The 272,828-nt window shown below is 42.3% G+C and overlaps 1 protein-coding gene across 1 annotated transcript; it reads left to right on the plus strand.

Moving 5' to 3' along the window:
• The first annotated feature begins 5,205 nt into the window (after positions 1–5,205).
• On the plus strand, positions 5,206–115,576 carry FOXO3 (forkhead box O3). Its single transcript, XM_090279734.1, has 3 exons — positions 5,206–6,145; positions 96,966–98,401; positions 111,355–115,576. Exons 1-2 carry the CDS (start codon positions 5,528–5,530, stop codon positions 98,364–98,366), a joined length of 2,019 nt encoding a protein of 672 aa, XP_090135860.1. The 5' UTR covers positions 5,206–5,527; the 3' UTR covers positions 98,367–98,401; positions 111,355–115,576.
• Positions 115,577–272,828: the final 157,252 nt, after the last annotated feature.

Here is a 272,828-nt window from a genome sequence, read left to right on the forward strand (position 1 = left end):
CCTTCCCCACAAGGCTCTGCCAGGGTATGCCATGCCCGAAGGAGGGAAAGAGGAAGAGAAAAGACAAGAGACCAGACACTCTTGGAGACGATGATGATGAAACCTACCTGGAATGCTCTGAAAGGCAAGCCAAAGCTCAAGCTCTTTTGGTATGATGTTCAATAAATATGTTTTTCATGAAAAGAGTTTGCTGAGAAGTGGGGAGTCGGAGGAAAGGACTAATAAGGCTTTCAGACAAAGAAAGGGGAGCAGTTATAAACGTGAATATTAGGGATCCTCCTTTTTTTCCAGCTGAGTCACATACAGGCTGGGGCAAAAGTAAGCTTACAGTTGCGTGTACACAAAACACAGAATTTACTCTTGCATTATTTATTAAATTTAATTATTGTATTATTTTCCATGCAAACAACTGTAAACCTACTTTTGCCCCACCCTGTATTTGGAGGCTTATACTGTATTTACATTTCCTGTCTTCATTGTTGAGAAGCCAACCTAAGAGAGAAATGAGCACTTTGCTGTCAGGCAGCATGCTCAGTCCCTAGTATTTGGGCTCTGGGATCAGAGGGAGTATGCAGCTGACTTAGATGCAGGGAGGAATGGGCACCAATACAAATGTGGAGTGGTGGCCCCCTCAGAGGCAGAGCCCTGTCATCAACCACTAATCCCTTCAGAATTAGATGTTTGAAAAGGTGAATCTACTCAGCTTGTTCAGGTAAGACATTAAAAAATTTGTGTTCCTCCTGTGACTGAATTTACAAAATGGAGTGGATAATTGCAACCTTAAATTGTAGAAATAAACAGGGTATAAAAAGAAGAGTAGAAAGTTTTGACCAAAAATTCTACCTCAAAGGTCAGGATGGCATTGCTTCTTGATAAACAACCTTAACTTACTCAGCTTTCCTATCCTAAAATGGTGACAGGTGGGGAAGACAGTGTGGGGAAGAAATGGAAAAGGACCAGGGAGACTTTTAAGATGAAAACAATTTTAGGATAAAAGAGAACAATCATTGAGATTCAACCTCTGAGTTTTCAAAGGTTTGCCATAGGGACAAATTGCAAGGGTAAATTGTTTGGGTAAGATGCACATTTACCAAGCTGAACATATATAGCCACTGTCATTTGAAACTCAGTTCATTTGAAACTTACCCAATAATATATGTATGATCTCTTTATTAGTCTTGTACTATTTTTAAATTGAAATACTTAACTTTTTAATACTGTATGTCTTATTCCCCCAACTAAGACTGTAAGCTCTTTGAGAGAAATGGCTGTATCATGCCCCCACACCCATTCCTTACCAAGAGGGTCACGATGAACTCAGTTAACTACCAAACTTTAAATCTTCCATATTTTGGAATGCCCTTGAGATGTGCATTCTGAGAATGGACACAGCATGATTTTCGTGAAAAGTCAATGACCAAGAACTCAGCCAGTGCAAACACATTCTTTCTATGTCTTCAATTTAATGACAAAAGATTGCTTAGATTTAGAGAAGAAAGAGTGGCTTTCTATTAGTGTGTTAAAACATTAAAAAAAATCAACTGAGAGTTCTTTGGATTTTTAGGCAGCACCAGGGTGCAAAGCCCAGGTCCCTCAAAGCTGTACACCAGACTCCAGGTAATACACTCTAGCTCCCCCCCCTCCCCCATGGACACTTGAAGTTGACAGTTTGGTACGTCATCATCCGCAACACCAGACTATAAACCAAATGCAACCCCAGGGCTTCTCAGCGGGGCAGGCCCACAATGAGAGGAAAGGCGCCTCAAGCAGGAGCAACCCCAGGAAGCAGTCAGAGGCCCCTTCTAAAGACAACCTGAAATAGCAGAAGCGCTTTTGTATGTGGGCAGAACTGTAAGCCCAAGGGCAGCCACATATGGACTGGGGCACAGGGAGGTGGGCCACAAACCACGCAGGGTAATGAGTCCACCTCGCGGCCAGGGTATTGTGTGCTAATGACAATGTGAACGTGTGAAATCTGCTCTAGAACCGGTGGCCGCACAGCCTCCAGGTCAAACAGAAGAAGATGGCTTTGTTCCCGTAATGTGAACGAGGGGCCTGAGCCCGGCTTAAAGACGACAGTGTTACGCGGCAGGAACAGTAAAGTACGTTGAGGCTGCAGCAGAACGCAAAACTTACTCTCAGGCTTCCGAGCCCGAGCCACCGACTGTGCTGGGAGCCCGCAGTGTGGACAGCTTCCATGGCCCGAGAGCTGCACCCCGGGAAGCCGCAGAGCTGACCTGGCCGTGTCACCTAGGCACAACCGGCCGACCCAAGCTCCCGCCACTCCTCTGCGCAGCCAGCACTACCTTCCTTTTAAAAAATAACACCCACGTGCGCTGGTAAACAAGCTCGCGTGGTTGGCGGTGCCGCGCGCGCCACGGGCGAGCCTCCGCTGCGCGCGCGCCCGCCAGCCTCTAGCACGTGTCAGACGGCTCCACCCCGCGCCGCTCCGGCGCTGCTCAGGCCCCTCCCTGTCGGCCGGCTGCGTACCGCCCCCGAGGCCCCCCCCCCCAAGTGCTGCTGCTCCGGGGCCCTAGCGCCACCCTCTACTGCCAGGCGCACCCCGCGGAGTGCTCTCCAACTTTCCTCCCCCGACGACCCCTCATTGCGATGGGACCCATCACCCCATGCCTGCTTTTTCCTACCCCTCACCATCCCAGTTCTCTCAGGTCCCCTTCCTATTAACTTTCCCTCCCTTAGCGCGCGAAGGATTGGCTTATGGTTTCTCTCTTCCTCCCTCCCGCTTCTCCTTAGAATTTTACTCGATTGTTTATTTGCTGGGGGGTGGGGGACGGAGAGGGGCGTCTGGGACCTGGAGACTTGTGGCCGCGGCCAGTCAGCGCACGGTGTGGCTTGACGAATGAGCGGCGCAGCGAATAGCTTCGAGCTATAGAGCTCCCGGGTCACGCGCGTGCGGATACAATGACATCATCTGTTTGTACGCGTCGAACTAGCTTGGTGCAGGGGCGGGGCCCTGCGTCATTGAGTGACGGGCTCCGCGTAAAGCCCGGAGCCCGGAGTTGGCCGAGTGGGCGGACTTCTGCGTGTGCTTGGTTGGACTTTTTTTGTGTATCAGGGTGGTGCGGGACCCGCTGTAGACTCTAAGATATCTCCAGTGACCTGGAAAGGTTTAGTGAGGGGGGGGGGCCGGGGGTAGGGAAGAGATTTTTATAAACCAAAGTGGATAAAAGGTTTTGGTGTGCGTGTAGCACGCAGCCCATTCTTAGTGCATAGATGAATGATTCGGACATTGATGACTGGATAAAGACTTGTAAAGATGACTTTTAAAAAAGTAAAAGATGCACAATTACACGATTGCAGTCATTTATACATTAGAATAAAATTTCCCATTCACAGTTGTTCAAAATCTGCTCTGCGTTTAGGAGTGGGGGAATAATTTGCTTTTTCTGCTAGTTACACTTTTCCCCTCGTTTGCCATGAAATCACTTAAATTGAAACATTATTGCTGTCGAACGTCCTGAGGAAGAGACTCTGCAAACCTCTTGGTGCCTGATCAAATCTGAGGGCATCAGCTTATCGAAGTCCTGAAGGCACCAACATCTTTGCTTGTCAGTATTTCCACGCAGTGGTAACCCTTGCCATCTGTGGTCAGCATCTTATCTCGGGTGTTACCTGGTGTCCGGTTCTAAACGGGAACCGGACACCAGGGCAGGCCCAGAGCCTAGCGTACAGACGCGCTTGCCGGGGACCCCGGGTGCTAGGCGCCGGGCCCCGAGTCCAGGAGACCACTCAGACGAGCTCGTGGAGCGTTTGGGGCTCTGCGCTCCCTTCTTCCTCTTCTCCAGGGCCAGCGCCGCGCTTTGTTGTGTTTGAGACTCTGGGGAGCGAGGAGAGGCCAGGCGGGGACGGCTGCGGGAGCCCGCTGACTCCGGCCCGCGGCGCGCGCCGACACCCACGCCCGCAGCCCCGCGGAGCCGAGCCGCGCAGGCGCGCACGCGAGCGCACAGACTCACACTCACATTTACGCGGACACCAGCACACCCGGCCCGCGGCCCAGCCCTCCCCCTGGGCGGGGACCCGCCAGCCCGCCCGCCGTCAGCTTAGGTTGAGGCACCCTGCGAGTGTCTATAACTTTGTGCTGCTGCCGCGGCCGCCCTGCTCGTGGAAGGGAGGAGGAGGAATGTGGAAGGCGGCGGTGCGCAGGCTGACAGGCGGTTCTTCAGGCGGGCTACGGCGGCGGCCGGAGCGCCTCTCCTTCGCCAAGGTTGCGCGCCCCCTCTTCGCCTTGTCCCGGGCCCGCGCGGGATTGTGCGTCCTCCCACCTCGTCCCTGAAGGGAAGGAACCGAGGTAGGCGCCGGAGCTGTGCAGCGGGGAGGCCACCTTCCCGGTGACTCCGGATCTGCTTCCGAGCTGGGCCAGGCGCTTCCCTTTTCCCCTCCCCGTGACTCGGTGTGCGCGCCCCTCTTCTTTCCCGCTAGTGTTTTTAAAGGACTTGAGTGAAGGGGGGAAAACTGTCAAGATGGCAGCAGCCGGAGCAAGGAGGTGATGAGCGTGCAGGTCCGGGTTTTCTGGCGGCCCGGGATACTTGGCGCTTCCCGACCTGTTGGAAGATTTATGTTCTGACTTGCCCCCTCCCCTCGTCCTTTACCGGGAAAGGGGTGGAGGGCATAACGTCCGTGAGAAAATAAACCACACAAAACCCCAAAGTAGCCGTTTCTGCTGGGCTCGACCCTTTGCGAACACTCTCTGAGCTGCTTGTCCCTTTCCCTTATTTCTTTTTCCTGGAAGTGACAAGGGCCCGACTGCGCTCGGACTCCTGTTCGCCCTGATAGCTCGCGGGCCAGGAGGGGAGAAGGGAGCTGCCCACGCCGTCCCTGGGCTCGGGTCCCTCCGCTAGGAGGGGAGATGACAGTGGGCCGTGGAGGCGGCAGGGACGGGGAAGGGGAGAGCAGCCGAAGACGCCACAGACTTTCACGGTGGCGCCGCGAGGACTTGAAGGGGCCCGAGCGAAACATAAACAAACGCACGCCCGCCAGAGCTTGGGCTCTGACCACGGCTAGGCTGCGCCAGCTCCTGCCGCTGCCTGCTTTAAAGGCGCTGGCCGCGCCCCTCCCCCGCCTTCGTCCCTCCCCATTCGTCCCCGCCCAGCCACCTAGCCCAGGAGAGACCTGCGGATCTGGCGGCGGCGGCGGGGGGAGGGGGCTGCCCCGTGGGAGCCCGTGGATTCGCCCGCGTCTCCCCAGCGGCCTGGCCAGGGGGCGGTGTCTGCTGCGCCAGGTTCGCGGGACGCACGTCTCCAGGTCTGCCTGCTCCTGGGAGGCGGGCGCTGCGCGGTGGGGAAGCGGCGGCGGTGGCGGGTGAGGACTCGCAGAGGACTGAGCTCCAGCTCGGGATAACCAATTCCCCTTTTCCTCTCGTGCTTCCCCAGGCGGCGGCCGCAGAGGCGGCTGTAGCGGCGGCGGCGTCCGGGAGCTCTAGCCTTCGCGGCGTACCCGTCCCTCCCCGTGCACCCCGCCCAGGCAGAGAAGGGAGCGCGAGAGCCCGAGCCGCGGGCGGGCGGCGAAGATGGCAGAGGCGCCGGCCTCCCCGGCCCCGCTCTCTCCGCTGGAAGTGGAGCTGGATCCGGAGTTCGAGCCTCAGAGCCGGCCACGCTCCTGTACGTGGCCCCTGCAGAGGCCGGAGCTCCAGGGAAGCCCGGCCAAACCCTCGGGGGAGGCGGCTGCTGACTCCATGATCCCCGAGGAGGAGGACGATGAAGACGATGAGGACGGCGGCGGTAGGGCCGGCTCGGCCATGGCGATCGGCGGCGGTGGGAGCAGCACGCTGGGCGCCGGGATGCTCCTCGAGGACTCGGCCCGGCTGCTGGCTTCTGGAGGGCAGGACCCCGGGGCCGGGCCAGCCCCCGCGCCGGGTGCGCTGAGCGGGGGAACGCAGACGCAACTGCAGCTTCAGCAGCCACTGCCACCGCCACAGCCAGGGGCGGCTGGGGGCTCCGGGCAGCCGAGGAAATGCTCATCGCGACGCAACGCCTGGGGGAACCTGTCCTACGCAGACCTGATCACTCGAGCCATCGAGAGTTCCCCCGACAAACGGCTCACTCTGTCCCAGATCTACGAGTGGATGGTGCGCTGCGTGCCCTACTTCAAGGATAAGGGCGACAGCAACAGCTCTGCGGGCTGGAAGGTGCGTACCCACCTCCGGGGGGCAAGGGGACCCGCCGGGCCTCCTGCGCAGTGTGAGACGCGCCTTCGATTCGTCGGAGCGCGCCTGCGGGCGCCGACGAGAGGGGTTGGCAGAGAGCTTTTGCTGTTAGGGTTTGGGGTGTGTGTGTGACCCCTGAAGAGAGTTACCTGGCACCTGGGGACGGCTGCGAAGAGGTGAAGGGGGTGGGGGGCTCCTTGGGAAGTTTCGGGCGCGGCCAGGTTCGCAGAGGGGACTAGGGACTGCGGGGGGCAGGGGGGGGGCGACGGGGGAGGAATGAACTGAGACCCGAGTGCATTTGCTGGATTCCAGGGACGTCGCTGAGCGGTAGGTCTGAGGCTAACTTTGGAGTAGAATTCACCTTAGTGGCAGCGTGGCGAGGGCTCTGTGGGTGGAGTGAGGGGACGTGGGATTGTGTTTGGGTCTCGGTGCAGGGAGCAGGAGTTGGCTTTGTGTTTTCCAGGAGCATGATGTGTTGTCACTAGCTGGATGAGACCCTTGAGTCTAACTTTCGAGTTTGTGGGTGTAAACTCTCACAGGCATAAAGATATTGGAAAAAGGAGTGGTTGCAAACCTTTTCTTGGCTGTCTCTATTGACACCATTATTTCTCAGAGATATTTCTTAAGTAAATCTGCTTGCGGTATCCTCTGAGATGTTCTCGGACCTGGAACGCGCCAGCTCTGCCACCTCTACGCGGCCTGGCCGCACCTGCTGCTCCGACTGAGGCCTGGACTAAGGCGTTGTTTGAGGTGGGATGCAGATGTGGAGAACTGGAGGCGTTTGGGAGGGAGTTTGGGGGGCTGGGCTTGGCTAGGCTGGGCTGTAATGGTTTCTATCAATAAGTGAACCTGAAGAGAGGCTTTCTACTGTTCCTTTTCAGCCTCTTGGGGGCACTGGACACGTGGTAGGGAGAAAGGTGTGGAAAGGCCTATGATGTAATGACTTCCTGCAGTTGGGCATCCAAAGAGATTAGCTCTTGTGCCCCTGCTGATACCCAGCTGCTTTGCTCCTCCTGGCCCCTTCCCCCAACATATGAATGTGTCGGTACCAGGCAAAAAAGAGCCCTGCGCAGTTGGAGATACAAATTGCTTATTCGTTGCTTCTATTTGCAATTAGCCTTTTTTTTTTTTTTTTTAGTTAAGGAGGTAGTTGCTTCCTCCTTCAATCTCTTCCTTTATTGTTTTTGGGGAGCCCTGTATCTTCCTGGGTTCCAGTAGGTGTATAAAATAAGAAAAGTTTTGCTTTAGTGGAGAACTGAAGCACTGGAGAGGAGACTGTATGAAAAGCTAAAGAATTCAGTGTATTGACTTAATTTGTTTAAAAATAAAACTCTTGCAAAGTGCCTTAAAAAAATTTATGGGCAGAATTGGAGAGACCGTGTTTAGATTTCAACCTTGGTTAGATTAGACAAACTTTAAAAGCAAGATGTGTGCTTTGCTAGTATTCCACAAATCTGTTTCATTTCCTTTAACAACTGCAGGCATTATGAATGTTACATTTGATTTAACTTTATTCTTTGCAAAGAAATGACAGTTGTGTGATATGAGGATTCTTTACAGAAAGGCTGAGTTCTGTTTCAAAGCAGTGATAAAGTGATACCTTCTAAAACTGAGTTTCCAATGGATAGCAAGAGTTAATCTCAGTGTACAGTGTCAGAAAGGGGTGAGTTTACAGGATCTAAGAAGATAGATTTGGAGGTTTAGAATATTTTTCAAATTTCTCACACTTGAAATTTAGTCCTGCATGTTTTGAATTTGGTGCACAGACCCTGTCAAATGAAAGTTAGCAACTTTGAACTTAGTTGAAAAAGTTAATGTAGGAAGGGCTTTCATCTTTTCTATGATATTTAAGATTACAAAAGTAATTTAATTTCTACAAATAACATTTCTTGCTGTTGTGCTTATAGTCAAAGTAATACTAGTTTAATAGCATTTGATTTTTTAAAGATTTGTGTGAGAAAGTGATATTATCCAAAGTAACCATGAATTGAGACTGGGCTAATTCTCTTTTCATGTAACTTGCAGGATTTGCAATAGAGATTTTGGGCCTAGTCATAAACTTTGTGGTTTTATATTCTACACACTTTTTGGTCTCAGTTTCTTTTTTCCTTCTCTGCTGTCTTATTTTTCTTTAACCAAAATTTTATGAAATATTGTACATTGAAACTCAAGCCTTCATAGATTTACAGGGCACCCATTTAGTGATTTTTACTGTGAATTTTTACACCAATTCCACTTCTGAGTATTATGTGACAACTAATTCTTGAAGACTATAGGCGTATAATTTAAAGAGTTTTCGTAAGGTGACCTTTCTCAAAAGATGCAGCCATGCAAGAACTTCCAAACCTTTGATGATGGAGAAGGCCCTTTGAAACTGGGGCTGGTTTCATATTCTGATTATGACTAATAACCAACCCTTTTTGTGCTTGTGGTTTAGTGGAGGCAGAAGAAGAGGAAAAGGGAGAGGGGTCAGGAGCTAACTGTGACCCATGGTCGTGTGTCCAGGTTTCAGGAGTTGATTCCTATTATGATTAGTCATTTTGGAAGCATGCATGTGCATTTAAACCACATTGCTTTCATTCTGAGTTATGCATTTGGGCATTTAACCTCTGAAAATTTTCTAGAATTCAGGTTTATGTCTCTTAGTCATCTGTGCACGTAGGCACAGAATGCAGGTCTAGACCTTACTTTTGTGGCTTTTTGGACCATTGCATTATGAAAGCCTATAACCAGAATTATTATCCTAAGATCATAGAATCAAACAATTAGAAAAGAGGCCTTGGAGATTAGAATCGAGACCAGTGTTGAAAGCCCTGGTTGCATGTTAGAACCACCTGGGAACCTTTAAAAAATACCAATACCCAGAGAATCTGATTTAATTGTGCTGATCTGTGGATTAGTGTTTGTTGTTTGGGGAGAGAGAGAGCTTTTTAGTTTCTTAGGTGATGCTAGTGTACAGCCAGGATGAGATTTGCTGATAGATCACACCCCTTATTTTATATAGGTGAAGACTCTGATTCTTCACGTTAATGACTTTTCTAAGATCACACAGCTAGTAATTAGTAGCTGCAGTTCTAGAGGTCTTTGTTCCCAATCACACCGTTTTCGTCTTTAAACTGATTTTTTTAAAAAGGTTATTTACTAAGTAATGAGTAGCCTTAACATAAGTAGCAGTTGCTTTCCTGAAAAACATGTTTGCCTCTCAATCTAAAAACATCTTGGTTATTATTTCAGCATCAGAAAGATAGATGAATATTGATGGAGGCCGAGTGAGTGTATCACGTTTGTATGTATAGCTGTCCATTGCCTATCAATATGTGTATTTGGGAACTATGGTGATAAAGGTGGCGGAAAAAGTTAGCATTTTAACAAAAAGAGGAAGTTCCTGGTTAACTTAGGTTTGTCAGATGCATACTGTACCGGGGAGAAAGGTGATGGCTATCTTACAGGTTCCCTTACCTTAGGCACTAAAGTAGAAATGAATAATCAGATGTGGTTAGGAGGGGAAAAGGTTACATTTCCTTCAATTCACATTAAGCTTACTTGCACTGTACCCATAATTAAATTGGTGAGTTTTCTTAGTTCCTCTTATCTTGGGCATACCTGTAGGACTCCAGAGTTTACAGTAAGGCCTTTTTATCGCTTATTTTTCTGCACACACTCATACACCTGCATTTCCCATGGGTCAGGGCACAGAGACATTAAGCACTCATGAGTTTCTGTGGTGGTTCCCACAATTTCACAAATGTAGGATACTCTATGATGACTTCTGCTGCTGCTACAGAGGGTAATTCTTCAAGAGACCAAGTCTTCCTTCATATGAGAACATGGACTCCTAGAGCATCTCCCCAAGAGGAGGGCTGACCTGCCAGGTAAAGAGGTTGTTTATGTGCCCACTGTTGTAGTTTTTTAGATGAATGCATTCCATTTCCTTTTCAACATACTATATTAAAATGTTATTTTAACTGCAACTTTTGCATTAAAAAAAATACATATATTTAAAATTTCAAAATGACAAAGTCATAATAATTCCATATTGGCTCATAATTTTGACGTCAGTCACCTTTGGAGTAACTCACCAAAGGACCAGTTATGGTCGTGTGTGAGGAATCTGTCTTCTGCTTGGCCCATGTTGCCAAAATGCTATTTTGTAATTTCCTTTGGCAGTACTGTCGTTGTCAGTGATTCTCAGCTAACATACTTCCTCTTCCTACAGCAGCGGTACACTAGGGGGACTGTTTTTCCTCTTTTCAAAGCTGTGTCATCGACCTATGAAGTGAAGAAATTGGCCCTTTTAGACTTTTGATCTTTGAGCCCCATGTAGCAGAGACTCTTTCTTTAATAAAGAAGCTTCGTGTTTGTTTTGATATGTTTCTCTCCTTCTTAGCAAATGAAATGAAACTATGCAGACTTATTTTTAGGAGATTTTAGGAGAATTCTATTTTAAGAGAATGACACCATACAAGAACATCTTGTAGTTAAACTTCTTAATACTCTACTTGTGATTCTTTCTTAAAATCTGCAAGATATTTTTATTTGGGAAATTAATGAAGAGGCCTTGTCTCACTAAAAGATCATTTACTTGTTCTGGAAAAGTGTAGCAGACTTTACCCAAAGATCTTGGTTTAAAAATGCAAAGATAAGACTGTTCAGGCCCCTGCCTTCTGTCGAGATATCCCACTTACCCATTGCTGATGCATCAGATTCCAGATTCCTGGGGTGGGAGAGAGTATGGAATTTATTTTGTTTTCATACCCACTCCATTTTGCCTGTAAGGAGCAGACTGGATCCTATTTTTAACTTCTTGTTTTTCTCCTCACCTTTTCTTGTTTCACAAATTGAGGGGTCCTAAAGATCCACTTTGGCTTTTTGCTGCTTTAAGAAGGAACTTGGGATGACATACATTCAGATAGGTATCAGTGGACATTACAGCTGGGGTCCAGTAAGTGAGTAAAAAACTGGAAAGAGAAAACCCTTTTTACCCATTTGCAATCACATGCCATTTCATTCATTCAACAAATATTTATGAAAGGCATACTATGTGCAGGGCATTCTGCTGGCGCCAGGGATCTCTAGTAGTAGCACAAGACAAATAAGGTTCCAGTTCACAGGAGTTCACATTCTATTGGGGGAAGACAGAAAATAAACATGCAAATCTGTGCTCTGTGAACTTGTCATTATTGTCCATCCTCTTTGCCTTTTTTCGCATGTGTACTTCTGCTTTCCCTAGTGTTTCAGCTCCGCAAATGGCAAAGTTGGTGTTGAGCTCTGGCTTGGAGCTGGTCTTTAATTCTCTGCAGATTATTTTCAGCTTGCTTTGGAGCTGTAAGGCCATTGTAACATGGTTGCTGTAGTTTGGGCCTGTTGGGGAGAAGCTGGGGCTTTCCCCTGGAAACCCAGGGCCCTGGACTGATCTGGGACCCCCAGTTCAGTTTCATGGGGCCTGGTTTAGGACTAGCTTCCTCTGGAGTGGATGTGGAGCCTTGGTACAGACGAGTCATCTGCATTACTTCTTGCCCCAAATTCAGAACTAAAGGAGGCCTTAGAGATCATCTAACTGCTTTATTTTATGGGTGAGGAAACAGAGCAAAGTGTGTCCTCGTAAGCCCAGAGCACCACTCTCCTGTAATGTCTGCTGCTAACCATTGTGGTTTCACAGCTGTTGGTGTCAGTGCCTTCGTTTCTGCAAACTATTACTTCATTTTCCCTCCTCGGCTCCCCTCCCCCTCATCTAGACTGGCTCACTCAGAGGAGCTGTGTTTCTCTTTTTGCATTCCCCATCAGCACCTCAGGCACCTTGGTGAAAAAGCCTACTCCTATCCACGCCCCCCTCCCCAGCCCATCCCTGACTCCTGTCTGTTTCTTTTGTCATTGTCCTTTGGCTCCTGTGTATTCCCGAGTGCAGTATAAGAGCCCTGAGAGCGTGAAATGTGTCTACCAAACAAGTGTTTCTGATCCTTGGAGCTGCTTTTGGATCACCATGTCCTCAACCCACAAGGGTAGCCTTGTTCTGGGACCCCATACTGAAAGGGAATGATGTGATTCTTGATTCTCTTCGATTTCCTAGTTAGGACTTGGCCCTTCTTCCCATTTCTACTACAGTTTCTCCTAGGCTCTCTCTCCATTGCCCTTGTTGAATTTCTTCTTCTTGGCCTAGTTTGGGAAGTTGGTGGTGTGGCTTCCTTGTGGAGTATGGGCTTTGAGATTTATAGTAAGGCCGTGTGGTCTGGGTGACAGCTTTGTCCTACAACAGTCAGTCTTCTAGGAAAGAGAAGAGTGGAGGGTCCTCAGCGGAAGGATGGTGTTAAAAAGAATCCTCTCTTTCCTGTTCTTGTCAAGGCTTGAGGAGATGGAGCCCCATCAGGTCCATTATTATTGATAGTGGTAGTAAGGCTAATCCAGAATCTCTCTAGAATCCCCTCAGCTCCTGGTTAACATCCATCACCACACAGTTATAGATTTGTGTGTGTGTGATGAGAACTTTCAAGATTTACTCTCATAGCAACTTTCAAAATATGTAAATACAGTATTACTATTATAGTCACCATGCTGTACATGATATCCCCATGACTTGTTTATGTTGTAACTGGAATTTTGTATCTTTTGAAAATAGCTGCCATTTAAAAGTTGCTGCTATGTGCCATGTTCTTTACATACATTACCACTAATCCTCATGTTGATCCTTTGGAATACTGTCTTGAATACTTATCTGCCAAGTGTGGCTGATTAAGGGTAACTGGCACCTCTCTGCGTTGGTGGGGAAGTGGACTTGGACCCATGGTTTAGGCTCTTTCCCTTATTTTTGCATGAACTAATGACTTAAAAATTGAGTCAGTGCTGGGCTTTTAGTGGGGGAGCAAAAGGAGTGGCTTTAGAATTCTTTTAGAAACCTGTTGGTTTGGGGATTCATTTCTGTCTGGTCACTGACTTGTGTGACCATGGTTTCCTATGGGTCAAAGACAAAGGGTACTACTTAGAAATAATAGACTGATGCATCTGTGTAGAAATCCTTTGGGTTAGACTATTTTCTCTGAGAAATTCTGCCTTGGGAGGACAGGGTATCTCTGCTTCTATAATCTTCAGGTGTGTAAATGAATGAAGATACCACCACCAAGAAAAATGGATTCCAAGAGAATAAAAATTTACAAGAAGTTCCTGGCAGAAGTTTGGCTGCCAGATCTGATCTCATAATTAAAGGTATTAAAAATATTTTGTGAGGTGGTTGATTCTTTGCAAGGCAGTTACTAGGATTTGAAGGCAGGCTGCCAAGACAGAATCAGAAAATGTTGCATAATGTAAGTTGCTGGCCAGGCCAAAGTGTTTATTTCTATTGAAGAGCTTACTGCTTTTGTCTTCAAGGTAAAAATGTATATGAGTGGGACCTAAAACGATGGTTTAAATTGGCCACGGGAACGCAGAACCCATGTGCCCTAAGATAAAATGTGGCTAACAGAATATTAATCATGTATGTGATGGAAAAAATTTCAGAACTCTCAGTTTCATAGTAAAGATAGGTGAGTAGTGTCTGGATTGTGTCCAGAAGATAGACTGAAACCCTGCGATAAATGTGCAGCAGGCAGAACGTTCTGCCTGATAACTGAGTACAGCCTTGGTGTGGGGGAGGTGCTGCAGCTAGAAGCATTGCAACAGAAGGCGGCCAGGCCACGGTGGACTCTTAAAGGTACAAATCTGGGTGTAAACCTGAAGTTTAAGGACGGCATAAAATTATATCTGGTGTAACTTGTGAGATGTCTTCTTGAAAATTGGTAGTACATTAGAAAGATCAAGTGGATAGTTAAGTCATTAACTCACATAATTCAAGTCTCAACAGATTTTTTTCCTAAATTGTCCTAATAATTGATTTTAAAAATGATATTTCTTTCATCATAAATTATCTAGTTAACTGCCTTGGTTTCATATTTCATATTAAGTTCAGCCGAGTTATGTTTAAAGCCTCTTGCTCACCTTCCTCTCCTTTATCTCTTTTTTTTTTCATTTTTATTTTACTTAACATTTTTTTAAAAACTCACTATAATACTCTAATGGTTTTATAAAGTACAGTGCTTTCTCTAGATCTTTCCATTAGAACTTTTCATGTTGGTAAATTCCTAAAAAAAATTTACCTAGTTTAAAACTCAGTATCGCTGTAGCTCTTCCAGAGTTTTTACCTTACGCGGGAGCCATCATGGGGCTTCCTACCAGCATTCCTTTCCTAACGAAGGACTTGTTAATCTAACCTGTAACTTAGTCTGTATTGGGTACCTCCCTGATCCCCAACCCCACCTCCAGTTGGTAGAATGAAAAGGGGTGTGTAGTTTCATTAACAGGTTAATTTGCCATGTATGAATGTACCTAGCATTCAGATAAATAATGGCCTGGGAAGTCTGAGCCCAAGCATTCTTCTGAAAATCTTTAAAAGAATAAAGCTCGGTTAGATTAGCTGTGTCGCTTGTGTAACCCTGAAAAGCCTGGAATGGGCTATGAAAATGTTGTAAACCTGATTATTTTAAAGTTACCTTTGCACTGATACCAGTGTGAGTGTGCTTGCTTTGGTACACGCGGGCTCCTAAGCTCCTCATAGATAACTTCCTAGGTGAGCTCGTATACTTTTCTTGAAATTAGTGGCCTAGATCAGGCCTTCTATCTCCAACCCTGTCCAATAAAGATAAGTTTACAGCCTTCTGTTTGAATAGATGCCTGTCCTCTGCTGAACTGAATGATCTAAATCAGTCCTATTTAGTGTCCTCCCTTGCCATAAAGACCCTTATTTCAGGCTGAAAGTCTAGGTCATTTGGGCCATACTTTAGGCTTCACCACTTTCTCCATTCATGTCAGTTGCTAAGGTGAAATTTGGCATTTGGCCATAGGCATCATTTAGTCTTACAAAGTCAGGGAATGCTTTGAGTCAGTTTGTGGGCAGTTATCCTGAATAAGTGAAGTACCATGTGTTAAATTAGGAAAGCTAACTTGTGTTCATGAAAACTACTGTCTTCTAAACCAAATTTAAAGTAATTACTTGACAAATGATGTTTTAATAAAAAATTATCATTTTTATAAAACATTCTCATTTTTATAAAAAATTCTCATTTTTAAGATGCAGATTTATCCACAGTTTAATTTTCTCATTAAATAAAAACTTTGAATTGATGAATTATTTTTAACTATTAATGAAGTGGAAATACTTCTGGATTTTTCTCCTGGGCTTCCTGTGTTTACCTTGTTGATGTGAGCAGAGATAATTTCACCTGATGTCTGTGTTACCTGCCCTGAGATTCCCTATCTGTTTTGTGTTCTTCATTCTGACATAAACAGGATCATAAAGCTTTCAAACATTTTTCCCAGCTTGTTACTTCATGCATCTGTGCTACTGAAGGAGAAGAAAATAACACTATCTTGATTTTATCATCTGCATCACATGATCTTACAACTTTGAAAACTCATTTGTCAGTGTGGTTACTGGGAGGATAGTTTCAATTACCAAGTGCTTTGAGAATTACTCCTTTACTCTTCCCTCTTGCCTCCCCTTTAAAGAAAAAAACATTTAATTTTGCTAAGGGATAAATTTTGTTTTTTCTGATACATGATTTCAAAGTTGAACCTTTAAATTTGTTTGTGAGAAGTTACAGCTGTTTGCCTCAGGTTCCTAGTTATTAACTCTTCTGGAAAAAAAAAAAAGAAGTACATCTTGTTCAAAGGATTTCCTGATAGGTCTTTGGTCTGTTTCCAGGCCTGTGGCAAATGAGGGCACTTCCTTGATCACCTAGCCATTTCTGATGTTTGAACCCAAGACAACTGATGTTCGATTGATCCTTAAACTGATCTCAGACTCTTTTAAGAGTTTTAGTTTCACTTGTCCTAGTCATTCTCAGCTGCTTTCCATTCTTTTGTCTTGCCTTTTATGTTTCCTAGACATTAAGTAAAGGAGGCGTCTTCTCTTTCCCATCCACGTATTATCTCTCGGTGACTTTTCTCCTACGTCGGTGGTTTTCAAAGTCACTGCATTTGAGAAATACCCAGGGAGCTTTAAAAAAACACACTTGTCTGGGTCCCATGCTAGATCAATTAGGGCAAAGTCTCTAGGTATGGGGTCTGGACATCAGTATTTTTAAAGTTCCCATGTGATTACAGTGTACAGTTAGGGTTGAGAACCATTGTCTTAAAAAAATGAGAGATTTTGGCTGTGGAAGTTATCCATTATTTTTATATTAACTTTTAGATCTATTTCCACTCTCTCCTCCATGGGAAGATTACAAGATGGAGTTTGCTCCCTAGAAGCTCCATATAAAAAGAAGCACAGTCAATTTGGGTTCTAAAAGAGTCCCCGGTTAGGGCACATAGAAGAATCAACCAATGAATGCATAAATAAGTAGAACAACAAATCTATGTTTCTCTCTTTCTCTCTCTCCCTTTTGCTCTCTCCACTCCCCCCCCCCGTCTCCCTCTCTCCCCGTCTCCCTCCTCCTCTCCTTCCCCCTCTCTAAAATCAATCAATCAATAAAATAAATAAATAAAGAAAGAAAGAACAGTTGGCTTGTAGGACAAGGGCATCATTACTTAACAAACTGTATTTATCTAGGATCTCCTCCTGTACTTCCTTTCTTATAAATGAATGTGGTTTTTTTTTTTAAGTTTCCAACTCCCACTTGTTTTTCTAGTCTCCACTGGACCCCAGTTAACTTATTTTGAAGTTTTTAGGAATTTGACAGAAGAGATGGTGATATTTCAAGTCATTGCATAAGACTTGAAGACTGAGACACATAAAATTAGTATCCCTTCTTTGTGCAATCTACTCTGACATACTAGAAGGTTCTACTGTAGTTTGTTGCGTTAAGCTAATGGTTCTCTAAGTGTGGTCTCCAGATCAGCAATATCAGCACCACCTAGGAACATCTAAGGATCTGTTGGAAATGCAGATTCTTGGGCCCACTCTAGACATACTGAATCAGAAGCTCTGGACCCAGCAATCTGTGCTGTTACAAGGCCTCCAGGTAATTCTACTGCAAGTTGAAGTTTGAGAACCACTGCTTTCAGTCATTTGCTAATTCTGGAATTCCTCTGGTGACAGCCTGGGAGTCAAAAACAAAAATTCTCATGCCATCTTGGCTGCAAAATCCTGACTAGGAGTGGGCAAAGATGAACAGCTGCATTGTGGGGGTAGCTGCTGAAATGTAACAGAGACCTAGCCCCTTGAGTATTCTAGACTTGTTGCTCTGTAGCTTTCTGTGCAGGGCAAGGGCATCGGCCTCCATGCTGGGTAATGAAGAACCTGCTCAGGCGCACAGAGGAAGCCAAGTATTTGTCCTAATGCATATATTGTGTTCAAAGGATTTGTGTTTAGCTTGGCTTCTTTTTGTTTTCTCATCATTTCCCCTGGTTTGTTTTGGTCTTTGGGAAATGTTCCTCGTTTTCAGACCAGCATCAGACAGGGGAGTAGTCGCACTGACTCATCCACAGACGGACATGGGACATGTGAGAGAAAGATAAGATTAAAATGTGCTGGGTGTAATCGGTGTGAGAGGGTGAGTGAAGTGAAGGGGAAAGTGATGCAGCTCTCGCCATGCGGTCAGAGGCGAGGCCGTGGTGAGGACTTGCATCCATCTTGGCTCAGACTCCTAAAAAGGCACATGGCCTCTCCCACCACAAGGTGAAGCCAGGTAAAGATCAAAACAAGTGATTGCTGCTCATCAGTATCATTGGATTCTGTAGTCCATTAAGCAGGGCCTCATGATCAGCCGTATGAAACATAGCTGATGGCTTTAGGAATATAAATAGTGTAAAGAACAGTGGGTTGGCCAGGACTTGGAAGTTCATTTCAGGACCTCTTAGCAGCTGCTTCAGAATGTTGCCTGAGATTCATAAATACTCTTATATTTGACACATTAAAAAACAAACAAAAAGACAGGATTGGCTTGGATTACAAATTCTTCTGCTGTTAGTAGCATATCTTTTCCTACATGATGTCCTGTCTGAGGTGACATGGTCTGGTGCTGTGCTTCAGGGAGGTTTCTCTGTGGGAAGGGGAAGGGCAGGCAAGTCTCTCTGCTCAGATTCACTGAGATTCTTGAGAAGAATCAAGAAGGCACGTCCAGGTCTTGAGACATGAGAAGGTTATCGCAGTGGTGGGACACGCTGCATTGAGAGATTTATGTCTGGGCCCAGGGTTTGGAGGTGAGTCCTGAGTCTTGTGCCATTAACAGTGTAAACAGCATTCAAAATCAGACACCAGATAGTACTAGGGACTCTTAAGAGCAGAAGTCAGTCAGATGCAGCCAGGGGTGTGGGGGCGGGGCTGGAACGGACTCGAAGTGCTTAGAACGATAGGGCACTCCCATGGCTGCCACTTCTAATAGGTGAAACGTGTAAACACATGTCAGTTCACTTCCTTTTTGGTTTTCCAAAAGGATGGACCACTGCTTGCATATTTGGGGGACACAGAGAGGAGGGTATCTTGGACAAACCTGGAATCTAGGATGCATTTTCACAGGAGTAAAGTACTTTAAGGAACGATCAGGCTCATAAGAAAAAGCCTGCCTGGCAGCAGTTCAGAAGGCTTGGCTTCCAGCCCAAGGATCAGAGGGATCCGAGTCCTTAGCTCCTGTGGCCCAGATCTGAAGGTGGTAATAAGGGACAGCTATCTATTCAACCTTCTTTGAAGATTGCCTCTAGGAGGCTGCAGAGGAGGGGTTTGGTTTTGAGACTTCTGCATAAGGCTGAATTGGGGAGAGTTGTATTTGAAGTTGGAAAGCTTTTATCCCCTCCCCACCAAAAGGGCAAAGGCCATCGTATCTTCAGTCTGCATTGGTACAAATGGGTGTGATGTGTGTAGTCACAGCCTGAGGTTTACCCATTATTTTCATGGCCATAACTAAAAACTGCGGTTAATTGAATATTTATTACGTGTCAGATACTGCTGAGAGCTTTTATGGCTATTAGCTCTTCCTCTTTACAGATGAGTAAACTGAGGTACAGGGTGGCTGAGTGACTGGGCCAAGGCTGTGCAGGTGGTAAGTGATAGAGGTGGGCTGTCTGCATCGGTATGTCTCTACTTTGACAAAATATAAACTCTAAAATTACTAACTTATTCAGGCTCTAGGGATTTTGATTTTGTGATACTGCCTGAGACCTCACTGGACTGTTCCTATCACATCTCTCATTTGGGTTTAAAAGAAGAGAAAGAAGGAGAGTTTGCATGATTTTCTGTTAAAATTAAGACAGATGTGTTCTACCTGGCTTGTCACTCTTTCAAAACCCATAAAGAACATACTTGAGCGTTAGGTTGCAGATAAGCATTCGCATTGAACACAAAAGGCTTTTAAGACCTGCACTCCAGTGAAGTGTAATTATTCTTAAGGACAGCACTCTCCAAACTGCCTGTTTCCCCAGGCTCAAAGCAGATGCATGTTCCAAGGAAGGTGAGCCGGGTTGGATTTTGCAGATTCAGAAATGAGTTGCAGAGATGGTCTCACTCTGAATTGCATCTAAGCTTCCCTGTGGTCATTTCCCTGTGGAAGTGGAAGCGGCCTAATTGTATCCCACCTTTGGGTGAACAGCCACGTCGTGCTTGACTTGGTTTCAGAAGCTAATGGGTCATTTAGGTCTAGCATTCCTTCTTTTCTTTGGATCTGCTTTACACTTGAGGCTGTGTGCAATGGTTTAAGAAGGTGAACCGCCATGAACAGGTGTTGAATGATGGGAGCATCAGGAGAAGGAGGCCAGGTTGCGGAGGATGTGGATGATTACTTGGTTGGCAAAGAGGGATCTTGGAGTGTTGGGTGATGGCCCAGTAAAAATACTGTGGCAGAAGATGGAGGGCTGTAGTTGTGTGATTGTGATGAGTATCAGGGGCAATGGCTGGGCTTAGGATGGTTACACCATTATGTAATTTCTTCACAGAGCATTATCGAACAACATATACAGACTCTCAATTAAATGGTATCATCCATGAGCACATTTTATAGTTAAAATGCAAATGGTTTGCTTTCAGTCTCAGTCCGGTTGTGGAACTGTTGACACACTTTGGGTAGGAAAGTGAACCATAACAGTTCTTATTCTGGAAGGGAAAAGCAAAAGCAGAGTTTTTTTGTGATTCTGGAATAGTAAAAATATAACAATGCTTTGTGTTTTGATAGTGTCTTCCAAGGAGTTTAGAATTATGAATAATTTCTTTGTCAAAATGGGAGAGGCATTCTGTCTGTAAACTAAATCTCCCAAAGCCCCCTGTGTTTGAAGGGCAAAGGAATAAGAAAGAAATAGGAAACTGTATGTTTCATCTTTTCTTCGCTATCACCCTTTTATGAAAAATGATCTGCAGCTTGCTGCCAGGACTTTGTTAAAAGAGCTTGGTTATCTGGTATTTCTCATCTGCATGAAAAATAAAAAGTGTCTCTATTTTTCCTAAGATTAATGATAAAGATAAAGCTTTCTCAATACTTTAGAATATAGGCTGTGCACTCTCCAAGAAAAAGCCCTAAAAACAACTGAGGCTATTTTTGGAATGTTGCATAGAGTTTTAACTGTCATGTAGGAACAAAGTATTTTCCTTGCCTTCTTAACCCCCACAGAGAAAAAGGGGAGAAATCAACCATCTTGCTTTGTTGGTTTGGAATAGGCCATTTATTTACTAGCTACTTAAGTAAGTACCTACCAGTTGCTTTTTTAGATTAAGTATTGGGATCATCCTGAACATCTTGTTTTCCAGTTGTGGGAAGCAGGCCCAGCAGGCTTGTGACTTGTCTTAGAACTCGTGGTGAGTGGAAGTGAAGGTGAAGCATGTGCAAAGAAGTCCAAGATTCCCAGCCCCGTGTTCTAGTGGGAGACAGTTTTCATCCGAGAAGTCACGTGGAAATTTTTGTATCCAGTTGTAAGAACTCAGAAACATCTCTTCTCAGTTATAGACAAATAATATTTTTAAAAGAGGTTAGACTTTTTTAAATGAAAATTTTGTATTTTGCATATAAACAGATGTCTTCAAAGAGCTAGAAGCAAATAAGTGAGCTGTTTGTAAGGTAATTCATTTAGCCTATATAACTTAATCCCTGTCACTTGGGTTTTTGTCATGTAGATGATAAGTAACTCCTAGAAGATGTTAAAGGGTGGGCTTACTTTTATTTTATTTTTTTAAGGAGATAAATTTCAGGGCAGGTTTGGGGTATTTTGTGTTCTCTTGCTCCCTGTATCTAAAGATAGGAAAGCCAAGTCTGACCCAGAAAAAAATAGTGCAGTAGGTCAATCTCCCCCTGAATCTGTTATTAAGTACCTGTACTAGGTGTAACTGGGCCCACATCTGCCACACCAGTACTCCAGACTCTTAATACCTAGACCACCCTTCTCAGCAGCCCCACTTTGTGTACCTGACGTTATCTGTCCGTCTAACCTGGACCCTGTTTCCCGAGGGATTTTTCTAGGGGAACGACTAATCTGAGAAGCAAATTAGTGCTAAATTAATGATGAAACCTCTGAGTTCTGGAACTGAATGTCTTGGATGGCATCTGATTTAACCCATTATTTTCTGGACGAGGAAATTAAGGGTGAGAGATGCAAAGGAGCGTACCTGAAAGTACACAGTGAGGCCACTCTTAGTTATGAACTGGCTTGGTGGCCATGACAGACACCAGCAGTGGAGGAAGATCAGCTCTACTGTCTTGAAGATGTACGAACATACACACGCTTGTCTGGACACGTGCCTCACTTCAGAAACCACTAGATTATTTTCCAGGGAGGAACAAGGCTTTTTATTTGATGGTGGCCAGTGTGGAGACATTCTTTGGAAATACACCTATGGGAGACATCCTCAGGCTGCCAAAATGCTGCCTTATAAAATCTTCAGACCTGGAAGAACATTACATGGTGGCAAGAGTATCAGGCTCCATCACTATACCCGAAGTGTCCGGGCCTGAGTTTTCTGAGTAGTTGTAACTTTGAGGGTTGTGGCTTTAGGAAAGACTTACATACTGCATGTAGTGTTTCCAAGAATTAGTTACTTTGTGCCAGAGGAGCGGGCACAATTAGCTGAATCAGTGGCATTATTTGGCAGCAATTTGCTGCAAGGGAAATTCACAGTTCTATCAGTCTTAATGCTGGGCAGTCCATACATTAAGTATTGTTTGGTAGACTCGGATCTCTTTTATTGGGAATTAAATCCCCAAAGCAGCTTTCTGTAACTAGTAAAGTCTGATTGATAATGCTAAGTTCTTTTGTAGGCATTGGAGGAGTGTGGTAATCTTTGGAACAAGCAATTTCTTTGGCTTTGGCATTGAGAGCAAAAGTGCCACTTCTGGTCACTTTTAGCTGGAGATTTCAGGTTTGTAAAATGAGATTTCTAATGCTGTTGTGAATTAATCTATATGTGCTTTGAAGGTGAACTAAAAGTACAACAAATTTTCTGAATAAAACTACTGTGAACAAAGTTTTCTTAGTCACACAAATGGCTGGAAGTTCTGGCCCCTCAGCAGCAGGTCGATGGCAGTGGTGCATGCTTCTATAGCCTGGACCAGGGTCCAGGCCTTACCCTAGGACTCAACGTGATATGGTCATCTGGGGACAGGGCATGGGAATGTGCTGTCTGGGCCACAGCCATGATCATTTATTCATCTGTTTCATTTACCCTGTGCGGTGATGCTTGGAAGACCAAGATCAATGTAGAAGTGGGCATTGCCTTTGGTGAGTTTACAGTGTAGCAAAGGATAGGGATGTGCACACAGAAAGTTGCAGCATTTCTTGGGAGGGCCCACAAACTACCTTGCCTGTGAAGAAAGGAAGACTTGATGAGCTGCACATCCTGGAATCTTTTTCTACCCATTCTTCATCATTTTCACCTTTGATAGGAAATTTCTGAGAGTATAGTATGTTATTGGAGTTAATTTTCTGTTGTTGATGAAAGTATTACAGTAATCAAAGAATTCCTTGTAGAAGTTTTGCAACCCTCAAGGAAACATAATAAAAGACAGAACCCCACTTGATAGATTGCAGCGTGCAGAGAGGAGGGAGTTGTCCTTACTTTTGCTTTGGCTTTGTTATTTGTTTGTGTAACTGAAAGAATACTGAGTCTGCTTTTTGTAAAGGAGATAACTTGGCTCATCCCTAACTTGCAGAGTGTTGGGTGAATTAATGAGTGGAAGGCACGTTATACTATGTGGCACTTATATAGCCTTTGATGATTTCACATAGAATCCTGCCATCTGGAAACTTGCGTTTACTAGAATGCAGAGCCAATTTTGTATGATACTGAGTCCAATGTGTATTTAATGTGGTTTAGACTTTCATTTGGCTAAAACCTAGGAGGTTGCAGACTAATAGAATAATAAAAATAATAGCTTTTCCTAAGGTCCCTTGAATAGCCTCAGAAGCACACTAATGAGAGGTAAAAGGGAGGAATCTCATTTCATTTCATAGTGATGAAATTCAAACATGGTAGCTTGCACAGAGTCATAGAGCTGTCCTTTTTGAAATGAGAAGTTGAATTCACAGTCTATGGCTTTGGCTCTAGCTTTGCCATGTACGGAAGGAAGAACTTTTACTCTATCCATCTAGGTTCTTTTGGCTACCTAATAATTAAATCTACATGAGACAGATTAATAAGAGAAAATAACCAAATTGAATTACAAACGTATGTTCTGGAACTCCACATACAAGAGAGAGTCTGAGGCCCCATGTACATAAAAGGTTCAGAGACAGGAAGTTAAAATGAGGTGTACATGGCATTCTGACCTCTAAGGGATAAGGTAAGGCACCTGGGCTTCAGAGGGGAGAGAGGGAAGTCGTTTGCAGGACAATGAGAGGAACAGATGTTCAGTAACTAGAAGTTTGCCCTACTCTGTGGGCAGGTCATAAAAGCTTATCTCTGATGATAACTCCCATTTTGGGCAAGGCCCCCAATTTAGGTTCTTGTAGGTAGTTAAGGGAGGGGCAGAAGTTTCTGTGAGCCACAGGGTCTCCATTGCCTTCAGTTTAAAATAATCCACATGCCAAAGTATCACACCTTGGGAAAACCTGTTCTGAACCTGTCAGCCACCAAGCATTGCTATCTCCAAGGTCTTTGAGTCATAAAGAATCTTTGCCATCTTATTTTCCCAGCTCCTGGGAGCAGAAGTTTCCCACCTAGCGTTTAAATTCTGCTGGAGGTGCCTAAATCTATGCCATATAGGTCACAAAGCTGGTCAGGGCTCACAGGCACTTTGACTTGGGGACCAGCTCCTGACTTGAGCTGGGAGTGCAGTGGACAGTGCATCCATGGCTCCTTCAGGCTCCAGAAGGGCCCTCTGCAGTTCCCCAACACTTCAACAGTGAGGCTGGGCTTTTCTTCCCAAGACAGCTGAAAGCCTCTGCAACATGTGCCCCATACTTTTCTCCAGTTTAGAGATGCCTTTTACCTCCATTAGTGCTGCTAAGGTTATTCAGGGCACCTTTGGGAAAGCTATCGTTATTATTATTCTTTTAGTCTGTAGATTTCTAGGTTTTAGCCAACTGAAAATCTAAACCACTTTAAATATATGTTGGACTCATTATCATCCAAAATTGGCTTCCAGAGTGATGGGCCACGCTTCCCAGGGCATCTGTGCCCTTCATTCTGGCTCTGCCCTTATGCATTTTTTAAAGGCACGTGGGAGAGCTGTGTGGGCCTAAGTTCTGCTTCCACCTCATTCCCATTCTGCATCTTCTGAAGCCTCCTTGTTATATTACTACTTCTAAAAACCAACACAGATCTGCCATTCTTGGATATAAGCCTATGAGAAAGCAACCACCTTGGCCTAAAATGTAAATTTCAAATTTATGTTTGTGCTCCTGTTCTACCACAGTGACAGCTTACGAAAATGTGTGCTGTATAAAAAGATGAAGCCTAAGGGTAAGGACAATATAGTACTTGACAGGTGCTAGAGTTAGGCCACACATTTGACTCTTGAGTTTCATAGCAGCTGAAGCAAAAAGGGACCTAAGATCAGCTTCCATGTGTGTAATTGCCTTTAAATAAAAACAGATCACTTTCACAGTAGAAGCTTGGCTTTTTCTGTTACCTAGAAACTTTTGCTCTTAGGATGTCATAAAGAGGACACTGATCTAATAGATGACATTCTCATATTTGAAATTTGGTTGTCTAAGGTTGTGAGCCAGTCCCTGTGTTTGAGCATTATTTTCTCCATGATATATGTATTTTTGTCTATCTGTCTAGCCTTATACATCCTTTTCTGACATGCTAGGAGTTTGGTTGGGTGTGTGTGGCTCCAGATTTATGCAGTGACCGGGACTTATAGATGAAGCGATTGGATTAGGTTCTTGGGGAATGTTCTTGGAGAGCAGTCCATGGGAGAAATCTGACAAGGGGGTGGGAGTGGGGGGCCAAGGAATGAGACGAGGTGGACCAAAGGCAAAAGTCTTGGTGTAAGGAACTGTCTATACCAAGAAGTAGCAGGAACTCTGCAAAAGGGACTGGGGTTGAGGGGAATGCCCTGGGGTTGGTGTGTGTGGTTCCGGTGCTCAGCACAGGTGCATTGGTGTGGTCTAGCCTCCAGCAGGACTCGGGTTGTGAGACTAACCTGGTTCTCAGGAAGGTAGACTCAGGGAAGGGGGGAGTAGGGAGCCAAGAAGGAAATTGGAATAACATTTTTTGAGTGCTGTCCTCACAATAAACCTGAAGGTAAGGGTTATTCCTTTTTAATTGCTGAAGAAACTGAGGCTCAAACCTGCGTTTGGCCCCTGATTGGTTCCCAGGAGGTGTTTGGCGCATCCAGTGGACCAATGCTCACCCAGCTTCTGAGAGGCGGAGTGAAGACAGACCCAGTCTGCCTACTCCTCTCTCAGAGGTCTCTGTCACTCAGGGCTGCAATAAGCCTCCAGGAGGCAGGTCAGGGATCCTGGACAGAATTGGTTCCCAAACTGCTCAAAGGAGTTAAGGTGGTTTCATTGAAGGGCATTAGATGTGGGATTGATGGGAGTCAGATGTCCGGCAGCACTGGGAGGTTTGTGTGCCCATCTGTGGTACATATATTTGCCACTTCATACAATTATGTATATATGTGTGTGTGTGCACACACAGATTCCACACTTTGCCTTTAAAGTAGAGGCTTGGCTCAATACTGTCCTTTTTTCTCCCCTCCATCTTAGGCCCCTCGGTGTTCAGCAAACAGACCAGGCATTGTTTAAAGTACAATGTACTCTCCTGCTTTTGCATTGTCATCAGAAAGCCTTGATGAAATGTTTAATTTCTCTCGGAGGTTATCTGTACTTCGTCCACTTGCCTGATGGGTACATTTAGTTCTGGAATCTGGAACTTTCCTTTTGGCCACTTTTATTGCATAAAGTAAGTCATTGCACAAAACATTTTTGAAGAAAACTTAAGGATTCCCTGCATTTGAGATGACTCAGTGTTTTCAAACTCGTAACATTAACTGGGGCACACAGTGGAGAAGGGTTCCTTCCCCCCTCTCCCCTCCCACCTCCTCCAGCCACTTTTGCTGCCCTTCCTAGTACTCCCTGTCTGCAGTAAGGCAAAAGGGACCTGTCTCCTAAGGGTGAGGTTCCATCTGAAAATGAAGATAACTCTTTAAGTTCTTGTGACAGTCTGTTAACCATTTGTATTGGTTGTGACTGCATTTAAAAATGTATTTTTATTTCACCATGGCTGGGTGGTGCAGTTGCTTGGAGCATCATCCCATGAACCAAAGGTTGCAGGTTCGATCCCTGCTCAGGTCACATATCTAGGTTGCTGATTGCATCCCTTTGGGGCACATACAGGAGGCAACTGATTGATGCTTCTCTCTCACATTGATATCTCTCTCTCCTCTCTCTCTCTCTCTCTCTCTCTCTCTCTCTCTCTCTCTCTCAAACCACTAAACACATATCCTTGGGTGAGGATTAAAAAAGAAAAAGAATGTGTTGTGTTTCATCATTTTTAAGTTGATAAATTCAACAAAGGTGGAAATAATAGGTGGTGTTTTTTGAGTAAATTACGTTTGACATATATTCTTGAATATATTTTTAATATTTAGTTCCTGTTTTCCTTTGCACTTGGGCTTATTCATTTCTGCCAGTGGGCTGATTCTTTTGCATGGATCATCGACTGGATATAACGTTTCTTAAGCTGAACTAGATGGAAATGTATGATTTACAAAAAGATATAATCTGAGGTTGTTATGCAATTAAATTTCTTCCATTAATGAACTGTTACATTTTTAAAAATAAGACTTCAGAAATTCAGTTACAATCAGCTTTGCAGGAATGCACTTGAGATACCAAATGAGATATGTGTGCATAGACCCAAACTACGCCTCCTCCCTCCCTCCCTCTGGTCAGCACTGCTTCTACTTTCTGCCTCCCGGTCTCCTCCTTCCTCCCCCCAAAAGGCAGAGGCTAAGAAGAAGAAGCTTAGACTATCAAGGCACATGGGGAGTGTCTTTGCGGTGAGTCAAGATACAGTGTCCTGCTGACTGGGAAACAGTAGCAAGCTGGAGAAATAGAAATACAGCCTGACTTGGGCCTTGCCCTCTCATTCAGAGCCTTAGCAGGGTACTTTCAGGATGCTTTCTGCTCTGCTGGGGTTATTTTTTGCAACTAGGCAAACAAAACAAAATAAAAACACATAGTTTGTTGTGGTGTGACTGGAAAATGGACACGTTTGAAGGAATACTTAACAATTTTTTATGCAAAGTCGTGATAATATCTCAGTTCCTTAACATTTGTTAAGTAAACACAGTGTTGTCGGTTCTGCAGTAGAACGTTTGAAAATGGACATTCCTGAGGATATTTCCTAAGACAAAATAGCCAGACCTGTATTTGGTCAGGAGGGGCTGGAGTAGTTTGATCCAAATGTGTTTTGAGGAGAAAAACGGCCGGTATCCTAGTGCCTGCGTACTGTTCTACACGTAGCTGTTTTCTACGTTCCAGCTCTACTGAACTTCAGAAAATTATTGTTTTTGAAAATAAAAAGAAAATCTAAGTGGTAGAGAGAAACATAGGCTGTATTTAAAATGGCCTGTGTAATTTTTCCTGGTCATATGTAGCCCACGTTTTGGAGCTCCCATGTCAGGGGCGCCCCCTGACTGAGTCGGGAGTCTGAACCCAGCCACACAGACGCATGCACAGCCTGGATCCTTGTTTACTTCCTCTCCCAGTTTTGGGGACATTCAGTACTATGGACGGTGTGCCTGCAGAAGCTCTCCTGCCAGCGTCCACTCTCTCAGCCCTGCCGTTCCTGGCTGTCATGGAAAGCCCTTCATCCGCGAGGCAGGCTGCTGTTCTTCGAGTGCAGGCGTTATTCCGCAGCCTCGCACCTATTCGCACATTACAGTGCAGCCCTGCAGGCCCACTGCCTGCATTCTAGCCCAGCGGTGCAACCTCTGCTTTAGTTTCAGAGCAGGAGGAGGAGTCAGGGAGGGGGGCGTGGATCTTGCTGGAGCACCGTGATGGCTGGCTGTACAGCTCCCGATCTGGTGGTGACTAATATTTGGGAAAGTGATGCTTTCTTTAGGTGCTTATGGGAAATTTAAGGGGTCTTGGATCACACAGTGTTGCCTAATGTGGATTCTCAAGGAGGCCTTCTAATTCTAAGTGTATCAAAAAACTGGTTTGTACTGAATGTTAGCCAAGCTTAAATGATCCTTTGCAAGTTCATGAATAATCAGAACAAAAGCATGTTGCCCAGGCTGAAACTTGCAGAAAAATTAAGTGGTATTTTTTTTTTTCCCCAAGGAAACTTTTTACCCTCTAGATATTTATTCTTAATCAATGGATATCATGTTCTATACAGTAAGTCATAATAAAAAACCCTTTCAACATTAGTATTCAGACAGAAACAGGCACATAGATGTATAAAGTTTAATGTGAAGATTGCAATTCATTAACAGGATTTAATTTAAATCCTTTTTTTAAAAAGGTTAATAGTCAAATTAGAGGAAAAGAAAGAGGTAATGGATAGACAAAACAAAAGCACTTATTTAAAGACTCTAATGGGCAAGAATTATGAATGGAGAATTGAGACTGATGTTTCTATCAGAATTTTGGATGCCATGCTCACAAATTATTATGGTTCTAAAACATATGCATCTTTTCTCAATTTAGTCTTGGATTCATTGCTCTTTTATGAGACTCATGTTACAGCTTTCAGACTGGAGGGAACATTAGAGCTCATTCTAGGTCAGCCACCTCATTCGATAGAAGAAACCGAGGCCCAGAACTTGGTGATGGGCTCCCAGTGGTCAGGAAATAGTCTTCTCACTCCAGGCCCTTTCCTTTAGAACAGTGGTTCTCAACCTTCTTAATGCCGTGACCCTTTAATACAGTTTCTCATGCTGTGTTGACCCCCAACCATAAAATTATTTTCGTTGCTACTTCATAACTACCGTTATAAATCGTAATGTAAATATCTGATACGCAGGATGTATTTTCATTGTTACAAATTGAACATAATTAAAGAATAGTGATTAATCACAAAAACAATATGTAATTATATATGTGTTTTCCGATGGTCTTAGGCGACCCCTGTGAAGGGGTCGTTCAACCCGCAAAGGGGTCACGACCCACAGGTTGAGAACCGCTGCTTTAGAAGATGTTGCTGCCTGCCTCTGTGACCGTTACCCAGACTTGCTTGGAGCATGGGTCGGACAGTATGGGCTGAGGGTACCGAGTTTTCTTTTTGCTGCTTCTGGGGTGTGAGTTTCTCATTTCACAACCCAGGTGTAGCTGGACTCACTGGGAGATCTTTCATAATGGATGTTCCATTTACATTCAGAATAGACTGTTGCAGAGAGGCAACCATGCTCAGGCCGAGTACCACAGGAGGGGTGTTCTGTTAGAACAGTGTTTCTCAAATTGTATTCCTTGGAAACATTAGCAGGCTTTATGATTTGGGCAGTTAGCTTAAACAAAATTTGAATGGTATATGTATTTTCTTTTCTAAACAGGACTTCTCTAGTCAGCCCCACCTCAGGGGCAGTCCCGTCACCTCCTTCTGGTTATAGCAGTCAACATGAAGTCCAAAATTCTGACTAACGAGGCAAAAGCAGAAGGAACAGAACCGTATCAAACTGTAGCCCTGAAGTTCACTTTTCGGTCAGGCATTCAGGAAGCAGCACATGAAAATTTGCTTGGATACAGTTTCCTCATAGTTCTTCAGCAGCTTGAAATAACATCTTGAGCTGGCAGTAAACAAAAATCTCAGGTTATCATTTTTCTTTCCGTCTGATTGAACAAGTTTTATTGTATAGGGAGGTGAAACAAAATAAAACTGTGTTCCTGATGCCAAAGGTTTTGGGATCTTCTCTTTATACAATCACTTATAGGTTCCAGTTACCTTGAAAGAAAGATACAATAGTATTCTTAAAAAGTTTATTGTACATGTTTTAAAGTGGACCATTGCCACCTTTTTATTTTAAAAAAATTTGGAAAATGGTACAGTATACAATTGATAAAAAGGGAATACTACTCAGCGGTAAAGAGGAACAAAACACTAATATAAAAAAGGGTGAATCTCAAAGTTATGCAGAAGAAGAGTATATACTATTTGATTCCATTCGTATGAAGTTCTAGAAAAGGCAAAACCAACTCATGATTGCAAGGGACTGTGGAGGGAAGAGGAGGCTGACTGCAAAAAGGGCATACGGGAACTTTCTGGGAACATGAAGCCATTCTGTATCTTAATTGTGGTGATGACACTGGTATAAACGTGTCAAAAATTCATCCAATTATATGCTTGAAATGGGTGCAGTTTTTTTGGTATATAAATTATACCTCAAAAAAAGTTGATTTAAAAGGAAAAGAAAGTTTAGAAGAGGCTGTTGCTGGAATTTCTTTGTATAACTCAAAGAACAAATAGTACAATGATCAGTTTTTAAGCACTGTAAGCTAGGCCCTTTGCTTTCACATTTCTTGGGAAGTTATTCTTGTATTCATGATTACTTACAATTATCCAGCTCTTCTGCCTTCCTCCTCGTTTCCTGATTTGAGCAAATAGAAATTCTTTGCAGTCAGGAATTTAGAGTCCTTGTTAGAAAGAGTTTTGAATTCACTTGAAATTATTTTTCAAGTAAGAGGTTCGGTAAGCATTGATGGTTTTGTGGAATAGAAGCCTGAGTGTACGTGTGGGGGGAGCGGGTGAATGTTTCTCATAAAATTGTGTGGTGGTTCCTCACACCTATGTAAGCTTCTGTGTGAATACTAAAAGAGAGTGCTATGAACTTTGCTTCTGGCATCTGTCTGCCACAGCTGGTGCCTCGAGTTGCACATTTGTTGTGGTTACAAAGTCTTCGAAAAGCCATTTGTTGAGAGGGTACTGAGAATGATCCCTGCCTGTAGTAATTCTTTTCTTTTTTTCCATTTTTTAAAATTGTTGTCCCGTTACAGTTGTCCCATTTTCCCCCTATGCCCTTAGAAATTCAGTGGGTAAGGGGAGGAGTAGGACTCTAGTGTTTTCATTGCTCTCCAATCTCAATACCATTAGAAATCAGAGAGGGCATTTCACTAGTGTGTCCACAGAGAAATGGATGCATGCTTAGAAATGTATGATTTAGTGGGTAATTTGAACATCTAGGTATTGGGAATGTTGTTGGGTGTTTGTTTTTAAAGTTCAAGTCCTCCATGTCCACGAGGTCTGTCCGGAAAAAATCCAGCCATTGTTAATAGAACGAGAATGTTTTACATGACATCGATATAACCTGGCAGCCAAGAAGAGTGGACTGCAATGTGCATGCATGAACAGTGACAACGTCATTGTACTAGTGAGTGGGGGCAGTAGATGCACATGGGTGAGCATGTGTACTGTGTGGTAGTCACATTCAAAATGACTGAGCAAGTAGAGCAACAAATCTGCATCATATTTTGCGTTAAGCTTGGACATTCCTCTGCAGGGATGACACAGAAGGCTTTTGGGGACGATGCAGTGAGTGCAGCGCAAATAAAAATGTGGCACAAAATGCTTCAAAGATGGTCAAGAATCTTTTGAGAGTGATCCCACTGCCTGGAAGGCCTGCAACAAGCGGAATACCTGAGAACGCTGAGCGTGTATGGGCTGCAGTCAACAGAGATTGGTGACTGACAGTGTGAGAATTAGAAGCTGATCTGGGGATTCCAAAACTTACTGGCTTTTCCCAAAACTAAAATCACCTTTGAAAGGGAAGAGATTTCAGATCATCGATGAGATTCGGGAAAAGACAACAGGGCGGCTGGTTTTGCAGACTGTTCTGAACAATGGAAGAGACACTGGGAGAACTGTGTGAGGTCCCAAGGTGCCTACTTTGAAGGGGACTGAGGTGTCATTGTCCTGTGTACAATGTTTCTTGTATCTTCATCAATAAATGTGTCTTTTTCATAGCACATGGCTGGATACTTTCTGGACAGACCTCATAGTCAAAGTTGTCCTCTAAGAAAAAACTAGCTTGTTCTTAATGGATCCTGTTAGCTGGCTTTGGTACAAGTGTGTTTTCTTAGGATTACATACTATAATAATAAGATGTTCTTTTAATTCCTGGTTTATCAAAAGATGTTGATTGTGAAATAGGATGGGTAGATATTTTAGATATTACTGTTTTTAAATAGAAGAGCTTGAAAGAGTGAGGAAAGGTTGTGTCTGAGAGTTAACTGTGCTTAAGGCGAGCTAGAATTGAGAGGAAGGGCAGGGAAAAGTAAATACTTTTTTTCTTTGCCATGTATTTCTTTGGGACATTTGTTTGGTTTTGTGTTGTATGTATTTTGTTAACTGATTTCTTTAACAGCCACTAAAGCAAAAAGAAAAGAGATAGCACAAAGTTGTATGCTGATATTCCTCCTTCTCTTGCTTTTCCCTTCCCAAAAAGTTGTTGGCAGATAAATTGGAAGTGAGGGGTAAAAGGGCAGCTTGAGACTTTTAGATTGATTTAAGCTACACGTTTATAAAAAGATGAAAACAGGTGAGGTTTGTGAAACTTCAGAGAAGAAAAAAGGGGGATTCCTGTTCTCCTTCCCCTCCTTAGGAGAGCCGTAGAGTATCAAAAGCTTGCTTTATGTTCCTAAGGTTTAGAAGCCAAATAAATAAACAAAGCTGTCAAGTTACTGGGGTTTTGGTTTCTTGTTAATAGACTAAAGGTATGAAACAGTCTCATGGACCGCAGCAGCACCATCCAAGTTCTACCAGGGTTTCTGGTAGGTAAGAGGCATTCCTCACTTTCTTTCCTCCTTCCCCACCTCAGCCACTCTGGCCTCCCTCTAACATTCCCTTCTTTGGGCTTGGGCCATGGTGTTTTTTCATTACTGCTTTCTAAACTCTTAAGAATATAGATGGCCAGTCCAGGCTTTGCTTCCCCGGTGATGGCTCCGGTCTTTCGTTCCCCCTTGAGCCCTTAGAGACTCTGGGTCTGGTGTGTTGCAGTGACCTTGTCAGGTTAGGTCAGGACAGATGGGCCTCATCCCCAAACCTGGCTTTGTTGAATCTGGCAGAGCTCCAGCAATTTGCAAACTGAGACCTGCCGGCCCCTATGCTGTGAGATAAGAATGGTCTCCACCTGACCAGCCTTGTGTGTATATGGGGCAGGGTGGGCAGGTAGAGGGGGGGTCTCTTTTCCTTCATGTGTTTATAGAAACCATTTCAGAACATGTGTAACAGTGGTCTGTACATGTCAGGAAAAATGTGATTTTGGTGATGTTCATGATCCAAGGTATTTTCATGCTGTTTTCCTAAACAACACTAGTAAGAACTAAGAGTTCACTTTATCCTCTTGGCATTTTAATGTTATACTCAAGGAGAGATTTTTGAGAGATTTTTTTTTTTTAAGAGGTGTGACTTCTACCCTTCCTACTCTTACCTCCCCAAGCAGCTAAGTTATGCAAACTCTTGTCAAGCCAAGAGTTGTTGAGGCCAAAGTGTTCAGCTTATTTTTATTGCATTTGTGAGAGGTGTGAGCATATAGTATTTTTAAGGTAATGATGAGGAATGCAAATTGAGTTTTCAAGAATACTGGAACTATTTCTGACGAAGGAAGTAGAGTGAAAATACATTTCATTATCAATGTTACTTCTCTAATTCTTAAGCTGAATTTAATGATACAGAAAAACTTTGGTGCTTATTATATTCATTTTCCAAGCATGGTCATTGTTTTGTATGAAATACAATGTAAATTTTTGTTTAAAAAAAAGAAAAGAAAAAACAAAAGCCCCCTCACCATTGTGGCTCAGTTGGTTGGAGTGTTGTCCTGTAACTGAAAGGCTACAGGTTCAATTCCCAGTCAGGGCTCATACCTAGATTGCGGGCTCAATCCCTGGTCCAGTGCGTACGGGAGGCACCTGATTTATGTTTCTCTCTCATATCGATGTTTCTCTCTCTCCCCCTTCTCTCTAAAAGCAATGAAAGAATGTTCTCAGGTAAGGTTTGAAAAAAAAAAAACCACAAAAGCTGTTGGATACTGGAGCCCTTTCTGTAGTTTCTGTAACTTTCATTATTTGATCTCTGTTAGAAGTATGTCTTTCTGAAAAGAAAATTAGTTTGTTAAAATCCCAAAGATTGGTTATTTACTCTAGAAGAGAAAGGAGTAATGAAAGAAATTTTATAGAACCTGCTTTCTGACATCTCCCATTTCTAAGACATCAGGATAAATCCTGCTTTTCTGTTTATAGTAATTACTGTCTAAAGGAGCTTCTGGGTACACATGAAACCATAGTGGCCTCTGTAAGACCACATTTTATGAAGGGTCTACTGGTGTTAACATGCCACCCTGTCATTTCATCTTGTTAGTGATGACCTTCATAGTTCTGGGAATCGATTTTGCAGTAATGGGCCAAAAATAGGATATTCCAACATTCCAGTGAAATAAGTATCTTAATGGCGGCAGCCCTCTTCCCTATCATTCTGCCTGACTCTGCACTTGGCCCTGCAGTTGTATCTTCAGTTGTCCTAAAGCGGAAGCACTAGAATGTGGGTGATGTCGTTGGACTATGTTAAGAGACTTATATCTCACAGGTGGTAAATTCTTGGCTAGATGAGAAAGAGCCAGACCTGAGAGTGTCCAGTTAGACGTTAAAAACAGTTGCCCCCTAGAGGTGTACTCTTTCAGCTTCTCTGTTGCTTTTAAATCCAGAAGCCCACCAGGCTGGGACTGGGTGATAGGCTTGGGCACAGAAGATTGCTTGTGATTCTGAATGTGGAAGGCATTTTTCTTTTCAGCAGTGAGGATGCTCATTTAAGAGAAATTGCATTCTTATTAAATGATATGATTGTGCTGTTTTTAATTGGATCAGGGCATCTTTATGCTGCCTTGTGGTATTTATATCCATACTGGGTAATGACTATGTGAAATTAGGGATTCTGTGGGCTAAATTTCAGCTTGCAGTTCAGGGCAAAGGGGTACTATGATTCCATTGTTCATTGTTATCAGTCTCCTGAGCTCAGCATTCTCTAAGTTAGATATCCCATGTTTTAATTTGTTTCAAGGATTTTTTTTTAAACACAATTATTCTGCAATTTTAATAGGCTTTGGTGGCTCATATGATAGACCTGAGTCCTGCGCAGCGTGCACAATAGCCAGAGAGCTATTTCAGGAACAAACCTCATGTTTCCTCTAATTTTTAATAAGCACTTAGATCTGTCTGACTCTTGAGATGCATCACGGAGTCCATCACATGCCACCTATTACAGTACTAAAGAGGTACTAAAATTAGAATTCATGCTTTGCTTTTTTAAAATTAGTGTTTCTTCTTCCTTTGCTGCAACTTATAGTCATCCATGCTTGTTAAATAACCTCCTTTAAATGCATAAATTCTAGGCTAGAATTTGAGAACCTTCCAATTAAAGGAAGAAAGAAAGAACATAATAAAAAATATAAACATAATTCCCCTCATGGAGTTTTGAGGTTCCCAGTTATTTGGTGTGGCATATGTTTTCCTTGAAGGATTGGTTCCTATGAAATTCATAATATGTACTATTGTAGGTTTTCTTTGCTTTAATTTTTACCTTCTTGATCCTCCCTTCTGTGTTCCCTATCTTAGCAGGGGGCAGGGGGCGGGGGTTTGCTTCTCTTAGTCTGAACAAGCCTTTTCCCTGGAATTGTGTTTTTCAGTAGTTTCTTCATCTTCTCTTGAGTCACCTCAGCCTCAGAGGAGGAATGGATTGGCTGACTTTTGCTGACTTGTTGCTACCCAGCTCTGCTGTTACGAACATGTGTAGGGTGTGGATGACAGGGGATTACCAAGCAGTTGCTGAGTGATAAATTGAACTGAGGCAACCACAAGCAGGATGCGAAAAAGAGAGCCATTGGGACACACTGCCCCATTGCTCTGAACCAGTTGTCTTTGAGGGCATGCTGGGAAACGGAAAATCTAGAGCTCTCTCTTTAACAAATTTGTTAAGTACAACATGAGTCAGAAGCATAATTCCAAAGGTTTAGGGCTGTCCAGATTTGGTGAGGATGAGAGGGGGGAAGGAGTGTTATACATTGTAAGGTGATTGACTTACTGGAAATTCACCACCATGGAAACAGGAATTTAGGGAAAGAATTCTAAATGCGTTCTGGGAAGGCTCCCACTCGTGGAATTAAGTTTGGCAGACAAATGGCTTTCAAGAATGCAACCAGATTTATATAGAAAGATGCTGACGGTTGATGGTCTCTCTTCTTGTTACTGAGACCAGTGATGGTTGGAGACTTCTGACCTAGGGTAGGGGCCACCACCACATGACCCTCCATCTCCTTCACTCTTGGCTTCTTATAATGGCCAGGAAGGAATTTCTCTTTCTTGTCTGTGCATGTTCTTTCTCTCTACCCTTTCTTTTTATTTATTTATTATTTTTTAAGTATATTTTGTTGATTATGCTATTACAGTTGTCCCAATTTTTTTTACTTTGCTTCCCTCCACCCAGTACCCCTTGCCTCCAGCAATCCTAGCCCCCCCCTTAGTTCATGTCCATGAGTCATACATATAAGTTCTTTGGCTTCACCCTTTCCTAAACTATTCTTAACTTCCTCCTGTCTTATTTTGTACCAACGAATTATGCTTCTTAGTCCCTGCACCATTTCCCCATTTCTTCGAACCCTTCCCCCTCCCAGCTGATAATCCTCCAAATGATCCCCATACCTATGATTTTGTTCCTAGTCTCGTTTGCTTAGTTTGTTTGTTTTAGATTCAATTGTTGATAGTTGTGAGTTTGTTGTCATTTTAATGTTCCTAGTTTTGACCTTCTTTTTCTTAAATAAATCCCTTTAACATTTTATATAATAATTACTTTGTGATGATGAACTCCTTTAGCTTTAACTTGTCTGAGAAGAACTTCATCTGCCCTTCCATTCTAAATGATAGCTTTGCTGGATAGAGTAATCTTGGTTGTAGGTCCTTGCTTTTCATCACTTTGACTACTTCTTGCCAGTCTCTTCTAGCCTGCAAAGTTTCTTTTGAGAAATAAGCTGATAGTCTTATAGGAACTCCTTTGTAGGTAACTCATATTTTCTCTTGCTGCTTTTAAGATTCTCACTTTATCTTTCACCTTTGGCATTTTAATTAAGATGTGTTTTGGTGTGGTCCTCCTTGGGTCTAGCCTGTTTGGGACTCTGTGCTTCCTGGACTTGTATGTCTATTTCCTTTACCAAATTAGGGAAGTTTTCCTTCATTATTTTTTTCACAGAAGTTATCAGTTTCTTGCTCTTTCTCTTCTCCTTCTGGCACCTGTATGATTCGGATGTTGGCATGTTTAAAGTCGTCCCAGAAGTTCCTAAGCCTCTTCTCGTTTTTTTCAATTCTTGTTTCTTTATTCTGTACTGGTTGACTGTTTATTTTTTCTTTATGTTCCAAATCATTGACTTGAACTCCAGTTTCCTTCCCTTCACCTTTGGTTTTGTGTGGATTTTCCTTCATTTCACTTAGCATAGCCTTCTTCTTTCCTTCTGTGTTTGCTGTACTTAAGCATACCTGTCAAGCCTGTGAGCATCCTTATCACCAGTGTTTTGAACTCTATGTCTGTTAGGTTGGCTATCTCCTCATGGCTTAGTTCTCCCACTGGAACCTTGATCTGTCCCCTCTTTTTGTCCATACTTCTCTGTCTCCTCATCTTGACAGGCTCCTGTGTTTTCCTCTGTGTCTTAGGTAGAGCTTTCGCACTTGTTACATTGTAAGGGGCAGAGCCCTAGGTATTTGTCAGTACCAGCTGACCGATTTCACTATGTTGTGGCACTTTGTGTGTGGGGGGGACCAGAGAGAGAACAATGCTGCTTGCTCAGCACTAGCCCCCTTTCCAGGCACTTCTCCCACTTCTGTATGGGACTGGCACTTCTCTAACTGTTGCCCTGCCTGTGGTTCCCAGAGTGGATGGGTCTATGGATGGTCTAGGACCATGGAGGCCCTCTAAACAAGCAGACTCTGCTGAGAGACTGGCAGTTTCTTCCTCTACCCCAACCCCTACTGGTTTGCATAGTCAGAAGCAATGAGGCTTTATTTTCCTAGGCACTGGAACCGTGATCTGTGGGGTCTGGTCAGGAGCTGGGAACACTCCCCAGGAGTTCCTCCTGACTTTTTTAAATGTGTGACTGCACTTTCCACCTGCCTGCCGCTGCCGCCGCCGCTGCTGCCACCACACTGCTTCCTCTCTGCCCTGGCTTCTCCCCTCCTGCTTGTCTGGATGAATATTTCTTCTTATATCTTTGTTTGTTGGACTTCCATGCAGCTTGATTTTCTGGAACTTCTGGTTGTCTCTAGTTTTGAGGTAGTTGTATTCCTTCTTAGTTGTGGAGGGAGACTCAGCGTGTCTATGTAGGTCTCCATCTTGGCTGGAAGTCTTTCCCCTTTCCTTTTAGATGTAATTAGTAAAAAGATTACCAACAGTCATTATATAAGAAACAAGACGTAAACTGAGTTCTTAGAAAATGGTATGTAATCTGTTTACTTATTCCTAGACCAGAAAAACTGCAAATGCAAGTTATTTTTTATTACCTGCTCTCTACCTTCCCTGTTATTATTCCAGTTAATAAGTAAATGACCCTTTTGAATGGAAACAGGTTCAGGAATGTTCTTTAAAGACATAACCTCTTTTAATGGGTGTTTTCTTTTAAGACAGGGCAATTTTATATAAAAGAGAAAGATACAATTCTGCTAGGTACTAACTTTGTTGCTTATTCTAGGACCAAAGTATATATTAATTTCTGTACACCTGTATGCTCTCAGCTATACCTAGAATAGGTGCATGTGTGTGTGTACATATCACAAATATCATTTGTGAATTTATGTTTTGAATATATTATTATTATTTTTTGAATGGTGTTCAGTATTTGATTTAGAAGACTTTATAAATAGTTCAAGATTATAGGCTGTTCCTAACGCTCTGCATTATGACCTTGCACACAATATGTATGTATCTTGCCCTGAAACGCAATGGGAATGTTGTATTTCTACAAAGACACTGCAGTCTTTTCCTTGATAATCAACCACAGAAAGCTTCAATGTGCCGGTTTTTTGACTGCAGTGAAGTGGATTTCATTTTCTAAAATTCTTCTCCCAACCTCCTTTAAAAAACAACTTAGCCATGGCCAAGGTAGCGTTGTCCCCATTTGTCAAGGTTGCAGGTTTAATCCTTGGTCAGGGCACATATAAGAAACAATGAATGCATAAATAAGTGGAACAACAAATCAATGTCTGTCTGTCTGTCTCTTTTCTCTTCCCCCACCTCTCCTTCTCTCCTCTCTCCCTTCTCCCCTCTCCCTTTCCATCTTCATCTCCAGCCCTTCCTCTCTCTCTCTAAGGTTAATTTAAAAACAAAACAAAACTCAGTCCATTAAAATCTGACTTACAATCTTAGAAATGCTTTAAAGTAAGTATCTGAAAAGCAAGCCCATTCCACATCCATCATATGCAGTTGTTTCTGTTAAGGGCTCTCCTATTCCTTCATAGAAATTCCAGTCTCTTCTTTCTGTCCCATTTGAGCTTGACCATGAACAGGGATTGTCCCAACTCAAGTTTATTTTCAAAATGTAGCCACATTTCAGCAAGAAAGCATTGGATGGCTGTTTTTTATTTCCCTTAAAGACCCTCTGAATCTGTATCAGCCCCCTGAGCAAGATTGAGTTACTGCCCAGCACCACTTGCCCCTAGGTTGACTGTCTTTCAAGACTTGAGGGTTAAGCCATTTCCTCCCTTCCTTCCTCCCTCCTCCCTTCCATGGTAGTTTATTTTTTATTGAGATATAATTGACATACAACATTGTATTGGTTTTAGGTGTACAACATACTGATTTGATATATGTATATGTATATTACACAGTGATTACAGTAAGTTTAGTTAACATCCATCACCACAAATAGTTAAGTTTAAAAAAAAAATTCACTATAAAAGATGACTGACCGAACCTAGTTGTGTTACTTGGTAGGACAACTGAATGTAAATTGCTGTTCCACAGATATACGTCTTTAAAAGTTTATTTCCTTTTATTATTAAACTATATGTGTTCATTGAAGAAAATCTGAAAACTACAGATTGCAAAAATGAAGAAAATAAAAATCACCTGTAATTCTTTAGTTTATTGTTAACATTTCACTGTGCTTACTTCCTGGTTGTTTCTTTCACTGGAGTTAAGTATTATTCCTATGACGGCGTTAGGAATAACTCTGTATTATTCCTAAACCTCGTTTTCCCTGTAAGCCTCAAGGACTTTGTGATCCTATGTTTTATCTACTTTTCATGAAGGGGGAGGGATTATGGGTACTTTTCCAAGTCGTGAAATAACTGATAATGACTTAAAAAAATAAACATCTTATTTTGAAGTAATTGTTGATTCACATGCAGTTGTATAAACTAATATAGAGAGGTCCCATGTACCATTACCCAGTTTCCCCCAGTGATAACATCTTGCAAAGCTATAGTGTGTACAACCAAGATTCTTACATTGATAGTCAAGATACAGAACATTACCAACACCACAAGGATTTCTTTTGTTGCCTTTTTATAGTCATACCTACTTTCTTTCCCCCATCTGTACCTTGAACCCTGCCAATCACTAATCTGCTCCCCTGTTTTATAATTTATTCATTGCATGAATATTAAATAAGCGGAATCATACAGTTTGTGATCTCTTTGGATTGGCATTTTTCTTTCAACCTAATTCCCTGGAGGTTTATTCAAGTTGTTACCCATATTAATAGTGTGTTCCTATTGATTGCTGAATAGTATTCCATTATGGATACATCATACTTTATCCACTTATCAGTTAATGGATATTGGGTTGTTTCTACTTTTTGGCTATTTTGGATAAAATTGCTATGAACTTTTGTGTGAACATAAGCTTCATTTCTCTGGGATAAATGACCAGTATTAGCACTTGAATGATGGCTAATATTTTATTGTATAATATTGTTTTATTGTGTGAAATAAATATGTCATTTATTTAGCTTGTTATTTCTAGCTGGATTGTTATACCCCCCATAGTCCCCCGCCCCAGTTTTTCTGCAGTTATAAATATCACTAATGAGAATCTTATAGGTGTTAATGTACATCTTTTATTTCTAGAGGTGAAATTGATGCCTCAGAGTATGCAAAACTTTAAAGCTTTGCTTTTTCCCATAGTATCTCTCTTTTCTTTCAGAAAAACCTTTAAACTTCTGCCAGCAATGCATGAAAGTGTTCATTTCTCATACCCTTGCCAACCCAGAGCATCATTACTTTAGGAAATCTTTGTGCATTTCTGACATACCCTTGTTAGCGGCATGCACTTAAGCCTGACTGTTTTCTAGTCTCACTTCACCATCGGAAATCTTTCAGAATAACAGAGATACTACCACAATCTTGTTTAGGCATGAAGTTTGGGACTCTACTGAGGTGGTTTTGTAGAGCCTCAGAGGATTTGGTATAAGATGGATACAAAGAATTGTAAGAAATCACTCTGAGTCTTCCTGATTTTGTGTATTGTCTCCTATTGTACCTTATCCAGAAGAAGTAGGCAAGGGTGGGCTGTCACAAATGAAAGCCTTAAGAAAGAAAAACAAGCCTTCGAGAGGTGAATCACTTTATATAAAAGCTGATTAATATAAACAGTATAGATGAGAGTGGGCATGTGTGTGTAATGCAGTATACTAGTCCATTTGAGAGATGAGAGTTAAGTATGGCCTTTTAATGGAACTATGGAGAGTAGGCAGAGTTGGGTAAGATGCTTTTTCCCCTCTTCCTTACAGTAAAGTGTTTCAGTGTTTCTCTGTGTGACTAGGCAGTGATTTTGAAGCAATAAGATAGGGTTTAAAATATTTATATATAGTCATACTTCAGTACTCGTTGACTTCAGAACTTGTCAAACCCTGCACTCATCGCTGCGTGTACTCAGGGCCTCTCTCCTACGGTGAAATAGATAGAGGTCGACATGTCAGCGTCATGGTAGCTTGCAAACAGTGTGGTACTTGTTGGTTTCGACAGGTGTCACAAGTTCTGAAATGAATTCACCGTAAGTACCGAGGTACCAAAACTTGGAAAATGTATTTATTTGTGTTTTCTGAAATAAACAAAATCTTTGGTAGAATTCTACTTTTTTGGTAGAATATGGCAAACACATTCGTCCAGATGTAAGACATTTTCTCCCTTTTTGTGTTTTAAGATTTGTAGTTGTTTTCTCCTATACCTGTGCTATGATATTTAAGATGAATCAGGCTGATGGAAGTAAAAATTATTTTACTCTTAGAATGCCAGATTACTCTTAGGGAAGGCTGGGTGATTTCGGAAGAGATTGTGTGCACTAACTTGTTTGGCACTAGTTAGTGCCATCTGACAAAGAAAGACATCCCTGGAGAATGTTTGACTGTGAAATTGACTAGGAATGGTGACTTCAGCTACTCTGAAAGAATATGGTGTTGAGGATTGTGACATGCAAGCAGCATTGACTAAACCAGTGATGTTTGATTCTAGTCTGAGTAGTTTTAGGAGACAAGTCAACATCATGCAAAATTAGCTTATTGAGGGGGTCAGAAGGTACTAGAGGATATAAGAATTTATATTTTCAACCAACAAGATTTGTTGCATAGATATTTCAGGAAATATTTGCTCATGAAAATCTAGAAGTATGGTGGATATGATAAGTAATAAAGAGGAACTAAAAGAAAACAGTATATTTCCTGGTAAAATTAAATGAGGTGAAAATAAAAAATATTTCCTTTGACCTTTTTAGTGGCAGGTTAGGTTTTTGTGGATTATTATACCTTTGTATGACTCTGGAAGAACTTCCCAACACATTTTGTGTTTTTGGATTTGGGCCTTTGCCTGAAGTGAGTGAATAGTCCTATTCTAAAACTGTATTGAAGAGTAGAGGCTTCATATGATTTATTACTAAATAATATTATGTTCAACATTGACCTGTTTGTGAACAAGAAATATTCAGTTCACATTCATTGTTCATTATTGTGTTCAAACAATAAATTATTGTTACAGTTTAGGGTCTCTGCTAGAATTCAGCCTCCCCAGAAAAATAGTCAGCCTGGTTGTTTCAGGTCCCCTTAAGTTTCTGAGGGTTGATTTTTGTGGTTGCTTTTTTATTTGTTTGGTTTGGACCCTTATTTAGTATCTGGAGATTTATCCTAGCTCTGGTTCATCCATATGGAGATGCCCTCATGTGCCACATCTGAATGTCATGAGTGGGTGGTGAATTTGAGACTTCTCCCATTGTGTTGTGACGTGGCTCACCTATGGATTTATAATGTCCCAATGAGAAGAAAGAAAAGGGTATTTAAAGCCAAATGCTTCTGTTCTGCAGATTTTTTTCATACTGTGCCACAGGACATGGCCTCTTGGCTTTATAATTTTTATTTTTTAGTTTAGAATGCCACGTAGGTCAAAATGAACTTTTTAATTAAGGTAAGTGAAGTTCATAGTCACACTCTTTCATTATGGGGATCCTTTTTGTTTAACTACTGCTAATTTTTTGAGTACACACGGTGTATCAGACAGTGTGCTAGGTCCTTTATATATAATACTTCTCATTTCTCAGAAGGGGAAAAAGACTTGTATCAATTAAAAACTTACCCAAATTAGTACTTGTAGTAAATAAAAGGGTGGGATTTCAGATCAAATTATCTTAATTTCATAAATGGTTCAGGGATGATTAGAATCACCCTAGAAAGAGATTTGTTTATTTTAGTACAAAGAATATTGGGATGTTTCCTGCCAGGACAGGTGAAGGGGGTGAGCATGGAAATGTAGCATGAGAGTGAGGTAGGACAGCAAATTAGAAGAAAGTTAGGCTGAAGGGAAAAGTCACAGATGCAAATATTTTGTAAAATGTCATACTTTCACATCACTCTAAAGACCAGAAAAAAAGCTTCATCTTGTAATATGCGTATGTGATACTTGATAATTAATTACTTTGCAAATTATTATTGGTGAAGCGTTTTGGATATATTAATGTAAGGATTACAAGTAAAAGACAGTTTGTGCGACAAAGCAACTTTGGTCTGAAGTAGGACAATTATAAATTTAAAAGAGGTAGGGCCACGTCAGTAAACAACTCACTCCATTTGATAGGAGGCTGTTCAGAGAACCTCTTCTTTGGTTATCAACAATGTTCATCTCAGTTAATGACTAATTGCTGCTCTAACCCTCATCTGAAGATGAGGAATTCTTTTTGAAACTAATTCCACAGTACATCACCCCTTTTGTTCACCACAGACTGTACCCTGGCTCCTCTACCCAAGGGCAGTTCATTGGCACGTCTGTCTGGTAGGGTGGTGTTTTCTGCATAGTAATCAGGCCTCTCAATTGTGGCGTTCTTCCCTCTCACCCTGAACTCTTTGGGTTCTTGATACACAGTAGCAATGCCACCGGTAGCACAAAAATCAGAAAGAGAAAAGGAAAAGAAGTCTTCTCAAATTGGATGCATCTGTACAGTTCTGCCACTCTGTGATTAAGGAAACCCCATTAACAACTTTCTTCTTCCCAGGAAGCAGCTTTGTGAACAGGCAAGTTCAGAAAGCCAGAGAGTCAACAATCTTTTCCTCAGGCTTTTACCAAGGGCTTAGTGATCAGTCTGCGTGTTTTGAATGGTTAAAATGTGTATTTTGATCACCTTTAGCACATGCTGGTTCTACAGCTGTTTTAAGAGCTGGCTATTTGGCCACTGTTGTGTGTGATTACCCTTTGCTGCCTGCTGTGTCATGAGGAGTAGGGGCAGCGTCCCTTAAGATAGCTCAGCAGGAGTGCATTGAAGAAGGCAATGCTAGTTCAACCAGCAAGTGCCCATGTTCGTTTTTTGTTTTATTTTTAAAAAACAAATGAACCCCTGGGAATAGTAGAATATTTAAGAGCAAGGTGTTATCATTGGTTCTCAGACTCACAGAATTTAGAACTGGGCTTCTTAATTATTAACTTCAGTGTTTTGTCTTTCACACTCTAAGGGGCATACATAAGAGATGAAGGATTTTATCACTAATTGAAATCATTGGTTGGCCAAAAGGTCTGCATGGTTTTTTCCATAAAATGAAAGTCATATTTTTCATTTTCACCAATAACTTAATTGATTTGGGTATTTTGAGTATGTCGGCTGTCTCCCTTATGGTATAACATTGATATTCTCAATTAATGTCTCAATTTGATCACTATCAACTTCAACTGGTCTACACAACCATGGAGCAGTCCAGCAAGAAATCTAGCACAAAGCTTCGCAAACCACTTTTGACACATTCAGTCACAGCATCTCCTCTTTATACTGCACAAATATTTTTTTTGGTTTCAGTTGTGTTTTTACTTTTCTTAAAATAAAAAAATGCTGAAAATTTGCTTATTTTCTTCCATCTTCAATATTAAAATGGCTACATAAAACTTTACTAATTTTGATAAGTTCTTTCTAAATGCACACTTTTATGACAGCTGTCACAATACAGTCTAACAAAATTATTTCAAATGAAGTTAAAGACAACTAAGTGCTATTAGAGCCATCTTAAGGGGGAAACTGAACGAACTTTTTGGTCAACCCACTACTATAGAACAATAATAATTTCTACACTCTCTTCTTCAGAAACTTGCTTCACTAATATTGTGTTCTCTAGTTCTGGTAAGGTTACATGTTTGAAAATGGGATTATAGAAAATGCATTTGTTTCTAATTCTGTTTGTCTTGCTCTGTTCAGATGCTCAGGCAATTGTGGATGAATTCTCTGCAGTCTCCAAGGCCCAAAGGATGTGCCCATATTCTTATTTTTCTGCCATCCTGACACATAGTCAGATATAAGCATTCTTTTGGGACTCACAGATTAAATTCTTTGGATGCCTTACCTCAAATGCTAAAAGGAAGAAATTTTGTCCATTCGCTCAATAAATGTTTAGTGATGCCTACTACATGCCAGGCACAGAAGTACGTATTCTTTAATAATGGATTATCCTAGAAGAATGGATCTTGGTCATTACCATTTCCTCAGTTTAGCACAGCAGCATTTTAAGAGTTGATGGCAGGTCTGCCCTTCAGTCCTGTCCTATTTGCTGCCATTTCCCGAGGACCTTAGGATCATAGAATGTCATAGTCGAAAGATATGTAGAAGTTCTAGTCCAGTTCCTTCATTTTATCCATCAAGAATAATGTTAAACTTCGTTGTCATACCCCCAGTAGTCCTCAAGATCACTTGAAGTTTCTCTATTTAAATCTTAAGTGTCTGTTCTATACTCAGAATCATCCCTAAAATGCTTGAGTTGAATGAAATCTCTAGTTCAGTCCCTTGGAAAACTGATACGTGGGTAAATTAACACTCCTACTTAAAGATGACCAAGAATTGGCTATCAGACCTATTTTCTGGCATTACAAGTAATATACCAAAGAGGCTTATTCTAACTGGGAATTTTCTTTCTTCCCCCAGAGGGAAATGGAACATGCACTAGATTGGAGAAAATCTAAACTAAGTATAAGGATTCTCAAAGAACTTTTCAGAACTTGTTGGGTAAAAAAGGAAAACCCAAAATCCAACCCTTTTCTGATGCTATTGCAGTTTCTCTATCAAAAACAAAAATCCAGAAACAGAAACACCATGACAGAAATCAGGAAACCAAATGTCCTACCTGCTAGTCAACTCTTGGGTTCTTAACAGAGTGTACCATTTAGGATCCCTTTTAGCTGTCTTCAGTTTTATATTTTCAGAGAGGAAAAAAAAAATGAAAAGCTTAATTTTTCATTTTTCTTTACATCTACCCTCCCAGGGCCAGAAAACTGGCCCTAAATTCCTTAGGCGGATTTGTTTAAACTTCAAGATAGCTGCTTAAGCAGTTCAAGCTCTACATTGTAGAGCATGATTTCTTTTGTTTACACTGAGGTAGCTGCAAAGGTTTGTCAGGTAGACCTCAAGATTTTGCCTTAATCCAAATGGACAGTTACCCGAGGACACGATGCAGAAGAGGTTATTGGAGGTTAGTTCTTAAATGTCTTTAAGATCAGCCTACTGTAGTTCATATTCGGTAAAGCAGTGGTTTGTAACTGGTAAGCTGAGTAAGTGGATTATCTCTAAGCCTTACTATTTTTAGCCTTTCTCCCCAAATGAATGGTGAATCATCACTTCACTTCCAAAAGGTTTTGTTTCAGTGAGTGCTTAGGGACAAGACCAGTCCCAGGAGTTGCTCCTAGAAGGCTGTGGGTAGGAATGGTTGTGTTGACTGAGGATAATGTCCAACATTCATGGAGAGGCACCAGGGTATTAGCTGCCCAGGTTCTAGTCCAGGTTTAGCTACTTAATACCTGCATGTCTTTGGGCAAAGTTGTAAAGCTCTGGGTCTTGATCAGTTTAGTTTTAAAATTAGCCAAAATCTTGTCTGTCCTGTCTAGGTCTTTCAGTGTGGTGGTGAAAATACAGTATTGAGACTGAGTATTGTTAAGAAGGGAGGTACAAGGCTATGTACCAGGTAGCCAAGTGAATTTGTTTCTTATAGATCTCTTTCTCATACACTATGGATCATCTTTAGGGCTAAGTATTTTGTGTTTCTGGGTCAGCCACATGGGCCAACAAAGTGGCCTCTTAAGTTGGAAGGCAGTTGTGTTCTCACCTGTCTCTTCATGCCACACTCCTTTAGTCTAGGTGCGCCTCAGTGCAAATTCTTCGATTGTAGCGTAGGGCTTGTTGAGCATGCTGGTAGCTTGCCTAGTGAACTTAACTGTTGGCCACAGGGCTGCTTGTTGCCTAGGCTAGAGTCCTTTTTTTAAACCCAGGAGATGTGCATGCTGAGCTAGAAAACACACATATCCATATACTTTTGAAAAGGAAAACAATTGGGAAACCTATTATAACTCCTCTATGTGAGTGCCTCGCAACTTTGGTCATATGCGCACGAGCTATTACTTAGCTGCATTGAGAGACTTTCTGCTCTTTGATGTGTTTTGTTTTTATCTGTACATAGGCTTTATAATTATTATTTTAGATTATTACTTTAATAGGGCAAGTATTGGATGGATTTATAATTTAATTATTAACCTGTTGGAGAGCTCTTTTTTTAAAGTGTGATATTCTTTAATGTTATAGTTAGTGATTTTATAATTTTAAAAGGACTGAATCTAAGAGTCGCAGGCATTGCTTAGGTTCTCTAACTGTGGACTCCTGGCCAGGACCTCATAATCAATTAGCTATAGGGAAACTTGCCCCACAAGAAGGACAATAGAATTGAGCAGAGGATTCAGTGCTCTTAAGTCTGTACAAATGAGAGTCATGAGACTGGACCTCTCAGCCTAATAAGCTGAGCCTCTGAGCCAAAGAGGACAAAAGAATAGAGAAAGTATTGGGGTGTGTGAGAGTGTGTGTTTTTTGATTTTTGAGGGAGAGAGAGAACATATTCCTATTTTGTGATCTTTACAAATAGATATAAGTGATAGGGGTAGGGGTTGAACAGAATCTGAAGCATATAAATGCAGTTTAAACAATTCAAAGAATCTCCACATTTTTCTTACACTTTTCTTACACTTTTGTTCCTTTCCCCCACACCCCCACTCCCGCCCCTGCCCCTTCCACTACCACCATCAACTTGTAACCCAAAGAATGAGAATATGAAGACTGTTTTCCTACAATCCTGATGTTTGAAGCATTTGGATAATTTTACAGTGAAATATTTAAAATTTTCTCTCTTTGAAAAACAGAACTATGGTGATTCTTTTTTGAAATTCACCTGTGGAAAAATTTCATCAAATTTATTGAGTTGTATACATAATTTGAATGCAATAAAACTTGACCAATTTAAGTGGAAAATTTAATTTTTGATAAATGTGTACAATTGTGTGATACCACAATTATGATAAAAAATCACTTCAAACATTTTCATCACTATAAAAAGTCTCCTAGTGTCCCCTTTCCAGTCTCTTCCTTCTACTCCTGCCCCTTCCCCGCAACTTCTGAGCTGTTTTTTGCCTTTTCTAGAATTTTATATAAGCAGTCATACTGTGTGTATAGCCTTTTGAGTTAGCTCCTTTCACTTAGCATAGTGCATTTGAAATTCATCTGTGTCTTTTATCATTGGGTCATTCATTTCAATTGCTAAGAAGTATTTCATTGTATGAATGTTTCATTATATACATATAGCACAATATTTTATCCACTGATGGACATTTGTATTTTTCCCATTTTTTTACTATTGTGAATAAAGCTGCTATGAATATTCATGTTGAAGTCTTTTAGGGATATATTTTTGTATTTCTTTGGTGTAAATATCTAGGAGCAGGATTGCTGGGTCATATGTACAGTGTTGCTAACTTTAGAAGAAATTGCCAAACCACCAGCTGCAAAATCAGCAATATATGAGAGTTCTAGTTGTTCCCCTCCATCCTCTCCAACATGTGTAATTGTCATTCATTTTACTTTTACCTATTATAGCCTGTACTGAGTGTGTAATGGTAGATATTTCATACTTTTAATTTGCATTTGCATAATACTGTTAAGCATTTATTCATGTGCATATTTGTCATTTATGTATCTTCTTTGGTAAATGTTTGTAGAAATCTTTTGCCTTTTTTAAAAAATAGGAATATTTGTGTTTATATTATTCAGTTGTAATAGTTCCTTATGTAATCTGAATACAAATCTTTCAGAAATAAATTTTGCAGTTTTTTTTTTTCCTGTCTGTGGATTGCTTGTTCACTTTCTTAGTGTCTTCTCAAGAGCAAGTTTTAAGTTTTGGTCAAATCCAGTTTCTCCTTTTTCTGTTCTAAGAAGTTTTTGTCTAATCCAAGGTCAAAATGATTTTTTTCCCCTTTGTTTTCTCCAACAAGCTGCATAGTTTAGCTCTTAATTTTAAGTCTCTGACCCATTTGGAGTTAATTTTAGTATATTATTCATTTATTCATTGAATCATCTTGATATCTTAACATATTTCTGGACTCTATTTAACTGCATATATTTCTTATAACAATACCATACTGTATTATTACTGTAGCTCTATAGTTAAGTTTTAAAATCAGATATTATCAGTCTTCCCAACTTAGTTCTTTTTCAAAATGGTTTTTCTAGGTCCAGTCTTCTTCATTTCTTTCAGCAAGGTTTCATATGTTTCAGAGTACAGGTTTTGCACATCTTCTGTAGGATTTATACCTAAGTATTTCATATTTGATGCTGTTGTAAGTCGTATTTTTAGAATTACAGTTTCCAATTTTTTATTTCTAGTATATAGAAATACATTTGGTTTTTGTATATTGACCTTAGCTTTTGCAGTTTTGCTAAACTCAGCTATTAGTTCTAATACTTTTTTTGGTAGATTTCTTGGAATTTTCTACTTCGACAATCATGTTTGTGAATAAAGAAAGCTTTATATCTTCCTTTCATATTATATGTGATATGTATGATATGAATGGATGTGTGTATCTTTATGTTTTTTCTTGCCTTATTTCACTGACCAGGACCTTTAATAAACCATTGAATAGAAGTGGGGAGAGCAAGATTCTTTCCCTGTTCCTAATCTTAAGGGAACATATTTAATTTTTCACTGTTAAGTATGATGTTAATGTAAGTTTTATATGTATCCTTTACAGGTTGAGGAAGTTTCTTTAATTCCTTTATTGAGTGGTCTTATTTTTCTTTTTTGAAATCATGAATGGGTATTGAATTTTATCGGATGCTTTTTTTCACATTTATTGAGATGATTGTGTGGATTTTTTTCTAGTCTTTTAATATGATGAAATTCATTGATTGATTTTGAATGTTAAAGCACCCCTGCATTCCTGGGGTAAATCCCACATAGTCATACAAGGGTAATTTTTTTGTGTGTTGCTAGATTCAAGTTGCTGAAAACGTATTCAGGATTTTTGTGTTTTATCTTCATGAGGAATATTGATCCTGTATGTTTCCTTTAATATCTTTATCTGGTTTCGGTATCAGGGTAATCGTGGTATTATGAAATGAAGTGGAAATTGTTCTCTCTTCTGCTTTCTGGTAGAATTCAATAGTGAATCTTTTGGAACCTGGAGTGTGTTTGTGTGTATATGTGTGGTTTTTAACTACTAAGTCACGAGATTTATTAGATATAATGCAGTTATTGGCTTTTGTAATTTTTTTGTAGTGGGTTTTGATGTTTGTATCTTTCAAGAAATTTGTCCATTTCATCTAAGTTGCCAAACTTATGAGCATAAAGGTGCTTACAATATTCCTTTATTTTTTTAAATATGTATATAATCTGTAGTAATTGTTTTCATTCCTTATGTTGATAATTTGTTTTCTTTCTCTTTTTGTTATTAGTTTGCCTAGAGCCTTACGATAGTATTGGTCTTTCCAAAGAATCAACATTTGGTGGCATTGACCTTTCTCTATTGCTTTTATGTTTTTAGTTCCCTTAAATTCTGTTTATTATTTCTTTCCTTCTGCTTGGTCTGGGTTTAATTTGCTCTTTTTCTGGTAACTTAAGATGAAAGCTTAGATCATTTATTGGAGACCTTTCTTCTTTCCTAATATAAACATTTAATGCTATAAATTTCCTGTTAACAACTGCTTTAGCTACATCCACCAATGTTTGTTTTCACATTCAGTTAAAAATACTTTCTGGTTTACTTTGTGACTTCTTTTTTGACGTGTAGTTTATATAGAAGTGAATTTTTTAATTTCCAATTATATGGAGGTTTTTTCAGATAACCTTTTTATTATTGTTTTCTAATTTAATCCATACTTTGTATGATTTCAGTCCTTTTAAATTTACTGAAACTTGTTTTATGGCCTAGAATATAATATGGTCTGTGTTGGTGAATGTTTTGAATGTTTTACATGTACTTGAAAATAATGTGTATTTGTTCTTTTGAGTACTGTGTTATATAAATGCCAGTTAGATCAAGCTGATCACCTCTTGTGTTCTGTCAGGTACTGTGGAACAAATTTTGAACTATCCAGTTGTAATTGTGGATCTGCCTACTTCTCTTTTCAGTTCTGTATGTTTTTGTTTCATGTGTTTTGAAATTCTGTTATTGGCAGATAAACATTTAAGATTGTTATATCCTCTTGATTCATTGATTCCTTTGTTATTATGCAATATCCTTCTTCAGCCTGCCAATATTCTTTGTTAAAGTCTATGTTAATAAAGCTGGTATGAATATGGTGACTTCAGCTTTCTTTTGATTAGTATTTGAATGGTATATCTTTTCCTCTGCTTATACTTTTAACCTGTATCTTTATAAGCCTGTCAGTGTCTATGTGCATGTAGACAGCAGTAGTTAGATTTTGGTTTTTGTTGCTCGATTCAGTTTGACAATCTCTGCCTTTAATTTGGAGGTTTTTATGAAAAGACTATTTCATATAATATAATTATAATTTGTTTAGGTTTAATTTTACCATCTTGTTATTAGTTTTCTGTTTGTCCTATCCGTTCTGTGTCCTTACCCCTTTTTTCTGTTTTCTTTTAAGTTGTCATTGTCAATTAAATGAATCCCTGTTATTTTCCATTCCTGGCTTACTAGCTACATCTATTGGTTATTTCATAATGGTTGCTCTATGGTTATACATATTTAATTGTTTGTAGCCAATCTTCAAATAATAGACCACTTACATAGAGTGTAAGATCCTTGAAAAAATATGCTGCCATTTCTTTCTATTCTCAGTCCTGTTTTACCTCTACATATGGTATAAACCCCACAATGAACTATTGTTATTTCACTTTAAATATTCATTATATTTTTAAAAGATTAAAAATGAAAAAAAAACAAACAACCTTTCTATTTATCTATATATGGACATTTCCAGCTCTTCATTTCTTTGTTCAAAATAAAATATCCATCTAGTATCATTCTCTTCGTGCTCAATGAACTTTCTTTTAACATTTCTTCCATTGTAGCTCTGCTGGTAGTAAATTCTCTTAGCTTTTGTTTGTCTATAAAGACTCTATTTTAGCTTCATTTTGAAAGACATTCTTAGTGAGTATAGAATATAGGATGATATCTTTTCCCCTTCCTTTATTTAAGGCTATTTATCTATTGTCTTTTGTCCTGCATAGTCTCTGAAAAGCAGTTTGTTCTTGTTTTCTCTTTATTCCTTTTAACTAATGTCTTTTTTAATCTAATTTCAATTTTTTTCTTATCACTTGTTTTGATGCGTTGTTCCTTTGTGTTGTTTTAAAAAATATTTAATCTATTTAGGGTTTGTTAAATTTTCTTGAATCTGTAGGATTGTTGTTTCAATCAAAATTTTGAAAAACTTAGCCATGATTTTTCAATTACTTTTCCTGTGCTCTCCCTCCCTTCTCTTTTTGACCCAAAATTATACATCAGACAACTTAATTTCCTCCACAGGTCACTATTAATCTCTTAATTTGTTTTTTAGTCTTTTTCTCTCTCTCTGCTTCATTCTGCGTGGTTCCTATTATTGCGTCTCAAAGTTGACTGATCTTCTGCAGTGTCTAATCTGCTGTTAATCCCATCTGATGCATTTTTTATTTCAGATATAGTATTCCCCTACATACACACTGGAAGTGCCACTGGATTTCTTTGTTTTGTATCTATCATTTCTCTGCTTCCTTTTGCTCTACCTTCTTACTACATGGAAAATATTTATAATAAATTTTTAAGATCTTTATTGAGATATAATTCACATTGGTATATAATTTACCCATTTAAAGGCTATAAATCAGTGGTTTTTAGTACATCTGGAGAATTGGTGCAACTATCACTACAATATAATTTTAGAACATTTTAATCACCCCACAAACTTTGTACCCATTAGCAGTCGCTCCCCATTCTGTCTCACTGATCTCTAGCCCAGGCAACCACTAATCTTTCTGTCTCTATGGATTTGGCAATTTAGGATACTTCATATAAATGAAATCATATAATATGTCGTCTTTTGTGACTTTTGTTTATTTAGCATAATGTTTCCAAGGTTCATCCATTGTTGTGGCACGTATCAGTATTTCATTCCTTTTTTATTGCTGAATAATATTCCATTACATGGATATACCATATTTTAATCATTCATCAGTTGGATCGCTTCTACTTTTTGGCTTTTATGAATACAACTGGTATGGGCATTTGTGTTTGGTGTAGACATATATTTTCATTTCTCTTGGGTATTCCACCTATATATCACAGACATAGTATCTTTACTTTCTAATGTAGGTCCCTGAATAATGTCACTTTGTTAGAATGTTGATACGTCATAGGAACTTAACTCTTGTTTATATCAATTAGCCTGTGGTAAAATTGGTTTTATTATATGTCATTTTGCTTAAAGTCTCAGAACCTGTTGATGACATTAAGTGAAGACTTACTCTACCTAGGAGTAATTACTGGGTCATATTGTAACTGTATTAACTATTTGAGGAACTTCCAAACTATTTTCCAAAGAGGCTACATCAGTATAATAATTTGTTTAATGTCCTTGTGCTAATCGTTTGTCATTCCTGGGTCTGTATCTATTGATTGATTTTTCTCCTGGTTATGGGTCATAATTTGTTCTTACTTTGCATGCCTGGTAATTTTTGCTTGGATGCCAGACATACCTTCTTGGGTGCCGGATTTTGTCGTAGTCCTTTAGATAGTGCTGGACTTCGTTCTGGCGTGCAATTAAGGTACTGGGAATGAGTTGCATCATTTTGAAGTTAGCTTTCAGTCCTTGTTAGAGTGGGTCCAGAGCAGCCATTAGTCTAGAGATAACTTAGCTTTAATACTAAGATGATATTTTTCTGAGGATTTTATCTGATGCCATGTGTATTATGAATTAGTTCCACTTCTGATGGTGGAAACAGGGACTGTTTCTAGCCCTGTGTGAACTCTGGAAATTCTTAGACAAACTGCTTTCTGGTCTCTCCCTGACTTTAGGTAGTCTCCTCTCGCAAGATCAGAACTCAGCTCCTCCTCTCAGGTATGCTGCCCTGCCAATACTAGCTGCCTTGGCCTCCCTGAATACTGATCTCCACCTCTTCGATGCAGTATGACTGCCATGCTCTGAGCTCCCCCTTCTCTGTGCTGTGGGATGGAAACTGCCTCCTGGCAATAAAGTTCAGGGAATTACAGGGCTTGCCTCATTTGTTTTACTCTTCTCAGGAATTAAGTTTTATGCTGCCTATTATCCAATGTCTGAAAAACAGTTGTTTTATATATATTTTGTACAGTTTTCAAGTTGTTACTCCATTAGAGCTGGAATCCACGATAAATGTGATGTCAGTGCCAAAATCTCCTACTATGTTAACTGTTTAAAGCAGAGCCTGTCATAAGGAGGGGAAAAAATCAGCTTGTGTAACCGTGGGGCCAAGGCAGAAACCATTCGGCCTAAAAGCACAGATGTGGTCTCTTCACTTACTGATACTAACCTGGGGCATTTATGATTTGAAAGAGACACCTGAATTTTCAATATGTTAGTCACTGTTTGAATAATTGCTCCTTTTAGTCATCCACATAATATTTATTAAATACCCGCTGAGTACTCGGTGCTCTGCTAGGCATTACTTCTCTGCATTCCTACTGCTCAACAGCTGAAGTATGCCAAACAAATGAAATAAAAATAATTTTTCTGTTCTGGTTACCAATTGGATTCTTGGATTTAACTCCTAAGCTTTGTCATTCAGAAACTGGAAGTGGAATATAGGATATTCTCAGCTGCAAAGTTGATCTCATTTTCTTGCTGGCTATCTGTTTATTTGTGTCCAAGAATAACACAAATTTCATAGCCACATCTGTATTGTTTAATTACTTAAAATAATGAATGGGCTGAACTATGCTTGTCCCACTTTTGAAACAATTCTTCCTATAGGCTGTTGCAGTAGGAAGCTAATACCTCTGATTAAGAATAAAGACCAGACCTAATAAGCATATGTTGTATTGCTGTATCTGAAGTCATGAGGGTGTGATTAATGGTCCTTAAGAGTTTTAATTTGGCGTGCCTTACTTCTAAATCTCACTTAAGCTTGGTTGCAAAGCCTGACAAATGAGTCTCTCGTACATGCCAAGCTAAGACATGTCACCACCTTCTTGGGGCCTCATTTTCTAAACCTACCTGGGTTCCTTTTAAGTTAAATTACAGGAGCAAGTTTGCTAGGAGAGTCATAGAGAATTTCCATAGATCATTCTTAGAGCAGAATAAATAATGTCCCTTGCCTGAGAGTATGGTTCATTTCCTAAACTAATTCTAACAGTGTTCTCTGTAAGATTTTTACATTAAGTAAATCCTTTCATTATATTTTTGGTGTCAGAAAATCAGACCATGTTTGTATTCAGGAGCCCAGAAATACACAACATCATTGACTGATTCCTATTTTAGAGGTCTTACATACTTTCATGCTGCCTTTTGATTTTGTGTGTGTAAGAAGCATTTTTCCTTAACACATTTAGCAGTACATAATTTTTTGTCTGTCCTTTTCCTCAAATAGGGGGGGAGATACTTTTTTTTAAAGGGAAATAGGTGGTGGTAAGTGGTCTCAGTTTATCCCATGTGGGATATAGATATTTCCCCTAAAAACTAAAGTTACTTGCTCTTTGCAGACAGGCCACACTGTATTTCTTCCATAGTACTCTATGGATGGAAGGGACTGTGTGAATTTGGAGACATGATGCTTTTCTGGTGGAGCTGGGATCATTTGAATTAAGAAGTCAGGATGAAAGCACGGAGTTGTAATTTTTTTGGAAAGAACTAATAATTTGTTTATAGTGAGAATTTTCTTTTATTTTTCAATAGCAGTTTTTGTAGGCAGCTTCTCACTGAAGATTTCAAATTGTAGTCTTTGATCTGAGGTGGGAGTAGGGAATGCAAAATTAATATAATTAATGTTTTACTTGATAAAAATTTTTGTATTTGATAGAGAGCCTGTCTGGTATCTTTCTTGCTTAGTGTTATATTACTAACACTGAGAAAGTGAATCTCTCTCTGCACCTATGACCACAATATTCAAAGTATAGGCACTTTTTAAATGTTTGAATGAAAGTCACAACTAAAAAATTTAAAAGTACATATTAAAATCATGTCTTATGTATACTCTTACTTCCAAAACGATTTTGAGGATAGCAGGTATTTCAGTTGTTCAAGTTGGATAATTTTGTTTAGATGGAGAATCTGTGTTCTTGTGAAATTGGAGTTTATGAAATAAGATCAGAAAAAATAGAATGTATAATTGGGAACATCCTGTACTGCTTAGTGAATCACCAAACCAGTGTAATCACCATTAGGCACTTTGGAAACCAGACTTGTATGTCCTTGCTCTGCCTGAAAAGCTAGGAGTTACCCATGAGGAACTGTAGTTCATCCAGACTGTAGTCAGGCATCAGGGGAACGCCTGGAGCCCCCTGCTCACATTGAGTGAGCTGCCTGTCTTGCTGGCTGACTGCTTGTGTGAGTTGCAAAGGCATCAGGTGCCATCCAGCCAAACCAGGGCTTGCTTTGGTCATTTTAAAGACCATGGCAGGAGTCATGTTCAAAATATAATTAACAAGGCAACATTGAGAAGAAAGAATTAAGTATAAGTGTGGTGCATGATGTACCTCAGCTATTGCAGCGAACAATCGTTGGGATAAATCTCTCACCATCTTGGCCAGTTTCTCTTTGGTACAAACCCACGTTGAAAGGAGTAGAGCATCATTAGAATAAAAACACCTGAAAAAGTGAAATCCAAACCTAGGCCCAAATTAGATGTTGACATCCTCCTGATTTTGTAATGTGTAAAAGCTTTTAAGTGTTCTTAAAACCTTGTGCAGGGGGATGTGCGTATGGACGTTTTTCTGGGAAGTGGGTGCATAGCATCAGTGGACTTGCAGGGGAGTCCACAGCTCCACGAGATGAGGAAGTGTCACTGACCCAGAGATATGGGTGTGGTAATAAAAAGCAAGCTAAAGTTTTAAACCCAATAGAAAGGGTGATACTTACCCTTGGAAGAAAAAGGAGTATTTATGGGCCTTCATTTACACCTGTCTGAAGCACCCCTCCCACTCCAACTTTGGATCCTTTAAAGGAAATATTTTGATTTCCCTTATGGACAGTAGTATTTCGAATAGTGGTTAGGTTGCTATTTTGCCTTGGAAATACTTTTTCTTCGCTTTTGCCAGCCTCGGTCTTCGGCTTTCTGCTGAGAATCCTAGTGGTCTCTCAAGTCCATGAACTCTGGCCCTTTCACCTCCTGCAGTGTTGTTTTTAGCACAGCATTGCACAGTGGTTATAAATGAGTTTGGAATTAAAGGAATCTATTTGAATCCAAACTCTGCCACTTATCAGCCGTATGACTTTGGGCAAGTCACCTAGTCTATCTGAACCTCAGTTTATTTTTCAGCTATAGAATGGGTATAGTACTACTCCTTATATTGCAGGGTTGTTAAAAGGATTAAAGAGGTAATAGCTATAAAGTGCTTTGCGTAGAGTTTGGCACATTATAAGCTTCCAGTAAGTCTTAGGTGTTGCAATTAGATGGTGAAGATGTTGATGAATGTGCAATTAATCTTTTCCCAACTTGATTGTCAGCAACTTGAGGGCAGGAATCATGTTGGGTTTTTGGTTTTTTTTTTTTTGTATATCATCCAGATCTCCTAGAATGATAGTTGTTGGTTGCTTTTTTCCATGTGGCTCCAAGTCCCTGTGAGGCCAACAGCATCACCCCACATTGTAGGGTGTGTCTCCCCTACTCCAGTTGTTCCATGTGGGCTCCAAGGTGCTTGTCGAGTGCTTCTAGAAATATACCTGAGGCAAAAGTGCTGGAATTTGGGGCTTCATTTCATTGGCCAGGTCCAGTTTGACCTTTCAGTCATGGATGTTTGTTGAGGTTCAGTCCTTCTAGAGTCTGTGGGTTCTTACAGAACTTGGATAATACAGACTTGAAATTGGGTTGTGTTCCCTCATAAATAGAGGGAAAGGCAGCTTCAAGTCCCGTGTTGTGAATGGTGGGTTAGCTATTTCTTCTAGTGTGTTTCCTGCTGGCAGCATTCTGCAGTCCCGCCCCCACTTCAGCCCTTGCCCCCAAGGTCAAGCCCTCTCCCGGTAATCATATCCTTGTTTGGCTGGACAATGCTCAGAGCAAAGATTAATTCACACCAAAGTCTTAGCAGCTTGCAGTTCTTTTCTGTCTTCTCCCTCTAAAAATATGGAAATTTACAGAGAATATGCAGAGGTGATATCTTAAGCCAGTGGTTCTCAACATGGATGGGGATGCGTGGGCATCATGACTGGAAGGCTGCTAGTGCAGTCTAGGGGGTAGAGGCCAGGGATGCTCCTAAGTGTATTATTCTGCACAGGACAGTCCCCACAGAGAATTATCGAAATCAAATGTCAATAGTGTCAAAGCTGATAAACTTTGCCTTAAGCCTGAGAGGGGTACAAGCCATTTTAGAAGTTGTGGAGGAGAAAATTAAAGACAAGAGATCCTTATCTCCCCTAAGTCTGGACACTTACGTGTAAGATGTGCCAGATGGAGTTCTCCTGAATTTGGCCTCAGGTCTCACGCAGTCGTGTTTATGTGATATTAGGGATGGTTGTGGTCCTAATGCCACTGAGAATTAGGTTGTCTGGAGAGTTGGGAAGAAAGAAGAGAGGCCTCTGAAACTTAGAGGAATGGTTAAGGCAGCTCCCCTTACTTTCCTCTTGGAGAGCAAGTGAGCCAGGGAGAGTAGGGGCTTTCTGTCTTGAGGTTTACTTTGTTACCAGAGAGTTCACTTGAATTAGCCAGGAGAAGGAAAATGGGTCTTGTCTAGATAATTTCCATTTGAGATCAAATCAGAGGACATAGCGTCTGCCCCATGGGTCATTATCGAGGATATGGTCCAGTTGAGATTTACCCCCCAACTCATTTTTTTGTTTGTTTCTTTGCTTTTTTGTCTTTCAGCAACTCTTTCCTTCCCCTTGAGGGGAAGCCTTTCTGCTCCTCTAGGGAAGGAGCCAATATGTGTGGCAGCAGTAGGCATTCTTACTGGGCTGCTCCGTTCCCGTGGCCATGATAATCTTACAAGTCCAGTTTCTGTGGAGCCTACATGGATCCATTTGCCATCTCACTTACTGAAGGGGTGGAGGCAGCACCAGCAGCAGACATAGATGACGTGACTCATTTTGCATGATGTCTGTGAGCTGGGCCTCCTGTGTGCTGTGTCCCCCATTCAAGCATTCTTTCAGAAACTTGCTTCTCTGGAGTTCTAGAATCATGCCTAAGAGGGCCTTGAAAAATAAAAAATTGGAAGTATTCCCCTTCCTTCCTGAGCCACAGTGGAGGCAGCAGGATGGTGGGCCACTTCCAGGGCAATGGGGAGGACCAAAAGGGAGGCCTGAGCCCTGGCAGGCGCTGGGTGCCTGCCTCTGCTCTGCAGCCCAGCTGCCTTCCTCATCTTGGACATGCCCGAGGACTGAAGTATGCATCAGAAACCTACCAGACTGCCGGGGCTTTCCAGCGTCTGGTTGGGGAGAAGTCTGTGGTGCGCCCAGGCTAGCCCTCCAGAAGGCTCCGGGCAGGCATCCTGAACCCTCAGTACCTCAGGCACCTTCTCTGATGAGCTTGTAAGATGCTTCCTTTCAGGATTTCTGGGTCATCGGTGAGCGTGGGTAGCAGTTGGAGGATGTTTTGTGGGCGAGTAGAAGATTCTGTGGCAGGTAGGTTTTTGTGAACCCACCTGCACATGTAAATCTTTCCTTAATGTCTCACGTCCTCAGTTTGGGTGGAGAAACTTGCCACCTCCAGGATCCTCCTTAGACACAGCTAAGGTTTGTTCGGGTTTGGGCCTGACAGACACTGGCTCAGCTCCTTTGTGGATCCCTGGGCCTGGACTTCAGGTGTGGAAAAGCTTGTTTTTGTCCTGAGCAGACCGTGGCAGATTTTGTTCCTGGGTATTTGCTCTTGTTGATGTCATTGTATGTGAAATCACATGGCCTCTCTCCAGAAAGGCAAAATAATATCTCCCTCACAAGCCACCCAACTTTGTGGAAATACAGTTGAAACAAATAAAGTTATGCTGGTTTGTGCTGTCTACTTCTTTTAGGCATAAATAATTTAAACTACTAAAATGAAGTAGGAAGGAAGGAAATTCCAGATTGGGCTGTGGATTCTTAAACTGGACTTAACAAGGAAAGTTTCTCTCCTTTCATGATGCTAACTGTTCTTAGTGTTTCCTTCTTTAAGAACTGTTGATACGAGTTTTCTTTCAGCCAAAAAAAGAGAGAACCACCTGCAAGGTGTGTTGTGTTAAATGGAGATAGAAGTAATGGGGAAATTTGTACTCCTCAGTGAAAACAGGTATAAGTAGGAATCATTGTGCCACCAAGATTTTGGCATCTGGGTTGTATACACACTGTGATAAAACATCATAAGATAGTGTGGGAGCAACAGGGACAAGGGAATTTTATTCTTTCCATGAACTTGTTTAATATTTTGGAAGTGTTTTGAGGGAGGAAGTCTTACATGTTTTGAGAGCAAGGTCCTGATCAGACTAGACCCTGGGTTTCCCAAGGACTTGTGTCTGAGCCAAAAGGTTAGAAGCCCATGGATGATGAAATTTAGGGTGTATCTCCTTCCTTATTCTGATGAGACATTTTTTAGGATAAACTAATAGTGGGGGAAAAAAAATCTTGGTTTGCTCTAGAAAGATACAGCTGTTTGGGCACAAATCCAAGGAGGCACAAGTGAGGGTTAGGTTTTATAATTATACTGAAGATTATCAAAGTTATCAGACCAGTAGGTTGCGTGCCTAATAATAGTGGCAAGAATAAAGCCATGGGTCCAGGATGAGTGCACTCTTTAGAAAAGAGTACTTGTAATTATAGGGCACATCTTGCATGCAGGTTTGGAAATAAGAATTTAAATTGCCACTTTGCCACTTCATTTTTGAAGCAAATAATCAAAATGTAAAAAGTTAGAAGTTAGTATGCGTTTGGCAAAACTTGGGATGCATTTTCTATTTCTTAAAATAAACTTTCTGTACATAAAAATGGGGTCAAAGAGATTGCAAATGCATCCTAAACTAGGTGAAAACGGGTGTGCTGGTGTTTTCCATGTATATGATTATTTTTGTAGTTACTTGACATTTTTAAAGACTTGGTAAAAAGTTTATTCACTGAACACATGCCATATGCATAGAATTAAACATTTCATCTATTTGCTATAGTTTAAGTAGGACTGTTGATAAAACTACGTATCATGAGCTAGCATGTACTTGCAGTAATGTCTTTCTTACTAATTGTTGCATAGTTTCCTGGTAAAACTTCAGTTTTTAACATTTCCATGCTTTTTGGTGAGTTTGCTCAATTGTTTGATCTTAAAATAATGATTGAAGTAATGATTTTGTTAGGTTATCAGATGAGTGGTCTCCCCTTCAGTATAGTCCGAACAATTAATGTCATCCTCTAGGTTTATTGATGTGAAGATCCTAGGTTGCTCATGGGGCCGCAGTTAAAGGTGCATTCATGTGGCCAGTACGAGAAATTTGTCTTCATTGCATTAAGTATTTGAACTAACCAGCAAATTTTGAGTTCTAAAAGATATGACGGTCTGTGATGTATATATATATAATGGTGAGAAGCTATATTTCTCTAAAACTAAAGAAATCTTCCTCTGGGAAGAATTTTGAGCTCTACTGCCTGTGTCAGGGTCCTCTGGCAAGACCTTCACTCCTCTGGGACTCAACTTTGGTATAATGAAAGATTGATACAACTTGGGGGCAGAAGGTTGGGACCCACCCAGCTCCACCTTGGCACCTGCCAGCTGTGAAATCTTGGGTGAGCGAACAACACATTTACGTTATCTTGAAAATAGAATTAGTGTTACTATGTGCTGGGTTGCCTAAATGAGATTACAGGATGCTGAGGTGGTGGTGCCTCCCATTCCACAGGTGCTTAGTACCTTCAGGTTTCTTCCCCTGCCTCTTACCTCCTGGTGAGGGAGGCCAGAGTGAATTGACTTAGAATTGTGTCTAAATTCAGCTGGTGTGTTGCATAACCTTAGTTATCTGCTTTTCCTTTCTGTTCTTCCTAGGTAGACAGCTGGTTAGAAGGAGGTGGGACTGGGGGTGGGGAGAGGAAGCTGCTAGAAGTAGAGGAAGTAATTCTGAGTCTATGTAGTGTAAGAGCATACTTAAGTATGACCCTAGACATCCAAAAAATTTACACCCAGTACACTCATTTAAAATGGCAAACAGCTTAATGTTTTGGCATAAAAAGTAAGTATTAGTTACTTGAAGATTTCACTTAATGTGTAATCCCCTTATTTTCCTGTGGTACAAAATAGGTAAGGTGTATTGCCCCATGTGGCTCAGTTGGTTGGAGTGTCATCCCATAACCAAAAAGCTGCAGGTTCAATTCCCGTTCAGGGCATATAACGTGGATTTCAGGTTAGATCCCCTGTCCAGGCACATTTGGGAAGGATTCTGTCTCATATCAATGTTTCTCTCTCTTTCTTTCCCCTCTCTCTAAAAGCAATGAAAACATGTTCTCAAGTGAAAAAAAAAAAGATAGGTAAAGTGTATCAGTTGGTCTAGCTTTCTTTTCTGAGGTGTCAGAACTCATTGGCCGGGTACTGACGGCATCTTGTCTTCCTAGCAATTTTCTGGAATACCTGTCACTACGTTAAGGCACTCCTCATTATTTTAATCTGTGTTCCTAGGTTACTTAATGACTTGAGCACATATATCAGAGATAAGCAGATAGGCAGGCCATTGATGTTTGGGATAAAGAACAACTGTATAGCTAGGGCAGGAAGGATAAAGTCAGTTAATAAATTATAGTGGTTCAGGGCTTTCTGCCTTCTCCGATTTTGTTGTTGTTCCTAGCAATCATTGATTTCATGGATTTATTTTTATTTTTTAAAGATTTTATTTATTTTTAGAGAAAGGGCAGGGGAGGGAGAAAGAGAGGGAGAGAAACGTCGATGTGAGAGAGAAACATTGACTGGCTGCCTCTCGTACACTCCCAAATGGGGGACAGAACTTGCACCCCAGGCATGAGCTCTGACAAGGAATCTAACGGTGACCTTTAGCTTTGCAGGACAACGCCCAGCCAACCGAGCCATACTGGTCGGGGCTGAAAATTTTTTTTTTTTAAACTTTCACCATTCCGCATGTTTCAGAGTGAATGTCCTGTGACGATAATCTTGTTTTCTTTAATCTGGAATTTTTTGTTCCTCAGCTGGAGATTCCTATATTTTGATTAGGATTTTAGGTGATTAAAAAAAAAAAATCTTTATACTCTTAACAACTCACTATTAACCAGATATATACTTAAATTGAGGGGTCTCTCCAAAGGTTTCACATGGGAGGTAGCATATGCACTGAGCCTTGAATAAGGACCAGAATTTCTTTAGGTGAAGAATGATGGATAAACTCAATGAGGACAAAGACTCTTTGCTTTTAGTTCAACCTGTGTTTTCAGCCCCTAACAGAAAGCCTGTTATGTGGTGGGTAGTTGTCAAAGGAATAAGTGACAGAGCTGTAGCAACCCCAGGTAAGGGTGGATAGGGGAACAGGTCTGCCAAAAAGTACACTGGAACCTGTGAGAGTCTTTGAATGTCAGACCAAAAGGTTTGTTCTTTATGCGGAAGGACAGGGGTGGTTGGTAGATGCCCCTTTGTATGCTGACATGCTGATTGATGGCGGCTTCTGAGGTCACTCCTGAGTCTAGCAAGATGAAGGGCTTTACGCTCTTGTGAACGTGGGGCAGGGGAATGGAGCAGGATGTGGCAGTCCAGTTGCTTTGAGTTGCTCTTTGGTGTACTGGAAATGGCGAGTAAAGGACTCTGGTCTTTATGTTAAACCATTTTCAGCATGTAGCAGTCTGCTCTGACATACTTCCAAGATGGACACACGCAGGCTGGTCGGGGGTCTTTGGGTGTTGCTGAGGTGGAAGAACCTGGAGTCTGTGTCACAGCAGTGGAGCTGTGAGGTGCTCCCAGCAGTCAGAGCCCTCGATGTGTTGCACCAGACTCAATTATTTACTGATGACTGCCTTAGCTGGTTCACAATACTGATTGCTGCGTGGGGTATGAAAACTGGTCCCTGTCTTCCTAGAGCTTGTAGTCTTGTTGGAAAAATAACAGCAATAAATAAATAAATAAAACAAAAACAAACGCCATGAGTATATTTGCAGGATAGCTCATGACTAAGAGCACAGATGTTGGAGCCAGAGTGCCTAGGCCTAAATTCTTCCTCTTATCAGCTGTGTGACCTGGGGCAGGTGGTTTAATGACAACCCCTCTGTTTGCTCACCTACCTTGTAGAGCTGCTGTGAGGGTTAGATGAGGCAATATATGCACATTTAAAGTGCTGAGACTGGAGTTTGGCACACAGTAAGTGTCATAATTACTTTGGAGGTAGAGTCCCTAAGCCTCAGTTTCCTCTTCATAATAAGACCTTCACAGGATTATGAAGGTTGAGTGACATGCCTGTAAAGCATCTGGCACAGAGCCTGGCAGAGACCGAGAGCTCAGGGTACAGTAACCATTATCATTCTTACAGTTTGATCCTTGCCCCTCAGTCTCAGTTTGATTGGCTCTCCTTCCACAGAGATATGGGAAGTTGTCATGTATTTTCGTTATCTATTTTTGCTTTCAGTTTCAGAATCTACTATTTAGTAGAAATTATGTGTCAGGCCCTGGCTGGGTAGCTCATTTGGTTAGAGCATTGCCCTGATAAACCAAGGTTGCAGGTTTGGCCCTTGGTCAGGGCACATACGAGAATCATAACAGAAGAGGAACAACGAATTGATGATTCTCTCTCCCCCTCTCTCTCCTTCTCTCCCCCTTTCTCCCCCTCTCTCCCTCTCTCTCCCTCTCTCTTTCTTCCTCTTCCTCCCACTCCCTCCCTCTCCTTCCCTCCTCTCTCTCTCTAAAATCAATTTTTAAAAATTCAAAATATGTGTTTATTATCTGGCCTGCTCCATGCCAAGAAAAATGTCAACATTACCGCCTATGTACTCTTCTCCCCTTCCCCAGAAGCCCTGTATGAGTTTGAAGTCTCTGGCTTGCATATTTAAGTATTCACAAGGATGATGCATCAGCTCAACAGGGGCTTTCTAACAGCTAATCCACAGTAACATGGGACTTTTGGGTTGTCCTTTTGAGAGCAATGTCACCCAGAAAGTTTGGAAAGGTGGGAAGGAAGAGTGGTGTTTCACCATGGAGTTGTGTTCCTTGGTGCATGATTCTCCAGGCTTGTTTGCTTCATCCAGGACATGAGTGGGGACAGGTAGGAGGAAGGAGGCTCCATCAGGTTCTAAGCAGGTTCCTTGGTGTTGAAAGAGCTTAAACCCACACCATCAGCCAGTTGTAATTAGGAGGAAGTAGAACATTACTGTGGGACAGGGTGGGGAGGACACCTCTCTCCTCCCCTACTAGGCACTGGCAGGCAAGGACAAGAGTGGGAGAAACTTTGAGTGGGTAAAAGGTTTTTACACAGTGAGTGCTGGTGGTCTTCTGATCTCTAGGGGCATTTGAACTTCTAGAGTTGGGATGCAGGCATGAAGGATCCTTTTTGCTTTAGGTTCTGTCATGGTTTAGAGTTTGGGCCTTAGGACAGACCTGGGTTTCAGTGGGAACTCCTTGTCTGCCAGCTGAGAACCTTGAGCAAGTGCCCCTATTTCTCATAGGTAAGATACCAATTGAGGATTACATCGAGGTTATGCATATGAGGTGCTTAGCATAGTTCATATTAAAAAGTAAATTAAAACTTATCTATCATTATTGATGGTGGTAATAGTAGTGATCACCAGCAATCAGGTGCTAAGGAGATAGAAGCAGCAGCAAGGGGCACTCTCAAGGGGCAGAGATCAAGTTGCCTTCTAGATTGAGAAGGACCCTCCCAGATAAGACGTTCTCCAGTTCAGTGCTGCAGGATCGGAAGGAAGGTTGAGGTAGGGGAGAAATGCCAGCAGAGAGAGGTTTCTGTTTAGAGAGTGGTTTTTATTTATTTCTCTCCTTACTGCCTTGTGCAGCATGTTGTACTTTGATGGCATTGTGAAGTCTAAAGATGATGATGTTATAAGCAAATATTCTACCTTTTCAGAGGGGATTAGGAGGAGATAAAAGCTTCAGTTCGGTAATATTTTTCCTTCGTGGTAAAACCTGCCTTTCAGCAGTATTATTCTGTAATCTTAACAAAGACCACTTTTTTTTTCCCTGACAAGAAACATTAAATAAGTGAGATATCTGCTCTTTATGTGCTTTACTCAGGCTTTTTTATGAATAAAGTAGCATTTGTCTTTAAGCACCTTTGATAGGAATTTAGATAATAAACCCATGAAAAGAGATCTTTTTGGCCTTGACCATGAACCCATGATAAAAGGATTAGAGACACAGACCAGGAGATTGATTTAGATACATCATATAAATTCTGCACTTTATGTCCTGAAATAGGAAAAGCCCACCTTAAGCTTTGGGGGCCTTCTTAACTACTTCTAAGTCATCTTTGAAGATGTTTGAAATTTTTTTAACATGAGCAACTTTTAAATATTATATTGATTTGCACTTTTTGTTGGCCCATTGTCAGAGAAGATTATTTCCTCTGGTTTGGTCATAGACAACAGGTGGCTTCTTGGAAACCTGTTTCTAGTTAATAGAGTGGAGAAGTGAGGGAAGGGGTAAGTGCAGAAATTCAGGTGAGGGGAGTCAGGAATACAATACAAAGAGTGAGAAAAGAATGAAGAGGAGGGGACAAGAGGGAAGAGCAGGGTGGAAGAAGGAAGAAAGAGGGCAGAATGGTGAAAACAGAGAACAAGGAACAACCCAGAGAGGACAAAGATAGTACTAGGTAGGGGTGGCCAGAGATGAGGCTGAGATAAAAGGGTAGAAACGGATGAATGGGGGGTCGGGGTCTGTATTTGATTTGAGGTATTCAGTGCCTGAGAGATGCCTCCTTTGTTGGGATGAGGCTTTCAAGGGAATTTGAACATTGGGGCCATCCAGAGTGACGTTTGGGACCAAGTTGAGCTGGGGAGCATTTGGGCATTTGTGTGTCTAATGGGATTGCTTAAACTTTTGTGCTTTGGAGTGGGGAGGGATCAGCAGAAGGCAGCTTTGCCTGTCTTTTAATGTTAATTTCTTGGGATCTTATGACTAAGTCCTATCTTTGGCTCACCTCATTCTACATTTCCACCTCCTTTTTCTAAGTTAGATCACTTCTCTATAACTTAACTCTGTGATTTGTTTCACTTTAAAAAAAAGAAGAAGAAAAAGCTCTATTAGATTTTCTCAAACTCTGCTATCCTTTCTTCCTTTTTTCTTCCCCCTCATCACCAATGATCATTGTCTTCCTTCTCAAGGAGCTGTTACAAAAAGGCTGTTTGTTAAGTAATTGATTAGAATGCATGAAATAATCATGAACTTTAGGATCCTTTATTCCTTTTATTGGATAAAGTTTTGTTGTTTTTTTTAAAGCATATATATAAGTGCCCAAGCCCATTTATTTTAGACAATAGTTTTTAAAAATATATTAAAGCATACTGCTTTCTTAAACTAAATCTGTAACTTAGTTTATCATCATAGACATCAATATTTTTTTGTCCTCCTCTGGTTTTGCAAAGACAGAAGACGGAGGTAGTTAGGACTGTGGATCTATTTACATTCATTCAAAGGTGTGCAGTGGTGGGCAAAAGTCGGTTTACTGTTGTTTGTAAGGAAATAATACAATAATAAATAAATAATACAAGAATAAACTGTTCTACGTACACACAACTGTACACCTATGTTTGCCAATCCCCATAGTATTGGCAAACCAACACCATCCCTACACTGTTGGAGTTCAGTCTGTAAATTCTGAATGGTGAGGCAGACTGTTAAGTATGGAAAATGTGTTTTACTTGTCATTCTGTCTCCAGGTAAATCAGGCATTACTCTCTTTTAGTGACCTGACCTATACATACATTTGGTCATTTACACTTTGGGTCCATAAACACTGAGTTCCTCAGGCCATCCACAGTTTTGGGTTTTATTTTCTTGGGAATGGGGTGGAGAAGGAAGAGGGTAAAAGAGGACACACATTGATTTACATGAAAACAGGATAGTGTGTTGGTCTAGGATTTTTATACTCTCTAAATGATTAAAAAACAGTTTTTCTTACAGAAGGCATTAAATAAGTGAGGAATCTACTTTTATGTGGTTTTCTTTTTAATTAATAAAATAGCACTTGTCTTCAAGCATCTTTAGATAAACGCTTGACAAGTATGATACTGTACGTACAGTAGAGTACTTGCTGACACACTGTTGCCCTGCCTGCGTTTTGTCCACTTTGCTCTTATCAGCATTTCTCTTTCAGAGTGGCTTCCAGGGGCCCAGGTACTTTCTAGTATAGAAAACAGGCCAGTGATCTGCTGCAGAAGCAGCGCCTAAGGGTGGACACTGCTTACAGAGTTACCATATATTACTGTTTATTTCTGTCGTTCCTGGTATAGGAAATGTGCCAGTGGGCTGCTAAAGAGACTGTGTCTAAGGATGGCTACTTCTTACATCATTGCTCTTTATTACTCATCTGACAGTATGTAAAAGTTTTGTCCTTATTAAAAAAAGTTTGGTTGAGGTAATCAGAAAAGAAAACTGATTTTGTTTGTTAAATAACACAGTTCTGAAGTGAACATGTCTCTTTATAGTTGTTTTCAGGAGCAGACCCTCCCTCAGGTACTGACTGCTGGGGTAATTCCCACCAGTTGTCAAAAGAGCAGACTTTTGCACCCCTGTATACTCCCATTTTCTCTTTTGTCTGAGGCTCTATGAACATTTTGCTAATCTGAACTACTTTACTGATAACTATGAGAACGTGGTCAGAGAGGGTTGAAAATATTTGCTTAGTTTACACATAAAATATTTTAAAATCACCGTTTTGAGCCCCTTAAAATTATGAAAAAAGGTAGTCAAAGGAATAAAGTGTATATTCAACAGTTATGAAGATTTTGCCTCAGTTACACAATCTATCCTTTTGTCTCTTTTTCTTGAGAATTTTAAAGTGACTCCTAGGCCTGTTACTCAAGGGTGCGCCTTGGGAAACTGTAGACGTGTTCTTACATAACCACTGTGTCAGTATGACAGCTGTGTTACCATAGTTCATTGGTATCATCTAATGCCCAGTTTATAGTAAAAAATTATCTTTTAATTGTGTAAAAAATGTGTTTTTGCTTAACAATTTTATTAGAATTGGTATCTGGACAAGGTCCATATGTAGATTTTGGACGTTATGTCTCTTTTAATCAAGAGCCGTCCCCAGATCCCCTCCCCCTTTCTTTTTTTCATGCTGTTGACTTGCAGAAACTGGGATTCGTTGTCTGCAGACAGTCCCACATTCTGGGTATATCTGTTTTCTTGTGGTGTCATTACCTTGTTCCTTTATCGCCTCAATTTCCCAAACTGGAAATTAGCTCTAGAGGCCTGATCAGACTTAGGTTCAGCCTCAAGGAAAGAAAGCCTCCGTAATTCAATGAAATAAGATTTTCTTTAGTGAGCACTGAGTTTGGTGTAGACACAGCGCTAGGCACTCCTAAATTTCTTTTGGCTGCCGACTGTTGACCAGTAGCAGAGGATGTGATGTATAGCCAGGGACCAGGAGGTCAAGAGTCAGCCAGTTTGTGAATACCTGGCATTAAGAGAGATTGCCTAGGAAAGCCTTTGAAATTTTAGCACTCCAAAACAGTTAACAGAAATGTAATGCTTTCTCCTATGCAAAAGGAGCTATGCTTTTCCTCAACCAGTTATGTTTCGTGTAATTCTTTCTTGAGTAGCTTTTCTCTCTCCACTAGCCCACTGTGCAGTGTTATTCGAGGTACTGGGATGTTGCTTTAAATGCCTTTTATCGTGCCCCTAGGTCAGGAGAGGACCTGCAGACATTCCTATAACTTCCCATATCTAGTCAATGAGATGCACAAAAGGCAAGTGAAGTTCATGGTAAAAGAGAATGCTGGCACCGTGTTTGAACCGGTGATTCACCAGTGTCAGCTGGCTCTGTTCCTCCATCTCCTCCTGCCTGACCCATGTAAACTTAGGGCACGGAATCAGAGGACAGTGTCAAGAATTCCAACCTGAGTATTTCTTCTCCTTCTTTCCCTTCTTTTGGAGGCATGTTATGGAGAAGTCTACACTTTATCAAGAATAAAACAAACTTTGAAATTGTTCGTGTGGCCGCAATGAAACTTTTAAAAACATCCAAATATTACAGGTTTTTACGTGTAAATTTTATATTCCAATGAGAAAATAAAATTTCAGCTAGAAGATGTCCTCTCAGTTGAGGCTTCATAATTCAAGAACTTAAACAAAAGAGGAACTTTCTCTGTATATTAAAAAATAAAAGGCTCCCTAACGAGTATCTTGTTCACTGTTGTATTTCAACAGTGCTGGTTACTCTGCTCAATACTGATTGAATAAATAAAATGAGATGTTGGAGTAGTAGCGTTTACTCTCATTTAGAAATTGCAAGTAAACAATATAATCACAGCGAGAAATCCACCTTGGGTAAGGAACTTTGACTCAGGCTCTGGGGGATTGGGGTGGGGTGTGTGTGTTGGGGGGGTCAAATTGGGAAATAGAAGTGAAGGATTTATCTTATCTGCTAACTGATTTTTTTTTTAAAGGTTGTTTGTTTATGAAGAACATAGCATTTAAGATATACAGCCTAAAAAGCTGCTGAGTAAAATTCTGGATTTTGTTCTTAAAAGAAAAATGGCATTTCTTCCTTAAAAGCCAGTTTCTATTATAAATAGCCAAAAATTGTTATGGACCAAGTTTTGATGCATTTACTGCATGAAGGTCAAATACTTAGGTCATTACAATGCTTCCCCCCTTTGTGCATGCTATACAATGAGCTCTTTGATACTATGATGCCACATTCTCAAGATAAAAGACGGTCATGTGTTTGGGGGCATTAAGAGCACCATCTACCCTTTTCTGGTTCCCTGTTAGAAGTGTCTATTGAGGGTAAAGTTGAGAAGGGAAGCTGGACTAATGAATCACTTTTGTGTACCTTTGTACTATTTTTTACTTTTCTTACACAGAAGTCAATTTGATTGTGACCTCTTAAAAGGAGAAGTTGAATGTCATAGAGCTAAGAACCAACTTCCCAGAGCAGTCCACATACAGTCTTCAGTCTGGCTTGCTTACTCAGATTTTTATCACATAACTTGCTATAGTAGAGTTTTGATTGCCTCCAAACGTTCATCAAGTATATGGCTTTGTGTTCCCCTGGGAACTGGTCCTTTTGCTAAGGAAGGCAGGGTGGGTTGTTGCGTGTTGTATGTGAGTCATGAAACTAGTCCACCTGTGTTTAAAATGTGGCTCCACTTACTAGTTATTTGACACAGTTTCCTCATTTGTTAAATTTTTGCTAGTAGTGCAACCTGAGGCATGAGGAAAAAATGCCTGGCACAAAGAAAGCTCTTCGTAAACATTAGCAACTAGGGTTTTTGTGTATGTGTAAATTTATTTGGAGATGCAGTTCATGTACTGAAGGAAGGTGAGGATGGGTTGGTTTGTTTTTTCCTATGTGACAAGAGAATATTATGCTGAGCAGTTCAAGTATTCACAGATAAGATTGAGTTGGGGTTGAAGGTAGTGGGCAATGGAAAAGTTCAGGGATGACCTCTTTCCTGCCTCAAAGCCACTTGGAAAGGACAGTCTCATGCTTCAACTGTTGGGCCCCAACCAGTGCTGACATGTCTTTTTGCCCTGTTGGGTCCATTTGCTAATGATTTGAGCTATATTTCATTCCCAGGGTTGTTGAAGCCAGATCATGTATTTGCTTTTTTGCCATTCTGCCCTGGCTGCTTTTAATAAAGAGCCAGCTCCAGTAGAAACTAGACCTTTAAAAGTTTTGTATGTATGGAGTTTGTTTCATAGTGATTGGGGGGGGGGGCTGTAGGGAAATGAGTGGTAGGGGCTGGACATAATAATCTGTATATAGGTATACAGTATTCCCTCATGTATCACGGGTATTACGTTCTAGACCCAGCCCCCCCATGATAGGTGAAAATTCGCGAAGTAGGAACCTTACATTTATTTTAGCATTTATATATATTTTAAGGCTTTATAAACTCTTCCCACACACTTATCAACTGTTCCCAGTCCCTTATTAACCTTTCCCACTTCCTTATTAACCTTTTCCACACTTTTATAAACACTACTTATGTTCTTAAACATATACTACATTCATAAACCTACATAACTTTAACAACATATGTATACAGTACCACAAAATCCCGCAATATAGCAAAAAAATCCGTGATAAATAATTAAATATAATATTTTTTAAAATCTTGCAATACAGTGAGGCCGTGATAAGTGAACCGCGATATAGAGAGGGACTACTGTAATAAGATTGGTCATGAGGCTGGATGAGGAGTATATGGGGATTTATAATAACACTCAACTTCTGCATATGTTTGAAACTCCATAAGAAAGTTTATTTTTAATTTAGCAAAAAATGCACATTGCTTCACTATAGACAGTGTGGTGCCATTTATATGGTTTTAAAACATTCAAAGATTATTATATATTTATGTATATTTACTTATGTAATTAAAGTTTTATAGAAATAATAAATACTAACTTTAACATAGTGATTACCTATGAGGAGGATGGAAAAAACATGAAATAAACAGGATACACAGGGTATTTCACCTGTAACTTTATTTCTTTCAAAGAAAGTTATTTGAAGCAAATATGGCAAAATACTAAGATTTGCTAAAATCTAGCCGTGGGTACACAGGCATTTGTTATTTTGTGTATAATTTATTTTTGTCTGCTTAAAATATATCACAATGAAAGGAATAATAAAGTGCTGTGATTCTAGAGCAAGAAGTGTTTGTAGAGATGTCAGGAGCTACGCTGCAGGAGGTGAGAGAGGTGGCTTCCCTCTCTGTTCGAGACACATGTCCTGTCATTCACGTTGCGCCAAGGGTGACTAAATGACTGGCCACTCTTGCAGTTGCATAATGGGAGAGAAGCCCTTATGGGTCAGTAGAGAATGGAGGTAAGGAGGTCAGAATTAAAAGCAGTTAGCTGTGGCAGTGTTTTCTGGAACATGCTGACCTCTTGCCTCATCAGAAGGTTTGGACTAAGTCATGGGGGATGAGTTAGTTACAATGACTTGAGTGTTTAGAGACAACAAGAGAAAGAGAGCTTTTTAAAAAGTATAGCTTTTGTGTATAATTTAATAACTGGTTCCCTTGATAAAGACTTCTCAGAAAGAAAGGAAAGCTATTTCTACTACTGATTGGTTGTCGGTGTGGTAATCTTGTCAGCCTAGGAAGGCAAGCCCTTGGTTTGGGGAATGAGAAGACAGATTGTTCTGAGGCCTGGTTCATGGCCTACTTCCGAAATATGACTAGCTTCTCCTCCCTGCCTTCCCTACCTACTGCTTCTGGGGAGGAAGACTCAGAGATTGGAGTAATCCTGTCCCATTCTGTGTATGACATAATATATTTGTAGATATTGGGGGTAGTGAGCATGTGCAGTTGCAGTATGCCCATGTATAACATTAACTTGATCTCTCAGGGAATACAGACGTAAGATGTTCACTTTTTTGGTATTTTTATTCACTGAACCTTTCAACAGAAGACCACTATTTCTTATGCTCAAGAGAACTCATTTAACACAGGGAAAGGATAAGCCCAGTGTGCTTTACAGGTTAAATATTCTACTGATAGAGTAAACCCGTTGTTAAGCCCCCGTGGAGCTGGAGGAAGGGGCTACATGGGGCAGGAGACCAAAGCATGTCAGAGACCCTGGTTTTAGCACTTGTGTGCTCATATCCTAGAGTTTGAGGAAGGAGGAGCCTTCCAGCCCTTCAACAACATGCTTCCCAGGAAACAGCCTCCTCCTTTAAATAGGAATGGAGGTCTCAAGGGGGTGTTCTGAAGTCCGTGAGGATGAGGATTGGCGTGAACCCACCACTCAAAAGGGACCTCCCTTTGGTGCGTGCCAGGTGAGAGGCCATGGGAAGCAAAGACCACCCACACAGGCAGCCCCTGACCAGAGCACTGTTCTTGGGGAGGACTGACTGCAAGTTCTCTGGCAGAATTTGAGAGGTTACAGGACCCTGGGACATCCAGGCAGGCCCATTGAACTGCCATATTTAAATCGCAGCTGTTCTGAATGAGCAGCTCTGCGAATGGATGAGGATCTGACGTGCAGGAACGAAGTGGGAGGTTCCACTTCTTCAGCGTGAGGGCATTCTGGGTGCTGGGCACAGCTCTGCTGCACTGCCCTTGCCCTTTTAGTTTACACCTTTATGTCTTACTTTAGAAAAGTTTTCCCCAAAGCTGGCAAAAAAATAAAATAAAATAAATTGGGCTATTAAAAGAAGACATACAATAACTGAGAAGTTATTTTTCTGTCACCTATTTTTGTCTCTTCTAATTGTTTGGCTAGTTTAGCACCACTTGAAAGAAATTTTATATTTAAGTACGATGAGTTTTAGATGAGCAGGCTAATCAGTAGCTTCTTGAGGTGCTGCTGGGTGCAACAACACAGTACAGAACACTGGCTCAGAAAGCCAGAGACTGGCCTAGGCACAGGCTTGGGCCTCGGTCCTGCTTCACCTGTACCTTGTTACAGACGTAACAGTGTCAAAATCCAGCCCTTGGTTCTCCAGATTAGTGGAAGCTAAGATGGTCAACAACAGAAGTGTGTAATGAGCCTCTGAGTGTTTTCATGGATGTATAAAAGTAACATTAGATTGGTTAAGCCTGTATAGGGTTTACTATACATATTAGACTCCTGAAAAAAGTTCATTTTTCTAGAGTTGTAGTTCTCTAAAACCGTATTTTCACCAAGAATTTTCTTTTTTAAAAAGAGTTTATTTATTTTTAGAGAGAGGGTAAGGGAGAGGGAGAGAAACATCGATTGGTTGCCACTCTTATGCATCCCGGCTGGGGACTGATCCCACAACCCAGGCATGTGCCCTGATTGGGAATTGAACCAGCGACCTTTCACTTTATGGGATGGCACCCAATCAATTGAGCCACACAGGTTAGGGACCAAGAATTTCCTTAGCTTTTCTTTCCCATGAAATTTTCTCCTCACTTGGAAGTCAAAGTATCTCCTTTTCTGTCTCCTTTCAGTAGATTTTTGGTATCTGTACTAAAATTTTTTCCCCTCACTTAGGTTGAATGATTATAATGTCCAAGTTTTCTGACATATTTCTAAAGGTAGCCCTTTATCGGAAAGAATATCCTGAAATCTTCATGAATGTTAATAAAAATTTAGTTTGTTAAGCAAATATATCCCCAATGTCAAGTCTGTTAAACAGGACAGAAAGTTGTTTTCCGTTTTATAAAACAAATATCCTTAGAAGAAAAAAGATGAAAAGGAAATGTATCAAACTGTCAACAATGGTTGTTAGGGTAGTTGAAATGAGCAACTTGTTACCCTGTTTTCCACATTTCAGTAGTGTCATTATATGCATGCTTATATTTATCTCCCCCCACCCCCAACACACATCCATAGGGCATGTTAAGGTACATGGGACAGGTGTGGTGTGTGGCAGTCGTTTTCCCAGGTGGTCCTGAGAGACCTCAGAGATCCTCAGAGGGGCTGTAAGTCCTTGAGGGAAGGTTGGGGTTGTGGGAAATTTCATTTGGGAAAAGGATTGTACTGCTGAAGAGAAGATTTAAAAGCCACAGTGCCAGAGCCAGGACACCTGGTCACCAGCCCTGCTCAGCACTTAACCAGGAGTGTGTGACTTTGTGCAGGTCACGTCCGTTCTATCTGAGATGACGCATTAGGGCAAGGTGATGTCTGAGGACCCCTTACAGCTCTGATATTTTAGGATTCTCTTCAGGTGATGTCAAAAAGTAAGTAACTCAGGAATAGACGCTGCAATTCCCAGCCTGTCCTGCTGCCCCGACCTAGAGGACAGCAAATTTCTTTGTGACCTCCATGTTGTGGGGTTTGGGTTCTTTGCTGTCGGCTTGTAGTCTATCAGGAGTGTGTGGTTGGGATGAGGAGCAGCTGTAGCCAGCTCAGCGATATCTGTACATTGTTGCTTTTAGAGATGACTTTTGCTACTTTAGATTAAAGGTCCAGTTTCTTTAGAAAAAGTGGATGGTAATTTTCTCACCCTAAAATTATCCCACTCGACAGCAGGAAAAGGGCCAAAAAAGTGGCACCTTGTTCTGGCTAACAAGTCCAGGGTGTTCATTTCCATAATCCTTTCCCACCGCTGTGTCAGCTCTGTCTAGATGGCCTTGGACGGGAGAGAGGAGGCTGTGCTGACATCCAGGTCTGTAACAGGAGACCTTTTACGTTAATGGGCCAAAAGGAAAGGTAACCTCAGGATCTGTTCTTTCTCTCTGGAGACACCTGGAGCCCCGGCACCAGTTTGCACCTCTGACCTGCAGATAAAGTGTCCTCCTTCGGACCACGCCTGTCAGGGCAGCTGAGGTTCTGATCCCGCTTCCTTTCCCTTGCAGAGCTTAATCTCCTCACCCAGACCCCTCTGGAGAAGGAAAGGAGAACTCTTGCTACACTATTCAAGCATTAATTTTTTGACTTTTTCGAAAAATTTTCATCTCCAATTATATTAAGTATATATATGGTGGTGTAAATAAAAGCTCAGCTTGCTCGTCACAAGTGCATTGGATTAAAATAAGAGAAAGGCAGATAAGACCTTCGTATTTCTTGTTGTATACTGCTCTCAGAAAGCACTCCCTGGGACAGAAAACCCTGCTTAAATGTGGGTGTAGCGACCCCCGGTGACAGCATGTTTGGGCCTTCAGAAAGGAGCAAATGGAGCTGGACCTCCTTCAGGAATGTTTGAGTTTGCTCCCAGGTTGAGCTTAACACTCCCTGCCCACCACCCTACAATGCCCCCCGCCCCACGAACATACACAAATACAGTTACTGCAACTACTGTACCTTCTTTTTATATTTAATTTGAATGAATTAAGTATGGACTAATGCTCCCTGAAAAGTACATATCTATTTTGAGAGGACAGAACATGGATGATCAATACATTGTGGTCTCAGTCTGTAGCATAAATATTTATTGAACACCACACTACATGCACCAAACTGTGCCATTCACTCGGAGGTGCAGAACGAGAAGAAAACGTACTCCTTGGTCTCGGAGCTTAGTCTACTTGAAATGGCAACATCAAACAGAAACGCGTACAACTGCAAAGCACCCAGTGTAAGACAGATCTGTTTTTCAACACGGGGTACCCGTCTCTCAGTGCAGAGGTGCACAGCAGTGGTGGGGGTGGATCCAGTCTTTTTGCTGCAGGTAGTGAGTTTCAAGGTGGAATTTGAAAGAGGTAATGGCTGGAGGAGGAAGTGAAGGAGGAGGAGCAATGGTGCTCCCAGAGACTGCGAGGAAGAGGCAAGCAGATTGTTTTATTGGAGAAGAAAGGTAGGGATGATGTTGTGTGATAATGAGAAGGGCTGAGGCTTTGAAAACACATGTAAGTCTGCTGAAAACTTAGCTGCAGCACTGGAGGCATTAGGATAGTCTCAGGCAGGAGAATTTTTCAGGTGTCATAATTTGGGCAGCAATACATATAGGCTGAATTGAAATGGAGATTCCTTTCCTCCCCCATTCCCCAGTTGGCCATGCGTTAGGCCTCTGTGTTAGGTCACTGAATGTTTTACAAGCAGCATACTATATTTTTATGAACACTAGGCACATACTAAATAAATTCACAGAGATATGTTTCATCAGTAACAAAAATATCATCTTACATGTGGATGTAGTTCCATTTATCCTGATGTTTTAAAAAATTTTATTAATTTTCAATTGTGTGAACTTTTTAGTATCTATTATATAGTATATTATGGACATTTAATCAATTTGCTTTTTTAAATCCATCAGAATTTTATGTCTATAATTAGTAGATACGAAATTTGGGTTATTAATCATACAGTTCCTAATGCCTTCCGACTTCCTTTCTGTTCATTTGAATGATTTTACGTCTTCATGTTGGGTTTTTCTACAAAGTTAATGGACCCCATTTATTCATAAGTTTATTCAGCAGATATCTATTTGGCCCTACTATGTTGTTATTGATTAGAAACAAAAACTCAGTATTTTGGTGTGATAGAATTGCTTTAGCTAATTTTAGTTTCCTTATGATGCCTTTGAATTATTTAAACACATTTTGTCATTAGTAGCATCCTGCGTGGTTTGCTTAAACCCCTAAGCAAAAGGAAATTGGGTCTTGATGTAGGAAATTTATACCTAAGGACAAAATGTTAAACTAAAATCATTTTCCAAAAGAGCTATTAGTCCATAAAACATTTTTTGTGATTTGGAGGGATTTTTCCTCTTTAAAGTTTCCTTTAGTGGGGCTGTAGTTTAATGAAACGAGTGTCTTTGGTGTGCCCAGCCCTGTGCTAGGAGTTTCATGGAGACACCAAAAGAGCTGGCGGTCCTGGCGCAGTGGGCTCACCTTCTAGGAGGAGCTGGTGCCGCTGGGGTCATTTCAGAGCCAAGACTGTGTAGATATATTTATGAAGTGTCAGAAGTGGACTCCATACCATATCAACAAGGGGGTAAAAGGTGTTGAAAGGGACTGTTTAAATTCTGAAATAAACTCTTTATTTCACATAAGCTTAGAGGAGTAACTATGTAGTATTAATCAGTAAAATGTATATAAGATCAGTTACTAAGTAACCTCCTTTGCTCTGAATCAATTGCCCATTTTTTCTTCTTCTCCTGGGAATGGCCCTGTTTTCACTAATAGTCAGTGACTACAACCCAGCAAGTACATACCTAATTAGGAACATCCAGGGCTTTCCCCCAGCGTGTCCTTCTTAACTATTGATGGAATTGGGCAGCATAGTTAAAACAGTCACAATACTGCCCTGTTCACTAGGCCTTCATGGACAGAGTTTTTAATATCTAGCCGTCGGGCATGAAAAATTGAGACAGTTATATAGTATCTTAATACAATAAAGTTTTTATTCTTGTATAGCATTCATTTTTTTAGAATGTTGGAATAGCTTTATGACAGAGTTCTTTGTTTACTCATTTCCTGATTGTTGAAAATTCACTTTAGGGAAGGATAACTGTCCACAATTTGATTCAGTGGGAGTATAGAATAAAAAATAAAAAAAAAATCACCTCTTACTGGGTGCTATCCCACAGTGTCCAGATATGACACTATTGGTTTTCGTACTGGGTAGCATGTTTATTTTTTGGATTTGATGCTCTGGGCTTGAGTGGAGACTGGTATGCCATTATGTCTCTTTTACTTTCCACTCATTTCACATTGCTTCAAAGTTAGAAGAGCGTAAGTAAGCCTTTGTCCAAGTTATGACATTTTGGTGTTCTAGATATTTTTTATTCATTGGCTTCTGATATTATTTCTGATAGTTTTGTGAAAATTGTTGCTAAGCCGGTGGCTCAGGCATAATTCCCATGATTGGAAGAAATAGCTTCATATTATATTCTGTACATAAAATTAACTCCTAGAACAGACCATATATATCTTCAAGCCATCTTTCCCACAATTCATTTTATAACCCCCCAAAGTGCTTTCTTTTGAAATCCAAGTTGACACAAAACAAGAGTTAAAAGCCTCGATATAACAGTCTCTTCACAGATGTGCTTGCAAAGCTACTGAGCCCCTGTCCTTAGTGACCTCCACATCAGAACTCCTAAAACTCTGGGGCCAGGAGGATCACAGTGCACCCTGTGAGCCTGTAATAGTGACAGTGTCCAGCACACAGTCATTCATTGAAAAGCACTTGCAAAGTGCCCGATGACACAGACATCAAGGCAGATGGGAGACAGGTACAGAAAGGCCTTTCTTACTAGATGTTTCTATTTCATTATTTACTTGATGTGATTAGAAAACTTAATTAACCATTATTAATACTTGAAATTCTATAATCAGTAATTTTTTTTGTTACCAATCTCATAGATGCAAAAGTTGAGAGAGAGTGTCAGTAAGAATTATTCCTAAAAATAGAGTTGTGAGTCTATCGGTTAGGATTAGGTTAGGCTGCATATCACAGAAAGCCCAAAGTTATGAATTATTTTCATGTAAAAGAAGTCTGGGGCTAATATGGTCACTCTACAAAGTGATTGAGGATCAGTCTTCTCCTATATTCTGTTCCACCATAGCAGGTAGTGGGTTGGTTTGTTTGTTTAAAACAAATTTATTGTCTTACAGGTCTGGTGGCTAGAAGTCCAAAATTAAAAGGGTTGACAGGATTGTGCTCCCCTGAAGGGTCCGGAGGGGGGTCCGTCCTTGCCTTAGCAGGCGGTTTTTATCCTCATGGTCCATCTAGGTGTAGGCCAACAGGAGGAAGAAGAGCAGAACAAAGGGACTCTCATCTGCATCAGCTGCCTTTAAACAGTCTTCCTGAGAGTTCATGGCATTCTTTCACTTACATGTCCTTGGCCAGAGCTAAATCACATGGCCACCTCTAACTTCAAGGAAGACTGGGAAATTTAGTCTCTTTTTTTCTGGGTAGCCACGTGCCAAGCTAAAGGTCAACATTCTGTGAATAAGGAAGAAGAGGAGAATAGAGTAGACTACTCCACTAAGTCACAGGTTATATTCAGTTTAATATAAATAATGTTTTGTTTTTTTAATCCTCACCCAAGGATATGTTTAATGATTTTTTTAGAAAGTGAAGGAAAGAGAGAGAGAAACATTAGTGTGAGAGAAAAACATCAGTTGCCTCCCGTAGTGCCCCGATCAGGAATCAAACCCACAACCCAGGCATGTGCCCTGATCAGGAAACAAACCTACAGCCTTTTGGTATACTAGACCATGCCACCTGGCAAGGGCTGTTGTTATTATTTTTAAAGGTTTTCACCCACTTAATACTTTCTTCATTTAATCCAAATGTTTATTTTCCTGTAGTTACAGAAAAATTGTGATTCTTAATTAAAATAAATGTTCTCTTCTATATTTGAATTGTGTAGTCCACATGAAGCATGAGTATGGTTCCTAATAATATTCGCATTTTGACTTTTTAAGTGCTTTTGAAGTTTACGGGAGACAATTTAATTTATTTACAACTGATACTTTATTTACTATGATTTTTCAATGCTAAAGGTAGATTTCCTTGGAGATGGAGAACATGGGAAAAGCGGGTGTCTGTCTCTTTGTACTAGACTTCCTGGATTATATTACAGATGCTAACCTTCTTCAGCATGTTTTGATTCAGAGGAGAAAATAAAGGTGGGGGGTTCATTCATCCTTTCAAAAAAATGTATTGGGCATCTGCCTTGTGTCAGGCATCTTCACAGAAGAAGAGATGTGGTTGTGCTTTCTTGTGCTATTTAATGTTTCCCTGTTACTTCTTATACAAACTTATATGATTTCTCTATATTTGTATGTACTTTTTCCCACCAAGAAATATTTTAGTAATCATTACTAAACATAATACCACATAAAAGAGCTGTCAGGAAAGACAAAAAAGCCATAGGATGTTTTTAATGTCCAAGTAGTATCTAAATTTTAAACCTTTTTCTATTTTTAGACCTTGTATAGGTTTAGATAGACGAAGTAAAACCCATTTACTGTAGTAAGAATACCACACTGTAGCTTGGATTGGTGTTTTTTAAATGATGGCTTTCGCCAAGTTCTTTTGGCAGCTCCTCTAGACTGAAAGCACTGAAAATTGATTACTTGCAGATTATTGCTAACTGTTCCCTTTTTATGCAGCCTTTGCCACCCAGCCCAGGCTGGGGTCACTGTAAAATGCTAGTATCTGGAGTGCCTGCTGTCCAAGTGGATGAGTTGACTCTAATTTACTCCTGGATGTCTGCATTCTTTTCCACGTATGTCCACAAATAGCATCAGAGCAAATTAACGTAATTTCCTGATTGATGTGAAGAGAACCAGAGAAAGATTGCTATGTTTGGTAGCCAAAATACCACATAGTGTGAGCAGATTAAAACTGCTGGCCCATTTTATAGCACTCTAATTGATAATTATTTCTCAAAGAGCACATTATTTGGCCATGTGGCAACAATCCAGTATCATTCCAGAGGCCTTGGGCCTGTAGGTGCATGTGAGCACTATAGTAAATATACGCCTTTTTCTTGCCAAGAATGGAAGTAGGTTATCCAAGAGGAAAGGGGAGGGAAAAGAAAATACTGTATAAATGTGCACGTGCATGTATTTGTTCTTGGTTCCTGGGAACTGCCTAGTCCATCTTCATTTTTGCAGGTCTAGCACTGCTAAATACTGCCAGGGGAATGAAGATAATGTATGTGGGAGAGCTAAAATGGAGGGCATCTTGGCTTTTCACACAGGACAACAGCAAAGTCACAAAGTGCTGTCTTTATGACCTGTGGCAAGGGGAAAGACCTTGAAAGCATTTGCACCAGGGTTATTTAAGGCAGCCCAAATTAGCCAAATCAGGAGAACCAAGGAGAGAGCAAAGCCTTCTCTCAGGATGGCCCCGGGCTCCATAACAGAGATCTGAACCCTGGGCAAAGACTAACAAGGCCTGCCTGACGATGGGAAGGAGATGGGGGAGGGGAGGGGGGTGTACGTGGCATGCTTTTGTGTCTGGTAGGCGAGTTAGGGAAGAAGAGACAAACCTAAACCTGCGGCTCACTCAGCTCCGCTCTTCACAAGCAAACCACAGTGTTGAGCAACAGCTGAAAAAGATGGTGGTGACTGATGCAGATGAAACACTGCAAAGGGACTTATCAGCGAGCTCTTCCCACAACCCTGCCACCAGCACTTTTATTAATGGTTTGTTTTCTTAAAGCCTTATGGGACTTCAGCAGAGCCTGGTCAGAACGGAGCATGTGTCTCTGCCTCTCCTACATTTTCCTCCTTTCCCCTTATCTTGTGTTCCTTCTAATTTATATAGAGGTAGAGAAAAAAGTTAGCTAGGGATGTCTTGCCCAGTCTCACCTCTTGCAGTTAAGGGAAGTCCGGCAGCAGTAGAATGTCTGGAGCTGCAGGGTCTGAGATTTGAACTTTAGTAGCCACGACACTTTTGGGCCAAAGGCAAAGGAATTTATCATTCACGCATGTCACAGCAAGCAGCGCTAACAGCAGCATGTTATGCATTTGTTCTCTCCTTGTCCCCCAGTCCCACGGGAGACACAGTGATGGTTGATACCCAGGTCCCTCTCTGTGGAGGAGAGGAAGCCTGAGTTGAGGGGTCCTACTCTTTTGTAATGGGAAATGAGCATATCTACCCTTTGCTCTGGAGGGAAACACTATCTTTCAAGGCTGTTCACTATGCAGATGCAAACATCCTTGAAAAATAGTCCAGGACAGAGGTCCAGTAGTACTTTGCAAAACATGGGGAAACAACAGACCCTTGGAGAATTATCTCCCATCTTGGATTTGTTAACCTTATAGGAAGTTTGTGCGACTTCCTTTTCTAACCACAAATTAACATCAGAACTCAGCTGTCTTTTCTTATTTGGGAAGACGGCTGAGGTCAGGGCTGTTTGAAAGAACCTGATTAACTTATTTCTGGAAAAACAGCTAATACAGGGTAATATTGTTTCACATAATGTCTCAGAGAGTTGGAAGTGTGTTACTTGAAGATACCTTTGAACCTGAAAATGGCTCAGCAACATCTGTTTCTGTTTGTTCTTCCTCTTTGTCTTGATGTGAAGGTGTGATTTTAGTGGATCCCCTATGTACAATGATTTGTTCAGCCTTGTCATGCTGTGAGTGCTCACACACACACACACACACCCTATTTTAGCAAATGAATGACCTGACTAAGGGGAAAGAGTTGGAAATGTGGGCTCCAGAAGTTGAAGGAGAAAATCTAAGGGCTAAACCTGCCAAGTCAGACTTAACCAAGGGACAACGATAAAGCCAGGGGTCCTAAGTCCTCAGGAGCAGCCTTGGAATCACTGGCAGCTAGTGTGTGGGGACAGTTGAGTCCTGGAACACTGTGACACCTGCTGGTTGAGGAGTGGGCTCACCACTGCCCCTCCCCCCAACTCCACCATACTTTGATTTCTGTCTCCTAAAGCCTCCTGCAGCCATGAACAGGGTCTAAAACAACTGTCTCCTAAATTCCTTTATTCCTCAAAACACTCAGTTACAGGAATTTTTTGGTTCACTGCATATTCAGCTCCTATAGTCTCATATGTGATTATTCTTGCCCTTTGGATAAGAGATATAACACTACTGATACTAGTGCTTCCAGTCTCTAAGTGCCTTGAAGCTTACCTGGCAGTATACATAAAGTAGATTAGAGCCTAGTAGGTATTAGTAGTAAAATACTGCATTCCTGTCACATCTTTTAGAAAAACCAATTTATTCCATGCACAGTCAACTGCTTTCATTCATTATAGTTTGGGGAATAGTGCTAGTTTTAACTTGCACATTTGGGATCATCCACATTTTAAGTTGAAATGCACAGTATCTGAATGACTCAGTGAATATGCGTGTAAGTTTTTTGTTTGTTGGAGTTTTTTGTTTTTAGTAAAACAGTGTCTGGTTCTTTAGTCAGCAGAAATGTCCTCTCTGTTACTTATGTGGACTTTTGAGGTGTCTGCTTGCTCATCTTTGTGAGTAGTTGACACTCAGAGTATCCTGGAATAAATAGTTGGTTCACTTGGCGTTTAGCAACATCATTATGTTGGTCATCGGCTACTTTTGCATCCTGTGGTTTTAAACAAGAAGAAATCTTGCAAAACCAGTACAATGAAATACTGCTGCACATTTAGGTGAGGTTCCTGAGCAGGCTCCTGATTAGCTGAATTCCATGGGGGTCTGGAGTGGAATGAGGGTTTTGTAAGCCTGGGTCATTTTGCAGAATTGACTTAGGTATTTTTTATTCCCATAACGAAAAAATCCATCAGTTGTTTTGTTTTCAGTAGCCAACATGTGATACTCTGTTACGTGGCATTTATTTTCTTTGCTTCTTTCACCAGTAACACCTTGATTTTGATGACTTTTAGAATAATTAACACGGACACTTGGAAGATAGCCTGCTTCCAAATGCATACACACTTACCTGTTTTTGTAAATACTAGCCCAAACTTTTTCTTCCCTAGCTGAAAAAATGTGCCTCCAACCCTCCCAGCCTTTCCAGGGCGTGGGCCGTGTGTGACTGTGCCCACACATTGGCATATATAATAGAGCTACGAAAAAGAAATCGGTTGCTTTTGAAATAACAAAAGAGAACGATTTTTCTGAGCCATAACATCTGAAGAGCTGGAAACAGTTGTGTTTGTATGTGTGATGCTAAAGCCAGTGAATTTCATGTGAAGGAAGGGGGATTGCAAACTAAGAACAGAAAAAGCAGTTTTCCTGGATTTCAGATGTCAAGCTCTCAAGCTGTTTCACTCACCCACTCAGCACCTTCACGATCGTCCCTTTAATGGGTTGCATTGTCAGTGAGTTCTGTTTTTTGCATGTTTTGCAGCCAGAAGACAAATAAAAAAATAGCATGCAATTTTCTACCAGAGTTTTTGATTGAGGTTAAACAGAAGCATCCTGGTCATGCTGTCAGTTGGCAGGCAAAGGCATCATATTTTAAAATTTGCATAGTTTTAAAGCAAGCTCATCTTTTCTGGCTCAATAATAAACTAATTACATACATTAAATAGTATAGAGCGAACTCCCTGTTTCAGATTAAGCCTCATAATGGTAAGGTCCAGGCCAAAGCAGACATTTGCCTGATGTCTCTGGCTTGAGGACCCACAGCACTGCGCCAGCTGTTTGAGGGCCTGTTAGGTAGTACTGGCTGGACTCAGTCCTGGGTCAGTGCTGCCTGAGCACAGAAGACACCAGACATGCCTCTGATGAGGGCCTGGATACCTCACAGTTTGTGGCAGTAATCTTGTCTGATCTTTCTCTAAAAATGGTGATCCCAGGTTAAGTTAGGACGTACCAATAGTGTCCATTTTGGGGTGTATCTGAGGAAAAAAATATTATTTCTAAAACTGATCTGGTTCCAAAAAGGCTTACTTCATGGCTCGTCATTTTTCTACCTTTTCCCTCCCTTTCCTAATCCTTGGGACAATGTGCAGAAACTTATAGATGGGAACATTTAATTCAGTAACAGATTTTTATAGTCTTTATAGCTTCACGTTGCTTGGTCACCTGTTTGATGGTACATCTCTCCTCAGGCAGTTGGGTGACTTCAGAGGGAAATACAGTGCAGCGGTGACAGCTTTGCTTTAGGAGTTCACCTCTTGGCTTGATTTCTAGCACCGTCACCTACTAGACAAGTTACTTAACTTTTCTGCATCTTAGTTTCCTCCTGAAAGGCTTGTCATGAAAATAAAATGAGATTAGATATGTCAAGCCCAGAGCAGTGGCCCCGGTAGGCACCAAACACGTTAAGTTCCTTCTAGTTGCAGGTGAAACAGACTCTATTCTGTATTTCTCTGGTTCCCTGTGTGCTTGCTTGGAGAAAACTTAGAACTAAGATGTGTTATCTGTGGTTTTGAGTATGCCTCAGAGGGCTCTGGGCCAGCCTAACTACCAAGATGGGAAGGGAATCAGCTCCTTACCCTGGATGGATTCTTGACCACCCTGCCAAGTCCTTGCTTCCACCAGGCAGCCCACACACTGTCGTTTTGCCCTTCTCTCCCCTCTGTTATTATAGAGAAACTGAAGCTTACTTATTAGACCACATCGTCTTGTTTTTGGAAATTGGGTTGTATAGTTGAAGTTAATACCCCAGGATGAGACTTGTTAACTTCACAACAACCTAGATACTATTCTGCAGTTTACAATGGAAGCTTTCTTCCATCTTCACTCATGTGAGGATCGGCCACAGGCTCATGTTTTGTAACATTTCATTTAAAAGTATAATTCAGGTGCTGCCCCCTTCCCACTCATTCCTTGATTGTAACAAATACGTTTTGAGCACCTGCTATGTACCAGGCCCCATGCTAGGTGCTAAAGCTATAAGGAGATATGGTATCTGTTTTTAAAGAGTTTAATATGGGTTGGAAGAGACAGAAAGCAAGGCAGACTGAAAAGATGGATGGAGGTATGGAGGAACATATTATTCATCCTTCACGTCCCTGCACTTTATCCTTTCAGTTGATATGGTAATCTAGACATTGGTATTAATGTTTCTGGGTGGTACTACTGTAACACCTCAAGGTCAGGGGATCTGAGTTTGTCTCAGCTCATCAGCCACTTAGCTGATTGAATGCAGGTATGTATCCCTTTGGTCCTCAATCACTTTCACTGTAAAGGCTGCTTATTACTAGCTAGAATTCATAGCCCTTTCCCCCATTACATCTTACTGAATTTCCTACCCTGGTCACTTATATAATGTCATGAAAATGATTAAAAACTCTCTGGTGTAGTCCTGAATTCTGGAGGTTCATTTATAATGTACTTTTATTCTCTCCATTTCTACACATAATAAGTTTTCAAACTGGAAAAGCTTACAGATTTATTTTTAAAAACCTAAGTGAAAATTATCTTAATAATAAAACTATTTCTGCCCTGCTCTGTGTTGCTCTGCAGAATCAGTTTTAACAATGTTCTGTAAGTGCATAGCTTTTAGCCCTTTGGAACATCCACTTTGTATGGCTGTCCATCATGGCCCTCAGAGGGAATTTAAGTAGCATGTGTTTGCTGATCCCTTCTGGGACAGAGAAACAGACTGAATAAACTAAAGGAAGAAGCTTGGAGAAAGGTGGTGGGACAAATCCTGCAGCTTTAACCTGCTTTCTGGAGACTGTTTTGGTTGCGTGTTGTTAGCTGCTGCTTCCTCAGTCTGTGGGGAAAAGGATGTGGGGTTGGAAGTAGGAGGGTGTGGGGAAGGGGCGGGTGCTGCAGGGAGTGGGTGTGGGCAGAGGTTGCAAGGCTGCCAGGGTTCTCAGTGTGCCGGAAGTGCAGGTTTGGCTGTGGGGAATGGAATGTTCCCTCTTGCCCTCCAAGAGCAGAAACAGCTGTGGAAGCGCTTGAAAAGAAGATTGCTAAATGAAAAAAAAAATTAATACGAAAATAAACCCCATACTGGAAAACCCAACAAAACTGTCTGTAATAGAGTGGTAGCTCTTTAAGAGAACTTTCTTCCCATCTAGGATCTCTTTTTTTCAGTTGGGGGCAGGACAAATTGTCTGCTCAGCCTTTCCTCTCTTAAGAAAGCCTCATGTGTCTCGTTTTGTTTGGATAGAAAATGGGTTCATTATGCTGATCCCAAGATTGTTTTAGTCCTCCTAATGAGGGGCCAGAACCTGTCCCTTACTGCATGAAAACTTGAAACAAATATTAGTTTTCAAAGGAGATCTCTGTTAGTAGAGGATTATTGTCAGCAAATTTAGCGGAAATCTTGTTTGTAGCTGGAAATTTAATCCTTCAGCCAAGTTCCCGACAATATTTATTTTAGAACATCATCTTTTTTAAATAAGTTCCTTAATGGTTTAAACTTTTAGTATTTTAGGCAAGGATAAGACTGAGCCAGCCTGGAACTTGTCTTACACATCAGGGTTGATTGTGCAATCTTTTATGTGAGTGTTTATTTTAAGTGTTCTTCTCAGTCTGAAAGGCTTGTTTGGCTATTATAGCTGGTATTTCATATAGTTAGAAATAATAAATTTTCTGATTTCAAGTCTGTTTCATGCCCTCATAGTTTCTATACTTGCTTTTAAAGAACAAGTTAGCCAGCCCCAAAGTAGATAAAAATCTAGTGGTAAAAGCAAGCCAGGTCAGAGCTAGTGACCAATAAGGACTAGCCCTCATATTTGTCCCTCAGATGGTGCCGCTCCTTGGCCCTTTGCCGCGCCCACCCCCAGGGTCTTTGCACTGAGCAGAATGAGGCAGTGCTGTGCCCAGTAGAGTAATGAGAAACAGAGTGGTTGTTATTAATGTTCTTGAGGCTATCTGAATATGTACTTTGGTTCGCAGGGAAGTTCATGAAGTGTAATACTTTGCTGTATTCTTAACAATGGAAGCTAGTAAGTACCTCAGGATTGGGATATGGCTTTTTCAGTGGTTATTTTTACCCAGTCTTTTGGGTTTTGCATGAAGGACAGTCTATGAAAGGGATTATGTGAGATTGCATGCTAATTCAGGGAGGCCTTTGAAAATTACAAGGATCAGTGATTGTTCTAGCCCATCCCTTCTTTAGCCTACATCAGTCCTACTTTTGTGTATGTTGGGTGACCCTTCCCCCCACCCCCATGCGATCTCTTTTTTTGTTTTTGTTTTTTAAGAGAAAAGGGTACTGGGCCTCAGTGATCTGAAAAATTGCTCTAACTCTCCATTTTACTCTGCACATATAATCTATGACCCAGGTCTCATCCCTATCTTCTAAGTGGTGGAAGTTTGGACTTAAAGAGCATCAACTGTACTGTGTCACCAGACCTGGGAAAGACTAGGAATCATTAGACTGGAATCAGATTCTCAGTGGAAACGTGAGAGGGAAATTCCAGTGGTTCTCAGCTCTAATTGCACATTAGACTAAACTGAGGAGCTTTAAAAATGTACATCTGCCCAGGCCCTCCACACAACAATTGAATCAGAATCTCTAGGAGTGTGGGACAAAAGGGTTCAGCATCTCCCCCGTGATTTTCTTATGGGCAGCAGAGTTAAGAACTAATATTAAGAGAAGTCAGGGCCTCGCCTAGAGAACTGCCTTTGAAAGAACCTTTCATTATACACCAAAGCTTTCCAGACCCTCTCCTAAAGCTGTGTCATGGGGTTGCTTTCCTGTGGTACACTGCACCCCGAGGTTCCCGTGACTTGTGGTTACCGTTGGACTTTTCATGTGACCTTTATCTTCTGCAGTGCAGCAGATGCGTGTAGTTGAATATAGGCGTTCGGCAGTCTCTTTCTGAATTGTCAGTGCCCAAAGTCAAAGCACTGAGACCTACTTGAAATGACGGTCCTTTGTTAGAGGTGGGGGAGTACAGTATTTAAAGGCAGCCCTTTGCAGATTGTTCCCACTGAATTCCCTGGGAAGGACCAGGGAGGTGCCTGCAATCTGCCTGAGGGGAAGCAGTGGGGCTGGGTTGGGAGCGGACAACAGTAACTCTCTTTTGGCTGCTTTTGAAGGGGAGGGTAGGAGCAAGAGGCTGTCTTAAAAAAAAAAAAAAAGAAAGAAAGGCATGGGCCTTTAAGAGTTAAATTGCACAACTCCTTTTTTATTTTTAAAGTCAGTGGATTCCTTGTTGCTGTTGCTGAGAAAGATAAATTGATACCACATGTTGCCTCCAGACAAAACCCTCTCTGTGTTCCCGGGGAAGCACATGCAGCTGGTGTCTGGGTTAGTGGACAGTCTGCACAAGGTAAACATGGTTGGGAAGGGGTTGGAGCAGACCTAGGGTAGCAACAGTTAAGAAATTACCAGTTACTCCTGAGTGGCACAGCACCTCTGAAACACTTTTAAGAGTCAGAAATCTTTTCCTGGAAGGAACCACCCTCTCACCTTTTGGCTTAAAGTATATGATGCTCAGAAAACAGTAAGTGAACATTTGTGATGTCACTGCTTCTGTATGTAGGATCATACTGTTGAGAGCATTTTGTGCTTGGCACATGGATGAGTACTTTGCATGTGTAATTTCTTTTCTTCTTCCCAAAGACCCTAGAGTATAACAGAGAGGGTGTTTGTATCCCCATTTTATGAAAGGGCCAAGCAAAGTTAAGTCAATTGCCCAAGGTCACAAGACAAAGGCCAGGGCCTGGATTCTAACGAGGAGCTGGCTGAGATCAAAGCCTGTGATCTTTCTCCGAATCACACAGGCTGTGGCCTCCCTCCTGTCGTTGGCCACCTTCAACTACATGTGTGAATTACCCACTTGGTAAAGTACTGATGGAAACTTTTTCATTTCAGGCAACTTTTCTCCAATACCTAATCTAATCTGTATTGGGTCCGTGTGTCTTCACAACCAGTTGGCATATGTGTAGTGACCGTATGTGCTTGAGCATTAGCAATAAATGTATCATGCACTAGAAAACTGTCTTCAGGATAGCAAGAAAAGTAAATTCCAGATTCTGATGAGGACAGTTATCTGGATACTAATTTCTTCGAGGAGGCCATGCAAAGGGACCTCTAGGCTGTGGCCCACACCACCAGTCAGCACGACTGTGAAATGTGAGTCCCCTCATGCTGCTCCTCCCACACACCTACTGCACACATCTCCTTAAAGGATTGGGCCACTTAATTGCAGCTGCAATCACACATGACAGAGATTTGCCAGTTTTGTTACTAATTAACCACACCAAAACATTTCTGCACCAGTGCAAGGCTTTCTTCAGTTTAAGTTCTTTAGTAAATGATACGATTGACATAAAAATAAGATAAAGGGTATTGTTATCTCTCTCTTTTTTTCCTCTTTTTAAGCACTTTGTGATAGATTTGCTTTAAGGGTTCCCTACGTCTTTGAGTCCAAGTTGAAGAAAAACTGACATATGTGTCACTGATATTCAAGTTTCTTCCTAAAGATGTTTGCTTTCCTGTACTTCATCAGTATCTGGGGTTTTTAGTCGTGGATTTCAATACCCAGAACTGTTCACTGGTTTTGGGTTGGGGCTATTATAGCTTCTTTGCTTCTTTAGTAAGTAAATGTAAAGACAGAATAGCCTGAGCTCTGAAGAGTGGGAGCCCTTAGCCTTAAGGGGGAAAGCACATTGCTAGTACTTTGGCCAATTAGCATTGTCCTGCCTTACAAGGTATTTCAAAATGGCCATTTAGATGTGATTAGAAAAATCACTCTAGTCTTGTCAAAGCTTCCAACCCTCACACTAATTAAAATTTCAGAAATTTGGACTATTGGTACAGTATGTGAATTAGTGGAAAATCACAGAATATTTTTAATGGTAGTGTTGTAGTTTAAAATACACACAGTAAATTGGAAGCTAATTTACAGACCCTAATGGGGAGATCTTTAGAGAACTTAAACTACAAATTATCAGAGGATTTTACAGTTGGCTTGTCTACTTTTATACCCGTTTCTTCACTTTTGGGAACTTTTGCTGTCAGGGAAATTGGGAAAATATTGCAGTTCTGACATTTTATCTGTCATTTAATTATTTACTATTTTGTGCTTCACTAAAATTTAGGTAGAAAAGCTAATGATTTGAATCATGACCTGTGAAGAAAATCAGAATACATTTTTGGCATCTGACCTTGTCAGGGGGGTAAGAGGGGATTTGAACTAGAAATGGACAGAGGGACCACAGTTTTTGGCCTTTGTCAGTACCCCGCCTTGAGATTATGGATTTTGTAAGCAGAAGACTGGCCAGCCTGTTTGTGGACCGGGGGCTATGAGGATGGTGGTGGTGCAGTTTTTATTGTGCTGTCTTAGCAGTGTAACTGGAAAAACCTGTCTGAGTGTCGTGTAGGCAATATGCCTTAGGAGCTGTATCCTGCTACTAATAACTTCTAAAATGAAGAGTTGAGCAAAGATTGGACACTGAAGCTAATCACCCATTTAATAAGTTGGATTTTGTTTCAAAATCCAAGGATAGTTAACATTGGTTTGTATGGTAACTATTATCTTCTCCGTAGAATGAATATTGTGATGGCCAACTAGTCAAGAAGCAGAGACATGGGCTGTAGAGTAAGCCTCCATTTTCAGGTTGGCTCTTCTGAAAGACTTCCCTTTAAATTAAAAAAAAAAATTAGGGAAGACCTGCCAAATTATTACCTCTAACTACTTCATAAACAAAAGTACAATAATGAGATTGTGCCTTTGTATCCTTCCTTCTTAAACATTCCTTTCTTTAAATGTTAGCATAGATAGGTTAACTGATGACACCTGAATAATTTGGTGACAGACCTGTGAAAGGTTGTAGTAAAAGCATTGCATTGGAGTTGGGAAAACAGATTTCGGTTTGGGTTCTTAGAGACACTAGCTGTGTGACCTTGTGTATGTTATTTAATGTCTCTCAGCCTGAGCTTTCAAATCTGTGGTGAGGGCACTGATACCAACTTTGCAGGTTTATTGTGAAGATTCAAGACAATGAATCTAAAACCTATGACCCACTAGCAGTCCATGATCAGGCAGGCTCTCATGTCTTTGCCCTTGCGGTTCGGGGCTGGGCCCGACACCCTGTGGCTCTGGTTCTAGACGTGGCTCTTCCTGCCCCTTTACCAATGCCCTTACAGAAACTTGATTTCTGTTTCCAAATGTCAACCAACTGTAGCTTGTAATTTTATAAAATTACTCACATACATTGTTGGGGTTTAGAGTTGCAGTAATAGATGACCATTAGAAAACCCATGTAGGACATTTCGAGGTCTAGAGTGTTTTATTTTTCTCAGTTGACTTGAAATTGGTGAAACTGAAAATCCATTTTAAAGAAGATTGTTTCCCTAAATGCTTTTTAAAAGAGGGATAATTGGATATGTATGATTGGTCATTGTTGATTCTGGGTGTTGGTATGAACTCTTCAAAATCCTAGAGCAAAGGAGCCTGGCCAGCGTAGGAGTAATTAAGCCACTGTGCACATTAACCCCAAATAGCCTCAAGACCTTGTTTTTTTCACCAGGAAGCTTGAGTTTAAGTTTTTATTTAATATATCTATTCATCTGAGTACTCAATAGAACCACCTTGCACTTGCCTGTTTTTTAACCCTGCAGAATGAGTTTTAAGAGCATGCTTTGTATCTATTTTATTGAGAAAGTGTTTTCCTTTTTAAAGAAATGTAATTTCTGAACCATTAGTAGAGATGTCATTATTCTTTTAAAAACCTTAAGAGTAAAAGGGAAGCAGGATATATAGTCTCTTGGGCAAAGTTTGTCTCATCAGATACTTAGCATGTTTTCTTCTCTCAAATGTGTGCTTTTGGCCGTGGTAGAAATCCTGACTTATGACCCGTGGTTGCTAATGCTCATTGCCCAGCCTGAACTGTGGGCCTTCCTTGTGTGGGAATACACACATGGGAAACACTGTGCATATTCTGGGTTATGTATCATACTTATGGTAAATGCTGCTGACTTTGTGTTTTAAAAACATTTGGTAGAACATATGTATTTGTATCCTCTACATAAATACACTTGGTGATTGCCAATTTTTTTTAACAACTAGAGTAACATTTAAGATTGTTTATATTTAATATACAGCATCAACCAATATCTTTTGTCTTTAACTTGCAAATAGAAGCTCATCTGGCCTACAGGTGCTGTTTCAGATGTGGAGAATACCACCAACTCCTTTCTTTTACTGTCTCTGAGGCATTTTACAGATTAGAATGAGCCCACACCAGGCAGTGTCCACTGTGGACTCTGTACTTGATAGACCGAGGAAGAACACCCTGCCTTGGTAGCGTGACAGGCTCCTGAAGTGTATTGCCATATAATCATACTTACGTCACCCCTGTCAGGGAGGGATGGTTTGAATGCTATTATGGCTGTAATGAAGATGAAGAACTATAGTTGCTGCAGACAGAGTCAATGATTTGCTCAAGGTCACACAGTTGATCAGTGACAGAGATAAAACTAGATGTGGCTCATAACCTGTCAACTGGGCTTATCTACCAAGTCTGGAGAGTTCTTGCAAGATGGATGTAGTCCTTAGTGTTTGGGGATATTTTGCCCTATTTCTCTTTTTTAAAAAAATTAGTCTTTAAATTTAGAATACTTTTAAATTTATAGAAAAGTTGCCAGACTAGTATAGAGAATTCTCATATACCCAACATTATTTAAGCTATTGTTAATACATTGTATAAATTTGGTACATTTGTCACAACTAATGACCCAGTATCAATACATTATTATTAATTAAAGCCCATGCTTTATTCAGATTGTCTTTATTTGTACCTAATGCCCTTTTTCTGTCCCAGCATCCCACCTAGGACACCACATCATGTTTAGTCATCACACTTCCTTTGGTTCCTTATGGCTCTGGACAAGCATTTATTAAATGTCCCTTAATTGGGATGTGTCTGATGTTTTTCTCATGATTAGACTGGGGTGATGGGTTTTGGAAGGAGCACCACAGAGGAAGGTACATTTTCATCATGTTGTGTCAAGAGTAGTTGTTATCAACATGACATCCCTGTTGTTGTTGCCCTTGATCATCTGGCTGAAGTAACCTTTTCCAGGTTTCTCCACCATACCATAAAGTTACTCTTTTTCCTCCTTTCCATACTGTACTTTTTGGAAGGAAGTTACTATGCTCAGACCACATTACTTTGAGTGCGGAGTATCTTGCCCACTTTTGTCAACTCAACAAATCCTACTCTACATTTTTCTTCTTTAAGCCTGTCAGGTGTGAAATTGTGGCTGGAGGAGAGGGAGTCGTAGATAAAAATTCACACCAGTTCTGAGTTCATTAGATATGGTTAAGAAAATGTAGATGCTGCCTCTACACTGGTGGAGGAGGGGACTCTGAGCGAATAAAATAGCTCCCAGGTGATTAATTACCCTTAGAGAGCCAGAGTGGTTTGTTGCAAAGTACAGGGAGAGAGTAGTATGGTAATACATTATAAATATGAACTTAAGTATAGGAAATACAATTACAGAAAGGACACCAAATATACGAATTTGGGAAAAACTGTCAGTGAGCTTATACATTCCCAGCATCTCCTGGATATGAAACTGTCTTCCTCGTCCTAAATATGAAACTTGCCATTTACAGTGTCATTTAGTTCCAGGCCAAGCAGGGCCATGCAGGTGTTTAAAAATGAGTCTGATTAACTATTTCTTCTCGGTGCTCAGCTTTTGGACCATTCTGGCTCATGTTCACATTTTTCCTTCTCTCTCCACAGAACTCTATCCGGCACAACCTGTCTCTGCACAGCCGGTTCATGCGGGTCCAGAATGAGGGAACCGGCAAGAGCTCTTGGTGGATTATCAACCCTGACGGAGGGAAGAGCGGGAAGGCGCCCCGGCGGCGGGCCGTCTCCATGGACAACAGCAACAAGTACACCAAGAGTCGCAGCCGTGCAGCTAAGAAGAAAGCAGCCCTGCAGACAGCTCCTGAGTCAGCAGACGACAGTCCCTCCCAGCTCCCCAAGTGGCCTGGTAGCCCCACATCACGCAGCAGCGATGAGCTGGATGCATGGACGGACTTTCGCTCACGCACCAATTCCAATGCCAGCACAGTCAGTAGCCGCCTGTCACCCATCCTGGCAAGCACAGAGCTAGATGATGTCCAGGATGACGACGCGCCGCTCTCCCCCATGCTCTACAGCAGCTCAGCCAGCCTCTCACCCTCTGGAAGCAAGCCGTGCACCGTGGAGCTGCCCCGGCTGACTGACATGGCTGGCACCATGAATCTGAACGATGGGCTGGCTGACAACCTCATGGATGACCTGTTGGATAACATCACACTCCCGTCGTCTCAGCCATCCCCCACCGGAGGGCTCATGCAGCGGAGCTCTAGCTTCCCGTACACCGCCAAGGGCTCCGGCCTGGGCTCTCCCACCAGCTCCTTTAACAGCACCGTGTTTGGACCCTCGTCTCTGAATTCCCTGCGCCAGTCTCCCATGCAGACCATTCAAGAGAACAAGCCAGCTACCTTCTCTTCCATGTCACACTATTTTACCCAGACACTCCAGGACCTGCTCTCTTCAGACTCACTCAGCCACAGCGATGTCATGATGACCCAGTCAGACCCCTTGATGTCTCAGGCCAGCACAGCTGTGTCTGCCCAGAACGCCCGCCGGAACGTGATGCTTCGCAATGACCCAATGATGTCCTTTGCCGCCCAGCCTACCCAAGGGAGTTTGGTCAATCAGAACTTGCTCCACCACCAGCACCAAACCCAGGGCACTCTCAGTGGCAGCCGTGCCTTGTCGAGTTCTGTCAGCACCATGGGCTTGAGTGATTCCAGCAGCCTTGGGTCAGCCAAACACCAGCAGCAGTCTCCTGTCAGCCAGTCTATGCAAACCCTCTCGGACTCTCTCTCAGGCTCCTCCTTGTACTCGACTAGTGCAAACCTTTCCGTCATGGGCCATGAGAAGTTCCCCAGCGACTTGGACCTGGACATGTTCAATGGGAGCTTGGAATGTGACATGGACTCCATTATTCGTAGTGAACTCATGGATGCCGATGGGTTGGATTTTAACTTTGATTCCCTCATCTCCACACAGAACGTTGTTGGTTTGAATGTGGGGAGCTTCACTGGTGCTAAGCAGGCCTCATCTCAGAGCTGGGTGCCAGGCTGAAGGATCACTGAGGAAAGGGGAAGTGGGCAAAGCAGGTCAGTGCCCATGCCATGGCATAGTAATAACAAAGTGGGGAAGATTGGGGGAGGCTACCTTTTATTTAGTTTGAACTTTACTCCACATTGAGAAACTAGAACAACCGTGAAGCAGTGGTGCACGATAACATGAACAGGAACCAGTTCATCTCCAAGTTTTACCTGTAGAACACAGATGTCAGGTGCCCCTCCCCTGAATTTGCTGACAGCTCAGGAATTTTATTGCCAGTAAAAAGACACACACAACACACACTCACTCACACCCTCATAGATGTCATTCTTCTCTGTATCCAGTTGCCTTTGCCGACCTATGATATAGGTCCTCTTACTTGATGGATGGATGAGAATAGAAGGGAAGGAGAGGAAGGCAGGACCTTAGGTCACACAAAAGTCAAGGTTAAGTAGACCCAGCCAGAGGACTTGCTTTAGACTCTCAGGTCCAACCCTGCCACTGTCATCTTCGACGTTATAATTTCATCTTTCTTTCCATTAAAGTAATGATTTGCAAGTACTTCGAATTTAACTGTAGAATATGTATTCTGAATTCTTTCATACATGAGTATTTCCATCAGAAGCAAGACCTGTTAGATTCTTTACCATAGTACTAAGCATCTTTATTAGTTAGTGTTTAGCCTCTAAGCATCTATCTAAAAGAGCAAAAGAATTAAATTGAAAACAGAATCTTTTTTATGTAAGAGCACTTTCTCATATGCTTCTTGTTCCCTGATGTATAAATGACGTCAGGTTCTAAACAGAGTGGCATGGACTGTAAGTAGTGACAGAGACTTTTTAATTGTGGCATTTAATAGTGTTGGAATCAGAAAGATCACGCAACATGATGTGGTAAGAAAAATATTTGATTGGAATCAGAAGTTGAGTGTTCTGTCCCCTTCTTCTACTTCTTGCTGGTATTGAGAGTGTGTCACTTAGCCCCTGAGCCTCAATTTCCAGTTTTATAGAATGAGGCTAATAGTCCCTGTTACTTTACAGGGTTATTGCAAGAATTAAATGCACTGAAGTTTGTGAAAATGCTTTGTAAAACTGCAGTGGACTGAAATGTGTACAGTATAAATTAGGTAAACATACTAACTAACAGATGAGTAAGCAGGAAGCCCAGACAGGTTAAGTAGTTTGTCCAGGGTCACACAGCTGGACCCAGAATTCATACATCTTGAATGGCTTGAATCATAATAGTTCTGATTTTATCTAGATAGTAAGAAATGGGAAGTGCTTTGAACTGGAGCCAGAGTAGCAGATAATAGACAAGCTTGTCCTGAAACTCTCCTCCTCAAGAAGTAAGATAAACCCTGAGGTCTTCTACTAATAGGTTTGCACCCCCGGACCCTCCCATGATCGAGGGCTCTGCTCTGTGCTTCAGCTCCTTTTTTTTTAAATCTCAGAAAGCTTCTTACACCCTTCTTTAAATGGTGTAAGGGAAAAATGGGATTCAAAGCATAAAACCCTGAGCCTTGTTTAACCCTCTTGCCTGGTCAAGTAATTACAAGGCCTCCTACAGTGAGCTAACTCTAGCTCCTGAGTAGTTGTAGAAAGGGTAATGGCGAGTGTTGGGATGCTAGAGCGTCTCAGCTTTCCCAGCCATACACAGGCCCCTAATGGAACTCAGACATCTGTTTTCAGTCATTTAATAGCCGTTGAGATAGTAAAAAGACTGTAATGGAAGCTAAAGAGGATGACACACTTTCATGCCAGCCAGTTCAGATCATACCAGAACTTGGCTCTTAGAAGAATAACAGTTTGTCTTCCTTTAAGAAGAGGAATGCAATTGTGGCTTCAAAAGACAAAGTAACTTTTAATTTTGGTATAGTTGTAAGAAGGTCGACACTTTATAGTTCATTAAAAAGAGTAAGTTCAGAGGAAAATATACTATCAATTTTTCAGTGTAGGTTTTCCTTTGAGTTAAATAGCCAAATTCTTGTGCAGGTACAATTCTAAAAGATTGAATATAAATATTTTAAGGGAGATTTAAGAACATTAATGTATTATTATTTTGATAATAAAAAACTACTTTTGGGGCCACACATTTTATTATGTCCTAACGGAACTTGAGTGTCATTCAGTCACCTTTTTCTAAGAGCATTTTGGGGGAGGTAGCTCTGAGAAGATATTTCTTCACTTAAAAACGGAGTCATCAAATTTTCCATGTGACCAGGGCAAGAGAAGAAACATCATAAAGATGGGATGGGATGGGGCAGGGCAGGGGGTACTCTGACGAAGTCCAATTTCTGGATTCAGGATTTCCATTTTGCTTTGAAATGAATTGCTCCTCTTAACAGCCAGGAGCACGTGTGACCTAAGTATGTTCTTTACTTTTAAACTTGTGGCCATATCATTTTATTGAAGATTCTCTCCTAAATTCAGAAGACAGGCCTGAGGTCACAATGTCAGACCTCACTTCACCCAAATTAAGGCCCCGAGTGTCCCACGAGTTGTTCTGTAATGCCTTCTTTCAGAGGGACGTGGTGACGATATGGAAACGTAAGGATACAGTGGCAAACCATTGTGGAAACAGCAGGCTCCAGTATTGGAGGCCATTTAGAATTTATAGTTAGGCGACTGTCCAAAAGGAGCAAATCTTTGATTCTTGTTAGACTTATGTTTGAATGCTGTGAGTCTGTTATGTTTTTAAATGTTGATGTTGGGAAGCAGGAGTAATTTTAACCAAATACAAGCAATATAGGCCATTCATGTCACTATGTTTCTTGTGGTAGATATTTCTGTGTCGGGGCATAGAGTGATAGTAGATATGAATCTGTACATTGTCGTCGGCAGCCGTCCGTCTCGAGAGACGATGGTGTAGCTTCTTAAGAGTCTATCTGCACGCCGAGAATGGCTGTGCAGTCCAACTCGGGAGTGACACGGTATTCGAATTCTGTCTCCTCCCGTGTTGAATCGACATCTTGTGATGACGCTGGAGTGTCCTCTCCAGTGAAGCTGAAGCTACAGAGCCTGGGCAGGGTGATATGGAGGGTCTGCTGTTGCCCATGCAGCAGACCCCCCCTCTCTTCGCAGCTGAAGGGTCCAAGGGAAAGACGGAGTCAATACAGCTTGGCTTCAGGTGCGCCGCAGGAGTTGCCGGTGTTGACTACAACGTCGAACCGCCTTAGGGACTCCGGCTCCGGATTTTCTGTCGGGGTTTACTCCCTTAGCCTTTCCCCTGAAGAGGTATGCCGCAAGGCAGCGGAGGTTTTTTGGAGTCAGAGTTTTCCTTCTCTGATGTGCCCTGACTGGAAGATCGAACCAGCGACACTTAGCTCGCAGGCCGACGCTCAATCCACTGAGCCAAACCAGCCAGGGCATGAATCTGTACATACTGCATGGAGAACATGCTCTGTTTTTTGCACTGTCACTGTAGTCGAGTCTTTGGTTACAATATGCCAGCCTCAAGAATTCTGCATCTGCAGTGTTCTGTTCTTAAGCCCCAAGTCTAAAGTGTCATTCATGGAGAGAATGGCTGTCTGGATCTTTTTGTCAGTGGATCTTTTTGACAACAGTAAAGGAAAATTGAGACAGCTGTGAAAAGGGGTTTTCTCAGCAGAGGCTGGCACACGATCCTGGAAAGCAGGGACATCTAGCACTAAAGGCCGCTCTTTCGGGGCTTGTTAGTTTTTTAACGCACCTGTGGTCACCTCTGGTCAGCCTGCTAAGCATGGGGACAGAGCCTGCATGGCTCCCACGTTAAGCAGTTGCGTTTATAAGTTGTTTTCCGGAAAGTCTCCTTTGGCCAAGGAGCTTATTATGTGGAGCATCAATAAATGGGGTGAAATTCACCAGAATTACTACTGGAAATTCTTGTAAACTTCAAGCTCCCATTAAATGCTTCATTTTAGAGTGTTCACGATGCTCAATATTCACCATCTTATAAATAATGTTTCAGAGCAGAGCCCCAGGGACAGTGAGCTGAAGTGAGTGGCTGGCTCGTGTCCAGCTGTGATGAACCAGCTCTAGAAATCAAACGTAAGTTAAAGCAAGTGTCCTGAGGGCTTTTACAGAAACCAGCATCTGGATTTAGTCTGAACTCTGGCCTGTTAGTATGGAGCTCTGGAAGTACTAGGGCCTATGTTTTTATCCCCCAAAGACAGACCATGTGATAATGGAATAAGACGTTTGAAAGCAAATTTGTCCCAGAAAACCAAGTAAAGTTGCCACACACCCTTGTATCCTTTGCTTCAACCTTGCGTGTAGGGCAGTCTTTTCCTCTATGACAAGTGGTCACCACCACCCCTGCACCACCTTCCCTACCAGGCCATGCATTTCTTGAAGGGGGAGACCCCTATTTTTTAAAGATATTTTTAAAATTCTCACCCAACGACATTCTTTTCTTTCCTTTCACAGAGGAGGGGAGAGAGAGAGGGAGAAAAGCATTGATGTCAGAGAGAAACTGATTGGTTGCTTTCTCATACACCCCCTGACCAGGGATCAAACCTGCAACTTGTGTATGTGCCCTGACCAGGAATCAAACCCATGACCCTTTGGTTTGTGGGATGATGTTCCAACCAACTGAGGTACACTGGCCAGGGCAGGAATCCCTCTTTTATTTACCTTTATCCCCTGTGCCCAGTGCACTGCAGGTACTCAATAAGTGAGTTTTGTTTAATTGAATTCAGGCTTTTCTTGAGCACTTGTACCAATACAGGGCCTACCATTTTCCCAGGCAGCCCATCCAACAGAACCCACTCCATGACTGAGAAGAGCTTGATATAGGGCAAGGCCATACAAAACACTCACTAAGAATCAAGTGTAAAATGCAAAGAATCCATAGTTCTCAAGGGGGTTGTTGATCTTTTTCAGCAACACTCTAGAGCAAGATTTCTTTAGGGGCTTCCTTTGAACACTAGCCTTACTGTTTCTTGAAGAAAAAAGATTTGACTCGCAGTATCAGAGAAGCAGGACCAAGTGTGGAACTGAAACACCACACTCTGTGTGTTCTGTTGCATTTCTTTCTCATCCCATGAATAGATGTGCACCTTACTCTAGCTATTGTTTTTAATGACCTTTTTTTCCTGAAATCTATAAGGTTCATGTATTAAAGGATGAGAGTTACTTAGTTGTGAAGGTCTCACAGTAATTTCAGTGTCCCTGGAGAATAAAACTTTAATGGCCGGTCTTGGCTTGATTGAAGGCTTGCATCTCAGTATGTCCTCCCTTTGCCCCCACCCATACCCCTGCCACTTATCTCTTGTCTCTTTTCTCTCTTGTCTGTCTCTCTTGTGAAAGAAGTTTGGACCATAAGGGTTTTTTTGGTTTTTTTTTGTCTTTTTGTTTGTTTGTTTGTTTTTAAGTAGTCATGTTTGTCTGGAGTATTTGATTTGACTCCTTGGGGGAAATTGATAGCCAAGAAGAAAAGGCCAGGGATGCTAAGCTTGTAATCCACTGGACCTCCATTTGTATCCATGCCACTGTAATTACTTGGAATTTTCATTGATCAAATGATTAACCCAACATACCTATAAGTAATAAGAAAATACGTGGTGACTGATAGACCTGTTAGATGGTGTCCCACCTGAGTGCCTCCAGCCAGAGCACCCCCTGCCCAGCCCCAGTCAATTCAGGTTGCCCTGCTCTCTGGGATGGGGGACACCATGGTAAGGAGGTGAGGGTCACGCATGCCGCACAGATGCAATCTGCACTCCTGGCCAGACCACTGAAGTCAGATGGTCCTTTGTCTCTCTGTTGATCTTGATCCGTCCTTGAGTCGCTCTTTTCAGGTCCTTCTTGGTTTCCTTCCCTTGTTACACTGTTGTGGTTATTGCTTCTTGACCACCACCTGTGTCGCCTGCATGCCCTGGTCATACCTTATAGGTAGATGAGTAGAACTAAAATAGCTGATTTTGTCTTTTCAGTTTCAGAATCACTTTGGAGAAAATGAGATTGTCTTCAAAATTGTGTATCTAAAGCATGAAAAGAAGACTTTAGAGATCCTTCTTTTCCATATTTGGTTGTGGGAGGCTTAGATGAGTTGGTGCATTACATCTACACTTGCCCCAAGCTTCTAGGTTTCTAGGGCATCCCAGCCTGGAGGGGTGACTGCACGAATCTCAGTCACCCTCCACACCCTCCGCCAGTAAATGCAGTGGAAGGTCAGGGAGGATGGGGCCACAGCCAGCAAACGTAAACATTGTGATATTCAGGGGCTGGTTTATGGCTCTAAGCATCTCCTCTGGACTTGAGTTCTTATTTGTTTGTAAATGGGGGATCACTTGAGCAGTGATCCCAAAGGCGGTTTGACGTTGTAGTCAACACCGGCAACTCCTGCGGCGCACCTGAAGCCAAGCTGTATTGACTCCGTCTTTCCCTTGGATCCTTCAGCTGCGAAGAGAGGGGGGGTCTGCTGCATGGGCAACAGCAGACCCTCCATATCACCCTGCCCAGGCTCTGTAGCTTCAGCTTCACTGGAGAGGACACTCCAGCGTCATCGCAAGATGTCGATTCAACACGGGAGGAGACAGATACCATGTCACTCCCGAGTCGGACTGCACAGCCATTCTCGGCGGTGCAGATAGACTCTTAAGAAGCTACACCATCGTCTCTCGAGACGGACGGCTGCCGACGACTTGAGCAGCAACATCATTTTGAGAGTTAGAAAAGCAAGGCTCTTAATTTGGGAGCTGGTAATAAAAAATGTGTACAGAAAGGGTATAAAAAGGTAAATTCTTCATTAAATACTATTAATTTTTTAATTATTAATTTTTTCAAATTAAATTAGTTGAATGTTAAAATTGTGTCTTGTATTGATCCTTAGGAAGTTTCATGAGTTTTAGAAACCTGACTGGAACCACTGTCCCCCCAAAAGCATTAAAATTTTAGGACTTGTCCAACAAGCAGTAGGCTTCTGCCTGAATTCAAATAAAACCAAGTCATAGCAAATGTGAGTAGGTCTAAAATGCTTCTAGAAGCTATAGCACTGAGAGGGTGGTATTTGATTGGCAGAGGAGAAGGGAGGGCTATTCCAGAAGGATGGTTCATTCCTTTCTTCAGCCAACATTTATTGTACAGCTATTCTGTATTTCAGCATTGCAGGCTACTTAGAAATCAAGAAAATTTTGTTTCCCTGACTAGAATATATACTTCTTGAGGGTAAATACCGTGCCTCAAGACAGTGCTCTTAAAATAGTTGGTGCGTCATCACTGTTTGATATGATTTGAAGGTTTTGCTCTGTTTTTAAGGAATTCAGCATTTCAGGAGCTTAATGTCTATGAAAAAGTAACCATTCTGGGCACTATGTGATTAGGAGTCAGGTGAGTGGCCTAGGAGCTTAGAGAGGACGACCTAGGGAAGGTGGGGCTGGATGTATGGGTGTGACTCACATGGGTGGGGACAGCAAACCAGACACAGTGTGACTGCACCTGACCTGTGGACCTGTGGACAAGGACGGTCTGTTCCCAGAGCCTGGATGAGGACAGTAGAGCCTGACCACACAGTCCTCTGCCAGCTAAAGTTTGGGGATATTATAACAAACGTTAAATAAGCATCAGTCCAGAGAGGATCCAAATGCCCCTTAAAGGCATTTGCCTTTAAAATAATTCTTTCAAAGAATATAATAAGAAACTTTACATGCTAGTCTGTGTGGTTTGAAAATGTAAGAATCTTAAGAAAATATGAAATCTCTGCAACTTGGTTATTGACAGTAGATTAATACATATATTTCTTCCATGTCAAACACCATATTCGACTCTGGATACACAAAGAATAGTGGTTGATGTACCTCTGCTTCAACATAAAGTCAGGGCATTCTTAAGTTCAACTTATTTTAAGCAGCAGTAATATCTGCAGTTTAAGCAACAGAAAAGTCAGTGCCTCTGTGCAAGTCATGCCTGCTCTTTGTCCGCCATCTGTGACATGCTAGAGGTCACTTCTCCCTGGTGTTTCCCCTGTGCTTTGTCATCAGCAAAGCACCAACCTGGCTGGAAGGGCACTCCACGCGAGGTCTAGGTTTGGATGCGTCCTGGAGGTGAAGGCTCTATAGAGGCCTGTCACCAGCCTTCACAGACAAGCTTCACTTGCCACCTCAAAAAGCCCAGAAGTTACTGGGAGGTAGCAGAAAGTAGTTACCTACACAAAACAAGCTTTTCTTTTACACAAACTAAGCTTTTTTTTTTTTTTAATAATGCATATAGCCAAGTGTCTTTGGAGTATCTTCCTGAGAGTGACCTTTTGCCCCAAAAAGCTTATTTTAAGCTTCCCTGTAACATCCTCACCTTCTTCATAAGCACTTCCTTGCCCATCAGAAAGCAACAGAACCTATGGGCTGTGTTTTCTGGAAGGACAGTAGTAGGAACATTTGTGTTTTTATTCCCAGATTAAAGTTGATTGGAGTTGTTATGTTTTCCTTTCAGGGAGGCTCCTCAATTGAATACAAATTGGCTTCTAGCCTGGCCAAAACATCCGTACCTGTTCTGTTTCCCTCGCAAACTTTTTGCTGTCTAAAATGGCAAGTTGGCAGCGTTTGCCAAATTGTATTTTTCTAGAGCCGCCCCTCCCAGCATCTCTTCCCTGGCAGTCATGGAGGATGGGTCTGTGGCCAGCACCACAGGCAGATGCCGTGTTTTAATTGTCTGGGCTTTTAATGTCAGTGACTGCCAGGCTGGTTTTCATGCATTACCTAAATCCTCTCGATCACTATTCCAACCTGGAAGATACTGAAAAATTACTAAATTAAGCCGGTGTTGTATCCATGACCATGTTTTCTTGGGCTGCTTTTTCATGTTCAGCCAGTGAAGGTGACCCCCAAGGGAACTACTTCCATTCCAGAAACAGATGTGGCTACCCACCCGAGATCCCCCAGAATGCTGGTTTCCTGGGTGTGGGGGGGGGCACCAGCTACAAAAGCCTTGGTGGGTGCTGGCAGATAGCTGTGTGGCTCATGATGAATTGGGTGTCCCTTAGATCCTTCTGGGGCAAAGTTGAGATGGTGGCAGGCAGGCATAGCTTTGCTCTCTCCTCAGGGACAGAAACATTTATACTTTGAAACATTCCCCTCTTCTCTGAACTCTATGTGAGGCTTCCCTGTCAGATTGTGTGAGCGTCATCACTGCATTTCCTTTTCTTTCCATTTCCTTTTTCTTTGTCCATATTTAGTCCCCAGCCTGCCCCAGGGGTTGCAGGTCTGGCTTAAATTATCCTTACATTTGAAGAGTGAGGAAAGTGGCGTTTCACTTTGATTTTGTTTTTCTGGCAGACTTTCCTCCAGACATCTTTTCTTTCAGCTAGGAAAGCAGTGGATTACCTTCCTGGGTTTGTGGATGTGAGTTTCATCCTGCTGGCTCTTTTCCTTCCATTACATACTTGGTATTGGGGTCCTGTTCCTTTCTTCTTTGCCAAGAAGATAAAAACACTACTGAAAAATCCAAATCTGTCACCATGGAGTTTTGTTGTAGGAGGACAGCAGTAGGAACATTTATGTTTTTATTACCAGATTAAAGTTGATTGGGGTTGTTATGTTTTGTGTAGAGTTTTGTTTTGTTGTCCTTTTTTTTTTTTTTGGAGGCGTTGCCCTTTCTTAGAACATCATGTGATTTAGTGGTGCTAATTAGGCAGAAACTTGTCTTCCCTACAGATGCCAAGATTATAGAGGGACTTACTCTCACCAGAGACCAGATGACAGTCTCCATAGGTAATTTTAGAATGGGCCTTATCATTCGGTCTCCCCGTTTCATTTTCCTTGCATCAACGGTCTGATTTCAAACTCATTTATTGGGCAAGGAAGGGAAAGGAGGGAATCTTCTCCTTGTTAATGAAAGTCACTGATGGGATGGGACGTTTTCATATTTACTGTTAGTTGGCCTGTTGCCTAGTAACTGTAAAATGATAGCTGTAATTCCCTTCAGCTGTGTGCTTCCTTTTCCTTCCAAGTTTTGCTTAATCTGATGTGTGTTTAAATTTAGCAGGGCATCAGTATATACACATAAACCTCACAGTTAACTAAAACGTCTTACTTTGAACAATGTAGGAATGATGGGGGCTTCACTGAACTCTTTTGAGACTTGTACCCAACCTAAGTATCATTAAATTCCTAACTCAGTAGCTGGTCTCACTCCTAAATGTGCTCCTTCTGTTCTTTCAGTGCTTGATGGAGTCAGATAAACGTGCAAACACTGAGCCACCAAAGACTGGTTATAAATCTAAGGCAGATGAGGGGCTGCTTTCCTTCTTACTATTTTTAATCATAAGGGCTTCCTAATGAGTGATGATTTTGGTTTTCCTCTTGGAAGGATGATTGTATTTCTGTTCAGTATTTACCTGGTTCCTTTACGTTATTTTACAATCTGTTTGCCTTCCATCACAGAGGAAACAAGTCACCTTTCTGTACTGTGGAGGGGGAGTTTTCGTATAAACTGCTTGAGAGCTGCCTCTAGACCTCAGCCTGGGCTTCGGCGTCTCTGCTTAACCTCTAGGCACAGCAGGTGGGAGGCATGTCTGTGGGACTTGGGGGCAGTTCAGGTGCCCCAAGCCCATTCTACAGAAAGGGAAAGCGATGAGCAGTGCATCTCCTTTTTAACCATGACGCTTCCCAAGGATTCTGGGCCTTTGGTGAGAGAATGCTGTTTGGCCTGGGGATTCTTATTGGTTGTTCCTTTAGACTACTCCATGTGGGCCTCCTGTCCCCAGTCTCAGGACTAATGCCCTGCTCTGCCTAGAATGATGGCATATTGGGGGTTATAGTGCCCTCCGCCTCCTTCCTTCCTATGCTGAGCCAGCCCCAGCATCAGAGCAAGCCGTGTGCTTGGCCTGTGTGCTTGTGGAAGAATTGTGTCACCATCCTAGTTCCACGGCTGAATAATTAACACCAATGGGAACCGGGGACGGGGTCTGAATTAGGTAACATGTTATAGCTTCTCCCTTGGCACTCTCAGTAAGTCAGGATCGAGAGTTGGGGACCGAAGTCCCCGATGACGAATTGCATGGTGATGTTAGGTTGTGGTTTATTAAGTGTTATTGTGAAGGCAAAAACCAAATCCCCTTCTAAAGAACCCTATCTGCACCCCTCAGGGGTCCAAGGTAGAGATGCTGGGACGGCACAGGCCCCTAAAGGCTCTGTTCCTCACAGATACTGAGATCTGGTGTCTAGTTTAGCCTTTCTCCCTCTGAAATCAACAGGCCATTATTTTATAGACCAGGATAAATTGTCTCATACCCTTACAAAGCAAAGCAAAGCTCCAAGAAAGCCATCGGTCAGGGAAACTAAATACTGGGGACAGGGAAGAAGGAGCTTCTTTTCCTGCTTTTGCCTCTGCTGCCACTGAAACCACCTCAGTTCTCATATTTAGAGCTATAACCAGGGTAACTACGACCTTGGGTGTGCGTAACATTACAAATACTAAGCCCTGCTCTCTTTCTGAACATTGGTAGTGAAAGGTAAGATTGCCAACCAGCATGGTCACAGAAGAGATGAGGTCACAAGTATACTTGTGAAAATTTCCATGTGTGCCTCATGATGATATCTCCTCTGAAGAGGGAGAAGCAGATGTTCGTATGTGTGTGTGAGAGCTTATTGATGCATTTTTCATTACTTGTTCACCTTATCTGGTGAGCAGATCGTGAGTTCATGTTGCTTCACTACCACTTTTGTATCCATTTCTTGGCCTGGAGCCACTTTTTCCTACCATGACAGCAGCGTTGTCTCTGTAAACAAAAGGTCTTACGTCTTAAGACCCGTCGTGTCCATTCCTTTGGCTACATCTCTACAAGTATACAGTTGACCCTTGACCGATACGGGTTTAAACTTCACGGATCCAGTTATACATGGATTTTTTTCCCCACAAATATTTTGGTAAAATTTTTGGAGATATGCTACAATTTGAAAAAACTTGCAGGTAGCCTAGAAATATTAAAAAAATAAAAATTAAAAAGGGATGTCATGAATGCATAAAATACGTGTACATATTTCCTATTCCTTATGATTTTCTTAATACCATTTTTTTTAGCTGACTTTATTGTACAGATACAGCATATGATACATAAAACTTACAAGTTAGGTGTTAATCTACTATTTATGTCATTGACTTTTAGTAGGTAAGTTTTGGGGGAGTCAGAAGTCAAATGTGGATTTTCGACTGTGCCAGGGTTTGGCGCCCTCAATTTCACATTGTTCAGGGGTCAGCTGTACTTTTCCAGGCTCAGTGGTCACATGAAGTCTGATAAGACTTGTGTAAATCAGATGCTCTGAGAGAACCACTGAAGACTTACAGGCAAAATAATAATGTTGTTCATTGCTAAAGGGATATTTTATGAGAGGTGTTTTTTGCCATATGTGTGTGTTATGTAACTTTTTTTCCTCTGCAGATCTTTAATATAAAAAGCAAATTCCTAAGATAGCCCATCTAGAGATTACTTACTCCTTTTTTAGTGGGGGAAGTCAAGATGACGCCCAACCAGCGGTGTAACTTCTTAAGGCTTCGTGGGAAATGACCATTTTCTCTCCCTTGGGGTAGTAATGGAAGGGTGGTAAGCAAAGTCGATTAGTCCACGTAGCCAGTGGGAGAGAACCAGAAGGGCATAGCTGGTCTGTGTAGGGTGACCACCTTCACTGGCTTTAGCATAAAATCCCGTGTCCCAGGAAATCCCCAGTCCAGAAATCTAGAGCAACACCTCAACTGCAGTGTCCCTAACATGAAAGGACCCACTAAAATACCCCTAATTTTGTTCGTCATTTCTAATCTCCCAGTGTGAATGACCCCATTTCTTTTGAGCTTTTTCAACTTCAGAGCATTTTGTAATCAAGCAGAGAATCTGTAAGGTAAGTTGACTGCATGCTTCGTCCTTAGGCTTTGCAGCCTTTGAAGCTGGTGTAGCCAAAACAGCTTTACTGAGGGTGCCTTGGGCTAGGAGATGGGGTGAGGAGAGGGGAGGCTGATGAACTGTGAACCAGTAGGGGCCTGCCCACTCTTGCCATTTTGTTATCCTTAATCACCTCTGGTTTTCTTTTCTCCTGTAGACCCTCAAACTGACACAAGACCTACAGAGAAAACCCTTTGCCAAATCTGCTCTCAACAAGTGGACAGTGATACCGTTTACAGCTTAACACCTTTGTGAATCCCATGCCATTTTCCTAACCCAGCAGAGACTGTTAATGGCCCCTTACTGCAGGTGAAGCACCTCCCCTTGGAACAGAACTCTGTGTCTAAAGTATGCAAATCTTCCTTGTACGGGGTGATGCGCCACCTGCCAGCGAAGGACAGCACCCCACCAGCACCGTCTACCCTCGGTCAGAGCACACCGTGAGCCCGTTGGCAATTCTGTGGTGTTTCAATATCACGATGGTTTATGGGATGTTTTAAGTGTTGTTTTGTGTTTGTTTTTCTTTGACTTTTTGAGGTTTTCACTTGCATTAACTGGCGGTATTTTTCTGTTAAAATGTTAGCCATTCTTCCCCTGGCAAATTTTAAAACAGAAGGAAAATATACCAATTACCATTTTGGCTTTGGGCATCACAAGTGTTTGAGCCATGGAACTCCATAAACTAACAAATTACATAAACTAGAGGGGGATTTTCTTTCTTCTTTTGTTTGGTAGAAAACTATCCTTTTCTAAGAACTGAACAATGGCACAACTGTTTGCTATGCACAGCAGTCTAGGACTGAACCCTGCGCAGGAGAAATGAATGGAACCTGGCCACCAGCTCAGTGTGTTTCGGTTCTGTGTCAGGGTGGCTGGGGGGTGAGCCCCCAGCACCTCGTCTCCAGTTGCCAGATCAGTAGGGCGTGTGGTCTCCTTCCGGTATCCTCAGCTAAAGCAGTGAGCAGTGATGCTATGTTGGTTAGAAATTAGGATCTTTTCAAGAAAAAAATCAGCTCAGCTGTCCTCTAATTGCCAAATGCCACTAAAGGATTTAGTTTTAAGGCAAAAAGAAAAAAAAGTCCTGTTTTGCTTTGCAGAAGAAGTAAACTTGCAGGGGAGCATTAAGCCTACAGTGAGAAACGTGTGAGAAGTACAAACCCAAGTCAATGTGGAGGGAGTTCTAAGTTCACTGTTTTCCTAAATACACACCCTTGGTTCTTTCAGCCTTGCTGTGTATAACCTGACCTACTAGATATGTATGAGTGAGAGGCAGTAGCATACAAACTGATTTTTTTATATATATAATCTTAGATTGTAATTGTACCAGTGACACAATGGGAGTACAAGATAGGGCAGTTTTGGACCCCACCCCACCCCACTCTCCTGCTTCTATGGATTTCATTTTCTTTTGCTTTCAAGAAGTTACGGTGCTGTATAGGTGCTTTCTGTTTAACCTGGAACGTGTGATTTTACTACTTACCTTCTTTTGGTAGACAGAATAGTTGGGAACACCTTTGGTACATATGAAACTGGTGTGACGATGCTCTGATTAGCACAGCATATGCATACTTCTCCAAAGTGATATACGAAGACTCTTTTCTTTGCATAAGATGCATTAGGCGTAATAAATGTATAAATATATTTTATCATGTACAGTACAAAAATGGAACATTCTGCATGGACGTTAGGAATACAGGCTAGTATTTCAGCACAGACCTCCCTGCATGAGTTCTCGCTGACGCTTGCACTGTGCAGTGGGCAACTGACTCCCTTCCACCAACACAGACGTGCCGCCTGACCCCCTGCGCTCACCACTGGCCACCCAGGGTCCCCTGTGCACCTTGCTGTATAATTCCTCTGGGGGTACTATTGGTGGCGATAACAGCTCCTAGCATAATGAAAGTTCCATTTGGTATTGTCACACATCTCTCCTGCCTCGCTTGGGTTGTCAAGTTTGAGCGATGGCCCTGTTGATTTCACCCTGCCTTTTACTGAATCTGTAAATTGTTGTGCAGTTGTGGTTATAGTAGACCTGTAGTATCGCTTTTCTAAACTGCTACAAGTTTATCATTTTCATTTTAAAAGTATGTATAATTTTTAAAAATATGTATTCTATTCACGTGGTCTGCTTGTCAGTGAGACAGACTTTTGCTTACTATATTTCTTTGTATAATGCTAGCCACTTCCTTGATTCTTTGGTAGTCTGTCGTACACAAGAAATGTCCGGTGTCAGCGAGAGAGGGCTGTCGCTCTGGGCTTCTGAGCGACGTTGCCCTGCGTGGAGTTGTAGTTAGAGACGGTGGCAGCGACTTGGGGGGAAGGATGTTGGATACAAAGGAGAATCCAGAGACCTTCCCCCCGTGAGGGCCCTGGGAATTTCTCTCCTCAGCTCAAAGAAACAAACTAACAAAATAGCTTTTTGCCTTTGCAGTTTTATAGACGGTGGGAGCTACTTTGGGAGCAAGAAAGGCAACCCTCAGATGTTTTTCAACTTTAAATATTGCATTCCTTTCCGATATGTGACATCTCGTTTATTCCCCCCCCCCCCCATGTTAGTTAGGTTTCAGGGAGAATATTTTACAAAATGTTCTAGAATCAGATTATAATTTAATCTAAAAGAGCTGAGGGAGGGACAGAGGAGATAAGAGCAGGGCAGCCACAGAGCAGAACAGGAAAATGGAGGGGCAGGGGTGCTTTGCTTTTTTTTTTTAAATAACAGTATCTACATGTAGAGAGTTTTAGAGAGCTGAGCTGAGGTCAGGGTAAAGCCAGTTGCAAGCATCAGTCCTAGGAGAGGGTCCGAATGGAACAATTAGGCCTGTCCAGGATCACAGCAGCCCCACTGTCATCCCTGGCCATGCTCACTGGGCACCCATCCAGAGGCCAGGGTACCTTAGACCGGCCGGGTTCTAAAGTGGTCGGACTGGTCAGAGGTTCACTCACCCTGAGCCCTCTCTCTTGTGTTGAGACCTGCTTCCAGGATGGACCAGCTGTGGGCCACCCTGTGGAGTTCTGAGTGTCGTGGGTCCCTCACAGTAGGTTTTCTGATTGGAGCATCTCAGCAGAATGCCTCATAGCTCCTTGGGCCCCGCTGCTCTCATGTTTGCGTTCTGATGAGAACTCTCTGAGGCTACCCTTGGCCGCCAAGTAAGCTGCTCCAGGAAGGGAGCCTTCCGTTTTTTGATGGGAAGTTAGAAGATTGACTGATAATGAAAGCATGACATGCATTCTGCAGCTCTCTTGTTCTGGTCAGGACTCCAGAACCAGATGCCTTTTACCAAAGTTAGCCAAGAGCTTTATCCCAAGTTTTCGCTGTCCTGGTGTGGGCGCTGACCGCCAGGATCGGTGTACCCCAGTAACTGTGAATGAATCCGAGGTCAGTTTCCTTGAGCACATCCTCTGTAATATAATGAATGCTGAAACACATTTTTAAACACTTCAGAAGTTTCTTTCCTGTTAATGGGAATATTGTGCACACACATGTAGTACAAGGCAGATGTTTGGTGTGGAGTTTTGGCCTTTCATGTATGTCCCTTCCCCTCCCTAAGGACAGGACCTCTGGGCTCACTGCTCAGGACAGACATGCCCAGTCTCAGGGTGTCATTTCAGGTGGCTTCTGAACCTGTTAGAGATGGTAGGCACAGACTTCACTGCTACCTAATGAACCCCCCCACTTAAAGACTAAGGAGCATTTGACTCTCTGGACTGTCAAGAGAAAAGTAATCAAGCAGCCAAGTTCCGTTTGGAGCACTGAAGCCACAGGCTGGTGAGGGGAAATAAAAAAGTGACCCTTTCTCTGAATGCAGAAACAAGCCCCTGACAGCTCTGAACTCTGGTTTCCTTTTTCTGGCTGTATTTGGGGAACATTCTATGATCAGGCATAATTTTTTGTTTTGTTTTGTTTTGTTTTTAATTAACAAAAGCAGTTTGTTTGCTTTTTTCATGGAAATGCAATCACTGGCTAAGAGGTACGAAAAAGCCAGCCTCTCAAAGGGATTGGGGGAGGCGGGGCACTGGAGGGGAAAGTGAAGTCCTCGCAAAGTTGTTTCTGTCAAACAATATCTGAAAGCAGATGCCCAAGAAGTTAAAAAGAGTATATTATTTTTTATCTAAATCTTTCATGGGTAATATTTGATGCAGTTTGAGTGAATGAAGTACTTTCCTCTTGTCTAATTTTATTTGTATGTGCTTTCTTTGATGAGTGACTGATGACGAGGCCTCTGCCACACTTCAGAAGTATTTGTGTGGCTGCTGTTAAACATTATGTGGTCACTGTTTTCTCTAAAATTATCTCATTGCCTGGCAATCAGTCTTCTCGTATACTTGTCCTAGCACATTATTTATGTACATGGGAAATGTAAACAGGTGTGAAGGAGGACCAGAAAAACTAGTTCATATTTTAAAAATGTATTTTTAAATACATTTTTGGCCAAAAGCATTTTGGCTTCACACACTGGACTTTTTTTAAGAAAAGAAAAGTTGCATGAGTGGGGAAAAACTCTGTATACAGTATCTGTAAAACAGTCTTACCTGTTTCAACTTCTTGCTCATACCCCATACAGCTAGAATTAAATATGGTGCATGGCCATATTCAAACACCCAGGAGTCAAGCAGTCAATACTCTGGTTTGAAGCACCTCATCCTTCCTTTCAAAGCGGATACTATCATTGCGTTCTTACTGAGGATTTTGTCTAACCATATGTTGCCATGAATTAACTCTACCATCTTTCTTTTCAAGAATCAAAGCCAGTTTGATTTGGGAATCTTCCCCTTTCCAAACGAAATAGAGATGCAGTACTTACTTTCCTTGGTATTTGTAGATATTGCCTTGTGTATTCCATTTAAAACAGTAATCTAGTTTGTAAAAGAGATGGTGACGCATGTAAATAAAGCATCAATGACACTCTTTCTTACTCCAAGAAGTTTTTTGTTCTCCCTTCCCCTTTCTTGAACCCCAGAAATGAAATAGCCGAGTTTTTCTCAGGGTCTTCCTGTGGAAGGACTTCCAGGTTGGGAGAGGCACAAAGCTGAGAGACTCCATCATGAGATCGCCAAACTCAATGAAGCTAATACACTTTTTCTTTGGCCTGCTTTTGACATCCACCGACAACCAATTTAATAAAAGCAGACTTATGGCGTGGTTCACAGTGGCCAGTGACCACTGCTGGTGTGCACTAAGTCACATTGCTCTGGAGGAGCTTTTAAGTCAGGAGGCAGGTTTTAGATTCTCTGCCTTCAGAGTGTCAGAGGTTTTGAATTGTCAAAGTTTTGACCCGTCAAAGTTTTGACCCTAATGAGAGTCCTCATGGGAGTCCAGCCAGCAAATATCGATCATGGGCAATACCCTCCTGCCTATGGAAAGTCAAATACAATACTTTAGGCTTCTGGTGAGAACAACATAAATAGTTCCTCTGTGTGTGTGTAGAGGGCCTCTCAGTCAAGTTAGGGGGAACTCTACCCTATTATAAAACTATTCCCAGTAGCCTGGGTTGTGTTTTTTATTGTTTTTTATTTTAATCGACATGTTATAAAAATTATTCAGCTTTTAGAAACCTCCTAGGATTGAATTCAAAATTCCAAGCTACTTGCTGGACTCTTATTTCAGATCAAGTAGATAAAAAAGATGTAAAGTCTGTCATTTGGGATAACATGTACACTAACAGAGAGGCATGCCTTCATAAGGTGGTCCTTACCATTGTTTTAATTCCCTGTAAAGGTACAACCTCACCATCTTCTAATACTCAAGCCAACTGGAAGAACATATTTCATTTGAGATTGCCTCCCAATTTTGATTGTCTCCCTAAAGGTTAAGGATGGAAATTCAACATTAGCTATTACAAGATTCTCAGTAAAGAATGTTCCCAAACCAGGTAAAAGTTAAACTAGTGAAAGTTTTAATGATCAACAGTTACTAAGTTGACTCAGGTGTGTCATGGGACAGACCCTCTGTGATGGGCACCAAGAGAACTAGGACCTGAGCCCTGCCCTCCGTGAGTTTGTACTCTTAAATCCCTGCTTCTGCTTAAAAGGGAGAATTTGGGCTAAACCCTAAAATACTATAGGGATTTGATTTTGTAGATGTTCACTAAAGGAAGGCAAACCTTTAAGCCAGCAAATGTGACATATATCAGCCAAGTCACCCGCACCAAGCTGGAGTACAGCAGTGAAAGGTGGAGGAAGGTAGAATTCATAGCCACTGCCTGCCAGACACTCCACACCCCTCACCTACAACAGGGACAGGTAGGGAAATGGCTATGGGGGTAGTTGTGGGAGGAGGCCTGACCAGCGGGAATTGGAAGCGTGGAGGTGGAGAGGGGAGCATTCAGAAGGGGGCCCACCCACTCTAGCTCTGCTTTCATCTCCATGAAAGAGAAGCAACAGTGCTGGGCTCAGAGAACGAGGCACATGGAGCTGGAAGAAGGGTCCTACGCACTAGATTTTCCTCGTTTCGACGTTATGAGAAGACTGTTCATAGTATATAAGACCTGAAGAAATTAGGTGTGTGTTCTGCCTCATGCCTGTCCCAGAGTGATGGCTCAAAAAACCATTTGTTTTTGCCTTCTTCCTCTGGAGACTTGCTATGAACAGTACAGACATCACCATTCCCACTCAGGGAAGAAGAATCTCAGTGCCCTTCTTATATGGGCACAGGACCTCCTCTGAATCCTACCTTCATTCATCCCATCAGCACCTACTATGTGCTAGGCACTGTTTGTCCCAGGAAGATAGGCCAGGGGCTGGGCTGAAACACAGAGGCCTGCCAGCACAAGTTCTTGAGTGAGTGAGTCCCATCACTGCTGCCAAGGTTACGGTGGTGGAACAGAGGAATCAGAGCCCAGGTAGCCCAGAGGAGGTGAGCAGGGTTGGGCTTTCTAACTGAAGTGATGAATCTCAGGGATAGAAGCAGGAGGCAGGCAAGACTGGAACATACTCAGGAAACAATGAGCTTGTTTGGGCCTTAAGGAGCTCAAAGAAAACAGGTGAGAAGTCAGTCGAGAGAAATAAGCTGCCAGAAAATTCCAGACCAAGCTGCTTGGACTCTGCTCAGAGAAGCCAGCAGGGCAGAGACCTAAATGCAGTGGGCCTTGAGGAAGGACTCTGAGCACATTGTGAAGGCGGGTCCTAAGAGGGGAGGCTACTAAGGAAATAAGAACTCATGGTTATTCTAGAGCTATTTTTGCAACATATTATCCACAGAAAATGATGACATTTATATGGCACACAATATAAAAACAAAACAAGTCGCTCCGGGTCTCAAGCCCTACAGGCTGCCCCAAGAGCTGAGCAATCTATAACTCAGCACCTCTGTAAATTTCCAAGCAAGTTCAGAAGTCCCAATGTAGAAAAAAATAGCAAGGAACTTGGTAATGGTGAACTCTGGGGGACTGAAAAGAGACTAACTTTCAACTTCACCTGGTGTACTATTTTAATTTATCAAAGTGGGAGTCTGTTACTTTTATAAATGTAGTTTTGAAAAAGCCAAGGTGGAGGGGCTAGCTTAGACTCTGCCTTTGCTGAGACCGGAGGGAATAAGAAATAACATGAAGGAAGGGCATTGGGGAGCAAAAGTGGAGATTACGAGAGAACTCCACAAGGAACCTGACCAAAAAATCAGTATTGCAAAGCTGTGCCTCTGTAACTGTGGGTTTCCATGATTTTCTTCCCTTAACATTTTGAATACCATTTTCTTCCCTTAACATTTTGAATACCATTTTCTTCCCTTAACATTTTGAATACCATTTTGAATATTATGCATCTGTTACAGCAATAATTATGAAAACTTCATATGCATAGGAAATGCTCACATTGTTTACACTCTTAGACATCTAATTATTGCTCTTATAACCATATATGTTGATATAAGAATAAGAAGCAGAATAGAAATAGAACATCCTGTGTAAACTATGGCTGGAGAGAGGTCCTAAGAGGTAAAATGCAAAAATCGAAATATTGTGACCTGGACACTTTTGGCTTTAACACTAGATTCAGGACCTCAATGTTGCCACCATGAATAATCTATAACTGTCACTTAGTCATTCTCTCCACATTCAAGGTCAGAGAATACTGGAGCCACCTGTTGCCCAAGCCCCAGCTGGCAGGGGGCATCAGGAACCATGACCGATTCCATCAGGGGAGCAGGGGCTCTTCTTTCCACCAAGATGCACCCACTGGGTAACTTCCCTAAGTAGGAAGGGGGTCCTCATGTGGGACATGCCCACTGTAGTCTGGCAATTGGATTATGGAATTTTTTTCAGAAGTATCTTCATTTTGTTGCACTGTATTTTTAATTATTTTCAGAGGTAATGCCTTCACATGATTCAAAAGCCAGAAAGCATAGAGGTACACACCAGGGAATGTTTCCTTCCCATCCCTGTCGAGTTCTCTATCTAGTTCCTCCTACCACAAAGTCTCTTGTTTATCCTTCCAGAATGTCTCACCCATCGACAATCAATAAAAATACAGGTTCTAGTTTCCCCCATTTTATTAAACAGTACATTATACACCCTTTGGGCATCTTGCTTTGTTACTGACTTTTTCACGCATGGAGATTTTTTATGTTGCATGGCATTCCACTATACTAATGTATCCTAACTCATTTAACCAGTAGCCTCTACAGATGGACACTGGACACTGGACTGTTTCTAAACATCTGTTGTTCTCAACAACACTGCAGTGCATAACCTTACACATATATTACATACACATGCAAGAATCTGTAGGATTAGTGCCCAAATGTGGAATTGCTGGGTCAGGGGTATATATACAATTCCAATTTTGATAGAGATTGAACCAAATTGCCCTCCATTGTACCAACTCACAACACCAACAAAATATGAGGATCCCTGATTTCCCACAGGCTCATAATTTCAATGTTTTAAAAATGAAATTGCAAGTCTGTTTTTCCCTCTCTGAGCTCCTCTGTTTTAAGGTAATGAGAGCCTGGTGAGACTGAGGGGTGGGGGATGGGAGGAGGACTCAGGAGGTAGACTTGGGGTAGCTGGTGACTGCTAGGCACGGAGAAGGAGCTCCGGGCATGCAAAGCCGAACGCCCTTCCCCGTGCCAGCACGCCAAGGAGACGTGCTGCCAACCTGTCCCTCCGGTCTGGCCACAGGCTCCGCCCCTCACGCCACCAGCTCCGACCGCCCAGCCTCAGGGTCAGCAGCCTGACCTCACAGCTGCACTCCCTCACCTCCCAGAATTCCGGAGGGGAGTTGTCACCCAAAGGAAACAAGTCTGGTCTCTTTGGCACCACACCACACACCTAGACCTATTCATAGCAAGATTGCACAACCAGCTGGAGGACAGCCCGGCTGGGCACGGGGAGAGCTGTGCCAGCCCTGACCCACCAGTGCCCTGGGCAAGCCTTCCAGCTTTCTGAACAGGGCCGTTCCCTGGGGGCTCCGGGGCTCGAGGGTCAACTGGCTCCTCCCCCGAAGTCGGGGAAACCCGCTCCTCCAAAGGAAAAGCTCTCACACTCTCCGCAAGTCCTCTGCCTGCTGTACCATGCGGGTTGGCATCTGGGGTAGAGGAGGGCCTTTCATTAGTGAATACAGAAACCAAGAGGTAGGCTTTGGCAGAAAAGGAAACTGAGTCACGTCACTAAAGAGCCCTTTATGTGTCTGCGGGGAGCCAGCGTCATGCAGTGTGGGAGGGAAACGCAGCTTTGGAATGGGACAGACCTTGGTTTGAACTGAGCCTTGCCACAGGCCAGTCAGTTCACTTCTCTGCGCCTCCATTTTCTCATCTGTGAGATGGAAACAAGGCTGCCTGGGTTGCGGGTTGTGAGGGTCTCCTGAGTGCCCGCGAAGTACTGCACACACTTCAGCAATTTAGCCCTTCATCACAAGTTCTTGCTATACACAGCCCGTGGGCACACACTCTGGGGGGTGTTGGCTTTTTTCATATAAAAATATAAAATAAAGTTTGGCACATTCATGAGCCCCATCAGTATAATTAGGTTGCATAGTAATTAAGCATAAAAGGTGACCACCTTGTTAAGGTTCTTCTGCTCCCGTGTTCTTTGATGTTCTTCGTGATTTGTTGGCAGCAGTCACACTTGAGGTCCGTGTCCTCTGTGCTGTACAGTCATCATGAAGAACTCGGGTGTCCTGGCGAGAGACGGTTGGAAGATGTCTCCGGCCCTGGCTCTGCCACTAAACACTCTGTGGCCTTGTGAGTCATTCCCCTCTCTCTGGGCATCAGTTTCCTCATCTGCAGTCTGCTTCCTAAACACTGTGCTTCATGAGGCTCTCATGACAAGCCCAGAAATGGGGTGCACACTTTGTGAACCACAAAACAAAACCCTACTGTGAGTCAGGAAGTTGGCAAATGTTGACATATTCATTTTCCAGAAGGGAAACACAGGCAGAATCCAAAGTGGGCTTTTAGGTTCCTGGTTTCTTGCTGAAACTCACCCCTCTGCCCCAGGTGTCCAAATACACATGCTGAAGAAATGGAGAAAGGGAAAAGGTGGAAGAGAGAAACGGGAACTGCGGGTGAAGGAGGTGGAATGGGGGGGTGGGGGTGGCAGGGTATGGGGAAAGAGTGGCTTGTTCTGTGGTCATTTCAGAGGAGGGGGTGCGCCCCGCACAGATGTTAGCCCTAAACCTGGCTGGCATTACAGTAAGTCTCTCTGGTTTCTGGCCAAGAGGGCTGAAATGATACAGGCGCCCATCGTGACCCAGGAGGCCAGGGCCAGTTGCAGCTAGTTTGAAGGGCTCAGGGAAGGTGACAGGCTGGAAGCCACTCATGTAATCATGTAATGAAACTGTCACCTGGTGTGTGTGTGTGTGTATGTGTGAGTACGTGTGAGAGACAGACAGACAGACACCCTCTGATGTTCCTGTCTTCGGGATGGGCGGGGTGGCATTTCCTCAACAGATCCCTTCTGGCCCAGAGCACTCTTGTGACCTTGCTAGATGTTTGCAGAAGAATTGAATTCAAGAGACTGTACTTGGATGATCTGAAGATTTTAATTGCTGTGGATAACTCCCTGAGTGTAAAGGCTCAGGCCACCTCCCCAAGGCTTGGCTCTGCCCAACTCCATCTTTTGGGGGTGAGAAAAAACTTTCTTCTGGAGTTGTGGAGCCCCCACCTGGTCCTGATTTGATACAATTAGGTTCTTGTTGCGAGAAGCCACTTGGTAACAACAGAACTTAAAGCCAATTTAACTTTTATAGCAGTGAAATTTTTGTTTATAATAAATGCATGATGAGAAAAAAAGTTCCTTGTAAGAACATGTGGACTGCTGCTTGTGAGGCTCCCCAGGCTAGGAGAAGTGTATGGACTTTGGAGGGAGACACAGTGACGGGGCCTTGGCCTCTGGAAGCTTCCGTCCTTGTCTCCTTCCTGGGGATAATAATATTTCCTTTGGGGATTCTTAGGAGGATTAGGGTGAAAGCATTCAAAATGCCCACCTATTTTTTCACTCTGTAATTCAACATATATTTATTGAGGGCCTATTATGTGCCAGTCCTGTGCTGGAGTTAATGGCTAAGAGCTCAGACTTTAGAAAAAGGAAGGGAAGGAGTTGGATAGGCGTCTGGCTTTGCCTGTGTAATTTTGAGTAAGTTTCTCAGCAGCCCCTGTGCCTCCACTTTTTCAGCTGCAAAATAGAGACGGTGATACCTGCACCTGGTCGTGTTAACATGAGGATTAAATGAGGTGATTCCTGGACACCACCTAAAACAGTATCTGGCATGTAGTTAGTGCTTGCTAAACTCAGTTATATTTATTAGTACATTGGAGTTGCTCTATAAATCATAGGTTTTGTAATTAGGTTTCTACAATGTAGCCCCTGTACCCTATCCAAAGACCAAGGAGAGCAGATTCTTTAAAAATGTGCTCCTTGGATCACATGTATCAGGAAGGCAAGAGGGAGCTTGTTAAAAATTCAGATTCCTTGGGCCCATTCCAGAAGTGCTGAATCAGAGATCTGATGGGGCCTAAAATTCTGCCTTTGTTTTCCATTATTATAAAGTACACTAAGGTCTGAAAATCCCTGGGAGTAAAGGGTAAAAATGCTCACCCATTTGGGAGCATCCTCGGTAGTAGGCAGAATAATAGCCCCCAGAAGATGTTCATGTCCCAATCCCCACACCTGTGAGTGTGTTAGACTATAAGGCCAGGGGAACGCAGGTTGCCTCTTACTGAACTTTTAAAAGGAGATCATCTGCCCAGTGTAATCCCCAGGCTCCCTAAATGAAGGAGAGGGAGACAGAAGAATTGGGACCAGAGTAAGATGGGGTGAGCTTTGCAAATGGATGAAAGGCCACAGCCAAGGACTGAGGGCAGCCTCTAGAAATCAGAAAAGACGAGAAAACTACATCTCGCCGAGGACCTCCAGAAGGAACACAGTCCCTCTTGATTCTAGTCCAGTGAGACGCATTCTGGACTTCTGACCTCCAGAATGGTAAGATAAATGTGGGATACTTTAAGTTGTGGTGATTTGTTACAGCAGCAACAGGAAATAACTGTGTTCTCTTCAGCCAGGCTGGATGCATGCCACTGGATCTGGAAGAACCCCGAGGTCTAGCCATGGGCTGAGGCGGGGGGCCAGCTACCCCGTTCAAGGGCAGGCCTTGTGGCTCTGTTCCTGGTTCATTTACACTCTGGTGCTCAGGACAGCTGTTGAGCAAGACTTGTGCATCACGGCGGGGCTCAAAGTGTCTATAAATTGCAAACAATGTAGAGGTCCAAAGGGTCCCTATCATATTTCCCACCCTGACGAAGAGGACCTGATCACTGGTAATGGTCCAATCGGTTCTTCTCATAACCCTGAGAAAAGAGAAAGAACCATGCCAGAGCCTCCTGACTGGAGTGGGGCACCCCTCCCCACAACCCGATTCTCTGGAGATGGGAACAGAAGAACAGTTCTCACACCTACACCCTCCGAGGCAGGGAATTGCAGGGCTCCCAGGCCCCTGGCTTCAGCTGCCTCACTCCCTGGGTTCCTGCACTGGACCAGCCTGCAGCCCTTTTCCCTTCTCTCCCCACTCCTCACCCCTGCCCTGCCATCCTCACCTCCCCTGCCCTTTGACCTGCTGAGACCTACTGAGTAACAGGCACTGTGCCAGTGGTCTTACATACAGTGTCTTTTTTTCCTGATCTTATGACAATTTTCAAACATACAGAAAAGTTGAAAGAATGATTACCCATATACCTATCACCTAGATTCCACAATTCTTAACATTTTGCCATATTAGCTTTATATATTTATGTATATATCTTTTTGTTTTTGCCAAATTTTTTGAAGTTCAGCCATCATAACACTTCACCTCTAAATACCTCAGCATGCACCCTGGCTGGTGTGGCTCAGTTGGAGCATCGTCCCATAAACTAATTCCTGGTCAGGACACAAATGAGAAATAACCGATCAATGTTTCTCTCCTTCTCTCCTTCCCTTCTCCTCTCTAAAAAAAAAAAAAAAAAAAAAGTCAATTAAAAATTTTTTAATAAATAAATATCTCCATTTCACACTTAAAGAAGTTGAATGTAAGAATTTAAGATTCTAAAAAATGAAATTACTTGCCTGAAATCACACAAATGGTAAGTGATGGAACTGAGAGTTGAATCCAGAATCCACATCCTGTCTTCTTCTCTTTGAATGGTTCCAGGGCTCAGAATTATAGTCACCCCAGAAGGGCATGCCACTGGCCTTGGCTTTCCTTCTGTGAGAAAACTCAAAGATTTCAAAAAGACAAAATTCCATTTTAACAATGTCCCCTTAAGGTCAAAGCTACCACTTCCCAAGAGACTGAGTAAATTCCAGGATGCCAGGTTCTGGGAAAAGATGCTCAGGCTTCAGGCCTTGTAGGAACAGGCCAGTAATGCTGCCACGGTCACCAGAATGCAGGTAACACCTTGTAGCCCCCCACATGTACCTGGATGTCCTCCCATCTCAGATCATTGTGAAGCAGGAGACTCGCAAATTGTCCCCATTTTACTGGTGGAAACAACAAGTATAAGAGGGGCCTATTCACCAAAGAATTTAGTGAAGAAAGGCCTAATAGCGGGCCTCAAAATGTGGGCCATTAACCACCTGAACCAAAGTAACCCCATCTCCATGGAATCAGATAGTCTGGGGATGGGGTCCTGGACCCTTTACACCTTCCCCAGGTGATTATTGTCAATTCAAGTGTCTCACAAAGGAAATAAAAGGCTCTTGGAATGTTAGGCTTCAAATTCAGTCTGACAGCATCTGGGTGAGCCTCTCTGCTCTTAGAATGGGTTGTGTGCCACAGGGGAGTCATCACGTGTCACTGTCCTTCGCCACAGTTTATGATGCTTTTGCCCGAGTGGATCTATTTGATCTTGCAACAAGCCCAAGAGGGAAGAAAGGCAGATAGTTTTACTTGCACTGTTTTGAAGGTAAGGTTGTAGGAGCTCAAGGAAGCTGGTAGTTGTCCAAGGTCAACAAGCCTCCCTGGTTGGGTGGAAAACCCGGTTTTTTCTATTCTCAACCTAGTGTTTTCTGGTTTTAAAGTATTTAAAACCTCTACAGATGGACAAAACACACGAGAATCAGATCTTGCTCAAAGTAAGTGATCGAGTGGGCAGAAGAGAACAGAGCCACGTTTAAATCACATTTCCCTTTGCTAGCTGCACAGCTTCTGTTCTCCTTCCTAAAATGGGTGAAACAATTCCTCCCTCGCAGTGTTACTGCAAAGCTGAGAGGTGACAGAAGAGCTCATAATGCAAGCGGGTAAGGCATCCTGGCCGCAATCATTACTAACTTGGTTTATTAGGAGAAACCATAGAATGTGCACCCTACTAACTCAATGTAGTGGGTGCTCTCTGCCTCTCGGCACTAGTTTTTTTTTTGGCAGCAACAGAGGCAACCAAGGGGTTAAGGAGGAGGCCTGGAAGCTGGCACAGCTGGGGACCATTAATTCCTAATGAGGGGTCAGCCCCGGAAGGAGGCCTAGGCAGCTGTGAGGAGGGGCACTGAGGGTGTCTCCTCAGAGGAAACTTGGGCTGAAACTTTGTTTTTCTTATTTCTGAACTCTGTTTTACATTCGGTGGTGTGTGCAGGGTGGGGGTGGGGGGAGTTCTTCGTATCTGAACTTGAGTTTTGAGCGTGGCGCTGGTGGCTCTGCAGTAAACGGCTTGCCACTCCTTGTGGGGCAATATTGCTATTGATGTTGGGCCAAGGTGGTTAGGAAACGGGATCTTCCAAGTGGGGACTTCGCGGTCTGGCCACAGGGAGCTGTGCCTCCACCAGCGCAGTTAGGGGTTGAGACAGTTGCCCACAGGGTGGGGCCTGAGGGCAAAGTGGTGCTTCTCCTCTGCCGCTCTGCTCCCTTCCCCCTTCTCAGCAGTATTATCATTGCCCCCGCGTCCCTGTATTCTGGCCTTGGACTCCACCAAGAGAAGAGGCTGTGTTAGGAGCAGCTGGGCCCTAGGGAGGCACCTGAAAGCAGAAAAGCAGGAGACCAGGGTCCCAGAGGCGTTCAGGGGAATGAACTGTGTTCTCTGATGGCCTGTCCCCCACAGCACAGGGCCCCTTCACAAGACAGCTGCCAGGCTGGAGAAGGAGAGGCAGGCAGACAGGCTGTGAGCCTGAGTACCCTCCACCCCCTCTGGGAAGCCTCCCATGACCGTCAGGCATCTGTAGGTGCCTCTGCCCCATCTCCCCTCAGCCCTCTGTCCCCTCCCCATGGCCGGCTGGGCCCCCATGGCACCTACCACATGTGGCTGTGGTAGTTGCTCACACCACGCTGAGGGAGTGATTGAATGAATCTGAAGAGAAGAAGGAACTCGAAGACATCTCTAAGAACGAGCTGAAGGGAATCACCTGCTTGGCAATGTGCCCTTTTGGAAAAACTCTTGCAGAGGACTGGCAGGTAAGAGCCCTTATTCTGGCCCTTTGAGTGTGATTTCTTTTGAGCTTCTCCTTCCTTTTGATTCTGCCTGTTCCCCAGAAGCAGTGAGTACTGACTTAGTGTTAGGTACATGTGACATCGGTCTTCATTGCCACCAGTGTTGCCAGAGGCCTAACCCCAGTTCTGCTGTCCCCTCCTGGTCAGCCCAGGTATGCAGAAGGCAGGTGGGTAAGCTTGTTCATGGGCTCATTTAGCTTGTTCTTGATCTTGCCCCTTTGATGCAGAGATAAGAGTGCTCATAACAACACAAAGCAGATTCAGTGCTGGATGTTGCAAAGGGGCGACTGAAAAGGAACAAAAGCGTTTAAGCTAGGCACCTGCTATGTGTCAGGAAATGGGGAAAAGGAGGAGGTAATATAGACCCCCTGTCCATGGTCTAATGTCAGCCAATGATGATACAGTGTGGGAGTTAGAATGGAGTGAGTGACCGAGGAGTTAACCCAGATGGCAAATCTGATGACCCCTCTGGACATCCTGTGGTGTACGCAGACTGCCCCTCTTCTTCACCTTGAGTGCTCTGGGTAGTTGTTCCTTGCCTGTCTCTCCCAGCTGGCTGGCTTCTCTCCTTCCAGTTGGAGAGGTAGGTGGACAGGAAGATGCTCAGGAGCCAATGTGGGCCAGTTAGACATTCAGTTGACCTGCAGCTTTTATTTCCACAGATCCATTTGTTGATGTTTTTCCCCATCTTCATTGCCCAAGAGGACTACTTATGCACAAAACTGATGTGTATTCTATTATCTTGCTGGAGAATTACCTCAACATTGGCCAGAGCTTAGCATTCTTTGCCACAAGGGGCTCTGGAGCTACATTGAGAAGGACCCAGAGCTCCTCGGTGTCCTGCAGGCAGGAAGCCACCACGCTAGAGGCAGGATGCCAAGTAGGGGTAGAGGGTACGGAATAATCCAGCACCCTGGACCTGAATCTCCCTCTCTGAAGTCTGCTTCTCCCATTCGCTCCTGCACCCCCAAGCCTCCATGGGATCCCTCTGCTCCTCAAACCCTTGTCCTCTCCTCCCCACTGAGTTTCCCCTTGAAAACCTCAAAGCCCAGGCGCAGGAGGACACAGTGACGGGACACAGTGAACTCATAGTTCAAACCAGAGAGAGGAATCCTGGGCCCGAGCTATTTTTAAAGCTAAAATTAAAGCCCATGGTTTATTTCCTCAGTACTTAATTAGACTCCAGTGCCGGGCAGGGCTGCCTCCTTCCCGCCCACGAGCAAGCCTGACCAGTGGGTCTGGGAGCTGAGGCCCTGTCACAGGCAGCAGGACTGGGGCCTGGGGTATTTTTACACATGGGAGGCTGAGGTGGTGGAGAACAAAACTGCTTGGCCCCCAACCAGCTCAACTAAGTCAGTTGGGAGAGGAAGGGAGAGGAAAGCTGTTAAATCATCCTTCCTTCTTTGAACTACATCGTAAATCCGTTGGACAGGAAATGGGGATTTGGAGGCGAGGGGAGGGGAGGGAGCTGCACAATGAGGCTGGAATAGGGGCTGGGTCACCACCACCCTCAGAGCCTGGCTCGGGGGAGACATGTGCTGAGGGCGAGGGACTCACATGGGGCTGCGGAGGGGGCAGGTGATGGGGAACCCTGGGTTTGTTCAAAGCTTTAGGATGATATAAGATGACTATAAGTGCCTGTGGGGGATTTCTAGGCCAGCATCAGGTCCTCCAATTAAAACCACTCATATAGATATTGTTTTCAGAACTCGAAGGGACTTTAGAGACCCTTTCATGAGGATGTTGAGGACAACAGAGGAAAAATAAATGATCCAACGCCACACAGGAGAACTGGAAGTGGGGACGCGGGTCTTCTGACTCATAGGGTGGCTGTCTGCTCTATGTCCCCTTCTTGCTATTCCTTGGCTTTTGTGGGGTCACAAGCCTTTCATTCCAGAGTGAAGGTAAGGCATAAATTGCAAATTCACTTGGGTAATTCAATTCACATTAAGAGCTGAATAATTGATGTTTAATACTTCACTGAGAAGGGATTTTGGTGAGCAGAGGCCCCTGAGCTGCATGGAGGAGCACTTTTGATCACAAGACTGGGGGCATATCACCTACTCAGGATTAACCTACGGCTGCCCCAGCCTTAGTATTTCTGAAGTGGGTAGATGAGGGAAGTTGAGACCTCTGATGCCGCTGAAGGAGAACCAATTTCCTCCCAGGGAGGAGTGAGAACAGGAAATTCAGCTAATGACCACACGCATTAATACATTTTGCAACAGTTCTCCAAAAAGGTCTAGTAGATACCAGCCTTAGGAGCACTATGATTATTGGATTAAATTTATGCTCACCCATGAAACCAGGGAAGCTCCTGAGCTTTCCATCTCTTCCTTTCCCTCCTACAACACTCCTGAGGCTGCCTCTCAAATGAGGAATGTGACAGATAAGAATAGTGTAAGACCTTCCTACACATGGCACGACCCTCAATTAAGTAATAGCCGTAGCCAACATATATTTTGCTTTTATTTCTTGGACAAGCACTTCACTAGCATTATCTCATAGCATCTTGATAACTATTATTATCATCATCCCTATTTCACAATGAGGCTCAGAGTGGTTAAGTAATTTGCCCAAGGTCACGCAGGTAGCAGTTAGAGCCAAGACTTGAACCAAGGCAGGCTTATTCTATAGCCTATGCTTCCACCACCCCAGACTGCTTCCACTGGTGGATACAAAATTGGAGCTCAGAGGCAGCTAACTAAAATTTCATCCAACAGCAAGAACGCAAACTCCCTCCATTTATTACCTAGGCTCAAGGATATAAAAGGGCGGGGAGTGTCAGGCCTGGGGGAGTGTCTGACTGAGAGCTGAAGTTGGATTGGCATTGCCATGTTCTGTGCTCCGTGCTTGGTGTTTGGTGTAAGTAGCCTAAGCGTCCCCTTCACTTCTCTGTGGTAGAGTCTTAGGCCATCAATAATGCCATATCACCCCCTTTCTATTCTTACATCTGTCGCTCAATTCATTTGCATGGCCCAAACCTGCAAGCATTCGGTATCTGCTGAACGCAAATGAAGTTGATTCTTGATACTCAAGAACACTGGACAAAGCTCTCGGCTGTTCTCTCTTCTCCTCCTGTTACTTCTTTACTGCTCACTTTAGACATCCCATCATCTCCACTAGGAAGCACACAAGTGGAGGGGAGACTTGCTCATTGTTAGTCTTTTGCTGTCAGTTAATTTATTTTAGGAGTTCTCACTTGAAAAAGACTAGTGGGGAAGTAGTTTGAAGCTTGTACAATAAATTACCTTCTTGCCTGTGCATTCCCTGTAATCTGATAGCCTAGATAATGTCTAAACTTTTTGCTTCACTGGGCCCTGGTTGTGTTTGTTGAATCATACGTCATTTTCACCCATGACTCATCCTTAGTCAAATTCTGTGACTGAGGAGTACGGACAGCATTAGATATTATTGCGTCCCATTAAATGAATTAATGCACATAAGATGCTAGGACATTGTCTGGCCCAGAGTAAATAATAAATTATTAGTGGTTATTATAGTTGACTTGATAAGATATTGCTTGAAAAATAATACTCATGATCCAAGGCATTATTTTTTTAGACTGAGATTTTTTATGATGGCAGCTGGGACTAAGTTCTAAGGCCAAATTTCCTCAAGGACAGGAATCAAAAGGGATAAAATAAAGCAGTACTTAGTTATAAACTCCATCAGGACAGACTTCTGCCAGTAGTCATGGATCAGATTATTATCAGACCAACCCTCCATATGAGAACTAGTGTTCTATATTTTTAAAAAAGTGGGAGACAGGAAAAAGGACTCACTGACATGGACAACAGTGTGGTGATTGCTGGGGGGAGGGAGGTATAAGGGGACTAAATGGTAATGGAAAAAACGCAATAAAGTTTAAATTTTAAAAAGTGAGAAACATTTATTCGAAAGCAACAGAAAGCTACTAAGATAGGGTTCAAGGTGCTAGAGAAAAGGAAACAGATAGGTGAGTGGCTTAACATACGCAGCTACTTTCCCCATGATGCATTTGCTGATTCTGAATAAATACAGAGATGCTGAGCAGAACTGTTGGCTGTTCCACAGGGCTGCGGAGATAAAAATTGGGATTCAATGCTTTCCAAAAGCAGTCCTCATAAACATTCCAGTCTTTCAGCTGGGAACGTTGGAGGGCTACACCCTCGTAGTAAAGCTAGCCTGAAAATAGACTAGCACTCACAGAGACTGAAACTCGGATCTGAATCAGTTTAGCCTCAGATTAGATTAAGAAGGTATTTCTCTAGCTAGCTGTCTGCCAGAAACAAAGTATATCTTCTTTGGAGAAAGATTACAATATTCAGAGTCTCAGATAATCATTTTCTGGCAAAAAAACAAAAAACAAAAAAACAAACCCCACAGTGCCCTGGCCAGTGCGGCTCAGTTGCTTTGAGTGTCATCCCATAAACTGAAAGGTTGAGGGTTTGATTCCTAGTCAAGGCACATGCCTGGGTTGCAGATTCTGTCCCCAGTCCCAGTGTGTATGAGAGATGACTGATGGCTATTTCTTTCTCTCCCTCTCTCCCTCTCTTCCCCTCTCTCTAAAATCAATAAGCCTCCGATGAGCTTAAAAAAACAGAACAACACAGTATCTGGCATAAAAATAGAATGCAAGGCATACCAGGAGATAAAACCAAATCACTGAAAAACAAGGGGAAAATATTATAGATATGTTGACACTATTTTTTAAATAATCAAATGAAAATTCTAGGGCTGAAATTAAGAACTCGATGAGAGGGTTTATAAGCAAATTAGACACAACTGAAGAAATGATTTATGAACTTGAATATAGGCCAGAAGAAAATATTCAGACTTCACTACCATTACAGCAAGATAAAAAGTTTTAGGAAATACAGTAAAGAACCTGAGAGATAGATATATGTGACCTAGTGTAAATATTTGTGTATAGTATAAATAATATTTGAAGAGAAAATAATCTGAGGATTTATAGACTAACAAATTACATAAAGCCATAGAGTCAAATAGTGCCACAACCTCCAAGCAGATAACAAAGAAAGTCACAGCCAAGCAGAACATAATAAAATGCTGAAACCTACCAAAGGAAGAAAACTGTAAAAGCACTTAGTGTAAAAGTAGATGCACCAAAAACAATGAAACACAGTGTTCAGAGATACAATAATAAGACAGCCAATTTTTCAACAAAAACAATGGAAAGCAAAAAATAATAATATAATGATATCTTCAAGAGGATTTTAAAAAATAACTGCTAAGCTAAAATTCTATACCCAGAGAAAGTATTATTCAAAAGTGAAAATGGAATAAAGATATTTCCAGTCAAATAAAAACTGAGATGATTTATAACTAGCCAACAGACACTAAAGGAAAAACTAAACAGTTTTTCAGATGGAAGGTAAAGAATCCCAGATAGAAGCAAGAAGACGCAGAAAGGAATGAGGAACACTGTAAAGCATAAACATATGGGAAAATCTAAATTAATATTGACTATAAAGAATAAAATAATATCTTCAGAAAATGAGAATACATGTAGAATTAAAACATGCAACAATACAGAAAACATAAGAACTAGGAAAAGGGAATTAAAGTGTCCCAATGTCCTTAACATTTCCCAGGAATTGAAAAAGGTACTAATTTATATTGGACTTTAATAAGTCAAGGATGCATGTTGTAATCTTTATGTCTAGGGTAATGAATAAAAGGATAATAAAAGAATCGACAACTACTTAATAGAAGAAGGAAATGGCATAATAAAAGATGCTTGATGAATCCAAAAGAAGGTAAGAAAGGCGGGTAGGGGAGAAAACAATTGTAACAACTAGAAAACAAGTAAAATGGTAGATTTAAACACAAAATATGTCAGTGAGTATATTAAATGTAAACAGATTAAGTACTCTAATTAAAAGACAAAGATTATTAGGCTGGATTAAAAATAAACACAACACTGCACTGGAATATATAGAAAGAATAAAGGTAAAAGGAAGAAAAAATGTATTTCTAACTAAGTAAAAGAAAACTGGTTTGTTTACACTAATATCAGACGGAGTAATATTTAAGGCAAATAACAAATAACTTTATAAGAGACAAAGAAGTACATCTCATAAGGATAAAAATGTTAATTCCTCTGAAAGATATAACAATTCTAAATTGCACCTAATGATAATCCTCAAATTTTATAAAGCAAAAATGGACCAGAACTAAAGAGAAGAAGAAAGAAATCTATAATTATAATAAATATTTTAATACATCCTCCACCACTTCTCTTACTTTTAGAACAAGCAGGGGAAAAAAAGCACAGGCATATAAAAGATTTGAAGAACACAATTAACAAATGCAACTGTGACGTAATTATCACTTACAGAATATTGGACAACTGCAGAATACCCTTTTGAAATTTTATTTATTGATTTTTAGAGAGAGAAAGAGAGAAAAACATCAATTTGCTATTCCACTTATTTATTCATTCATTGGTTGTTTCTTGTCTGTGCCCTGCTGGAGATCAAATCTGTAACCTTGGTGTATTGGGAAGACACTCTAGCCAAATGAGCTACCCACCAACTACACACTTAAAAATTTAAATACACACAGTACATTCATCAATATTGACCATATGCTGGTCCATGAATCAAATCTGAACAAATTTCAGAGGATTTAAATAATCTTTTTCTTCCCTTCCTCCCCTCCCCATTAATAGTATTTTTGTCAGGTTTTGGTATTAAGGTTAAACTGCCCTCATAAAATGAAGGGTAAACGTTCTTTCCTTTTCTATTCTCTGGGGGAATTCATGGTTCTATGACCACAGCTAGAAATCAATGACAAAAGATACTTTAAAAAATTCTCACCTTTTAAGAAATCAAGTGATACACTTTTAAATAATTTGTAGATTAAAGAAAAAGTGAGAAAATATTTTAACTAAATGATCATGAAAATACAACATATCAAAACATGTAGAATTCCATAAAGGCTGTGCTTGGTGGCAGGCAGCAATTTATAGCTCCAAATACATATGTTAAAGAAGAAGAAAGGCTGAAAATCAATCATGTAAGAATCCATTTCAAGAAATGAGGGGGGAAAACTCAGCATATGAAGCCCAAGAAAGTGGAAGAACATAATAAAGATTAAAGCAGAAAATTGATGCAACAGTAAACAAATGTATAATGAGAGAATCAACAAAACCAGAAGTTGGTTCTACAAGATAATATTGATAAGCCTCTTGCAAAAATATTCAAGAAAAAAATGAGAAAACGAAGTGTCACTTTCAGGAATGACAAAGAGCACCTCAGCACAGATCATACAGATATTTATAAGACAATATTAGGGTGGAGGGGAGATACAAGGATATTATAAATAACTTTTTGTCAATAAATTTGAAAATATGAAATGGTACATTCTTTGAAAAAGAGACTGTGCTAAAGCTGAGACAAGGACAAATAGGAATCTAGTCCAATATCTATTGAATCTATAATTTAAAACCCTCCCTCAAGGAAAACTCCAGGCCCAAATAACTTCATCAATGAATTCTTCAAGTATTTAGGGAAGAAATAGCAACATAACTTATATTAATATAAACTCTCTCAGAAAATAAACAGGAAACAGTTACTACTTTGTTTTATGAAGCCAGCTGAACCTCAATACCAAATCCTGACAAAGATATTAGAAGAAAAGAAAATTAGAAAATTGCAGAACAAACTCACATGAACATAGGTGCAAACATCCTATTGAAAATATTAACTTAAAATATATGAAAAAACATAAGAGAACAAATTTGAATTTACCCCAAAAATATAAGGAAAGTTTAACATTCAAAACTCAATTACTTCTGGCAGATACCAGTTTAACCAAGCTATCAAGGTTACCATCACCAGTAATAAGGCATGTCAGTGCCCCCAATGTGAGGCACTGCGAAGAAGCACATCATCTCTGTATATTTCTCAAAAATAAAAAATTTCAGCTGAATCATGTGAAGTTATCAGACAAACTCAGATTAAAGGATATTCTAAAAAGTATCTGACCAATTCTCTTCAGAAGTGTCAAGATCATGAGAGACAAGGAAGGACTAGGAACTGTCACAGATCAGAGCAGACTAGGAGACATGATAACTGGCTGCGATGTGGGATTCTGAGACTGAAAAAGAACATTAGTGGGAAAACTAGTAAAATATGAACAAGGTTGTAGTATAGGTAAAAATATTGTACCAGTGTTAATTGTTTAACTTTTTGTAATTGTCCTGTGTTTATATCAAATGGACATTGGGGCCAGCTAGGTGTAGTAAGTATATACGGGAACTCTGCACTATTTTCATGACTCGTCTATAAGTCTAAAATAATTTCAAAACAGAAAGCTAGGGTAATTTAATTAATGTACTTTACCACATGAACAGAATAAAAGAGGAGATCTTATGATCATCTAAATAGGTAAAGAAAAACAATAAAATTCAACACTCATTCATGATTTTTAAAAAATTCTTAGCAAACTAGAAATATAAGGCACTTCCTTAAACCTATAAAAGGTATCTATAAATAACCCAACAGCAAACATCATAATCATCCTAATCTGGAAATGACACAATATCTTTTATCATGACATTTATTCAACATTGAGCTGGAGGTTCATAGCTTGTACAATAAAGCAAGAAAAATAAACAGGTATCAGGACAAAAAAGGAAGAAATAAAACTGCCATTATTCATTAGCATCATGGACAATATATAAAAATATATATGAATATGTGTATATATGCATATTGTTTATGTAGATAAAGCTATAGAGAGAAAATCCAAAAGAATCTACAAACTATGTAAATTAGTAGATTAATTTAGCAAGCTAGGTGGAGGTAAGATCAGTATAAAAAACAATTGTATTTCTGTATACTAAAAAATAAAAATTTAAAATAATAGTATAGCATTAAAATAGTATACAAACATTAAATGCCTACGAATAATCCAATGGGTGACATGCAAGATTTTTGTGCAAAAATAATAATGTTATTGAGCTAAGGTAAAGAAAACCCAAATAAATGTTTGAGCATTTGACGACTCAATATTGTAAAGATGCTTTCCCAAATAATCTACAGATTCATAGCAGTCTCAATAAAATCCCAAGAAATTGGTAAACTGATTCAAAAATCTATGAAAATGCAAATATCCAAGAATGGCCAAGATAATCTTGGAGAAGGACTAAGTTGGAGAACTTGTGCTAGTGGTTATTTGGATTTATTTTAAAGCTACTGTAATTAAGACAGTATGGTATGGTGCTAAAACAGATAGTAATACAAAAGTGGGAAAGCAGACCAGTGAAGGAAAGACAATGTTTTCAAAATCATGCTAGATTCATTTGTGTATCCATATCAGGACAAAAGGAACCCTAGTAGTAACTACTGTATCACACCATCCCCAAAAGCTAATTCTAGTCATACTCTAGGTTGAAATATATGAAAAACAATATATCAAAGAGGAAGTAAAATATCTTCATTATTTGGGGTAGGCAAATGTTTCTTTAAAAAGACACAAAAACACTAATCTTAAAGTAAAAAAAAAAAGATAAATTAGACTGCTCTAAAATTTAAAACTTTAAAATCAAAAGACATCATTCAAAGAGTGTGTGTTTCCATTTATATAAAGTTCAAAACCAGGCAAAGCGAATTAATGGTGTTATGGTGTGTAGCAGAATAAGTAGCAGTCTCTGGTCCACATCCTAATCCCTTGAACCTTAAAATAAACCTTATATGGTAAAAGATATTGCATATGTGATTAAATTAAAGATTTTGAGATGGGGAGGCACCTGGATTTTCCAGGTGCACCCAATCTGATTATAAGGGACCTGCCAAGGAGGGAGGCAGGAAGATCAGAGTCACAGGGAGAGGGAAGATGCTATGATGCTGACTCTGAAGATATAGAAAGGAGGTCAGAAGCTAGGAAATGCAGGTGGCCTCTGACAGCTGCAAAAGGGAAGGAAAAGGATTCTCTCCTAGAACCTTTGGAGGGAACCCACCTTGCTGACACCTTGATTGTACCCTACTGAGACTGATGTTGGACTTCTGACCTCCAGAGCTATAAGAGAATACATGTGTTGCTTTAAAACACTAAGTTTATGGGCATGTGTTACAGCAGCAATAGGAAGCTAATACGTGGTCAGAACACTGGTTACCTCAAGAATGAGAGAAGGTGTAGCACAGGTAGCTTCCAGGGAGCTGATGATATTCTATTTCTTCATTTCAGTGAAGGTTACATTTTGTAAAAATTTATGATTTGTGCACCTTTCTTAATATATATTATAGTTCAACAAAATTTTACATATTGAAAAAAGTAAGACTTCCTTATAGAGTGTGTGTTTTCCTACTACAGCCAGCACAAATCTTTGCCAGGAAGAGGTGTTCAATGTATATCTGTGTAATAGCAGACCAGAAGAGAACTTCCCAGATATTATTTAAGGACATCATGAATAGGAACATATATATAATTCTCCAAAAAGACGAGTCCTGTGCTAATGTTAGAAGGTAATCTTGGCTTGTCTCACCTCTAAGGATAATCCTCCCTCTTGAAGAAATTTATTTCTTCCAACAGCCTAATTTTCAATCAACATGTAATAGATTTAAAAAGGTTTTACAGCAGGAACAATTAACCTATATAGACATCATTATCCCAAGTGGTAATGCAAGATTAAAATCATAAGTGTGTTTTTTAAAGTTTTAGATAAATTTGCTGGGTTAGATCCATAACTGACTGTTATGGAAAAGCTGGGATGCTTGGGGTATGCTTCAGCCTTTAAAGTTGACTTCCACGAGGACAACCACATGCTTCCTCTGTGGGTGAACCTTGGGTCTGACTCAGTGTAGCCATTCTTAGGTTATTAAGAGAAAGAAGCTCAGGCACATAGGCTCTTCAGCTACCAGATGGAGGCTCTGAGGATCTAAGCATTGGCCTCACTACTATTAAATTAATAATATTGTTAAGGACTGTGTGTTTGTATGTGGAAGCAGCTAAGGTCATAAAACAACACGATTTTAGTTGCCCCTGGCTTTAGTTCCAGGTCTGCCCCTCATCAGCTGTGAGACATTGGACATTGGGGATGCCACTCAAGATATCTGAACCTTGTCTTTGAGTGGGGATGCTAGGACCACCCCAGCAAGGTTGTTTTGTGAGTTGAATAAGAAGTTATATGAAAACACCTGGTCAAGTGTGATGCTGTTGGTTTTACTTTCAAAGAGAAAAAATAGTGCTCTTGTTACCATATTTAATTGATTGGTCTAGTGCAGTAAGATGCCCTGTGATAGAAGGATTCTGTGGCCAAAAAAGGTTGGGAATCTCTGAATTAAGGTATCTCTGCCTTTAGAGATTCCCAATGTTCATTAGTTACCCTCCACCGCCAGAAATATAAACACTCACTGGTCTTTTAAAGGCCTTGAGAAGTGCTGCAGCAATGTTTAAGTACATTTAACCTAGTGTTTTCCAAACAAATTTGACCAACAAAGTCACATCTTTATACACTTTTGTATTATACTTTCATATTCTCCCTATGTGGTCTTATCCATGCCCAAGACCTCAATAATCCTCATACAACTATGACTCCCAGACAGCTATGTCTAGTTCAGACCTTTCCCCTGAAGTCCAGATCTACTTATTCATTTGCTTGCACTCAGATGTCTTGAGAGCACCTCCAACTCAATCTGTCCAAAATGTCTAAAATCAAAATTAGTACCCTTCATTCCATACCTAGATCTTTTCCAAGGTCCCCAACTTGATGAATGGCTCCAGCATCTGCTCAGCTTCACAAGGCAGAGACTTCAATACCTGTCCCCAACCCCGCCCCCATCGCTCACACTCCATAAACCAAACTTCATTTTAGACTGTAATAAAGGATACAAAGCATTTAGTTGAGCGAAAAGGAGCTGTAGCCTGGGAGACACAGACTCAGGTAGCAACTTGTGTTGTGCAGAGACAAAGGGCAGGCTGCCTTTTATGGGGAAAGTTCCTTCCCAGGTTCCCAACTGGGTCCATTTTATGTGAATAAGGTATCCAGATTCATACACTGACTGGCTATAATTATGTGTCCTGATTGGTCATTATAGAGGAGTGCTGACTGAACGATTGAATGGACAGGTCTTAGACCATTGGTATCAATCGAAAGACTAAACCAGGAATGCCCCTCTCCTCCCCTGCCCCCCCACCAATAGTCGACACACAGCATAAACAAGCAGGACATAATGTGGGAAGCTGGGAGTTCAGTCTGAGGTTCTTTCTGGCATACAGAGTATGTGAGGAGCCCATCAGCAAATGGCCACGAGGCTGTTTTTATTAATAAAATCCAGGCCCTCGGTTGACCATGGGGAGTTCATCTTATCAGGTAAATTCATTCTTGGGGTTCACATCAAATGAATCTTCTCGGGCCTGCTCCCACATTTAGTCTGCCACAATTTCCTGCCATATATATATATTTCATTTAATCTTTATTGTATTTTTTCCCTTTACCATTTAGTCCCCTTACACCCCTCTCCCCTTCCCTAAATATATTTCAAACCTGTCCCATGCTCTGTGCCCCTACTGCCACCGCCCTGGTCCAGGCCAACATGAGTTCTTATCTGTCCCATTCTAAGAACCTCCTAACTTTTCTTTCTGCTTGTTCTCATGCCCCCTCAGTTCATCCACCACAAGGAGTAGGATAAGTTTCAGAACCCAAGTTTAATTCCTGCCTTAAATCTCTCAATGATTTCTCCTTGCTCTATGTTCTCTGTGCCCCAGTCACCAGATTTCTTCTGTTTCTTCAGGTGTCCCCTCCACAGGGCCTTTGAATGTTCCCAATGCCTGGAATTTTCTCGCCCTGGTCTCACTCTATCCCCTTAGTCTAATTAACCTTTGCTCATTCTTTAGCTCTCAACCTAAATACCACTTCCTTAGGAAAGCTGCCCCGACACACACCTTGGACTTCATTGGGAGCCTGGCACACACACCCAACCTTACCCATGGTCCTCCTCTTCTGCGCACCTTTCCCTAACTTACAATCACACATGTGTTGCTATGTTATTTAAATTCGTCTTTTCTCCCCCATGAGACTGTAAGCTTTAGGAGGGTAGGATCTTGTCTGTTTTACTCAATATTACCCCACTAGCAGAAAGCCCCACAAATATTTTTTGTTGTAGAAAAAAAAGATCTCTTTAACACATCTCACACTTCCATGTCTGCTGTCTCTCCTCACAGGCTTCCAGCTTCTTCAGAAAATAAAAACTCAGCTGTTAAGCTAACCTCCTCTTTTCTCCCAAACGATTCAACCATTTTACTGGCTTCTCCAAAGAGCCTCTTTCCCACTAGCTCTGTCTCCAAACTCCCAGTGCAGCGGCCACGTAGGCTGTGCCCTGCCCACTACTAGCAGCCGCCTCTCCACAGGGCTGGCAGCGTGTGTGGCACCGCCGGAGCTGTGCCCTGCTAAGAGCTGAGACTCCTTTGCCTCATCTTTAATCAAAATGTTCATCATTTTGGTCTGATTTGAGTCCCCTCTCCTGAGCAGGTGTAGGGGCTGACATTTATCACACTCCAGGCTCCATGTCCTCCTGAAACCCACCCCCCTGCCCATGTACAGAAAGAAACACGCTCCAGTTTTTGTTCGGATCCTTTCGGGGAGACGAGGCTGCTGGGTTGGCCTGCTTGTTCAGGTTTGTTTGATGCTCAGGTCAGTCCCCATCTTTCCCAACCCTAGGCCGAGCATAGGCTGTCCTCTCTGCCCAGGAAGACCACCTCACCCTACGCCCAACCTCTTTTGTCTGCATTGGCTGACTCCCACTCACTCCTCATACCTTAGTTTACATGCCACTTCTTCAGGGAAATCTTCCCTGACAATTTCATTTTCTTCACATGCTCTTCTCTCTACATGTTTCTTTCCAGACACCCGTGACAGTTTGTACTTCCAGGTCTACATGTGCATTTATTTAGTGATCATCTCTCTACTAGACCATACACTTCGGAAGGGCAGGGCCCATGTCTGTTTTGCCCCCGGCCTGGGCCCAGCCCGGTGCCTGATTTCGGAGCAGGCCTTCCATCCCTGTGGCCTGAGAGCAAGACAATGAACCACCCAGTGAATGCAGCTGCTCCCGGAGCAGCTTGTGACCCTTGGAAACCTGCCTGGCTTGAAAACAACTCCAAGCCCAAGCAAAACTTAAGGAAGTGTAATTTGAAGAAATAAATCGAGCCTTGAACTTGTCCATGCCAGTTCTCTGTCTATTTTGATTTGTTTTTTTCACTTCTTGGGTTCCGAGTGATGGCACAAGTCTCTAATCTCTAGGGGCAGTTACTTCCCTTCTCCTCTGTAATAATAGGCCTCCTGGGGGTGGCTGGGCTGTGGTTTACAAAGTCCACAGGTGGCTTCTCCTCTGCACAGCCTGAGGGGGTTCTGGAGGGCAGATTTGTGCATCCTCCATGGGCCCTGAGGCGAGGCTGGGCACACGTGGTCTTCCAGTAGAAGGAAAAGAATCTGTTCTGTTGGAACAGACTTGCTGTCCCCTCTTGGTTCCGTTTTTGACCGCAATTCATTCTTACTGGGAGTAAAGCAACTCCAAAAGCATTTATGTAGTAGAGCCTTCCCCATTGTCCCCCCAATCATTGTTGTGCACCCCAAACCCAGATGGGCTTCCCGCTTCCAATATCAGCCCTGTGGTGCTTTGCACCAAAAAGCACTCAGAGCCCTCCCTGGAGCTGGTTTGACTCCACAGAGGGAGAGCCTCCTGCTGGGAGACCTCATGCTGGAGCAGGCAGGGTCAGGCAGAGGCCGCCCTCTGGAAGCCTTGGCCTGCGTTCCTCCCAGGCTCTGTCCTGTCCCCGCCACTCCCCACCAGTGTCCTTACACCACATGCACACAATCATCTGGGGCCGGCTTTAGGGATCCGGACCTAAGACAGTAGGTTCAGGAGTGCGGCTGGGACACAAGGCTCACAAAGCCACCAGTGAACAAAACCGGAAAAAGGGATCTGGGAGGGCCAGGCAGAGCACAGACACTGTCCTAGGTGTCCCCCATTCAAGTTCACTCCATCCTATCGCGGACTCTTCATGGTGGAGACTGGCCGCAATTATGGGGAAAACTGACAATTCACAGTCCTTGCCTGCTACAGCTAGTCTAGAAGCAAAGTCGATATTCACATAACCTTCCTCTACCCCACACCCTCACCTGGTTGTTCTCAGTCGATATGACGCAGCCCTTCATCCTTGAGGATCCCCCGGTCACCGTGGTTTGGTTGCTGTAACTGCCAGGTCACAGCTGACACTGTGCATGAGAGTAACCTAGAGCTGCCCGAGTTCCACACACCCTCCCACCGGGCTCATGGCAGAGGGACAGCGCCTCCTGTCAATGATCAGGGTTTGTTAGCCAGTGTGACACCTCCTTGCTTTACCTGATGGTGATGAAGTGGTTGCCATAGTTTTAGGTTTAGTGGATGCTTTCTGTGTCCCTGGTAGAGGTGTCTTCCTTCTGGGAAAGAGGCCCTCGAGACCCACAGAACCTAAGTTATGGCAACAGAAACACATATTCCCCAAGTATGTCACTGGTGAGCTGGGCACTCCCGTCCCCCTGGCCTGCTTCTCATCTGTACTTCAGGCTCCTTTACCCTCAGGAAGGAAGGGAGGACTTGGGTGCACACGCAGGCTCCCCTGCTGCGTCAGCCTAATGCCACCCTCTGTGAACTGAGAGCTCACCCTTGTATGGCCTCTTCTCCTTCCCTGTTCTCCTTTGCCCACACTCTTACTTGTTACTTCTGGGAACATTTCCTTCATAAATTACTTGCACCCAAAGTCAGATTTCTGGGTGGAGTTAACCTCAGATAAAAACAGAGGTCCTGATTCCAATTGTGAACATGTGAAATAGAGACTGAAGCCAGGGTAGAAAGGAGGAGGTTTGAGCTACTGGATAGAACCTTGAACTGAAAATTGTGGGTACTGCTACTATTGCCACACTGAAAACTGGAGAAATGGGATAATGCTTTAACTTCACACAATACAGAAAAAAATGCTCCTGTAAAGTGCTCATAGCGCATTTATTTAAATGCAGTGAATTTTTTTAAGTGATGAATTTATTTTCAGAGAATGCACAATAAGATAATTTAATAACAATAGCTAACATGTGTGATTTTGGGGGGCCATGCAGGGTGCCAAGTACTCTACAGGATTCTCTCCTTTCGTCCTTATATCCACCTCACCCAGAAGGTGTGATTATTAGCTATTAGTCCTATTTTATAGATGTGGAGACTGAAAGAAGGTGATTCACCAGTGTGGGCCCCAGGGCTGGGATTAAACCCAGGCCTGCGCTCTGAACTGTCCCACTGCACCACAAGCAGACACGCCGAAATGCCTCTCTCTCCAGGATGTCTGTGGGATGCAGGGTCGTTGCCATTCTGGGTGTTAAGTGTGCCTACTCAGAACCCAGGGTTTATCTGAATTGATGAGAAAGTGCTACTCATCTGGGCTCCCCAGAGAAGCCAAGAGCCATCTCAGAAGCCCCTTTGGTCCTGCTCCAATGCAGGAATTGGATATTAATTTCAGTTGATGTAATGTTACTAATGCTTTCCTCGGCTTTGCTCGGTGCTCTGGTGGGCAGGTGAGCCCTGTGTGGAGGGCACTGCAGCCCTGCTGACAGCTCCCCCGTCCGCTCCCATGTGCTACAGCTCTTCCCAGGGCCAATGGCATCTTTCAAACACCTAGAGCTGTTTTTCTTTAAAGAAGAGTACATTTTGACTCCTAGAAATAGTTTGTCAGGATCTTGATCACTAATTTGGGTTTGTACAAAGGGGAACCCAAAAAATCTGAAATTTATTTATTGAAAATTGTGTATTTTTTCTTACATGTTTAGACTTCAGTCACCTTCAAAGTACTCTCCATTTGATGCAATACACCTATTGAGATGTTTTTTCCACTGCTCCAAACAGTTTTGAACACATTGATTTTGATGCCTGTTAGTGCTTCTGCTGTTTTTTGTTTCACCTCTTCCACATCAGCAAAACATTCCCCTTTGTGGACTTTTTCATTCAGGGAAACAAAAAAATGTCACTCAGGACAAGAGCGGGTGAATTGGAAGGGTGCGGCATGAGGGTCATGTTGTTTTTTGGTCAAAAACTGCTGAGAACTCAGTGCTGTATGGGCACTTGCACTTTAAATCACCCATCATGAACTGGGCAAACACATTGAAAGAGTCTTCAATAAATAAATAAATAAAATAACTCACTGAAGCTGAACACAGCCTCTCACAACAACACCAGCTGATACACTGATACAGAGGGGTTCCTAGAACACTCACCTACTGGAGGAAACCTGTACTACAAGGGGGCCCACCCTCCGGAAGATAATTCCAGTTTCTGGGGGGTACCCACCTTGTGTTTGAATTTGGTTTGGCGATTTGGGGGTCTGGATTCCCTTTTACCCTGATATACTCTCACAGTCCAAGACAGGTGAGGTCATCACTGACCAGGAACAGCAAATGCGGCGGTGGACCGAGCACTACCTCAAGCTGTACGCGACGAGGAACACCGTAACAGACACTGCTCTTAACGCCATCCCAGACCTACCAGTCATGGAGGAGCTAGACACCCCACCTACTGCGGCAGAGCTCGGCAAAGCCATCGACCGCCTCGCTTGCGGGAAAGCACCGGGAAGCGACGGAATCCCTCCAGAAATCCTAAAGAGCGGGAAACCAGTCCTGCTACAGCCGCTCCACCATCTACTCTGTCTCTGCTGGAAGGAGGGTTACATCCCCCAGGATATGAGAGACGCCAACATTATCACCATGTACAAGAACAAAGGAGACCGCAGCGACTGCAACAACTACCGGGGCATCTCTCTCCTCAGCGTCGTCGGCAAAGTATTCGCCCGGGTCGCTCTTGCCCGCCTGCAGACCCTTGCTTCCCGCGTCTACCCAGAGTCCCAGTGTGGCTTCAGAGCTGGCCGTTCAACAGTGGACATGATCTTCTCCCTACGCCAGCTGCAGGAGAAGTGTCACGAGCAGCATAAACCACTCTACCTCGCCTTTATCAACCTCACAAAGGCGTTTGATCTGGTCAGTCGAAGCGGACTCTTCAGCTTGCTACGGAAGATTGGCTGTCCACCACATCTGCTTGCTGTGGTCATGTCCTTTCACGACAACATGCACAGCACGGTGTCCTACAACGGCGCAACCTCTGAGGCCTTCCCAGTCAGCAGCGGAGTAAAGCAGGGCTGCGTCCTCACGCCTACGCTGTTCGGAATCTTCTTCTCCATGCTCCTCCAATACGCCTTTAAGGACTGCAGCGAGGGTGTCTTCATTCACACCAGATCCGATGGCAAGCTCTACAACCTGGCCCGTCTACGAGCCAAGAACAAAGTCAAAGAGGTGCTCATCCGTGAGATGCTCTTCGCCGACGACGCAGCCTTGACATCACACTCCGAAGAGGGACTCCAGCAGCTAGTCACTTGCCTTTCCCACGCATGCAAGGAGTTCAGACTAGCCATCAGCCTGACGAAGACGAACGTTATGGCTCAAGGCACAGGGACTCCCCCATGCATCACCATCGACGGATACACCCTGGAGGTTGTCAACGACTTCACTTACCTCGGGTCCACCATCTCAAGCTCTCTGTCAGTTGACTTGGAGGTCAATCGGAGAATCGCCAGGGCAGCCACAGTTATGGCCAAACTGAACCGGCGAGTGTGGAACAATTCCAGCCTCACTGAGAAAACCAGACTGCGCATCTACCAAGCCTGCGTACTCAGCACTCTCCTCTATGGCAGCGAGACGTGGACCACCTACGCAAGACACGAAAGGAAACTCAACAGCTTCCACATGAGGTGCCTGCGACGTGTCCTGCATGTCGCCTGGCAGGATAAGGTCCCCAACACCAAGGTGCTGAAGCGAGCCAACATGAGCAGTTTGCATGCAGTTCTTAGTGAGAGACGCCTCAGGTGGCTCGGCCATGTCAAAAGAATGGATGCAGGCCGTATTCCCAAAGACCTCCTCTACGGCGAGCTAGCAGAAGGCCAGAGGATGACAGGGTGCCCAAAACTGCGGTTCAAAGACATCTGCAAAAAGGATATGACACAATGCTCCATCAATCTCAACACATGGGAAGTTCAAGCAGACGACCACCTAGCCTGGAGGCTCGCGGTCAGGCAAGGTACGTCACGTGCAGAGGCTGCGCGCAACGAGGAGGCGGCCCAGAAAAGATCGAGGCGGAAGCAGCATCAACAGCAGCAACAACAGCCATCTGCCTTCACCTGTACCAAGTGTGGCAGGGATTGTCACTCCCGAGTCGGACTGCACAGCCATTCTCGGCGGTGCAGATAGACTCTCAAGAAGCTACGCCATCATCTCTCGAGATGGACGGCTGCCGATGACGATGATGACTCTCACAGATAAGACATGGTATGAGCATCCTTGCTAGACTGAAAGCCTTGGAGGGCAAGGCCCATGTTTTGATCATTGCTGGGCTGGTGCCTGCCACAGTAGGCTCTCTCTAAATGGTTGTTGAATTAACAAATGAATTGATAAATGACTAAAGAGAGCCAGCATAGTTCATGGGTAAGAGCCCAGACTCTGATCCACATGCCTGGATCTAAATCCCAGCCAACTGTGTGACCATGGCAGGTGACTTCATGTCTCAGGAACTTGGTTTTTTTCATCTGTACAATGGGTATGACATTACCATACCTCTCTCAAAATTGATGGGAAGATTAGATGAGTTAGTATGTGTAAAGCACTCAGCACAGTGCCAGGCACACAGTAGGTGTTTTCTCACTGAATTCTGACAGATTGTGACAGAGTGTGGCACTGGGGTTTGCTCAGATGCTCCTCACATTTGTTGCCCTCTCCTCATACCACCCTGGAAGAAACAAGTTTTGCTGGGTCTGTATCAATTTGAAACCTCCTCATTCCTGTTTCCAACCAAAGTGACTTTGTGTCGGAGGTGGGGTAGGTGAACTGCAAAATCTCACTGTTTGCACAAAAAAAGTGCTGAGACCCTTAAAATCTCCCCTGTGAGGAGCAGGAGAGACACACTTTTCTTTTCTGAATTAAAGTTTACAATTTATTACACCCTGCCAAAAACTCCCTCTAAGGCATCACTTCTCAAACTTTTTAAACTCTCCTTGTCAGCGCAGTCAGCAAGACAAAGTCCAGAGTCATTCTCAAGAGAGAGAAGTGACAGGAATGGGCCAGCAGCTGGCAGCCAGACATGCAGTGCTTCAGCAAGGAAAGAGGGAGACAGCAGAGCTGTCATTGAAGAGTGTGCGACCCACTAGAGGTAGGAACCAGCAGTCTGTGCATGGCCACCATTATGGACCCCATTAGCTCAGAGAGACTGCTTTCCACAGGCTTAGAAAGGTATCCACAGTTTTTAGTTCATTCAACAAATATTAATTGAACTCTTACTATGTGCCAAATGCTGGGGATGCAGAGATTACTGAGACAAATGTCCGCTTGCACAGAACTTCCATTCTATGGTCATTAATGCCTGCTCAACACCTGCTCCACGGAAGACACTGCCCATCCCAGAGAGGCTCCTCAGGGATTCTTTGAGACTGAGCTGTAACAGGCCCCAGTGCTTCCAGCCACTCAGATAGAATCACTGGGCTTCTAGGGCCACAGGGAAAATGGAAGTGGAACTCTTGTTGCCACATGTGAGTCTCAGTCCCGGCATTGGGAGGCCCATCCGGTCAGTCTGTGCAGGACTTCATGTTCAGGAGTTAAGGCTCTGCTCTTCACAGGTATCAGCATGGCCACTATCAAAACACAGAAGAGAACCAGTATGGGTGCAGGTGTAGAGAAGTTGGAACTTCCATGCACTGCTGGTGGGAATGTAAAATGATGTAGCCTCTATGGGAAACAGTAAGAAGGTTCCTCAAAAATTAAACTACCATGTGATCCAGCAATTGCCACTTCTGGGTGTATATCCAAAGAATTGAAAGAAGGGTCTCAAAGAGATATTTGCACATTAATTATGATAGCCAAGAGGTGGAAGCCACCCAACTGTCCATGGAGAGATGAATGGGTAATCAGAAGACAGTACGTACAATGGGATCTTAGCCTTAAAAAGGCAGGAAATCCTGTGACTTGCTGCAACATGGATGAAGCTTGAGGACTAATAATGTTAAGTGAAGTAAGCCAGTCAGAAAAAGACAAATACTGTATGATTGCCCTTACAGGAGATATCGAAAAAGTTAAACTCACAGATACAGAAAGCAGAGTGGTAGCTTCGGTGGTCTGAGGAAACAGAGAAAAGGGGAGTTTCTGTTTGATGGGTGTAGTTATAGATTTGCAAGTTGAAAAGTTCTAGAGATCTGTTTCCTAACAATGTGACTATACTAGTAAACTATATACTTAGAATGGTTAAGGTGGTACATTTCATGTGACATATTTTATTTTATTTTTTACCACAATTAAAAAAAATAGAGTTGAGGCTTCCGTGGTCAAGGGCTGTGGCTACTCCCTGGACACAAGGGGAGAATGGAGAAGGGCATGTGTGTGTGTGTGTGTGTGTGTGTGTGTGTGCATGTGCATGTGTGTGTAGGGGGCGGTGGAAACAGGGGAGGTCCTGGAAGTCAAAATTAACCCAGTCACTAGAGAGACTAGAGAGTCTGGGGTTATTTTTATCTGAACGAGGCCCACAGAGGAAATAAATTTGGGGCCCAGAGGCTGGTGGTTTTCACTGCCAGGTGTCTAAGTCCCCAAGTTTCTATTACAAGAGAGGAAATAGAATATAGTGCAGACCAAGCTTTTAAGGGTTCAGTTCCCATCCCTGCCACTTACTTAGCTATGTGGCCACAGGCAAAATACCTGAGCTTGCCAGTGCCTCAGTTTCCTCATCTGTAAAATGGGGTCAAATAGTACATCATAGACATAGAGTAAGGACTAAACAAGTCATCCTTAACATTTTGCCCAATGTATTACGTTAGTATTTAAGAAGTTCGGGGATTCTTGACAGGGTTCAAGCTTGTACAAGAGAATTCATGTTGCAATGAAATAACTGGGCATCTGGGTGGAAGGGTGCTGAGTGAAAAGAAAATGTAGTAACTTCTGGCCAGCAGAAGCAGCTGGCCTGAACTGACCCTTCCTGGGTCAGAAGGCAAAGTGGTGCTATGCGTTATCCTACGCCATTTTGCTCAGCCTTGGAAGGCCAACCTAGGAGCAGGCTGGAACTACAGTAGGGTGAAGGTGGGCGGGGCGGGGCCTCCCCAACCATGTTTCCCTAGGCATAGTTCATTTTCCTTCTCCGTGGGGGTGGCCCAGGTGTGTGGGAGGTGATAGGCCACACGTGCAGGAAACTGCAAGAACCTCAGGCAGGGCCTTGGGACACACGCCAATTTGGGGGCCTGGAGCCTCCCATTCAGACTCCAGTCTCCACTGAAGAATCACCCAGACTAACTGCTGTGGGTGTGTTTTAAAACCAGTTTTTCCAGCTATTAACGCTGCAACTCCTGACAAAACATATACCCAGGTGGGGCTAATTAGGGTGGGAGGAGATCAGGACTCTAGGAATTCAGAGCCAGCCTCCCCTGCAGGTCACTCAGGGGTTGGGGCCTTGGCAGCCATCAGCACAGAGTCATGCCATAAAGAGGTACCATGTCCGAGTCTGGGAGGCAGCTGCTTCCAGGAGCCCACATCTGTGGGGGGCACCCCTCTCCTCAGGCTGCTCCAGGTATATGGACCTGGTCTTGGGGAACTTGGGAATCCAGCAAGGTGACCATAACATCTGTAGGTGAAGGACTACTTATGGAGCACATACTCTGTCTATGGAGCCGGGTACTTCACATTCATTATCTCCATCCTCACACCCAGCTGGTGAAGTGGATAAAATTATTATTCCCATTCTATAGATGAGAAAATGGAGGCTCAGAGGTGGTCAGCTGCTTGTTTAAAGCCTCCTGACTTTACATGATGGAGTCGGTATTTAAAGCCAGGTTTGGTGGACTCCACATCTTACTCACAGCCACTTCCCCTTTCTGCCTCACACTAAAGATAAACTGACCAACCTTAGCTAGTATATTTTGAACTGCCTGTCCAGCTTATCTGCCATTGCTAGTGTTAAATGAGGATGCTAAGAGCAACACACTAATGATGTGAAACAGTCAAAAATCTTCAGACTTCTCTACTTACCAGATCAAGTTCAAACTCTTTAGCTTGCAATACAAAGCACCAAAGTATGACAAAATGCCAAACTCCTGTTTCCCTTTTCTCTTTCAAGAGTGACCTTCAGACTAAAAGGGAAAAATAACCATACTGAGTTGCACTCAGAGCCCAAGGTTGGTGAGAAGATGGCTGAGGAGCACGCTAGCGTCGGGAGGGCCGGTCCCCTCCATGACCGGGCCAGGGAGAGTGCAGGAGCTCAGCTTGCTCCCTGGCTATTAATTTTGCACGGACCATAGCAACTGTGGGAGAGCCCCGAAGAATGGGGTGAGCAAAGCGAGAACACTGGATTCTGCAGACTATATCTCTTTGGGTATGAAGGGAGCCCCAATAAAATGATAGTGCATGCTGTTAAGCAAACCGTTTTGCTCCTTAGAAATAGGAACACAGGTCACTAAAGAGCCACAGAGGTCCAGTCAAAACAAGCCATGCCAGTCGCCCCTCAATCCCTCTTCTCACGAGGTTGCTGGCCTGGTGGATTAGGGAGATGTTGATGATGTGGTATTTCTGGATTTCGGTCAGAGCTGATAATGTCTCTTGTGACTTTCTTGTAGACAAAAATTGGAAAATTGTGATAGCTAGACATGCTTTTATTTGGAAGAACTCATAACCAGTTGAATACCTACCCTGAGGACCACTGACTAGTGGTAACTCAGAAGAAGTCTGTAGTGGTGGGCTACAAGGCTCTCTCCTGAGCCTGCTGTTTTGGATTTGTTTTTTTTTTTTTTTTTTTATCAATAACATAAAAGGCAGATGATGTAGCACTGAGAGGGATAACAATTTGCTTATAGAATTAGGGTCCAGACAGACTGAAATAATCGGCATGATCTAAAAGAACAAAACATAATTGAAATCCATGAAAAGGTGTGGGCTTGAGTTGAACAAATCAATGACACGAGGTGAAAAGGACTTCAGGATTTTAGGAGACCAGAAGTGCCATCTAGTTAACAGGAATCAAGCCATGGTAAGGGGCGTATGGCTCCCCTCTGCCTATGACCAAGTCCTGCCACAGGATCTGATTCAGGTGTGATCCAGCTACTTAGTCACTTGACAGATTCTGGTGTGTGCCTTGTGTTTGCACACCTCCACAGCTCTGCAGGCAACGATCCACTTCCTTCTCCTCTCGCTCACCTGGAGACTCCTCAGCACGTGCTTTAGGATCCAGTCGAGCAGCCCCGCCTGGGTGGAGCCTTTTGAGATTCCCGACTACCTCCGCTCCTCTGTGGCACTCACCACCTCTTGTTCAAATGGCCAAGTTCCTGTCCGTCTGCTTCACTGGACTGTACACTGCTTGAGGACAAGGGCCTTCCCATTCACAGAGTGGATGTTCAACAAATGTTTGTGGAAAGGGTCTGGCTAAAGGGTCATCCTATCTTGTGCCGTGTTTGTCCAGGATAGGCAGAAATAATTATTCTGCTTATACAGGGTAGGTAAGACGACATGAATGTGGGTTTCAGTTCTGGGTCCACACTTCCAAAGAGGCAACTGTGGCAGGATGAATGGACTCCACAAAAGGGCAGGCTGGGTGGTAGAGGGTCTAGAAGTTCTGTCACATGAGGAAAAGCAAACAGAGGGAATGTTCAGCCAGGAGATGAGGAGGCTTAGATGAGGCAGTGAGGACTGTTGTTAAATGTTTGGGAGAAGGACAGCGGGTGGTCCCACAGGTGTGGTCAGGGAGTTCTTTAAGTACCCAATGAAGCCCTGGACACACGTGGTTTTCACAGAATGGGAGGCAGTACAGGGTGTGGTTAAGAGCCCTGCTTGAGACTGAGACTCATGGATCTGAATCCCAGTTGTGCTTTGGGCAGGTTTGCTTAACCTCCTTGTCTGCTCACTTATCTGTGAAATGGGGATAATAATATTACCCACTTCACAGGGGGATGAAATGTGTTTAGGACCAAACCTGCCACATGCTGTAAATGTTCATTTAAAAATATCAGCAGGTGCGCTGTCCTGCTAAGCATCTTCTCTAGAGGACTGCGGCCACCAGATTCAGCTCCCCGAGGGTGCCGAGCCCTGGCCTGGGAGCATCTAGGGTCTGGGCCTCCTCTTTTTCCCTCTTTGCCTGAGTCCCGCCCTCCCAGAGCCCAGTGTCTGGTTCAAGAACAAGTCCACTCGTCCCAGGCCCACCCTTAACCAGCGTGGGGGCTGTGGTGAGAGGATCCATGAAGGGTATACATCAAGCTCATGACCTCTGCATAAAAAATATGTTCCATCCTCATAACTCAACAGTTGTACCTTCCTAACAAACTGGAAGGCTAGATTTTATTTTAGAACTCCTTGAAATTCTGTGTCAGAATGCTGTGGCATGCGGAGAGCCGGCCCAGCACCTAGCACCTGGCATGCGACCGGCCTGTCCCCTTCTTTTCACACCTTAGGTACATCCCTCACCATGAGGGACTGCCAATGCAGGTGTGTGGACCCACGAGCTGTGTGGCAGGTAAGCTGTGTTCACGGCCACAGCCCTCCCTTCTCTTCCCCTCCCCCGAAAGAGCCGCCCCTGAGGACTGAGGATGCTCACACTGGGGGCACAGGCTAGCCTTGGGAGGACAGACAGAGGAAAAACCAGTCGGCCCTGCAAACATGTTCCAGGCTGTTTGGGCAGGGAATTCAAGGGTCCTGAACACCCAGACCGAGGGAGTGGTTGGGGGAGAGCAGGGGTGGCCAGTTCCCCTTGTCACTTGGAATCCCGGCCTTTCAAAGCAAGGCCCAGAGCAGCATGCCCAACCCAGGTCTGAGGGCAGCGCTGTGTCTGTTAGCCCTGGAAATCTGTCTGCCCCATTCCACTGCTGCCCAGCCCACCCTGCCCTTCATGATGGGTTTAGAGTGGGGGCCATGTGTTTGCCACCAGGGAACATGGCGTGGCTTAGAAAGAGGGAGGGCAATCTGTTATCCCCAGGGTCAGTGTAGAGAGAGACAGAGGGTAGTGGCAGGAGCCAGGGCAATGCCTGACGCCCACAGCCAGGAGGATACCCCTGAGGTGTCCGTGTGGAGGCCAGGGCAGCAGCAGTAGCAGCGTCAGGATGTCTGGTCTCCAGTGCTGGGCCTGGGCCTGCCGCCCTCAGACCTGCTCCTCAGCCTCCCCTCTGCTCTGCAAGACAGGGAGCGAGCCCTGCAGGCTGCACTTTCTCAGGTGCTGGAGGGGTGCTGGCCAGGTGTCACCCAGGAGAGCCTTTGGCAAGAGGTTGGGGGAGGGGTGGGAGGAAGCAGGGAGTCTCTTCCCCTCCTCCACTGCCTTGGGTGCAGCTGTGTTTGCTTCCTGACCCTAGCTCCCCCTGCTGTGGCCTAGTTTTCTTCTGGTGACTCTGGTGCCTGGTCTTGAAGAGCCTGCCTCCTCCCTCTGTCCCTCCAGCTCAGGCGATGGGGGCTTCCCACTGATGCTGATCTCTGGGTGGCCTCCTGGTCCCGATTGTCTTCCTAACCTTTCCCATCACCTGCGTCATCAATTCCTTGCATTAAATTCTCCTGTTTTATATCCACAAAAGTTGCTATTTTCCTAATCCTGAAATGGATGTGAGTTGAGAGCTATTACGTGTCACTTGATTTCATCTATCGTCAGTTTTAGTATTCAGACCCTGACTAATGCACACCCACGCATTTCTGTAGAGAGGAAACTGGGTTTCCACAAGGATACATCATTCTCTAGTGGAAGAACACCTAGGATTTGAGTCTGTTTGTTTCACTCCCAGGCCTATTCTCTTTCCAATGTGCCTACTGCCTCTGGAACTACTTCCTGGACGACACACCGGGCAGCAGTTGAGGCGGTGTGGGAAGCCTGTGGAAAGGGAGTTCTGGGGAGAGGATGGCTTCTGGCCTCCTGAACTTACTCCAGCAGTTACCTCCTCTTTGCTAGGGAGCCATAAATAAAATAATTTTTTAAACTCATTTGAAATATTTTCAGAAAATCTGAGTAGAAAGAAATCTTACTGAGCCTACACTAGACTGCCATTCAGAATGCTGGAAACAGATTTCAATGCTAGGCTTAATGGAAAATCTGGGTGAGACACTATAATTTTTTTTTTTTTTTTTTTTTTTTGAGAAACAAGAAGCCAGCTGAAAGGAAACGCCTTCTGTAATTAGAAAATATTAAGATTTAGCCCAGTTAATACCAATGCAAATAATTTTTCATTCTGTCCCCCCCTCCCCTGCACCACCCTGTCTATGCCACTTCTCTTGTAAAAGCTTAAGCCAGGGCTCCTAGCTGACACTCCTGTATCACAAGCCAGATTGGGGTGATTAATTCCCATGAAAAAGAACTCAGGTCTTTTTCTCACTTCAAGGGAAGGAGAGGGTGGGAAATTAGGTTTATGTTATAATTTTTTTTCTATTTTAAGAATTTTTGTTGTTTAATTTTTCTTAAAAATCACCTGAAATGCTTACATGGACCAGAATCTAGACTTCAAAGTGAGGTGCAATCTGACTTATCCTGAGTTGACTAGTGAATAATTGAAGGTGTGCCTAAGAGTGGCAGAAGTTCCGTCACTGTGCCCTAAAAACAAGGTCACAAGCCATTGGCTTCAACAGGATGCCAAGATGTCCGCAGCCGTTCAGATTCCATCCCCAGAGGGGAGCCGGTGTGAGGGACGGTTATGGTGACCCTCAGCTTCCCAGACTAGTCCTGTCCCAGCCGCCTGACTTACCACATACACAGTTGCACACTAGACCAAGAGTCCTCCCAGCCCCCTTCTTGGTTTGGAAAACACCGTGGTCTCGGACAGAGGAACTGCTCCAGGTAGGATGACCTACGTACATCTCAGAGGGCGTTGTTCTTGAGTGACCTGGCAACATCGAAAGGATTTATGAAGTGCCTTCCTCATGTGGGTATGGGGAGACAGACTATCACTGGTCAATGTCTTCTCTCCATCCATCATGCCTTGAACTAACCTAAAGGCAGCCAAGGCCTGTGATGAATTGTTAAAGCTCATCAGTGTCACAGTCTGAGGCTGGCCGAGGGCAAGTCTGTGTGAGGTCCATGGCCTGGGAGTGGAGGGGGAATACCCAATAAGCACAATGAAGACATAGCCTATTTTGCTGTGTGTGTTGCCAAGGACAAAAAAACAATTCCTTGGGAATCAATAGTTGGTGGCATTTGAAGATCTCATCCCAAACTCCACCTCATTAAACCAGGCCACCACAGTCAATATTTGCTCTGCAGCCAGAGAGGGGTTAATGGGACACAGACCCATCCTGTAAGTGATTTGTCTTTTATCAATTGCAATAAGTCACCAGTATTGGCAGGTTGCAGGCCAGTTCTTCAGAACAGCCAATATTTAATAGACTAGCTCAGATGATTAAGTGAAATGATTTCTTGGAGCAGTCCCAAAGACTGCTCTAAAAGTTGTCTTGGCCAATTATCGCAAACTAAAGAGTAGACTCATAATGCCACTTGCCAGTTTAAAGCTGGTTTCTGCTATGATTAGGTCTTCTTAATCTAGGCTTTATGTGCATAGAAGGTGGGTCTGCAGTGGGACATAGAGTGCCTTAGATTTACAAAAAGCTGTGTGCATTCGTACATATGTTTGTCAAATTCCCAGGTGGATCCAGGACCCTACAGAGACTAAAACTGCTGAACTGGACTTCTGGGACCATTTATTTTATAGGTCCATTTCTGCAATCTCTGACTAATTTTTCATTGTCATCACTGCTTTTATCCCCTTATCCTAGTTGGCATACGGGTGACTTATTAAACTGTTTTTGTAGCTATTATTCCTTTGGAAATCTAACACCTATTGCTCGTCCCTCCCCTCCCCTGCCCAACATTAAAACACTCAAATGTAAACCTGAAATAGTGTGGCAATAATCAGCATCTTTAAAATAAAGGCAAACTGAGTTTCTCCTCCACCCACAAATTACATCTAAAGTCATATTCCCAAACATCTGAGGATAGTGTCTATTTTGTGTTTTAGTGGGATTTTTATTAAATGACACTTAGCTTCCTCTGGTGAGGTCTTGTCCTCCCCACAACCTGGCACTCACTTGCCAATTAATACAATCGAGTAACCACCTTATGAACAACTTTTGATTTTGAATGTCAAGTTAACATTTTCCTCACTTTCCTTCATCCTCGATTTCCTGAATTTTCAAGGATTGGGCTTTCCGCTCTCTCCACTCTCATTCAGCTTAAAACTGGGCAGGGCTCGGGCAATGAAGACTATTCATGTGAGCCTCTGAGTGAAGGCCTTCCACCTCCTTCCTTCCTTAACGTACTAGTCAGATCTAAGTAGTAAGGTCAACAAGGACTGGGCAAAAAGTCTTACAAATCTGAAAGCTGTCCTGTTTGTGAGCCCAGAATTGCAGTTCTGGGTGACAATAGGTCCTGACACCATCTGGCTTCTCCAGAAAACAAAATCTTCTTGTTTAGGGAGTTCAAAGTTCTTAGCACCTACACATTCAGTCCCTCTTCCCCCCCAAGCCCCACCTGGAAGGGAGGTGAGGTAGGGGTGAGTCAGTGTCACCTGCATGGTGCTGTCTTCCTGGAGGAACTTGCACCTGCATCTGTGACCATTTTTGTCCCAATGACTGGTTCACCTTGCTTGGATGGAGGTAACCAGGTTGACCTTCTCTAGTGCCACTGGCTGTGTGACCCTGGACAAGTCACTTAATTTCCTTCCACTGCCATCAAATGGAGATAATGATGCCTGTATTACAGGAATGTTGTGATGACTAACTTAGATGAAATACATGAAGTGGTTAGTATTCTATCCTAGGCTTCTTCTCATTTGTAAAATGGGGATAATAATACTTAACAATAATGTAATACTACTCATCAATAGCCTACTGTGGGTTGGGTTCCATGGAAGACCGTAAATTAAAATTAAAATTTTTTAAATTTAATGGGTAAAAGTTTTAAAATGTACCACTGAGACATAAGTAAAATTGCATCAGGCTTTCAAACATTTTGTCCTTTTGAAGCCAAAGAGATGGTGAATTGTGAAAGAGCTCTGAAATCAAATGCGTTTGGGAAACTCCACAGCCTGTGGATCCCTCTTGGAGATTTGTATGTTAAAACCTAACCCCCAAAGTGATGGTGTTAGGACGTGGGGCCTCTGGGAGGTGATGAGATCATGAAGGTGGAGCCCTCATGATGGGGTTAGTGCCTTCAGAAGAGATCCTTAATACTCCCTCACCCTTCTGCCAGGTGAGGACACAGGGAAAAGACAGCCTCTGTGAATGAGGAAGTCAGCCCTCACCAGACATCAAATCTGCTAGCACCTTGATCTTGGACTTCCAGCCTCGAGAACTGTGAGAAATAAATTTCTGTTGTTTATAAGCCACTCAATCTCTGGTATTTTGTTATAGCAGCCTGAATGGACTCAGACACTTAGTAAAGAAGGAAAACCACCTGACCATTTTAACCAATGCAGAAAAAGAATTTGATAAAATTTGGCACCCATTCATGATATAAACTAGAAAAACTAGAAACTTCTTCAAATTGATAAAGGGCATTTACAAAAAACCAACAGCTAATATCATACTTAATGGTGAAAGATCCCAAAGGTTAGAAACAAGGCAAAAATGCCTGTTTCACTTCTATTCCACTTTGTACTAAAGGTCCTTGCCATTGTAATCAAGCAAGAAAAAGAAATAAAAACATAAAGATAAAAAAGGAACAAATACAACTCTGCCTATTTGTAGATGTTATAATTGTTTATATATAAAAACCCAAGGAATCTACAATATAACTAATAGAACTAACAAGTGAATTTAGTAAGGTTGCAGGAAACAGAATTATTATTTAAAAAATCAACTGTATTCTTATATACTAGCAGCAAACACTTTGAAAATGAAATTTTGAAAAAGTAATTCCATTTATAATAGCACTACAAGTCATAAAATAGTTAGAAATAAATCTAATAAAAGGAGTGCAAGTCTTTCATGCTGAGAACTACAAATCATTGTTGAGAGAAATTAAAGAAGATATAATTAAGTGGAAAGCCATAATAAGTTGGTTGATAGGAAGATTCAATATTCTTTCCAAATTGATCTACAGATTCAACATGTTTTTAATAAAAATTCCAGAAAATTTTTTTATAAAGATTGACAGGCTTATTCTAAAATACATATGAAATGTAAAGGACAAAGAATAACCAAAGCTCACTTTAAAAAGAACGAAGTTGGAGGACTTAACTCTGCTTAATTTCAAGGCATTATAAAGCTACAGTATTAAAAACTGCTTAGTATTAGCAAAAAACATTAATAAATGGATCACTGGAACAAAATAAAGAGTCTGGCAATATACCCACACATATAGCAATAGAAAATTTGCAATGAAGGCACCAAAGCAATTCAACAGGAAAAAGAATGTTTTCAACAAATGGTGCAAAACAACGGAATATTGCATATTTAGAAAGGTGATCATCAACCCAGCTTCACACCACATAAAAAAACTAACTTGAAATGGACTATAGACCTAAATGTAAATCCTAAAACTAGAACAACATGTAGGAGAAAATCTTTGTGACCTTGAACTAGACAAAGATTTCTTAAACATGTCACATAAATGACAAAATAAATTGGCTTTATCAAAACTTAAAACATTTGTTCTCAAAATATGCTGATAAAAAAAATTAAAAAGGCAAGCCACAATCTGGAAAAACTATTCACTACAAATATGTCTGATACAGGATTTGTTTCTAGACTCTATAAAAAAAACTTTTACAACTAAATTTTTAGAAAGACAAACAACCCAATTAAAAATGATCAAAATATCTGAGTGGACACTTTATGAAAAAAGACATAAAAATATACAATAAGCACAGGAAAAGATGTTCAACATCATTAGTCACAGAGAAATGCAACCTAAAACCACAAGGAGATACCACTACACCCCTATCAGAATGGGTAAAATTAGAAAGACTGATCATCCTAAGTTTTGGTGAGGTTGTGGGGGCAAATGGAGTTATACTTTGTGGTAGAAATGTCAAATCATGCAACTATTTTTGAAAAATAGCTTGGCAGTCTCTTAAAAATTTAAATGTGTATCTACCAACTGACCCAACCACTCCATTCCTAGGTATTTACCCAGGAGAAGTGAAAGCCCATCTCCACAGAAGGGCTTGTTCACAAATATTCATAGGAGCCTTATTTGAAATAGTCCCAAATGGAAACAACCCAAATGTCCATCAACAGGTGAATGGATAAAGAGACTGTGATATATGCATATAATGGAATGATACTCAGCAAAAAAAAGGAACGAACTATCACTACATGCAACAACACAGGTGAACCTTCAAGTCCTTATATGACACCTCCCCCTGAATATGCATACATGTGATTGCATTTATGTAAGGTTTTAAACATGCACACGAATCTATTGTGATAGAGGCAGACCAGTGGCTGCCTCAGGGTGGGGGTGGAGAGAGGGATAGACTGCAGGGGGGCGGGGCAGCAAACCCTGGGGGACAGTATAAAAATGTTCATTATCTTGCTTGTGGTGGTGATTTTATGAGTGCAAGCATTTGCTAAAACTCATCAACTGGTGCAATTTTATTTTTTGTAGTTTATTGAGTGCCAATTATATTTTTCTAAAGTTGAGAAAAATTAAACCTGTCCTGGACCATTTTGTTCAGAGCACATTCCCATTTTGGTCAGATCGCCAAGCAGCAATAACCGAGAGACCTGAAGATGTAAGGAAGAGGGACCGCTGAAAGGTAGGAAGGGCCATCGAGATTAGGCTCATTTTCTTTTTGTAAAGGGTTGTGGCTTGGGAGAGTGAAGGAGCTCGGAGGTGTGGGATGAGGGACTTGAGCAGGCAAGTGTCTGATGTGCTCTCATGGCTCGGGGTGAAGGAGCGGGGGTGGTGGTGGTGGTGGTGAAGGAGCCGGGAGGTGTGGGGGTGCCCGCGCTGCATAGCGATGCAGGCGGATGGCTCTGGGAGGCCGCATGACCCAGATGTGTGCTGGCAGCCAGCTTCCCCCGCCTTGGCCCACTTCTGCTTGGCTTTTTCATCAGTGACTGAGATGAGAACATAAATTACATGGTTGTTAAATACAGTCAGCAAATATCGACTGAGTCCTCCACTGTTACAGGCAGTGTGCTGGCCCTGCAAAGGAGCAGATCCTGGAGGAGATGACCGGGCCCCTGAGGCTCCAACAATGAAGAAAGGTGGCGAGACCTATGTATTCACAAATCCCGGTTCAAAAGCTCCATTTGACATGAGGCGCTTGCCATATGAGAACAGGCATGGAATTTCAGGGACAGCAAAGAGGAATGAGGGCGGGGGCTGGAGGACATGGGGCCAGGAGCGAGAGGGCTACCTGAGTCCGCCTTGGACAGTTCGAGTTTGGACTGTGAGAGAAGGGCAACAGTGGACAATTTACGATGGGGAAATGACATAGTCAGACTGGTGGCATTAATAGACTGCCCTGAGCCCTGCAGGGGTGATAGTGAAGATAGAAGAGACTTGGTGGCTGGGGAGAGAAAGGACAGAGAGGACTTGAGCTGGACAAAGGGTGGGCCACGCATATGCAGCTCCCAAATGTGCTCCTCAACCCTGGCCTCAGCCCCATCAGTGTAGCCTGTGACACTGAGCTGTCTACCGGGAGGGAGGAGGCAGCAGGTCACCTCCCCTTTGTCCCAGCCTGCAGCCCTCCAGCTTAGGCTCCTCTTGTCCTGCTGTGTCACTGTGAGTATTGTGTGTCTGAGCTTATCTCTAAGTGCCCCAACTGGGCTCCTTAAAAAATCATGTGGATTTTGGTGTTGACAGAGCTGGCTACAAATCTTGGCTCCACTACTTCTTAGCTATGACCTCAGGCAAGTTACTAAATTTTCTGAGCCTCAATTTTCTCATGTATACAATGGGGATAAAAGAATCTACCTCAGGAGGATTATTGTGAGGATTAAATGGGATATACAGACATGTAAAGTGCTAAGTAAAACTTAGGCCTTTCCCCAGCCTTTGCCCCAATGAGTCAGAATTGCGTTATGGCTTTTGATTTTTGGGACACAGAGGCAAATGACAGTAATATTGGAAAATATTGGAAATGTTAAAAATCAAACATCTAAGGTGAGGATGTCCCGGGCAGATAGATGTGAGGTCCAGTGCAGTCATTGGGCCCAAGATGTCAGCAGTGCTGAGGTTGAGACACCCTGGGTTAGTGAGAAAGCTGAGTTCAAATTCCAGCTCTGTCCTTTCTAGCTGTGTGCTTGCTTTCACATCTGTAAAATCTGGGTGATAGTAAGAGTTAGTAGCCCATAAGGCTATTGTGAACACTAAATGAGTTCCCAGTATGTACAGTGTTCAGATCATGACGATTCCTGGGGAAAACCTGTATAGGAGTATAGTATTGAACCATCTCTCAGAGTCCATAGCTCTTCCCTAGGGGCTAACCTCCCCCCAACCCCAGAAGTCTTCTCTTGTTCTGCCTACACATGGCCATTTTCTTCAAGGCACACAGGTCCCAGACAGTTTACCATGCTGGCCTCTTTTCTGGAAGAACCCAAGTGTGCCAATAAGCCTCCTGTGATTGTACCCAACAAACCAATGTCCTAGAAGAACAGGGAACCATGCTGTTACTTTCTTTGGCTACATGAACCCTTTGCTGAATGCTGTCTAAGTGGGCCTGGCTTTTATAATAAGAGCGGAAGTATGGCCATTGGCTACTTAGAATTTGACCAGCAGGAACCTTCCTGTCTTTATTCCTCTGAGGAGGGTTCCTGAGATAGAAAGAGTCCTGGAATCACAGAGAACAAGGCTCTATACTGACAAATGGTATATCAAAAATGAATTTTCCACTTAGCCTGAAAATTCAGGGAAACAAAACTCTGCTTCCCTTAAGGTTAAGTGGAGTGAACTGGGAAGAGCCTCACAGAAAAGCTGTGTCACTGACTAGGAGACCCTGACCTGCATGCCTGGTCCTCCCTCCCCCTCCACTCCTTGATTAGTCCGATTCACTGTTTTTATCATTTCCTAAACTTCACAGGGATTAGTCTCTTCTAGAAACAGGAGCTCATAAAAGATCTTCCTTTGTCTAACAGCTTCACCCAACAGCAGCCTGTAGAGTGGCTGTTTGACACATAAAATAGGGGGCCTCTCGCTGCTGTGAAACACAAGAACAAGTTCACTTCCAAACTTTCTGAGGGAGCCCCTTAAGCATTCCTCTCATAGACCTCTGTAATGGCTTCAATTTGGTCCAATTAACCTCACACTGGGCTAACTTCTGCCCTTGGCTGTGTGTTGGCAGCTACTGCTGATTCCAAGTACAGTAGTGGGCAGGTAACAGAGGAAACTCACGTGGTGTATGAAAGGAAAAGAAATGTTAACCACGTCCCCCAAGCATGAGGGGAAAAACAACCTGACTAAGGCATGCTGATCAGAAGTACATAATCCACTCAGAAACCTTCATAAAAGCCAAAGCAAGGGGAAATGAAGTACATGGCCAACTTCAAACCTGAGTGAGGTCGTTCACTTGTTTATGTTGTCAGCTGCCTTTTACTTGCAGAATATATTGAATGGCTATTATTTCCAGCTTCCTGTGGTTATAGCTCTGAACCAATTCCTTTCAAGTCATAAACTTTTTTTTTTTTTACCCAGTTTTTTTTGGGAATCCTCCATTCTAAGTTTATACCTTCAGTGTAAGGCTTCCCTTCCCAAGTGGGGACCAGCTTTTCTGTGGGAGACTCAGAGTCTGCTCTTTCCTTTTTCAACTCAGCATCCTTTGTGGTATCTTCCATATCTGGGATGAAGCTCCTCTACACACATTTGAATGATGGTTTTAACTAAAAGAGGTGGTTTGTAACCAGATAATAGGAAATGGCCATAGAATAATCAGCACAGGCCCTGGAGAGCTGAGGTCCTCTGCCCCAGCCAATCCTGTGATGGGAGAAGTCAGGACCCAGATTCCCAACCATGTTCCACAGAACACTGGGGCCACAGGGGGTTAAGGTTGGGACGGGATTGTGTGTTGAGGGGAGTGGTGGGACAAACTGAGCAAATCCCAACCCCTCTTCCTACTGAATTTATTTAGAAAAATGCACTCATTGTAAATGTACAGCTCAATGAGTTTTACAAATTGCACACACCTGAACCATTCGGATCCAGAAATAGAATTTCCACCCCCAGGAACCCAATGCTCTTTTTCAACAGTGCCCTGACAAGGGGGGCCACTCTGCTAACTTTCAACAGTATCTCATTGATGTATTTTCTGTATCAGGGCCCCACATAGGTTTTTAAACACTTTTTATTTTGAAATAATTATAGATTCACAGGAAGTTGTAAATATAATATAGAGAGGCACAAAGAATTTTATCTTCTTTTTAGATGTTCCAAGTTCTTTAAAAACAAAAAGTTTAAAACCAATGATGGAGTAGAAAATTGATGGGTTTTGCAGTCAGGCCTCATGGAATTGAGTCCAAATTCCTTCCCTTACCCACATGTGACCCGGACCGGTAGAACGGTGCTTTAACTGTCCTGAGCTGTGGATAAGGTTCATACTGGCAGGGTGATGGTGCGTGAATGTGCGTGTAGTCTGTGGGCACTGCACAGAGGCTCTAAGTGGAGTGGTGGATGGAGCAACACCTTGCCTCTCTGCAGCTTCGCCTGGTTTGCAGTCAGGCATCGCCGGTGCTCAGTACCCCTGCCTTCCCTTCCTCTGCCTCCCATGCCTGCAGCAGCATCTCCCTCCAGCTGTTTGGGCAGGTGGGGTGTGGAGGAGTTGCAGCCTAGGTGGGAGGGCTGGGAAGGACTGACCAAGCAGATCCAGGAGGCCATGTCCTGCCCAGACTGCCCTTGGTCCCTCACCTGTGGGCTGGCCATTGTGAAATCAGCCCTGCTCACATGCCACCTGGAAAGCCACCCCACCTCCATTCTGGCTCACTGCTCATTAAAGGAGAAGTCCCACTGTGGATGGGTGACAAAAGGCAACCTCAAGGAGTGCCCTTACTAAATCAGAAAGAATCTGACCTCCGTCATTATTGGGAGGGGAGCTGAGGGTGACTCTCGGCCAGCAGGCCCTGAGTCATCCCAGGGAAGACAAGCCAAGCCCTTATGACCCATCGCAGAGGCCTGAACCTGGGAAGACAGGTGCCTGGAGCCACCTGAGAACTAAGATCTGGGTGGGCCAGATCCTCCAGTGGTTAACAATGGACAAAGGCTGTGGGCTGGCTCCTGTCTACTCTGCCCACTTCTGGCTGTACCTGCCACACCTCGGAGACAGCGAAGGGGATGGCCATAGAGGAAAGACTTGTTCCTCTGGTTGCCTGCCATCTTTCAGGCTTCAGAATGAGACACACACCAGTGCCAGGTCTGGAAAATCCTCCCCTTTCATTCTTTGGTGGCTAACCTTCCCAGTGCATCTTGCAGGGGGTGGTCTTAAGCCCCAGGTCAGGGAGCACTGGGCCAGAAGGAGAGATGTTGCTGGTGCTAATGATAATGAGAACATAATTGATTGGTATGGAGGAGCAGTGAGCAAGCTGAGAGAGAGGACCAGTCCTGGGCAGTGGCTTCATGTAGCCTGGACACCCTGCTCCTAGTGATGGGGAATTACTAATTGAATATGTATAACCATGCCTTGTACTGACTGCTTTGCGTGTGTTGTGTCATTTAGTCCTCCCAATAACCCTATGGAGGTCATTCTCATTATTATGATGTCCTTTAAGTAGCTTACCTAAGGTCATGTAGCTGGTAAGCGGCAGAGCTGGAATATGACCTGTCTGTGGGGCTCCAAGCTCCACTCCTCCTTCCCTCTCCTGGTTTCTTGTCCACCACAAAGAGGAGCAAGAGCATCCTCAACTCTAACTTCCTGTTCTGGACAAGGTTTATTCCTAGCTAACTGCCTGCTATGCTTGCTGAGAATACTGACACTCATTACAGCATAAGGGATTGCTTACCTCGGGGGGATTTGTGTTTGAATGGGGGCCTGGGTGTTAAAAGAGCGAGGGACATTTCTGTGGAGTTGTGCTACTCACTACGGCATGCGGACGGTGTCGGCACACCTTCTGTCTGCTCTATAGCAGCGCTTCTCAAATTCAGGGGTGCCGGACTCACCTGGGGGCTTGTTCCAACACAGCTTTCTGGTCACAACCCAGAGCTGCTGATTCTGTGGATCTGGAGTGGGGCCTGAGAATTTGTATTTTTAAACAATTTCCCAGGGGCTGATGATGCTGCTGTTCTGGGCACTGCACTTTGAGAACCACTGCCTTGTCACAATCTGACAGGATGTGATGAGCAGGCATTATTAATGTCTCCATCTTTTAGATGAAGAAGTTGATGTGCAGGGAGGTTAGGTAGTGACTTGTTATCCAAAAGCAGGAGTTAGACTTTAATCCAAGATGTACCTCTACTCTTTAACAGGTCTGGGCAGTACTGAGATTTCTGCAATAATGACCTCCCCCAAATTACATGAGCCTCTTCTAAGTCATCTGGGTGGCCACCAAGGCCTGTGTGCCACTTGGCTCTTCAGGGCCTGCATCTGCATTTGTCTGTGAAGGCAGTACCCCTGGTAAAGTGGGAGACGTGGACCTGCCCGGAGCACATGGCAGGGTGAGCCTGTCAGACTCGAAAGTCCACATTCTCGTGCATGCAGACACATCACATACATCTTGTCTTCGCCTTATTTTTAATCTAACATTTCGCAGCGGAACTGACCAGCAAGACATGGACGTTATCTTCAACAGCAGAAGGCACAGGTCTCAGGAAGCCTCAGTCAGAGCTGGCTCTCAGGGGGCTGCTTCTGGCAGAATTCTGGTTAAGTATGAGTCTGACAACCTGAAGTGGCCAGAAAGCTGTGTGGTCATTAATGCCGTTTCCCACAATGTACCTACTGCACAGGCACCTGCGAATCGCATTCTGAAGGTCAGATGCAGAAACAAACACAGACTCACATCTAATCTGCACTGAATCCAGCATTGGCAATGTTCTTTCAGCAAAACCAGACACTTACCTATGAGCCATAAAGTTTTTAAAGTTTTCAATAAGTTTCATATACAACTTATATGTAGTTTGGACAGTCAAGATACAGTGAAGATCATTTAAGTTGATACTTGTCCACCACACAGAGGAGCAAGAGCATCCTCAACTCTTAACTTCCTGTTCTGGAAAACTGCCTGCTATGCTAGTTGAGAATACTGATACCTGTGCAAGGGGCTTGAGGATTGTTGCTTGCTTTTTTAAAACAGAGAGACATACTTCTTACATTAAAAAAATGCTGCTCTTATTTCTATTGCCCCCTTTAGATCCTAATAAATAAATATCTAACACAGGGATCCCCAGGGGTGGAGAAAGCAAATATCACTGTGTGGGATGCCTCCCCCACTCCCAAGAGCCATAACTTTTCTTTTCTTTTTCTCTTGATCTGAGAAACTTTATATTTTAACAAGATTTTTAAAAATGTATTTTTCCCAATCGTAAAAGTAATCCCTACTTACTGCAGAACACAAAGTTACAAAGGAAAAAAATAAGAATCACCCACAGTCCCATTACCCAGCAATAACTATGTTAAATCCTTTGACAAACCTCCTTTGAGATAGTAAAATTATTGGGTTGGCCCAAAAGTTCATTTGGATTTTTCTGAAAGATAGCTCTAGTAGCACTTAGTTGTCTTTAACTACATTTGAAACGATTTTGTTAGATTGTATTGTGACATCTGTCCTATCAGTGTTTCCTTGTAGAGGTGAAACTGAATTACAAGGACAAGATAAGTTTGATGAGTGGGACTAAAGAACATAAACAATAGTAAATTAGAGTAAAAAGGTATCCAAAGAATAAGTGTTCTCACAAAGCACCCTGTGGCCTGGTAGGGCACAGGGTTACTGGGCCCTGGCCATACCTTGCCTCCCAGTGGCCAGGGTCAGGGGGTTTACAGTTGGACAGTCAAGGGGGTACTTAAAAAGTCATCCTGGCAGGCAGGTAGGCTTTGCTCTACTATTTCTAGCCTGTGACTTTAAACAACAACTCATGTAGCTTCTGAGCCTGTTTTTTAAATCTGTAAAATTGTGATTATACTCAAAGTGCTTCCCCACTTTTAAATAAGATAATGTAAGTGAAAGCCTGTCTAAACTTTGAAGTGCCATACAGATGTTTATCCTTATTGTTCACCCCCGACCCAGCAGCTTTATTGAGATATAACTGACATGTAACATTGTGTACATTTTAGGTTACAATGTAGTGATTTGTATATATAATATTGCAAAATAATTACCACAATGAGGTTAGTGAACGCATCCATCACTTCCCAAAGGCACCTTTTTTTTTTTTGGTGGCAAGAACTTTAAAAATGTACTCTTAGCAGCTTTCAAATATACAGTAGGGTATTGTTCACTACAGTCACCATGCTGGACGTTATATCTCTGGGACTTACTAAACTGGAAGTTTGTACCTTTTGACCACCTTCATTCATTTCCTCCACGCCTTCCCCCCTCACTAGCAACCACTGATCTATCCTCTATGTCTATGAGTTTGTCCTTTTACATGCCACATGTATGTGAGATCACACAGTGTTTGTCTTTGCTCCTGCCTTGTTGTTTTACCTGCCCTTTTATGAAAAGCGCTAGCTGGGTGCCCCACCAGCTTCTGGAATTCTGTTCTTCTCACTGTCCCTCCTGCCGCACTCATGGAGCAGGACCAGCCACGCCATCAGCAACGCCATGTGGGGTCAGTTCCATTCACTGAGGCTACTTTCCAGCACTCAAGGAGCCGGGCAGACTCTCCCTGGAGACCTGGGTGGGGCCTTAGAGGTCTTCTCACCCCACACCTCCTGTGAGAGATGAGGAAGTGAAACCAGAGATAATGGATGTGACCTTCCTAGTGCCGCAGAGAGGGTTAGGGCCAGAACCAGGAATGTACTGTCTGGGGATCTTTTTTCAGTAAATTCTCTCTTGTCCATATTCTTCCTGTTGCACACAAGGATGAAAATGGTGTCAAATTGCCTGGAGACTCAAGACTCACTTGACAGAGAACCCAGCCTGGAGGACGGAGGGTCTGGTCAGGACTCACCTAGTGTCCAGCAATGGAGGACAGGGTGGCGGAGGGTAACAGGAATGAGCTAATGGAATGGTTCCACCTTGTTGGAAGCTTCAGGTTGAAGGTGGAGGTATTTCTGTGAAGGATGTGCTGAGAAAATTCCTTCTCTTATTAGGGAAGTTAATTTTTTTTTCTTCTATTTTTACCTATTAAAATGGTAATTTCAAAGGATCCCTTGCAGTGAGGGGAGAGGGCCTGTGAAGAGAAGAGGGGTGAGTCATTCCAGAAAACCTGAGGGGCTGGTGGGGGAGGGGCCCGTGATCTGAAACAGGAAAGACTGGGCCCTCCTTAGTCACAGGATGTGTCAATCATGTCATCTTGGCAAATGGCAGTGAGCCTAGAAGGATCTTTCCTTCACATTGGAATTAAGAATTTAAGCCTGAGTACGGATTGAATTTAAATAAAAATTATTTGTCTGGAAACTGAAAGAAAAGTGAGTTAAAAAATAAAAATTTTGGAATATGTAGAATATATAGCATTCAGAGTAGTTAGGCCCAGGGATTACCTTAAAAGAGGAGTGTGTTTAATTTTTTTTTTTCCATTTGTAAACTATTCCACCTAAAATCTATATGTGGTACATGTTTGCTGCACAAAAATTTTTAATCATAAATGGTTTCAGCTATTCGAACATGTAGATATTTATCATAAATTAAAAAAATAATTCCAAAGCACTTTTTTTTCAGGTAATAACATATAGTTAGAGGCATAGAATTAGTCTTTAATCAGATGTGGTCAAGTCAAGAGATTACTGTATTTAAAAGTCTGAACTGGCTTTAAGAGCTGTGGAATGTTTTAAATCAAGAATGTCTTCATGCTGGATGTAGGTCGCCACTGGTAAAGAGGTGACTTTTAACTTCTTTCCGGCTGATTGATGATATAAATGAGACAGAGTTTGGCTCATCACAGACAGTTTAAGCACCCCAAGCTGCTGGAAATATCAGGTCACCTGGGTGGTCCATCCAGTAAAACCGAGTCACCCTCATGGGTCCCATGTTTGATAACTCAGACACACCCCCAGACTTAAACTCTGGAGGCAGCCAGAGAAACTTATGCATGATTCACATCACCTGATCTATGACTCTCTTCTTAAACTGTGACCTCATTTCCACCACACAGCCCTGCCATGGTTCAATTCTGTGACTTGGTGGCACCCAGGGCAGTTCAAGAATAGGAGAAAAAGGCTGTTTCTGTTTCCTTTTCAAACCACACGCCCATGTGAATGTGGATGCCTATACTTCCATGTTCTCATGAGAAATGCTCTCCTTCCCCCAGCAGCTTCAATCTGATGCATTCAGATGACATATTATGGTAAGAAGGTTCAACCTAGCATGTGAGCCATGTGAGAACATGGTAATGCTAACAAGATGTGAGGAAGCTGCTCAGTAAATCTCTTCAAGTTTCCACAACCCAGCCAACTGCTTGCATTAAAATAAACTGAAACATTATAGAACCAGAGGCATGGATACATGGAACAGACTGACAGCTATCAGAGGGAAGGGGATGGGGGGGACTGGATGAAAGAGGGTGAAGGTATTAGCCAAAGAACATATATGCATAGCGCATGGACACAGACTATAGTGTGGTGAAGCCCAGGGGAGGGGGTGCAGGGGCTGTGTGGAGGTGGGCATGGGGGAAAAATGGGGGACGGCTGTAATAGTGTCAACAATAAAATGCATCAATGAAATATGCACACTTGGCTTTAACTTCTTCCAAGTGCCCCGTGAATGGACTCAGTGGAAGACATGACCATGAAGGAAACTCCCAGCCTTAGTCACTTCCTCCACCGTTTCACACCTGACGGGAGCCTGACTCCCCAGGTTCATAAATCTTTTGATGAGGATACAGTAGAAAATGGGCACACTTGCCTTTCCTATTAACTTGAATAAACTGTTCCATCTGCATCAGGTGAATTCTCTTTTCCATGTTTAGACCAAATGTCTCAAATTTCTTGTACATGGGTAGTTAGCCCCTGACTAATTTTACATACTAACTGCAGGTATACCTCATTTTGTGTCACTTAGCTTTACCGCATTTCACAAATGTTGTGGTTTTTTTACAAACCGAAGGCAAGCCACTCCACCAGCAAAAGATCACGACTCACTTATAGCAATGCTCACTTTACTGCGGTCATCTGGAACTGAACCCACTGAGGTACGCCTGTAATTGGGTAAATGTTAAGATTTGCTAAAAACCCTCAGGTCTCACACATCCTGGCAGGAGAGTGGGGACACAAAGGCCAAATGCCTATCTGTTGGATGACCCTTCCTTAAGACGAGAGGCAGAGAAGTCAAGCCTCACTGCAAGGTGGAGAGAAACTTTGTAACTGTCTGATGCTTGTGTCTCATTCAGAATACCCAGGATATGAGACAAGGTAGGACAGGAATGATAAATAAGGCCAACTTACATGCCAAATTCAAAGAGCTGCCAGTGGCCACTTATAGCACTTTGTTAAGCAGGATTCTGGGGCAGCATCCAAGCTCGCTAGGAAACAGATCTGTGATTGTTTAGCCGAGTCTGCAGTGGGCATGGGATGGAGGAGCAGTTGTGTCTGGCATCCTGGTTAGGTGTCCTTTAGACAATAGCCAAGAGCTCTGCTGATCAGTTTTTCCAGCAGAGAAGCCAGATCAAATTTAACTTGGCCTTCAACCTCTACAGGTTTGCTCAACATCCAACACTAACTGAAAGAAGCTCCTTGAGGCCACATAAGAAGTAAGTCAGGCCAAATCAGGAAAATGCCTTGGAGAGACCAGAAGTTTCCTTCAGCTTTTACAGCTTCCTCGCGCTCATTACTTTCCGCACCCCCATCCATTTCTGCAGAGGGATTAGCAGTAAATTCTTTAAATTAAAGGGGAACTGGTTCCCAGCTTGCTTGTTTTGAGGAATTAAGTAGAAGGGAAAAGTTGGGGCGACTGTGCCTTGCCCAGGATCTGGTCCTAGGGGAAGAAAAATGCTCTTTGTTGGAAGCAGCAGCTCTAGAATAGAAACAAAAACAGGTCAAGCAAATGGACTGGGGCCTGTGTACCAGGAGATGTGCCGCCCACCTGGAAGGACAGGTGATGGGGGGGGGAGGGCAGGTGAGAGCCAGGTGGCAGGGAGACTGAACAGGTGGGAGTTCTCTGTGATTTTTAAAACTACATTGAACATTTGTCAATTTTTCATCTTATAAGATGACAATTAAAGGGAAATATTGATAATTTGATTGCATATGTGGCAATAAAAGAAACTAACCTACAATTTGGGCAAAGAAAAATGTCAGCTTCAGAACAGAATGTTTTGCTTTTTCATCTGTTGAAATAGTTCCTAAATCTATAAAACTATAGAAATGGACTACAGCATGCTAAGGAGGGTTTTTTTAGCTTTTTTTTTTTTTTTTTTTTGTGATTATTACAGGGGCTAAACTGGCCTCTGATTTCTAAATCACAAAAAGGTTTATATCCCTATTAAGCTTGCTTTTTTCACCTCTATATTCCTTTATAAGGTCCTGGGAATCTTGCCCAGTTATGTCTTTTAAGGAAATTTTGTATAAATTCTTTTCATGGCCCAAATATTCTTTGAAGAATGAAGAAAAACAAAATATGCCCATTTTCCTTGGAAAATTAGCTGGGGCTATTTTATGAATTGGCACTCTTAAAATTAAATTATTTCATTTGAAAGAAGCCAGAACACATATTCACTCTCAATGCTTCCTGCCTCTTGCTGGGTTGGTGGACAATCCCAGACACTTGCCCTGCCGAAGTTGTACAAGGCTGGTCTTTGAACCTGTCTCCAAGCTTGCCCTCCGGCTGTTTGTGGAGAAACTTGCCTTTCATGGTAAATGGAAACATGTCCAGTGTCAAGTTCCATGCTCTTAGCTCTAAAATTAGAAAGCACGGGGGCGGGGGTGATGAGTGTAGGCCTGATGAGTTACTCAGAAACTCAAATTAGATGGGATTGTACCGATTTTGTAATATGTGTTTTGTTTTCTTTTTCTCATGAAACCCAGGGGCGTTTGGAAGCAGAGCAAAGTGGGATGTGCTCCCAGAAAGAGTGTGAGGAGAGAGAGCTATGGTGCTTGGTTTACAGTTTGTATTAAAACAGGAACCCCTCACCCGCCCCCTACTGTCCCCAATTCCTCCCACTCCATAAATCCTTATTCCTCTGTTTTCTTTATTTTTACTTCTAAAAGCAAAGTAGAAAAGGCAATAGGAAGGTGGGTGACTAGATAAATAGATAGATGGATAGATAGATAAAAAGAATGTGTGTGTGTGTGTCTGTGTAACTTTGGGAAAGTTCTAAAAACTTGTAGTTCTACTTCTGAACGTCCCCTGCAAATCATTCTCCTTCTTTTTTATTGTTTCGAGTGCTGGGGTGTCCTGACCTTTCTGGGTTTCTGAGCAAAACTATAGTGGTGAGAGAGTCTGAGAGATGGAATGAGATGGGAGGGAAGAGAGCCAGGAGCTAGTTTCCAGGCACATTCTCCTTCTGTGGGTAGGAGGGTGAGGGGTGGAGTGAGGGGCAGGATGTCGTTTTCTTTTCCCTTTGGTGCTACCAGAGAGGGGGGAGTAAGTAGGACAGGTCCTAGCCCTAGTCCCAGGTAATGTGAGTCGTTTTGCCCTGCCAATCAAAGCAAAGTTACGCCAGACCCGTTCTTTGCCTGTTCATTTGTTTACTTCCTCCTTTGTTTAGTTCTTAGACCATTTTCCCTAAATGTCAGCTCTTCCCTTCATGTCTCTGGTGATTATAAAAGCCCTCTGAACCGCAGGCACTGGGCTTCATTTATCCAAGTCTGTTTTCAGGGCTTGATACAGTGTCTAGTACATCACAAACATTTGAACAAGAAATTATCTTTAGCATGCAGTGACCAACATGATGTATATGCAAGACCCATATCCAGCAGAGTGAGTGTGTATGTGGGACAGGGGCATTCGCAGGTGACTGGGGCACCTACACCTTGCAAGGTCACAGTCAGGTGAGGGAGAGGAAAGGCACCTACTGTGATGTAAGGCGGAAATGACGCCTGTAGCCATCGAGAGGTGCAGGTGACGGAGGCGCACAGATAACACACGTTATCGAGTCTAAATCTGACCCAGCACCTGGTGCATAGTAAGAGGTGCTTGTTGGTGGAGTTTGCATGTTTTACATCCAAAAAAGACTCATCTCTGAGTGGTGTGTTTGGTGTCCAGCCTCCATACTTCTAAAATTAGCCAGACCGCTCTGGAAGCTGTACTGTGTGTGGCCCTTCTCTCTCCAGTCTTCATGAGGGGTTTGAATCGGATCCAACAAATAACTCCCCTCGCCTCCCGCAGGTTCCGTGGCACCTCCTGGGCCGGAGACGTAGCAGCCCACAGCTGGACAGGCAGAGGCCGCCTGAGGAGCAACCTGAGGGTCCTTGCCACGGCGGTTAGGGGTTATAGTAAAGCAGGAGTTGTAAAATTAACCTCAGGTGGGCTTCGTTCTGGAAAACTGTCCGTCTGTAGAGCAAAGCGCTCTGGAGCTTGGCCCAATAAGGGAAGTGTGAGGGGAGTTGGGGGTGGGCGGGAGGCCACAGAGACTCTCACTAGGTACAGAATTGGGAAGGCCTGGCGGAGTTCCCCGGATTGCTCGCTGGTGATGGTGAGGGCGAGAACGTGGGGCAAGGGGCTGGGGTCTGGTTTGGAGGCCCTGGAGGAGTCCATCATGAGTCCGTGGTAACAGGAAAACTGTGAGTGGAGTTTGTTGCTTTGCTTTAAACAATTGAGGTGATGTTGCCAAAGGGGGAAATTTTGAAATCTGAACCTTGTTGCAGAAGGTTTTCGGCAATTCTCTGTTCATTTGACATTAAAATGTGGTGTAAATAAACAACCTTGGGTAACTTGGAAATTCAATAACACAGGAAAGTCCCAGAGGAGCACCAGGGGGGCCGCACAGCTGGGGCCCGCCCCCGTCTCTATTTTAATGGCTGATTTGTGTCCAGGAGAGGGAGTGCACGAGGCGTCTTTGGTGGCCTGTGTCTGGGGTGTGGGTGGGGAGCTGGGAGAAGGCTGGCAGTGAGGCTCTGCTCCAGCATGGTCCGGGAACTTGGCCTCAGAGCTGTGAAGCTTTTTGGGAAACTAGAAAAAGCTACGGACATGCTTACCCACAGATACTGTGCATGAGTACAGGAATATATGCAATTCAGAGGCTTCTTGGGCCCCTTGAGCTTGTTCACGACCCCAGAACCCTTCATCATTGTCATTGCTCCCAATGGTTGGACCCCTTGCACCTCCAGAACCAACTCTGAGTCTTTATCTCAGAATTCAAGCCTCCCTTCTGAGCCCTATCTCCCAGTGCACATGTGGTCCCAGGCACAAAGGTGGTGGAGGTAGGGGAGGTACCGGGCTCCGGGGCCTGTGTTCTCCTTCTCTCAACCCCAATTCACCCCTCACCATTCCCTTACACTGCCTCCGCTTGGATGAGGTCTTCCCCAGCCCTCTCAGATGGAAGCGATTGTTCTCTCTTTAGCATTTACCAGGTGCTTGGCCTTCGTCATATTTGTTGAATGATGCTGGTTATTATTGTGCCTCCAGGTAACATTTGTCCACTCCAGTGGAGTATAAGCCACTTGTGGACAGGCATGGACCTCACTCCAACATGTATACCTCATAGGGTACAGGGTAATGTCCAGTTTTGAGGTTTCAGGGGGTTTAGCAAATGCCAGAGGGAATAAATGATAATGGCAGAGACACTCAACTGCCTCAAGACTGACAGGGATCTGGGCAGAAATGGAGCTGTTCGCTACAGGTACCTAGAGTCCTGCAAACTCCAGAGGGGGCTGGGCTCTGTGTACCTGGAAGGCCCTGCCCAGCAGAACTCCAGACCCTAACACCTTGTGCAGGGCTAAAGCACAAAGGGAAAACTCATAGGTTGCAAGACTGCATGAAGTGGACTTTAAAAATAGATGATTATAGCCCTGGCTGGGTTGCTCAGTAGGTTGGTGCATTGTCCTGTAAATGAAAAGGTTGCGGGTTTGATTCCTGATCAGGGCACATACCTGGGTTGAGCATTCCATCCCCGCTTGGGATGTGTATGGGAGGCAACTGATGGACGCTTCTCTCTCACATCACTGTTTCTCTCTCTCTATCCCCCCTCTCCCTTCCTCTCTCTCTAGAATCAATAAAAACATATCCTTGGGTGAGGTTTAATAAAATAAAATAAAAATAGATGATGATAGTATACATTTTTCCCATATGGCATCGAGTAAAAAGCTTTTTGGCAAAAAGCTACCGTTGTTCATATTTCATGTGAAACTCCAGCCCCTCACAGTGTTTTTGACTCAGAGTCTCTCTTGCTTCTTCTTCAACCAAGGGCCTCTTTGCTCTTTACCAAACAATTTCGGCCTTGTTCTCATTTTTCACTTGGGATGTTTAAAATGCTCTCGGGAAACAGTCCTACCATTCAGAAATTCCAAATATATCCATGGGCCTTTATTATTCTTCAAGGTTACAGGAATTTTCCTTGGAAACTATTTGAATTTTAGAAGAATTTTTGCCTTTCATGTCTCCTTTTACTTTGAAAATGAGTTTTAGAAAATCGAAGTCTCTGACCTTATATTTATGTATTTTATTTATTTTTTGCCACATTTAGTCTGTCTAAATATGCTTTGTCATTAAAAAACAAAAAAGTTATTTCAGGCCCTCCCCCTAAATTTCCTTTTAGAAATTGACTGGGCAAGACATGACAGTGTGTCGTTTGTTACCTTCAGCACTTAGCTGGTGTCCACATTAGAAGATAAAGCCAACTGAACGTTAAAAAGACATCTTTTGGCATTTCTTTGAACAATCTGAACAAAACCTTGAAAGTTGTTCTATCTTCTGATCCCAACTTTGTAAATTAGACCCTCCAAAGTGCCAAATCTCAGGAATTCTTTTCTCTTATTTGCTGAGAGGCGCCTCCTAAGAGAACGGAAGAGGTTGGTTGTTGCCGTGGAAACAAAAGACTGCACGTCAGAGGCCCCCAAGGGAAGAACGCTGTGGGTCTCACTACTCACCTGGTGTCCTGGGAGGAGAATGCAGCACTGGCACAGTAGCCACTCCCATGCGGCACGTGGGTTGGCTCCTGAGCCACCTCTACATCTCAGCAATCTGTCCTGCTCAGGAGCAGCACAAGCTGTGCAGGCCCAACGGGACCCCGATTCTGCAAACAGGCTCCTGGGCGACAGTGGGGACCCAGGAGGAGGCACTGTGTCTCGGCTCTTCCCGGGAATGAGAGCACTGCCTGCCCTGTGAGTCCTTACAGCGCAGAACTGAAGGAACCTCCACCGGATACATGAAAATGGAGACACATCTCTCCTATCACTCTGCTGCAACTACAAGGCCCTGTGTGCTTTTACTTGGTGGGTTTGACCACGTTTGGTGGAAAACTCACAGAGTTGGAGTCACATGACCTGAAGTCATCATAAATCCCCCGTGAGTAGCCGGGCATCCTTGGGAACATCATTTAACCTCTCTGGACCTATAAAATGTGGATAATAATGTCTGCTCCACTTCCCCCTGGTTTGCTGTGAAGAGGAAGAGAGTTGATGGCTAGGAAACCATCTGGTGATCTATAAACGCCACTAAGTGGAGGTGGTGGCATGATGCCTGGCTGGGGCTCTGTGCTCTGAGAGGGTGCCCTGGCCTCCAGGCAGGTAGCTTTTGGCTTGTGTTTACTGAGATAATGTGGCTTCTAGCTTATTTCTAGAGGCCCCTCACTCTTCTCTAGTCTCACCTGTCCTCCTGCTTCACCTGGGACCTTGGCTGAACCACCCTGCCCATCTGTACCTCAGCTGCTCCCTCTGCCTCTGGAAAATGGGTCTGCTACCTAACTCCACCTGTCTTAGGAAGACCCATCAGAGCCTATCAAGGTCATTCATGGCATCAGCACTTGTTGGGAGTCCATTTTCCCTAGCACTTAGGGTAGAATTATGAATAAAAGAAAACTCGTGTCCTGGCAGAAGATACAGACAAGGGGTCCATCAGTCCCAGGACAATGCAATTGGGTTACTGAAGAAAAATGGGGATGCTGCCGTGGAAACCACTGTGAGCCCTCCACTTAAAGAGCAGGATTTTAAGAGATCTTGCCAAGCGAAATTCACTGGCACTGTGGCAAGAACCTGTGCTGCACCCATCCAGGGAGAAGTGGTGAAAGCAGGAACCATTCCCCCATCTCCCACAGGCTTGGTCTCCATAACACACAGAACCCCAGAAGGAGACATTTCTACACTTCTTACTGTCTTCTCAGCCAATTGTCCAGGGAGTGTTCTGAGCAGCCCAAAGTACACCAAACTTAGGGTGATGCCACATCTGGGCACTTTGCTAACTTGCCCACTGAAAGTCATTACTTACTGGGGCCAAAGTACCACTTAGCATTTACAGTGTTTGATAATGGTGGTGGTGAATGATCAACCCACAGCACACCTGGGAGAAGTCAGGAGTGACAGGTCAGCCTCCCCTGACTCACTGACCTGGTGACTTCCCAGCCACACCCCGAAGCTGGTAGAGAGGTCTCATCTGCCTGTAGCTAATGGAAGGACATCATCTGGACTCCTGTCATAGGGAGGGTGAGCAGGGGGCCCTGGGTAGGTGGTCATAGTGCCAGCGACTTATGCAGAAATGATTCCTTTCATTCAGTTGGGCTTGGTGGGATAGAACCAGGAGATAGCTTATTTTATCCTCCTCCTTTCCTTCATCACTGCACTTCTAAACTGCTCTACCAGATTTTTCACTGGTCAACATCTCAGGAAGATCCCATAACTATTCAGTCCCTTTCAGGGATCAATAAATAGGTTAGAGTAAAAAGAAAAAAAAAAGCTCATTCCAATGTACATTTAAAATTATTTCTCACCAAATGCAAAGTTATATCCACTTCCTGCAGCTCAGGGCCCACCCAAACATGAAAAGGTTGAACTGCTGTCTTTTTTATTGTGTTGTTTCTAGCCTTTCACTAGCTGCTTCTGACTCCCTAAGGTAGGGCCAAAGAGAGCAAGAAGCAAAAAATGTCTTTTTACTTAGCCAGGTCTGCTGGAATCTAGCCTTTGGTGTCCTCTGAATGCAGATGCTCAGGCACTGGTTCTTTCTCTTACAAGGCACTTCAGCAGGTTCTCTGAACCTGACCCACCCAACCCAGGGCCAGTGCCTTGCAGAACCTGGACTTGGAAGAATGCCCTCTCTGGCTGACCTTTATGACTCCCCTTCAGCTCCAAGGCCAATGGGATACCCCACATGGCAACTAATTAAGTTCACTTCTCCCTGGCAGTCAGAACCCTTGGCTGGTCCTATCAAGAGGACTCAAGCCCAGCTACCATGCTTAGGGGCCATGTGGATCTATTGTCCCCATAGGCTCTGGAAGTGCAGGTCTTGCTGAAGAGCTTTGTTCCCCAAGGCAGTGACAGCCAGAGCAGACCTGCAAGACCTGAAGCTCAGCAAGCATCCACCAAGAAGGGAGATTTAGCCCCTGCTTCTGGCAGACTCCCCACTCTCAGAGTGGTCGTCCCAGAGCCATTCCTACTTGGTTCAAGAATGTGGCAAGCATTCCCCCAATGAGAGGAAAAGGGAAATAAATGTATGCTACTTCTTAATTGAAATTCCATAAATCAATCCTAATCTATATTTATATCTGTATCATTTATATCTATTGTTTTGACCAATTCTTAACAAGTCTTGCATGGATGGAAGCTGCATCTCTCTTGGAGCATGGGACTGCTTGTTACTCATCTCAGCTTTGGGCATCAGCAGAAGTTCTTAACAGAAAAAATTCAACTTAACTTTGTTATTCACTAATTCATTCATTCGCAGTATTTATTTAGCAAACACTCATCCAGCATGTACTATGTGTCCAGGACTGTGCCAAAGTGTACCCAGTATGAAGCAAAACTGGCCTGTACTCAGCCCTCTTCTCGGGGTACTGGATCGGCCCACCAAGGCTGGCCTCCTGAAACCCTTCCAGAACATCTAAATGTGTAATCCAACGTCCTATCAATTGGAACTCTGTTCTGCACTGGTGTGTAGCTATGAAGACAGTTGTAACTTCATGTTTATAATAAGGGTCCCAAGTGCTACAAGATCCTAATGCACCCTTGGAGTCTTGGAGTCATTACTGATAACTATCAGAATTGTTTTAGTATTAAATATATTTTGCTGATACCTGATTCTTTAGAAAGTACAAACTTAGTTATGCTATTTTAATACTAAACAAACATATGCTGTAAGATTGAGGTGGTTCCCTACAATCAGAATAGTTGCTAAATCCTAACATCTCATTTTTTGACCAGGCTGGGTTCAAACATTTTCCTGTTTGTTTATAGAGTAGTTCATAATTCCATCAATGGCATAGATGCACATGTGTGTGTAAACTTTTTTCCATTGTTTGTGTATTTTCCTTTATTAGATTAAATTTTTCTGGTCTTTTCCATTTTATCCCCCAAATAAAAGTGCTCACTTTTCTGTCTGAAATGGATAACTCATTGAAATATTTAATTGCACTTGATGCTTTTGAATGCAAAGTCATGTTTTTAAAACATTGCTCCTGTTCTTGTCACTGCCAATCAAAAACATTCAACTTAGAATGTCTGCCTTGTTCCTGCAGTCGGATTCCGTATGTTTTGATTTTGCAGAGATTTTTTTTTCATCTCATTAACCTCAGCACAGATGAAAAGTTTTGATCTTGTGCAGGGAAAAACACCAGAGAATCTTCATCGCTGCCAACTCTTTCATTTAAAAGTCTTGCATTCGAGCCCTGGTTTCCTGCTGGAATATACCAATTTGGTTAACCTTATAAATACAATTTTTTAAGAGTAAAGAACTTCTCCCTTCTTCCTTTATTATGCCTAATTTGCACACTAGCACATAGGCCAAGTGTTGGCAGATAATATTTTAAATGCCATTGAAGTATAAGAATAACTATGTACGTGCAGATGTGTTATGAAATACGCCCTGTTAGTCACTTAGTATTTGAAAGGCAAAAAATAGGCACCTAGCAACAGCATGCTGTCACTCAGGATTAGAGAAAAGCCATTCTACACCCAGGAGAGATTACCCATTCTTTGAGGCACTGTCAGGCTAGTATATTTAATTACATAAAAAATCCTCATAAGGAGACTAAGCTGTTGATCATCCACATGCACAATGAATGACAGTAATGACATCCCCAAAGCATGGCTTTGGTGGAGGAGGAGATGGGGTTTATTGGGAGTTTCCAGACAGGTTCATAAGTCAGTCCTGTGTCGAGAGACCCTAAGGCCCCACTTGAGAACTGTGTTTTCCCTTCTGGAAAGCCACCCGCCTTCCTCTTTTTCTTCCTTTCTGAGTGGATTACAGGAGGGATGCCTGCTCCAGCACTCAGACATAGGATCCAGCACTTAAAGCTCATTCAGGACCAATCTTTCCCCTCCCCAGCTATGAGGGAGAACATCAAAATGCGGAGTCCCCATTAACATCCAATTAGATTGAATTTCCAGAAGATTCTGTTCTCACATCAGTTAGGACAAATAAGAAGTACCAGGAGGCAAGCAAAATTGTTGAAGAGAAGGAAGAAAGTATTTGATATTCAACATTCAGCTGGGGAGAAATACCTTGAGGAACAGGTGCTTGTATCCAGGCTAGCACAGGGGAGCGCTTCAGAGCCCCAAGGTGATCTGCAGACTTTTGCTGAGCCCCTGTAGCCAATTCAGGGGCTTAAACTGAGGACCCACTGCCCTGCCCTCAGGCAGTTTCCTTTTGAGCAGGGGAGCTTAGCAACCAGGGAACGTCAAAGAAGAGGATGTTTCTCTGATATGGGACTTGAGAGCAGGCACAAATTCACATATGGTCCATTCAACATCTTGCTTTCAAGTTTTGGCCCATGTCATTTAAAAAGAGGAATATGAAGTGAAGCAATGCAGGGGGATTTGCTGGCATGGGGAAAGAAGCCAGGGCTGGAGGGGCGTGATGGGCTTCCCTCTCTCCTTCAACACAAAAAAGAAGGGGAAGAGAGAGAGATAGAGAAAGAGAGAGAGAGAGAGAGAGAGAATGCAAAAAAAAATGATATCTATGAGAAATAGACAGGGGGGATGATGAGACAATACAGTGCATGGACTGAATTCTACTGAATTTTATATGTAATGATGATTAAAATGGAAAATATTATATATATTTTACCACAGTTTAAAAAATAGTGTAATATACCAAAAACCACTAAACTATGCATTTTATTTTTTTATTCTTTAAAAATTTTTTCCAATTAAAGTTTACATTCAATATTATTTTGTATTAGTTTCAGGTGTACAACATAGTGGTTAGACAATCATATATGTATAAAGTGTTCTCCCTGATATTTTTAGTACCCAGCTGGCACTATACACAGTTATTAAAATATTATTGACTCTATTTCCTGTGCTGTAGTTTACATCCCATGACTATTTTGAAACTACCAACCTATACTTCTCAATCGCTTTGCCTTTTTCACCCAGACCTCCAAACTCACTCCCATCTGATAACCATTAATCTGTTTTCTGTCCTATGACTCTATTTCTGTTTTGTTTGTTCATTTATTTTGTTCATTAGATTCCACATGTAAGTGAAATAATATGGTATTTGTCTTTCTCTTATTGACTGACTTCTCTTAGCATAATCTCCTCTAGATCCATTCATGCTATTACAAATGGTAAGATATAGTTCTTTTTATGGCCAAATAATGTTCCAATGTATATATGTACCACATCTTTATTTGTCTATTGCTGGGCACTTGGGTTGCTTCCATAGCTTGACTATTGTAAATAATGCTGCAATGAACATAGGGGTGCATACATATTTTTGAATTAGCATTTTGGCTTTCTTCACATATACAGTAGTCCCTCTCTATATCGCAGTTCACTTATCGTGGCCCCACTGTATCACAGGATTTTAAAAACTATTATATTTAATTATTTATCATGGATTTTTTGCTATATCATGGGATTTTGCAGTACTGTATACGTATGTTGTTAAAGTTACATAGGTTTAAGAGTGTAGAATAAATGTAAGGTTCCTACTTTGTGGGGTGTCTAGAATGTAATACCTACGATAAGTGAGAAAATACTGTATACCCAAAATGGAATTGCTGGGCCATAGGCAATGCCATTTTTAATTTTTTGAGGAACATCCATACTCTTTTCCATAGTAGCTGCACCAATCGGCATTCCCACCGAGAGTGCATGAGGGTTTCCATTTCTCCACATTCTAGCCAACACTTATTATTTGTTGATTTATTGACAATAGCCTTTCTGACAGGTGTGAGGTGATATCTCATTGTGGTTTTAATTTGCATGTCCCTGATGATTAGTGACATTGAATGTCTTTTCACCTGTCTATTGGCCATCTGTATGTCACTTTGGAAAAATGTCTATTCAGGTCATCTATCCACTTTTAATTGGATTATTTGTCTTTTTGGTGTTGAGTTGTGTAAGTTCTTTGTAAATTTTGGGTATTAATCCCTTATTAGATGTATCATTGGTGAATATGTTCTCCCGTTCAGTGGGTTATCTTTTCGTTTTGTTGATGACTTCTTTTGCTTAACAAAAACTTTAGTTTGGTCCCATTTTTAAAATTTTTCCTGTTTTCCCTTGCCCGAGGGAAACAAGGAAAAAATTAAAAAGAAATGTTTGATGTTTTATTGCCTATGTCTTCTTCTAGGATTTTTATGGTATTGAATCTTACATTTAAGTCTATAATCCATTTTGAGTTTATTCTTGTATATGGTGTAAGAAGGTGGTCTAGTTTCACTTTTTTTGGCACATATCTGTCCAATTTTATGCAAATAATTTATTGAATAGACTGTCTTTACCGCATTGTATGTTCTTGTCAAAAATGAGTTGACTACATAGGTGTGGGTTTATTCCTGGCACTCTGTTCTGTTCCATTGACCTATATGTTTATTTTTATGCTAGAACCATGCTATTTAAATTGTATAGTTTAACAGGTAAATGATATGGTGTTTGAATTTATATCTCAGTAAAACAGTTTTTTAAAAATGGTATCCATGAACAGTGCGTGTGTGTGTGTGCATGTACACATGCATGCCATCAGGGGACACTGCCAGTGTCCAAATTAATCCACTTTGGGTAGAAAACATCAGAGTGAGGACTAGACAAGGGCAGGGAAGAGAAATGTAATGTGCCTGCCCATTGTTTACAGAAGAAGGGAGAAAGAAGTACAATATAATAAATGTTAACTAATATGATAGTACAAGCTTCACATGTTTTTTATAAGAAGGAGGATTCTCCACCAAAAAGTCCATTCCTAGTTCTGCTTTCTGTGTGTAGTTTGTTTTCAAAGTCAGGGGCATAGCCAGCTCTGCCTACAGAGGCTCATGAAGGTGTGGCAACTAACGATCAAGTGGAAGCTCCTCTTTTCCTCTTGACATTGCTCTTGCTTATGCCTTGGGCCAGAGTTCTTTTCCTAGAAGCACACCTCCAATATCAAGGGGGCAGGGTGGAGGCAAAGTTGGGTCTAGGTCAGATCGCCTCACTGCCTGGGAGACCTTGACCAGTCATCCATCGGTCATCACCTAGGCTTCCTTGGCCATAAAACGTAGATGACGATAGATACCTCCCTTGTCTTCTTCCTGGAGTAATGTGAGAAGCCAAATCCAAACAGGATAACATGTGAAAGCATTGAGTAAGCTGTGAATCACTGCCTTCACGGAAGCTCTTCTGGATACGTGTAATAGAAACCCAATAAATAAGCAAAAAGGAAGTCTTCGAGTTGAAACCTCTTAGAAACCATGAGCAGGAAGTGAGGCTGGATCCAGAAATGGCATCTGGAGAGCTGGGACTCTCCCCCTCCCCCAGGCAGCTCCCTTCCTTGGGCTCCACTGAGTATCTACGTGCTTTTATTTTTCTCTGTGTACAGTTTGGCTTCTGTTGTTCTGACTTGCAGGACCAAACATGATACCCATGACACCTGTGCTTACAAACCATCCATTCATGCCAGGAGTCCAGAGTTTTCTCTTGGGCCCTAATATATTTTGGTTCAGCCTGGGCTGGGGGGTCACTCCTTGTCTGATGGGTCATGAATGTGGGCAGGGGCACATAGGGTAAACTCAGCCATCCTTTGTCCATCCCTGTGGAATTGAGCTGGGCAGGTACCCAGAGAAGTGCCTTCTACAAATACCATGGCAACCTCTAGTGAAGTAATTATAATGGTGAATGGAAGAATAAGGTTTGATTATAAGAACCCCTTTTCATAGTATCCCTGTCTTTTTTGTCTTCTATGACTTCTATCACGTAAGGTCTATGGGCACTGGCCCTGGCTGGGCATTCAGGCCGAACCAAGTGATCAAAGGTGCAGCCGGAGGCCCCATCGGTAGTGGGTTAGGCCAGTGGGCCGCTGTGGGGGGCCTGAAGCCACCTTGCAGCTCCTCTGTAATGTGATCAGGCTACCAGGCTACTCCGCTTGTGCCAAGGGGTCCATGTAGCATTTCCCACAAAACATATTATACATAAGAATGAGTACAAGTCCTAGAAACCCATTTTCAGCTGGTTTAAACAAACAGGAGATTGTTGCGGGGCTGCTTTTCCAGATGCCTCTATCCTTCCCGCCTGCTGCCCTCTGAGCCAGTCTACTGCCCCCCCCCCCCACCTCCCACCTGCAGACATGCACAGCTCCACACTGACCTCTTCCTGTGAAAAGACACTGGGAAAGATGCTGTACTGAGGGTTGCTGATCTTTTCCCCTTTTTCTTTCATTGCCTGTGGTCTGCAGTTACCCATTCCCCTCTTGGCCTTCATAGCTGTGAGAGGGTGAACAGGTGTTGAGAGCAACTTTGTTCTCTTTAGTCAATCTCATTACATGGAGAAGATCCAACTCTCTCTGGGTAGCTGGCAGCACCTCCAAGGCCAGAACGCTGGGCAGGGCTCCCAAGAGCAGTGCTCGCTTGTTTGGTGTCATGAGGAACTGGGCCAGCCCTGCTCATCTCTGTCCCCAAGAGCAGGCTGCTTTTCAAACAGATGCACAAATAATTGGATGCCTTGGATAGACTGCAGTGGAATAAGGTAACTCCACCAGGCTTGCCCAAAAGTAAAAAGGAAAACTCTGAGCTGAGGACACTTCCTTTGCCCCCTTTGGTTCTATGCCATCCTTCAGTCTCTTTTACATCCTCTGCTGTGAGCACAGGTGAGCCAGGGACTTCCCTTGGGCCAACAGACCTGCTCTGTGTGCTGGAGACGATGCCAGTGCTGGGCAGGCCCAGTGGAAGGGCAAAGAGAAGTATGCACAATGCCAGGCCTCTTGTTTGCCCAGCAGCTAACTGGGCACATACATGGCAGGACCCTGCAGGAATTAGCCCTTAAGGATTAATGCTTAAAAACCGCACGGGTAAACAAGTGTACAATTATATTCATGGTTAGTTATTTAATGATAATTGGCATCTGTTCCTGGCTCTAACCAGTTTACATCTGTCAATTCATTGAATCCTTACAGTGTTATAACACTGAGGTAGACACCTCAGAATAACACCTCAGTGTTATTAGCTCCATTTCACAAATGAGAAAATTGAGTCACAGATTGGTTAAATAACGTGTCCAATTCACACGGTGAATAAGGGGTAGAGGCAGGATTTGAACTCAGATAGTCTGCCTCCCACATCACTACACAAATATCTTCTCATGTTATCAGCCTCTTCTGAGGACAGGATGGAATCAAGTCTTTGTTCTTTTACACCTGTGATAATTTGCATGATTAAAAGATGCCACTAGACAGAAGAAATAGCTTAAAAATCTAACCATTAGAAAAAGCAGTTTTAGTGACTAAAACTTTCATCACCTATCCAAAGCTCAGCAGTCATTTGCAATTTTTCTAGCTTCCCATAGAGTAAAACTTGCTGTTCTCACTGCCACTAATGTAGAGGAGCTGTGGCCTTGATGTGCAGGGGAGAGAGGGTGGGTCCCTCTTTAAGCAATGTGATCTGACGGGGAGTGCTGGAAAATGAACAAAGGTGGGAATCATTCCACAGCGGCTAACCCTGACGTTTATTGTGATTTTAAAATCTGTGAACACATGGTAACTGCTGGAAGCATGGAACAGTCGTTGAAAACATGTAGACCTAAGGACGAAAAAAGCCACTCACTCTTATTCTTCCCCACTTTGCTTCTCCCTTTCCCACAACCCATATAACGCAGGTGTCCTGCTAGCTATTTTGCTCCCAAATCTGAAGAAAGTCCAGGATATAATATCCCTTTTCTTATCTGCCATATATCAGTGTGAGAAGTTTTCCCCTCCTGTAATAGAAGCTGGTATTTTCTTTCTCATTTATGGAATTTCTCTCTGCTGTGCCCTTCCCTGGTTTTTTGTTGGGTCTTGGTAAATCCACTTCTTTGTTTTATATGGCTGGATGGAGAGCTGGAAACATCGGGAGGAGATTTTTTCCTGGGATCCACAGTGGTGCTCGGGAGCTCAGGCCAAGGGCTGCTTCTCTTGCCAGCTGCGGGAGGAGCCCTACTGTGTGGCCAGGCAACAACCAGTCCCCTCCCCCCACACAGCCCCGGATCTTCCCCCTCCTCTGACACCTTCAGGACCATCCTGGTGTTGACTCCACTTAGCCTCTGTCTTAGTCCCTTTAGGCTGCTATAACAGCCATACCAGAAACTGAGGCTTATAAAAAACAGAACTTTATTTCTCACAGTTTTAGAGGCTGGGAAGTCCAAGATCAGGGCGCCAGCAGATTCAGTGTCTGGTGAAAGCCTGTTTTCCGGCTCATAGATGATGGTCTGCCTGCCATATTCTCACACAGGAGAAGTGCAGGGAAAGCTCCCTGGGGTCCTTTTTCTCACAAGGGCACTAATTTCATTCATGAGGGCTCCACCCTCATGACCTAATCACCTCACAGAGGCCCCACCTCCTAATAGGTATGGGAAAATAGATTTCCACATGAGAAGATTGGGGACAACACAACTAGCAGCCTCTCTGACTGTCTAGTTCCCACGTTTCTTCATTCGCTGCCCGCCTCACTCCATCACAAAGTAGTGGCAGAGCGTCTCCTGGGTTAGTGCACACATTCAAGTGTGAGTATGCAGTGCTGGGCACACTGCCTTTGATCAAAAGCAGAATCCACTGCTGTGGAGATTTCTCTTTTTTCTGAATGCTCTTCTTTCCTAACGAAGTTGTGCTGGGAACTAGGGGCACTGCTGGAGTGGAAGCCAGCTTTGACCCTCTTGGAGAGAGGTTTGGAAGTCAGTTTCATGGGTCAACAGAGGCTTTCTCAGATGTCTGCTGTCCCATATAAAAAGCTGTCCCATATAACAAGCTCTCCCAGAAGGACCAGTCTAGGCAGCAACTTCTTGTCTAAACACATCTGTAAAAAGGCCCAAACAGACAGCGCTAATTTCCTCTGCGATAGCCACTGTCTCTTAGAAACAGAGCCCCAGTGTCATTCTAGGTGGCACTTATCCAGTGAAAAGACTATGTTTCCATGCCTTTCTTGTGGAAGATGAAAGAAGACATTGTTGGATGACATTATGGGAAAGCTTTCTTTGCCATTCCATCCCCCTGCCTTCTGTGGTTTGGGATATGGATGTATGTGATGGCTGGGGCTGCAACAGCCATGTTGAGGCCATGAACAAAAGACTAGAGGAATCACAAAGACTCAGCGCTGATTTACTTGATTCTAACTGATTCTTGAGCCACTGAACCAGTGCCAGTGATTACCCATGTGTGCATTTCTCATGACAAACACACAAACGAAACCTTGGTGTTTAAGCCACTATAGTCCTCTGTTACTAGTAACCAAAAGCAATTCCTAACTAATACACCGAATTACAAAGAAGGTAGTTCAGTGATTATTCAAAGGTTAATTAGTTACAGAGAACTGAGCTCTTCCGTAGCCCCAGTTCTCAGAAATTCTTTTTTGCTGACAAGCCTTAGGGTCATTCTTTTCTGCATTAAGAGAGATCCTTTTTGGTGTTCCCAAATGTAACTTCTTCAGTGCAAGTGAAACATGAAAGCCACTGGGCTCCCTCCCGAGAAGCAGTTTTAGGAAAGCAAGTCATCATCTCCTTTTGACATGCAGTCACCTGCAAAAGCATTGCTGATACCAGGCCCGTGAGCCACATATTCAAGTTCTCCAACATCTGGCAGTTGACTGCCACTTGCTTTTTAAAGCACAAAACCAGGCATTCAAACGTTCCCAATTTAGCCTCATAAGCATTACGCTGGGCGCATCTACCTCGGCCGACAGCTGCCAGCAATTCAAAGCTCGCTCTTATACAGACATTTTCAGTTTTTCAAGAGTGTGCGTTCTCTTCATTCCCCAGTGTGGTGAAGTCACGTTGGAGGAATGTTTACAGAGACAGCCACCACTGTGTCTTATCAGGCGTAGGTGTCCGAATGGCTTCTCTGGGGCTGGACTGGGATGTGGCAAGGGTGCTTAGAAGACGGCAGAAAAAACTGCCCATTAAGCTGAAAGCCTCATGTGCACTTAACCCCTTTTAAGGAGCCTACTCTTCTCTGTGGTCAGGCCCTCACATCAAGCAGCCAGTGTCATGGGAGTGGGGCCATGGTGGCAGTGGTGGCAGGAACAGCAGGCCCCACTTTCTTTCTCCTTCACGCCTGGGAGGGGTGAGAAGCTGGGGTGTTGGGAGGCAGAGCTCTGGAGCAGGTAACTCTATCCTCCAAGGTCAACCTTTCCATCGGGGGAATCCTTTTATTCTCTGTTGATACTGCCCAGGACCTGTGGGCTTTTAGACCCTTTACCCTCCTATGTTTTCTCTCCTTTCATGCCCAAGGTGAGTGCTGCCTTCTGCAAGGGAGATGTGGAATCAGAGACTGTCAGCACCAGAAGGGGCTTCAGAGATTGCTTTGTGTCGCTTTCTATTTCAACATATAGGAAACTGAAGTTTGTGGCAGAGAGGGGACCTGTCTCTGGGTGTATCACTAGCTAGTGGCCTAGCTTTAGGTCTCGACTCTCGGCCGGCACAGGAATAGGTGATAACTAATTCTTACACAGTGATGACTATGTGTAAGATACCAGTATATGGTGTGTGTGTGTGTGTGTATAATCTTTCCCGTTTTATGCATGAGGATTATAAGGCACAGAGAGGTTAAGCAACTTGCCTAAAGTCACAGGTAAATGGCAGAGTCGGGATTTGAACTCAGATAGTCTAACTCTGTTCTTGACTGCTTCACAAAACTGACTTACTAACAACCATCTTTGACTGTTTACTTCAGGTCCAGATGAGGAATCTCTAATAAATTCCTTGGCCAGAGGCTTGCTGGCTTAATATCTTACCCCTGGATAGCAACAAGTGTTAAATAGACCAACAAAACAAAAATAAATTCCATGGTCAAATAAATTTGCCATGTTTTATTAAACTAAGTTAAAGAGGCGTTCTTTTTCTTCTTTTTTACTACAGAACTTCTCAGATCATTTCATGTGCTACTAGGCATTATAAATTCTCTAAGACTCTAAAGCATTTGCTTACTTTTATAGACCACAGAATCGTTTCTGATGCAGTGATGTCACCTGGGTGAAAAAAGGCAAATTGTGCCTTGTTACTATGAAAATAGCTTGGACCTCAAGAATCACCTAAAATGGGCTCAAAGCCCCCCACCTCCACCAAGGGTTCCCTGGAACATACTTTGAGAACTGCTGTCCTAGAAAATAATATTTTAAAAAATACTTGAAGCACATTCTCATGGGCTAAATATCATCTTGCCCCTTGCAAAAGACTAAGGAGAAAAATGGAAGACTCTGAATATGTGTTCTAAGCATCAGTTCCTCATTTTACTAAACCTTTATTTTCCTTTTTTATCTTTTCTTCCCACCTTTCTTCTTTTCATTTAAAAATTTCTTATTGCTCCATGAAGGATTTAATATAGCTTACTCTTCCAGTAAGTCAACATTCTTGTTGAAAGAGACATATTTAAAGTATAAGTAAGGCGTTACTATTTTAGGAGGCCTCCTGACCTCCTCCACCCCATCCCCCAAATTCTCCTTTACTACTATCTTATAGGCCAACCTAAAATTTCTACCATTAGCATTTTGTTTTTTTGGTAAGACCACGTCTTTCTAGAAAGAGGCCTGAGTTCAGATACAATGTCTATACAGTGAGCGGTGAGAACACATTGGGCTCAGCATGTACGTGATTCACTCAGACTAGGGAGCCCATCAGGGGGAGTCCTGAGGGACAGGAACTCAGAAGGGAGAAGTACTGCAGCAGGTGCCTGCATGGGACCGTAGAGAGTAAAGTGCCCTGGTAAAAAGTAGCTGCTTTTCCTTTGTAGGGAGATGTCCAAAGATGCATTTCATTCACTGAACAATTTTATTTAGGGCCTGCCCTTGAACTGAGGTCTTTGTGTGTTTATTCTAGACCACAGGACTTTGAACCTGACCTCATACCTTTGACTAAAGCTCATGTGGGATTTAGGGTACTGCTCTGGAATTTGACAACCCAAACCAGGTGGGAAAAGTGAAATCTGCTTCAGGCAAGGTGGCCCTGGATTCCCACAATGCCCAGCAGCAATGAAATGTGCCCGTTGCTTGCAAGGAAGGTAAATCTCATGAGGATGCTCTGGTCCACACCATCTGGACTGGATAGAGAATCACAGATTGGAGGGAATAGGCAGTGTCCTGTCCCTCTGAGAATACCACCACCACTGTCACACTTTGTCTTCGCCATCCTCTCCGTTTTGGGGGCTCTGGTTTCTGTGAGTGGGCAAGTGAGAGGATGTGCCTATCAGGCGAGGCTACCAGTGAGTCGCCAGACTCTTTTTTTTTTAAGTATATTTTATTGATTATGTTGTTACAGTAGTTCTAATTTTCCCCCCTTTGCTCCCCTCTGCCCAGTACCCCCCCTTCCCTCCAGCAATCCCACCCCCCTTAGTTCATGTCCATGGGTCATGCATATACATTTTTTGGCTTCACCTTTTCCTATATTATTCTTAACATCCCCCTGTCTATTTTGTACCAATCAATTATGCTTCTTAATCCCTGCACCATTTTCCCACTCCCAGCTGATAACCCTCCAAATGATCCCCATACCTATGATTCTGTTCCTATTCTGGTTTGCTTAGGTGGATTTTGTTTTTATTTTTTAGATTCAGTTGCTGATAGTTGTGAGTTCGTTGTAATTTTAGTGTTCATAGTTTTGATCTTCTTTTTTTAAAGTAAGTCCCTTTGACATTTCATATAATAATGGCTTGGTGATGATGAACTCCTTTAGCTTCACCTTGTCTGGGAAGCACTTCATCTGCCCTTCCATTCCAAATGATAGCCTTGCTGGATAGAGTAGTCCTGGTTGCAGGTTGCCTTTCATCACATTGAATACTACTTGCCAGTCCCTTCCTGCCTGCAAAGTGTCCTCTGAGAAATCAGCTGACAGTCCTATAGGCACCCCCCTGTAGGCAACTCTCTGCTTCTCTCTTGCTGCCCCCAGGACTCTCTTTAACTTTCACCTTTGGCATCTCAGTCATGATGCATCCTGGTGTGGTCGCCTCTGGGTCCAGCTTGCCTGGGACACTCCGTGCTTCCCAGACCCGTATGTCCATCTCCTTCACAAAATTTGGGAAGTTTTCCTCATTTTTTTCAATTCTTTCTTCCTCATTCTGCACTGGTTGACTGTTTTTTCTTCCTTATGTTCCAAATCATTGATGTGAACCCCGGTTTCCTTCCCTTCACCATTGGTTTTGTGTGGATTTTCCTTTGTTTCACTTAGCATAGCCTTCACTTCTCTTATGCATTTGCCATACGCAAGTATACCTGTCAAGCCAGTGAGCATCTTTATCACCAGTGTTTTGAATTCTGCATCTGTTAGGTTGGTTATCTCCTCATCTGTGAGGTTGGTTCTCTCCTCGTCGATTAGTTCTCCCACTGGAACCTTGACCCGTTCCCCGTTTTGGGCCATACTTCTCTGTCTCCTCATTCTGACAGGCTCCTGTGTTTGTTTGCCTCCGCATCCCAGGTAGAGCTATCACTCCTGTTATGTTGTAAGGGGCAGAGCCTTAGGGATTCGTCAGTACAGGGCAACCTGTGTCACCATGTTGTGGCGCTGTATGTCAGGGAGGGGTCCGAGAGGGAACAATGCTGCCTGCCCAGCACTCGCCCCTTTTCCAGGCACCTCTCCCACTTCCGCACCAGACTGGCACCCCTCTAGCTGCTGCCCTGGCCGTCATTCCCAGAATGGGTGGGTCTGTGGACATTCTAGGACCATTGGGGCCCTTTAAACAATTGGACTCTGCTGAGAGACCAGCAGTTTCTGCCTCCACCCCAACCCCCATTGGTCTGCACAGTCAAAAGCAACGAGACTTGATTTTCTCTGGTGCTGGGACCGTGAGCTGCGAGGTCTGGTGAGGAGCTGGGAATGCTCCCCAGGTGTCCCTCCTGACTTTTTAAAACATGTGACTGTGCTTTCGCCCAGCCTGCCACTGCCACCGCTGCTGCTGCCACCACACTGCGTCCTTTCTGCCCCAGCTCTGCCCCTTCTACATGTCTGGATGAGTATTTCTTCTTTATATCTTTGTTCGCTGGACTTCCATGCAGTTTGGTTTTCTAGAACTTCTGGTTGTTTCTAGTTTTGAGGTAGTTGTATTCCTTCTTAGTTGTGGAGGGAGACTCAGTGTATCTGTCTACGCTTCCATCTTGGCCGGAAGTCCAAGTCACCAAACTCTTACCTTGCCCCACGTACTGGATTTCAGCTCTAATTGTGTGCAGGGTGAGTCTCTAGCTGATTGCCTGGACTGGTCTTGAATCCATCCAACCAAGTGTTACTAACTACAAAACACGTTTATTAGGAGTTTTTCACATACATTAGTCATACATACTCCTTTTAGAAAATACGGATGAGAAAATAGGAAATGGAAAAGGCATCCATAATCCGACTCCCCAGAGATAATTATGGTGCTTTGATATAAATCCCCTTCCTTCCTTCCTTCCTTCCTTCCTTCCTTCCTTCCTTCCTTCCTTCCTTCCTTCCTTCTTTCCTTCCTTCCTTCCTTCCTCCCTTTCTCTAGCTCTTGCTTCATACGCAGCTACATACCCAAGTGGAAGGTCCCAGACAGGGTTCACATGTGGCCGGAGTACTGACCACAGTCCCCATCCCTGTGCATGCCCACAGGCTGATTTGCAGCAATTGTTTACAAGGGGGTAAGGGGCCATGTTTTGTGTTTGGATCCTCAGGCCTGAGGATAAATGGAGCCAGACAGCATGGAGTCTGGTCCCCTTTGTGCCTCAGGAGTGGGTCTGACCCAGGGGGAGAGGAACCACTCCACAGTTCTGGGTAGAAGTCAGTGTGGCTCCCACACAGCGAGGACCCTTGCTCGGCTCGGGCAAGTGATGGAGGAAGGATATTCGTTCTCAGTAATGTATCGAAGTGGCCATTTTCTCTCTTGACACACCATGGTCACGGAATGGGGTCCTCAGGTGAAGCTAAACACCCTCTTGCCCAAGTGTCTCCCACTCCAATTCACAGCTCCTCTAGCCCAATTCATGGCTCCTCAGGCCCTCACCATTGATGCTGCTCTGGTATTCTTTTTAGGTTTCCTAATTCAAGTCTATATTTAGTCTTTCTGCACTAGAACACTCATAGTAGTTAAATATGGAATATAAGGCATTGTAAACTAGCTGCCTACTAGTCCATATAAAATGTATGAAGAGACATGAGCATTCGTGGGCTGTGATGAAGCACCCCAGGTTTCTCAGCATCTCACCATCACTCTTAATTCTTCAAATTAGGCAGGGAAAGAGTGGGGGAAGCTGGGCTCTTCTGAGGCCAACACCAGCCAGCTAGCATGATGTTCCCCTCTGCTGGCTCAGCCTCTTCCCAGGCAGCCCCTGCTGCTTTATCTGTTTATTTTGCAATTAGCGCCAGAAGGAGACTCATGGGGAAATTTTTGCTTGGGGGCCAGAATTTATATTTCAGAATGTCTCCCCCTCCTCTGAACATTAGATTCTGTAAGGAGAGTTTGAAAACAATAGTTCTCAGTAAGCTCTCAACAGCAGTCTTGATAATAACCCTTGGTAATTTCAACATCCACAGATATGATCCTTTCCACACACAGCTGCCCAGTCCTTGACTTCCTCTGCTCCAGTGATGTTGTTCTTTATGGCATCTTGGCCATTTATACCCATGGCCATACTCTTGACTTTGCTTGCTATTACCAACCATGGCATTCTCTATAATCTCAGCTTCAAATATCCCACTCTCCTGTCACAATTCCTTTTTCAGCTCAGTGTTCTGTTCTCTCCAATGATTCTTCAACCTCACTGAGATCTGTAATCAATTGATCTACTACCTTTCACAGTTCCTCACTCACCCCCACTCTCAAGTCTTACTGCCCTCCTTACCCATTAGATTCTGTGGCCCCTCATTCTCATCCTGCCTGTTAATACATAACTCCCTTTGACCCCTCTCTCCCTTCATCATACCTTCCTGGCAAAACCTCGACCCTGCCCTATTCACTCTGTCTGTAACCGCACAGCTGGGTGTGGCTGCCTGGTCTCACTTTAAGTTCATTATCACACCTACCACTCTGATTTCATTTTCCTACACCACTCATTTTCCCACTCTCCAAGACAATGATTTCTCGTTTCCTCCTCTTTCCTCAGACTCTCAAACTTCCTCCTTCATCCTCACTCTCTGTGGAGGACCTTGCTTTCTACTTCCCTGCAATAATAGAATAATCAATCAGCTGACAAGCTCTGTGTTTCCATCACCATGCGCACTGCCCACCCTCATCCGAGCCTATCTGTTCTGCCTTCCCTCAGTACAGGGTGAATTTCCCAAGCTTCCATGAGTGATACTCAAAGTGTGGTCCTCAGTCCTGCCTGGTGGTTGCGGTATCACTTGGAAGTTGATCAGAAATGCAAATTCTGCAGCCCCACTCCAGACCTGCTGAATCAGAATCTCAGGTAGGGCTTGGGTATCTGTGTTTTATCTGGCTTTCCAAATGATTCTTATGCACACTGAAGTTTAGGAAGCTCTGAGCTAGATCCTCTTCTCTCTCACCTACCCCAGGACAGCTCTCCAGTGGTTGTCCCTTCTCTCTTTTGCATCATCACATGTTTTTCCTTTGTACTGAATAATTTTTTCATTTTCATGCAGACAATCTAGAGACAAAACAATCTCTTGATTCCAGATCTCATTTTAGCTACCATCTTTCTCTGGTTCTCCTTTTCTCTTAAACTTCCCTCAATCAGTCTTTTGATCCCATCACCCAAAACTGATCTTGCCGAGGTCATTATGGCAGAAATCGGCCAGATGGTACCAGACTATTTCCTCTTCTGGTCACACAACTAAATGATGTTTCCAAACTTCTTTGCATCTAAATGAGACCATGTGACTAGTTCTTGCCATAGGAACATGAAGGAGGTAAGGTGCCACCTTCAGGTGCAGGAGTTTGAGGGTGGGTGTGCTTCAGTGTGGACTGTCCCTTCCCTTTGCAAGGTGCTCTTGGAGACCACACACTGAAGATGGAAAGAGGCTGATTACCTCAGTTGTCACATGGAAGACTATCTACCAAGCACTCGGTTAGACTGTGACATGAATGAGAAATAAGCTTTCTATTGTGTTAAGTCATTGATTTGGGGTTTGTTACAAAAGTAAGTCTACCTTAATTAAATTACCAGTCACCACCACATTTCTAAATCCAGTAGTGAATTCTAAGTTGTTATCATCACATGTGACCAAATAGCAATGTTTGGCAACGTTGATCGATGGCTCCTTCTTGAGACATTTTCTTTACATATTCTTTAGGCCTCTTTTATTAATTTGAAAAAATTCTTAAACTCAGTTTCATATGCTTTGCTAATTCTCCTTCGTATTAGCTCTTTCCAGGGCTCAGTCCTTGCCTATCTTCTTATGAGCACTCACGCGTCTGTTAACATCATCCTTGCTCTTGGCTTTAAATACCTTCTGTACAATGATGATTCCCAAGATTACATCTCTAGCATGGACGTGAGACTTGCTTGTCCATCTATCTACTAGACATCTCCATTCGGCGTCTAACAGATACCCCAAACTTAACATAGCCACACCATACTCCTGATGCCTTTAATTCTGCTTCATCTGTAATCTTTCCCATCTCAGAAAAATATTAACTCCATCCTTTCAATTGCTTAAGCCAAAGCCATGGACTAATATTGACTCTGTTTTTTATTTCCCACATCCCATTGTTATAATTTCCTGTAGGTCCTTCCTTATGGATATCCAGATCCTCATCTTACCCTTTCATAGCTACTCTCACAGTCCAAGCCACACTAGATGGTTGCATTATCCTCCCAATAGTCTTGCTGCTCACTACATTCTGCCCTCAACACACCACCAGATCTTTACACATGTAAGTCAGATCTATCTTGCTTTTTTTTTTTTCCAACCCTTCCTTCATTCTTTCAGACCCCTGCTCCTACAGACACACAGTTTTTTCCTAGATCCCTCAGAATTGAAATCAAACTCTTGGCTCTCAGGCCCTACATGAACTGGGTCCCCAATGCTTCTTTGACTTTGTCTATTCTGACTCTCTCCTTGGCTTGCTCCCTTCCTGCAATACTATCATCTTTGCTGTTTCAAGCATGCTGTTGCCTGGAACATACTCGCCCTGATAGTTGTAGCTCCCCATTTTAAATACTTCCTTCAGACCTCTGGTCAAATTTATCTAAAAAGTGTGGCCTTCCCCGATATAAACTCATGCTCGCTTGCACCCATGCTTCCGCTGCCTCTTAGCACTTATCTCCACTGGCACACTGTGTATTTACTCACTTATTTGTGTATTGTTTGCCTAATCCTACCAGAATGTAAGGAGGGCAGAGACTTGGTCATGTTTGTCCTGTGTCTGCAGAACATAGAACAATGTTAGGCACACAGTAAGTGCTCAATAAACATTGGCAGAATGAAGTGTACAGATGATGTGTTGCAGAATTGTGCACTGAAACCTGTATAATTTTGTTAACCATTGTCACTCCAATAAACTTAATAAAAAACAAAAACAAAACAAACATTTGTGGAGTGAATGAAAGAATGACTACCTAAATGGGCCAACTGAGTCTCATTGGCCCCAGTTAGAAAGCAAGTCTCACCAGCTGAGTTTTGCATGAGCACTTCAGTTCTGGTGAATCCAGTCTTTTCTTGCTCTCCCAAAGAATGTTGTCTCAAGGATCTTGTCTTCAAAGCCTTTTAGGCACCCTATTTTGTACTGTGCTGGGAAACTTGTCCCCCTTCTCACAGAGCTGGCCTTACAGACACTGGGTGATGTTGTACATGAGTTTTCAACACAGCTTCTTGCTCATGAGGATCTAGGGCTCAGTTCTCTACTGTGGGAAAAGCTGACTCCCGCACCTGCTTTCCTACGAGGAATGCCCTGAGGTATGAACAGGAGAGCGATAGGCAGCACTTGGTTCTACCTTTAAAAAAGTGCAGACAAGAAATCATGTAACCTTTAGAAGAGAGAATGGAGGTGTGGAGTTCTGTTCAGTTACAGGATTCTTAAGGAGGATGAACAAGACGGGGCAGGTTGCTGGGAGGGGCTGTTTCCTGGTCCCTTCCCCCCTCTGACACTGTCTTTGGGAAAGGTTGTTGGAAGCAGAAAACACACAGGCTTGGTTGATCAAAAGCCTGTTTACTCCTAGTACACTGTACACTTTGTTCAGGAATAGTTTATCCATTTGAAAATATTGCCCTTGTAATGGTGCCAAGGTCGTTGCCTGCTGGGGTTATCAGCAGAGTGCGTGCCTGCTCTGACTGGGGTACTTTAATAGGTGTATCACTTCCCTGCCAAAGTGACTAAAGAACATTGCATGGTTAATTTGTATTCAGTGCTCTCCCTGCAAGCATTCTTAATATTCAGTTTTTGTTGGGACTTTATGTGAAAAAAAGAGAAAGAAATGAATAAATAAGTTAGGATACAATGAGCTGCTTTAAAAATGAGTTTTAGGTACTGACACATTTTGGGGTTTTCTGTACCCATTCAATAATAATAATGTCCTCCACTAGGCTTTGGAGAGTTTTCAAAAATTTTTTATATTCATTCTCTCCTTTGATGCTGAAATTGACCCTGTAAGGTAGGGTGGCATTGTCTCCTATTTTAGGTGAGAAAACTGAAGCTCTGGGAAATTGAATGGCTTGTCAAAAAAATGAAAAAATTAAACATGATGGAAGGTGCATTAGGGCCCAAGTGTCATAATGCCTGGGTCAGACCATGTCTGTCCCACTATGGTGAGGAGGGCAGGTATAGGGAGTCCATGGAAGGGAAGGATCTAGCTGGGTTTGGTCAGAGACCCTTGAAGTCTAGAAGTGAAAGTGATTGGAAAGCAACTACAGCCCTCTGTATTAGCCAACACAAGGTGATAAACAGTTTTTCACTCTGAAAACTGTGTGGAGACCCTACCTGCTAAGTGGACTATGAACATCCATTCAGGTGTAGCAGGACCTGGGGGAGGCAAGCATTCCACTCAGCAGCCCCATGGCACTGTGGGAAAATTTCCACTCTGGGCCTCAGGAGACCAGAGTTTCAGTGCCAGCTCCACTGCATAAGTCTACTGTGTAACCTTGAACAGACCCTTCGTAAGACAGATTTGATCACATCTGCTCAACCCCTGGTATAAACAGCTGACTTTTATTGCAACATAGCAATGGTTGGAATAAAGAAATAAAAATCAGGGCCATCAAGTCTGTGAATGCCACAAAGTTGGAGAGTATGACTAATAATAACAAATATCAGATCAGATATCTGGAAGGTCTTGAGACTGGTTAGAACATTGGAATGAAACCTCTAAGGTAAATGGACAGACTTGTACTTGGGGTTAACAATACTTGGACTGGGACAGCATTAGTTATTGATCCACATCTTTCTTACTCTTGTAAAGTATTTGGGAAAGCTAAAGATACATGTTTGGACTAGAAAAGATTTATGAGTTTTAGTTACCTGGAGGCTCAGTGTGTCTAGAGGTTGACAGAAAAGTTACTGCAAGTACAGGCTCTACTGACAGAGGTGCAGGGCCCGGAAGGACTCACCTTGAACTTGCATGCCTGGCCACATGAGCCTTGGGCTCCCTCAGAATGCTCTTTCAGAGGGTCATTGACAAACTGGAGCCAGGGTAAGTGGTGAGGACATCATTTATATGGCCTAAAAGGAGACTACTCCATGGGGGGGGGGCATGATAGTGATCTTCACACAACTAAGTTGTCAGGAGGACGAGAACGTGCATAACCTACATGAAGAGTGGTAGAGCCAGAGCCAGGCCAGTGAATGGGACCTGAGGGATGCAGAGTTTAGTTGTGAGAGAGGGGCCGGGAGGCCTTGAGAGGTGGTGGATTCCTTTTCATTCGTTGCACAGCAGCCTGAACTCCTGGCAGGGACTGGCACGGGTTTCCTGCACTGTGTGGGATTGGAGCTGAGGAAGGTCACTTAACTGATACCAGCAATCTAGGAAATGAGAGAATGTGTGTGATGCAAACTCCAAATGCTCTGCAAAAATAAGTTCATCAACACACACTCCCCACTGTTCCCAGGTAGGGGCGGGAGTGTCTGTCTGCACTCACTCTTCACCAGCCTTCAAGTCTGTCTCTAGGCTCTGCTGTCCCTCTGAATATGCCTGGAGATAATGATGTTGCTTTGCCAAGACTTGGAGTGTGTTTGATATCCATTTCACAACTGAGGACATTGAAGTACCAAAGACTCCACGGCGGGGAAGAAATTCAGAGGCAGCTCCTGAAAGGGCTCACCTTTGAGTGTGTGTCTGTTCCAGGTACATCAAGTGAACTACAGCTTCCTGAGCTTGCATTTATGGAAGGGTGGCGGGTATCCTGTTTTCCTAAAGGGAACTGTAGAATTAAAGGTTTACTTTCCCTCTTTCTCTTTTTTTTTTCCTTTTTCTTTTTAGAGGTTTTCTTTAGATCAGATGAACTTATCTGGAGAAAAGAAATTTCTCCTTCAAGCAGCTATTTAGGTGCCTGCATAATGAACTCTGCATCAGTAAAAGTTATTGGCAGAATGAAGATCCCTCTTAAGCTGAGAACACTGTAGAAATGAGGCCCAACGCTTCAGAGATGACAACAGATAGGCTTCTGACCGAGGTACTTTCCTGAAGCGTGCATTTGCATTCTGGCAGGGAGATAGCTCCGGCATACACACCTGCGCTGTTTGTTTCCAAGAGTCCACAGCTGCGTTTCATCGGGACGCCCTCCCCTCTCCCAACCCAGTCTCCCTTGCTCTAAGAATTGCTATGACCCCTGCCAAACCTACAGGGGTGCACTCCTGAACCAAAAAGAAATGCACGTAAAAATAAGTAAGTAAATAAATATGTTGAACCATTAAAAACATTAAAAAATAAATAACATCCCCCCTCCTCCGGGAAACGCCCTGTCTCACCCCTCAGAGGGAGTAGGGGAAGAATCCGCCTAGAAATTGGGCTGGACCTATCAGAGACTACTTCATGGAGAATGGTATTAGGCCCCGCCAGTCAGGTGGCTGGCTGGAGCTGAACGTGAGGGTAGAGCCAGGACTGAAGGATCCATTTTCTGACATAAGCTTTCAATCAAACAAAATGCCTCCCACTCAGTTATAGGAGCTAAGAGGGAGCCTGATGTGGACTTGGGCACCTGGTACCATCTTCCTTCCCCTCAACAACTATGATTTTCTTACGATATGATTGCTAAGTGTTCTACTACAAGAACCCAGATGTTCTTTGAATTTATTAGACTCTTTGGCATTAAAAGTACATGTGGGTGGTTTTAAGTTCGAACTGCTAGTCATGCTGTTCTCTTGCCCTTTAGACAAGAGGTTCGAGCAGACCAGGGTCTGTGTTAGAAGTGACTAATGCCACAAGGCTCCTAAAGGCTTCTTTTTAGGTTTTTAAATGAGAGACATGCTTATAGGGTTGGCACTTATTATTTTGAATCAAGAGCTTATTCTTGTTATTTCTTTTGCAAAACTCAATCTTATTCTGACATTGAAGGTCTTTCATAGTTTTTAAGACAACGGTGTATCAACAAGGAATTGCATTTGGCTGTGAAGAACAGAAACCTGAGAAGAGACATAAACAAATATTAGAAGCTTTATTTCTCATGTTGCACAGAAATCTTAGGATGTGATCCAAGGCTTGGTGTGGTGGCTTCACAATGCCACGAGGGGCACGGGTTTCTTCCATCTGCCACCCTTAGCATGTGGTTTCCATCCTCATGGTCATCAGATGGCTGTTGGAACTCTAGCCATCAGATCCACACTGAAAGTGGAAAAGTAGAAGGGCCAAGAGCAAAATGTGCATGCCAGTAGTTGGGTCCTACCCAACAGCTTCCACTTATGTCTCATTGGCTAGATTTCATTTCATGGTCATCTGGCAAGGGAGGCTGAAATACGGAAATACTGAGCCTAGCTCATTGCTGCCTCAGACAAAATTAGAGATCCATTAGTAAGGAAGAAGTGAGGAAAGGTGTCTAGTACTCTATGCTCTATGTCTAAAGGAATGTTTCTATAAGAAACATTCTACTGGCTTACATTTTATGGGGAAAAATCTATTAGAATTTTATATACATTTTTCATCAAGAAATTACATCACACTATAAAATCTTCAGCAGAGTATCCGCAGCTGACCTATCATGGCTTCCAACTAAACTGTACATTGAACTCCTAATCATCCCACCCAAATGTTCCTTTGTCTGCCAGTTCCCCAGACCCAAAGCTATACTTCACTCTTTCTTACTGTTCATGCTTCACATTCAACTACTCACAAATTTTACTTGCCTAACATCCAGAGAATCTCTTAAAATCTATCGGTTCCTTTCTGCCCCGACCATCAGCACAACTGAACATCCACTAAGTCAGGCATATGCATATCATTAAGGCCTCCAGTCTTATGATTTCAATCCTGGGTTTGCACCACACCAGTGCCAGTCTAAGAGCTGATCTCCTTGATTCCATTTCCAAACCTGCCACTTCTTGTGTGTCTAGTCCTTACTCAGACACTGTCCTCTTCTTTCTGCAGCAGGCATCAAAATCTGTATTTTTCATATGCTTTACAGCCTGGCTCCATTGTGATTATGCAATCTTAGTGTCCTTTGGCCATGTGGAGTTAGGGTGAATTCTAGAAAAATTCTTGTCCAGCCACTTCTGACACTGTAACCTTGGGTAAAATCTCTGGCTCCAACTGCTGTATGGGCAGTACTGATGGGTAGCAGGAACACTTGAGTGGGTTTGTCAGAAGTAGGAATAGTAAGAAAATTTGAAAGGGCTTCCTGTTTTAAGGAGGTACTTGACTACCTCTGGATCAATTCAAAGAGGCTTCAATGACTCTTAAGAGGATTAGACCAGAGGACTTCAGTGCAACTTTTGTGCTTTTGTTCCCCAGGGTGGAAATCCTTGACAAGTGTTATATACAAATAACACTTGGAGTCAAACAAGAGCTTTACAATGATCTGTCTGGATCCCAAAATACAATTCAGCATCTCTTGAGTGCTTCAGATTCTATAAACATTTTCAAAATATTTTATTTAACCTTCACAACAAATGAAATGCTCAGGAAAAAAGAAAAAACCCACATTTTAAGATTTCTCTAGCAGAAGCATTGCTGAGAACCTCAACAGTCATTCAAAAGATGCAGCCTCCAGACCTGTCACCCTCTCACCTCTCTTTATACAACTTTTAAAAGAGATATTGCCTGGAAGGAGGTAAAATGGGTACCACAAGCCCCATTTGCAGCTGAAGAAATTGAGACTCAGAATGGTGAAGTGACTTTTTCAGAATCATAGCAGTAAACGGTCAAGTTAAGAAGCTAAGTCTGATGATCTGATTCTTGTCCTGTTGAGGAGTTAATGAGAGAAAAGAAAAATGATCATGAGGAGGAAATAAAATCCATCTCATTCTCCTGCGACTCTGACCCCCACCTTACTAAGACTTCAGAGTAACAGGAAGAAAAGAACACCTGACTGGTGTGATCTATTGCAGTCTACCACACACCAGAGTGGGTTAGACACCCCAATCTGTGCTCCTGTGGGACCCTTACCATCACCCTCATCATACCATATTATTTGGTAGCTTGTCGCCTTGACAGACTGTAAGTTCTTTGAGGCATAAACTGCAGCTTTGTCATTTTAGTATCCCCAGCACCTAGCATAGCATCACTTACATTGTAGTTGCTCAGCAAAATACTGTTCCACATTGAACTGAACAGTACCTTTCTAACAGAAGGGCCAGATTAGTTTACAGGCTATCCAGCTTCATTAAATATTTGTTCCCAACTGGTATATATATGAATTAGATCCCGTTGAACAGTTCTCAGTACTGTATATGCAAGCTTTCTTCAGTACAGATACTTACTTTTTATTTTTGAAAAATAAATCATTGTATAATAATACATATACAATAGTGCACAAAACTTAAGAGTACAGCACAGTGAAATTTACATATAGTATATGCCCATGTAGCTACCACCTAGAACAAGATGTAGAACATTTTCAACACCCCAAGTTTTTCACACCCCTACCCCAATCAATACCATCTACAAAAGTAACCACTATGCCTTCTGTTACTTCTTTTGTGAAGGGAAATTTAAGTTGTTGAATTTTGAAGCCATTCTTAAATAGGCTCATGACCCTAAGATGGTTGTTGGCAACTGCCAGGACAATATCCCTTCCAGGTCCACACCCAGAAGAAGAGAGTGCCTTTGTTCTGGAATACCTAGGAAAATGTCATTGGCTCTAATTGGGTTGCTGCCCATTCCTAAACCAATCACTTTGCCTAGGGTAATTTGATGGAGTGATTAGTTTAGGCCTAGGCCAGCTTCCTGATTCCTGGCTGGGGTAGGTTCAGCCCCCCCAGAAATCCATAGATTGAGAACAGGGTTAGTGGTAGTTCCCAAGGAGGGAATTAGGGAGTGGTTACCATGAGAAAAGAGAACAAATGCTGGACAACTAAAAGAACAAATGTCTACTTCCCTGGCCAGGTCCAATCTTGAATCTTTATTATCCAAGTTACTTGTAAGAACATCGTTCTTACTCTGGTCCTCCAAGGCTATATCAGGGATCCTGCTTCTGGGACTGTGACTTCAGTCCCTTCACTGTCACATGCTTTATACCTTTCCTCTTTAGGACACACATGCAGCTCTTTCAATCCCAGCATGTCCTTACTCAGGTGTCCTCTTCTTCCTGCTACTCTGAAGTCTACTGTGGAGGCCAAGACATTCACTTTATCTGTGTCTCTTGTAATGGGGATGGCCCTGTGACATAGTTATTCTCGGTGAGGTATAAACAAAAGTCTACTGTGGAGTTCCTTTTTGTTTTTTTAAAGATTTTATTTATTTATTTTTAGAGAGAGGGGAAGGGAGAGAGAAAGAGAGGGAGAGAAACATCAGTGTATGGCTGCCTCTCACGCTCCCCCAACTGGGGACCTGGCCTGCAACCCAGGCATGTGCCCTGACTGGGAATCAAACCTGTGACTCTTTGGTTTGCAGGCCAGTGCTCAATCCACTGAGCCACACCAGCCAGGGCTACTATGGAGTTTTGAGTACAGTTTTTTGCTTCTTCCTCTTTTCTTCCTTCCTTGAAACATAGATGTGATGTCAGGAGCCATCTTGATGTCATGAGGCCACACCTTTGGAGAAAAAGGAAATTAAATAATAAATGGCTGCTTTTCTTAAGTCTATGCAAATAAATGGCTAAATACATATTTTCCAAGGAAATATAAATTGCCAAAATTGGTCCAAACAGAACGAAAATCTAAACAGACCAATTAACATAAAGTGATTAGAAAATGTTATTAATGAGCTAACCCCCAAGTAGCAACAGGCCTATATAATTTCTCAAATTCTGTAAAATTTTTAAAGAATTTGTAACTTCAATGTTGTTTTTAATTGTCTTAGAATAAAGAAAGAAAAAAAAGAGAAAGTTATGCATTCGTTTTATGAAACCAGTGTAACATTGATGTTAAAACCTAGCAAAAATGGCACCAAAAATGAGTAAAATGATAGTCCAATATCATCTCTGAATATTTACATAAAATCCAGAGTAAAAGAAACAACTCTGTTCAAGTCAGAAAACAGATAACAATATGTATTGTTAACAATATTATTCTATAATATATTGGAAACACTAGGGGTTCATGAAAACTTCAAAGGAGGTAAAATTATTACTCTTAGAAGATAAATATTTTTTTCTAAAAAACTTAAGAGATTTAACTAAAATCTATTATAAGTAATAAAAATTTATGTAGGAAGCTTGATATACAGAGATAACATTAAGACATTAATAATATAATTATGTAGAAACAGTAAGTAGTTAAAAATGTCATGTGATGGAAAGACCTTATGTACAATAGGAACAAAAGTGAATTATCCAGAACAAAGGAAATGTGCAAAGACTATATAGAGAAAACTTTCAAGTGCAAATGAAGACTTAAAGAAATGGAAGACATATTCTGTTCTTGGATAGGAATATTCAACATTGTAAACATGTCAGTTCTCTCTAAATGTAAAACAATGCAAATAAAAACACCATCAGGATATTCTTTTAGAATTCGATAATCTGATTATACGGTTTATCTGAAAAAGTACTAACCAGGAAAAATATCTGAACAAATATAGATTAAGATCATGTAATAGTTTTCTATTGCTGCATAACAAATTACCATAAATTCAGCAGCTTAAAGCAACAACTACTTATTAGGTCACAGGTCTATAGGTCAGAAGTTCAGGCACAGCATGACAGGGTTATGGGCTCAGGGTCTGATGAAGCTACCCTCCCTCTGGAGGAAGAATCTGCTTCCAATTCCATTCAGATCATTGGCTGAATTTAGTTCCTTGTGGTTGTAGGATTGAGGGCTGCACTTCCTTGCTTGCTGTCAGCAAGGAGTCCTTAGCTACGAGAAGCTTCCCATATTCCCGGCCACACATTTCCCTCTGTCTTCAAAGTCAGCAATGGGTAGTGTCTCTCATATTGATTCCCTTTCACATTTTCAATCTGTTTCCAGGAAGAGCCCAGTCCCTCTTAAGGTGTTGCCTGTTTAGGTCAGGTCCACTCAGGGTCATCTCCCTTGCTTCAAGTCAGCTGTACCAAATAACATAACTTAATCATGGGGGTGATTGTCCCATCAATCTCAAATCCCAGGTATCATAAAGGATATGTGTGTTGAGGAGCAGGAATCTTGTGGCCAACTTAGAATTCTACCTACCACAAGGGATGAGAAATCTGCAACATCTGACAGTGTGATATTAGTGAATAAATAGGTCAATATATATTGATCAATAAGTAATAGATCAATATATAGATCTAGGTTGAAAGTCCAGGAATAAATCCAAAAGCATTTAGATATATAGAACATGAAAAAGGTGAATTTATTGGGGAGACATTTGTTCACAAACCCACACAGGCTTCAAATTATTGGTAAAAAAGATTAATTATGTTATGTGATTTTGAAACAAATTGGTAGCCATCTGAAAAAAGTAGAGTAGGAACCTATATTAGTTATATATAATCATGCTGACTGCTCTAACAAATAAACCCTAAGTTCTCAATGATTTAACACAACTAAGGTTTATTCTTGTGCATGTAAAATACAATTGGCTGTTACTGCTTGTACAATTCTTCTCATGGTCATTCAGGAATGCTAACTCTATTCATCTTGACATTCTCTAGAGCTGTACTGGCTATTGAGCACCTGGAATGTGGCTACTGCAAAATAAGATGTGCTCTAAGGATAAAATGCACATTAGATTTCAAAGACATAATATGAAGACTGCAAAACATCTTGTTAATACATCTTATAGTGATAACTTGTTAAAATGATAATATTTTAGATATAGTGGGTTAAATAAAGTTTATTACTGCCATGAATTTCACCTGTTTCTTCTTGTTTTTTCTTAATACAGCTACTAGAAAATTTAAAATGATACCTGTATGTGTCGTTGTCATGGTTCACATTTATTTCTATTGGACAGCATTGCTCCAAGTCCCCAGAGGCTTCTCCGTGGTGAATAGACTGGCAGAGAGGGAATGGGAGGGTCACATTACTTTCCATCACATTTCATCAGCCAGAGCTCAGTCATATGTCCACACCTAACTGCCAGGGAAGAGGGAAATGTAGTTTAGCTGATTGCACAAGAGGAGGGGAAAATGGATTTGGTTAACAAGTAGTCAGTCTCTTCCACAGATTTCTAACTCACATCTTACACCAAAATTAATTATAGAAGGGAAAAAAAAGAGTAAAATTATAAAAAATGAATAAAAAGAAGGAAGGACAGCAGGCAGAAGAAAACATGGGAGTTTTTTTTAAATATTAAAAAATAATTTTCAGAAATGTCTTTAGAATTATTTTTAAAAATCTCAAAATTAAGGTCTTTATAAATGACTCAAAATATAGGGGGTATTAAAAATAAATTTAATTATAAAATAAAAAAAATTTTTTCCTGACAAAACACCATAACAGAGTAAGGACCAAGTCACATTCTAAGTGGGAAATTTCTAGCACATTGATATATTGATATCTCAGCCAAAGTGTCAATTTTCTGATGTATAGAGAATTCATGCAATTTTGAAAGTACAAACACATCCAATAGCATAATGAGCAAAGGATGTGAACAGATAGTTCACAGAAAAGGAGTAAAATGATACTTAAAACTATGAAGAAATTCTTGACTTTGCTTATAATAAGAGAAATGAATTTTTAATTTGTCAGATGGGAAAGATGAAAAGATTGATAAGACCTTGTTTTACCAAGCATGTGAGGTCATGCTGGCGGGTATATAAATTGATCTAACTTCTGCAGAGATTATTTCAGCAGTAAAATTTAACATATCTTAACCCTTTGACCCAGTAAGTCCACTTCTAGGAATTTATGTACAGATACACTTGGACATAAATGAAAAGTCAACATACAGTGGTACAATAATCATGGCAAAAGACTGGAAGTACTTAAATATTCATCAATGTGGAAAGAGTCAAATACAATGGGCTACTATGGAGCCATAACAAGAATGAGGTATAATGTATATAGTTGTGGAATTCTATGCAAGATATACTCTTAAGCAGTGAAACAATGTAGGAGAATAATATATACATAAAATTGAAGAGTATAACAGAGATTGACCTCTGGGAGAGAAATGGGAATTTAAAAGGTAACTAGGTGCCTGGAGGAAAAAGATATGAGAGCAACTCTCCTTTGATAGTACTTCCTCCCTTTAAAATTTTGTTCCATTTGAATTTGTACAGTATGCATGCATTGCCCATTCAAAAAGTAAATACTATATATTTTGGGAAGCAAATGTGTTGTTTGGCTCCCCTGAGAAGCAAACCTCAAGACAAGAGTAGGCATGCAAGTGATTTATTGGGGTAAATGGGGAGGGAGCCCCAGGGAGCAGAGAGAGCCCTCAGGTGGTGCTGAAGTTCTGACCCCTGAGAAGGGAAGGAAGGAAGTTCTGACAAGGCCAATAATTCTTGAACTGAAACTGCCAGTAGGAAGAGTCCCACCTCCAGCTGGAATGGTGTGCCTTACTCTCTCTGCAGAGTTTAGTCAGTGGCTGACAGCAGGGCTGGAAAGGCAGCTTCCCAACTACGGAAGGATTCAGAGCCCAGCACTGAGGCTTGTGATCAGCTGCACTCCTGCCTCAGACCTTGTGGCCCGCAGCAACTGCAAAATCTCTTCTGACCATCCCTTTACCAAAGTTGGCAAATGCTTCTCTTATGTGATGACTTACTTTGATTTTATAGCTGTAGTAACTTGGACTTCTCTGGGTTTTGAATACTTTTTTAAGTTGTTCACCCATTCATGCAACCAATATTTATTAAGTACTTAGTTATGTACTATGCATTTAGCTAAGAGCTGGGGACAGAAAGGTGAGCAAAAGAGACAGGGGTCGCAGACTCACAGACCTTAGGTCTGCTGAGCAGGCTGACATGCAGCAAATGATAAGACAGCATATAGTTTCAAACTTGAAGTGGTATGGAGAAAAGTGTAGAGAGCCACGCATGCATCTAACACCAGTCTGGGAGCTTGGAGAAGGCGTCCCCAAAGCAGTGAAATGCTAGAAATATGTGCTCATTGAGACAACAGAGAGAATAAATACAAAGTCATATAAGAACAAAACTAAAATCACCTGTAATTCTAAAAACCAGGAATAACCTCAACTAGCAATTTTCTTCATCTTTTTAAATACAATTGTCTAATACAGCACTGCCCAATTGAAATAGAATGTGAGTCACATATGTAATTTTAAATTTTCTGGTAGCAACATTTTAAAAAAGTAAAACAAAACAGGTGAGATTAATTTTAATAATACAATGCCTGTGGACATGTCTGTGACCTGGGTCAGCCATCGGTGCCACCCCTTCTCACCACTCAAGCCTTCTGTTGGAGAGACCACCCCCCAACACACACACTGTCTAACATTTCTAACTTCTCGTTCTGATAAATGAAAGCATTACCACTGACCTGCCTCAGTCCAAAGATCTGCTGAGTGACCTTTAAATCAAAGTACCCTTGACAGCTGGATGGTCACCTCTCTCCTAAGCATAACACTGGGGAGTGGACAGCCCCGAGCTGAAGACAGGAAGTGAGAATGCCCTATTTCTGCAGCCACTGTGGAAGGGGACTTGAACCAGTTTCTGTACTTGGATGCAACTCACCAAGGTCATCTCCTTCCTGGCCACCAGCACCTCTTTGCCAAGCAGAAATGAATCCTCCTCACCTCTCACCCTCTCCCCCAAGACCCAGGACAAGGAGGAAGAAGTCAGTATATGAAAGGTCTGACAGATTGTCAGAGCTTTTACTCGTATTGATGGGAGGGTGTGTTGGGTGGGGGTTGGGGTAGGGGTAGAAATTGAGCATCTGTATTCTAGAGGTAGAAGGGGCATAGCTATTGTACTCCTTCACCAGATAGGGGGCACTCCTATTTCGGAATGAACACATTAATTAATGGATGACTGGATTGATTATGTTTATAGGAGATTTGCCCTGCTTTAAAGGCACTATCCGGACACACTGGTCTTGACTTTAACCATTCTGTTTCTGCAAGAAGTAACTTTAGCACCACTAGCTACTGTCAGCCTTCGCTATAGCCTCAGAGAAGTTTGATCAGGTACAAGCTGATTTGATCTGAGCTGCCCCCTCAGGAAGGCAGAAGGCCAGACCTGCAGCCCTCAGTCCCTGGGAGCCTTGTACAAGCTCTTCTGATGCTGGGACCTAGTGAGGGTAATCTGGCAGCTGCTGGGAAAGGGAATGTAGAACAAAGGGCATGTCATTGATTGGCCAATAGGGGACCCAGGTCCTAATGCACAATCTTATTTACTAATAAACAACATAAACAAATGAGCAAAATTGAACCAGAGGCATGTAAATAAGGAGCAGACTAACAGTGACAAGGGGGGAAGGGGAAGGGGGAGAAGGGGATTAAGAAGGGGAAGGGGGTAGTCAAGGAACATGTATAAATGACCCATGGACATGGAAAATGGGGTGGGGATTGACTGTGGGAGAAGGGGTGGGCAGGGTGGAGGGAAGCAATGGGGAAAAAAAATAGAACAACTGTAATAGAAAAACAATAAAAAATTAAATAAAAAATAATATTTAACTCAATATTCTAAAATATTATTCCACATATGATCAGCACAAAAATTAGTTTTTCATATTAAATCTTTAAAACCTGATATGTATTTCACACTTACAGCATATCTCACTTTGGACTAGCCACACATTTCAAGAACTCAATTGCCCTATGTGGTTAGTGGCTATCATATTAGGTAGTACTGGTTATATACACATATAAAGATACATATGTATGTATATGTAACATCACATTTGAAATCTTAATGAATATTCAGTTTTATATCTTTTTTTTTTCAGTTAAAATTATACCATATGCATTTTCCCATGATAATAAGTATTTTTTTAAAATCATCGTAATGCCAGGCAACTGTTATAAAGATCCACCATTATTTATTGAACCATTTCCATATAGTTAGCTATTTAGGTCATTGTCAACTTTTCAGTATCATAGAGCATGCTGGCTGCAATGAACATAATAATAAGCACAACACTTCCATTGCATCACAGCTTGTTACCTTGCCACCCATTCTTCTTGGAGTTACTGAATTGAAGGGAATGAAGATTTTTAAGGCTCCTGAGACGTTTTGTAAAATGACTTTGAGAGAGGCCACACTGATTGCATTGCTGGCAGCCCTGAGACTGTCTGTCTCACTGTGACTCTGGCAACAATGACCATTGTAATTTCTTCTAAATTTGTTAATTTGATTTGCCATATTTGGCATTTCCTTATTTTCACAAGCAACTCTTTGATTTCCAGAGAGGCTGAACATTCTTTGTCTTTCTCTTAATTAGCTAACTCCTTTCTAGTTTTAAATTACTAATTCTTTTTTCTGTTAAAAATGAATCTGTGGTACCTCTTACATTGAATGGGGTCAGATTAGGCCTGACATTTGTGTTTATTTTTATAAGCTACCATGGTTGACTGAAAATTCCATCAACTGTTGTTGAGACGTACTAATTGGGCAACACTGGGCTGGGTATTGGAGGAGACGCATGGAGGCAGGGCTGATGCTCACAGGAGGCTGAAGACTGCGAAGGAGAAAGGCAACCCAGGCCCAGCCAGCTGGCCAGCAAGACTGTGTGCAAAAGATGCCCCGGACGTTCAGGGGACCCCCAAGAGTGCAGAGCGGGGACGATTAACTTACTCTAGATGGATCAGGCTTCATGAAGTGAAATCTGAGATCGGCCTGGAGGAATAAGCAGGATCTTGACACATGGAGTGGGATGAGAGGAATGCCCAGGCTGAAGGATGGGCAGAGACATTGGAGGTGTGCAAAGACTCTTGCTTTTCAAGAAAAACTGGGATGAGTCTAATGAAATGTCAGTTGTGGGAGATGAAGTAAGTGGGAAAGGCTGCTGGGCTCATGATCCAGAAGAATTTAAATGTTTTATTTTATAGACTTCAGGACTTAGTGGTACTTTTAAGTAGGTTTTTTTATTTTTTTTTCCTGTATGAGATAAGAAAATCTGAATTTGTAGACCCTTTTGAGGGAAAGGGTGTACAGAGAGGAAAGATTATGTTCTCAGATCTTCTGTCTCTATTCCCCATGTTGGTATATAGTGGGAGATGCAGAATGATAAAACATCCTGGAAATATAATCAACTGAAGGCCTGACTTTGATAGAAATTAATCTGACATCCTTCCCCTTTACAATACAGCATCTTTACAATATTGGTTTCAGATAATGATTTCCTGGGTCTTGAGTTAACATGGCCGCTGAGACAATGGACCCTTCTGATAGAGTCCATCTCATAAATGACCAGATCTTCCCACCTCAAAAATAACCAGGGTTGAAAGTGAGGTGACCTCTGTGCCCTTGTGGGTATGTGCTCCTGACTGGCTGCCTCCTTTCCAGCCTCCCAGCTACTGGGTGCGTCTGAATACCACCCAGCTGGACTGGAGGGACTGTCTCCTGCAGGTCAGGCTCGGAAGAAGACATCAGCTTTGGCTCCTCAGAAACACACCCAGTGACTCCAGATGCATGTCATAGAGTGTCCAAATACCCATGACAGTATCACAAAAGAAGGCTCCTTGTGGTGGCAGAGGCTTGCCTGTCATGGCCACTGTTCTGTCAAGTTCCCACTTGAACCAGGTTTTGGTCAGATCTCTCCTACCTTTTCTCCACTCTCTCACCACCCTCCCTCCTCCAGCTCCTCCACTATCCCCTCCACCAGTCCCTTCACCTCCATTCCCTCCTTCCCACCCCCTTCATGACCACCACCTGCCCCCCACTCCCTTACACACACACATACTCCAAACATCCTAGGCTCTAGTCCTTGGAGGAATATGAATTTGGCCCCCTTTTAAATAGGCTGACCCCTGGTTACCTCTGATGGACTTCCTCTATCTTTGTTATCCAACAAGCTCTGAGCCCTACCCTCCTCTGGGCAAGTAAGAGGGGACAGGACATCTAATTAGATCTCTACTCTGGGGAGGAGAAGCACCTAGAAACAGGGAAAGCCCCCTTCTAGCACAGACAAGGAAGCCCTTTTTTTAGGGGAAGTGCTTTTCAGAACCCAGGAGTTAATAAGATTAAAAAGATATTCTACTTGCTAATTCAAGTGGAATGCACAAAACCTACCCAGAGCACTGGATTTGACATTTTTTTGCTGAGGTGTTTTTTACAAATGCTAATGAACCTCTCCATTTGGCCTCAGAGACAAGCACAATCCTCAGGCAGTTTGACACCATGAAGCTCCCTCTGGCTCCATAAACAGTGGGGGCCAGACGTGCAGTGCTGGCAGATTAGAAGCCCATTGGACAGGCTTTCCCAAAGTGGCCCAGGAAGGGTTAGTGGTCCACCTGCCTTCTGTCCTTGAGTGCAGGACAAGTGGGGAAGAAGGCAGGTGAGAAAGTGGTGCCCCTTTCTTGATCTCTTGGTTTCTTCTGACTCCCCATCTAGAGTTCTCTGCATAGAAGCTAGCAAGAGGATTCTTACACATACACACACACACACACACACACACACACACACACACACACTCACACTCCTCATCTGTGCCTGTGACTGTTCTCTATCTTATCCAATAGGCTCTGTGAGGGGCTGGATGAAGGCTGGGGCACATCTCGGGGAGACCGTGCAACTACAGTACACTCCCCAAGATTAACCCCAAGTCCGTGGGTATGCGTTGGCAGAGAGGAATGGCGGCAAGACAAGATGAAAGGATAAATACTTGCATCATTGATTTTTGAGAAATATGACAATTTACAAAGGCTTTATTTTCTATTTAGAGTGAAAGACAGTTGTTCTTGCCATTTACAAGAGCCTGGAGGCGGGCACACCTGGGTCTTCTGACTTTGATTCCAGATGAAGTTTGTTTTGTCCTTTGCCCCCTTCTGTAGGATGGTCTCTATCCTCTCTGTGGGGTGGAGAGGGCAGCTGAATGCAGGGAACATTCGGTATTAGGAAGCCCAAAGAGAAAAGGAAAAGAAACCTATGTGGCAGACTGCCCTTCTGAGGTCTGTGGTCCAGGAATGATGAAGGGAGACTGCCACCTATGGGCCAGGTTCCAGGGGAGCCCCCAGGTGGGGTTCAGCCAGCCAGATGCCATCACAACGTTGAAGAAGTCTTTGTGGGACAGTCAGTCACCTACAAAAACACTCAACTCATTCATGACAAATGAGCATTTTCCCAAATTAAAGAACATTTTTCCCCATTAGAGTGCAATCTTACAAGCCAACATCTGTGTACAAAGAAAATAATATAACGGACACCTCTGCACCCACCATCAAATTAAACAGATGTTCACATCATTTGCCTGCTTGGTGCTACAGCAGATGCCAGTCCCGCACGACACCTAAATTGTTACGGCTGCATGATGAAAGTGAATCAGCGTTATGAATCCGAGACACACACCCTGCACCGCACCACCCTAGTAGAAAAGCGGCGGGATAAATAATGACCGGGCAAATATCAAACACGTTACAGCGAATGCCTGTGAGGGGAGGGAGGGATGGGAAATGAGAGTGGACTCAGGCACAAAGGGGAAACTATAATAAAGTAAAATAAAACTAGAGAGGGGTAATGGGATAAGAACTGAAGAGGATAATGGAATCAACTCTGCTCCCAGAGTGAAAAAGAAAAGTCAGGATTATTCCAATGGTATCATACAGTGGCCCTTTGATATTTGAGATCTATGTATCCGTGCATAGCAAATTCTATTATTCCCATTGCCTTCCATGATAAAATGAGATCTGCCACATAATATCTCTACAATATTGGATTTTGAGTGATTAAGCAGCCCTGATTGCTATTGCAGGGGAGTGGTATAGGTATGTGTTTCTCTGTGTCTACAAGTTTGTGCACATGTGTGTGCATGTGTACACAGAGGTGTGTGTATATGAAAGTGTGTGTGCTTGTGTACATGTGTGTATGTGTGTGGAAGGGTCATGGTCCTGTAACTTTAAGCCAGATGGAGCTTAAAGGCCTTCTGCCCATTAGTGCAGCACCTACAGGGAAGGTAGGCCCCTCTGGGGCAGCAGCACCCATGAATAGGCACAGGGACAGGCCCTGAGCATGGTAGATCGGAGAGGCAGAACCGGGCTGCAGAACCTCCTACAGAAAACAGCAGGTAAAACTTAGGGTGCCAGGCCTGTACTTCTAGTGAGTGCCCAAGGAAGTACAGGCATGTATACAGCTGAAACAGAAAAGGGATTTCTCCGCACAGACGGGCTGGGTGAGGGAGAACAACCTGAGGCTTACAGAAGAAGATGAAAGCTGGCCAGAACCATTCTCTGAGCCCCACTGGCGGAGGTTCAGTATCATCAGTTCCTCAGTGAGGGGGACCTAGCCACTGATACCAGAACACACCCAAATCTAGGGTTCTTCGTACATAAGCACATAAATGGTTTTGAATTCTCATTAGTGGCTCAGTCATCCTCAAAAAATTCTCTTATTATTTATGACATGTAAGTTCAAGGAGCTCTATAGGTATTATAATATTAGGGTACCTGGATTAGGAGATTTTTCTCTCTACACCTTGGAGGTGTGACTCGTAACCAGGAAGATTGGGTTGTCTTTAAAGTATCAGTAAATAACATGTACTATTGTTTCCTTTATTTTAAATTTGATATATTATAGATAGCATATATAAATATGTTCTTTGCATCTTTCTAGCTTATCCCTATGAGTTTTAGATTTCTCCATATAGGTAATATAGATCTAGTTCATACTTGTTAACTGCTGTGCAGTGTTGCATTGCATAAATAATACATATTTTCTTTGTCCATTTTACTCCTAAGGGTCAGCTAGCTTGTTTCCACTTTTTAGCTATTACAGGGAGTGTGAAAAGAAGATTCTTTTGTGTCTCCTTGGGGTCCAGAATCTCTCAGAAACTTCTAGACACATAAAGGAGAAACTGTTGCTCTTAGGTTATTCATTAACTGGACCAGGCAGTGCCAGATCGCTCTCTCTGGTGATTATGTCATTGTACTGGTAGCAGACGAAAGTTTTCATTTCTCCATTCTCACCAAATCTTGGTATTGTCACAGTTAATATTTTTGTTCTATTCTAATAAGTGTGAAATAATGTATTTGCCTTTAATTTGTATCTCCTTGACTATTTATAAAGTCAACCACATTTTCCTGTGTCTATTGACCAGTAAATGTCCTCTTCTGCTAATTACTTTTTCACATCCTGTGCTGTTTTGGTGCTTGGTTGTTTCTCTTTTTCTTGCTTGTTTTTAGGAACTTACTGTATATGTTGGATACTTTTCTTTGGTTGGAAATGTAGGTTGCAGATATTTTCTCCAAGCCTGTGACTGTCTTTTTACTTTGTTAATTGATGTTATTTGTCATTGAGAATTTTTAAAACAGTTAAGCAGTTCAATTTATCACCTTTCCATGATAATTTTTGCTTTGTGCCCTCTGGGATGTCAATATATTTTCCTATAGTCTGTCTAAATGTTTACAGCTTTCCACTAACACATTTTAAATTTATTTTTGTACATGCTATGAGATATGAATCTAATTTTTTCCTTTGAAAATATTATTAGTAAATAGTCTCAGTGCCATTTATTAAATAGTCACTTTTCCCTGCTGATTTGTAATATCACTTCTGTCATATTACAAATTTCTATTTATATGTTAGTGTTTTGAGGTTTTTCAGAAAATCTGTCTTGTTGATCTATTTATCCAAATGCTGAAACCAGAGTATTTGAATTACTATAACTTTGTGAAGTCTTGATATCTGTTACAGTGAATTCTTTTTCTGTTTCAAAATAGTCTTTAGCTATTCTTAGCCCTTTACTCTTCTGAATGGGTTTTATGATCTGCTTATCCAAGTCAGTGAAAAATTTCCCAGGGATGTTTAATAGAATTTATTAAATTGTAGTGTAAATTTAGGGAAACTGCTGTTAAGATCTTGTCTTCCCATACACGAAGATGTTACATCTCTCCATTTTTTTTCAGGTTATCTTTTATGTCTTTCAATAAAGCTTTAGAGTTTTAATTATAAAAGTTTTCACATCTTTTGTTAGGTTTACTTCTAGGTGCCATGTAGTTTTATTTATTTATTTATTTTTATACTATAGTAAAATGGCACATATTTTTATTTCATCCTCACTCTTGAATGATAGTTTAACTGTTATAGAATTCTAAGTTGACAGTTATTTTCCCTCAACATTCTGAATATATTTTCTCTTAGTGAACTAGGAATAGAAAGAAAATCCCTTAACCTGTAAAAGAGTATTTATCAAAGACCTTAATCTTATTCTTGATAGTAGGATGCCTAAAAACATCTAATTTAAAGTAAGAAACAAGACAATGAGAAATGTTCAAATGCAATTTCATCCTAAATACCAGGAACAATTAGAAAATGCAATTCAAAAAAACACTACATATAGGTAGATTTATTTAAATTAAATCCAAGTCTCAGCCTTTTAACTGCTGAATTTAGTCTATTTACATTATTGTAATTATATTCTGTGGTAAATTTATTCTTTAATCTTATTTTATGCTTTCCATTCACCATGTTCTTTTTTCTTCTTTTTGCCTTCTATAGAACTGATCAATTTTCTTTCTTCAATTGATTATATTTCTATTTTTGCAGATTTACTTTTAAATTTAGCAAGTATACCATTCAACAATCTTGTAGATTACGCAACATCCCTTGCTTTCCTTTTAAACAAAATAAGGACCTCAGGATACTCTGTAATCATTCTTTCTCTCTTCTCACATGTTATTATTTTTAGTAGTTTAGTTCTGTCTTTGTTTATAACTTATATTAGTGCTTTTGTTACTATTATTTCATACATTCAATGTTTGTTTATATTTGACTATATATTTATCAAATTCTTTACTCTCCATTGCTTCTTTTCTAAACATCTCTGTTAAGAAATAACTCACATGCTATACAATTCACCCATTTAAAGGCTATAATGCAATGATTTTCATTGTATTTATAGAGTTATGTAACCACCAACGAAATCAGCTTTAGAACATTTTCAGGATCCCCCAAAGAAACCTCATACCCATTAGCAGTTACTCCCTGTTTTCCTCCAATTCTCCCAGCCCTAGGCCACCACTAATGTGCTTTTTATATACATAGATTTGCCTATTCTGGACATTCATAGAAATGGGATTGTATAATAATATACTGTTTTGTGACTGGCTTCTTTCATTTAACATAATATTTTCAAGGTTCATCCATGTTGTAGTATGTATTAGTATTTCATTCCTTTCATGGCTGAATAATAATCCATTGTGTCTCTGTGTCACCTTTTAGTTAACCACTCATCAGTTAATGGACATTTGGGTTGTTTCCCTGTTTTAGCTACAATAAATTATGCTGCTATGAACATTTGTGTGCAAATTTCTGTGTGGACATATATTTTCACTTAGGTATATATCTAGAAATAGAATTACTGGGTCAAATAGTAACTCTTAAGTTTAGACTTTGGATGAATTTCCAAACTGTTTTCCCAAGAGGCTGTGCCATTTTACATCTCCACCAGCAATGGATGAGTGTTCTAATTTCTTCATATCCTTGCCAACACTTTTTATTATCTGTCTTTTTGTTGTAGCTTCCTAATTATATTGTGAAATGGTATCTCATTATGGTTTTTCTTTAGATTTACCTAGTGACTAATGATGTTAAGCATCTTTTTGTGCATTTAGATATTTATATATTTTCTTTGGAGATTCAAATCTCCACTTTTAAATTGAGTGATCTGTCTTTTTATTATTGAGTTGTAAGAGTCCTTTACTATAGATACAAATGACTTATCTAATATATGATTTACAAATATTTTCCCATTTTGTGGGTTATATTTTTACTTTTTTTGATAGTATTCTTCAAAGCACAAAAGTTTTTAATTTTGATAAAATCTAATTTATATATATGTATATATATATAGTCCTGTTGCTTCTGTATTCAGTGTCATATCTAAGGATATTTTGCCTAACCAAGATCATGAAGATTTATTTCTATGTTTCTTCTAAGCATTTTCTAGTTCTAGCTCTTACTTTTAAATCTATGATAATTTTGAGTCAATATTTGTATACACAGTGAGGAAGAGGTTCAATTTTATTATTTTACATGTAGCGATCAGTTATCCCAATAACACTTGTTGATAAAGATTATTTTTCTCCCATTGAATGTTTTGCATTCTTGTTGAGAATCAATTGACCATAAACGTAGAGTTTAATTTGGGGCTCTGTTCCATTGATTTATATTTCTATTCTTACCCCAGTATTACACTATCTTTATTATTGTAACTGTGTAATACGTTTTTAAATCTGGCTGTGTGAGTCATCCAACTTTTTTCTTCTTGTTCAACATTGCTATTCTGGGTCACTTGTATTTACATATGAGTTTTAGTATCATCTTCTCAATTTCTGCACAAAAAATAAACAGCTGGGACAAGTTTTGTACTTTTGTACTTTTGTTAATTGTTTTCCTAGTTTATAACTTTATGATAGTTAGATGTAATTGTTCTCTTAATTGTATTTTCAGATTGTTCTTTGCTAATTTATTTCTTCTTAAATTCTTTCTCATGGGTTCATTTTTCCTATTCCCTGAAGTACATCCTTTTGTAGTTCTTTCATAAAGAATCTGTCAGTGTAAAATTCTCTTAGTTCCTATCTGAAAATGTCTTTATTTCACTCTTAGTCATGAATGATAATTTAACTGGGTATATAACTGTAGGTCAGCAGTTCTTAATATAGTTTTCTATTTTATTTTGGCTTCTATTTTTACAGATGAGATGTCAACTCTCAGTCTAATTGTTCCTTTCCAGACAATGTGCCTTTTTTTACTGGTTGTTTTTAAGTTGTTCTAAGGTTTATTTTTGAGGTTACACAGTTTCACCATTTATATCTGAGGTTTGTTTGATTTATTCTAGTCAATGCTTGTTGTGCTTCTTCAATCAGAGGATTTGTGGTTTTTTGTTAATTCTAGAATATTCTTAGCTATTACCTAATTGAATATTGCATTTGCTGTAGTCTTTTTTCTAGAACTTCTGTAAATATTATACTTTCTCATTTTAGTCTTCCATTCTCTTTATTTTTTTGTCATTTAAAAAATCTCATTGTGAAATGTATTTTGACTACTTTTCATATCTATAGTCTAGCTCATTGTTGTGACTTTTTATTTAATACAAAGTAAGGGATTTAATTCTCCTCAAAAAGAATATTAAATCTCAAAAGGAGGACTGAAATTTCATCTAGGGGAAATTTTTTCTATAAAAAAGACACTGTACCTTCTCCAATCATAGCCTTTAAAAATAGAGAATGATCTCTAAGTTGGCTATAATTTTTAAAAATAAGTATTTTTTAAATGATTGGATTTATGCTAAGGAAATATCTCTTAATATGGTGATGGGGGGAAAACCACATATATCACACTTTTACCTGTTGGAAATGACAGGTCAGCAGGATGCAAAAGCAAATATTTTCAGGTCAACCAAACTTGCATTCAAATACCAGCTTCGCCATTAACCAGTTATGTAACTTGGGCAACTTACTTTAACCTCACTGAATCTCTCTGAAGCTTAATTTCATTGTCTATAAAATAAACCCATCAGCATTGACAGCAGAAACCAGTGATGTAGTGTGTATGAAGTACCTTGTGCAAAGCCTGGCCAATGGCAGGTGTTTCATTGGGGATTATCTTTATTTCCTGCATAAGAATCTCAATCAGTACTGGTGCCATCATGTCAGTTATCCCTATAGAGTGTTTGAGACTTTTTCATTAGTCAAGTCCCATCACAACCCCTTTGTTGTAACTTTGATATCTCTAGAATACACAGATTAATAAATAATCCAGGTAAGGGATAGAACAATTGCTTGTGGGAATGTTCGTGGTAAGTGATTTTCACATACTTTTCTTCTGCAGCAGTCCCCTTGGACAGCCATCAAAGGTCCCAACTAAAACATTCTGGGGTCCTTTCTTGCAACAGATGCTATAACGCAAAGTCTATCTGGGAGGCACATCCTGTAAGCAAGACCTCTAGAGCTCTTAAAAGATAAATGCTTAGAAAATGAGTTCAATCAAAATGGAACTGTTTTAAATACACCCTCTCTGTAATTCTTCAAACAAATATATTTAATTCTGTCTGGCAGCATCCTCTAAATTGAATTCACATAAGATAGACGAGTTCATTGCAAGAATATAATATATTGATGCAGGAATTACTCTGCCTTTGGTGGGGGCACTCTGTCTCCAGAAGGTGAAGATACCTCAAGCTTAGGACGTGTTGGTAAGTATCGCTCTCACCAGGCTGTGCTCATGAATTTATTTTCTAGTGATAATTATGACAGGAAATGGGATTCTTTCCTGTAAGCATATTTAATGACCAATATTCCTATATGTGTATTGTATTCAGTTATTTTCATGGATAAGCCTCTTTACTGAACAGCCACCAGAATGTAGAATAATCCCATCTTTATTAAACAACATTAATTAGCCTGTTATCTGTAACCCACCATTGCACACGTTTCCATCACCCAGAGTACAGAAAATGTGTGAGCCATTGGCAAATGGTGATCCTGTTGTTAATATCACTAAACTATTTAAGGTAGTTTAGTGGTATTAATAATTATAATAGTTAACATTTATTATATGATCTCCATGTGCCTGATATTACTGTGTTCGTTCGTTGGCAGCTGTCCATCTCGAGAGACGATGGTGTAGCTTCTTAAGAGTCTATCTGCACCGCCGAGAATGGCTGTGCAGTCTGACTCAGGAGTGACATGGTATCTGTCTCCTCCCGTGTCGAATAGACATCTTGCGATGACGCTGAAGCTACAGAGCCTGGGCAGGGTAATATGGAGGGTCTGCTGTTGCCCATGCAGCAGACCCCCCCTCTCTTCGCAGCTGAAGGGTCCAAGGGAAAGACGGAGTCGATACAGCTTGGGTTCAGGTGTATTGTTAACATATATGTATATAATGAATATGAAATTCAGTTTTCACAGTAACTCTGTGAGGGAGGTACTATATTAGACCTATTTTATCGATGAGGAGCATGAAGCACAGGAGTTAAGTGCTCGATGGTGCACAGCTAGGTAGGGGTGGAACTGGATTCACCAGGAAAGTCATTTGACCTTCACCACGTGAATGTGAAGGGACCCAAAGGTGCGGAGAGTTGTCCTCTTTATGCTCAGTTATTCTTGGAGCAGTGCTTCTGCCTAGCATTTTAACACTTCTAAATATACTGTCAAAAGGCTAATATTAAAAAAAAAATTAGCTCTGCTTAATATAAATTTTATGTTTACCTTACTTTATATTTACCTTATGCCCTGGCTGGTTTGGCTCAGTGGATTGAGCGTCGGCCTGCTAGCTAAGTGTCGCTGGTTCGATCTTCCAGTCAGGGCACATCAGAAAAGGAAAACTCTGACTCCAAAAAACCTCCGCTGCCTTGCGGCATACCTCTTCAGGGGAAAGGCTAAGGGAGTAAACCCCGACAGAAAATCCGGAGCCGGAGTCCCTAAGGCGGTTCGACGTTGTAGTCAACACTGGCAACTCCTGCGGCGCACCTGAAGCCAAGCTGTATTGACTCTGTCTTTCCCTTGGACCCTTCAGCTGCGAAGAGAGGGGGGGTCTGCTGCATGGGCAACAGCAGACCCTCCATATCACCCTGCCCAGGCTCTGTAGCTTCAGCTTCACTGGAGAGGACACTCCAGCGTCATCATAAGATGTCGATTCAACACGGGAGGAGACAGATACCGTGTCACTCCCAAGTCGGACTGCACAGCCATTCTCGGCGGTGCAGATAGACTCTTAAGAAGCTACACCATCGTCTCTCGAGACGGACGGCTGCCGACGACGACGATATTTACCTTAGCAATTCCACTGGCACTTAGGCAATAGTCCTGCCCTTCCTTCCTTCCTTCCTTCCTTCCTTCCTTCCTTCCTTCCTTCCTTCCTTCCTTCCATTTCAATGTCTTCAGCCTCTTCCTCATACACATTTAGCCTCTAGCCTGCCTCTTTCTGATGGAGTTAAGGCACCATGTCTCCACTCTGCGGCCTTCCCAGCTCATTGCCTTGACTCTGCCACTGTCCTCCCTACTTTGCTGCCTGTTCCTCATAGGGCCTTCTTGATGAGCAGGTCCAAAGTACTCTGACCAAGCTGACATCATACGTTTCACACCATGTGAGGTGAAATGGAAGTCCACCTCCTAAGCTGTCAGAGGTACAATCCAGAGGTACAATTGGAACATTACATTGGCTTTAGCACACAGACTAATTCTTTTTATTTTTTTAAAGATTTTATTTATTTATTTTTAAAGAGAGGGAAAGGGAGAGAGAAAGAGAGGGAGAGAAACATCAATGTGTGATTGCCTCTCATGAACCCCCAACTGGGGACCTGGTTTGCAACCCAGGCATGTGCACTGACTGGGAATCAAACCGGTGACTCTTTGGTTTGCAGGCCAGCATTCAATCCACTAAGCCACACCAGCCAGGTAATTTTTATATTTGAATATCTTAAGAGGGGTCTGAAAACATTGGACCATAAGCAAGCATTTCAAAATGTTGATATGGTTAGTTTGGGCTGCCATAACAGAATCCCATAGACTGGGTGGCTTAAACAACAGAAATTAATTTCTCATAGTTCTGTTCAGTGGGAAATCTGAGATCAAGGTGCCAGCATGGTCGAGTTCTGGTGAGGGCCCTCTTCCTGGCTTGCAGATGGTACCTTCTTGTTGTGTCCTCACATAGCAGAGAGAAGAAACTTTGGTATCTCTTCTCCTTATAAGGCCACTAATTCCATTACAGGGCTCCACCTTCGTGACCTCATCGAAACCTAATCACCTCCCAAGGGCCTTACCTCTGGATATAATCACTTTTGGGCTTAGGCTTTGACATAAGAATTTTGGAAAACACAACCACTCAGACCATAACATAGGTGAAGGTGCTTTTAGCTCCTAGAAGCAAAAGTGTTTATATCTCTGGCTCTCTCTTCTCCTGGTCACCTCCCTTCCTTATTCTCAAGCTGGGTCTTCATACCTTCCAAGGTGATTCACTACCATGGGGGACATTTACCTTTATGAAAGATCAGAAAAACTCATCTTCCCAAAATGGCCACCTTCTACTACTGGTTCATAGGCCAAAGAACGTATCTTACATTAATACTTTAGTCCATAAAACTTCTGAAGAATCTAGCTCACAAAGATATTTTTTATTAAAATTATATTTTATAATGCATGCACAAAATCAAAGAGCATAATATCCATTTATCAAAACTCATCAAATGGTATCTCAATAAAACTGACTTAAACTGGAAAAAAACTGGTTATGGTATTAAAAACAATTCCTGTCCCCCAGCCACTCTATCCCTCTCTGGAGGCCACTGCTATTCTTTTCTTTTTTGGGGGGGGGATATGGGGGGGTGAGTGGAGTATAGCCTTCTAGAGACAACCTTCTGCATGTACTTATAACCTTTTAAAAAGAGAGAGAGAGAGAGATGGCAGAATTTTGTACATTCAGCTCTGCTCCTTGCATTTGTCTCTTAATAATGTATTGTGGAGACAATTCTGCCACAGTCAGTACTGCCTCTTTCTCTTGATGAGCAGCATAGTTTCCCCATATAGCCTTAGCATAGTATTCATACCAGTTCTTTTTAAAGAACTTTTAGGTTGTTTGCAATCTTTTTTATTTCAAACAATGCTTACATGTAAGCATAGCTATAGAATAAATTTCTATATACATAGAATCATTGGGTCAAATGGTATGCATACTTTAAAAGCTGTGAAATAGTTGAAATATACAAAAAGTATAAAGAATAATATAACTAACACTGTACCTGTCATAATTACACCTCAACAAGGAAAATCACATTTAATTTGGGAAGCATTAAGTATAAAGTTACTAATTCATGGGTTATGCATTAATGATCTGGAATAAGGAGGTTATCTGATTTTACTTTGAGATCTGGGAACCTGCATTCAAATGTTGCTAGAATTGTAAATCTGTTCTATCTAGTGGGCTCAGCGATGTCCAAAGTGGATTGTTTTTCTAACCTATCACCTGTGTGTTCCTGAATATAATTGTTTGACGTGCTTGACCCTCAACAATGAGAGGACCCCGGCCTGGCCTGATAAGATATGGGGGTGGGAAAGAGACCTGAATTAGCTAAAAAGTGACTGCCTGGATCATGTACAGTCCACCCCAAGTATCCAGCCGCATGCGTATGTGACTTCACAGGGTTTAGTTTTATTTCTTATAAAATGGAATGAGCTTTTGGTTGTATTCTTAACTCTAAATTGATTGTGGCTTAATTTCTTTATAAAGGCATGTGTGTATACTCTATGTATATGTATAATTTCAATTACACTTTATCACAGACCTCATACCTTCTTCAAGGATTTTAATAATGCTTTTCTGAATAGGAAGCCAGGGTTCTCTTTGTGCCCCATGGCTTGCTCCCAGTGGGTTCACTTTCTTGGCTGGTTACACACATACGGTTAAGGTTTTCCAGTTTTCCTTTGAACGCTGATTTTAGTATTAAACACAGCCTACTATTTGTGCAGATGGCTCTCCAGTGCTTTTAAATTTACTTAATTAAAATTCAAGAATGATATGATTCCAATGGGTTACATTAGTCTCATTCTTACCTTCCTCAGTTTTCTCTTAGAGCCTTTTTCTTATAAGAATTCTTATTGAGACAACTGCAGCCTAGCAGACTGCTGAACTCATAATTTTTTAGTTTAAAAACCCACTAAAATAATTAAGTGTTCATTGTTGAACACAATGTAAACTCAGCTTGATATTTGTACAACATCCCACTGCCCCAAGGAAGCAGCTAACTTATCCTTAAAATGAAAAGAGAAAGACTGCAGTTTCCAGAGATCGCCTATCCATATTTTTTTTCCTTTGAGTTAAAATTATTCTATCAGTTAGCCATCGAGTTTGATTTTATAATTTGCTTGCAATTCAACAAACAAGGGGTGTGCACTATCTTTACTATGCCTAGGACATAGTAAAATTAGCACAATACAGTTCACTGTGCAGGCAGGCAAGTATTGCCATGCACAGGACAGACCTCTCGTGCCTCTCTATTTTTTCCCTCCCGTAGTGACAGAAAACCCATTGCATTCCAGCAGCAGCTGAGCTCCAGCAGTCATTGGCCCCAAAGCTCTACCTCCTGCCTTTCAGTAGGTAGAGGCCAGGTGGGGAGGTGGCCAATGGGTGGTTTGTATCCAGGAGAACATGGCCCAGTTAGCTATTTAAGTCCAGCCAGGATGATGTAAGCAAGTGGGGCTTGAAAGGGTTAGGATAAAGGCTAAAGGAAGGAGAAATCTTGCTTGGCAGCATGATTTACAGAGAGCTGGGCTGAGGCTAAGCAGGGACTAACACACGCAGCACCTGTGAACAGAGCCAAACTCCTAGCGCGTCCACGTTGCCGCCTCCTAGCCCTTGAGAAAGGAGGAATGGCTGTGCAAAATAATCTGATGCTAACTTATGTGGGCAGAGTGTAATTCTTAAATGATTTTTTTTTTTTTTAAACGGGAAGAGGAGGTTTCTACTTAGATAAAAACACACAGACCCACTCTGGTTTGCAAACTGCTGGGTTTCACAGGAAAGCTGGGCCGTCTCTCTCCCGCTGATAAGAGAAAAGCGTTAGCTTCTGCCTCTGGAAGTCTGTGGTCCCAATAACCCTGCGGGGAACTTGTAAAGAGACTTCTCCATTCGGATGCCGTTTTGCAGCACGAGCAAATGTTCAGACTCAGGAAATGATGCTAAAGACATTTTGAAAAATGTAAGATGGGCTTGACACAGCATTGGCACAGGATGCATGACGGGAAGCAGCGTGGTGAGTAGTGATAAGGGCCCCTGAGGCCAGGCAGAGAGCCTGTCACCGCTGGGCCTGAGTCCCTGTGGTAAGAGGCTCTGAACACTGAGGCTGGGGAACCTTAAAGAATGCAGGGTGAGAACGGAAATCTGGTCATGCCCTTGAGGGGCCTGGGGAGGGGACAGACGATGAGGAAGGTGGGGGAGGCCCCTAAGAGCACCTTCTTACCATCAAGGACTTGACCGTCCACCTGTACACATGTGATTTTTATAAAAATTGTGTCAGTTTTGGTTGTTCTGGGCTTTGCTCACACCCTTTCCAAAGCACCTCCTATAGACAAAGCTAGCTTGGGGACTAGAGGGGCTGCAGTTTGTCCTTAGGCTCTCTCATGCAGAGGCTGTGCAATGCCATTTATACAGGTGCTCAGTCAGAATTAGATGAAGAGGACACACTGATTACTGTTAATGACAGAGTAAGTTAGTAATGGCAAGACACCTGTTCCTGGGCAAATTCACCTCAGTGTGATAGAACTGTGGTTGACCTACTTCAGAGGGTGACCTTTCTTCCAGGTGGCCATGGCTTTCATCTTAGGGAAGGGCTCTCCCTCAAAGTCTGGTGCCCCCTGTTTACGATGCAGATTAGGAATCTGTTTTCACTTACTACTCTTAAAAAATAAACATTCTGGGCACCAGAAAGCAAGCTTTTCAACCCTGAGAATGTTGTGTGTGTTTGAGTACAAATGGCCAGACCTCTCTCTGCTAATGAGCAAATGCTCCCAGCCCTGAGACATTATTTTATGCCTGCACCCCAGCCCTGTTCCAACAGCTCCACTGGAAAGATTGCCACTCATTTAATAGCTTCTGCTGTAAAGAGCAGAGGGGGAAATTGGGTGATGATAGGAGTTTAGAACCATTACTGTATTTGGTTTGTGTTTTTCCTGTAATAGTCTTCTTTTAAGGAGGAAGAAAAGAGGTATTAATACCTATTTCCCATTTCGTTTCCCTAATATTGTCATTGCTGCTGAAATTTTAACAAGTGTGAGAAGGCAGAACTATTTGAGGACCCCTTTAACCAACAAATGCTGCATGAATTCTGAAGGGGTCACTAAATTTAAATAATACAAAAGAAGCAGCACAGGTAACAATGTGACAGAGAGCACAAAGAGGATAATTTCACAATATTGCAAAATCAACAGACCGTATCTCACCTTGTCAAGCACGCCCAGGCACGGGAAGATAAAAATCTTTATCTCTAGGTAGACATGATTCCTGCTGCAAGGTGCTCAAAATCTAGGAAGGAAACAGACATGTATACAAGCACCTGTGAGACAAGGCACATACATGACAGAAATGAAGTGTCCACCAAATGTACCCAGAGTGCTGAGAGGTGGACTCGTCCTGGGGTGAGGCCTCCATGTTGGACCTAAGGGATGAGGAAGATTTCAACAGGTAGAATGGTGGATATCCCATATGAAAGCCTGCAACTTAAAAAAAAAAAAAAAAAAATCTAAGTCTGTTTGAACAAACGGATCAAGATGTCCAATATAGATTACAGTAAAAATAGGTTATTTGGCTGTGATTGGTATGGCTCAGTTGGTTGGATGTCATCACGCAAAGCAAAAGGTTGCTGGTTTGATTCCCGGTCAGGGCACTTGCCTGGGTTGTGGGTTCAGTCCCTTGTAGCAGCTCTCTCTCACATTAATGTTTCTTTCCCTTCCTTCTCCTCTCTCTAAAAATTAATACATTATATATATATGTGTATATATATATATTTATATAAGGGAGGTTATTTGATCATGTGTGTAGAGTTCCTACATTTAAGGTTAAAAAATATATATGCATAATAGTTAAGCTTTTAAGCTCAAAAGGCAGACTGGATTAAAATCTAAGTTTAGTACATCCAGTGGATTGTGTTATTGTTGAAAATATATATTGTCCCTTCCTTGGGAAGGTTATCCTTTCCTGTTCAATGACACCAAGCTGGTTGTGTGACCTGCTTGGCTGAGGAAATGAGAACAAAATGAGTTTTGCCCCTTCTGAGTAGATGCTTTGAGAGCCATCGTTTGCTTCTGCCACATTCTCTTTTCCTTATATTCTGATGACCAGCTGGCTCCCAGACAGAGGGTGTTCCTTAGGCTTCAGCTTGGTCCTGGAATGCAGACATGGAGCAGGGCCACACATGGTTGACACAGTTAGTTAGCATAAGCAAGAAACAAACCTTTGTTGTTGTCAGCCCCTGATGTTGATACCGTAGCATAAGTCAGCCTAAGGTAACTGATAGACGCCTTTCAACCAATGGGGTTTTATTTGACCTCTTTAAACCTCAGTCTGCTTGTCTATAAAATGGGGATATTAATAGTACCTACCTCAGAGGATCATTGTGAGGTTAAAATTAGTTCATTTTAAAGCACACTGCAGGGTGTCTAGTCCATAAAAAAAAAGAATTCAATAAATGTTAGCTATCTTTAAATCTGCATAGAAAAATGTCTGAAGGAATATACACCAACCTGTTAAAAACAGTTCTTTCTTTTAAAAAAATTTTAAATTTAAGTATAACTGGTACACAGTATTATCGGTTATATTAGTTTCAGGTGCACAATATCATGATTTGACATTTCTGTCTCACAGTGTGATCACCCCACTTATTCTAGATTCACCATGCAGACTTGCCGCAGTATTATTGCCTATATTCCCCTTCACCCTTTTCACCCATTGCCCACCCCTCTCCCCTCTGGCAACCAGTCCTTTAGTCTCTCTTTCCATGAGTCTGTTTTTGTTTTGTTTGTTTGGAAGACTGTTCTCTCTTGAATATGAGGTTATAGGTAATTTTCATTTGCTACTTCATTTATTAATCAAATTTTTATAATGAGCATGTAACATTTTAATAATCATAAAAAATAGATATTTCCACTTTGGTAAAATGAACACTAGGCTCTATATATTTCTCTATCATAGTGTTTATTGCACCAAACTTGATTTCTTGAAGGAAGGGGCCATGTGCCTTGCCCTGTGATATGAGTGCATGGCCTCCTGGATGGCACAGGGTTGGTACTCAACGCATGTTCACACAGTGTAATTGGTCACAGTTTCTCATCTGGATGAATATTAGTCTGAGATGAGAAATACAAAAAGAGAACTACATGGGACATAAACTCAGAATATGGCCGGTCTGTGTTTCTTGTAGATACATTAATTGGGCATCAGAAATATTAACTTGGAAATCACAGCTATAAATGGGGTGCTCATTCAAATGAAGGTGATTAGTCAACTATATGGGTGGAGAGTGGGAGCATGAGCTCTCTGGTTCCCTCTTGTCCCCACCACCCCTAATTGTCATCTCAAAACCAAGTCCAAGTATTTTTCAACAATAACATTAATTCCACAATTGTCTACTGAGTACCTACTATGTGCCGGGCACTAATGGTATAGGAGTAAACAAGAAATGTTCAGATGTCTCTGCCCTCAAGCAGTTTATGCTTTAAGGTGGGAGGTCGACAACAACCAAATAACAAAATAAATAAGTAAAATATAGAGTGTATCCTATAGTGATAAAAAGAAAAATAAAACATGGAAGAGTGAAAAAAATGCTTGGTGGAGGGTGTTGCAATTTTCAACAGGAAAAGCCAAAGTAGGCCTTGCTGAGGACATGACATGTGAGCATAAGACCTTAAAGAGGTATGAAATGTCTGTGACTACAGGGGAAGAACAGTCCAGATGGAGAAAACAGAAGGGGCAGAGGCCTTGAGGGGGAAACATGCTTGTGTTTGGAGGAACAGCAAGGAGGTCAGTGTAACTGGAGCAGAATGAGTAAGGGGGTCAGTGGTACAGGAGCTCAGAGGGATAATGAGAGGTATGGGCATGGGGGAATGGGCAGATCACATGCGGCCTCATCAGACTTGGACTTCCATTCTAAGTGACATGGGACACTCCTGAAGTTTGATTAGAGCAGTAACATAATCAGACTTGTGTTTTAAATTGACAGTCTGGTTACTATATTGATCATGGATAGATGAAGGGCACAGGTAGAATCTGGGAGAACATTATGGAAGTTATTTAAGTAATAGGGGGTAGAAGGTTTGGGCTGGAATGGTGGTGGTGGAGGAGATGAGAAGAGGTTGGATCCTGTGATATTTTGCAGGTGTAGCCAACATAATATACTCATGAATTTCGTGTGACGTATGAGAGAAAGAGCTGAGTCCAGGAGAATTCCATGGCTTTGGGGTTTAAAAACTGGAAGTTGCTGAAAGGGAGCAATATCAAGAGAAGCAGTTTAGGGTCGGAAGGTAGGAGTTCAGTTTTAAACATGACAACTTTGTGATGCCCTTAGATGTCCAAGTGGAAATGTAGAGTAGGTGACTGGAAGCGTGAGCTGGTAGCTCAGAGGAGTGATCCAGGCTGAATATATACCTTGAACATTCTTAGCAAATCAGTAATGAAAATGGATGAGATCACTTAGGGACTAAGTACAGAGAGAAAAAAAAGTCTGTGGACCAAGCTCTGGAGCACCCCCACCCCCAACACTTAAATCAAGGGAGAAAAGGATCACTCAGCAAAGGAGAATGAATGAGTGGTTAGTGAGAGAGGAGGAGAAGCAGAGCTGATCAGTGTCGTGAAGAAAGGTGACACAAGTGTTTCAAGGAGGAGGACCTGCTATTGCAGGGTCAAGTGAGGTGAGGACTGAGAATCACTCATTGGATTTAGCTATGTCTTTGGTGACCTGACAAGAGCAATGTCATGGTGGATGGGGAGTGGGTGGAGCTGCCTGGCTGAGGAGGTTCAGAGGAGAATTAGATGAGAGGAATCAGACACAGTGGGTTTAAACAACTGTTGGGAGGAACTTGGCTGCATGAAGTGGTAACTAGACAGAGATATAAGTCCAAGAAAATATTTTCTTTCTTTCTTTCTTTTTTATTTATTTATTGTCTTTCAATTACAGTTGTCCCATTTCCCTTTCATTTCTCCCCCCCCACCCAGCCCACCCCTTCTCCCACATTCATATCCCACCCTGTTTTCCACGTCCATGAGTCATTTATACATGTTCTTTGACTAAACCCTTCCCTTACTTATCTCCCTCTCTCCCTTCCTCCTCCCCCCGACAGCTGTTATTCTGTTCCTTGCTCAGTTTTGTTCATTTGTTTGTGTTGTTCATTAGTCTCCTGTAATAGGTGATAGCATAAGATATTTTTCTTTCATTGCCTGGCTTACTTCACTAAGCATAATTCTCTCTAGTTCCATCCATGTAGCAAATGGCAGGAGTTGCTTCTTTCTTTCTGCTGCATAGTACTCCATTGTGTAAATGTACCACAGTTTTTTAATCCACTCATCTACAGATGGGCACTTAGACTGTTTCCAGCACTTGGCTATTGTAAACAGTGCTGCTATGAACACAGGGATGCATAAGTACTTTTGAATTGGGGTTTCAGGATTTTTCGGGTATAATCCCAGCAGTGGAATCGCTGGTTCAAAAGGCAGTTCCATATTAGTTTTTTGAGGAAATTCCATACTGTTTTCCACAGTGGCTGCACCAGACTGCATTCCCACCAACAGTGCAGTAGGGTTCCCTTTTCTCCACACCCTCACCAGGACTTGTTGTTTGTTGATTTGTTGATGATGGCCATTCTGACAGGTGTCAAGTGGTATCTCATTCTTTCTTTCTTTTTTTAATATGGGAGAAATTATAATGGTTTGTATACTGCTGGAAAGAATCCATCAAAGGGGAAAACTGATGATGCAGGAAAAATAATGGGGATGTTGGTGATACGGACATGGACAGATGAAAGGAAGTGGGATCAAGTGCACAGAGAGAGATTGGTCTTAGAAAAGGTTCCAGTGGATAGTTCAGAGAAACAAGATGGGGATCAGAGTATATAGACACAGGTGCAGGTAAGTTGGCAAATGCGGTTGTGGGAGTGTGTGGATGTTATGTGTGTATATTCTCTCCTGATACTTTTTACTTCCCAGAGTGGGAGAAGAGAAGCAAAAAGCATCAGCTCAAAGATAGAATGAGGGGAGGGACAATGGAAATTTTAGAAGGGAGGAAAATGGTGAAATCATGACCCAGGAGAATAACGGATCTAGAAAAACATAATAGGAATGTGAGGCCAGCCCTTATGTAAGCCAAGTTCAGTGGTAATGAATTTAAGTAAAATGATCATCAGGGTTGTGTATTAATCTCCACTATGGCCATGTGTGTATAGCATAGGTGGAGATGTGGATTTAAAAACTCAGAACCTGGAGGATATAACCTGAAAGAGAGAGAGAAGTAAGATCAAGGGGACTTCTGGCCAAGATGGAGGCGTAGACAGACACACTGTGTCTCCCTTCACAACTAAGAAGGAATACAACTACCTCAGAACTAGAGAAAACTAGAAGTTCCAGAAAATCGAGCTGTATGGAAGTCCAACAAACAAAGATACAAAGAAGAAATAATCATCCAGACAGGTAAGAGGGGCGGAGCTGGGGTGGAGAGGAAGCAGTGTGGTGGCGGCTGTGGCAGGCTAGCGGAAAGCACAGTCACACATTTCAAAAAGTGGGGAGGAACACCTGGGGAGCACTCCCAGCACCAGCCCACAGTTCCAGCATTGGGGAAAATAGAGCCTCATTGCTTCTGATTGTGAAAACCAGTGGGGGTTGGGGCAGAGGAAGAAACTACCTATCTCTTATTAGAGTCCACTTGTTTAAAGGGCCCCCATGGTCCTAGAATGTCTGAAGACCCACTCACTCTGGGAATGATGGCCAGGGCAACAGCTAGAGGGATGCCAATCCTATACAGGAAGCAGGAGAAATGCCTGAAAAAGGGGCGAGTGCTGAGCAAGTGGCATTGAACCATCTCAGACCCCTGCCTAATATACAGCATCACAACGTGGTGAAATGAGTCTTTCCACACTGACGAATACCTAAGGGTCCGCCCCTTACAATGTAACAGGTATGACAGCTCTACCTAAGGCACAGAGGCAAACAAACACAGGAGTCTTTCAAGATGAGGAGACAGAGAAGTATGGCCCAAAAGAGGAAAGGGATCAAGGTTCCAGTGGGAGAACTAAGTGATGAGGAGATAGCCAACCTAACAGATGAAGAATTCAAAACACTGGTGATAAAGATGCTCACAGGCTTGACAGATACACTTGAGTATGTCAAACACATAAGAGAAGAAGTGAAGGCTATGCTAAGTGAAATGAAGGAAAATCCACACAAAATCAGTGCTGAAGAGAAGAAAACCGGTGTTCAAATAAATGATTTGGAACATAAGGAAGGAAAAACCAGTCAACCAGTACAGAATGAGGAAACAAGAATTGAAAAAAATGAGGAGGGGCTTAGGAACATCTGGGAGAACTTCAAACTTGCCAACATCTGAATCATAGGGGTACTGGAAGGAGAACAAGAAGAGCAAGAAATTGAAAGCTTATGTGAAATAATAATGAAGGAAAACTTCCCAAATTTTGCAAAGGAAATAGACATACAAGTCCAGGAAGCACAGAGAGTCCCAAACAAGCTAGACCCAAAGAGGACCACAGCAAGACAGATCATAATTAAAATGCCGAAGGTGAAAGATAAAGAGAGAATCTTAAAAGCAGCAAGAGAAAAGCAGAGAGTTCCCTACAAAGGGGTGCCTATGAGACTATCAGCTGATTTCTCCAAAAAGACTTTTCAGGCTAGAAGTGACTGGTAAGAAGTATTCAAAGTGATGAAAAGAAAGGACCTACAACCAAGATTACTCTGTCCAGCAAAGCTATCATTTAGAATGGAAAGCCAGATAAAGTGCTTCCCAGACAAGATAAAGCTAAAAGAGCTCTTCATCACCAAGTCCTTATTATATGAAATGTTAAAGGGACTTATTTAAGAAAAAGAAGATAAAAACTATGAACATTAAAATGACAGCAAACTCACAACTACCAACAACTGAATTTAAAAAATAAAAAATCCAATCGAAGATAAAGAAAAAAAAAAGTAGGATCAAGAGCAGACTGGGAGAATAGGGAGCTGGAAAGGAGTTGGATAGACATTTATGATTTTCAGGAAGGAGAGAATAAAGAGTGTATTAGTCATCTTCTATTCGGCAGCCGTCCGTCTTGAGAGACGATGGTGTAGCTTCTTAAGAGTCTATCTGCACCGCCGAGGATGGCTGTGCAGTCCAACTCGGGAGTGACATGGTATCTGTCTCCTCCCGTGTTGAGTCGACGTCTTGCGGTGGCGCTGGAGTGTCCTCTCCGGTGGGGCTGGGGCTGCGGAGCCTGGGCGGGGTGGTGTGGAGGGTCTGCTGTTGCCCGTGCAGCGGACCCCCCCTCTCTTCGTGGCTGGGGGGTCCGGGGGAGGGACGGAGTCGATGCAGCTTGGCTTCGGGTGCGCCGCGGGAGTTGCCGGTGTTGACTGCGGCGTCGGGCCGCCTTGGGGACTCCGGCTCCGGATTTTCTGTCGGGGTTTGCTCCCTTGGCCTTTCCCCTGGGGGGGTGTGCCGCAGGGCAGCGGAGGTGTTTTGGGGTCGGAGTTTTCCTTCTCTGGTGTGCCCTGGCTGGAGGATCGGGCCGGCGACGCTTGGCTCGCGGGCCGGCGCTCAATCCACTGAGCAAAATAATCAAGCTGTAATCAACAGCTGGGCTTAAGACCCACAGGGTGGGGCAGAGTAACTCCTGTGGGTGGAGTTCTTACTTCCCCTCAGGCTGATGCCACTTGGAGGAGAGTGCTTTGCCTTAGAAAGAAGGCTTCTGCAGTATGGGGAATGGCTCAGCACAGGGATTCTTAACAGCTGTGCCTTCAGTTCTCTCCCCAGAGCCACTAACCCCAGACTCCTCAGGCATCTCTGGTCCACTCTGTTCTCCCTCTTCTGGAGCCCAGGGTAAGTGGCTGCCACTGAAATTTTGTGCATTGGCCCTTTAAGAAGCTCTCTGACTCTCCAGCACTCTCTCCCTGGCAGACAGAAACCCTGCTGCTTTTCACAGCTGGATGTTATCTAGGTTCCTTTTTGGATCTGGTGCTATAGGCTGGGGAGACCATCTTGGGGTTTTGGACCCCACACTTCTCAGAGGAACTCCCCGGCCACTGAAATATCCCTCCAAATCTTCAGCTGACACCTGTGGGAGCCCAGCCAGCCCTCTTGTGTCCCCCATGCTCCCTACCAGTCACATTATGATGAAGTGGTTTCTTCTCTCTGTCCTTGGTTATAAGACTTTTCAGCTCTGGAAAACATCTTTAGGTGACCAAGCAAAAAGACTAAAAAATGGGAATGAAAATGGGAGTGATTACCAGATTCAGCATTTCCCAAACTAAGTATAATGGGCAAAAGGGTTTTGGACAGGTGAGATGTGCCTAGCACACCTTCTTACAAAGAAGCCTTTTTTTTTTTTTCCCTAATATGGAACATTGAAAAATTAATCCCTGCCTTTTGTCATCTAGTAGTTATGGATTGAATGATGTCTTTTAACCCTTTTCGCCAAATCTGTTGCCCCCAGAACACAACAAGGACACCAGCCTGTTAAACCAAGCACGCCGTTGACCGGAGACAGCCAACTGACCTGGAGTCTGCATGATCCTTCCCCATGTGGGAAGGCCACCCTCCCCTCCACACCCCCACTCTTATTAGGGTTTTCTGGACCCAAGGGTAGGTAGGACGACGACCATGTCCAGCTTGAAGCAGCTAGAGGAGCTTGAGACCTTCGCCCATTGTCCTTTACAAGATTACAAAGGGTCCTAATATTTGAGAGGTGGGGGATAGTTAATTTTTACGAACCAGGGGTATGGACTTGGGGGGGATTGCTGGGGGAGGGGGTGCTGGGTGGAGGGGAGCAAGGGGGAGAAAATTGGAACTGTTGTAACAACATAATCAATAAAAAACATTTAAAAAATTAAAAAAAAAAAAAAAAGAGTCTATCTGCACCGCCGAGGATGGCTGTGCAGTCCAACTCGGGAGTGACATGGTATCTGTCTCCTCCCGTGTTGAATCGACATCTTGTGATGACGCTGGAGTGTCCTCTCCAGTGAAGCTGAAGCTACAGAGCCTGGGCAGGGTGATATGGAGGGTCTGCTGTTGCCCATGCAGCAGACCCCCCCTCTCTTCGCAGCTGAAGGGTCCAAGGGAAAGACGAAGTCAATACAGCTTGGCTTCAGGTGCGCCGCAGGAGTTGCCGGTATTGACTACAACGTCAAACCGCCTTAGGGACTCCGACTCCGGATTTTCTGTCGGGGTTTACTCCCTTAGCCTTTCCCCTGAAGAGGTATGCCGCAAGGCAGCGGAGGTTTTTTGGAGTCAGAGTTTTCCTTCTCTGATGTGCCCTGACTGGAAGATCGAACCAGCGACACTTAGCTAGCAGGCCGACGCTCAATCCACTGAGCCAAACCAGCCAGGGACAGTTATCTTCTACTGTGTAACAAATTACCATAAATGTGGAAACTGAAAACAGTACACAGTCATTCTCATTTTTTCTCTGGGTCAGGAATCTGGGCAAGGCTTAGTGAGTCCTCTGTTTCAGGGTCTCTCCCAAGCCTTCAGGCAAGGTGTTGGTCAGGGCTGGGGTGTCATCCGAGGCTTGAATGGGGGAAGAATCCACTTCTACACTCCTTGGTTGTTGGCAAGATTCAGTTTCTTGTGGATTATCAGACTAAGGGTCTCACTTCTCTGCTGGCTGTCAGAGAGGTAGTCTACCAGCAAGATGAAAGTTACAATCTTATGTCATGTGATCACAGGAGTGACATCCCCTTTGTCATATTCTGTTGGTTAGAAACAAGTCACAGATCCCTCCCACGCTCACGGGGAGGAGATTCCACAAGGGTCTGAATACTAGGAGGCAGAAATTGCTGGGGATCATCCTAGAATCTGTCTGTAACAAAAGAAAATGTAAGAAATGACCAATTTTGAATACAAAGAAGGGAAACTGAGGGAGCTAAAACATAGTAGATGGCCCATCTCCTAGTGAAAAAGGAGGTGAAGTCACCCCTTGAGAAAGAAAGGGCCAAAATGGAGGATGTGGGGAAAAACATGTTTGCAATGAGGAGAGGGAGTTGTAGGTTGAGCATGTGACTCTGAACAGCCCTGGGGGCCCAGCCAGACTGCAAAGTGTGGATCTGATGTGGAGCCAATTGGCAGTAAAGTGATTTGCTCCAGCAATAGATGGTGCCCTGTTTTCAATCTGAAAACTAATGGATGGAGGGATTAGTCCAGGGTTGGGTGTGTTTAAAGGTCAGGGTCAGGAGTGCATTAAAAGGGTGTGTGAAAGGTCAGGGTCAAAAGTCTCTATGATACAGGTAAAAAGAAAACAACTCAAGTGACTCAGAGTCATTTTTCTATTTTCTACTTCCACATTCCTGCTTCACCAACTATCCCAAAATAAGTCTGAGTGTTCCAGAGTTGGCCTGGCTCTGTGAAGGACGGCCTTCTGCCAAGATGAAGGGACAAGCTCCAATAAGGCTTCCAGACAGCATCAATGAGGATGCTATAAAACAGAAGGTCTTTCTGTGGAACCAGGATCCCCCTTGGAGGCCCCAAGGTCCCCTCCTTACTTTCAAACACTTTCCTGGTACTTCCAATGGCTTTCATTAACCCTTCATATTTCACCTGTGTCCACCTCTTCCCCATCCTCTACCTCGGACAGTGTTTATCAAGTTCCTTTTGTTGGTTAGTTCCATTATAAATACAGTTTAAAGTGAGTTACTGGCGGTCAATACACTGATCTTGGATTCACAACTGGTTATGGAGGTTAAAATGCCGAAGTAGAAGATGCTGTGATTAGTTTGTTAAGAAAATTTTTCATTTCCTGAGTAATTGTTGTCTTTTTTTTTTTTTTTTTTAATCATGCAGTCACTTGGTCTTGGTATTATGCTGTCGAATAGGGCTATACCAACAAAAGAGAAAAACTCATGGCCTTTGAAGGTTATCCTGTCCAGCCTCCTTCCTTCCAGCAAGATACCAGAAATAATAATCCTATGTAGGAAAACTTCAGAAGGAGTCAGCATGAAAAGCTGATAATGGGGAAGTATTTTATTTAAAGCACAGAGTCAATGTAAAAGTTTTCTTGCTTCAGAAAACGTAGAGAAAGGATCATAATTTCCCACATGAATAGAGCCATGGCGGGTCTCCTTCATCTTGGCACTCCTAGCACCCACCCCACTACAGGTCCATAATACTCATTCAGGAAGCATTTGTTGAGCTGAAATGAGCTTATCTAAGGATGAGACATGAGCAAATATGAGTCATTGCTTAATGATGTCAAATATAGTCATGTGCCTCTTAACACTGGAATGTTCTAAGAAATGCTAAAGCAATTTCATTGTTGTGGAAACATCATAGAAGGGACGTACACAAACCTAGATAGTATAGCCTTCTGCACACTGAGGGTATATGGTATAGCTGCTTCTAGGCTACAATCCTGTACAGCATGTTGCTGTACAAAACAACATGAGATTAAATCAAGCACAAGAGAAATGATGCCATCTAGAGACATGGTAAACACAAGATGTATGACGTTGCTGGTGCTGAAGCACAGCTACTGTTTTACAGCAAACTTTCTCTTTTATAAGTAGAAAGAGCACACTGTAAAGTAACTATGAAAAGTATAATATAATAAATACATAAACCAGTAACATGGTTGCTTATTATCAAGTATTATATATTGTACATAACTGTGCATGCTATAATTCTATAGGACTGGCAGCTCAGTAGGTTTGTTTACACCAGCATCACAACAAACGTGAGTTAAAGAGAGTTAACACATTGCACAATAATGTTATTGTGCCTCTGTGCCACTAGGTTATAAGAATTTTTCAGCTCCATTATAACCTAATGGGACCACAGTTTTATATTATTCATTATTGACCAAAATGTTGTATGGGACACAAGACTGTAAGAGAAAATGAGAAGAATTCCTAAAGCTTCTTATAAGAGACTGAATATAAAATATGGAGAGTTGCTGCTATGTTATCCTTTACCATTTTCCAGTATAAGATATTTCTTTTTATTTTTAAATTATATTTTATTGATTATGTCCCAATTCCTGCCCCTTTCCCCTCATCTACCCAGCAACCTCCACTCCCTCAGGCAATCCCCACACCATGGTTCATGTCCATTGGTCATGTGTATAAGTTATTTGGCTACTCCATTTCCTATACTGTACTTTACAACCCCATGGCTATTCTGTACCTACGTATTTGTACTTCTTAATCTCCTCACTTCTTCACCCATTCCCCAACAACTCCCTCCCATCTGGCAACCATCAAAATGCTCTCTGTATCTATGATTCTATCTCTGTTCTTTATGTTTGTTTAGTTTGATTTTTAGACTCAAATTGTTGATAGATATATATTTGTTGCCATTTTATTGTTCATAGTTTTGATCTTCTTCTTTTTCTTAAATAAATCCCTTTAACATTTCACATAATAATGATTTGGTGATGATGAACTCCTTTAGTGTTTTTCTTATCTGGGAAGTTCTTTAGCTGCCGTTTGATTCTAAATGATAGCTTTTCTGGGTAGAGCAATTATGGAAGTATGTTCCTGCTTTTCATGACTTTGAATATTTCTTGTCAATCCCTTCTAGCCTGCAAAGTTTCTTTAGAGAGATCAGTGGACATGCTTATAGGAACTCCCCTATAGGCAACTAACAGCTTTTCTCTTGCTGCTTTTAAGATTCTCTCTTTATCTTTAACCTTTGGCATTTTAATTATGATGTGTCTTGAAACGGGCCTCTTTGTGTCCATCTTGTTTGGGACTCTCTGTGCTTTCTGAACTTGCATGCTTATTTCCTTCACCATATTAGGGAAGTTTTCTTTCATTCTTTTTCAAATAGATTTCCAATATCTTGTTCTTATTCTTCTCCTTCTGGCACCCCTATGATGTGAATGTTGGACCTCTTGAAGTTATCCCAGAGACTGCTTACACTATTCTTATTTTTTTTAATTCTTTTTCTTCTCGTTGCACTGGTTAGTTGTTCTTTGCTTCCTTATATTCCAAATCATTGATTTGATTCACAGCTTCATCCACTCTACTGTTGTTTCTCTGTAAATTGTTCTTTTTATTCCAGTATATGTATTCTTTGTTTCTGACTAGATCTTTTTCATGCTGTTGAGGTCCTCACTAAATTCTTTGAGCCTCCTCATAACCAGTGTTTTGAATTCTACATCTGATAGATTGCTTATCTACATTTTCTTTAGTTCTTTTTCTGGAGCTTTGATCTGTTCTTTCATTTAGACCATGTTTCTTTGTCTCCTCATTTGGTAGCCTTCCTGTATTTGTTCTAAGTATTAGGTAGAGCTGCTATCACTCCCTGTCTTGGTAGTGTTGCCTAATGTAGTAGCTGTCCTATAGGGTCCAGTGGCACAGCCTCCCCTATCACCCAAGCTGGGTGCTCAAGGAGCACCCTTCATGTGGGCTGAGGACATACTCCACTTGTAGTTGAACCTTGATTGCTATTGGCAGGTCAATGGGAGGGATTTACCCAGGCTAGTCAATTACAAGTACTGGCTGTGACCACTGACCACCAACCTCTGCTCTCTGTAGAAATTCAGCTGTGCTGAATTGGTTGGTGGTGCTTCAATGTGGTCTGTAGCTATCCACTGGGTGTGCAGGCTCTGGGGTTTCTTGGGTGGTGCAAGCCAAGGTCAGCCTCCACCTGTGTTCTGCCTGGGGCCACTCTGCATGAGTTATAAAACAATCTGAGATGGCTGCTACTTGTGCTGGGCTTGGAGATACTCAGGTGAAGCTGAGGTGTGAATCTAGGCTGGTTGCTGCTAGTACCAGGCCTGGGGACACTTCTGAGGCCAGCTGTTGCTTGTCTGATAGGATTTAGGAAGTTGTGAAGCATGAGCCAAGACCAGCCATTCATATGGAAAAGTCATGATTAACAGTTTGGGTGGGCCTGTCAGTTGGGTGGTACAGAGTTTTGGGGGATCTTCAGGATGAGGCAAACAGTATTAGCTAGGTTGATGGAATCTCAGATATGGCATGCATCTGCCAGCTTGTGCCTGTTAGGTGAGGGTTCAGCAAAAGGACGATGGCCTCTGCCCACCTTCTGTTTAAGAGAAAGCTGTCCCCCAGCTCTCACCTTGATGCCAGACACTTGCTCCCAGGATATTCCTTCCAAATTTTTATTCACCACATGTGGATATGGAACCAGCTCATTCCACATCTCTGCCTTTCCTACCAATCTGGATGGATGTGGTTTCTTTAATTCTGTAGTTGTTAGATTTCCATTTCTGACAGTTCTGAGTGATGGTTGTTCTATAATTTAGTTGTAATTTTGATGTGGTTGTACGAGGAGGCAAGCCATGGTTACCTGTGCCACCACCTTGACCAGAGGTCTCAAGATACTGCTTTTTAAAAACATAGGGTTAGAATCTATTTTTAAGAGAAAACTTCAGGTTGAAAAAATTTGAAGTGCACACAAATATAAAGAAGAAAATAGCAATGACCCATATTCCCACTATATTAAATTAAGGACTATTAATTATTTGGCTTATTTTCTTCTAGCCCTTTAATTTGGTACTCTGTTTTTAAAACCACACTGGTGCAATTATGTGCTGAAAATATCAAGTGTGTTAGTGTGTGTGTATGTGTACACACTGTGATCTCACTGTGGATACCTGTTCACACATTTGTGGCTTTTTGCTTGCTCTTCCCTGCTATTTCTGAGTTGGAAGGTTTAAATTTCAAACTGCTTTAGTAATAATAGTATAATAAAGCCATGATTTTACATGTCAATGTACAGATGCATTATCCAAATAAAACATTTTTAAAGCATAAAAAGTGTAAGTAATGCATGTACAAAGGAAAAACCTCTAGCATGATCCTCCAAACTTTAGTCCTTCAGTTTTTCTCTCCAGAGGCAACTAGCATTTCTAGTTACTTACATATGTTTCTGGAAATATAATTTGCAAATAGAAATATTTATTTTCTATTTTCCTACATAGCGGTTAGCATACTACGTATACTGTTTTGTACTTAAGCATAGAGTTTTCCAAATTTTGAAAGTGCTTCTAAACTGTAAGATTTTTAAAAAAATCAGTTTTATTGATGAATAAATGACATATAGAATAAGTAATAAGATTTCTGAATGTGTAAATTAGTAATGGCTTCCTTTTTTCTTGGTCTCAGACAATTAACTTGGGTGGTCAGAGAATGTCCCCGACTGGCCAAGCAGGTCCCTTCAAATCACAAATTCCAATGTCTATCCATGGTAGTCTGTTTGTCCTCACTCTCTCTGGTTAAAATATATTCACTGGAAAGCCCACAAGAAACTCCTTTATAATTTTGTTAACTAAACCTAAATCCTGCTAAACATAAAACCAAACAGAAGGAAATTTGGGTCTCAGCTTAAAATTCAGCTGGGTAAGCCCACACTTAGTTCTGGAATAACAACCAGCTTGGAAGGCTAAATTTAGCATAGAACCTTAAATATGGTAATCTCTGATGTCCACAACTCCCCCATGGGGAACTTTCCCGTCTCTGAGGCTGATAGACAAGGAACAACAATGTTTGTCCAAAACGCTGACTTTGTGGAAATAACCTAGTTGATCTGGTGTGATTTAATAGGCTGTAAAATGTTTGAATTACAGCCGATCAATAGGCAAACAGTATGAATTGTTGTTGGGGAAATGCAGAGCACAGGAACTAGGATGATGCCAAATAGTGGAAAAGCTTAATTAGCTTTGTAAAGTTCATTTTAAATTTTAGTTAAAAAAAAAAAAAGAGAACATTGAGGAACTTAGTAAGAATTTCAACAAAGAGTTAGCAAGCATAAAAATGGACATAGTAACCATAAAAGAAAACCAATTAAAAATGAAGAATACAATATCTGAAATGATACACTGGAAGGAAAAAAACACTAAATTGACTGAAGCAGAGGATCAAATCAATGACTTGGAAAGCAAGAAAACACCAAATCAGAGCAGTGTAAAGAAAAAAGGATTTTAAAAAATGAGGGTAATTTAAGGGACCTTTGGGACAACATGAAATATAACAATATCCACACATTAGGGGTATCAGAAGAAGAGAGTACAAAAAATCAAGAAACTCTTTGAAGTAGTGATGAATGAAAATTTCCCTGACCTAGTGAAAGAAAAAGATAGACAAGTTCAGGAAGTGCAGAGTCCCAAACAAGATGAACCCAAATAGGCCCACATCAAGTTATTTCATAATTAAAATGGCAAAGATTAAAGAAAAAGAGAGAATCTTAAAAACCACAAGAGAAAGACAGTTACCTACAAGGTAGTTCCCATAAGATTGTCAGCTGATTTCTCAACAGAAACATTTCAGGCCAGAAGGGATTGGCATGAAATATTCAGTGATGAAAAGCAAGAACCTACAACCAAGACTGCTTTGTACAGCAAGGCTATCATCTAAAATTGAAGGAGAAATAAAAAGCTTCCCAGGCAATAAAAAGCTAAAGGAGTTCATTACCACCAAACCAGTATTGCAAAAAATGTTAAAGGGTCTTCTTGAAGAAGAGGAAAAGGAGAAGGAGGAAGAGGGAGGAGGAGAAGAGAAACAACAACTACTACAATTGACCATAGTTATAAAGAATACTATGGCAATAAATATACACCTATCAATAATCACTTTAAGTGTAAATGGCTTAAATGCTACAATCAAAATACATAGAGTAGCAGAATGGATAAGAAAACAAGGCCCATATATATGCTGTCTATAAGACATCCACCTCAGAACAAAAGATACATAGAATAGAAAGGGGTGGGAAAATATATTTCATACAAACAAATGAAAAAACTGGGGTAGCAGTACTTATATCTGACAAAATAGACATTAAAACAAAGGCTATTGTAAGAGACACAGAAGGACGCAACATAATGATAAAGGGAATAATCCAATCAGAGGATATAACCCTTGTAAACATTTATACACCCAACACAGGAGCACCTAAATACATAAAGCAAATCTTAATGGACATAAAGAGAGAGACTGACAGTAATACAGTTATAGAAGGGGATTTTAACATCCCATTGATATCTGGGTATAGATCCAGATAGAAAAGCAACAAGGAAACAGTGGCCTTAAATGACACACTAGATCAGATTAATTTAATTGATATCTTCAGAGCATTTCACCCCCAAACAGCATAATATACATTTTTTTTTCAAGTGGACATAAAACCATTTTCTAGGATAGACCAGGAGCTGTTAGGACACAAAACAAGTCTCAATGAATTTAAGAAGACTGAAATCAAATCAAGGCTCTCTGACCATAATGGTACAAAACTAGAAATCAATCACAAGGAAAAGAAACTAAAATTTTCACAAAGACATGGGGGGCTAAATTACATGTTACAAAACAATGAATGTGTTAGTAATGAGATCAAGGAAGAAATCACAGGATACCATGAAACAAATGAAAATGAGAACACAACAACCCAAAATTTATAGGACACAGCAAAAGAAGTCCTGAGATGGAAATACATAGCATTACAGGCCTATCTCAAGAAACAAGAAAAATATCAAATGAACAATTGAACTTTACACTTCAGGGATCCTGAAAAATAACAAACAGCCCAAAGTGAGTAGAAAAAAGGTAACAATAAAGATCAAAGCATAAATAAATGAAATAGGGTCTAAAAAGCAATACAAAATGTCAATGAAACCAAGAGCTGGTTCTTTGAAAGGATAAACTTTTAACTGAACTCATCAAGGAAAAGAAAAGAGAGGACTTAAATAAATACAATCAGAGATGAAAGAGCAGGAGTAACAACTGACTCCACAGAAATACAAAGGATTGTAAGAAAATATTATGAACAACTATATGCCAACAAATTGAACAATCTGGACAAAATGGATAAGTTTCTTCCAAAACTGAATCAGAAAGAATCTGAGAATCTGAATGGACAAATTACAACTAATGAAATTAAGCAGTAATGAAAAAACTCACAACAAACAAAAGTCCTGGATAGGTGAACTTTACCAAAGATTTAAAGAACACCTATTCTTCTCAAATTAGTCCCAAAAATCAAGAAGAGGGAAGACTCTCTAGCTCATTTTATGCAGTCAGCATTATCCTAATTCCAAAACCAGATAAAGACACACTATAGAGAAAGAAAATTATAAGCAAGTAATCCTGATGAACATAGATGCTAAAATCCTCAACAAAGTATTAGCAAACCAGATCCAGCAATACATTAAAAAGATCATACACCATGATCAAGTGAGATGTATTTTGGGGATGCAAAGTTGGAACAATATCTGCAAATCAATATACTTGATATGCCACATAAACAAAATGAAGGATAAAACCACATAATCATATAAATAGAAGCAAAAACACATTTGATAAAATCCAGCACTCATTTATGATAAAAACTCTCAGCGAAGGGAGAATAGTGGGACTATACCTCACAGCCAGCATCATACTCAATGAGCAGAAACTAAAAGCATTTCCCTTAAGATCAGAAACAAGACAGGAATGTTTGTTTTCACTACTCTTATTCAACATAGTACTAGAAGACCTAGCCACAGCAATCAGACAAGAAGCAGAAATAAAAGACATTCAAATTGGAAAGGGGGAAGTAAAACTGTCATTATCTGCAGATGACATAATACTGTATATCAAGAACCCTAAAGATGCCACCAAAATAACTACTAGAGCTGATAAGTGAATTCAGTAAAGTAGAAGGATACAAAATATCCAGAAATCAGTTGCTTTTATGTACACCAATAATGGACTCTCAGAAAAGGAAACTAAGAAAGCAATCTCATTGAAAATTGCATTGAAAAATACCTAGAAATAAATTTAACAAGGGTGGTAAAAGATCTATACTCAGAAAATTATAAGGCACTGAAGAAAGAAACCAAAGAAGATACAAATAAGTGGAAGCATATACCATGTTCATGGATAGGACAAATTAACATCATTAAAATGTCCATATTACCCAAAACAATCTATAGATTGAATGCATTTTCTATCAAGATACTAATGACGAATTTCACAGAACAAGAAGAAATATTCCAAGAATTTATATGGGACCAGAAAAGACCCTAAATAGCCCCAGAAGTCTTGAGAAAGAAGAACAAGATGGAGGAATCACACTACTTGATATCAAACTATACTACAAGGCCATAATGATCAAAACAGCATGGTACTGGCTTACAAGCAAACATATAGATCAATGGAACAGAATAGAGAGTCCAGAAATAAACCCATGACTATATGGTCAATTAATACAGGCAAGAACATACAATGGGGTAAAAATTACTCAATAAATAGTGTTAATAAAATTGGACAGATATATGAAAAAAACAAAAAAGAAATTAGACCACCTTTTTAATACCGTGTACAAGAATAAACTCAAAATGGATTAGAGACTTAAATGTAAGACTCAAAACCATAAAAATCATAGAAGGAAACATAAGCAGTAAAATCTTGGACATTACTCATAGTAATATTTTTTCTGATATATCTGCTCAAGCAAAGGAAACAAAAGAAAAAACAAATAGAAATACATCAAATTAAAAAGTTTTGTTCATCAAAGGAAACCATTAATAAAATGAAGAGACAAGCCAATGAATATGAGAACATATTTGCCAATGATACATCTGATAAGCGGTTAATATCCAAAATTTATGAAGAACTTATACAACTCAACAAAAAAAACCAATCAATCCAATTAAAAAATGGACAGAGGACCTGCACAGATACTTCCCCAAAGAGGACATACAGATGGCCAATAACGTATGAAAAGATGCTCAGCGTCACTAATCATCAGAGAAATACACATTAAAATCACAATGAGATATACCACCTCACACCTGTCAGAATGGCTGTCATCAATAAATCAACAAACAAGTGCTGGTGAGGATGTGGAAAAAAGGGAACACTCATGCAGTGTTAGTGAGTATGCAGACTGGGGCAAACACTGTGGATAATAGCATGGAGTTTCCTCAAAAAATTAAAAATGAAACTGCCTTATGACCAGAGATTCTACTTCTGAAGAAACCAAAAACAATGATTTGAAAGAACAGAAGCACCCATATGTTCATTGCAGTGTTATTTACAATAGCAGCTCAAGTGCCCATCAGCAGATGAGTGGATAAAAAAGCAGTGGTATATTTACACAATGGAATACTATACAGCTGTATGAAAGAAGGAACTCTTACATTTTTCGACAGTGTGGATGGATCAGGAGAGTGTTCTGCTAAGTGAAATAAGTCAGTCAGAGAAAGACAAGTACCATATGATTTTACTTATATGTGGAATCTAACGAACAAAAGAAACTAATGAACAAAATACAGACTCATAGGTATAGAGAACACACTGGCAGCTGTCATAAGTGAGGGAGGTTGGGGGGCTGGGTGAAAAGGTAAAGGGATTAAGAAAAAAAACACACAAAAAACAAAACAAAACAGCAACTCATGGACACAGATAACAGTATGGTGATTACCAGAGAAAAGGGGAAGTTGGGGAGGAAGAGAAGGGTAAAGGGATAAATGGTGATGAACGGAGAAATGATTGTGGGTGGTGAACACACAATACAATATACAGATGATGTGTTTTAGAATCATACACCTGAAACCTTTATAATTTTTTAAACAATATCACCCTAATAAATGCAATTAAACAAATGAACAAACTAGAAACTGTTAAGTGAGCCTCACTGTCAAGGATGACCTGAAGGAAAATGAAAGTTGGGATGAATTGGTCTCTTCATGTGACACTCCTGGGAGGCCACCACTCATGCTCTGTCTCATACCCCAGAAGGGCTGCAAAGGACAGGGAGCCCCCGATATGGGCTCAAGTCTTGATTTTATGATTTGATTTTGTTTCCTGTTTTCTTAGAGAGGAGGTTGGACCAGATGACTTCTGAGATTCCAGGTCCCAGGTCTGGAATTCTTGGTGCTTTGTGTCTCATACAGCTAAGTGCCTTGAGACTTGGAGTCGTTCCCCACCCTCCACTCTAGCCCTCTTGGAACCCAAATGGTGGGTAAACAGAGGGCCTTAGTGCCTCAGATGAAGCTATGTGTTGGAAATACAACCTGGTAAGGGGCAAGCATAAGGATCCTGAAAGAGCTTGGCATCCACCCCAATGGTGAATATGGCACCAAGGAAGACCTGACAACCCATACAGTATCCCAGACTTCAGCTGGGCCTCCTTTCAGAGAGGCATGTGGCACAGTTTATGGAAAATAAACAAGACAAGGTTGCCAAGTATAACCTAGGCGGTTCCCAGGGAGCAAATGCAACAAGTACCAAGACTTCTGATTTACAAAGTACACTAATAGGTGCAAACCTAATGTCTGTCATGGTCTCCATGAGGCCCCTATCCCTGGATGGTAATAAAGAGAAGCCAGAATGAGTCCAGCCAGTTTAAGACTTAGATGCAATGTCAGTCTCCATGTTTAGTTGCTCAGTCTTCCAGAGGCACCCCCCTCCCTTTTCTCTTAGAAGATGTCTAGTGGAAGAGGTGGCAGGAGACGCTTACCAGAATGCCACGACAGGTGGGAGGTGGGAAGGGGCCCCTGGCCTCATGCTGATCTGTGTGTGTGAATTCTCTTCTCAACCCCCAAGAGATGGTGGGGCTGATTTGGTGTCCAACTGGTCTCAGTTGTCTGTGAGCTCCTTGTGTGCTCTTTCTTAGCCTATTTGGCAGCCCACTGCTTCTCCCTGTGTATCTGAGCTCATCTTTGCCTCTCTCATCACAGACACCTCTGAGTCCCTCCCCTCTTTCCCTCTGGGCCCCAGCCAGTCTGCTCCTCCTATATTATTGGCTATAGGGATACTTTGCCCCCAGACACATGAAGATTTTGGCAAATCTCTTGGCTCACAGAAGCAAATTATACTCAAGATGCAAGCTTGACCCTCTCTCTGCTGGTACCTTAAATGTCCTGGGAATGTGTGTGGCGGGGGGGGGGGGGGGTGCGGGTAGACCTCTCCCAGAGATGGCCATGCTGCTCTTCAGGCCTGGAGGAACAGGGAGGTCCAGGGGTGTGCACTGTGGTCAGAAGTGCAGGTTCCACAGGCCTGGCTCCATTCCCAGCTCTGTACTTAGCAGTGGTGTGGCTGCAGGCCAGGGTCTTGACCTCTGCCTAACCAGGAGAAAAACACACACCTCACAGGGATGCAGCGAGAGTCAGTGAGATTTTCTGTAAAGCATACAGCTCCTGTTTTGAGGCAGGAAACCTGGTGTGTAGAAGAAAGAAGGACTTTTGGCTGGTGAAACAGGAGGTGTTGGGATTGATCCTTGAGAATGCTCATCTTTTTAAAAAATTATATTCTATTGATTATGCTATTACAGTTGTCCTAATTTTCCGCCTTTCCCCACTCTATCAGCAGCCCCCATTCCCTCTGGAAATTCCCACACCATTGTTCATGTCCATCAGCCATGCATATAAGTTCTTTGGCTACTCCCATTTCCTATACTGTACTTTACATCCCCATGGCTATTCTGTAACTACCTATTTGTACTTCTTAATCCCCTCACTTCTTCACCTATTCCCCCACACCCCCTTCCCATCTGGCAACCATCAAAATGCTCTCTATATCTATGATTCTGTCTCTGTTCTTTATATTTGTTCAGTTTTATTTTTAGATTCAGTTGTTGATAGATATGTATTTATTGCAATTTTATTGTTCATAGTTTTGATCTTCTTTTTCTTAAATAGGTCCCTTTAACATTTCATAAATAAAGGTTTCGTGATGATGAACTCCTTTAGTTTCTTCCTGTCTGGGAAGGTTTTTATCTGACCTTCAATTATAAATGATAGCTTTATTGGGTAGAGCAATCATAGCAGTAAGTTCCTGCTTTTCATGACTTTGAATATTTCTTGCAAATTCCTTCTAGCTTGCAAAGTTTCTTTGGAGAAATCAGGTGACAGTCTTATAGGAACTCCCCTGTAGCTAACTAACAGTTTTCTCTTGCTGCTTTTAAAATTCTTTCTTTATCTTTAACCTTTGGTATTTTAATTATGATGTCTTGGAGTTTACCTCTTTGTGTCCATCTTGTCCATCTTGTGCTTCCTAGAATTGCACTTTCATTTCCTTCACCATATTAAGGAAGTTCTCTTTTATTACTTTTTTCAAATAGATTTCCAATTGCCTGTTCTTTCTCTTCTCTTCCTGGCACCCCTATGATGTGAATGTTGAAGTTGTCCCAGAGGCTGCTTACACTATCCTCATTTTTTTTTGGATTTTTTTTTCTTCTGGTTGCTCTGGGTTTTTGTTTTTTTTTTTTTTTGCTTCCTTATGATCCAAGTCATTGATTTGATCCACAGCTTCATGCACTCTACTGTTGTTTCTCTGTAAAATTTCCTTTATTTCAATTTGTGTATCCTTTGTTTCTGACTGGATCTTTTTTATGCTGTTGAAGTCCTCGCTAAGTTCCTTAAGTATCCTTATAAACAGTGTTTTGAACTCTGCATCTGATAAATTGCTTATCTCCATTTTCTTTAGTTGTTTTTCTGGAGTTTTGATCTGTTCTTTCATTTAGACTATGTTTCTTTGTCTCCTCATTTGCCAACCTCCCTGTGTTTGTTCTAAGTATTAGGTAGAGCTGCTATGACTTCCAGAGCACGGTCTAATGAAGTAAGTGTCCTGTAGGGTCCAGTGGCACAACCTTTCCTATCACCCAAGCTGGGAGCTCAAGGAGCACCCTTAATGTGTGCTGAGGACACCCTGCTCTTGGAGTTGAGTCTTGATTGCTGTTGGCAGGTCAATGGGAGGGATTTACCCAGGCCAGTCAGCTACAAGGACTGACTATGACCACTGACCACCAACCTCTGCTCTCAGTGGAAATTCAACTATACAGGGGCAGGTTGGTGGTGCTCCAGTGTGGTCTATAGGTGTCCACTGGGTGCACAGGCTCTGGGGTTTCTTGGGTGGTGCAGGCCAAGGTCAGCCCCCACCTGTGTTCTGCCTGGGGCCACTCTGCATGAGTTATAGAACAATCTGAGATGGCTGCTACTTGTGCTGGGCTTGGAGATATGTAGGTGAAGCTGAGGTGTGAATCTAGGCTGGCTGCTGCTAGTGCCAAGCCTGGGGCTACTTATCAGGAGGTATGGGGGCTAGAGGCTCACTGAGGCCAGCTGTTGCTTGTCTGATAGGATTTAGGAAGTTGTGAAGCATGAGCCAAGATCAGCCATTCATATGAAAAAGTCATGGTGAATAGTTTGGATGGGCCTGTAAGTTGGGTGGGATGGAGCCTCAGGGTAACTCTAGGGCAGGGCGAATAGTGTTAGCCTGGTTAATGGAATCTCAAATATGGCACCCACCTGCTGACTCTGTAGCTCTGTGTGGGGAGGATTCAGAAAAGGGACAATGACCTCTACTTGACTTTCTGTTTCGTTTAAAGCTGTCATCCAGGTCTTCAGTTCTTCCATGTATGTCACTGGTGTCTTTCAAGCTGCTACCCTGGTGCTGGAGCTCAGAGGGAGTGAGTCTTAGTAAGTCTTTGTGTGGGTTCTTTAAGAGGAATTGCTTAGGGCTCCAGAAGTTGCTTCTACCAACTCAACCACCACTGGTTTTTGCAGCCAGAAGTTATTGGGACTGGAAGCCTGGCTGGGGGGGCCTGGTGTGGGGCTGGGACTCCTCACTCCCAGGATATCACTACAGTATATTTATCCACCACATGTGGATGTGGGACCAGCCCTATCTGCATCTGCACTGCTCCTGGTAGTCTGGATGGATGTGGTTTCTTTAATTCCATAGTCAGACATCCATTCAATTATGTTTCTGATGGTTCTGAGTGATGGTTGTTCTATAGTTTAGTTGTAAATTTGCTGTGGTTTTGCGAGGAGGCAAGCCATGTCTACCTATGCTTCCATCATGAATGGAAGTGAGAATTCTCATCTTGCCCCTGTCCCTGTCCCCATGTAATGTCCTGAAATGGGCATGTGCCCAGTTTCTGCTTTTTCTTAGTTTGTTAATGCTTTAATGATTGAAATACCACTCTGTGTTCAATAAGTGATTTACAAAATAGAAAATTGTATGTTAGTTTAATTGCCCAGTCTCCTGGGTATGAAGTCAGTTTATACAGTAATTGGTCAACATTATGATAAAGGGGATCACTTCCTCCCTGGACTTGGAGTCTGCTTGCAGACATGTGGCTGAACACACCAGAAGATCTGAATTGCCGGCAAATACGGGACTCATTATGGTGTGTCTTTCAGAAAAATGGTAAAGAAAATGAAACTCTGCTTGCATGTCAAGTACACTAGCTCCTTCTATGGCAAAACCAAGATGAAGAGATGAACTGTGGGCTCTGGCACGGTGATTCCTTCATGAAACAGCAGTCGATGGTGCCTGGACCTACACCATACTTCCGCCAACACAGTAGTCAGCCATCAAGGACTGAAGAAGGCTGGAAAGATGAGTTGATGCTCCTGCACTGCAACACTGCTAGCTATAATAAATGGGTGAATTTATATAACAAAGCAAAGAACGGCCATGTGACCCAGCACTGCCTTCCTTGGGCCACCCCAGGTACAGCTTGCTCTGTTTGGTGTCATTGAATGTAATAGTGTGACTCCCCAAAGTCATGAGGCCTTTCCTGCCTCTCTTCTGCTGCAGACTCTCCACTTTCCAAACGCTCCTCCTCTCTTTCTCTCTCCCTTGCCCGCCCCACCTCCATTCAATAACAGCCCACCCCGACATGAGCCTCCAATTCCCTGAAGACACCTTGGGCTCTATGGAAGAATATTCACCAGCCTTTCCCCCAGCACGTTACCCTGCCAGGCTTTGTGTTGTAAGCCTTCTATCATTAACCAGAATGAAAGGCTTTTTCTCTCCTTCACAGGGTTTTAGGTCTCAGTAGGTAAGAGAGGGGGTGTTCTATTTCCAGGGTAATAGCCCCAAGTCAGTACAAGCTCCTGGAATTGTCCCAAGCCTCTGGTGAGGGTTGGCCCTTAGGAAACCCTGGGACAGGGAGCGCCAGCCTAAGAGTTCTCTGCTCCTGCAACCAGGGTGGCCCAGCAGAATGGGGCTTAACCCAAAAGAGCCACAGAAATGAGAGGAAGAATTTGTGCTTCTTTTTCAGGCTCTCATTCCCCCAGCCACAGGCAGACCATCTCCTTTGCCTCCTCACATCTGTCCCTGCCTTGCCTGTCTTTGACTTTGAGACTCCTGGATACATACATTATTATACAAGTGACAACATTTTAGATCTCATTTAATGATTTCTCTGTACCGAACTTCCTGGCCTTAGTTCCTGTATGTTATCTCCCCTCTACCTCTCTGTCATTTTTCCCTCTCTTAATGAAATATCTGCTGAGGAAATGTCATTGAAATGATCCTTTCTACTAATAGAGGCATTATTTTATTGGAAAGCCATGCAGGCATTTTGGGGACATAAAATGCATCAATAATATAATAAGAGCAGAAGATTTAACTTGAGAATAAAAACCAAAAATAAGAATTAGAGGTATATCATTTCCTTAACTTTAGGGACTGGAGAAGTGAAGGAAGCAATTTAATTTGAGGGCTATTCATGACAGGGAATTCAGTCGTGTCAGGAAAGCTGCGAGTCAGAGGGAAAATTCAGTAAAATCAAAAGAAGCTTGTTGTGTAACAATACTATTAAAATGTCAGCACCCTTCCTGGAGGCAGACCCAGGCAATCCAAATGAAAGAAGGGAGGTTAAAATGTCATGTTGCTTGGCGAAGAGGAACTGCCCTCTTAAACATGCTATTTGACTTCTGGTTACTTCTCTCCATGATTCAAGCTATTTATGTACCTTGTAAAATCAAAACAAGGCCATCATAGCTCAGGAAGAAAATGGTTCATTGTCAGTTTTCAGGAGTATACATCGGGACTCACACTTTTCATTCCACTTGTTTTTTAAAAAATAGTTTTATTGTTTTATCACAAAACCCAATCTGGTGTCCAAATAAAATTAAATAAAAATTTCTCTGCTGTCAGATTAAACATACCACTCTCCAGTACCAGATCTTCAGCACCCTCCTCCTCTTCCTGCAAAATTGAGAATAAACAACTCTACTCTGAATATAAGGATGGTTACAGCAGCCCTCATGGGCTTCGCTGGTTCTTGCTGATGGTTCTGCACATGGAAACAACCTCCTTTCATGCAGCCAGCACCCATCTTGGCCTCCAAATGAGACTCTCGTCTGTATTCACAAATGTTCATCCCTCTTCGTGGCGTCTCATTCATTCTGTCACACAGTACATGTATTGACTCACTTTTCTGTCTGCCTCTGCACACAAACCGCCTCCCAGCTGCACATAGTGGGCTCTTGGGGGGCAAGAACTGGGGTTACTTATCTTTGCAATCCCTGGGGTACTGAGAATAGTATCTTGAACACTTGATAAATATATGTTAATTGATGGTGGGTCATTTTTTTTTAATAATGATATTATTAAGAGAGTTGTGTATTAGCTGTTCATGGAAGTTGTCTGTGCACTTGTTAAAGCCATGGGGAGAGGGATTTCACAATCTAGCAAGCCCACTTTTTAATTTAATCACTTCTTTTTTTTTTAAGTAAAAAGCTTTAATTATTTTGTCAAACTGGAATATAGTGTTTCATTAATTTTTCTTACTTTCTCCAATTTTAACTTTGATAAAGTTAGAGGCTAGTGACACCATTTGTAAGCTTGGAGAGATATTAAATCAGAATTTATAAAAGGCTAGTAGAGCACTTTGGTCTGGATAGGAGGGAATGAAAAAAAATGCAAGGAGACTCAGCGTCAAGATGGGCAGGAGACCACTGGGCACATTTAAAAACTATGTTTTCTTGCTTAAAAGTCAGGCTTGTGGCTTCTCCATAACTCATTTGACAAGGACAGCAAACAGCTCCAGTTCTGGCCAAATAATGAGGCACAGTCAGGCTATCATTAAAAGATAATCCAAAGAGGTCTTGCTTATTTATTTCCTTACATTACTCCCAAAATGATTTGAATTGGCTTTATACAAATGTATACAATATATCAAACAAAAAAACAAACAAACAATGATAGGCAAAAATAAAGGTGGAATAGTAAGACAAACACAAGCATAAAGTTAGTATGTAGAAATGTATGTCAGAAATTCTTGAACTTCTGAGTTTGGATCTGAGTTTTTGGGGGACCAAAGCAAAGAAGAGAACACAATTGACTACAAATTTCACAATGTTTAAATCAAAACCTAGTTCCTGAGTGTCTGCACACCAGACACTGCATCCTGCCTCTCAGTTGTTCTGTGCTGAGGATTGATCTGGGGCCTGCTGTAGCAGGCCACATGTGTTTGAAACCACAGGACACGAGGAAGCCCTCAGTCAAGCCTGTGGTTCAGCAGTCTATAAGCACAATGCCCATTCTTCATTTTTTTAATAGTGATTTTTAATTGAAATATAATTGACCTGTATTAGTTTTAGGTATACAACGTAATGACTCGATATTTGTTGATATTGCAAAATGAGTTATTTTTTGGGGTCAACCCAGCAAGACTAGCTTTGTGAGAAAGGCAGGTCAAAAGGAGAAGAAGCGCCCCATGGCAGCATCATCTCAGGCAGGATGGTCATAGCAGTCAGAGTGGCCACACGAAGAACCTAGAAAAATCTAGAGAGACAAGAGTCTTTGATATATTCTTGACAACTGGCATCTTTCCTCTTTCTGCCTTCCAGAAACCATGATGTTCTCAGGTGCCAGAGCCCCACCCTGCTTCCCCCAGGGTCCTCTGCCAAGTCCCCTGGCTCCACAATTGTCTCTCTTCCCTTTTCAAAGAAAGAAAAAATATGACACATTTCTCTCTCGAATAGCCATTAGGAGGAAAGCCATGTAAGTAAAATAATTAATGCAATGATGTGTATGACTGATATATTAGCCTCCCAGGAATAGGTTTTATTTTTTTAAGAGTGGCTTTTTAACCCACTTAAAACTCTAATTAACTGACTGGAGGACTGATTGATTAGTAGATTCTGAGTGAGTGTGTAGAGCAGAGTCAGAGATTTTAAAACAATGGCAACTTCTCTCTGTCTCTTGCATAACTTTAGTGCTTATTATCCATCAAAGGCAAAGTGTTTAGCAACTTGACCTCTAACTTCTAAAAATTTATAATATTGCCTTGGTGGTAAGTGAAACATGCTGGAATCACTTAAGCCAGTTACCTCTCTAGGCCGCAGTCTTAATTTATAAAAGGGAGTAACAATAGAAGTTATTTTAGGAAATTTGGACATGAAAGTAATAGGAATACTTTCTCTTCCCTCTTTTTCTATCACTCACCCTCCCTCTTTTGTCAGATGTAAACTTGGTTAACACTGGTTTCATGCTTGAAATCATATGTCCTTAAAAGCACTTTTCTGCCCACACTGCCTGCAGTGGCCCTGTTTCTGGAAGATGCAGCATCTGATCCTGTCCTGTCCCACTGCTCAGCCTCCACATAAATCACTCCTGTATGTGATGTCTCATCATGAAGGCTTTGAGCCTGATGGTCAGCCAGTTGTGCCAAGGGGTTAGGGTGGGATACTCACTGCTCACCCCTCAGGAGTTATATGGCCCATGCCACCTGCTGCACACTACTTTGTCCTATGTCACTTGCCAATGGAAGCAGAAGTGTCAGCAGCAATTGTCAAGGGGTGGCACCTTGTGAAGCTGCATAGATTCTGTGCACCTTTTATGTACTGAGGCCCAAAGTATGCTGCACTTTGTCCTATGCACATCTTGGTTCCAGATATGAGCATCTGGGTAATTTTGAGTTTCTCAATATATAATTTCCAATATCTTGAGCATATTTTTTAAATAATAGCCAACAGTGGCAGAGTATTTTGGTTAGACAAGACTTTTCAAATGATAATTATGCTGTCTGGATAAAAATGGCTATGAGAAAGCACTGAAGAATAAGCAAAGGCTGAGAGAAACTAGACAAGAATCTACCCTGGTGAAATCCACTATTTGCAGCAGGTTTTTGCCTTAGATAAATAACTTCCCAGTCTGTGTGCAGCTCAGGGGCAGCAGAAATTCTGCTAGAGTAACCCAGGATATTCTCCCATCTCAAGAGCCTTAATTCATCTGCAAAGTCTCTTTGGCCAAATAAGGTAGCATATACATAGGTTCTGGAGATTAGCACCAACTTTATACAAAATTCTCTATGAAAAAGAGGAAAAAAGAAATATTACTTCAAATCTTCTTTTAGGGAACCAGCATTAACCCTGATACCAAAATTTGACAAAGGCACTAGCAGAAAAGAAAATCAAAGATCAATGTATTTCATGATTATAAGATTGAAAAATGTTGAACTAAATAATCCTCTGGCAGGATGAATATGAGGGTCCTTACAAGAGGGGCCACAGGATTAGCATCAGAGAAGGTGATGCGGTATCAGAAGCAGAGATCACAGTGACAGAATCTGAGAACATGAATGCTCGTAGCCTTCAGAAGCTGAAAGAGCAAGCAATGGATGCCCCTCTGGAGCCTCCAGAGGAACCGGCCCTGACAATGCTCTGATTTTAGCCCCTTAACATTCACCTCTCCAGAACCCTACATTTGTTGTTTTTAAGCCATTAAGTTTGTGGTAATTTGCTACAGCAGCTTTAGGAATCGAATGCAACTGCTGTAAAAAACATACACTGTAAAACTACAGTAATAAAAACAGTATGGTATTGGCATAAAGATAGTTATAACAATCAATGAAACAACAGAATCCAGAAATAGAGCACCACAGATAGTCTTTTGGTTTTTCGCAGAGATGCCACAGTAATTCAATGGGAAAGAGAAATAATTCTTTAAATGGTGCTGGCATAACTGGATGTGCACATTTTAAAAAACCTTGACCTCACATAATACACAAAAATTATTCTGAGAGGGACTCTAGATATAAACAAAAGATAAAACCACAAAGCATGTACAAAAAGACAAGAATAATATCTTTACATCATTGGATTTGGCACAAATTGCTCAGACAGGTCACAGAAAGTAATAACCATAAAAGAAAGTAATTATTAAATTAGTCTTCATTAGATATTCTGCTTGTCAAAAGACATTATTAATAAAATGAGTAGACAAAGCACAGACTAGAAGATATTCACAGAATGTGTATTTGACAAAGATCTTGTGTCAGAATATATAAAATAACTCCTACGAATTCATAATAAAAAATGAACAACCAAGTTTATTCAAAAAGGCAAAATATTTGAACATACATTTCACAAATGAAAACACACACCTAACATCATATGAAAAAGAGCTCAACCTCATTAGCCCTCAAGGAAATGAAAATTAAAACCACAATGGGGTACCAGATGACTAAAATTTAAAAGATTGACAAAGCTAAATGTTAGCAAGGATGTGGGATAACTGGAATTCTCATATGTTGTTATGTAATACTGGATGTATATGTTGGACTACAAAATGGTACAACCACTTTGGAAAATGGCTGGATAGTGTCATAAAATTCACATAGAGCTACACTTTCACTTAGCAGTTCCATTCCATAAAAAGTGAAAGTAAATTTCCATTTAAAAAAAATGCTCATACAAGGATGTTCGTAGCAGCTTTTTTCCCCCACAACAGTCAGAACCTGGGGGGAAAACTCAGTGTCCATTAACCAGACAGTAAGACCCATTTAACAAGTATTGTAAGAACCAGTATTATCACAGTGAAATACTACTCAGCAATAATAAAGAAGGAATTTACTCAACAACATGGATGAACCTCATAAACATTATGTAGAGTGAAAGAAGGCAGATTCAAAAGAGAATGGTTCTATTTATGCTGATTTTTAGAACAAGCAAAAATAAGTGAAAAGAAATCAAAAGAGTAGATGTCTCTGAAAGGGGGTAACTAGGAAGAGATCCAAGGAAACTTTCTGGGGAGATGAAAATGTTCTATATTGTGATAGGAGTATAGTTTACTTGGGAGTATTCATTTGTCTAATTGTATAGTTGACATTTGTGTATTTTAATGTAGAAATTACCCAAACAACTAACAGTAAAAATTATAATAAGTGGGTGGGGAGGGGGCGATACAGATAAAACAAGAATGGTAGAATATTGATAATTGTTGAAGTTGGGGGTTCTTTCTACTGTTCTTTTCACTTTGTATGCACTGAGAACTTTCCATAATAAAACATTTAAAAATATAATAGTTGACATATAATTCCTTTTGACTATAGCAAGACCCACTAAACATTACCTACTATTTTTACTTAGCTAGAGGTTAAAAATGGGAAATTAAGTGGCTTGTATCAAATGTGTTTCTCTTTATTTCTTGGTTCATCTTCATTTGTTTCAATGTTCAAAAATAGAAGAGAGGTCATCCCTGTCATGCTGTCTCGGTAATGAGCTTTATAACTAAGAGTTCCTCAGAGAATATATTAAAGAGTTCTGATTTTATTAGAAAAGTCACAAGTCTTCATGTTAGAAAATTGTATGAGAATATATTTGAGAAACCCAACATTAAATGGTCTGTTTAAAAAAAAATTCCTCTGAACTACACACTTAAAAATGGTTAGGATGTTAAGTTTTATGTGTATTTCAGCACAATTTAAAATTTTTTATGTAAGTAAAAGAATTCTAAATGAAGAGATGAAATGGTTTTGGTTTTCTTCCACATACTCAATAATTATTTCTCTTGCCCTTGGATGTCACATGATACTTGCTATTATAGTTTGGGGAATAAAATGCTTTCTAAAATGTTTCAAATAATTGTCCTCAAATATCCAACAAGCAAAGATTTGAGATACCAATATTCCTTGAAATTTAGAAACATAGATGTTTTATGAACAGTTGGTTCATCTGTTAATTTCTTAATGAGTTTGTTTAATCTTAGCAGATTATTTTATATCAACCCTTTTATTTTATAATTAAAAACCCCCAATTTGGGGGTGGGTGGCCAGAGAAGAAGCAGGATGGATTTCTTGTATAAAGAGCATTTCAGTATAAATTCACTGAAGCACTCAGAGGTGGAATTGTCGAACTGACTTTTCATAAGGGTCTAGTTTGGATTTTCTTCAGGTATGTAAGCTTTCACACTGGAATGTTTCTGGCTGGGCTCCTGCGGGAGGTTTTGAAATCTCAGTTTCCTGGGAACATGGTGGGTTTAGAAACAGAACAGATATTCCTCCAGGGCAGCTTTGGGCAACCAGGTGGCAGGAAAGACTCTGCAGTCCCAGCCAGGTAGAGTGGAAGTTTTCTGGAATGAATGAACAGCCACTTCTATTTTCTGCTCTTGAGTCACTTGGTTGGGGATGTCAAGTCATAAGAGAAAGAGTCTAATTGAGTTTAGGTCTTGAGCCTGCCCATGGCTATTTGGGAGAGGCAGGGAGGATGAGGTTGTTTCTGCCAGAAAAAACCTCCAGGAACTCCAGCCTTCTTGGTGATAGGGTAGGGCATCTCCAATTACTGAACATGATGGAGAAAATAAAATTACATGAAAGACTAGGGTGCTGTTGCAGAGAGGGAATGGAGGCTAGGTCCCCTTCTGAGGGGGAAAGCTGTTCAGAAGGGACTTTCTTAATATGGCCACAACCACTTTATTTTCATGGATACCTTCTCAGGCTCCTTCAAACCAGAGATGATCGTATCTTAGGTCCCTGTTTATCTCCACCACCCTTGAAACAATGGACACAGAGCTGGTAGCTCAGGATACTCTGGGCTGCACGGAAAACATTGCAGAAAATTATTATTTTACTTAACAACTAATCCTGAGGTCAAATGGTTGGTGGAGTCAGTGGCTAAGCAGTGTTATGAAGGACCCACGCCAATGCCATCTGTTTGCTCTGTCATTTTAAGTGTCACTCACTGGATGGCTGCCACAACTCCAAGCTTCAGATCCCCACATCCCACTATCCAGCGACAGAACCAAGGGTTATTATATCCTAGTGAGTCTTTTTAAGAGCTAAGAAACCTTTTTCAGAAGTCCCTCAACAGATGTCTCTTCATGCTTCATTGGTCAGAACTGGGTCATGTACCTTTTGAGCAGTTACCACCAAGGAAGATGGAATTTCCCTAACTGGCTTAATCACGATGGCTGTAAATGGGGCCAGCCTTCCCCAAAGCTTGTGGCACAAAGAGTAAAATGAGCAACTGGACAAAGCTGAGTGAAGTTTTATGGACATTAGTCATATTGGTGGCTCCCTATATTTGAGAAATATCCCACATTATGAGCCCTGCCAATCCAAGATAGGAGCAGAATGCCCTTCCCAGTCAGCTGGCATGTTGTCTGAACACCACCAATCAGACACACCTGCATAAGACTTGAATTCAGAATTGAGGAATTAGGTGCCAGGCAGAATCAATCCATTTTGCAGTGAAGGTGGAGGGTCATTGAAGAAAGACAGTCTCATTTTCAGAGACAGCTGAGTGGTGACATCCCGTGCATAGCATCAGGGTTATGTAGGTGGCAATGGCCATGGGTCTCCACTGAAGCAGTTTGAGGGTATAATTTGGGTATTGTTCCAGGTCGTGTAGCCTTCAAGTCTGATCCTCCATCCCTCCTGGGGATTCCGTGATTTTCCTAATAAATTCCTTTCTGGCTTAAACTAACTAGCTTGAGTGGGTTATATTGTTCATTACCAGGAGCTCTGCAAGGAAAAAGTGAAGAATGGTTGTTGGGTAGGCAAAACCATATCTACAACAGTAGGTACTTGGCATTGTGAAACACCAGGGGGATGTATTCTGTGGGGTGAAACCCACTTAATAAAGAATGAAATATGAACAATGTCCCAGAAGTAGTGCCCTACTGGCAAGCTTGGCTTCCTTTCTCCACTACCTTCCTTGGAATGGGAATCTGCTCTTACTGTCTGTTCTTCAGTGTTTCCACTGAATAGCTTCATACCCTGAGAATTTTCCCTCCTAGCCTAATGGTAGGTGCAACTTAATACTGTGTAGAAGAAATCAAACATAGATAAATAAGGCAAGCCAAGCATAAATAAAAAGTTTAGAAAAAGTGAGATACTACATATGCTTGATTTTGTATCCTCTTACAATGTACTTTCCCTGCAATCTACTTAACATTTTTATTAAACAAAAATATTATGGCCACCTTGATGAAACTTTCAATAACAAAAGGAACATCTGCCTTTACAAGTTTTCCCTTCTCCATGGCTTGCCAGAGCTAGCAGCTTGTGCCTCTTAACATTCTATTATTTGCACATCTTAAAGTGTCGACTGTGCCTTTATATTTGATAAGTGGGTACATTTTTTACTTAATCATCAATCACCTCCACCAGATATTTAGGAGACTTCCAGCTTAGCAACGTTATTATATTACTTTTGTATTAAACAGTCATAAAACATTGTCTTTCTTTTGGGTAATGAAAATCACTGAATCATATTAATATTTTGAATAATTTTGCCTGGCATAGCAGTTACATAATTATCAGCAATGCCTGTGTGGACACTAGTTTCACTACACCATCGCATGCAATGAGTACGTTTTAAATATTTTGTTAATTTAATAGAAGCAACATGGAACCTCATTGCTCTTTTATTTTGTATATGTTGATTATTATTGAAGTTTTCTTATGATTCCAATTGTGAAGACTCCCTCGTTCAACATTGCATAGAATGTTCCAAGACAGTTAGCACCAGGCTCATGGATTATAAATGTAATAAAAATGTGCACATTATCTTTTGAATTAGTATTTCTTGTTTCTTCATGCTCATCAGTTGATGAGTGGATAAAAAGGCTGTGGTACATTTGCATAATGGAATACTACTCAGGCATCAAAAAGAAGGAAATCTTACCTTTTGCAACAGTATGGATGGACCTGGAGAGTGTAATGTAAGTGAAATAAGCCATTTAGAGAAAGACAAATACTATACGAGTTTACTTATACATGGAATCTAGTGAGCAAAACAAACAAACAAAATAGAAAATGACTTGTATCTGTGAGAGGGGAAGGGGCTGGGGCCTGGGTGAAAAAGGTGAAGGGATTAAGCAAAAAACAAAACAAAACAAAACAAGACAAAAAACCTCATAGATAATAGTATGGTCATCACCAGAGGGAGGAGTGGGTAAAGGTGTGATAAATGGTGATGGAAGGAGATATGACCTTGGGGAAGGGGGGCGGTGAACACAATACAATACATATACAGATGATATAATAGAGAACTGTACACTTGAAACCTATATCATTTTATGAACCAATGTAACCCCAATAAATTCAATAAAATAATCATAGGAAAAAAAGTTGTGCACATTATCAAGAACGTTTCAGAAATTGCCATGTGTTTTTTTTTTCAGGAGCTGGTTTTAGGCATAATTAATCCTTTTAGAGGGTTATATTGGATTGCCCTCGTTATGTCAAAGGGTGGCTTGGGGGAGGGGATTTCTTCATTTGTCTGAACATTGCTGAACATTTAATTCCAAATTTTCTGCTTAGTGTATAATGAAAAACATTCACCGAATTTGTGGTAGCAAATGTAAACCGTATTTTGACATTAAAATTTTTTGAAATAGATTAATAATATGGAAATACATTAGTTCTCCACGACATCCTTTCCCCAAAATAAAACTGCTATTTTTTCAGATAAATTACTCTTCCTTTTTTCTTCTTATTTCTCTGCTTCAAAAATAAGCAGTTAAATAAAAAGCCATTAAAAGAAATTTACATTTTGGCTAATGTGACTTAATTTTAAATGCTAGTATAGAATTTCTCACAGAAAGCCAGGGCCTGGAAAACAGAGTGTTCTTTTTTGAACTGCATTTTTAAAAAGGAAATTAATTGTAACTCTTGGGGGCGGACAAGCAAAAAGTAACAAAAAATAGCTTTTGGCTCCCAGAGCCCACCAATGGAAATGCTGTAACTCATGTCCTCCCAGTCCCTCCTTTCCCTAGCATGGGTCCTTCTGGATAAAACCTCTCCCCACTTGGCCCCCTCTGCTCTGCCCTCTGGTGGTCTCAAAACTACCATTGCTGCTGCCTCCACATAATTTGGCCTTGTTCCTGCCGCAGAGCCACCTTTCTGCCCCTGCTGCCATCCTCCTGCCCGCCTCAGGTGAGTGCCTGAGCTGGTCTGGCCGAGGAGGAGCGGGCTTTGTTACAGCCGCATCACCCAGTCACTCTCTGAGAAGCTCTCACCCTCAGGGTCTTACAGCCTCATTTCCTGAAAATCTCTACTGAGGCTACCTGGCCCTGGATCAACGGATATTTAAGTGACACAAGGTGTTGTGCCTTAAAGAAAAAATCTCTCCCCTTTCTTCTATAGCTGGGACAGCTGGATACCTCTGTTCACAAGGATGAAGTAGGACCATTCCCTACACCATGTACAAAATGGATCAGAGACTTCTAAACGTAAGCACTAAAACTATAAAACTCTTAGATGAAAACAGGAGAAAATCTTCATGACCTTGGGTTTGGCAGTTCTTAGCTATGACACCAAAATCACAAGCAACAAAAGAGAAAACAACTTGGGTCGGGACAAGGAGTGTGGCCAGCCATCCTATTGGAAGGCACAAAAGCTGCATCAGCTCTTTAATCTACCAAAGCCCTGGGAACCTAAGACGTGGCCCTGCCCTGAGAGGTGACGTTTACCTCTGCACTTGCCACACAAGCTCCCCTTGTTGGCTTCTGGGGTGGGATGCTTCCTCCCAATGCCTAGAGGAACGCTCTCTTATGTGCCTTTCCCGGCCAACCATTGGCTTCCCACCCTTGCTTCTTCCTGTGCTTCTTGTATTCATGTTCTTCTCTCCCATGGTACCTAGACTGCTAGAACCACTTTATTTCACAGACCCAAAAACGGAGGCCCAAGGAGCTCCCACAATTTCCCCCACATTACAAAGTGGTTGGGGAAGGATATGAGGCTTGACCTGGGACTCACGGCCTTGGGGCCCAGTGCTCTTTCCTGGAGAGTTCATACCAGGCCTCTGCTGCCTAGAGACCTGGGGGGCTGGTGACCCCTGCAGGTTTCTGTTTGCAGGAGCTCATTTGCAGAAGAGCTTTTGGTTTGTGCTGATAGGAAGGGGAGGAGTATGTTGGTGTGAGAGGAAGAAAATGGAGGGACAAGAAGTTGAGGGGGGTGGAGGAGGAGCTGACTCTTGGCCCCGCCTGCGGACTGGTTTTGAGCCCCCTAGAGAGAGATTCAGGTGAGAAGCCCTGTTTGTGAAGGGCGGTGTGAGACTCTGGGTAGACGCAGGGCTGCCCCAGGGTCCAGGGGCAAAACGCAGACAGAATCAGAAGAGCCTGCCCCAACCCAGGTGGTACCAGAGGGGAGGGTGACAGAATCACAAGCTTCCGAAGGAAGAGCTCCCGCAGCCGGGCAGCAAGGGACCCTAGAGACAGTGGCAGTGGGCGAGGCAATCTTATGGGTTCCTGAGAACAGGTGAGGTGACACAGCGGCAGGTGCTTCCAGAAATAACAGGCATGAGCCAGCGCCTGGGGTGGCTGTCAATGGAAAGACATCCTTCCTTGTGAGGGTTATATATTACAATACCCTGACCCTGAATATCATTCACTCAAGTCCACATTTGTTTGTTCACTTATTTAACAAATGCTTATTGACATCTATCTGTATGTTCGAGCGACCATTCTTCCACTCTTGTATTGAGCATACCCAAGAGGCACAGGATCTCAGATCTCAGGACCTCACCATCCCATTTAACTTAGCCTTTCCATTCTCTTCTTGGGATTCTCCTGTCCATCACCCAAGTGAACAGAAAGTATACTATACAGCGAAGAGAGAGAGAGAGAGAGAGATAGTTTAGGACATCTTTTAAAACTTCCTACAAAGGCAATAATCCTTCTCCGTGAGATTCTTGAAAGCAAGGACTGGATCTCAGGAGGGGACTCCTGTGTCAAGTGCTTGGGGACCATGAGACAATGCTATTCTATTTGGGATGTGCTTTTCTCACAGCTAATGGCGACCTCAGGGAGGGTCCTGGCTGGACAACTGCTCTGTCTGGAGCTGCTCTAGGAGACCAGCTGGTGCAAGATGGAATTATATGGCTTCATAAGAACTTAAGCCACTTAATGCAAAGTCTGGCAGAGCTCTATAATGTGGGTGCTAGGTCAAAATAGGAGGTGGTGTATTGTGATTGGCTGGGGGCTTTGTCCCACCACTTCATTAGAGGGCAGGGGAGGTGGGGTCAGTGGGGGCCTGGAGCAGCCGCAGCCAGTGGGCAGAGAGCCACAGGGGCCTGGAGGAGCCAGGGGTCTCCACCCCTGCTAGAAAATGAGCTGCTTTGAACACTGATGTCTAAGGCCAAGAATTTCTTCTCTTGAGTTTGAGCTCTGAAAATCAAAAGGGTCATAAAATTGAAAAGTTTTTGTTTCTTTCCATACTTTAATGAGAACTGAGACAGTAAAATTGTTAAAAATTGTAAGTCAATTATACCTCAGTAAAGCTAAACTTTTAAAAACAAAATAAAAATTTAAAAAGGACTGTAAAGGACACCCTGTTTATTTTAACAATCTCTGGATGTGAACTTAGAAAAAGCCAAGAAAGAATAATTTCACTGAGACTTTCAGTGTTGGAATTCACTCCTCTTGGCCAGTCCACTGGTTTTTAGGTTTCAGACAGAATTATTTTATTCAGATTGCAGCGTGGGATAATTTTCCTGTTTGTGTCCCAGTTGATATTTCCTCTGTGTTTGCATCACAACTTCTTATCTCTGAACTTTGCAGAAATGAAATAGGAAGTGAGAGAGCGAAGTGGTTTATTTTAATCTTTTTATTTTGAGATCATTGTTGAGTCACATGCAGTTGTAAGAAATAATATAGAGAAGTCCCAAGAACTCCCAAGTACACTTTGCCCAGTTTCCTTAAAGTTGACATTTTGCAGAGCTATATAGCACAATAGCACAGCCAGCATAGTAAATTGATACAATCATCACCATATTCACATGTATGTGTGTATTTAGTTCTATGAAGTGCAAAGTATTCTGAGCTCCAGTTAAGAAAGGTACTTTGCAAGTGGACAAGTGGTTATCATGAGGTTTTAATTTTTTGTGGCTATGACTTTTGCAGTCTTGGTAGAAAATACTGTATATACTATTTAGTGATACCTTTTATCTGAGGAGCATAAAGAACTGTATGACTATTCTCATCCCAGTGAACATGTGCACTGAACCTCTTTAGCTCTTAAAGATACTGGTATCTTTAAGATGCTTTCAGCTAGATTTGGGACCTGCTAGATTCCTTCTGTCTGAATATTTAAATCTGAAGGTGGTCTCTACATTTCCTGATCGCTCAATAGTACCTAAATATGTCATTAAGAAAAAAACTGAATTTGAGAGCCCTGAGAAGTGGCAAAGTAAGTGGCCTGGGTGTCCTCCTCTAACGCCACAAGTCCGGGCACATTAGGGGTGTCCTTCTTGAAGCAACTCAGTGCTGTCATCACCCAAGAGAACCGGGAGGCCTATCTCTCCTGGAGCCTCAAGCCCCACTGGTCACGGCCTTCTCTGGGGCTACCAGCTTCTGTGGGCTGGCACCTGTGCATGGGTGTTACTAGTACAGCAGAGAGTCTTGAGGAACAAACTACTAAAAAGTCAGGTTCTTCTCTCTCTCTCTGTCTCCTCTCTACCCATGCTTCCTCTGGCCTTCTGCAGCCTCTCCGAACACCCTGACTTTCTCCAGGGCAGTGGCTGGCCAGGTCATCCTTGGACCACTGCCAAAATCTCTAACCCTCAGCCTCCTCTCTGTCTACAACCTCCTTCTACAGAATTCTAGAGCTTGGCTGTATCTTGAAGGTCACTTAATTCAACCTGCACATCTCATACATGAGAAAACTACAGCTATTAATTGACATGCTCCCAGGCACACAGCTAGAGTGGCAGAAGTGGTAAATAAATGAAGGTCTCCTCACTCCCAGTTCAGAGCTCTATCTGCCATAGGACCTACTTAGTTTCCTCCATCAAACCACCTCATCTGTTTTGTGCTCTTGTGTGACCTTTGTCCTCCAGACTCTCCCAAATGTCACAGACCAGCACCTTCTCCCCTCCCTGCACTTCCCCATCAACCCAGGCCTGTAGCCTGCCCCTTCAGACTTTATCCTCTGGGCCATTCCCAGTCCTGGTCATCCCCATTTACACTATTTCTGCTCTTCTTACTGGGTCATGCATGGGACATTGTACAGAAAGATAAGAAAGTGTCCCGACTAAACCCACCATGAACCTGACCAATGGAAGACAGGGAGCAGAAGGGAATGGGTAGATACATTTCATCTTCTCTGTGTCTCCTGTGGACTGCTCCATGGTAAGTTCCTCCTGGCAATCCTCCCTGTGCTGCATAAACATGTTTGCTGAGTGCCCAGGCTTTCTAAGGTGAGGGACTCTCCAAAGTCAAGGTGCAGAGGCAGGGAGATGCATGCATGGAGTGTCTGGAGAAGGGCAGCAGTCAGTTAGGCTGAGTACATGGTGTGCACAGCAGTGTGGCATCCACAGTCAGACTAGCTGGGCTTGACCCCTAGATTCACCTTTTTTACCAACTGTGTGACCTGAGCAACTGAAGAAACTAAACCTCAGCTTCCTCACATGTAAAATGAGAATAACAGTAGGACTTGAAGGTTGAAAGATTTGCTGATTTGAAGTCATCACAGCACTTAGCATGGGGGCTGTTATAACCCCCCAAGTAAATCCCAGTTATTATAGTAAGGTAGTAGCAGAGACTGCAGAGGATCTGAGACTTGGTTTGGTGGTCAATGGGCAGACATTGAGAGCTTGTGAGCAGGGATGGGCAACATCCAGGACTGCGGCCTGTGACAGTCACTTTGGCTGTTGAGTACAGGGTGGACTTGGAGTAGTAGGAGAATCAGTGGAGTCAGAGGGGCCAGTAGGAGAGAAGATATAAAAAGTATTCAAAGCCCTGGCTAGTGTGGCTCAGTGGATTAATCACTGGCCTGGGAACCAAAGGGTCTCTGGTTTGATTCCCAGTTAGGGCATATGCCTGTGTTGCAGGCCAGGTCCCCAGTTGGGACCACTCAAGAGGCAATCACACATTGGTGTTTCTCTCCCTCTCTTTTTCCCTCTCTTCCTCTCTCTCTAAAAATAAATAAATAAAATATTTTAAAAAATAAATAAGAAGTGTCCAAGATGGCATGTGAATAGGAGTAGAGGACATCCAGAAGGGCATCATGAGTCTGTGAGATTCATCTCTGTGTCGTGCACAGAGTCCTCTCTATTCCTTCTGCTCTGAAAGCGGAGGATTCTTTTCACATCCCTGCTTCCTGTTGGGTCCTAACTGAGGCCTCAGACAGGGGAGCTCTGGCCTTCACTAAGGCTGGGGTTCTCTATGCTGGCCGTGGCACATTACAGCTTGCTCCCCACTCTCAGAAACACCAAACCCATCATCTTTTGTGCTCCTCTCCTGCAACTGAGTCCGGACATCGGGTGGGTGCTGGGAAGAGATGGTTTTTGAAGCTCTCCACATGATTCTCATGGCAGGCAGGAGTGAGCAGCTGTGAGACCAGGGACCGTGGCTTCCCCTCAGCAAGTAGCACCAAACTAGAGAGCCTTGATCTTCAGTTCTCTTGTTCCAGACAGAACAAGCAACCTTCAAAATCTCTTGATTATCAGGAGACTCCCAGACCACTGTGGCAGACATCATTAGCATCTACCCAACAGCCATTGCCCCTTCTTCCTGCTAAACAGACTCCAGTTTGCTTCAGGCTGTGGTGGCAAAATGCTCAGAGAAGATGGGCTTCTCCCTCAAACTCCAGGGGGTGAAATTTGATCGATCTAAGTCAGTCATAGCAATAGTAATTCCAATCATCTCTGGCAGGGACTGGCCATGTGACACAGTTCTGACCAATGAGACATAAGGAGAAGAGAGCTGAAGGGCTTCTGGGAAAGTTTTTCCTTCTCTATGTAAAGAAATGTATTATATGAAGAGGGCCCTGCCCCTTCTCTCTCTTCCCTGCTTTGAAACACGATCACATAAAAATGCACCAGCTATCTTGTGACCTCCTGGGGAGGCATGACTGACAGACACTCTCTAGGCCATCTCTGAACTGCAGGACCAAACAGAAAACAGTCTACCTGAAGATTTATTGTTAAATGAAATAATAAATGTCCTTGATACCTAAGCTACGTTTGATGGGGTATTTTGTTATTTTTAGTCCAAAGCTTCCAAAAGATAGGGGCAATCTCACTTAGTAATGTCTCACAGGTGAGCTTGACAAGGAATGGGGGTTTCTGATGGTCTCCTTCAACATACAGATGGTACTTCACTAGTTCTTTTAGACAAAGCAATTCATAGTTAAGACTACTGACTCAACATCTGAAAACTGGGACCTTCTCTCCTCCAACGAAATACTAGGTAAGTTAGAGACTTTGTAATCAACTGGTAATGAAGCGGACCCTTATTCATTAGCATCCAGAGCAACACTTGACTGCTCACAGAGAACTTGGCCTGGGGTGGTGAAAATGCCGTGGGAGGGATAAAGGCAAAGTAATAGTAATACTTAAGGTGCACAGGTAACAGCTGAGGCCCATCAGTAGAGACTTCTCACGTAAACTTTTTCAGCTAATATGTTTAGGACCATGCCACAGTCTTGGGCTGTCCAGTCCGTGAAGATAATTTTCAATGCACTGTAAATTTCCACCAAGTTGAATTTTAATGTATTCACACCTTTAAATTTGTATGCAAAGATTGCACACAATCTTTCTGCAGTCGATTTGATGAACTCTTCACAGGGATTATGTGATAAATATAATTAAAGCACTGAGATTTCATATTTACAAAAGCAGAAAGTGCCTTGAAATGAATATTAAAATTCTAAATTGGTGATTTTTATTCTATGTCAGAGCCATTTTTTCCTTCGGTGAGTCACATCTCTGTTATGGTCATAAAAATCATTGGGGAAATTGTCGTCGTCGTCGGCAGCTGTCCGTCTCGAGAGACGATGGTGTAGCTTCTTAAGAGTCTATCTGCACCGCCGAGAATGGCTGTGCAGTCCGACTCGGGAGTGACACGGTATCTGTCTCCTCCCGTGTTGAATCGACATCTTGCGATGACGCTGGAGTGTCCTCTCCAGTGAAGCTGAAGCTACAGAGCCTGGGCAGGGTGATATGGAGGGTCTGCTGTTGCCCATGCAGCAGACCCAGGGGGAAATTGTAAATATTAAAAAAAGTATTTATTTAAACTATCTTTTCAAGAACATAGCTAATATATAAATCAAAATAAGCTTACATATTAAATATGAGGTATGTGTTACAAAGTGTAACATGAACTATAAAATACACTGGGAAATAGTGTGGATAAAAGTATCTATGAGTCCATCATTTTGTTACATGTTTACGTCTTAAATCGTGTAAGAGTATATTGTTACCCATCCTATCATCTATATAATTCTAACCTTAACTCAAAATTCAGAAATCCAGCAGGCCTCTAGCCCCACACAGGACATACTCTGAGATAAGTGAGGGGAGAAAATTAAAAGAATACTTTAACAGGGTTAGCAGCCTAGGAAGTACAGTCTAACCACAGTTCTTGACTCTCTTGGTTCTAGAACAATTCAGTTCTCAACCAGGTTGTTCATGGAAAAAATGTCTCAGTTGTCTAACAAAACTTTGAGTCTCTGCCTGACAACACTTTCATGTGGATCAGTCATGCGTCTCTCAGGTGACAAAGGAGATGCAGTTTTCAAACAAATTGCTTCTCGAACAGTTTTCTGGAATGAATTAAGTTTGAGAACTGAGGTTCCACTGTATCTCTCAATGCTGTGAATGAGAGGCCCCAGCCTGAAAAAATTGTATGTACACATGTCCAACAGCAGATAACACACTGGACCTGGGCATCAGAAATACCAGGTCTCAGATCACTTTCCTACCTGTGTGACTGGGCAGATTACTTACCCTCTCTGAATGTCACTTTTCGCCACTCTCTAATTGGTATAATAATCCCTGTACTACCTCCCTCTCAGGCTTATTAGAAACTCCAAACAAAACAATAAAAATAAAATGCTCCAAATGAAAGCAATTTGGAAACTACAAAGTATCATACTTACAATTAATAGTTTATTTTCCTCTTTACTCTCTCTAAGGTATTAAAAAAGTCAACAATTTTATTTCTAAAATAATTCCACTTACTTAACATAGCTTAACTATGTCAAATTCTGTTAGCCATTGGGTAATGATGGAGGAATAGCCATGTTAATATAATAGACCACTACTATGAAGCCTCGTTATTTTTCCATACTGTGTCCTTCAATGAAGTAAACTGGGCAGCTGTATTGCTTTAAATAACCTC

Source organism: Furipterus horrens, unplaced genomic scaffold (genome assembly GCF_987537825.1).
Source record: "Furipterus horrens unplaced genomic scaffold, mFurHor1.1.pri manual_scaffold_6, whole genome shotgun sequence".
NCBI classification, from domain to species: Eukaryota; Metazoa; Chordata; class Mammalia; order Chiroptera; family Furipteridae; genus Furipterus; species Furipterus horrens.

Bases quoted from the DNA above. Each gene is read 5' to 3' on its own strand.
- FOXO3 (XM_090279734.1), top strand. From the start codon at position 5,528: ATGGCAGAGGCGCCGGCCTCCCCGGCCCCGCTCTCTCCGCTGGAAGTG. The intron at 6,146-96,965 runs GTGCGTACCCAC...CTCTCTCCACAG, and splicing joins ACAGCTCTGCGGGCTGGAAG to AACTCTATCCGGCACAACCT.